Source organism: Miniopterus natalensis, chromosome 21 (assembly GCF_054644295.1).
Source record: "Miniopterus natalensis isolate mMinNat1 chromosome 21, mMinNat1.hap1, whole genome shotgun sequence".
NCBI classification, from domain to species: Eukaryota; Metazoa; Chordata; class Mammalia; order Chiroptera; family Miniopteridae; genus Miniopterus; species Miniopterus natalensis.
Window position 1 is genome coordinate 18,318,718 of NC_142101.1, and position 206,539 is coordinate 18,525,256.

Sequence of the window (206,539 nt, forward strand, 5' to 3'; positions counted from 1 at the left end):
GTCTTGGTTTCCTTCCTTCGCTGCGCCCCCCTAACCTCCTCCGTGGGAGCGGAAGCTTTCATTCTGCTCTGACAGAGGATCGATTTTTAGCAACAGTTTTAAACCCGGTTCTGTACGATACAATGTCACACCTTCCTCCAATCCCCTTCTCAGCATCTATCCCCAGGCAGAAAGAATGTAACAAAACCTGCCCTACATTCCTCAGGCGCATGAACAAAATCCTTTCTATTTCATCAACACTGTAAGGAGGACACAGTAAAAAAAAAATAAAGAATGTGAAAAAGGAAAACATTGCATTCGACTCACAGATTCCCCCTGAAACACGCAGGTGAATAGCGCGTCCGAAGGCCAGGTGGAGATTAACGGAGACGCCCGAACCCCGAGCCTATGCCTGGGGGCTTTCTAAAAATAACACGGGTCCCAAGGGCGAGATGGGTACACACCTTACCGTGGACACCTGGCAGCAGGCAGGTGACGTTTTCTAACCAGGGACACCCTGTGCCGTTGCTGCCAGCTTCTTTCCCCCTCGTTGCTCTCCCCGCATGCACACCTTAGACGGCGCGGCTCCTGATGCTAACACACCTCTCCATTTACCTGCTGCTGAGTCTGTTAGCTTTGGCTGAATTTTCAGAGGGAGATCAGAGCGCCAAAGGGAGAATTCCTTGGTGCCAAGTGGGATTCCATAACTGAAGCATATTCTCTATCAACGGTCCAGAAATCGCCCCCACATTGGTCTTCTACCTACAAAACACATACGTCTTTGCAAGGAAAATCTCCAGAAGGCTTGGAAAACTCCAGTTCTGTCTCGGATCTCACATTCTTCGGTTGCCAGTGGCCCAAACCCTGCTCACTGACAGCTTTAGAGGAGGCATCCTGCTCCTGACCATCCCTGGGCCCTGACGACATCAAGCCTTCTGAAGTAGGAGAGGTCAAGCGCCGCTGTTTCCTTTTATCTGCAGTGTGATGTTGTAAATATTCATTATACCCCCATATACCAGATTGGGATTTTTATTTCTTTTCAGATAGCTCACCACTTCAAGATACTAAGTGGTCGCTCTGTGTCCATCACTGTCTTGATTCGTGCAGTTTGAAGGTATAAACTATTAAAACTTGAGTGTTGACTGTGGTTTTCTAATGTCATATAAAACCTAGACTAAAACAAAAATGCAAATGCAGAACCTGATGACAATGATGCTGCGTAGTCCTGCTTGGGGACCCGAGGAAAGGGGAAGTCAACAGGCAGGGCCTCGAGCAGCAACCGTGTGGCCTCCACTGATCATTCTCCTCTAGTCTTCGGGGGAAAATCCGAATTACAGAAAATGAGATACTTCATTGAGCAAGAGCCATTATTATTGAAGAGGTTGATCTCCGAAAGGTGCTTTACTAGAGATTTCACATGCTTTTAGCTGAGATTGGACAGCTTCCTTAGGCCTGGACATCCGCGATCGGAAAGCAGTGAGTCAGCAAGAATCTCATTTCGATGTAAATGCTGCCTTTCCACCCATAAATCACTCCTGCCTGGAGGGCACGAGAGTTGTGGCCTGTGTTTTACACGCGCACAAAATCTTAGAAAGCCCTTTCCTGTTATCCAGCCCTTGGGGTCTGCATCCCAGACGTGTGCCCTTTGCCTCCCCCACACCTGGTCCCATTGCTCCCCCCCCCCAGGGTTAAACAGGGCTCTTTCTGCTGGGGTTTCTAACTAGGAGCCGTGGGCGTCCTTCTTGTGAAACTTAGAAATGGCCCACATTTTGCAGCTACACAAGATATTTCTTGCCATGACTACAGCAAGCTCCATCCTGGAATACCCGCTTGCAGGAATCCACCAGTTCTCTTTTTCCTTAAGACGGTTTGAACTGAATTTCTGTCGCTTGTACCTGAAGAAATTCCTCACTGATAGATTTATGTCACCTACAACAGCCTCCACAGTGGTGCCATAATTGTTCGTCTTTCTTGGCCCGATACCAGAATCATTTCCTCATAAAACTAACAACTTCACATTTTGTTTCTCAGCAAATCCGCTGCTGTTTGGATGCTAATTTTCAAATCATTGGCCTGGATCCACATCCCACGTTTGGGTCCCCAGCTCCACATTCCGCAGTAATTACACACCCAGCACCGAGCATCAGGCCACCTGGTCCCCCAGAAAGATGTAAAATGTTATAATAACAGGCTTTAAAGGATAAGCAGTTACAAAATATTTTTACTGACCAAAGTTTTACCCAATTTCAGTGAATTAAGCATTCTTTTGCTTCTGCAATTGTATCTATTTTTCTTCGTTACACCCACTGAAACAACAATGAAGTATAAAAAGTAGAGACTGTTATATACTCAGTGGGACTAGGAGACAGTCACAGCCCAAATCACAAACTCCAAATAGAAATTTGGGTAAAAGGGGGGAAGGGACCAGGAAGTACAAACTAGTCACGGGCTGTAGAGCGCAGCATAGGAAATATAGCCAATAATATGGTAATAAGTGTGTAAGGTGCCCTTTGGGTACTGGAAATTTCAGTCAGGCTGACATTTTAGTATAAAAGAAATAAATTCATGAATATGCAATCAGTCAAGGAAGAGTCCAAGAGCCTGTCTTAAAATTTCAATTATGAAATGCAAGGGGGGAAAAAAGATGAACGAAAATTAGGCCCTCAGTAACTGCGGAGAAGCCACAGTTGGAAAACCGGTGGTGAAGAGAAAAACACATCCACTTCGATATAAAACTAAGATTTGGAGAAAGTGGAAAAATGAGTTATGAAACTGAGTGTGAATGTGGGAACCATAGAATAAAGGTTAAACCCAAGGAAATCAGGAAGTAATGGAAGGAGGGTGTGGAGGCGCACAGTAGGGCCGCACGTGGTGGTTGTTAAATTAAGTGCGCACGTGGAACCTACTCTGGACAAAGAAATGAGGGTGGAAGCGATTCCTGTGATCTCCGGGCAGCAGCTATAAGAAGCTGGATCCAACTCGCCAGATCTCTGCCTGCTGGGAGCGCCTGCTCTACGGGGTATTCCAGACGTCTGCCCCCTTCCAGGATCCTCGGGGCTCGTAGGGGTGCCCTCCCCTTGTGTTGTTTTTTCCGCTCTGCCCACCCCATGTTTTCCAGAGTCTCAGACACACCTAACACATGGTAGCCCTGCCTGGGAGGTGCCCAGAGCTTTACCCTGCTCCCCTCGTATTTTGCTTCCTCAAAGGCGCTTGCCGCTCGGATCCCCAGGCCACAGGCGCCCTGTTTACCAGAAGGTGTGAGGGGCCGAGGCGCTGTGCCAGGTGGGCAATAAAAGTCTTCAGAACTCCAAAATCCCTGCCAGTGCACCCTGTTCATGTTCTGGGGGGTTAGCTTGGGGCCACATGCATCTTACCCAACTGAACAGCTCCCAGCACCTCTCTGGCCGCAGGGCCTGGGCCTTGGATTTTCTGTGGGTTCACCACCCACCACCTACTTCATGGATGTTCCAGCAGAGCCTGCAGTGACCCTCAGCAGAGGCAAGTCTTCCCATGTTCACATGATGTCACCCATGTAGTGGGCCTGTTTTACTGATGTGAGGAAGGCAGGCGGGCCTCGGGCTACCCCCCGTGACGTATCCCAGGCTGTGCAGGTGGCCCTGCGGAGCACTGGAAGGTGCATTCTTGTCCTTCCCAAGCGAAGGCAGGTTGATGGTAGTTATCAGAAACCTGTCGTCGTCACAGGCTTGTCCACGAACATCCTTGAAGATGAAGCACTTTTGCAGGAATGCTTGTACTGATAACTATATTAATAATGTATTAATCACTCAGTGTAATAACATTTAATAAATAATAAAATAATATATTTATACAAAACAACCTAAAGAAAGTTTTAGCATCACTTCTCATTTGTTTTCTTTTTTTTAAATTAAGTTTATTGGGGTGACAGTGGTCAATATGAATATATAAGTTTCAGGTGTGGGTTTCTATGTTACAAGATCTGTATATTGCCCTGTGTGCCCACCACCCAAAGTCATATCTTCTCCCATCACCATATATTAAGACCCCCTTCACCCCTCTTCCCATGTAATTTAACATATCAAATGAGCCTAATTTGTTTTATATCTCTAATAAAAAGACAGAACACATCTTTTGAGATGTCCCAGGGACCCTCACGTAAATCCCAAAATTAGTTCAAGGTCAACAAGACTTCATTTAGAATTTTATTTGAGGGAAGTTTATAAAAATATTTAAAAAGGTATAAAACAATTAAATGGAACCAGAGGTCACTGTGAGACAATATTTAATCATTTAACCAAAGTCACGCACGATTAAAGAAATGAAAGGCAAATACCAAGGAATTATAGAGTTGTAAAAAAAAAACCAACTTAGCCATTTTAATGGAGAAAGATCTGTTTTCTTAACAATCAAAGACCTGATAAAGACAACGAGCAGTATCAGGAAATCATTTTCATTAAACACAGAATCCTTGTTTTCTAGCCAGATTGCGCAAAAGGCAAGCATACACCTTACACAATCTTATCAAGAACAGGCCAGTAGTCCAGCAAAACTCTGTCCCATGAACAAATGAGAGAGAATTAAGTTTCAAATAGGCCATTGATATTCAAGCTTATTTTTTAAAGACAGTTCCAGAGGAATTTTTTTTTTTTACAAAATAATTTTGGCAGTACCCATCCGAGGTAGAAAAATATCACATATACACAACGTATATCCATGGACGTACATAAACATGCAGACACAGAGACGACCCCAGATGTCAAAGAGATGAAAAGATTTACAACCTCAAGGGACAGGCCCAAAAGGATGCATGTTGTATCCTGGGAGTTTGGGGGTGCACCTCTCTATTATCACAAGTCTATTTAAATTTGTTTTTTCTTTTAAGGGTGGGATGGCATGGGGCAATTGTTTATCTCATTGCCCAATTCCAAGAATTTTCTCTGCTCAGAGCAAAAAATTGGTAACAGAGCTCGGGAGTGGTGCACAGTTGGCATCAGAAAGCGGTGAGCTGGTGTTGACGTGTCCAGCCTTGAAACCAGACAGTCTGGCCTCTAATCTTAAATTACTTGAGTCACTTGTGTAACAGGGATGACAGAACTAGCTTACAAGCTTTATGAGGGAATTAGTCGGCGATATATTTAATATAACCTGACACACGGGAATTAATCAGCAAGCAGCGATTACTGCTAGGTCAGTAGAGCTTGGAAGGTCGAAGCAGTCTCAGGGCAGAGACGAGCAAGTGTCCTTCCTACAGCCTCGTGCCGGCTCAGAAATGTCCCTGTGTTGTGTGTGGCGCCAGGATGGATGTCTGGGGACTCGGGAGTGAGGACCTTAGAGGAGGCAGCTGGTACAAGAGGGGGGCTCATTGTCCCTGCAGGCTCTCTCCGTTCTCCGAGGGGACTGAGGAAGTCGCCAAGGGGGTGGCAGGTGCGTGTTTCTCTTCTTTTCGTTTCCTGTAAGAGGCGGAATTATTTGAAGAGCTTGCACTCGAGTTTTAGAAAAGCACCTCGGAAGATAAGTGCAATAAATAAGCACGGAGGCCCTTGCGTGTTTTCATTTCCTCCCAAATGGAATTAAAGAAAATGCAGAGGCATCATTCTTTTCTTCTGGGCAAATTATTCAATTAGGTGATGACAGCCGTGTCCCCTCGGGAGGAAGTAAAGGTACCAGCCTCCTACTGCACGACGCTCGGAACTCCAGGCAAGTGCGGATGCATTAAAATAAACCTGAGAAACATTATCCGATTTATACGAAGCACAAGAACTGGCCAGTATTTCCATGTCGTTTGCGATCAGGCAGGAGGGCACCCTGTGGGTGGCGTGGCTGGACCCAGAGGACTGGCGGGCCTGGGAGAAAGGGCTGCCCGGGGCCTGGGCCTGCTGCGTGGCCGCCTTCACTTTAATACTCAGTAAACCGGTTATTTGCTTACATACTGTTTATGCAGAGCGTCTCAGTACAGAAATCAGCATTTCCCTTTCTTGCTTTTTGAATTATTAAACTCACGCCGCAGGAGAGGGAACCCTTTGCTGTGCACACGTTATGAAGAGCCTTTAGAAGACTAAGGCCTCGGGTTGCAGGAAAGAGCAAGCTCCCCACCCCTCCCCAAAGCAGCCAGCCCCGCATTCTTGGCAAAACCGGCCCACGTCATCCAGGTGGGGATTGCAAAAGCCTGGCCCAACCTCAAGGCCCAGAAAGGTTCTTAAAAGAGCTGCTATTATTTCATCTCCTGGGGTTCCGCACAGGGGGCCTGAGTGGGGTTTGAGTCATGAGGAGGTTTCTGATGAGTCCAGAGGGCAGCGGTTTCTGCTCTGCACGTTCCCTGAACCCCAACAGGTTCCAGCAGAGAACTCGCCGGGTTTATGAAAACAAAAAAGGTAGGCGGGTCCCCAGGCCCCATTCAGCCGGAGCCAGTGGGAGTCCCGCTTTGCAGAAGTTCCTGATGGGCGGGGCCTTCGGTCGTCTCCGTTTCCCGAGCTGGTTTCAAGTTCCTTCTGGAACAAGTGCCTCCTGCTCTGATCCCAACTTTCCGCAGAGGAGACGCCGAGGGAGTGTGAGCACCGTCTGCAGCTAAATGTGTCCCTGAAAGAGCCGAAACCATGAGGCTTCCAGCAGAGATCCTGTGGCTCCTCTTAGGGACTGTGTGTGTAGCCCAAGGTAAGAGTAAAAAGGACAGACTTTTTTCTACAGCTATATTATCAAACATTTGCTAATAGGCTTTTCTCAGTGGTCATAAAAATCTGGGGATTTTACAGCCCTGTAAATTAGGGTTTGGTGGCTTTTGACACTGTGGTGAAGTTTAAAGCATCTATGTAAGCTCATTTGAATGGCATTTTATTGTCGTTTTTAAAATTACTTTATCGTAATTTTATCTAATGTAAACTTTCAGAAAGTATTTTTAAAACTCTTTTTGAAACTTGTAATATGTATAGTCACTTCCGTTGTAATTGTCACAAAATGTAATTTACTTTTTTGCTTAGAGTTTCACTAAAATACTTTCTGGCAAAGTATTAAGCAGTATCTGATCCTATATAGAACTAGGATATAAATTAGACAGTAAAAGCCTTCAAATCATATGATTGAGTGTGTTTCAAATATAGATATTAACTCTTCTGAAAGAAATACCCATTTATCATTGAGAACTGATGTTGACACGGCCTTAAAAGTCTTGTGGACGACCCTTACCTGTATCATTACCATGAACATATTACATAAATTTGAAAAAAATGAATATACAATTGCTGACACTATGTTGTTCAGTAGGATTTCCCTGGGGTTGTAGATAAAATATACAATATTCTACAAGAGCCACCTTTAGATGTACTGAATGTGAGTGTGGGAGGTTTTTTCCTGGTATCAGTAGGACAGTTTCTGGATCCATCCTTAAATTTAATTCTACCACTATTTCTCAGTAGCTTAATAAGTTTCTTCTTGGAGGAAATTTGCTTTCCTAGTTCCTGACAGGTAATTATGTGATAAGTACTTGATTGACATTTTTAAACCAAATGAATTCCATAGCATTCATAAATTCTCAGAACTTTTCACTAAGTCAACAAGTTTTGAGTGAAATGCTTACTCCTGTCAGCCTCTAGTATCGAGGAATATTCTCAAATAACACAAAACCCCTGTCCCCGAGGGTCTTTCGATGTAGAAAATAAAAGCACATAATGCACAAGCCAGGAGAGGAAAGCGACATGAATTTTCGGTAGCTATAGAACAACTATTTTATTCCTTGCTCTCCACATAGTCCTGAAACCAAGTGAGTTTTTGCTGTGGATTATTATATGTTGATAAGTTCCTGCAACAGTTTCCCCGGGGAAAGGTAGAAATGGGTGAGAGGCAGAGTAAGAAGCAGTGAAGCAATTCCTTCAGACGAGGCCTCAAGGCAAGCTAGACCCGCTGGGCTGGGCCAAGCAGGCAGGGGCGTCCTGCGGGGTGCGGGGGGGCAGCCAGCCAGCCTGGAGGTGTGGAGCAGGCCCGTCCTGGCAATGCACACGCTCCCCTTTCGTGTGCATGAAATGTTAAACTGGAACCGAGCTGTTTAAGGATTGCTAAAACTATTCCTGACTAGAAGGAAGTTCCCACGGAGAAGCTGAAGCCCAGGTTAGTAAAGACTGATTATTGGCCTTTGACTGCCAGGGCTGGAGCCAAAGTCTAAGTGGATCCATTTTTATTTGCTTAAACCCTGACTGTGCGACAGCTTTCAGCGCTTTCCCTTCTTCCAGCTCTGCCTCCTCTCACCCCACACTCCCTCCCCCCTGCCCGGCTGTGACATTCTGCCCGCCAGCGCTCCAGCCTGTGTTCTCTCCACTCGTGCATTTTACCCATTTCTTCAGAACATCGTGCCCGGAGAGAACATGATGTAATTGGGGGGGGGGGGAAAGTGTTACATTTTAGCTTAAAATGATAAGGAAGGGTTATAAAAATGGCTCAGAGAAATTAGTGGGACAGGAAAAAAAAAAAATCACAAAAACAATTAAGGGAAAGGGGAATAAAAGATTTGACAGAGCACTTCTATTTGGTTTTGACATTTTAACAGAGAGGGAGCCAAGTTTCTCGCAAGCCTTGTTAACTAGAAATAGATAGAAAAGGGATTATAAAAATGATTTCTGACTTCAAAAAGTACAGCGTACATTCAAACTTAGGACAGGTGGGCAGGGTGGACAATGGGGTTACAGGTATTAGAGTTTCTGGGGTTCATACAGCGCAACTTCTGTTCCCCTGTCCTCTCTCGTCTTTTATATTTGCCACCATCTACTAGGCCCTTCCACAGGTTGTCCATAACCTACAGATACAATGGAAATGTCCCGAGACAGGTTCCTATTTGTTCATTCGTTCAGTCGTTTGTTCAGTGATCTCTTGACTGACTATTAAATACCACACACTCTGACTAGCACTTTCCAAATAGTGGTCACTTAGTGGGGGGAACAAAAGGAATGATTATTTCATTTTATTAACATACTGTATTGTACCATATAAAGTATTGTGATGTACATAAGCATCAACAAACAATATGACATTGAAAACAAGTAATTAGCTCTGTGTGTGTTTGTCAATAATACCCCTTTAAAATTTGAAAGCGAAAGAATTAGAATACTGATTATTAAAAGACCAAGTGTGTTTGCTTTTGTTTGTTTGTTTTAAATATATCTTTACTGATTTCAGAGAGAGGAAGGGGGAGAGAGAGAGAAAAACATCAGTGATGAGAGTCATGGATCGGCTGCCTCCTGCTCACCCCTGGCTGGTGATTGAGCCCAAAACCCTGCATGTGCCGCGACCGGGAATCGAACCTCGATCTCCTGGATCCTAGGTCGATGCTTAACCACTGAGCCATGCCTGGCTGGGCAAGTGTGTGTTTTTTTAACTTTGACCAAAATTTTATAAGCATGTCCCTCAAATTAAAGTAAAATGAGCCCTATTCTAGCCCAACAGCCAAACCCTCTCAAACTCCGTATTTATAGACTGAATAACTTTAAACTGGAAAACCAGGCCCAGTGAACAAAACGTTCACCCAGGCAGTGTTTTGCAAAAGAAAAAATCGATTGACTTTTAATGGGCTCATAAACACGTAAGGTGAAGTAGTCATTGTTTAAATCCAAGTAAATGCTTAGATGTAAGAAAGCTTAGTTTATGCTTTAACTTGGAGCTTGAGAAATGTGATAGCTGTTCAAAAAATAGTAATAATGAAAGCTTTCAGATTAATCCTATCTCAAAAAATGTTTCCATGCTTTTGAAAATACTTTTATGCTCCCTGTTTAATAAGAACCCCCTGCAAGAACTGTCCATTTACTACAAGCTGGTGTGGTTGATGCACATATGTGCCAACATTTTGACTACTTTGGATAAAATAACTTTTTATCTAATTGAAAATGCTTGAGAATGAACTCAAACAGGTAGCTCTTTGACAATTCGGGTAAATAAAAGTCATGTCATAAGATAGGTTTAATCATTGTCAGAACACAATTTGGCGAATCATCACTTTAAATATTTTGTTACAACATGAGTTGAAATTATTCAATATATTAAAGATCAGAACAAAAGTAGACAGGAGGTACATTCGAAGTGAGAAGATCTGGATATTCATGAAAATCCCTCCATTATTAAAACAAAAAACAAGACAGAAACATTCCTTATTCTCGGGGAGCATACATGCCAATGGAAGGGTAGATGAAATCCTAGTAAACCTAAAAATAATTATGAATCATGAGCTGTGTTGTGAAGGAAATAATATTTAAGTGGAGTCTGAAAGACAAGGCAACGCCAACCACCAAAAGTCTGGGGTTAAGAATGTTTCATAGTCAAGATGACAAATGAGAGTAATCAGACCTAAGAATCTGGGGGTGGCCGTGGAAAGAGATCGGGAACAGAGCAGGGCCAATATATCTTTTTCTTACAGAGTCGAGAGATGCCATTTAAAGCCCGTGGGAGAAGCACAGAGTTTTAAGTATTATTTGAAGCAAAAAGAGTCATCAGCTTGGGCACTCTTGATGTACAGTAAATGTACACACAGAGTAACTATGGTGAAAAGCTGGCGGGAAGATTATGGGGGACATGTATCTTTGTCTTTCACATCTGATTGTTAAAACCAACGGCCTAAATTTGAAAAATGAAGAACTAGAGGTATAAATGTGTTATCTGGAAATACAACGCAAACCAAAAGGAAAACGCATTGCCTCTGGCCAGCAAAGCGGCTGAATTTTTTGTGGCTGGATTACTCTTTCGATAGATCACTGCATTAGTAAAAATAATTTCAACCGAATAAATGAATGGAGAAAAACTGTATTCCTTTTCCTGTGCACTAGCTTCATAGCAGAGTAGGAGCCAAGTTAATCAAAACGTTATATACACGAGCGGAAAACAGCCCTCTACTCACAAGATTGGCATCTACACTTGAAATTTATCTCACTTATTTTCCTAATAATCTAATAATCTGAAAAACACACTTATTAGCCTGTAATTAAACAGAAAATTTCCATCTGGAAACAAACATGAGCATTAAATTGTAAAATAAAACAAAAACTCGCTTGGGAGGCCGGAAGGGACGGGGTATTACCACCACCTAGTGGCAAAAAGTATATTTTATTTAACTTCTAAAAATAGAAAACTGCACTGTGGAGTCATTTATGACAGGTTCCCTAACATAAATGTGCTAAAAACGTGTGAAAACGTCAGAGGAAAATTAGTGCCTATGAAATGTTGTAAAACGTTTTAATAACGAATATGTTCTATAACGAGCTCTGCCTCAGTCGACTGTTTTTCCCCCTTGCCTTTCAGAGAACAGAAAGCTCCCTGTGAGACCACATCTTTTATGTAATAAATAACATTTGTGTGGGGTTCCATAGGCACTCATTTTCCTCTGAAGTTTTATTCTGGATCATGGTATTTGCGCCTTCTTTCTTCTATATATCTTGATCAGTTTTGCCAGAATTTCGCCAGTCTTGTGTATCTTATCAAAAACAATTGTCCTGTTCCATCCTGTTCTAGCCAATTTGAACTGTTTCCACATACTTTCGTATCCTCTTACCATGCTTTATTTTTCTAAAGAAAATTCACCTATGCGTAATGCGAATTCTGCATCTCCTACTTTACTTATTTAATAACTCCCTTCCCTACAAGGGCAGATCTTTCCTCTCTTTTATTCATTTTTTTTTCTTCATAACTTAGATTCATGCCCAATAAATATTTCCCAATTGAATGAGTGCAAGGCAACAGTTAAAGCGATACAGTAAAGTATAACGACTTCTCTGAAAATTTATTCTTAAACATTTATGCAGATTCAATTTCTGGAAGTGAAAATATGTATCTTACGTATATTAAGACATCCATTCGGCTGGACCTGTGCTCATATAGGTATTTTTGAAAGCAAAAGTGACCTAAACATGCTGCATACGTCAACAGTTACTTGAAGCTCTTGCTCTGTTTTTGTCGTTCACAGACTGTCAAGGGCCTCCCCCCAGGAAGCACACGGAGATCCTGACAGGTTCCTGGTCCGAACAAGACTACTCAGAGGGCACCAAGGCCACGTACAAATGCCGCCCGGGGTATAGAACTTACGGCAGCATCACCGTGGAGTGCAGGAGAGGCCAGTGGGTGGCCGTGAACCCATCAAAAACATGTCAGAGTAAGGCATTCACACGTTTGTGACATTTGCAGAAACTTCTAGTTGGGAAGCTACTGAATGTTTAATGCGGTAGCCGTACCGGCCGAGTGATGATATCAGTGTCACCATTTACATACAAAAGGTGACACCATCATTCGTCTTAAATGTAGATAAGACACATCTTCCAAGATTCAAAAACCGAGAATACAGATAAGTTCAATTCTAAAATAATGACTGTGACATTTTCACTCTCCCGTGTCTTCACTTCTGTCTCCTAATATATCATCCGCTATCCCTGTCCCCGAAGCCTTACGTAAAATGTGTTTCCCTTGTGACGCACCCCTATGGCACCCTTCTCTTCATTTCAGAAAAGCCCTGTGGACACCCCGGGGACACTCCCTTTGGTTCAATGGAACTTACAGTCGGAGATAAATTTGAGTACGGAGCCAGGGTAGTTTATACCTGCAATGAGGGGTAAGTGGTTCACGCAAAACGAGGTTTATGACTGAGGTCACTGGCCGTCGATGTGGTTAATAGGAACGGTCCTAATTTATAGTATTAAGATTACCATTCTTTCCTAGGAGTCTTTTTATAGGTAGCACACACGGAACCCAAACAGTTAAAATCAAATAATGGAAAAAATTATGCCTGGATAGCATGTAATCTCCTCAACGGTGGAAAATTCCGAGGAATTATAATTACCCTGTTCGCGTGTGGTCACAGGAGGGCAGGGCAATAGAACGGGTGTAACTAAGGCTTCACTCCCACAGGTCCCCACTGTGTCCTGTTAGGTGTGGACTGTTATGGGAGCTCATTGGCTCAGGGACTGTGAACATGATGAGATTAGATGACATGCTACCTATTTTGATCAAATCTTGCAAAATTTAGGTGAAGCAAGACTTTTACACTGAAATAATAATAACAACTAGTTTTTTAAGTTTCCATGGTCTATTATAAAATAACAACTAGTCTTTAAGGTGTGAGCTTATCATATGAGTGCAAAATGCTGTAATGTTTATAAACATTGACTCTGTTCCCTCTCTGGGTTTTCATGGCTCATCTTGACACTGGGTCCCCTCCTTGGTCACTTTCTTTCCTTTCCCAGCCAGGTCAAAAACTTGTTTTAAAGGAAATTTCATACATGAAAAACCGGAGTCATTACAGGTGTAGGCCACATCGATATAAACAGGGTCAAGAGATGACAAGGCATCTTCTCTCGGCCTTGATTTCTTGATTTCAGGCAATAAAATAGACTATTTTAACACTTAGGCTTTGAAGTAAACATGCATTCCGAAACTCAACCACTCACTAACTGGGTGTATTTTAAAAATATCTCTTCACTCCCATTTCCTCACTTATAAAAGCAGAAAACTATTAGGTACGTCGTAGAATGAGTGGGAGAAATAACCAAGACACACACACACCTGAAGCCCTTCGCTCTCCAAGGATACTGCAGACACCCCACACGTGTTAGTGCTTACGGGTCAGTCTCTCCTTGGTCCCTCACTACCTGACGGGGATTTTTCAAAGCCATTGTCCATTTTGAGCCCAACCTTCAATCATAACTTCTGACCTTTTTACACACAACCAAAACGATGAAGACCCTGTGGGCCTGAACCCTCCAGTTTCCCCCATTCTTTTACCTCCAAACGACCCCCGGCAATCCAGGCAAGTTTGGTCCTTTTGGGTTCCACCTTTGACCTGGTAAAAGTACGAAAACTCACAGACTTCAGATTCCCTAAATCTCAGTGCTGAGCGACGTTTAGAACTTGGTCGAGACATTAGCGACATGCTGGGACTAATCATGACCTTTGCTTCACGATGCAAAGTCATTGTTTCACGCGCAGTAGGCTATTGTATTTTATAATTTATACAAGCAAAGGTGATTATTCCCAGTCTGTCCACCTGAAGGTTTGAGGGTCTTTCTTAAGAAAGAATATATAAGAAAGTTAAAAAGAAATGTAAGAGAAAAAAAGAGAGAGAGAAAAGGAAATGCACTTGCTTTTAATTTTCCCTCTTGGAAGTTGGACGTTCTGCGTGGTGTCAAATTTAACACTGTACGTAAGCTTACATTAGCTCACTGCCCTGTTATTTTTGGTTTTCAGGTATCAGATGATAGGTAACATTAATTTCCGGGAATGCGAAGCAGATGGGTGGACCAATGATGTTCCTCTATGTGACGGTACATAAAATACTAAGATGTTTTTAAATGTCTTCCATTAAAATAGCCTTAAAGCCTATAGTGAAATGTTTCTTATGCAAATTATTATTTATGGTTCCTGAGGCAGCACAGAGTGTGTGTGTAACCTTTTTACTACCACATTACTTTGCCTTTCCATAGCCAAATCTGAATACAGCCTCATCTGAGTTCATATTTAAAGCATCGGAGCTTAGGAAATCTGAAACGTGGCTTTCCTCTCCTCTTGGAGTCTAACCTCTAACGTGTCACTCAGCTTGGTTAGTGACAAGGCGCTCTCCCGGTGCAGGGCCTCGGATGGCACCTGAGCCATCGCTCCCGTCTCCTGACCTAGGGGGTCTCCCCGTGGTCTTCGTCCCCCTGGAAGGAGGCGAGAAGGAAGAGAGGGTGCCGCCCTTTCCTACCATCTAGGGAGCAGGCGGTGAGAATGGGGGAGCACAGATCTTGCTTCTGAAACTGGAGCGAGTAACCCCAACCTCTGGTGGTCATGGGAATAAAAGAGACCAGACAGCATAGGGTCTCCCGGTCCACGGTGTGCAGTGGGGGGCCGTGGAGAGGCCCAAGGCCAGGGATGGAGGGCGAGAGAGCAGGAGGGGAAACGCCATCAGGAGACCAGAGCCCGGGGACCCTGTGTCTGAGAGGAGGAGCTGGTGTTCCGGGGACACCCGTCTGCGCTGGCATCGCCGCCGCGTTGGTTAAACTGGATGTTGGGGCAGCTGAAGACCTACCGGGCGGTGTCTGTGGGGCGACGGCAGGGAGGCCGCTGCAGACTCCCCAATTTAAGGAGCGTCTGGGTCACTGCGCCGTGAACTGAACTTTGAATACCGTGACCTGAGGGATGTAAAATCTAAAGATGCCCTCACATTATTTTGAACGGTGATGTGGAGGAGGAAGGGACTTTTAAAGCTATTTATTTAATCAAGTAAATATAGTCAAAGCGTTTGCTGTTCCACCTTCAGGAATGCAGTTGTATATGATTGTGGGACTTAGGTGGAAATTTTATATTTAATTTATTTTATTTTTTTTACTTTTTAAATTTAGCTTTATTGTTGAGAGTATTACAGGTATACCATTTTCCCCCGCAAATGACCCCCTCCACTTCTCTCCCACCCCTTCCCCAGGCCTTCACCCTGTTATTGACTGTGTCCATGGGTTGTGCATATATGCATATAACTTCTTTGGTTAATCTCTTCCCACCCTCCACCCCCTTCCCTCTTTCCTCTGAAATATGATCGTCTGTTGTATGTGTCAATGTCTCTGGATCTATTTAGTTCATCAGATTCTTTTGTTCATTAGCTTCTTCTTAAAGAAGACCCTTCAACATTTCCTGCAGTGCTGGTCTGGTGGTGATGAACTCCTTCAGCTTTTTATTATCTGTGAAGCTCTTTATCTGACCTTCAGTTCTAAATGATAGCTTTGCTGGGTAGAGCAATCTTGGTTGTAGTTCCATGTTTTTCGTCACTTTGAATATTTCTTGCCACTCCCTTCTGGCCTGCAAGGTTTCTGTTGAGAAATCAGCTGACAGTCGTATGGATGCTCCCTTGTAGGTAACTAACTGCTTTTTTCTTGCTGCTTTTAAGATTCTCTCTTTGTCTTTAACCTTTGGCATTTTAATTATGATGTGTCTTGCTGTGGGCCTCTTTGGGTTCCTCTTCTTTGGGACCCTTTGAGCTTCCTGGACTTGAAAGTTGATTTCTTTCCCCAGGTAGGGGAAGTTTTCTGTAATTATTTTTTCAAATAGGTTTTCAATTCCTTGGTCTCTTTCTGCCTCTTCTGGCACCCCAATAATATGAATGTTGGGCCTCTTGAAGTTGTCCCAGAGGCCCCTTATACTATTTTTATATTTCTGGATTCTTTTTTCCTTTTGCTTTTATGGTTGGGTGTTTTTTGTTTCCTCATGTTCCAAATTGCTCATTTGATTCTCAGTGTCCTCTACTCTACTGTTGATTCCCTGTAAATTATTCTTCATTTCGGTTCCTGTAGCCTTCATTTCAAATTGGTACTTTATTATGTTATCGATTTTCTCAGTTATTTCCCTAACCATCTGCTTAAACATCCTTATAACCAAAATTCTGAACTCTGTTAGTTTGCTTTGATCTATTTCATTTAGTTCCTCTTCTAGAGATTTCTTCTGTTCTTTCTTTTGTGACATGTTTCTTTGCCTCCGCATTTTGGCTGCTTCCAGGTGTTTGTTTCTATGTATTAGGTAGAGCTGCTATGTCTCCTGGAATTTGTAGAGTGGCTTTGTGTAGTAGGTGTCCTGTAGGGTCCAGTGGCTCAGCCTCCCCAGTCACCTGAGCTGGGCCTTCTAGGTGCTCCCCTGTGTGGGCTGTGTGCACTCTCCTGTTGTAGTTGAGCCTTGGTTGCTATTGGCATCACTGGGAGGAACTGACCCCCAGGCCAATCAGCCGTGAGTACCAGCTGCAGCTACAGCCAGAGAGCTGCTGTGCTGGAGACACCCCTATGGAGCAGGATTTACTTCAGTGGAGCTTTGGTGTTCACCAAGTGCGCCCCTTGAGTGTGTCACTCGTGGATGTGGTGGGGTTGTAATCCAGCATGGTCGAGTCTGAGCACCAGGTGCACTGTCTCTGGGGCCTCCCGGGAGGTGTAAAGTCAGCCTCTGCCAGTGCCTTGCCCAGGGCCACCCAGCATGAGCTACACAGCAAACCGTAGTTGGCTGCTACTTGTGCTGGGCTTGGAGGTGCCCAGGAGAGGCCAAGCTATGAGCCATTGTGGCTGCCGCTAGTGCTAGGCCTGGGGCCACTTATCAAGCCATACGGGGTGCGCTGCTGCTTGTTTGAGAGATTTTAGGAAAGTCCTAAGCATGAGGCTCGAGAGGCCACTTGCACAGGAAAGCCCCTGGAAATGGCCTGGATAAGCTGCAGGTGAGGAGGGGCGGGGCCTCCGGAATCACGGGGCGGGGCCAAAGGCGTGAGTCACGTGCTGGAGACTCCAATATGGCGCCTGCGGCTGTGTGGGGCGAGGACTCGCCACAGGAGCCATGGCCTCCGCCAGCCCTTCTGCCTGGGAGGAAGCCGCCCCTCCGCCTCTCACCCAGATCTCAGGCAGGTTAGTTCCTCCCTGAGTGTCCCGGGTCCTTTCCGGCTGCTGCCCAGCGCTGGGCTGAGGGAGCGTCCGAGTGAGTCCAGTCCATTTGCGGGCCCTCTGAGAGGAGCTGCTGGGGTTCCCGCAGCCTCCGAGACCCTCAGCCACAGTCCCCGCTGGGTTCACAGCCCGAAGCTGTGGGGACGTCTCTTCCCGGCCTGGAGCCCTGGGCTGGGGGCTGTGTGGGCTGGGACCCTCCCACCTCCGGGAAAACTCGGCCGCCGAGATTCCCTCCCGGGTTTAACCCGTGGCACCGGGGGTGGGCCCGCGGCCGTGTCCCTGCGATTCGCCCCGACCCGCCCGAGTCCCCGCCCCTCCTCCCGCTCTCGGTGCTTCCTCAGCTCCCTGGTTGCGGGGCTTCTGTGCAGCCAGATCTCAGGAGGCTCTTAGTGACAGTGGTTCTGTGTTTTAGTTGTAATTTTGATGTGGCTGCGGGAGGCGGCGGGGGAGCTGTGACCTGCGCCGCCATCTTGTTTTCCCCTATATTTAATTTTCCAAAGGTTGACACTTCTCAGTTATCTAAGAAACAGTTCTCCGTTCCTCCGAAAACATAAACTGTCATTCAAAGTAGTTTTGTTTGTCTGCTTCCATAGAAAAGTATCAGAGACAAACTCAATATTGTTTTCTCACGTAGCAGACTTTATCTCCGGCAAACAGGTATATTGAATGCTCCTTTGAAAAAAACCAAAAAAACAAAAACACATTTAAGTAATTTCCCCCAATCTTATCTTGATAATTTTGTACCTATATATGTATATGTACATGCTTTTCGTGATAAAGTTTCCAAATCCTATGAGAAAGAGTTCCGTTCCTTTTTCAGTTGTTAAGTGTTTGCCGGTGGCAGAGCCCCAGAACGGGAGACTCATCGACAGTGCATCGGAACCAAACCAGGAATATACCTTCGGGCAAGTGGTCAAGATTGTGTGTAATCCAGGCTTCAAGCTGGATGGGCCCCCAGAAATACATTGCTCGGCAAACGGCCGTTGGAGTCAAGAAAGGCCAAATTGTGTGGGTAAGATACCGTTCATTGGATTATTTGAATGATTTTCGTTTTTCTCATGAAAATAGGCATGCAAAACACTGTGCCGCCTAAAGACTCCAAAGGATGCTGATAGTAACGTTTATGAGCACTTACTATTTCCCAGTAATTCATCTAAGTTCTTTATCTGTGTCCGCTCATCACACATTCAGAAAGGCTTCCGTGATTGCTGTGCTCTCACCTCTGTTTTATAATTGAGGAAACAGCCGTGGCAGGAGGTTAAATCACACGTCCATGGTTATCGTGGCATAAAGAGTAGAGTTAATATCCAGACCTAGGTTATTGGACACCAGAGCCTATGCTCCTAACCCTAATTAAATTGTAGTTGGCTCTTACAGCTTAAAATAGAGCAGTAAGGTTTGCTGCTACAGGGTTTAATATTGGCCCACAGAATAGACTTATTTATTTATTTATTTATTTATTTATTTGAAAAGCCAAAGATTTCTTATTTATTTCCCAGGATGCATCATGATGGAGTTGTTTTTGAATAACACTTTTAGGAAGTGGCTGTTTTATATTTGCTCTGTGTTTATTATACATATTACTGAACTGAATTGAATCCATTAAATAAATCTTTGCCTTTAAAAAAGAGTTCCAGCCCAGCCGGGCGTGGCTCAGTGGTTGAGCATCAACCTAGAATCCAGGAGATCGAGGTTCGATTCCCGGTCAGGGGATATGCCAGGGTTGTGGGCCCAATCCCCCCAGTAGGGTGCGTGCAGGAGGCAGCCGATCAAGGACTCTCTCATCATTGATGTTTCTCTCTCTCCCTTCCTCTCCCTTCCTCTCTCTCTGAAATCAGCAAAGATATACATAAATATAAAAAGAGTTCTATAGTAAAATATAAATCAAGAATTCTTTAAAGTACACCATAGTGAATATAGCCGATAATATTATCGTAACTATATATGGTGCCAGGTGGGGACTAGATTTATTGAGTGATGGTTTCGTAAATTAGATAAATGTCTAATCACTGTGTGATATGCCTGAAACTAATATAATATTGTATGTCAGCTGCAACTGAAAAAAATTTTAAATAAATTTTTTAAAGAATTCTTTGGTTGTAAACTGCTGACCGATGCATAATGACCAATATGATGATTCTGGCTTTCATAATGAAACACTTTGGACAATTTATCGAAAGCCCCATACTCGTGTTTCACCCACACTTCTTTGGCAGAAATTTCTACTGTATCCATTTTTTAACGTTATCTAAAATCTCCAAATTATTTACACTTCCTTAGTCTAGCCTTTTCCACAGTGAGATGCAGAGAAAAGCATTCTTCTCCTTAAAACCTTTTTTCTAACAAAACTAATTTTTCAAGCCAGTAATGATAAGGGTTTCTGTTCAGCATAGCAAATACTGTCTGCTCTAGAAGTTACAGGCGGGGCCTATTTCCAGCTGAATGTCTGTGGTTGGCGACACCTCCCTGGAATGACGAACGCCTGGGGTTAAGTCTTAGAGGGACAGTGAGGATCCCCTGGATGGAGTCAAGGAGGGGAAACTGTGCAGAAAGTGGACTCGGGCACTGAGGCTCCCTGAGCACCAAGCTTCCCTCTCCCCGCTGTCCTCAGGGGCCTCGGGGATGGACTGAAGATGGGCCAGTCCAAGGGTCTTTTGAAGAAACTGACTTTTATTCAGACGGAATTGGGAATCGACGAAGAATTTTAAGTGGAGCAATGGAGTGACGAGAAAGATGGTCATTAGATTACAAACAGGAGAAGAGCTGGGACAGGTGAGAGGACAGGATCTGGGAAGTTAGTTCTCGTGGCCGTAATCCCAGGGGAAATATTTGAAAGGAGATGGTGTGAAAGATGATGGCCAGTGTTGTCTTGACAGAAAACTTGGATGGATGGTGAAACCGCACAAGCAAGAGGTCATTTACTTTTCGGAGCTGTCGCGACAGCGAGATCGATTCATTTTTTGACAAAGTCCGTAATGAATGACTCTTTCAGTAGCAACTCTACTAGACAAGATGTAGGTTTGCAGGGTGCTCAGTGAAAATGCTTATCACAGTAAGCTTATGGCTGTGTTCCATTTTATATAAACAGTCAGTGAAGGTTATCGCCACTGTTTATTTCAACAGGACTAGCCGATCATCCTCAAACCAAGTAGAATTAGCACCATCATCGTAGTCAGGATTTTAACTTCTTCCAAAAATGAATGTTAAGAGCAGCAGATAAATTCAAGCACTCAGGTCAAAACAGCACTGCTGCTGGGTGACCTGCTTTACTCAATGGAAACAGAATTCATGTCTTCATGTAACCATGTCTTGGATACATCAATTTAATATATCACAAACATTTTGGAATTTAATCCCTTGTTTCTAGGCATTTCCTGCAAAGTACCAGAAATTCCAAATGGAGAGCCTACGTCTCCTAAGAATTCTTATAAAGAAAATGAGAGATTTCAGTACAGATGCTTCCCGGGTTACAGTTACAGTGAAAGAGCAGAGGCTGTCTGCACCCAGTTTGGATGGACTCCGGCCCCTTCGTGCAAAGGTAACGGTATATTTCTCCTCTGTATCTTTTGCTGTACGTTCTCGCCACCGTTGATGAACTTCACTCTCTGTGCCTCAGCTAATTAATATCACAAATGCTCCCTAAAGTCCTGCCACAATGGAAAGACCTACCTGCTGATAGTGAAGGACTCCCAAAGTATATCTATTTTCCCCAAATCTATAAGCAATTTGAAACTAAATTATAAAAGGCATTTTAAAATAAAATCATCTAGGATAAAACACAAACTTTCTTCCATCTGGCCTATGTTTTGTAGTGTCGGGGATTTTATTTGAGGGTAATTTAAGGAAACTTTGGGCTCTGTATCCAATAAGGGACAGTCTCTGACAAGAAGTCATTTACAGGAATGAAAACACCAACCAAGAACTGCCAAGTAAACACCAAATTGGATCCCAGTTCACCCATTCCCTGTGCAAACTGGGTTTTGTACTGACTCACAAAATAAAGTGCTAATATTGAAGTACTATTCTTATTTCAAATCTTAATGATTGTTTCTAACAGTAGAAAAAAATGCAGCCTCACACGTTTGGACAAACTCAGATATTATTACTATATTTTAAAAAAATATGTCTTTATTGATTTCCAAGAGAGGAAGGGAGAGGGAGAGGGAGAGAAAGAGAGAAACATCGATGATGAGAGAGAGTCATTGATCGGCTGCCTCCTACACGCCGCCCACCGGGGGTCGAGCCCACAACCTGGGCCTGTGCCCTGACCAGGAATCAAACCGTGACTTCCTGGATCCTAAGTGGATGCTGAACCGCTGAGCCACACCCGGCCGGGCGATATTATTATTTTGGAAAGAGACACCTGCCCTGATGTTTTAGTAGCACCGTTTATTTTAACAGACATTATGAGAATCAGGAATTAAAATGTGTCAAGGGATGTATGCCCACTGCTTAAAAGCAATCACCAGAAGTTCTTCTACTGCTAATTAATTTAACAAAATTCTCCCAATATTATTTGGTTGCTCTCTTAGTGAAATTTGCAAGTTGATCCATTGTTGAGATATAGTAAAGTTGACAAAAAAGAACTGAAAGGGGAGCTGTATAAATTAGGATACCCAGTCAACGGTATAGAACGCAGGTCAAATCCAGCCTGTCCCCTCTTTGTAAACCAAGTATTATTACGGGAGCGTAGCCAGTCCCATTCGTCTATGTATTGTTTGTGGCTACTTTCCCATTACAAAGGCAAGCGGAGTAGTTGGGACAGAGACTTTTTATCTGGTCCTTTATGTAGAAGGATTTCCAAACCCTGGACTGGGTTATCCTATTAGAGTAAGAGAAATATGTTCCAAAATTGCATTAGCCTCATAAGCTAAATTTTATTTCCTACCCATGCTGACCTCCAATGTGGAACGGAAGGGACTCTGCTCATTCTGTTCGTTGCAAGAATCAGAAGTCAGCCACAGGGTCTTTCCATGTCTTTCTGTAGCCACTGCGGCTGGGGAAAAAAAGATTAAAAACTCCCACAATGGCTCTTAAAGAGTCCTTCCTAAAAGGAAACATATTACTGCCACGCTCATTCCACTGCCCTATGCAAAGAAGGGACTCGGAATATTTGGAAAGAGTCCTTACCACAACTTGACAAGTCAAGGAAGTTGAGGGGAGAGGAAAGCAGAGTTGAAGGGATGTATTACGACGTCCTTGCCACACGGGGAACGTCACGATGGATGGGGCAGCTTTGGAGAAAGGGTTCAGGAGAGCAGGGGCACAGACCCTCCAGGCAGCCAAGGTGAGGAGGGGAATGAGTGGGCGGGGAGGGGTGCGAGCTCTGCTCGTTTGAATGCCATTTCGCTCTGTGGGGGACCAAGAAAGGCATCTTTATTGTCATGTACTTGACTGTTTTCGTGGGTACAGATTCCCTCGTAACCCACATGCCCTTTCTCTTCCCAGAAGTAACATGTGAGCCTCCAAGGATTGCAAACAGTCACTTCACTCCTGACAGGACGAAATACAGAGTGGGACAGATAATCAGATACAACTGTAAAAGTGGGTATTACCCTTCCACCCGAGGAAACACGGCGAAATGCACTGATATCGGCTGGGAGCCTCCTCCAAGATGTAGCTGTGAGTTCTGTTCACACCTTGACCTGCTTCTTAATTCTGAAGTTACCTCTGATAAATTTAAAACTAAAGGGGACCTAGTACTTCCAAATCTTTGCCTCACTGACAATGTAAAGCAGAGAATCTAAACCATTCACTACTCTTCAAAGTAGCGGATTCTAATTAAGATTAAAACCACATTTTTGTTAATAAAAAACTTTTAATCTTTCACTATTCAATGTTAACTATATGTGGATGAATATATATTTATCTCACTAATATAATTCTAATATGTGAATTAAAACACTGGGTAAGAGTACCACCATTTAACACCTAGTATACTAGTCACTGATCGCTGTGTAACAAATTCCCCCAAACACACTATCTTAAAACAACAGCCTCTCTGGTCCCATTGTTGGCAGGGGCAGGATTTGGAAGCGGCTTAGCTGCCTCACCTGAAGCCACTCCCTGCCCCGCTGCCCTGGGAGGCTGGCCAGGCGGGGGCTGGGCTGGGCTGGGCTGCAGGATGAACTTCCAAGAGGGCCCACGCCCAGGGCTCCTGCAGGAGGCTCAGGGTCACTCCACCTGGGTGTCCCCACAGGGCTTTGATTCGCCCAGAGCCAGTGACCTGAGAGACCTGGAGAGGCCTCCAGGCCATTTATGACCTGGCCGCGCACCGCCCCTCAGCCGCACCTGCTCCTGAGAACAGAGGCCCTCAGTCCAGCCTCACCAAGGGGAGGGGACTGGGCTCCTCCGAGGAGGGAGACAATGTCCTGTGGGAGACACTGTTGATTTTCTAAAGTCATCACGTGCCACCAAATGCCACGCAGCTCAACAGGCTATTTTATTTCTATCCCTGATTCTTCTCCCCTTTCCAAGGGTTTTCTGTCTCTGCAACCGCACTGCTTTTCTTTACCTATCAGCTCATTGTAAAGGGGCCCACACTGAAGCTGGATCTTCCGTGAGTGAAAAGTGAACTGATACAAACAGCAGGCCAGTGGCCTCGGTGTTGATTCAAGGCCAAGTCCAAGTGAGTGTTAACGTGCGGTTCCCTTAAAGGGGCTGCTGCCACCACCAGGAAACAGACCTCAGGGCGCGTAGGAAGATGCTTCATTATTGACTGATTGATTTAGATAAAATAGACACATAAAGTTATATTAATTTCAGGTGCACAGCATAATGGTTTGATGTTTTTATACACTGTGAAATGGTCACGAGTGTTATTTACCTCATGTGAATTGTATAACTTTCCTTGTCTTAGAATCACAAATGCAATGAGTGTAATTGAAACAATTTCTCTCTCATTTGATGTTTATTAAGGTAAAACATTAAGTATACTGTTTTCTGTTTGCTTCTATTGCTAGTTCAGCCCTGTGACTTTCCAGATATACCACATGGATACCTACATCATGAAGCAATATATAAACCATATTTTCCAGTATCAGTAGGAAAATCGTATTACTATTCCTGTCATAGCAACTATGTGACTCCTTCAGAGAGTGGTTGGGATTACCTTAGATGCACACGAGATGGATGGTCGCCAAAAGTGCCCTGCCTCAGTAAGTAAACCTCTCATCCTGTGCATGTGGAAACATTTCAGAGCGGAGAAGGCAAAACACGAGTACAATTCAGCCTGCGTGAGACAGTTAAGGTCGAGGGAAAGATCAGTGTAAGGTTTTGTTTTATGAGGAGCCCCTCATTAAAAACACGAGAGATAAAAATAAAGACTGAAAATACTTATGTCATTTATACATAGTAAGTTGTGAAAACTACAGATAAAGAACATATCATATTATTTTTTATTTTCTAGCAAAGTTCACTTTTTCTTAAGCTATGTGTTATTTGGGGTACTTACGCATTCTGATTTAAATATTGTAAAGATAAGTTTTAATTTATTATCTTGACCAAATTAATGTGTATGTTTTTTCATTATCTTAGGAAAATGTGTTTTCAATCATTTGGAAAATGGACACTCTCCATGGTATGAATACAGATATTTACAGGGTCAGTCCCTAAAAGTTAACTGCTATCAGGGCTACAGTCTTGAAAATCAGCAGACCACAATGACCTGTACAGAGGATGGATGGGTTCCTCCTCCCAAATGCATCCGTGTCGGTAAGAAACTGCCCTAAGATCCAGTCTGCCTGGTTGTCTAGGCCTCACCTGTACTAACTGTGGCAGAATGTTTCAACCAGCTTCTTGTTTTGCCAATGGACTTATTTGGTTTTATTTTTTCAAGTGTGTATGAGTGGAAACGCCAATTTCTTGATATATTAATAGCAAAATAAAGAAAACTACCAAAAGACCATAAAGAGCAAACCTGTAATAATAGCGTTTCATAATCAAGATGACAGGTTAGGAGTTTCTATTGACTTCCCCACAAAGAACACTGATTCTGACAGTCACCCATGGATGAGAGCATCTTTGGGGGGTCCAGAACCCAGCAGAGAAGTTTCAGTCACCATTGGAGCAAAAAGATCCAAGATTGGATGCATTGAAGACACTGAGAGCAACAGTTCCACCTTGTTGAGCTCCTCCTTCCCTGAAGTGTCCCTCTTGGGCGTTTGGGCTTGGAGACGTCGAGTCTTACTGGGTTGTGTATTTGGTTTGGGAAGGCTAAGGTGGCTCCAGTCAACGCGATCCAGTCAAGGCTTGTTTTTAAACTAATAAGCCTGGTTTGGGGAGCCTTTTACTCTCAGACTAATTTTTTCAGAATACGGATGAATACGGCCTCTTCTGGTCTCTCTACTAAATGATATGTGTTTAAAGATGTCTTTTCAGTTTGACTGATCAAATAGGAGTGTTTTGCCCGGCCCATGTGGCTCAGCGGTTGAGCCTCAACCTAGGATCCAGGAGATCGCGGTTCGATTCCCCGTCAGGGCACATGCCCGGGTTGGGGGCCCGATCCCCAGTCGGGGGCGTGCAGGAGGCAACCAATCAATGACTCTCTCTCATCATTGATGTTTCTCTCTCTCTCTCTCTCCCTCTCCCTTCCTCTCTCTGAAATCAATAAAGACATAAAAAAAAAAATAATAATGTGAATGTTTTCCAGAGTTGTGTGTGTCCTGGAAATCTTGGAATTTATTGTTTCCTGGTAGCTCTTTCCTCTGCTACTTACTCTTCCCATTCTCACGGGGTCTCGCCCGGCGCTGTAGTGTCACATATTCCGCCAAAGAACCGAGGGAGCGCTGCGCAGATTTGTGGCGCTCGCTCTTTCATTCCACAGTTCTTTCCACTCTGCTGATCTGGGCTCAAGTTTTGGTGGCGGCACCTCTTCGAGAACAGCGGGTTTCGTTTCTTCTGTTGAGTGTGGCCGACATGCCCTGCTTGGGCTTTCTCTCCCTGTGTTGTAATCTGGAAAGTTCCCACCTGCCCGTGGAGCCACTTTGAGACCAGGCCTCACCTCACTTGCGTCTGTCTACCAGGGGTCACAGGCAGGCACTGGCTGTGTCCATGCTGCCTCACAGGTGATTGTCATCGATTTGGGTCGGCTGCCTCCCGAGCGACCCCAGCTGGGCATCGAGCCCGCAGCCCGGGCCTGAGCCCTGACCGGGAATCGAACCGTGACCTCCTGGTTCATAGGTCGATGCTCAACCACTGAGCCACACCGGCCGGGCAAAACCAAATCTGGTCCTCAGTGGTTTCCCCGTTGTGTGTGTGTGGCTAGAAGTGTCTTCATTAGTCTTTCCTTGTGTTTATCGATTTTACTCTTTTTTCCAACGAACCACCTTTTATTTAACTACATTTTCTCTCGGGTCTGTTTTCTATTCGCTCCCTGCTCATACTTTCATCTCTTCCAATTTGTTTTTCTTTTATCAGCATTAATGGGTGTAATTGAAAAATGGGAATTGCATATGCGTAACGTGTTTTCTGTCTCGACATATGCATACGTTGTGAAGTGGCCACCAGATGGAGCTGCTAAACACAGCCATCCCCTCACAGAGTGACCACTGTTTCCCATAGGGGGACAGCACGTAAGCTCTACCTCTCAGCAGTATTTAAAGCAAGTCAGTCTTAGGAAAGGACCCTTTGCTAGGAGAGCTCTGGCATGCTGTAGGGTTCCAGATTCATTAGAGCGGGGTGGGGAACCTCTTTTCCACCTAGGGCCACTTGGATATTTATAACATCACTCTCAGGCCTTACAAAATTATCAACTTAAAAAGTAGCTATGAGAAAAGCTCCTGGACTTACTGACTTTCGAGTTCTCCCTGTGGTTGCCTTGGCAGGGCCAGACCAAAGGACATACATACAGTGCAGGGGCTCCATGTTCCCCACCCCTGCATCAGACAAGCAGATTTATAACAATTTCTTACAAGGCATCTGAGTATTTTAAATCTTGCTTAGCTCCAAAACAAATTTTTTTAATGCCTTGCTTTAATATATTTTCAAAAACTCATAGCTTATTTTCTCTGACACCATACCTTGGGTGATTAGGATTTTTGCAGGTTTTCATTTAAAAATGACTCCTTATTTTTTAGGCTGTAATATTGTCTGAGTCGTTGTGAGAATGTTTACTGACCGTACGCTTACATTCTGCTCCTGCTCTCTTCCCTTCAGACATATGTTTAAAATCAGAGGCAAATATTGAGAATGGATTTATTTCTGAGTCTGAATCTACATACACCTTACACAAGGAAATAAAATACAACTGCAGACAAGGTTATATAACAGAGGATGGTCAGACATCGGGATATATTACGTGTCTGCAAAGTGGATGGTCAGCTCAACCCAAATGCGTCAGTAAGTCATTCATGAGGATCCTGTTCAGTATTTAATGACCGTTGAACAAGTTTACTTTAACTGAATTCTCTTTCTTGGGGTGGTGGAAGCTGAGGTGGTAATATTTGAAAAGCTAAATAAAAAGTTTTTGAGAAGGTACAGGTAAATTTTTTTTTTTACCTTCAAAATTAACCACTAGCAGGGTAGATAGAAGCCCACCTTTCAGTTCAAGGTTTTTGCACCGTAAGACATCCTGTGATTTACAAACAGGTCAGGAAGGCTTCTGTGTATTCTCATGGAAACTCACCCATTTTCAGCTGAGACCTTTGCCTGTTGTACCTGCCTTTATTTAGGGGGTCAGACTTTTATGTCAGAGTCTTTGTTCCTAGACATGAAAGTTAGTTGTTAAGTAAAAGTATCGGTGCACAGTACATAACGTTGGGATAACTTCACCTGTGTGTTTATATGCTAGATACTGAAGGGCAGGTCGTCTTCTGAAAGACCATTCCCCCTAGAAAACCCACGGAACAGTTAGTGGAGCCTGCGAAATGCTTCCAGACGGAACTGGATTCTATCCTGTTGACAGATTCCTCTGCTTTACTGCCTCCATGTTTATGAACATTTCCTAAGAACAGCTTCCTCATTTTTTCTTACTCATCCCAAGATACACATTGATATTTTCCATTCACTTTAGGTGAAGGGGACATTTAAAATGCCCATTCCTATTATTTTTATTTTTTTTCCAATTGAATCACTTCCTATGGGAAGTACCGAAAGAAATGATAGAGGTTGAATCCATATCAGACTCATTTTATATTAAATTGAGATCGGTTATTCGTTACAACACTCTTAATAGGAAAGAAAAAATGTCTCTATTATTCTTGTTATTATTATAGTTTTGCTTTCTTTTTTTTAAATCTTTAAGCTAGCTGACTGCATAATATGTTATAAAATTTGAGGTAAACTATTAAAACCTTTATTAACATCACTCCAGAAAAGAGTTAGTGAAAACTGAGACCATTTTTAACATTTTGTTTTCCTATACTAATTATAAATATAGAACTGTCTTTACATTCAATCTTGATAAGCATAAAAGAATATACAAAGAAGAATATATATTAAGAAGTATCTGTAAAAGCTAAATTAACATGTGAGCTTTAAAAATTAGTATGCTTTAAAGTAGAATTTTATAGTGTTAAAAATTTACTCACTGTTGAAAATTAATTTTGTGTTGAACCAGTTCATTTTCTCAAGCATGTATTTCACAACTGCTAACAAGTTTGGCATCTGCATTCAAGAAATGCTATTCTGCTTTGTTAAAAAAAAAAAAAGTATAATGCATCTGCTATGGCCTGTTTTACTGCTAGCATGGAATAAATGTCTAACTTTAAATGAATTGAGAAAAATGCTCCTAAAATGAACTTTTTGGGTGATTTAGGCAATGGTGAAACTGCTGTGTAGAAATACATGTTTGTATTATGAGTAACGATTTTAGGACAATGATTTACCACTGGTACGCTTAGACTATTTTTATGTGATACATAATTTATTAGCACATGCTAAGTGATAAAGCTTTTTCTGTTCTTGGGATGGAACTTATGCAATTGGATTGTCCGTTAAATAATATTAGAAATGAAATCTTCAATTCTATTATGCATTAGAATCTTGTGATATGCCAGTATTTGAGAATGCCAGAGCCAAGAGTGATGGCACGTGGTTTAAGGTCAAAGACAGGTTGGCCTATGAATGCCAGGACGGATATAAAAACGGAGACGGACACACCACAGGGGTCATAGTGTGTGGTGAACATGGTTGGTCTGATACGCCCACCTGTCATGGTAAGTACTGATCTTCAGGATTATCCAAATAGACAAAATCTGTTCGTAATGTATACGGGTTTTATGATTCTACATGCAAGCTTTTATATTCTGTAAATATTATATCATATTCTGGTCACTCATGACCCAAACTGTATTTTTTTACAACTTCCTGAGCAGTTTCCTCCCCAGTTTGTGCCTGGCGCCTCCCAGCTCCGGGGTGCGTCCCTGCAGGTCCCGAGAGGATCTCTCTAGTCTCTGATTTCGAATATCTCTGAGGACTGTTGCGTGACTCTCCTTTATGTCTGCCAGTGAGCTGTCTGTCTTTCAGGGTTAGAAACAGAACTGCAGTCTGTGGGCAGCTGGGCGGATGGAGAATATTCCAGCTCAAGGGGACAGTATGTGCAAAGCTTGGAAAACAAAACAGTATTTGGGAAATAATCGGGGATTCTGCTGAAGATGATGGAGACTTTTAGGTGGGAATGGGGATAGATGGACAGCTGAGAAGGTGAGGCGCAGAGGACAGATTTGGGACACGTTCTGGTGAGAGAAAACACAGGGAACGTTACTGCATGCTGGGTGTCAGACAGTAATAACCAAGGGACTCGCATCTTTACATTTTTCATAAGAAGGCAGGCAAATGGATTCGGCTTTTTGTAAGTGGGTGGATGCGGTAGAAGGAGCACTGAGAGGGACAGCTCAGCTTTTGACTTGGGCACATGATGGTTGAGCTGCCCGCGGACGGTCAAAACTGGGTTATAAACTGTAGAGCCCAATGTTTAGGTGCAGCCAGGTCTCCAGGCGATGATCACCATGTAAGTGACGACATCTCCGAGGGAAGGGGACAGCCTGGGAAAGGCAGAGACCTCGGGGCTGAGCCCTGAGCTTCCCGGCCTGTTTGAAGATGTCAGGCAGAAGGGCCGTGGGCAGCAGAGCGGAGAGACAGGAGCCCCCGGGGGGAAAGCGTTGGAATGGACGCTGTGGCAGGTGTGCAGAGGGAAGGAAGGGGTGAAGCCAGAGGAAGGGTCGCTGGCGGGTTGATGGGGTCCGTGGCGCTGGCCCGCGCGGGCTCCGGCTCCATCCCACGATTTGCTAAGGCCGCGTCTCGGGGCAGCCCCAGAGCTCATCCGAAGGGGCGCCCACGCTTCCTAATCTGTACAGTGCTTCAGTGTGGACAAACATCCTAGTATTTTTTAAAGTGTCTTGGTCATTAGACTCCATTCTCCATGGGCACTTCTCCCACAGTGCCTGCCAGGCAGCACCCCCAAGGAAGCCGCAGTCTAGCCACATTGCTATGGGGACGGGGGGCTCCTTCTAACTCAGCTGGTGCGTCCCGTTCGAAGAATGTCAGATGGTGGCGGATTTGGCTACTTAGAAGCCAACAGTAAATAGACCAGAAAAGGTTTTGGGTGGGACGGATGGAGCAGAGCCTACTAGTACCTGCTGAAGAGAGACGATTAGTCAGAAATGTGCACGGCCGCGGGGATAACTCCTCCAAGAAGCTGGCTGCCTGGGAACCGGCGCCCAGGACAGTGCTCAGTGAAACGACATGCGGAAGGAAGTAGTTTTGGGGAGAAGTTGGTTGACAGCAGAGCCCACCGAATGCCGAGGAGTGTGTAGTCCAGAGGGAAGCAGGCAGGGCTGCGTGCCTGAGGTTGGGAGTCCCCGGCAGGGTGGCAGGGACAGGCAGCCAGAGCTCCTGTGGAAGCCCGAGGCTTCGTGGCAGCAGAGCCCCTTCCAACATACGTGTACATACTGACTTCAGAGAGAGGAAGGGAGAGGGAGGGAGAGAAACACCAATGATGAGTCATTGATCGGCTCCCTCCTGCTCGCCCCCTGCTGGGGGTCAAGCCCCAACCCAGGCCTGTGCCCTGACCGGGAATCGAACCCCGATCTCCTGGATCCCAGGTCGAGGCTCAACCTCTGAGCCACACCTGCCGGGCTCCTCCCAGCTTTTTAACAGGCGGATGGAAGGAGCAGGGATGTGCGACTCTCCTGCTGTGAGGAAGCTGGAGTTGGACGTTTCTGCTCCCCTTGACCCAGGAGACAGGGTCGTGTGACAGGGAGCGTACACGGGAGAAGGGAAGCAGGACCACAAGGCTGAGTAGAAAAGGTTTACAACAGGTTTCAGAGAGGGGGAGACCGACACACGGGGACTTTACGACCAGGAGAAGTAGACGCTCCGTGTCTAAGGCCCGGGTGATCGCGCTCCACTCAGGCTGTGCACACGCACCTAGTCGGCTCCACGTCGGCTGAGAGAAAATGGTGAAAAATACGAGGCGTCTGCCTTTTGAGAGCTTTCCTTGCATTATGGGGGAAAAAATGACAAAGCCAGTGAACCAAATGAACAACTGTGTCTAAGACATTTTTATATACCCTGTGCCCAAAGAAACAAAAGAATCTGAGAGCTTCTAACATAGGAGGGATGGAGGGCTCTGTCTCACATAGGACGGCGCCTGTGCCCAGAAGGGCTGAGAACCATGAAGGACGGCGCAACAGCGAGAGCAAGAACTGACCTGTGTAGAAATATTCAAGGACCGTAAAGCCTGGAGTCTGGATTGACAAAGGGAGATGATATAAGATGACACTGGAAGTGTAGGCAAGAGATGGATCCTAAAGAGTCTGGATTTTACTCTCTGTAAAAGGGCGGGGCTTTAAGGTGATCATAAATGCGTTTTCTGGGATTAGAGGCAGATCCAGGTTGTATGAAGGTAGAAGTTTTACACCTTCAAGGGGCCTTCTTTAAACACACACACACAGACACACACAAAAAAACCATGCAAAATCAGGAGTATGACAGGAAAACATGAAGGAAAATATGAGGAAGTGATAAGAGAGAGCAATAGAAACCAAGGTGGCCAACACGGCTTCCTATCGAAAATTTTATACCTTATGACCTTGGGAACGCATTGGTAGGAATTGATTTAATTTATCAATTAAGTGACTTTTAACGTTCCTCTACTGAAATATATTAGAAATGCCTCTCTGAGTGTCCTGGTTCCCCACTGGTATTTAAACAAAAATGCCAATTTTTATTCAAGCATGTAGTTTAAAATTGGAGCACTAATGTTTTGGTTTTTTACATGAGGGAATAGTAGTGTTTTGATAATACCGAAAATGTAACATTTGATTTTATAAGTGTTGGTGATAAAATCAGATCCACTGTAAGCAAGTAGCTTTTACAGGACACATCTATTGCTGTCCTGAGAATCCCATATGGACTTGAAGAATGTATTAAACATGACAGATAATGCATTTCCAGGGAGATTTTTATTTGATACCTCTGTTTATGCAACACCCAGCAACTTATTTTTGCATGACATACACAGTTTACTGACTAGACATATGTTCTCATTAAGTTATTTAACTTTTTATAGAGAAAGAATGCATCGTTCCCGATATAGAAGAAAACTTACTTGCTCACCCCCAGAAAGACAAATATGTCGTTGGAGACGTGCTGAAATTTTCCTGCAGACGGAGACTTAAACTTCTTGGACCAGATTCGGTTCAGTGCTACCACTTTGGGTGGTCCCCTAACCTCCCAACATGTAAAGGTGAATATTTCTCTGGCAGCCGCTCAAATGAGAATTAGAACTTTGGATGTTAATTTTGCTTTTCTCTCTGAATTTTCTATTGGCTTCCAGTGTGTCTTATAACTCAGTGCGTTAAGCCAGAGATAAACTTTGGAGGAACACGTGTTGGGTAGTAGATACATCAGATTTCCTTATTTAAGAAAATAATCTTCAGTTGTTTTTTGAACTATATATTGGAAGTATCCGTAGATAGACATAGTGTGCCTGACACTGCAACGACCTCTTTAGTCGTATTTTTTTCACCACATTTCACCACTAATGTTGGATGTTTCTGTCAACATGGGCCTCACCTCAAGTTGCCCTGATTGTGTCTAAACAATATTCAAGGGTCATGGAGTTAAATCAGGCCCGTGGGTAACTGAGAGTGAAAATTCGTTGACTAAACGCTCGCCTCCAGTGATGGTCTTTTTAAAAAGAGTTTTGATGAAATGTTTCCCTGGAATGTGACTATCACTGTAAGTTACACAATTATATTTTCTCATTGGTTTGCATATGTTTTTAGGTCATCTAGAATATTGAACATGTTTCCTGGGCTTAAATATACTTCCAATATGCTAGTTCGGTGTAAGTAACAGAACCGGGAGATGTTACTGTGGGGCAAACACCATTCTTTTTCCTTTCTCAAAGAACGTGCTAATAAAGCGGGTCATGAATGATAAATTTAAGAAAGAAAAATCTTCACTTTCCTGGATTTTAAGTTGTAAATTAATACAATTTTAAGTTGTAGACGATGTGACCTTGAACTATGCAGTATTTCTCCCGTAGCTGTGGTACAGGCGTGCGGTCCACCTCCCCCCCTCCCCGCTGGGGAAACCGCAGAGACACCGAAGGGACACTATGAGCACGGTGAGGTGGTGGAGTATGTCTGCAACCCGAGGTTCCTGATGAAGGGCTCTAGGAAGGTCCAGTGTGTGGACGGAGAATGGACACCCCCGCCCGTGTGTATTGGTAATGTGTGCACAATATCAGTCTCTCTCGACTTCACTCAGCACTTTGTGTTTCGACTCACATACGCGTATAGATTACATTTTAAAGATGAACATATGTCTGTGGAACTTTCACAGAGGAGAACAGTACATGTGGAGATATACCTGCTCTTGATCACGGCAATGTGTCCCATGCGACTCCTCCCTATCACCATGGGATGTCAGTAGAGTTCAGTTGCGGAGAAGCATTTACGATGATCGGTCACAGATCCATTACGTGTATCAGGGGAAACTGGACCCAGCCACCTCAGTGCATTGGTGAGAACACACTTCTATAGTTGACGTTTAATAACATGTAATCGTTTTATTGTAAAACTCGACTTGCAACCACATTTTTGAAGTTCAGAGATATTCCTGAAAATGTCAGGTTGTAGATTATAACAAATCCTAACATTCATTGTTTATAGTTCAGTGGTGTGTACAGAGGAAAAATAGAAACCAGCAATAACATTGTATGTATCTGTCCCTGATCTTAACATTGTTTGCTTGACACGTGTGAAGCTCAATTTTACGTATAGACATATGATTAAAATGTTCCACCCCAGTGATTATTCTGTACCTCCCTATAATCCAACTTTTCACTCTTCTGAAGATGTTTTTTTCTCCCAATAAACAAAAATTCTTTCAGAAACCAGTCATCATAGGGCATATGACAGCAACCATCACACATCCTTTTGACTACAAAGCTTCCTTCAGTCATCTCTGGAAAAAGATTCATTTTGTCTCCCTCAACACTCTGGACCAGTCCTAAAAAATAAGATGAATTCTCAAGCCTCTTGTCTGTTTTAAATTAATCTCCTCTATTTTAGTTTTATTTTCAAGGTTGCATTGCAAAATCATTACTTTGGCCACTTACTTGACTTTGTTTTGTTTTGTTCAACCTCACTTGACTCTCATCATTAGCAAATTATTAACAAATACTACCTAAGACCTACACTGATATCTTATCAAAATCAAAAAGGATTGTCAGCTGCATTGCATTTTTGAAATACGTGGCTGTATAACTTCTATAGTCTCTATATAACTCGTAGCGAAGCCAGCAAAAATTGATTATTATGGCATTATAATATCATTGGATAGTAGGATGATCTGATGTATAAAATAGCTTCTCAGAGATTCTAAGAATATATACAAAATAGGTTATGACTTAAAGACCCAGTTCCTTATTCTGGATTTTGGTGATCATGCCAAAGATATGCTTAAATATTCACATTCTGTACATTGCACCGTAGATCAACTTTTATTGTTATTTTACATTAAATTTATTTTAAAATGTAATTAAACTAGCAATTTCCTATCTTCTACATCCACAGATAGTTTTTTTTTCCACTTAACGTTTTAAGATTGTTGATTAATATAATGTAGAGATGTTTGAGATCAAGTAAAAATGGATATGAAAATTTGCGTATTTCTCAAGCGGGACCACATTTAGTCATGAGATGACTCTACTACGTAGATCAGACAAAAAGTGAACCTCCAATGTTCTTGCAGTCCCCGGAGTGCAGAAGGTCTTTAGGATGGTGGTTGTTTCTGCAGTTTCAACACTGGACATAGGACTATGCTCGTACATAAGAGCTCGCCTCATGGACATGCTCAGGAATGACTTTGCTGGTGGAATTTATAGACCTGAATTCTAATTTCATTATACTCTGGACTGTAGAGTTATATTTATGTTAGTTGTTTGGATACTCCTAATTAGTGTTTTCAGTGGAATATTTCCATTTTATAGCAACAGGTGAACTTGCGAAGTGTAAATTACCAACGCCGACCGCATCTGAGAGAATCCAGTTGGAATGGGCTGACTCTGAGCATAATTCGCAACTGAACTACTCATGTGGAGGGAAGTCAGGGCAGAAACACTCAACCTGCGTAAATGGGACATGGGAGCCTGAAGTGTCCTGCAAAGGTGAGCTCTTGTTTACAACATTTTCAAAACGTATTCTTTTTCTTCTTACCTTGTAAAGGGAGTCTCTGTGTCTTAAAATTTTTTCATTAGCTATTTATTATGTATAGTTTTGCAGCTGGAAGGTAATTTAGAAAATAACCAAAACACTGTTTCTGAATATTAAGTGTATCGTGCATTCGTCAGCTATATAATAAACCACCCAGAAATATGGTGGCTTTAAATTAGCATAGGACAGTGGGCGTGCCCATTACTGTTGGAATACAATTGCTGCCAATTTCTCGTGTTACAAATGTGCCTTTGCCTATAACTCATGTGCTTATCTAAGGTCTGTGGATGCATGTGTCTACCTACGTATCTGTCTTTGTAGGCATCCATCTGTCTCTGTGGGTATCTACCCATCTACTCATCTGTTTTTGTGCGCGCGTGTGTGTATATATAAATGTCTTTATTGATTTCAGAGAGAGGAAGGGAGAGGGAGGGAGATACAGAAACATCAATGCCTCCTGCGCGCCCCCTACTGGGGATCGAGCCCGCAACCCGGGCCTGTGCCCTGACTGGGAATTGAACCTCGATCTCCTGGATCCTAGGTCGATGCTCAACCGCTGAGCCACGCCGGCCAGGCTGTCTGTTCACTTACATCTGTCTTGAAATCACTGAGTTATTGCCACCACCAAATTATAATAACACAGGGTTCGTTCACGTTTCCGCTTTTCATGTCTTGCGGCGCCTCTTTAACTGTAGGGCACCTTGACCCACTGTCCTCAATATTTGTACCAGTTTCCTCAGGCTTAGAATATACAGAAAGCGTTTTACATAAACCTTCCAAGACTGATGGCGGAAGGAAGAAAAAGTAAGGATCTGTGTAGGCCGTGAGAATATACACCCAGGGTGGTGTGTTAGTGACGGATAAGACGAAACAGTGTAAGGTTTAAACGCGGACATAGCATTATAACTTGATCTTTTGGGATGCCTATTACTGACCATTTCCTGAATTATTCTTCTAATATTTCTAACTTGCGATTTTTCACCAAGAAACCTAATTCTTGTATTTCTAGAAGCGCCAAGGTGCCCACCCCCACCTCAGATTCCCAAATCTCAAACTATGACAACGACAGTGAATTATCAAGAAGGAGAAAAAATATCTATCCTGTGTCAAGAAAACTTTCTAATTCAGGAAGGAGAGGAAATCGTGTGCAGGAACGGGAGCTGGGAGTCGATCCCGCGCTGTGTGGGTCAGTAGCGGGCCCCAGCTTCAGCTGCCTTTCGGTGGGGCCCTCCCGCGTCCCTGTCGCCTTGTGGGGAGCAGCGCATTACGGTCCAGGGGCGGAGATCAGTCTGCACCGTTCCGCTCCTCCTGAGAAATGAGCACAAACGGAAACGGCGGGTGGCTGTGGGAGTGCCAGAGACACTGGCTGCTTATGTGCATTTTAGGCCAGAAGATGAACAGGGGTGACGGGGCTCCTGGGGCAAATGGCCGGTGGCATGGGCTTTCTGGAGCCCTGTGTCTTTGCAAGTTTCAAGTGTTTTTTAGTTATTAAATCATTTCATTTGTTCAAATTATCCTTACTGTAAAATCCCAGCCATCAGAAGGCTTCACTGTCCCATCGGAAGGCCACCTTGGCGCCTGACCCTTGCCCTCTGCTCTTTATACAGAAAAGGCTCCCTGTCCCGAGCCGCCGCATGTGGAGCATGGACACGTCGAGTCCCCTGGCGCCGCAGAGGACGGAGAAGAGACCCCGGGACCCCAGCTCTACCCACATGGCACCAAGTTAAATTATACTTGCAATGACGGCTTCAGATTGTCTAAAGAAGATGGGATAACCTGCCATCTGGGGAAATGGGGGACTTCACCTCAGTGTGTAGGTAAGACAGCAGGCAAACTAAAAGCTTATTTTTGGTACAATAATCATCATGCCTTTGATGAAAATAATCATCATCAAAGGCATAATTCTTTAGGTGTACAAATATTCCAAACCATTTATATATTTATGTGTCATTTATATATTAACACATTTTATCAAACAATTTTTGCATAAGCAAACCAGTCCCATTTTTGTTCATTTTATTGGTTCATAATGAAATCATTTTTAATTTTGGGGAGGTTTTTCCTACTAAAACTGGAAGTATAAAATCAAACCCAGCTATTCATCTAGGTCTGCATAGTCATATTCCTACATATTCATTTGGGTTTTAGTGAAGGCTCTGCTAGCAGGTTTTTAAAAAAATTTATGTTCTTCCTACAAATTTATGTCCCTTCTTTTTTTAAAAATATATTTTGTTGATTTCAGAGAGAGGAAGGGGAAGAAAGAGAGAGAGAGAGAAACATCGGTGATGAGAGAGTCATTGATCAGCTGCCTCCTGCACACCCCCTGCTGGGGATCGAGGAGCCCGCAATCTGGGCATGTGCCCTGCTCAGGAATCAAACCGAGATCTCCTGGATCCTAGGTGGATGCTCAACTGCTGAGCCACACCCGGCCGGGCCCTGCTATGTCCCTTCTGATCTCTTACAATATATGCTACTTTTATTAAGGTGATTAATTCTCATGTGTTTCTTTTTATTACTCATGATTGGGTAGAGAACCATTGACAGCCCCATTTTTAGATATGTTCCCATTTTTGTATCAAGTTCTTGGTTCAAGCTGACAGCTGGACACAAAACACAATGGTGGTTTTAGAAGCATTTGTGTACCTTTTCTGTGATGTGATATTGGCACCTGTTGGTCATTTTCTTTCAAATAAGAGTACCAAATATGACAGCCAGTAAATGAAATAAGTTACATTTCAGTTAATGAAATATGCATTCTTTTTGTGTGTGTGTTTTTTTAGGACTTCCTTGTGGACCACCACCTAAGATTCCCAATGCTAATATGTATAATGTGTTAAACAGTTATCAATATGGGCAAAAATATACGTACAGCTGTCTCAAAGGATTTGGAATTCAAGGACCTGCATCTGTAAAATGTGAAGGAAGAAAATGGTCCCCTGAACCAGAATGCACAAGTATAGTGTACTTAATTTCATTCTAAGGCTGACAAATATCTATAATTCAGAGCATTAATGATACAAATATAAAACTGCAGTCATTCTAGAAGGTACCTCTAGAAAGTTCTGGATTCTGGTTGAGAATTCATAGCCCCAGTAATATGAAAACTTTGGCAACAGGGGCCGAAGTATTTCATTTTGACGTCATCTGAGTTCACTTTCCACGTGTCCAATGGACATCCCATCGCTCTTCCTGTATCACAGCTGGTCCCTGCCTACCAATCTCAGCATTATTCAATTCACCTTTTAGTTTATCAGTTATCTCCTTATAAGTACATAATTTTCAAAGATGTTTGATGTAATTATGGGAAACAGATTTAGACAGAAGCAAAACATAGGAATATGTACATGCTGTAGGTGGTCCGTATGGACAAATAAGAATTTGGATGTAAGAAGTTGGTCTCAAGCGTTACCTGTCTGCCCATCTCCTCGGGCTTTCAATATCACCGTTCCCGCGGTACACTTTGGAGAAATGTAGAATTATTCAGTGTAATTAAGTCACGACTGCTAACATATTTCCAAGTTACAAGAAAAATATTATACAGGATGCATTGGTTTGGTATATACCTAATATTCTAGATTATGATTATTGGCCAATATGTGTTTTTAAAGCTTTACTGAACAAGTATATGGGTGTTTTTTTGTTTTGTGTATGTGCGTTTCAGAAGCAACTTGTTCTCAGCCACCCAGCTTTGATAATGCCATCTTTGTGGCCCCGAGGAAGACATTATATAGGTCAGGAGACAGAGTGACTTATAGATGTCAAGAATATTACCAAATGGATGGACTCAATTATGTAACATGTAAGAACAACAGGTGGATAGGATCTCTAACATGCAAAGGTATGTTGATGAAATTTTAAAATTTATTTTTATTATTACTTTTTAATATGTCTTTACTGATTTCAGAGAGAAGAAGGGCGAAGGTGGAGAGGTGAGAGAGAGAGAAACATCAATGATGAGAGTCATTGATCGGCTGCCTCCTGCACACCCTGGACTGGGGACCGAGTCGGCAGCCTGGGCCTGGGCCCTGACCGGGAATCGAACCCCGATCTCCTGGGTCAGAGGTCGATGCTCAACCAATGAGCCACACCAGCTGGGTGAAAATTTGTTTTTAAAGTGTCTTTAATAATATAATACAAAATTGCTTCTTGCATCAATAAAAAAAAGACATAGGTTCTGGTTTAGGCCAGACCGAGGAAGGTTAACGCCTTAACCTAGAGGAGTGAGTGTGTCCTCAGAGGTGGGCGTTGGAGCCCCAGAGGTCTCAGCCGCATCGGAGTCCCTGGGGGATTGGTAGGACTGCAAATGGAAATCCACAGGCTCAGCTACCTCGGAATCAGAAACTCCAGGGCTGTGACCCAGAAACTTGAAGAATTCCCAGCAGAGTCTACGCACACATTTTTCCGGGAACAGTAGCTTTAGCCTGTGATTCCTTTATATCCACCTGAACCTCTCCCGGGAGCTGCACATTGCTCACTGCAGCGCCCGTAAGCACGCCAATGACCGAAGAGTATTTTTATAAAAATTATAAATTCCATTTCCCTCAATTTCTGTTTGGATCTTCTAAGTGGTCTTCTTCCTTCACCTGCTTGGTTATCCCTCTGAGCACGTTGATTCTTAATTTTTTCTCGGTGCGTCTTTTTCTAAGGACCTGAAGCTACAATTCAAAAGCATGTTTGCAAACCAAATTCTGATGCCAAATAATCTCTTTATTATGAGTTTCTAGGGTTTATAAATCCATTTTGAATTTATATAATTTATGTTTATTTTATTAAATGTGAAGGAAAATGACCAGAAAAACCATCACCCTTTTTTTCTTTGCCTTTAAAAGAAATTGTTTAAATCTGTAGTGAATTTATTGGGGTGACATTGGTTAATAAATGCTGTTGGGAAAATTGGACAGATACAAGCAAAACAATGAAATTGGGTCACCTTCTTACACCCTACACAAGAGTAAACTCAAAATGGATTAAAGACTTAATGTAAGATTCAAAACCATAAAAATCCTAGAAGAAAACATAGGCAGTAAAATCTCGGACATTTCTCGTAGCAGCATTTTCTCAGATGTGTCTCCTCGGGCAAGGGAAATAAAAGAAAAAATAAGCAAATGGGACTACATCAAAATAAAAGGTTTTGCAGAGCAAGGTCATCACTTTGATGGGCCTGAAAATCTCTATTAACCTTCGAGAGAGGATGGGGAAGAAGCTTAACTCACCCAGAAAAATATTGCTTTATCTCCTTTGTCGCTCTTCTGTGTAAATTTGTGGAAATGTCCAGTCTTAATGACAGGTGAACTGCTGGCTTTAAGTGCCCAGAAGCAGGTGGGAATCCCGTTGGCCGATGTGCGTTCTCACGAGCGCAGCTTGGGGACCCGTGTTGTTTCCTTCTGCTCAGATACTTCCTGCGGCAGCCCCCCCGCCGTGGAAAACGCCTTTGTGCAAAACAACATGCCCCGGTATTCGTCTGGCGACACAGTACGTTACGCGTGCAAGAACTCTTTGGACCTCTTCGGCAACCCAGAAGTGTCATGTTTAAATGGGAACTGGACAGACCCACCTCAGTGCAAAGGTAGGGTGTCAGTCCCCGTCCCCCGTCTCTGTGCAAAATACTTGGAGTGGGCACCTGGCTCTAGTGCTGCGGCCCAGCCGCCCTTCATTGGGTGATTCGGGCTGAAAGGGGCCAGTGTCCCTTCCACCTAGCCCACGGCCACCTGAAGATCTGCCGATCACTCAGTAAATCCAATAACATCTCTTTTTAGAGTCCAGGTGGAAATGTGGGCCCCCTCCTACTATTGACAATGGAGACATTACCACGTACCCATTGGCACACTATGCTCCGGGGTCTTCAGTGGAGTATCAGTGTCAGTCCTACTACGAACTTCAGGGAAACAGGAAAATAGAGTGTCGCGATGGAAAGTGGAGTGAGCCACCGAAATGCTTAGGTGAGTCCTTTACTGTCCTTGTGGGCCCCGGGAAATACATGCAGTGACTGTCATGCTTTGCTGTTTAGAACAGAACTTTCACGGACTATCAGCCACTCTCTTAGATGCTTGACAGCCAAATAGTAATACGCGAGGTTACGAAGTTTGAGAAATTCGTGAGCAACCAAAAGCTATTTGTCTTTATTTTACTTCATTTTCCCCATCACCATTTATTCCCCTGCACCCTCCCCACCTCCGCCCACCCCCTTCAGCGATTCTTCAGTGAAAGCTCTTCATAGTGGACTCGGGCCGACATGTGATGATCACGCGTTACAGATAGTACCTCATTTTACTGCCATTGGTCGTCTTAAATGACTCACGTGTACATGATGGGTTTTCAGTGCATTGGTTTGGAAAAGATTTTGAGAATAAATTCCTGGATCTGTGTAGAAGATTCTACATGAAAATCTAAAATTCTGTGGAAAATATTTGGATACTAATTAATGCTTTATGTTCCCTTTTTTTTTTTCCTTCAGACGCTTGTGTAATATCAGAAGAAACCATGGAAAAACATCACATAAGGCTTAAATGGATAGATGCAAAAAAAATTTATTCAAGAACAGATGACTATATTGAGTTTACATGTGAATCCGGATACAGAAAGGTGTCACCAGACTCTGCATTCCGAGCACTCTGTCTAGAAGGGAAAGTGGCATATCCCACTTGTGCATGAAATGACACTTACGTGGCAGTCTTAAAATCAAAGTAGGCACATTCATTCAGAATTTTTTTATTATTAAGCCAAATTCTTCACAATTTAGTTTTTCAAGTAGGTTTAACTCATTTTTATTCATAACTCAAAGTTTGTGTTAAGTATTCTGTGGACGATGTCATTAGAATCCGAGAGACCAATGAATCACTTCCTAAAAGCATCTCATTAAAATGGGAGAAACCCAAAGGCTGCGTGTTCTGTTCCTGAAATGTCTGTGGCCCGAACTGAGCTGCGTTCCCGGCCCGCTCCCACCCCGCGTTCCCCTCACTTCTCGAAGCTTCCTCACAACCGCTGAGGCTTTTGAGACTCTTATGTCAGAGGAAATGGGAAGACATGCTTGTCTGCACCTTCAACATAAAATTACTTCACAAACACGTAAAAACCAAACTCTGTCACACCCGTGCTGCCAATTAGACGTTAAAGGTTATTAGTTAGTGTTGCTTCTCTACCAGTAGCTTAATACACCCCAAAAGTGACGAGATGCGAGACCCTCTGCATGTCCATCTAGCAGGTGTAATAATTCAGACAAATCATAGAGAGGTGCTAGAACCTCAGTGGGGCAGAGCCGTTGTAACACGGACATGAAAACTGATGAAATACAAGGTCAGGGACAGTCACACCCGCACATCCGCACAATGTGCCCTGAGCGGTGCCCAGAAGTCTACAGGACAAAGGCCGGGAGGAGGTACAGGGACGCGCTCCCTCCACCGCAGGGAACCGGCGCGCGGGTCTTCAATTCCTGTGTTTCCCACTTCTCTGTCCTCAACATATGTCCCCCCGAACCACAAGACATGCTAGTGTAACATAAACAGACCCCGAGGGCAGGAGCGTGCGGCCTGAGAGGCGTAGAGAACTCTGCCACGGCCAGGCGGACACTGTCAGGACAGACTCCCCAAGGGAGGCTAGCGGGCCATCAGGCAATCTCATAGGCTTCTGGTTCCCATAGGGGTGTGTTGTCAACCTGTTGAACAGCCCCCCTCTTTGGTAGATGATACATGGCCCCCCGTGGAGTTTTCGTGTGTACTTTGTACCGAATGTGCTTTCGTGCGCTAGTGTTGTAAGTACCATCTGTTTGGGGTTTCTCTGAACTTTCTGATGGACACCAGTCTCTTTTCCATATTGTTGTTTTCGTTTAGAGACAATAGGATCGTCACATTTCATCTCACACTTCTGTGATATAAATTAGAAATAGTCTCCAGGTTGTTACTGGCTTTTGGAGTTCATGCTCATTTTCTGAGCAGAAAGTTTTGAATTGTATGTTCTTACAATTATGACCCGGACTGAATGTACTCTGTGTGCGGGTGCGTATTTCTGGACTCCCTCCTTCCCACGACACCCTCACACCGTGATAAACTGACTATTTTCCATCTAGGTATTTAGGGTTAAAAACCTTCCGGTTGTTTTAAGGAATTTTCGAATCATGTTGTCAGTGATTTTGTTGTTGTTAAATAGGGTCCTTTTACTTGGGCCATATTGAAAGCATAAATTAATTGAGAATTGACATCTCACTGATAGCAAGTCTTCCGATCCACAAACATCATGGGCCTCATCATCTATTTGTCTTTAAATTTTTTCTCAGTAATGTTTTGCAGTTTGCAGTGTAGCGATCTTACCAATATTTTGTCAAATTTATCCCTTAATATTTTAAGGGTTTTTTTTAATGTTTATAAAAGATAGTGTTCTTTTTAACATTTCATTTTCTAAGATTTTTTTCCCCCCAATATAAAGAAAATGCTTTTGTGTATTAGTTCCAGTAACTCTCTTTTTGTGAAATTCTGAGAGTTTTTTTCAATTACAAATTCATATTCTACGCTCTCCTTACGCTGTTCACGCTGTTTTCCCTGCCTCAGTGAATTGGAAATCACCTGGGCCGAATGTTTTATCATTAAGACACTTTTCATGTTCTCTGGTGTTTCCCTTTTGAACTTCATTGTATCTGATGTTACCAGAACCACTCACGTTTTACACAATTGCTTAATACAAGGTTTGCAGTTTTCAACGTTCTGTTTTTATGGTGTCACTTTTTTTTGTTTTGTTTTGCTTTTTAAATATATTTTTATTGATTTCAGAGAGAGGAGGGAGAGGGAGAGAAACATCAATGATGAGAGTCATTGACCCGCTGCCCCCTGGGGACCCCCTGACCGGGATCGAACCCCTGACTTCCTGGATCCCGGGTCGATGCTCAACCGCTGAGCCAGGCCACCGGGCACGATGTCATGTTTTGTAATTGGCGTTTAGTTTTAATTTAACATCAGTAGTGAATATTGATGGCTTATTTATGCCATTTGCTAATCGCTGCTCATTTGTGCCATCTGTGTGTCAGCATTCCTGAGAACCCCCCGCATTCTTTCCATGAGCCTGTGCTTTCAGCATTTCATTTTATACCATTTGTTGGTTATTAAGTGTCTGTGTTTTTAGTAATTGATCTAGGGCTTTTCATATACGTTTTTGGCAGTCACAGTAGTAGATTATTAATGAAAAATGGAGGGGCTTTTGCAAAACTCACTGAACTTTGATATTTACTGAGTCACCTCGATAAACTAGCTTCTGGTGTTTCCCTTAAATTCGCGTTTCACAACTGCTCGTGCAGCGGATCTGAAACCTCGCGGCCCAGCACCTGTTGGTGCAGCACCGGGCGCCCCAACATGCTGCTGCTGGTCAGCGTCCTGCTCGCCCTGTGGGCCTCCTGGGCTCAGGGACAGGGTAAGTTGAAAACGACCTGAGTGTTTAGCTTCCTTCTTAAATGTGACCTTGTCCGGGCTCGTTTGTCTTCTTGCTGTTGCGGGTGTTAATCCTAACCCCAAGGATATTTTTCCTATTGCGACAGAGAGAAACTTCGATGTAGGAGACACATCGACCGGTTGCCTTCCCCACGCGCCCCAGCCTGGGCCAGGCGTCGAACCTGGAACCCAACAGGCAGCCCTTCGGGGCCCGGCCGAAGCTCTAACCCCGCAGGCACCCCGGCCAGGGCTGTCTGGGCTTTTTGAAAGAATTGTCGAGTGGAAAGTATCTGTGCTGTAAGGTGACACTAAGGAGCAATCGATGGAATAATTGTCATGTACCCACCCGGGGGGATTAAAGTAGATTGTTTTCTGTCTTCTGAGTTCCACAGTGTGGGAGCCACTCCACAGGGACTGGGGGGAGTCATGTGAAGATGCTCCTGATAGTGTGGCTAGAAAACATGTCACAGAAAAGCTAGATTATGTCTCCAAAACGTCTGGGGGACTCTGACTTCTATACACGAAAATTTGCAGAGCAATGCATATTTTCGTCATCTTAGAAATGACACTGATTTTATACATTCTTATGTCAAATGTCATCAGGCCATAAGTTTTTTAAATGTTTACAACATTTTAATTTTAATGTTATAAAGTTAGTACAGGTCATCAATATTATAATCAATTTAATATTTTACCAAAATTGGCTATATGTGAGAGATGTATTTCTTTTTTTAAATAAATATTTTCGTATACATAGAGATAAAAGGGGGAGATCTGTAATACTTCCAACAATAAAGATAAATTATTAAAATAAATATATTCTTAATTTCCAGTGTAATCTCAATACATTTTAATTGGTGTTTAGAAACCATGGACAATTGTTGAAAATTTAAACATTTTTAAAAGCACTAGTTATTATTACATTTTCAAATACTGCACTGTCATTTTCTGTCTGTCATTTATTTTATAACTCAGTCCTCCCATTTTTGAGTTACCATAAATTAAACTTCCAGTAAGCCCAGGTATGAGTAGAGTATGCATCCCTGTGCATTATTAATTTCATAATTTGTTGCATGTTGGAGTTTGTATGTTGTTTAGTTGGGTCAATTTCCTTCAGTAACAACGATAACAACACAGCAAAGCTCCCTAAGTGTCCAGTTAACAGCACCCCAGTCCCTGGTGCACTCACAGGAGGGGCTTGAGCGTCCACTGATGTGATGTCTGGGAGCCGTCCTGGGACCAGTCCCTCCTGGGTCTGGAGGGACAACCCTACCAGGCGCCTGGGAGGACGGGACTCAGAATATTTGTGAACAACCCTTATCACAACTTCACAAGCCAAGGAAGCTGAGGGCAGAGAGAGGTATAGCTGGCCGTCCAAAGTGGCTGAGCGATTGAGGGTCAACCCAGGAACCGAGAGGTCGCGGTTCGACTCCTGGTCAGGGCTCCTGCCCGGGTTGTGGACTCGATCCCCAGCAGGGGGCGCGCAGGGGGCAGCCAATCGGTGAAGTTTCTCTCTCCTGAGTGTTTCTCTCTCTCTCTCCCTCTCCCTTGCTCTCTCTGAAATCAATAAAGATTTTTTTTTTTCAACACCAGGCAAGAGTACCACCATTTAACACCTAGTATACTAGTCACTGATGGCTGTGTAACAAATTCCCCCAAACACACTGTCTTAAAACAACAGCCCCTCTGGTCAGTCCCATTGTTGGCAGGGGCAGGATTTGGAAGCGGCTTAGCTGCCTCACCTGAAGCCACTCCCTGCCCCGCTGCCCTGGGAGGCTGGCCAGGCGGGGGCTGGGCTGGGCTGGGCTGCAGGATGCACTTCCAAGAGGGCCCACGCCCAGGACTCCTGCAGGAGGCTCAGGGTCAGTCCACCTGGGTGTCCCCACAGGGCCTTGACTCGCCCAGAGCCAGTGACCTGAGAGACCTGGAGAGGCCTCCGGGCCATTTATGACCTGGCCGCGCAGCGCCCCTCAGCCGCACCTGCTCCTGAGAACAGAGGCCCTCAGTCCAGCCTCACCAAGGGGAGGGGACTGGGCTCCTCGGAGGAGGGAGACAATGTCCTGTGGGAGACACTGTTGATTTTCTAAAGTCATCACGTGCCACCAAATGCCACGCAGTTCAACAGGCTATTTTATTTCTACCCGATTCTTTCGCCCCTTTCCAAGGGTTTTCTGTCTCTGCAACCGCACTGCTTTTCTTTACCTATCAGCTCATTGTAAAGGGGCCCACACTGAAGCTGGATCTTCCGTGAGTGAAAAGTGAACTGATACAAACAGCAGGCCAGTGGCCTCGGTGTTGATTCAAGGCCAAGTCCAAGTGAGTGTTAACGTGCGGTTCCCTTAAAGGGGCTGCTGCCACCACCAAGAAACAGACCTCAGGGCGCGTAGGAAGATGCTTCATTATTGACTGATTGATTTAGATAAAATAGACACATAAAGTTATATTAATTTCAGGTGCACAGCATAATGGTTTGATGTTTTTATACACTGTGAAATGGTCACGAGTGTTATTTACCTCATGTGAATTGTATAACTTTTCTTGTCTTAGAATCACAAATGCAATGAGTGTAATTGAAACAATTTCTCTCTCATTTGATGTTTATTAAGGTAAAACATTAAGTATACTGTTTTCTGTTTGCTTCTATTGCTAGTTCAGCCCTGTGACTTTCCAGATATACCACATGGATACCTACATCATGAAGCAAGATATAAACCACATTTTCCAGTATCAGTAGGAAAATCGTATTACTATTCCTGTCATAGCAACTATGTGACTCCTTCAGAGAGTAGTTGGGAGTACCTTAGATGCACACGAGATGGATGGTCGCCAAAAGTGCCCTGCCTCAGTAAGTAAACCTCTCATCCTGTGCATGTGGAAACATTTCAGAGCGGAGAAAGCAAAACACGAGTACAGTTCAGCCTGCGTGAGACAGTTAAGGTCGAGGGAAAGATCAGTGTAAGGTTTTGTTTTATGAGGAGCCCCTCATTAAAAACACGAGAGATAAAAATAAAGACTGAAAATACTTATGTCATTTATACATAGTAAGTTGTGAAAACTACAGATAAAGAACATATCATATTATTTTTTATTTTCTAGCAAAGTTCACTTTTTCTTAAGCTATGTGTTATTTGGGGTACTTATGTATTCTGATTTAAATATTGTAAAGATAAGTTTTAATTTATTATCTTGACCAAATTAATGTGTATGTTTTTTCATTATCTTAGGAAAATGTGTTTTCAATCATTTGGAAAATGGACACTCTCCATGGTATGAACACAGATATTTACAGGGTCAGTCCCTAAAAGTTAACTGCTATCAGGGCTACAGTCTTGAAAATCAGCAGACCACAATGACCTGTACAGAGGATGGATGGGTTCCTCCTCCCAAATGCATCCGTGTCGGTAAGAAACTGCCCTAAGATCCAGTCTGCCTGGTTATCTAGGCCTCACCTGTACTAACTGTGGCAGAATGTTTCAACCAGCTTCTTGTTTTGCCAATGGACTTATTTGGTTTTATTTTTTCCAGTGTGTATGAGTGGAAACGCCAATTTCTTGATATATTAATAGCAAAATAAAGAAAACTACCAAAAGACCATAAAGAGCAAACCTGTAATAATAGCGTTTCATAATCAAGATGACAGGTTAGGAGTTTCTATTGACTTCCCCACAAAGAACACTGATTCTGACAGTCACCCATGGATGAGAGCATCTTTGGGGGGTCCAGAACCCAGCAGAGAAGTTTCAGTCACCATTGGAGCAAAAAGATCCAAGATTGGATGCATTGAAGACACTGAGAGCAACAGTTCCACCTTCCTGAGCTCCTCCTTCCCTGAAGTGTCCCTCTTGGGCGTTTGGGCTTGGAGACGTCGAGTCTTACTGGTTGTGTATTTGGTTTGGGAAGGCTAAGGTGGCTCCAGTCAACGCGATCCAGTCAAGGCTTGTTTTTAAACTAATAAGCCTGGTTTGGAGAGCCTTTTACTCTCAGACTAATTTTTTCAGAATACGGATGAATACGGCCTCTTCTGGTCTCTCTACTAAATGATATGTGTTTAAAGATGTCTTTTCAGTTTGACTGATCAAATAGGAGTGTTTTGCCCGGCCCATGTGGCTCAGCGGTTGAGCCTCAACCTAGGATCCAGGAGATCGCGGTTCGATTCCCCGTCGGGGCACATGCCCGGGTTGGGGGCCCGATCCCCAGTCGGGGGCGTGCAGGAGGCAACCAATCAATGACTCTCTCTCATCATTGATGTTTCTCTCTCTCTCTCTCTCCCTCTCCCTTCCTCTCTCTGAAATCAATAAAGACATAAAAAAAAAAATAATAATGTGAATGTTTTCCAGAGTTGTGTGTGTCCTGGAAATCTTGGAATTTATTGTTTCCTGGTAGCTCTTTCCTCTGCTACTTGCTCTTCCCATTCTCACGGGGTCTCGCCCGGCGCTGTAGTGTCATATATTCCGCCAAAGAACCGAGGGAGCGCTGCGCAGATTTGTGGCGCTCGCTCTTTCATTCCACAGTTCTTTCCACTCTGCTGATCTGGGCTCAAGTTTTGGTGGCGGCACCTCTTCGAGAACAGCGGGTTTCGTTTCTTCTGTTGAGTGTGGCCGACATGCCCTGCTTGGGCTTTCTCTCCCTGTGTTGTAATCTGGAAAGTTCCCACCTGCCCGTGGAGCCACTTTGAGACCAGGCCTCACCTCACTTGCGTCTGTCTACCAGGGGTCACAGGCAGGCACTGGCTGTGTCCATGCTGCCTCACAGGTGATTGTCATCGATTTGGGTCGGCTGCCTCCCGAGCGACCCCAGCTGGGCATCGAGCCCGCAGCCCGGGCCTGAGCCCTGACCGGGAATCGAACCGTGACCTCCTGGATCCTAGGTGGATGCTCAACTGCTGAGCCACACCGGCTGGGCGATATTATTATTTTGGAAAGAGACACCTGCCCTGATGTTTTAGTAGCACCGTTTATTTTAACAGACATTATGAGAATCAGGAATTAAAATGTGTCAAGGGATGTATGCCCACTGCTTGAAAGCAATCACCAGAAGCTCTTCTACTGCTAATTAATTTAACAAAATTCTCCCAATATTATTTGGTTGCTCTCTTAGTGAAATTTGCAAGTGGATCCATTGTTGAGATATAGTAAAGTTGACAAAAAAGAACTAAAAGGGGAGCTGTATAAATTAGAATAGACCCGGTCAAGGGTATAGAACGCAGGTCAAATCCAGCCTGTCCCCTCTTTGTAATCCAAGTTATATTACGGGAGCCTAGCCAGTCCCATTCGTCTATGTATTGTTTGTGGCTACTTTCCCATTACAAAGGCAAGCGGAGTAGTTGGGACAGAGACTTTTTATCTGGTCCTTTATGTAGAAGGATTTCCAAACCCTGGACTGGGTTATCCTATTAGAGTAAGAGAAATATGTTCCAAAATTGCATTAGCCTCATAAGCTAAATTTTATTTCCTACCCATGCTGACCTCCAATGTGGAACGGAAGGGACTCTGCTCATTCTGTTCGTTGCAAGAATCAGAAGTCAGCCACAGGGTCTTTCCATGTCTTTCTGTAGCCACTGCGGCTGGGGAAAAAAAGATTAAAAACTCCCACAATGGCTCTTAAAGAGTCCTTCCTAAAAGGAAACATATTACTGCCACGCTCATTCCACTGCCCTATGCAAAGAAGGGACTCGGAATATTTGGAAAGAGTCCTTACCACAACTTGACAAGTCAAGGAAGTTGAGGGGAGAGGAAAGCAGAGTTGAAGGGATGTATTACGACGTCCTTGCCACACGGGGAACGTCACGATGGATGGGGCAGCTTTGGAGAAAGGGTTCAGGAGAGCAGGGGCACAGACCCTCCAGGCGGCCAAGGTGAGGAGGGGAATGAGTGGGCGGGGAGGGGTGCGAGCTCTGCTCGTTTGAATGCCATTTCGCTCTGTGGGGGACCAAGAAAGGCATCTTTATTGTCATGTACTTGACTGTTTTCGTGGGTACAGATTCCCTCGTAACCCACATGCCCTTTCTCTTCCCAGAAGTAACATGTGAGCCTCCAAGGATTGCAAACAGTCACTTCACTCCTGACAGGACGAAATACAGAGTGGGACAGATAATCAGATACAACTGTAAAAGTGGGTATTACCCTTCCACCCGAGGAAACACGGCGAAATGCACTGACATCGGCTGGGAGCCGCCTCCAAGATGTAGCTGTGAGTTCTGTTCACACCTTGACCTGCTTCTTAATTCTGAAGTTACCTCTGATAAATTTAAAACTAAAGGGGACCGAGTACTTCCAAATCTTTGCCTCACTGACAATGTAAAGCAGAGAATCTAAACCATTCGCTACTCTTCAAAGTAGCGGATTCTAATTAAGATTAAAACCACATTTTTGTTAATAAAAAACTTTTAATCTTTCACTATTCAATGTTAACTATATGTGGATGAATATATATTTATCTCACTAATATAATTCTAATATGTGAATTAAAACACTGGGTAAGAGTACCACCATTTAACACCTAGTATACTAGTCACTGATCGCTGTGTAACAAATTCCCCCAAACACACTGTCTTAAAACAACAGCCTCTCTGGTCAGTCCCATTGTTGGCAGGGGCAGGATTTGGAAGCGGCTTAGCTGCCTCACCTGAAGCCACTCCCTGCCCCGCTGCCCTGGGAGGCTGGCCAGGCGGGGGCTGGGCTGGGCTGGGCTGCAGGATGCACTTCCAAGAGGGCCCACGCCCAGGGCTCCTGCAGGAGGCTCAGGGTCACTCCACCTGGGTGTCCCCACAGGGCTTTGATTCGCCCAGAGCCAGTGACCTGAGAGACCTGGAGAGGCCTCCAGGCCATTTATGACCTGGCCGCGCACCGCCCCTCAGCCGCACCTGCTCCTGAGAACAGAGGCCCTCAGTCCAGCCTCACCAAGGGGAGGGGACTGGGCTCCTCGGAGGAGGGAGACAATGTCCTGTGGGAGACACTGTTGATTTTCTAAAGTCATCACGTGCCACCAAATGCCACGCAGCTCAACAGGGTATTTTATTTCTACCCCTGATTCTTTCTCCCCTTTCCAAGGGTTTTCTGTCTCTGCAACCGCACTGCTTTTCTTTACCTATCAGCTCATTGTAAAGGGGCCCACACTGAAGCTGGATCTTCCGTGAGTGAAAAGTGAACTGATACAAACAGCAGGCCAGTGGCCTCGGTGTTGATTCAAGGCCAAGTCCAAGTGAGTGTTAACGTGCGGTTCCCTTAAAGGGGCTGCTGCCACCACCAGGAAACAGACCTCAGGGCGCGTAGGAAGATGCTTCATTATTGACTGATTGATTTAGATAAAATAGACACATAAAGTTATATTAATTTCAGGTGCACAGCATAATGGTTTGATGTTTTTATACACTGTGAAATGGTCACGAGTGTTATTTACCTCATGTGAATTGTATAACTTTTCTTGTCTTAGAATCACAAATGCAATGAGTGTAATTGAAACAATTTCTCTCTCATTTGATGTTTATTAAGGTAAAACATTAAGTATACTGTTTTCTGTTTGCTTCTATTGCTAGCTCAGCCCTGTGACTTTCCAGATATACCACATGGATACCTACATCATGAAGCAAGATATAAACCATATTTTCCAGTATCAGTAGGAAAATCGTATTACTATTCCTGTCATAGCAACTATGTGACTCCTTCAGAGAGTAGTTGGGAGTACCTTAGATGCACACGAGATGGATGGTCGCCAAAAGTGCCCTGCCTCAGTAAGTAAACCTCTCATCCTGTGCATGTGGAAACATTTCAGAGCGGAGAAGGCAAAACACGAGTACAATTCAGCCTGCGTGAGACAGTTAAGGTCGAGGGAAAGATCAGTGTAAGGTTTTGTTTTATGAGGAGCCCCTCATTAAAAACACGAGAGATAAAAATAAAGACTGAAAATACTTATGTCATTTATACATAGTAAGTTGTGAAAACTACAGATAAAGAACATTTCATATTATTTTTTATTTTCTAGCAAAGTTCACTTTTTCTTAAGCTATGTGTTATTTGGGGTACTTATGTATTCTGATTTAAATATTGTAAAGATAAGTTTTAATTTATTATCTTGACCAAATTAATGTGTATGTTTTTTCATTATCTTAGGAAAATGTGTTTTCAATCATTTGGAAAATGGACACTCTCCATGGTATGAACACAGATATTTACAGGGTCAGTCCCTAAAAGTTAACTGCTATCAGGGCTACAGTCTTGAAAATCAGCAGACCACAATGACCTGTACAGAGGATGGATGGGTTCCTCCTCCCAAATGCATCCGTGTCGGTACGAAACTGCCCTAAGATCCAGTCTGCCTGGTTGTCTAGGCCTCACCTGTACTAACTGTGGCAGAATGTTTCAACCAGCTTCTTGTTTTGCCAATGGACTTATTTGGTTTTATTTTTTCAAGTGTGTATGAGTGGAAATGCCAATTTCTTGATATATTAATAGCAAAATAAAGAAAACTACCAAAAGACCATAAAGAGCAAACCTGTAATAATAGCGTTTCATAATCAAGATGACAGGTTAGGAGTTTCTATTGACTTCCCCACAAAGAACACTGATTCTGACAGTCACCCATGGATGAGAGCATCTTTGGGGGGTCCAGAACCCAGCAGAGAAGTTTCAGTCACCATTGGAGCAAAAAGATCCAAGATTGGATGCATTGAAGACACTGAGAGCAACAGTTCCACCTTCCTGAGCTCCTCCTTCCCTGAAGTGTCCCTCTTGGGCGTTTGGGCTTGGAGACGTCGAGTCTTACTGGTTGTGTATTTGGTTTGGGAAGGCTAAGGTGGCTCCAGTCAACGCGATCCAGTCAAGGCTTGTTTTTAAACTAATAAGCCTGGTTTGGGGAGCCTTTTACTCTCAGACTAATTTTTTCAGAATACGGATGAATACGGCCTCTTCTGGTCTCTCTACTAAATGATATGTGTTTAAAGATGTCTTTTCAGTTTGACTGATCAAATAGGAGTGTTTTGCCCGGCCCATGTGGCTCAGCGGTTGAGCCTCAACCTAGGATCCAGGAGATCGCGGTTCGATTCCCCGTCGGGGCACATGCCCGGGTTGGGGGCCCGATCCCCAGTCGGGGGCGTGCAGGAGGCAACCAATCAATGACTCTCTCTCATCATTGATGTTTCTCTCTCTCTCTCTCTCCCTCTCCCTTCCTCTCTCTGAAATCAATAAAGACATAAAAAAAAAAATAATAATGTGAATGTTTTCCAGAGTTGTGTGTGTCCTGGAAATCTTGGAATTTATTGTTTCCTGGTAGCTCTTTCCTCTGCTACTTGCTCTTCCCATTCTCACGGGGTCTCGCCCGGCGCTGTAGTGTCATATATTCCGCCAAAGAACCGAAGGAGCGCTGCGCAGATTTGTGGCGCTCGCTCTTTCATTCCACAGTTCTTTCCACTCTGCTGATCTGGGCTCAAGTTTTGGTGGCGGCACCTCTTCGAGAACAGCGGGTTTCGTTTCTTCTGTTGAGTGTGGCCGACATGCCCTGCTTGGGCTTTCTCTCCCTGTGTTGTAATCTGGAAAGTTCCCACCTGCCCGTGGAGCCACTTTGAGACCAGGCCTCACCTCACTTGCGTCTGTCTACCAGGGGTCACAGGCAGGCACTGGCTGTGTCCATGCTGCCTCACAGGTGATTGTCATCGATTTGGGTCGGCTGCCTCCCGAGCGACCCCAGCTGGGCATCGAGCCCGCAGCCCGGGCCTGAGCCCTGACCGGGAATCGAACCGTGACCTCCTGGTTCATAGGTCGATGTTCAACCACTGAGCCACACCGGCCGGGCAAAACCAAATCTGGTCCTCAGTGGTTTCCCCGTTGTGTGTGTGTGGCTAGAAGTGTCTTCATTAGTCTTTCCTTGTGTTTATCGATTTTACTCTTTTTTCCAACGAACCACCTTTTATTTAACTACATTTTCTCTCGGGTCTGTTTTCTATTCGCTCCCTGCTCATACTTTCATCTCTTCCAATTTGTTTTTCTTTTATCAGCGTTAATGGGTGTAATTGAAAAATGGGAATTGCATATGCGTAACGTGTTTTCTGTCTCGACATATGCATACGTTGTGAAGTGGCCACCAGATGGAGCTGCTAAACACAGCCATCCCCTCACAGAGTGACCACTGTTTCCCATAGGGGGACAGCACGTAAGCTCTACCTCTCAGCAGTATTTAAAGCAAGTCAGTCTTAGGAAAGGACCCTTTGCTAGGAGAGCTCTGGCATGCTGTAGGGTTCCAGATTCATTAGAGCGGGGTGGGGAACCTCTTTTCCACCTAGGGCCACTTGGATATTTATAACATCACTCTCAGGCCTTACAAAATTATCAACTTAAAAAGTAGCTATGAGAAAAGCTCCTGGACTTACTGACTTTCGAGTTCCCCCTGTGGTTGCCTTGGCAGGGCCAGACCAAAGGACATACATACAGTGCAGGGGCTCCATGTTCCCCACCCCTGCATCAGACAAGCAGATTTATAACAATTTCTTACAAGGCATCTGAGTATTTTAAATCTTGCTTAGCTCCAAAACAAATTTTTTTAATGCCTTGCTTTAATATATTTTCAAAAACTCATAGCTTATTTTCTCTGACACCATACCTTGGGTGATTAGGATTTTTGCAGGTTTTCATTTAAAAATGACTCCTTATTTTTTAGGCTGTAATATTGTCTGAGTCGTTGTGAGAATGTTTACTGACCATACGCTTACATTCTGCTCCTGCTCTCTTCCCTTCAGACATATGTTTAAAATCAGAGGCAAATATTGAGAATGGATTTATTTCTGAGTCTGAATCTACATACACCTTACACAAGGAAATAAAATACAACTGCAGACAAGGTTATATAACAGAGGATGGTCAGACATCGGGATATATTATGTGTCTGCAAAGTGGATGGTCAGCTCAACCCAAATGCGTCAGTAAGTCATTCATGAGGATCCTGTTCAGTATTTAATGACCGTTGAACAAGTTTACTTTAACTGAATTCTCTTTCTTGGGGTGGTGGAAGCTGAGGTGGTAATATTTGAAAAGCTAAATAAAAAGTTTTTGAGAAGGTACAGGTAAATTTTTTTTTTTACCTTCAAAATTAACCACTAGCAGGGTAGATAGAAGCCCGCCTTTCAGTTCAAGGTTTTTGCACCGTAAGACATCCTGTGATTTGCAAACAGGTCAGGGAGGCTTCTGTGTATTCTCATGGAAACTCACCCATTTTCAGCTGAGACCTTTGCCTGTTGTACCTGCCTTTATTTAGGGGGTCAGACTTTTATGTCAGAGTCTTTGTTCCTAGACATGAAAGTTAGTTGTTAAGTAAAAGTATCGGTGCACAGTACATAACGTTGGGATAACTTCACCTGTGTGTTTATATGCTAGATACTGAAGGGCAGGTCGTCTTCTGAAAGACCATTCCCCCTAGAAAACCCACGGAACAGTTAGTGGAGCCTGCGAAATGCTTCCAGACGGAACTGGATTCTATCCTGTTGACAGATTCCTCTGCTTTACTGCCTCCATGTTTATGAACATTTCCTAAGAACAGCTTCCTCATTTTTTCTTACTCATCCCAAGATACACATTGATATTTTCCATTCACTTTAGGTGAAGGGGACATTTAAAATGCCCATTCCTATTATTTTTATTTTTTTTCCAATTGAATCACTTCCGAATCACTTTCGGAAGTACCGAAAGAAGAAATGATAGAGGTTGAATCCATATCAGACTCATTTTATATTAAATTGAGATTGGTTATTCATTACAACACTCTTAATAGGAAAGAAAAAATGCCTCTATTATTCTTGTTATTATTATAGTTTTGCTTTCTTTTTTTTAAACCTTTAAGCTAGCTGACTGCATAATATGTTATAAAATTTGAGGTAAACTATTTAAACCTTTATTAACATCACTCCAGAAAAGAGTTAGTGAAAACTGAGACCATTTTTAACATTTTGTTTTCCTATACTAATTATAAATATAGAACTGTCTTTACATTCAATCTTGATAAGCATAAAAGAATATACAAAGAAGAATATATATTAAGAAGTATCTGTAAAAGCTAAATTAACATGTGAGCTTTAAAAATTAGTATGCTTTAAAGTAGAATTTTATAGTGTTAAAAATTTACTTTCACTGTTGAAAATTAATTTTGTGTTGAACCAGTTCATTTTCTCAAGCATGTATTTCACAGCTGCTAACAAGTTTGGCATCTGCATTCAAGAAATGCTATTCTGCTTTGTTAAAAAAAAAAAAAGTATAATGCATCTGCTATGGCCTGTTTTACTGCGAGCATGGAATAAATGTCTAACTTTAAATGAATTGAGAAAAATGCTCCTAAAATGAACTTTTTGGGTGATTTAGGCAATGGTGAAACTGCTGTGTAGAAATACATGTTTGTATTATGAGTAACGATTTTAGGACAATGATTTCCCACTGGTACGCTTAGACTATTTTTATGTGATACATAATTTATTAGCACATGCTAAGTGATAAAGCTTTTTCTGTTCTTGGGATGGAACTTATGCAATTGGATTGTCCGTTAAATAATATTAGAAATGAAATCTTCAATTCTATTATGCATTAGAATCTTGTGATATGCCAGTATTTGAGAATGCCAGAGCCAAGAGTGATGGCACGTGGTTTAAGGTCAAAGACAGGTTGGCCTATGAATGCCAGGACGGATACAAAAACGGAGACGGACACACCACAGGGGTCATAGTGTGTGGTGAACATGGTTGGTCTGATACGCCCACCTGTCATGGTAAGTACTGATCTTCAGGATTATCCAAATAGACAAAATCTGTTCGTAATGTATACGGGTTTTATGATTCTACATGCAAGCTTTTATATTCTGTAAATATTATATCATATTCTGGTCACTCATGACCCAAACTGTATTTTTTTACAACTTCCTGAGCAGTTTCCTCCCCAGTTTGTGCCTGGCGCCTCCCAGCTCCGGGGTGCGTCCCTGCAGGTCCCGAGAGGATCTCTCTAGTCTCTGATTTCGAATATCTCTGAGGACTGTTGCGTGACTCTCCTTTATGTCTGCCAGTGAGCTGTCTGTCTTTCAGGGTTAGAAACAGAACTGCAGTCTGTGGGCAGCTGGGCGGATGGAGAATATTCCAGCTCAAGGGGACAGTATGTGCAAAGCTTGGAAAACAAAACAGTATTTGGGAAATAATCGGGGATTCTGCTGAAGATGATGGAGACTTTTAGGTGGGAATGGGGATAGATGGACAGCTGAGAAGGTGAGGCGCAGAGGACAGATTTGGGACACGTTCTGGTGAGAGAAAACACAGGGAACGTTACTGCATGCTGGGTGTCAGACAGTAATAACCAAGGGACTCGCATCTTTACATTTTTCATAAGAAGGCAGGCAAATGGATTCGGCTTTTTGTAAGTGGGTGGGTGCGGTAGAAGGAGCACTGAGAGGGACAGCTCAGCTTTTGACTTGGGCACATGATGGTTGAGCTGCCCGCGGACGGTCAAAACTGGGTTATAAACTGTAGAGCCCAATGTTTAGGTGCAGCCAGGTCTCCAGGCGATGATCACCATGTAAGTGACGACATCTCCGAGGGAAGGGGACAGCCTGGGAAAGGCAGAGACCTCGGGGCTGAGCCCTGAGCTTCCCGGCCTGTTTGAAGATGTCAGGCAGAAGGGCCGTGGGCAGCAGAGCGGAGAGACAGGAGCCCCCGGGGGGAAAGCGTTGGAATGGACGCTGTGGCAGGTGTGCAGAGGGAAGGAAGGGGTGAAGCCAGAGGAAGGGTCGCTGGCGGGTTGATGGGGTCCGTGGCGCCGGCCCGCGCGGGCTCCGGCTCCATCCCACGATTTGCTAAGGCCGCGTCTCGGGGCAGCCCCAGAGCTCATCCGAAGGGGCGCCCACGCTTCCTAATCTGTACAGTGCTTCAGTGTGGACAAACATCCTAGTATTTTTTAAAGTGTCTTGGTCATTAGACTCCATTCTCCATGGGCACTTCTCCCACAGTGCCTGCCAGGCAGCACCCCCAAGGAAGCCGCAGTCTAGCCACATTGCTGTGGGGACGGGGGGCTCCTTCTAACTCAGCTGGTGCGTCCTGTTCGAAGAATGTCAGATGGTGGCGGATTTGGCTACTTAGAAGCCAACAGTAAATAGACCAGAAAAGGTTTTGGGTGGGACGGATGGAGCAGAGCCTACTAGTACCTGCTGAAGAGAGACGATTAGTCAGAAATGTGCACGGCCGCGGGGATAACTCCTCCAAGAAGCTGGCTGCCTGGGAACCGGCGCCCAGGACAGTGCTCAGTGAAACGACATGCGGAAGGAAGTAGTTTTGGGGAGAAGTTGGTTGACAGCAGAGCCCACCGAATGCCGAGGAGTGTGTAGTCCAGAGGGAAGCAGGCAGGGCTGCGTGCCTGAGGTTGGGAGTCCCCGGCAGGGTGGCAGGGACAGGCAGCCAGAGCTCCTGTGGAAGCCCGAGGCTTCGTGGCAGCAGAGCCCCTTCCAACATACGTGTACATACTGACTTCAGAGAGAGGAAGGGAGAGGGAGGGAGAGAAACACCAATGATGAGTCATTGATCGGCTCCCTCCTGCTCGCCCCCTGCTGGGGGTCAAGCCCCAACCCGGGCCTGTGCCCTGACCGGGAATCGAACCCCGATCTCCTGGACCCCAGGTCGAGGCTCAACCTCTGAGCCACACCTGCCGGGCTCCTCCCAGCTTTTTAACAGGCGGATGGAAGGAGCAGGGATGTGCGACTCTCCTGCTGTGAGGAAGCTGGAGTTGGACGTTTCTGCTCCCCTTGACCCAGGAGACAGGGTCGTGTGACAGGGAGCGTACACGGGAGAAGGGAAGCAGGACCACAAGGCTGAGTAGAAAAGGTTTACAACAGGTTTCAGAGAGGGGGAGACCGACACACGGGGACTTTACGACCAGGAGAAGTAGATGCTCCGTGTCTAAGGCCCGGGTGATCGCGCTCCACTCAGGCTGTGCACACGCACCTAGTCGGCTCCACGTCGGCTGAGAGAAAATGGTGAAAAATACGAGGCGTCTGCCTTTTGAGAGCTTTCCTTGCATTATGGGGGGAAAAATGACAAAGCCAGTGAACCAAATGAACAACTGTGTCTAAGACATTTTTATATACCCTGTGCGCAAAGAAACAAAAGAATCTGAGGGCTTCTAACATAGGAGGGATGGAGGGCTCTGTCTCACATAGGACGGCGCCTGTGCCCAGAAGGGCTGAGAACCATGAAGGACGGCGCAACAGCGAGAGCAAGAACTGACCTGTGTAGAAATATTCAAGGACCGTAAAGCCTGGAGTCTGGATTGACAAAGGGAGATGATATAAGATGACACTGGAAGTGTAGGCAAGAGATGGATGCTAAAGAGTCTGGATTTTACTCTCTGTAAAAGGGCGGGGCTTTAAGGTGATCATAAATGCGTTTTCTGGGATTAGAGGCAGATCCAGGTTGTATGAAGACAGAAGTTTTATACCTTCAAGGGGCCTTCTTTAAACACACACACACAGACACAAAAACATGCAAAATCAGGAGTATGACAGGAAAACATGAAGGAAAATATGAGGAAGTGATAAGAGAGAGCAATAGAAACCAAGGTGGCCAACACGGCTTCCTATCGAAAATTTTATACCTTATGACCTTGGGAATGCATTGGTAGGAATTGATTTAATTTATCAATTAAGTGACTTTTAACGTTCCTCTACTGAAATATATTAGAAATGCCTCTCTGAGTGTCCTGGTTCCCCACTGGTATTTAAACAAAAATGCCAATTTTTATTCAAGCATGTAGTTTAAAATTGGAGCACTAATGTTTTGGCTTTTTACATGAGGGAATAGTAGTGTTTTGATAATACCGAAAATGTAACATTTGATTTTATAAGTGTTGGTGATAAAATCAGATCCACTGTAAGCAAGTAGCTTTTACAGGACACATCTATTGCTGTCCTGAGAATCCCATATGGACTTGAAGAATGTATTAAACATGACAGATAATGCATTTCCAGGGAGATTTTTATTTGATGCCTCTGTTTATGCAACACCCAGCAACTTATTTTTGCATGACATACACAGTTTACTGACTAGACATATGTTCTCATTAAATTATTTAACTTTTTATAGAGAAAGAATGCATCGTTCCCGATATAGAACCAAACTTACTTGCTCAGCCCCAGAAAGACAAATATGTCGTTGGAGACGTACTGAAATTTTCCTGCAGACGGAGACTTAAACTTCTTGGACCAGATTCGGTTCAGTGCTACCACTTTGGGTGGTCCCCTAACCTCCCAACATGTAAAGGTGAATATTTCTCTGGCAGCCGCTCAAATGAGAATTAGAACTTTGGATGTTAATTTTGCTTTTCTCTCTGAATTTTCTATTGGCTTCCAGTGTGTCTTATAACTCAGTGCGTTAAGCCAGAGATAAACTTTGGAGGAACACGTGTTGGGTAGTAGATACCTCAGATTTCCTTATTTAAGAAAATAATCTTCAGTTGTTTTTTGAACTATATATTGGAAGTATCCATAGATAGACATAGTGTGCCTGACACTGCAGCGACCTCTTTAGTCGTATTTTTTTCACCACATTTCACCACTAATGTTGGACGTTTCTGTCAACATGGGCCTCACCTCAAGTTGCCCTGATTGTGTCTAAACAATATTCAAGGGTCATGGAGTTAATTCAGGCCCGTGGGTAACTGAGAGTGAAAATTCGTTGACTAAACGCTCGCCTCCAGTGATGGTCTTTTTAAAAAGAGTTTTGATGAAATGTTTCCCTGGAATGTGACTATCACTGTAAGTTACACAATTATATTTTCTCATTGGTTTGCATATGTTTTTAGGCCATCTAGAATATTGAACATGTTTCCTGGGCTTAAATATACTTCCAATATGCTAGTTCGGTGTAAGTAACAGAACCGGGAGACGTGAATGTGGGGCAAAGACCATTCTTTTTCCTTTCTCAAAGAACGTGCTAATAAAGCGGGTCATGAATGATAAATTTAAGAAAGAAAAATCTTCACTTTCCTGGATTTTAAGTTGTAAATTAATACAATTTTAAGTTGTAGACGATGTGACCTTGAACTATGCAGTATTTCTCCCGTAGCTGTGGTACAGGCGTGCGGTCCACCTCCCCCCCTCCCCGCTGGGGAAACCACAGAGACACCGAAGGGACACTATGAGCACGGTGAGGTGGTGGAGTATGTCTGCAACCCGAGGTTCCTGATGAAGGGCTCTAGGAAGGTCCAGTGTGTGGACGGAGAATGGACACCCCCGCCCGTGTGTATTGGTAATGTGTGCACAATATCAGTCTCTCTCGACTTCACTCAGCACTTTGTGTTTCTACTCATATACGCGTATAAATTACATTTTAAAGATGAACATATGTCTGTGGAACTTTCACAGAGGAGAACAGTACATGTGGAGATATACCTGCTCTTGATCACGGCAGCGTGTCCCATGCGACTCCTCCCTATCACCATGGGATGTCAGTAGAGTTCAGTTGCGGAGAAGCATTTACGATGATCGGTCACAGATCCATTACGTGTATCAGGGGAAACTGGACCCAGCCACCTCAGTGCATTGGTGAGAACACACTTCTGTAGTTGACGTTTAATAACATGTAATCGTTTTATTGTAAAACTCGACTTGCAACCACATTTTTGAAGTTCAGAGATATTCCTGAAAATGTCAGGTTGTAGATTATAACAAATCCTAACATTCATTGTTTATAGTTCAGTGGTGTGTACAGAGGAAAAATAGAAACCAGCAATAACATTGTATGTATCTGTCCCTGATCTTAACTTTGTTTGCTTGACACATGTGAAGCTCAATTTTACGTATAGACATATGATTAAAATGTTCCGCCCCAGTGATTATTCTGTACCTCCCTATAATCCAACTTTCCACTCTTCTGAAGATGTTTTTTTTCTCCCAATAAACAAAAATTCTTTCAGAAACCAGTCATCATAGGGCATATGACAGCAACCATCACACATCCTTTTGACTACAAAGCTTCCTTCAGTCATCTCTGGAAAAAGATTCATTTTGTCTCCCTCAACACTCTGGACCAGTCCTAAAAAATAAGATGAATTCTCAAGCCTCTTGTCTGTTTTAAATTAATCTCCTCTATTTTAGTTTTATTTTCAAGGTTGCATTGCAAAATCATTACTTTGGCCACTTACTTGACTTTGTTTTGTTTTGTTCAACCTCACTTGACTCTCATCATTAGCAAATTATTAACAAATACTACCTAAGACCTACACTGATATCTTATCAAAATCAAAAAGGATTGTCAGCTGCATTGCATTTTTGAAATACGTGGCTGTATAAATAACTTCTATAGTCTCTATATAACTCGTAGCGAAGCCAGCAAAAATTGATTATTATGGCATTATAATATCATTGGATAGTAGGATGATCTGATGTATAAAATAGCTTCTCAGAGATTCTAAGAATATATACAAAATAGGTTATGACTTAAAGACCCAGTTCCTTATTCTGGATTTTGGTGATCATGCCAAAGATATGCTTAAATATTCACATTCTGTACATTGCACCGTAGATCAACTTTTATTGTTATTTTACATTAAATTTATTTTAAAATGTAATTAAACTAGCAATTTCCTATCTTCTACATCCACAGATAGTTTTTTTTTTCCACTTAACGTTTTAAGATTGTTGATTAATATAATGTAGAGATGTTTGAGATCAAGTAAAAATGGATATGAAAATTTGCGTATTTCTCAAGCGGGACCACATTTAGTCATGAGATGACTCTACTACGTAGATCAGACAAAAAGTGAACCTCCAATGTTCTTGCAGTCCCCGGAGTGCAGAAGGTCTTTAGGATGGTGGTTGTTTCTGCAGTTTCAACACTGGACATAGGACTATGCTCGTACATAAGAGCTCGCCTCATGGACATGCTCAGGAATGACTTTGCTGGTGGAATTTATAGACCTGAATTCTAATTTCATTATACTCTGGACTGTAGAGTTATATTTATGTTAGTTGTTTGGATACTCCTAATTAGTGTTTTCAGTGGAATATTTCCATTTTATAGCAACAGGTGAACTTGCAAAGTGTAAATTACCAACGCCGACCGCATCTGAGAGAATCCAGTTGGAATGGGTTGACTCTGAGCATAATCGGCAAATGACCTACTCATGTGGAGGGAAGTCAGGGCAGAAACACTCAACCTGCGTAAATGGGACATGGGAGCCTGAAGTGTCCTGCAGAGGTGAGCTCGTTTACAACATTTTCAAAACGTATTCTTTTTCTTCTTACCTTGTAAAGGGAGTCTCTGTGTCTTAAAATTTTTTCATTAGCTATTTATTATGTATAGTTTTGCAGCTGGAAGGTAATTGAGAAAATAACCGAAACACTGTTTCTGAATATTAAGTGTATCGTGCATTCGTCAGCTATATAACAAACCGCCCAGAAATATGGTGGCTTTAAATTAGCATAGGACAGTGGGCGTGCCCATTACTGTTGGAATACAATTGCTGCCAATTTCTCGTGTTACAAATGTGCCTTTGCCTATAACTCATGTGCTTATCTAAGGTCTGTGGATGCATGTGTCTACCTACGTATCTGTCTTTGTAGGCATCCATCTGTCTCTGTGGGTATCTACCCATCTACTCATCTGTCTTTGCGCGCGCGGGTGTGTGTGTATATATAAATGTCTTTATTGATTTCAGAGAGAGGAAGGGAGAGGGAGGGAGATACAGAAACATCAATGCCTCCTGCGCGCCCCCTACTGGGGATCGAGCCCGCAACCCGGGCCTGTGCCCTGACTGGGAATTGAACCTCGATCTCCTGGATCCTAGGTCGATGCTCAACCGCTGAGCCACGCCGGCCAGGCTGTCTGTTCACTTACATCTGTCTTGAAAACACTGAGTTATTGCCACCACCAAATTATAATAACACAGGGTTCGTTCACGTTTCCGCTTTTCATGTCTTGCGGCGCCTCTATAACTGTAGGGCACCTTGACCCACTGTCCTCAATATTTGTACCAGTTTCCTCAGGCTTAGAATATACAGAAAGCGTTTTACATAAACCTTCCAAGACTGATGGCGGAAGGAAGAAAAAGTAAGGATCTGTGTAGGCCGTGAGAATATACACCCAGGGCGGTGTGTTAGTGACGGATAAGACGAAACAGTGTAAGGTTTAAACGCGGACATAGCATTATAACTTGATCTTTTGGGATGCCTATTACTGACCATTTCCTGAATTATTCTTCTAATATTTCTAACTTGCGATTTTTCACCAAGAAACCTAATTCTTGTATTTCTAGAAGCGCCAAGGTGCCCACCCCCACCTCAGATTCCCAAATCTCAAACTATGACAACGACAGTGAATTATCAAGAAGGAGAAAAAATATCTATCCTGTGTCAAGAAAACTTTCTAATTCAGGAAGGAGAGGAAATCGTGTGCAGGAACGGGCGCTGGGAGTCGATCCCGCGCTGCGTGGGTCAGTAGCGGGTCCCAGCTTCAGCTGCCTTTCGGTGGGGCCCTCCCGCGTCCCTGTCGCCTTGTGGGGAGCAGCGCATTGCGGTCCGGGGGCGGAGATCAGTCTGCACCGTTCCGCTCCTCCTGAGAAATGAGCACAAACGGAAACGGCGGGTGGCTGTGGGAGTGCCAGAGACACACCGGCTGCTTATGCGCATTTTAGGCCAGAAGATGAACAGGGGTGACGGGGCTCCTGGGGCAAATGGCCGGTGGCATGGGCTTTCTGGAGCCCTGTGTCTTTGCAAGTTTCAAGTGTTTTTTAGTTATTAAATCATTTCATTTGTTCAAATTATCCTTACTGTAAAATCCCAGCCATCAGAAGGCTTCACTGTCCCATCGGAAGACTTCACTGTCCCATCAGAAGGCTTCACTGTCCCGTCGGAAGGCTTCACTGTCCCATCAGAAGGCTTCACTGTCCCGTCGGAACGCTTCACTGTCCCATCGGAAGGCCACCTTGGCGCCTGACCCTTGCCCTCTGCTCTTTATACAGAAAAGGCTCCCTGCCCCGAGCCGCCGCATGTGGAGCATGGACACGTCGAGTCCCCTGGCGCCGCGGAGGACGGAGAAGAGACCCCGGGACCCCAGCTCTACGCACATGGCACCAAGTTAAATTATGCTTGTAATGACGGCTTCAGATTGTCTAAAGAAGATGGGATAACCTGCCACCTGGGGAAATGGGGGACTTCACCTCAGTGTGTAGGTAAGACAGCAGGCAAACTAAAAGCTTATTTTTGGTACAATAATCATCATGCCTTTGATGAAAATAATCATCAAAGGCATAATTCTTTAGATGTACAAATATTCCAAACCATTTATATATTTATGTGTCATTTATATATTAACACATTTTACCAAACAATTTTTGCATAAGCAAACCAGTCCCATTTTTGTTCATTTTATTGGTTCATAATGAAATCACTTTTAATTTTGGGGGGGGTTTTCCTACTAAAACTGGAAGTGTAGTAAAATCAAACCCAGCTATTCATCTAGGTCTGCATAGTCATATTCCTACATATTCATTTGGGTTTTAGTGAAGGCTCTGCTAGCAGGCTTCTTAAAAAATTTATGTTCTTCCTACAAATTTATGTCCCTTCTTTTTTTAAAAATATATTTTATTGATTTCAGAGAGAGGAAGGGGAAGAGAGAGAGAGAGAGAGAGAGAGAGAAACATCGGTGATGAGAGAGTCATTGATCAGCTGCCTCCTGCACACCCCCTGCTGGGGATCGAGGAGCCCGCAACCTGGGCATGTGCCCTGCTCAGGAATCAAACCGAGATCTCCTGGATCCTAGGTGGATGCTCAACTGCTGAGCCACACCCGGCCGGGCCCTGCTATGTCCCTTCTGATCTCTTACAATATATGCTACTTTTATTAAGGTGATTAATTCTCATGTGTTTCTTTTTATTACTCATGATTGGGTAGAGAACCATTGACAGCCCCATTTTTAGATATGTTCCCATTTTTGTATCAAGTTCTTGGTTCAAGCTGACAGCTGGACACAAAACACAATGGTGGTTTTAGAAGCATTTGTGTACCTTTTCTGTGATGTGATATTGGCACCTGCTGGTCATTTTCTTTCAAATAAGAGTACCAAATATGACAGCCAGTATATGAAATAAGTTACATTTCAGTTAATGAAATATGCATTCTTTTTGTGTGTGTGTTTTTTTTGGACTTCCTTGTGGACCACCACCTAAGATTCCCAATGCTAATATGTATAATGTGTTAAACAGTTATCAATATGGGCAAAAATATACGTACAGCTGTCTCAAAGGATTTGGAATTCAAGGACCTGCATCTGTAGAATGTGAAGGAAGAAAATGGTCCCCTGAACCAGAATGCACAAGTATAGTGTACTTAATTTCATTCTAAGGCTGACAAATATCTATAATTCAGAGCATTAATGATACAAATATAAAACTGCAGTCATTCTAGAAGGTACCTCTAGAAAGTTCTGGATTCTGGTAGAGAATTCATAGCCCCAGTAATATGAAAACTTTGGCAACAGGGGCCGAAGTATTTCATTTTGACGTCATCTGAGTTCACTTTCCACATGTCCAATGGACATCCCATCGCTCTTCCTGTATCACAGCTGGTCCCTGCCTACCAATCTCAGCATTATTCAATTCACCTTTTAGTTTATCAGTTATCTCCTTATAAGTACATAATTTTCAAAGATGTTTGATGTAATTATGGGAAACAGATTTAGACAGAAGCAAAACATAGGAATATGTACATGCTGTAGGTGGTCCGTATGGACAAATAAGAATTTGGATGTAAGAAGTGGGTCTCAAGCGTTACCTGTCTGCCCATCTCCTCGGGCTTTCAGTATCACCGTTCCTAGGGTACACTTTGGATAAATGTAGAATCATTCAGTGTAATTAAGTCACGACTGCTAACATATTTCCAAGTTACAAGAAAAATATTATACAGGATGCATTGGTTTGGTATATACCTAATATTCTAGAGTATAATTATTGGCCAATATGTGTTTTTAAAGCTTTACTGAACAAGTATATGGGTGTTTTTTTGTTTTTTGTGTGCGTTTCAGAAACAACTTGTTCTCAGCCACCCAGCATTGATAATGCCATCTTTGTGGGCCCGAGGAAGACATTATATAGGTCAGGAGACCGAGTGACTTATAGATGTCAAGAATATTACCAAATGGATGGATTCAGTTATGTAACATGTAAGAACAACAGGTGGATAGGATCTCTAACATGCAAAGGTATGTTGATGAAATTTTAAAATTTATTTTTATTATTACTTTTTAATATGTCTTTACTGATTTCAGAGAGAAGAAGGGAGAAGGCGGAGAGGTGAGAGAGAGAGAAACATCAATGATGAGAGTCATTGATCGGCTGCCTCCTGCACACCCCCAACTGGGGACCGAGCCCGCAGCCTGGGCCTGGGCCCTGACCAGGAGCCGAACCCCGATCTCCTGGGTCAGAGGTCGATGCTCAACCAATGAGCCACACCAGCTGGGTGAAAATTTGTTTTTAAAGTGTCTTTAATAATATAATACAAAATTGCTTCTTGCATCAATAAAAAAAAGACATAGGTTCTGGTTTAGGCCAGACCGAGGAAGGTTAACGCCTTAACCTAGAGGAGTGAGTGTGTCCTCAGAGGTGGGCGTTGGAGCCCCAGAGGTCTCAGCCGCATCGGAGTCCCTGGGGGATTGGTAGGACTGCAAATGGAAATCCACAGGCTCAGCTACCTCGGAATCAGAAACTCCAGGGCTGTGACCCAGAAACTTGAAGAATTCCCAGCAGAGTCTACGCACACATTTTTCCGGGAACAGTAGCTTTCGCCTGTGATTCCTTTATATCCACCTGAACCTCTCCCGGGAGCTGCACATTGCTCACTGCAGCACGTGTAAGCACGCCAATGACTGAAGAGTATTTTTATAAAAATTATAAATTCCGTTTTCCTCAATTTCTGTTTGGATCTTCTAAGTGGTCTTCTTCCTTCACCTGCTTGGTTATCCCTCCGAGCAGGGATTCTTAATTTTTTCTCGGTGCGTCTTTTTCTAAGGACCTGAAGCTACAATTCAAAAGCATGTTTGCAAACCAAATTCTGATGCCAAATAATCTCTTTATTATGAGTTTCTAGGGTTTATAAATCCATTTTGAATTTATATAATTTATGTTTATTTTATTAAATGTGAAGGAAAATGACCAGAAAAACCATCACCCTTTTTTTCTTTGCCTTTAAAAGAAATTGTTTAAATCTGTAGTGAATTTATTGGGGTGACATTGGTTAATAAATGGTGTTGGGAAAATTGGACAGATACAAGCAAAACAATGAAATTGGGTCACCTTCTTACACCCTACACAAGAGTAAACTCAAAATGGATTAAAGACTTAATGTAAGATTCAAAACCATAAAAATCCTAGAAGAAAACATAGGCAGTAAAATCTCGGACATTTCTCGTAGCAGCATTTTCTCAGATGTGTCTGCTCGGGCAAGGGAAATAAAAGAAAAAATAAGCAAATGGGACTACATCAAAATAAAAGGTTTTGCACAGCAAGGTCATCACTTTGATGGGCCTGAAAATCTCTATTAACCTTCGAGAGAGGATGGGGAAGAAGCTTAACTCACCCAGAAAAATATTGCTTTATCTCCTTTGTCGCTCTTCTGTGTAAATTTGTGGGAATGTCCAGTCTTAATGACAGGTGAACTGCTGGCTTTAAGTGCCCAGAAGCAGGTGGGAATCCCGTTGGCCGATGTGCGTTCTCACGAGCGCGGCTTGGGGACCCGTGTTGTTTCCTTCTGCTCAGATACTTCCTGCGGCAGCCCCCCCGCCGTGGAAAACGCCTTTGTGCAAAACAACATGCCCCGGTATTCGTCTGGCGACACAGTACGTTACGCGTGCAAGAACTCTTTGGACCTCTTCGGCAACCCAGAAGTGTCATGTTTAAATGGGACCTGGACAGACCCACCTCAGTGCAAAGGTAGGGTGTCAGTCCCCGTCCCCCGTCTCTGTGCAAAATACTTGGAGTGGGCACCTGGCTCTAGTGCTGCGGCCCAGCCGCCCTTCATTGGGTGATTCGGGCTGAAAGGGGCCAGTGTCCCTTCCACCTAGCCCACGGCCACCTGAAGATCTGCCGATCACTCAGTAAATCCAATAACATCTCTTTTTAGCGTCCAGATGGATATGTGGGCCCCCTCCTGCTATTGACAATGGAGACATTACCACGTACCCATTGGCACACTATGCCCCGGGGTCTTCAGTGGAGTATCAGTGTCAGTCCTACTACGAACTTCAGGGAAACAGGAAAATAGAGTGTCGCGATGGAAAGTGGAGTGAGCCACCGAAATGCTTAGGTGAGTCCTTTACTGTCCTTGTGGGCCCCGGGAAATACATGCAGTGACTGTCACGCTTTGCTGTTTAGAACAGAACTTTCACGGACTATCAGCCACTCTCTTAGATTCTTGACAGCCAAATAGTAATACGCGAGGTTACCAAGTTTGAGAAATTCGTGAGCAACCAAAAGCTATTTGTCTTTATTTTACTTCATTTTCCCCATCACCATTTATTCCCCTGCACCCTCCCCACCTCCGCCCACCCCCTTCAGCGATTCTTCAGTGAAAGCTCTTCATAGTGGACTCGGGCCGACATGTGATGATCACGCGTTACAGATAGTTCCTCATTTTACTGCCATTGGTCGTCTTAAATGACTTACGTGTACATGATGGGTTTTCAGTGCATTGGTTTGGAAAAGATTTTGAGAATAAATTCCTGGATCTGTGTAGAAGATTCTACATGAAAATCTAAAATTCTGTGGAAAATATTTGGATACTAATTAATGCTTTATGTTCCCTTTTTTTTTTTCCTTCAGACGCTTGTGTAATATCAGAAGAAACCATGGAAAAACATCACATAAGGCTTAAATGGATAGATGCAAAAAAAATTTATTCAAGAACAGATGACTATATTGAGTTTACATGTGAATACGGATACAGAAAGGTGTCACCAGACTCTGCATTCCGAGCACTCTGTCTAGAAGGGAAAGTGGCATATCCCACTTGTGCATGAAATGACAGCTACGTGGCAGTCTTAAAATCAAAGTAGGCACATTCATTCAGAATTTTTTTATTATTAAGCCAAATTCTTCACAATTTAGTTTTTCAAGTAGGTTTAACTCATTTTTATTCATAACTCAAAGTTTGTGTTAAGTATTATGTGGACGATGTCATTAGAATCCGAGAGACCAATGAATCACTTCCTAAAAGCATCTCATTAAAATGGGAGAAACCCAAAGGCTGCGTGTTCTGTTCCTGAAATGTCTGTGGCCCGAACTGAGCTGCGTTCCCGGCCCGCTCCCACCCCGCGTTCCCCTCACTTCTCGAAGCTTCCTCACAACCGCTGAGGCTTTTGAGACTCTTATGTCAGAGGAAATGGGAAGACATGCTTGTCTGCACCTTCAACATAAAATTACTTCACAAACACGTAAAAACCAAACTCTGTCACACCCGTGCTGCCAATTAGACGTTAAAGGTTATTAGTTAGTGTTGCTTCTCTACCAGTAGCTTAATACACCCCAAAAGTGACGAGATGCGAGACCCTCTGCATGTCCATCTAGCAGGTGTAATAATTCAGACAAATCATAGAGAGGTGCTAGAACCTCAGTGGGGCAGAGCCGTTGTAACACGGACATGAAAACTGATGAAATACAAGGTCAGGGACAGTCACACCCGCACATCCGCACAATGTGCCCTGAGCGGTGCCCGGAAGTTTACAGGACAAAGGCCGGGAGGAGGTACAGGGACGCGCTCCCTCCACCGCAGGGAACCGGCGCGCGGGTCTTCAATTCCTGTGTTTCCCACTTCTCTGTCCTCAACATATGTCCCCCCGAACCACAAGACATGCTAGTGTAACATAAACAGACCCCGAGGGCAGGAGCGTGCGGCCTGAGAGGCGTAGAGAACTCTGCCACGGCCAGGCGGACACTGTCAGGACAGACTCCCCAAGGGAGGCTAGCGGGCCATCAGGCAATCTCATAGGCTTCTGGTTCCCATAGGGGTGTGTTGTCAACCTGTTGAACAGCCCCCCTCTTTGGTAGATGATACATGGCCCCCCGTGGAGTTTTCGTGTGTACTTTGTACCGAATGTGCTTTCGTGCGCTAGTGTTGTAAGTACCATCTGTTTGGGGTTTCTCTGAACTTTCTGATGGACACCAGTCTCTTTTCCATATTGTTGTTTTCGTTTAGAGACAATAGGATCGTCACATTTCATCTCACACTTCTGTGATATAAATTAGAAATAGTCTCCAGGTTGTTACTGGCTTTTGGAGTTCATGCTCATTTTCTGAGCAGAAAGTTTTGAATTGTATGTTCTTACAATTATGACCCGGACTGAATGTACTCTGTGTGCGGGTGCGTATTTCTGGACTCCCTCCTTCCCACGACACCCTCACACCGTGATAAACTGACTATTTTCCATCTAGGTATTTAGGGTTAAAAACCTTCCGGTTGTTTTAAGGAATTTTCGAATCATGTTGTCAGTGATTTTGTTGTTGTTAAATAGGGTCCTTTTACTTGGGCCATATTGAAAGCATAAATTAATTGAGAATTGACATCTCACTGATAGCAAGTCTTCCGATCCACAAACATCATGGGCCTCATCATCTATTTGTCTTTAAATTTTTTCTCAGTAATGTTTTGCAGTTTGCAGTGTAGCGATCTTACCAATATTTTGTCAAATTTATCCCTTAATATTTTAAGGGTTTTTTTTAATGTTTATAAAAGATAGTGTTCTTTTTAACATTTCATTTTCTAAGATTTTTTTCCCCCCAATATAAAGAAAATGCTTTTGTGTATTAGTTCCAGTAACTCTCTTTTTGTGAAATTCTGAGAGTTTTTTTCAATTACAAATTCATATTCTACGCTCTCCTTACGCTGTTCACGCTGTTTTCCCTGCCTCAGTGAATTGGAAATCACCTGGGCCGAATGTTTTATCATTAAGACACTTTTCATGTCCTCTGGTGTTTCCCTTTTGAACTTCATTGTATCTGATGTTACCAGAACCACTCACATTTTACACAATTGCTTAATACAAGGTTTGCAGTTTTCAACGTTCTGTTTTTATGGTGTCACTTTTTTTTGTTTTGTTTTGCTTTTTAAATATATTTTTATTGATTTCAGAGAGAGGAGGGAGAGGGAGAGAAACATCCGTGATGAGAGTCATTGACCCGCTGCCCCCTGGGGACCCCCTGACCGGGATCGAACCCCTGACTTCCTGGATCCCGGGTCGATGCTCAACCGCTGAGCCAGGCCACCGGGCACGGTGTCATGTTTTGTAATTGGCGTTTAGTTTTAATTTAACATCAGTAGTGAATATTGATGGCTTATTTATGCCATTTGCTAATCGCTGCTCATTTGTGCCATCTGTGTGTCAGCATTCCTGAGAACCCCCTGCATTCTTTCCATGAGCCTGTGCTTTCAGCATTTCATTTTATACCATTTGTTGGTTATTAAGTGTCTGTGTTTTTAGTAATTGATCTAGGGCTTTTCATATACGTTTTTGGCAGTCACAGTAGTAGATTATTAATGAAAAATGGAGGGGCTTTTGCAAAACTCACTGAACTTTGATATTTACTGAGTCACCTCGATAAACTAGCTTCTGGTGTTTCCCTTAAATTCGCGTTTCACAACTGCTCGTGCAGCGGATCTGAAACCTCGCGGCCCAGCACCTGTTGGTGCAGCACTGGGCGCCCCAACATGCTGCTGCTGGTCAGCGTCCTGCTCGCCCTGTGGGCCTCCTGGGCTCAGGGACAGGGTAAGTTGAAAACGACCTGAGTGTTTAGCTTCCTTCTTAAATGTGACCTTGTCCGGGCTCGTTTGTCTTCTTGCTGTTGCGGGTGTTAATCCTAACCCCAAGGATATTTTTCCTATTGCGACAGAGAGAAACTTCGATGTAGGAGACACATCGACCGGTTGCCTTCCCCACGCGCCCCAGCCTGGGCCAGGCGTCGAACCTGGAACCCAACAGGCAGCCCTTCGGGGCCCGGCCAAAGCTCTAACCCCGCAGGCACCCCGGCCAGGGCTGTCTGGGCTTTTTGAAAGAATTGTCGAGTGGAAAGTATCTGTGCTGTAAGGTGACACTAAGGAGCAATCGATGGAATAATTGTCACGTACCCACCCGGGGGGATTAAAGTAGATTGTTTTCTGTCTTCTGAGTTCCACAGTGTGGGAGCCACTCCACAGGGACTGGGGGGAGTCATGTGAAGATGCTCCTGATAGTGTGGCTAGAAAACATGTCACAGAAAAGCTAGATTATGTCTCCAAAATGTCTGGGGGACTCTGACTTCTATACACGAAAATTTGCAGAGCAATGCATATTTTCATCATCTTACAAATTACAGTGATTTTATAGATTCTTATGTCAAACATCATCAGGCCATAAGTTTTTTAAATGTTTACAACATTTTAATTTTAATGTTATAAAGTTAGTACAGGTCATCAATATTATAATCAATTTAATATTTTACCAAAATTGGCTATATGTGAGAGATGTATTTCTTTTTTTAAATAAATATTTTCGTATACATAGAGATAAAAGGGGGAGATCTGTAATACTTCCAACAATAAAGATAAATTATTAAAATAAATATATTCTTAATTTCCAGTGTAATCTCAATACATTTTAATTGGTGTTTAGAAACCATGGACAATTGTTGAAAATTTAAACATTTTTAAAAGCACTAGTTATTATTACATTTTCAAATACTGCACTGTCATTTTCTGTTTGTCATTTATTTTATAACTCAGTCCTCCCATTTTTGAGTTACCATAAATTAAACTTCCAGTAAGCCCAGCTATGAGCAGACTATGCATCCCTGTGCATTATTAATTTCATAATTTGTTGCATGTTGGAGTTTGTATGTTGTTTAGTTGGGTCAATTTCCTTCAGTAACAACGATAACAACACAGCAAAGCTCCCTAAGTGTCCAGTTAACAGCACCCCAGTCCCTGGTGCACTCACAGGAGGGGCTTGAGCGTCCACTGATGTGATGTCTGGGAGCCGTCCTGGGACCAGTCCCTCCTGGGTCTGGAGGGACAACCCTACCAGGCGCCTGGGAGGACGGGACTCAGAATATTTGTGAACAACCCTTATCACAACTTCACAAGCCAAGGAAGCTGAGGGCAGAGAGAGGTATAGCTGGCCGTCCAAAGTGGCTGAGCGATTGAGGGTCAACCCAGGAACCGAGAGGTCGCGGTTCGACTCCTGGTCAGGGCTCCTGCCCGGGTTGTGGACTCGATCCCCAGCAGGGGGCGTGCAGGAGGCAGCCAATCGGTGAAGTTTCTCTCTCCTGAGTGTTTCTCTCTCTCTCTCCCTCTCCCTTCCTCTCTCTGAAATCAATAAAGACATAAAAAAAAAAATCATGTGAATGTTTTCCAGAGTTGTGTGTGCCCTGGAAATCTTGGAATTTATTGTTTCCTGGTAGGTCTTTCTTCTCCTACTTGCTCTTCCCATTCTCACGGGGTCTCGCCCGGCGCTGTAGTGTCACATATTCCGCCAAAGAACCGAGGGAGCGCTGCGCAGATTTGTGGCGCTCGCTCTTTCATTCCACAGTTCTTTCCACTCTGCTGATCTGGGCTCAAGTTTTGGTGGCGGCACCTCTTCGAGAACAGCGGGTTTCGTTTCTTCTGTTGAGTGTGGCCGACATGCCCTGCTTGGGCTTTCTCTCCCTGTGTTGTAATCTGGAAAGTTCCCACCTGCCCGTGGAGCCACTTTGAGACCAGGCCTCACCTCACTTGCGTCTGTCTACCAGGGGTCACAGGCAGGCACTGGCTGTGTCCATGCTGCCTCACAGGTGATTGTCATCGATTTGGGTCGGCTGCCTCCCGAGCGACCCCAGCTGGGCATCGAGCCCGCAGCCCGGGCCTGAGCCCTGACCGGGAATCGAACTGTGACCTCCTGGATCCTAGGTGGATGCTCAACTGCTGAGCCACACCGGCTGGGCGATATTATTATTTTGGAAAGAGACACCTGCCCTGATGTTTTAGTAGCACCGTTTATTTTAACAGACATTATGAGAATCAGGAATTAAAATGTGTCAAGGGATGTATGCCCACTGCTTGAAAGCAATCACCAGAAGCTCTTCTACTGCTAATTAATTTAACAAAATTCTCCCAATATTATTTGGTTGCTCTCTTAGTGAAATTTGCAAGTGGATCCATTGTTGAGATATAGTAAAGTTGACAAAAAAGAACTAAAAGGGGAGCTGTATAAATTAGAATAGACCCGGTCAAGGGTATAGAACGCAGGTCAAATCCAGCCTGTCCCCTCTTTGTAAACCAAGTTATATTACGGGAGCCTAGCCAGTCCCATTCGTCTATGTATTGTTTATGGCTACTTTCCCATTACAAAGGCAAGCGGAGTAGTTGGGACAGAGACTTTTTATCTGGTCCTTTATGTAGAAGGATTTCCAAACCCTGGATTGGGTTATCCTGTTAAAGTAAGAGAAATATGTTCCAAAATTGCATTAGCCTCGTAAGCTAAATTTTATTTCCTACCCATGCTGACCTCCAATGTGGAACAGAAGGGACTCTGCTCATTCTGTTCGTTGCAAGAATCAGAAGTCAGCCACAGGGTCTTTCCATGTCTTTCTGTAGCCACTGCGGCTGGGGAAAAAAAGATTAAAAACTCCCACAATGGCTCTTAAAGAGTCCTTCCTAAAAGGAAACATATTACTGCCACGCTCATTCCACTGCCCTATGCAAAGAAGGGACTCGGAATATTTGGAAAGAGTCCTTACCACAACTTGACAAGTCAAGGAAGTTGAGGGGAGAGGAAAGCAGAGTTGAAGGGATGTATTACGACGTCCTTGCCACACGGGGAACGTCACGATGGATGGGGCAGCTTTGGAGAAAGGGTTCAGGAGAGCAGGGGCACAGACCCTCCAGGCGGCCAAGGTGAGGAGGGGAATGAGTGGGCGGGGAGGGGTGCGAGCTCTGCTCGTTTGAATGCCATTTCGCTCTGTGGGGGACCAAGAAAGGCATCTTTATTGTCATGTACTTGACTGTTTTCGTGGGTACAGATTCCCTCGTAACCCACATGCCCTTTCTCTTCCCAGAAGTAACATGTGAGCCTCCAAGGATTGCAAACAGTCACTTCACTCCTGACAGGACGAAATACAGAGTGGGACAGATAATCAGATACAACTGTAAAAGTGGGTATTACCCTTCCACCCGAGGAAACACGGTGAAATGCACTGACATCGGCTGGGAGCCGCCTCCAAGATGTAGCTGTGAGTTCTGTTCACACCTTGACCTGCTTCTTAATTCTGAAGTTACCTCTGATAAATTTAAAACTAAAGGGGACCGAGTACTTCCAAATCTTTGCCTCACTGACAATGTAAAGCAGAGAATCTAAACCATTCGCTACTCTTCAAAGTAGCGGATTCTAATTAAGATTGAAACCACATTTTTGTTAATAAAAAACTTTTAATCTTTCACTATTCAATGTTAACTATATGTGGATGAATATATATTTATCTCACTAATATAATTCTAATATGTGAATTAAAACACTGGGTAAGAGTACCACCATTTAACACCTAGTATACTAGTCACTGATCGCTGTGTAACAAATTCCCCCAAACACACTATCTTAAAACAACAGCCTCTCTGGTCCCATTGTTGGCAGGGGCAGGATTTGGAAGCGGCTTAGCTGCCTCACCTGAAGCCACTCCCTGCCCCGCTGCCCTGGGAGGCTGGCCAGGCGGGGGCTGGGCTGGGCTGGGCTGCAGGATGAACTTCCAAGAGGGCCCACACCCAGGGCGCCTGCAGGAGGCTCAGGGTCACTCCACCTGGGTGTCCCCACAGGGCTTTGATTCGCCCAGAGCCAGTGACCTGAGAGACCTGGAGAGGCCTCCGGGCCATTTATGACCTGGCCGCGCACCGCCCCTCAGCCGCACCTGCTCCTGAGAACAGAGGCCCTCAGTCCAGCCTCACCAAGGGGAGGGGACTGGGCTCCTCGGAGGAGGGAGACAATGTCCTGTGGGAGACACTGTTGATTTTCTAAAGTCATCACGTGCCACCAAATGCCACGCAGCTCAACAGGGTATTTTATTTCTACCCCTGATTCTTTCTCCCCTTTCCAAGGGTTTTCTGTCTCTGCAACCGCACTGCTTTTCTTTACCTATCAGCTCATTGTAAAGGGGCCCACACTGAAGCTGGATCTTCCGTGAGTGAAAAGTGAACTGATACAAACAGCAGGCCAGTGGCCTCGGTGTTGATTCAAGGCCAAGTCCAAATGAGTGTTAACGTGCGGTTCCCTTAAAGGGGCTGCTGCCACCACCAGGAAACAGACCTCAGGGCGCGTAGGAAGATGCTTCATTATTGACTGATTGATTTAGATAAAATAGACACATAAAGTTATATTAATTTCAGGTGCACAGCATAATGGTTTGATGTTTTTATACACTGTGAAATGGTCACGAGTGTTATTTACCTCATGTGAATTGTATAACTTTTCTTGTCTTAGAATCACAAATGCAATGAGTGTAATTGAAACAATTTCTCTCTCATTTGATGTTTATTAAGGTAAAACATTAAGTATACTGTTTTCTGTTTGCTTCTATTGCTAGCTCAGCCCTGTGACTTTCCAGATATACCACATGGATACCTACATCATGAAGCAAGATATAAACCATATTTTCCAGTATCAGTAGGAAAATCGTATTACTATTCCTGTCATAGCAACTATGTGACTCCTTCAGAGAGTAGTTGGGATTACCTTAGATGCACACGAGATGGATGGTCGCCAAAAGTGCCCTGCCTCAGTAAGTAAACCTCTCATCCTGTGCATGTGGAAACATTTCAGAGCGGAGAAAGCAAAACACGAGTACAGTTCAGCCTGCGTGAGACAGTTAAGGTCGAGGGAAAGATCAGTGTAAGGTTTTGTTTTATGAGGAGCCCCTCATTAAAAACACGAGAGATAAAAATAAAGACTGAAAATACTTATGTCATTTATACATAGTAAGTTGTGAAAACTACAGATAAAGAACATTTCATATTATTTTTTATTTTCTAACAAAGTTCAGTTTTTCTTAAGCTATGTGTTATTTGGGGTACTTACGCATTCTGATTTAAATATTGTAAAGATAAGTTTTAATTTATTATCTTGACCAAATTAATGTGTATGTTTTTTCATTATCTTAGGAAAATGTGTTTTCAATCATTTGGAAAATGGACACTCTCCAGTTTCTGAAGGAATATATTTACAGGGTCAGTCCCTAAAAGTTAACTGCTATCAGGGCTACAGTCTTGAAAATCAGCAGACCACAATGACCTGTACAGAGGATGGATGGGTTCCTCCTCCCAAATGCATCCGTGTCGGTAAGAAACTGCCCTAAGATCCAGTCTGCCTGGTTGTCTAGGCCTCACCTGTACTAACTGTGGCAGAATGTTTCAACCAGCTTCTTGTTTTGCCAATGGACTTATTTGGTTTTATTTTTTCAAGTGTGTATGAGTGGAAACGCCAATTTCTTGATATATTAATAGCAAAATAAAGAAAACTACCAAAAGACCATAAAGAGCAAACCTGTAATAATAGCGTTTCATAATCAAGATGACAGGTTAGGAGTTTCTATTGACTTCCCCACAAAGAACACTGATTCTGACAGTCACCCATGGATGAGAGCATCTTTGGGGGGTCCAGAACCCAGCAGAGAAGTTTCAGTCACCATTGGAGCAAAAAGATCCAAGATTGGATGCATTGAAGACACTGAGAGCAACAGTTCCACCTTGTTGAGCTCCTCCTTCCCTGAAGTGTCCCTCTTGGGCGTTTGGGCTTGGAGACGTCGAGTCTTACTGGGTTGTGTATTTGGTTTGGGAAGGCTAAGGTGGCTCCAGTCAACGCGATCCAGTCAAGGCTTGTTTTTAAACTAATAAGCCTGGTTTGGGGAGCCTTTTACTCTCAGACTAATTTTTTCAGAATACGGATGAATACGGCCTCTTCTGGTCTCTCTACTAAATGATATGTGTTTAAAGATGTCTTTTCAGTTTGACTGATCAAATAGGAGTGTTTTGCCCGGCCCATGTGGCTCAGCGGTTGAGCCTCAACCTAGGATCCAGGAGATCGCGGTTCGATTCCCCGTCAGGGCACATGCCCGGGTTGGGGGCCCGATCCCCAGTCGGGGGCGTGCAGGAGGCAACCAATCAATGACTCTCTCTCATCATTGATGTTTCTCTCTCTCTCTCTCTCCCTCTCCCTTCCTCTCTCTGAAATCAATAAAGACATAAAAAAAATAATAATGTGAATGTTTTCCAGAGTTGTGTGTGCCCTGGAAATCTTGGAATTTATTGTTTCCTGGTAGCTCTTTCCTCTGCTACTTACTCTTCCCATTCTCACGGGGTCTCGCCCGGCGCTGTAGTGTCACATATTCCGCCAAAGAACCGAGGGAGCGCTGCGCAGATTTGTGGCGCTCGCTCTTTCATTCCACAGTTCTTTCCACTCTGCTGATCTGGGCTCAAGTTTTGGTGGCGGCACCTCTTCGAGAACAGCGGGTTTCGTTTCTTCTGTTGAGTGTGGCCGACATGCCCTGCTTGGGCTTTCTCTCCCTGTGTTGTAATCTGGAAAGTTCCCACCTGCCCGTGGAGCCACTTTGAGACCAGGCCTCACCTCACTTGCGTCTGTCTACCAGGGGTCACAGGCAGGCACTGGCTGTGTCCATGCTGCCTCACAGGTGATTGTCATCGATTTGGGTCGGCTGCCTCCCGAGCGACCCCAGCTGGACATCGAGCCCGCAGCCCGGGCCTGAGCCCTGACCGGGAATCGAACCGTGACCTCCTGGTTCATAGGTCGATGCTCAACCGCTGAGCCACACCGGCCGGGCAAAACCAAATCTGGTCCTCAGTGGTTTCCCCGTTGTGTGTGTGTGGCTAGAAGTGTCTTCATTAGTCTTTCCTTGTGTTTATCGATTTTACTCTTTTTTCCAACGAACCACCTTTTATTTAACTACATTTTCTCTCGGGTCTGTTTTCTATTCGCTCCCTGCTCATACTTTCATCTCTTCCAATTTGTTTTTCTTTTATCAGCGTTAATGGGTGTAATTGAAAAATGGGAATTGCATATGCGTAACGTGTTTTCTGTCTCGACATATGCATACGTTGTGAAGTGGCCACCAGATGGAGCTGCTAAACACAGCCATCCCCTCACAGAGTGACCACTGTTTCCCATAGGGGGACAGCACGTAAGCTCTACCTCTCAGCAGTATTTAAAGCAAGTCAGTCTTAGGAAAGGACCCTTTGCTAGGAGAGCTCTGGCATGCTGTAGGGTTCCAGATTCATTAGAGTGGGGTGGGGAACCTCTTTTCCACCTAGGGCCACTTGGATATTTATAACATCACTCTCAGGCCTTACAAAATTATCAACTTAAAAAGTAGCTATGAGAAAAGCTCCTGGACTTACTGACTTCCGAGTTCTCCCTGTGGTTGCCTTGGCAGGGCCAGACCAAAGGACATACATACAGTGCAGGGGCTCCATGTTCCCCACCCCTGCATCAGACAAGCAGATTTATAACAATTTCTTACAAGGCATCTGAGTATTTTAAATCTTGCTTAGCTCCAAAACAAATTTTTTTAATGCCTTGCTTTAATATATTTTCAAAAACTCATAGCTTATTTTCTCTGACACCATACCTTGGGTGATTAGGATTTTTGCAGGTTTTCATTTAAAAATGACTCCTTATTTTTTAGGCTGTAATATTGTCTGAGTCGTTGTGAGAATGTTTACTGACCGTACACTTACATTCTGCTCCTGCTCTCTTCCCTTCAGACATATGTTTAAAATCAGAGGCAAATATTGAGAATGGATTTATTTCTGAGTCTGAATCTACATACACCTTACACAAGGAAATAAAATACAACTGCAGACAAGGTTATATAACAGAGGATGGTCAGACATCGGGATATATTATGTGTCTGCAAAGTGGATGGTCAGCTCAACCCAAATGCGTCAGTAAGTCATTCATGAGGATCCTGTTCAGTATTTAATGACCGTTGAACAAGTTTACTTTAACTGAATTCTCTTTCTTGGGGTGGTGGAAGCTGAGGTGGTAATATTTGAAAAGCTAAATAAAAAGTTTTTGAGAAGGTACAGGTAAATTTTTTTTTTTACCTTCAAAATTAACCACTAGCAGGGTAGATAGAAGCCCGCCTTTCAGTTCAAGGTTTTTGCACCGTAAGACATCCTGTGATTTGCAAACAGGTCAGGGAGGCTTCTGTGTATTCTCATGGAAACTCACCCATTTTCAGCTGAGACCTTTGCCTGTTGTACCTGCCTTTATTTAGGGGGTCAGACTTTTATGTCAGAGTCTTTGTTCCTAGACATGAAAGTTAGTTGTTAAGTAAAAGTATCGGTGCACAGTACATAACGTTGGGATAACTTCACCTGTGTGTTTATATGCTAGATACTGAAGGGCAGGTCGTCTTCTGAAAGACCATTCCCCCTAGAAAACCCACGGAACAGTTAGTGGAGCCTGCGAAATGCTTCCAGACGGAACTGGATTCTATCCTGTTGACAGATTCCTCTGCTTTACTGCCTCCATGTTTATGAACATTTCCTAAGAACAGCTTCCTCATTTTTTCTTACTCATCCCAAGATACACATTGATATTTTCCATTCACTTTAGGTGAAGGGGACATTTAAAATGCCCATTCCTATTATTTTTATTTTTTTTCCAATTGAATCACTTCCTATGGGAAGTACCGAAAGAAGAAATGATAGAGGTTGAATCCATATCAGACTCATTTTATATTAAATTGAGATTGGTTATTCATTACAACACTCTTAATAGGAAAGAAAAAATGCCTCTATTATTCTTGTTATTATTATAGTTTTGCTTTCTTTTTTTTAAACCTTTAAGCTAGCTGACTGCATAATATGTTATAAAATTTGAGGTAAACTATTTAAACCTTTATTAACATCACTCCAGAAAAGAGTTAGTGAAAACTGAGACCATTTTTAACATTTTGTTTTCCTATACTAATTATAAATATAGAACTGTCTTTACATTCAATCTTGATAAGCATAAAAGAATATACAAAGAAGAATATATATTAAGAAGTATCTGTAAAAGCTAAATTAACATGTGAGCTTTAAAAATTAGTATGCTTTAAAGTAGAATTTTATAGTGTTAAAAATTTACTTTCACTGTTGAAAATTAATTTTGTGTTGAACCAGTTCATTTTCTCAAGCATGTATTTCACAGCTGCTAACAAGTTTGGCATCTGCATTCAAGAAATGCTATTCTGCTTTGTTAAAAAAAAAAAAAGTATAATGCATCTGCTATGGCCTGTTTTACTGCGAGCATGGAATAAATGTCTAACTTTAAATGAATTGAGAAAAATGCTCCTAAAATGAACTTTTTGGGTGATTTAGGCAATGGTGAAACTGCTGTGTAGAAATACATGTTTGTATTATGAGTAACGATTTTAGGACAATGATTTACCACTGGTACGCTTAGACTATTTTTATGTGATACATAATTTATTAGCACATGCTAAGTGATAAAGCTTTTTCTGTTCTTGGGATGGAACTTATGCAATTGGATTGTCCGTTAAATAATATTAGAAATGAAATCTTCAATTCTATTATGCATTAGAATCTTGTGATATGCCAGTATTTGAGAATGCCAGAGCCAAGAGTGATGGCACGTGGTTTAAGGTCAAAGACAGGTTGGCCTATGAATGCCAGGACGGATATAAAAACGGAGACGGACACACCACAGGGGTCATAGTGTGTGGTGAACATGGTTGGTCTGATACGCCCACCTGTCATGGTAAGTACTGATCTTCAGGATTATCCAAATAGACAAAATCTGTTCGTAATGTATACGGGTTTTATGATTCTACATGCAAGCTTTTATGTTCTGTAAATATTATATCATATTCTGGTCACTCATGACCCAAACTGTATTTTTTTACAACTTCCTGAGCAGTTTCCTCCCCAGTTTGTGCCTGGCGCCTCCCAGCTCCGGGGTGCGTCCCTGCAGGTCCCGAGAGGATCTCTCTAGTCTCTGATTTCGAATATCTCTGAGGACTGTTGCGTGACTCTCCTTTATGTCTGCCAGTGAGCTGTCTGTCTTTCAGGGTTAGAAACAGAACTGCAGTCTGTGGGCAGCTGGGCGGATGGAGAATATTCCAGCTCAAGGGGACAGTATGTGCAAAGCTTGGAAAACAAAACAGTATTTGGGAAATAATCGGGGATTCTGCTGAAGATGATGGAGACTTTTAGGTGGGAATGGGGATAGATGGACAGCTGAGAAGGTGAGGCGCAGAGGACAGATTTGGGACACGTTCTGGTGAGAGAAAACACAGGGAACGTTACTGCATGCTGGGTGTCAGACAGTAATAACCAAGGGACTCGCATCTTTACATTTTTCATAAGAAGGCAGGCAAATGGATTCGGCTTTTTGTAAGTGGGTGGGTGCGGTAGAAGGAGCACTGAGAGGGACAGCTCAGCTTTTGACTTGGGCACATGATGGTTGAGCTGCCCGCGGACGGTCAAAACTGGGTTATAAACTGTAGAGCCCAATGTTTAGGTGCAGCCAGGTCTCCAGGCGATGATCACCATGTAAGTGACGACATCTCCGAGGGAAGGGGACAGCCTGGGAAAGGCAGAGACCTCGGGGCTGAGCCCTGAGCTTCCCGGCCTGTTTGAAGATGTCAGGCAGAAGGGCCGTGGGCAGCAGAGCGGAGAGACAGGAGCCCCCGGGGGGAAAGCGTTGGAATGGACGCTGTGGCAGGTGTGCAGAGGGAAGGAAGGGGTGAAGCCAGAGGAAGGGTCGCTGGCGGGTTGATGGGGTCCGTGGCGCCGGCCCGCGCGGGCTCCGGCTCCATCCCACGATTTGCTAAGGCCGCGTCTCGGGGCAGCCCCAGAGCTCATCCGAAGGGGCGCCCACGCTTCCTAATCTGTACAGTGCTTCAGTGTGGACAAACATCCTAGTATTTTTTAAAGTGTCTTGGTCATTAGACTCCATTCTCCATGGGCACTTCTCCCACAGTGCCTGCCAGGCAGCACCCCCAAGGAAGCCGCAGTCTAGCCACATTGCTGTGGGGACGGGGGGCTCCTTCTAACTCAGCTGGTGCGTCCTGTTCGAAGAATGTCAGATGGTGGCGGATTTGGCTACTTAGAAGCCAACAGTAAATAGACCAGAAAAGGTTTTGGGTGGGACGGATGGAGCAGAGCCTACTAGTACCTGCTGAAGAGAGACGATTAGTCAGAAATGTGCACGGCCGCGGGGATAACTCCTCCAAGAAGCTGGCTGCCTGGGAACCGGCGCCCAGGACAGTGCTCAGTGAAACGACATGCGGAAGGAAGTAGTTTTGGGGAGAAGTTGGTTGACAGCAGAGCCCACCGAATGCCGAGGAGTGTGTAGTCCAGAGGGAAGCAGGCAGGGCTGCGTGCCTGAGGTTGGGAGTCCCCGGCAGGGTGGCAGGGACAGGCAGCCAGAGCTCCTGTGGAAGCCCGAGGCTTCGTGGCAGCAGAGCCCCTTCCAACATACGTGTACATACTGACTTCAGAGAGAGGAAGGGAGAGGGAGGGAGAGAAACACCAATGATGAGTCATTGATCGGCTCCCTCCTGCTCGCCCCCTGCTGGGGGTCAAGCCCCAACCCGGGCCTGTGCCCTGACCGGGAATCGAACCCCGATCTCCTGGATCCCAGGTCGAGGCTCAACCTCTGAGCCACACCTGCCGGGCTCCTCCCAGCTTTTTAACAGGCGGATGGAAGGAGCAGGGATGTGCGACTCTCCTGCTGTGAGGAAGCTGGAGTTGGACGTTTCTGCTCCCCTTGACCCAGGAGACAGGGTCGTGTGACAGGGAGCGTACACGGGAGAAGGGAAGCAGGACCACAAGGCTGAGTAGAAAAGGTTTACAACAGGTTTCAGAGAGGGGGAGACCGACACACGGGGACTTTACGACCAGGAGAAGTAGACGCTCCGTGTCTAAGGCCCGGGTGATCGCGCTCCACTCAGGCTGTGCACACGCACCTAGTCGGCTCCACGTCGGCTGAGAGAAAATGGTGAAAAATACGAGGCGTCTGCCTTTTGAGAGCTTTCCTTGCATTATGGGGGAAAAATGACAAAGCCAGTGAACCAAATGAACAACTGTGTCTAAGACATTTTTATATACCCTGTGCGCAAAGAAACAAAAGAATCTGAGGGCTTCTAACATAGGAGGGATGGAGGGCTCTGTCTCACATAGGACGGCGCCTGTGCCCAGAAGGGCTGAGAACCATGAAGGACGGCGCAACAGCGAGAGCAAGAACTGACCTGTGTAGAAATATTCAAGGACCGTAAAGCCTGGAGTCTGGATTGACAAAGGGAGATGATATAAGATGACACTGGAAGTGTAGGCAAGAGATGGATCCTAAAGAGTCTGGATTTTACTCTCTGTAAAAGGGGGGGGCTTTAAGGTGATCATAAATGCGTTTTCTGGGATTAGAGGCAGATCCAGGTTGTATGAAGACAGAAGTTTTATACCTTCAAGGGGCCTTCTTTAAACACACACACACAGACACACACAAAAACATGCAAAATCAGGAGTATGACAGGAAAACATGAAGGAAAATATGAGGAAGTGATAAGAGAGAGCAATAGAAACCAAGGTGGCCAACACGGCTTCCTATCGAAAATTTTATACCTTATGACCTTGGGAATGCATTGGTAGGAATTGATTTAATTTATCAATTAAGTGGCTTTTAACGTTCCTCTACTGAAATATATTAGAAATGCCTCTCTGAGTGTCCTGGTTCCCCACTGGTATTTAAACAAAAATGCCAATTTTTATTCAAGCATGTAGTTTAAAATTGGAGCACTAATGTTTTGGCTTTTTACATGAGGGAATAGTAGTGTTTTGATAATACCGAAAATGTAACATTTGATTTTATAAGTGTTGGTGATAAAATCAGATCCACTGTAAGCAAGTAGCTTTTACAGGACACATCTATTGCTGTCCTGAGAATCCCATATGGACTTGAAGAATGTATTAAACATGACAGATAATGCATTTCCAGGGAGATTTTTATTTGATGCCTCTGTTTATGCAACACCCAGCAACTTATTTTTGCATGACATACACAGTTTACTGACTAGACATATATTCTCATTAAATTATTTAACTTTTTATAGAGAAAGAATGCATCGTTCCCGATATAGAACCAAACTTACTTGCTCAGCCCCAGAAAGACAAATATGTCGTTGGAGACGTACTGAAATTTTCCTGCAGACAGAGACTTAAACTTCTTGGACCAGATTCGGTTCAGTGCTACCACTTTGGGTGGTCCCCTAACCTCCCAACATGTAAAGGTGAATATTTCTCTGGCAGCCGCTCAAATGAGAATTAGAACTTTGGATGTTAATTTTGCTTTTCTCTCTGAATTTTCTATTGGCTTCCAGTGTGTCTTATAACTCAGTGCGTTAAGTCAGAGATAAACTTTGGAGGAACACGTGTTGGGTAGTAGATACCTCAGATTTCCTTATTTAAGAAAATAATCTTCAGTTGTTTTTTGAACTATATATTGGAAGTATCCGTAGATAGACATAGTGTGCCTGACACTGCAGCGACCTCTTTAGTCGTATTTTTTTCACCACATTTCACCACTAATGTTGGACGTTTCTGTCAACATGGGCCTCACCTCAAGTTGCCCTGATTGTGTCTAAACAATATTCAAGGGTCATGGAGTTAAATCAGGCCCGTGGGTAACTGAGAGTGAAAATTCGTTGACTAAATGCTCACCTCCAGTGATAGTCTTTTTAAAAAGAGTTTTGATGAAATGTTTCCCTGGAATGTGACTATCACTGTAAGTTACACAATTATATTTTCTCATTGGTTTGCATATGTTTTTAGGCCATCTAGAATATTGAACATGTTTCCTGGGCTTAAATATACTTCCAATATGCTAGTTCGGTGTAAGTAACAGAACCGGGAGACGTGAATGTGGGGCAAAGACCATTCTTTTTCCTTTCTCAAAGAACGTGCTAATAAAGCGGGTCATGAATGATAAATTTAAGAAAGAAAAATCTTCACTTTCCTGGATTTTAAGTTGTAAATTAATACAATTTTAAGTTGTAGACGATGTGACCTTGAACTATGCAGTATTTCTCCCGTAGCTGTGGTACAGGCGTGCGGTCCACCTCCCCCCCTCCCCGCTGGGGAAACCGCAGAGACACCGAAGGGACACTATGAGCACGGTGAGGTGGTGGAGTATGTCTGCAACCCGAGGTTCCTGATGAAGGGCTCTAGGAAGGTCCAGTGTGTGGACGGAGAATGGACACCCCCGCCCGTGTGTATTGGTAATGTGTGCACAATATCAGTCTCTCTCGACTTCACTCAGCACTTTGTGTTTCTACTCATATACGCGTATAAATTACATTTTAAAGATGAACATATGTCTGTGGAACTTTCACAGAGGAGAACAGTACATGTGGAGATATACCTGCTCTTGATCACGGCAGCGTGTCCCATGCGACTCCTCCCTATCACCATGGGATGTCAGTAGAGTTCAGTTGCGGAGAAGCATTTACGATGATCGGTCACAGATCCATTACGTGTATCAGGGGAAACTGGACCCAGCCACCTCAGTGCATTGGTGAGAACACACTTCTGTAGTTGACGTTTAATAACATGTAATCGTTTTATTGTAAAACTCGACTTGCAACCACATTTTTGAAGTTCAGAGATATTCCTGAAAATGTCAGGTTGTAGATTATAACAAATCCTAACATTCATTGTTTATAGTTCAGTGGTGTGTACAGAGGAAAAATAGAAACCAGCAATAACATTGTATGTATCTGTCCCTGATCTTAACTTTGTTTGCTTGACACATGTGAAGCTCAATTTTACGTATAGACATATGATTAAAATGTTCCACCCCAGTGATTATTCTGTACCTCCCTATAATCCAACTTTCCACTCTTCTGAAGATGTTTATTTTCTCCCAATAAACAAAAATTCTTTCAGAAACCAGTCATCATAGGGCATATGACAGCAACCATCACACATCCTTTTGACTACAAAGCTTCCTTCAGTCATCTCTGGAAAAAGATTCATTTTGTCTCCCTCAACACTCTGGACCAGTCCTAAAAAATAAGATGAATTCTCAAGCCTCTTGTCTGTTTTAAATTAATCTCCTCTATTTTAGTTTTATTTTCAAGGTTGCATTGCAAAATCATTACTTTGGCCACTTACTTGACTTTGTTTTGTTTTGTTCAACCTCACTTGACTCTCATCATTAGCAAATTATTAACAAATACTACCTAAGACCTACACTGATATCTTATCAAAATCAAAAAGGATTGTCAGCTGCATTGCATTTTTGAAATATGTGGCTGTATAAATAACTTCTATAGTCTCTATATAACTCGTAGCGAAGCCAGCAAAAATTGATTATTATGGCATTATAATATCATTGGATAGTAGGATGATCTGATGTATAAAATAGCTTCTCAGAGATTCTAAGAATATATACAAAATAGGTTATGACTTAAAGACCCAGTTCCTTATTCTGGATTTTGGTGATCATGCCAAAGATATGCTTAAATATTCACATTCTGTACATTGCACCGTAGATCAACTTTTATTGTTATTTTACATTAAATTTATTTTAAAATGTAATTAAACTAGCAATTTCCTATCTTCTACATCCACAGATAGTTTTTTTTTTCCACTTAACGTTTTAAGATTGTTGATTAATATAATGTAGAGATGTTTGAGATCAAGTAAAAATGGATATGAAAATTTGCGTATTTCTCAAGCGGGACCACATTTAGTCATGAGATGACTCTACTACGTAGATCAGACAAAAAGTGAACCTCCAATGTTCTTGCAGTCCCCGGAGTGCAGAAGGTCTTTAGGATGGTGGTTGTTTCTGCAGTTTCAACACTGGACATAGGACTATGCTCGTACATAAGAGCTCGCCTCATGGACATGCTCAGGAATGACTTTGCTGGTGGAATTTATAGACCTGAATTCTAATTTCATTATACTCTGGACTGTAGAGTTATATTTATGTTAGTTGTTTGGATACTCCTAATTAGTGTTTTCAGTGGAATATTTCCATTTTATAGCAACAGGTGAACTTGCAAAGTGTAAATTACCAACGCCGACCGCATCTGAGAGAATCCAGTTGGAATGGGTTGACTCTGAGCATAATTGGCAAATGACCTACTCATGTGGAGGGAAGTCAGGGCAGAAACACTCAACCTGCGTAAATGGGATATGGGAGCCTGAAGTGTCCTGCAGAGGTGAGCTCGTTTACAACATTTTCAAAACGTATTCTTTTTCTTCTTACCTTGTAAAGGGAGTCTCTGTGTCTTAAAATTTTTTCATTAGCTATTTATTATGTATAGTTTTGCAGCTGGAAGGTAATTGAGAAAATAACCAAAACACTGTTTCTGAATATTAAGTGTATCGTGCATTCGTCAGCTATATAATAAACCACCCAGAAATATGGTGGCTTTAAATTAGCATAGGACAGTGGGCGTGCCCATTACTGTTGGAATACAATTGCTGCCAATTTCTCGTGTTACAAATGTGCCTTTGCCTATAACTCATGTGCTTATCTAAGGTCTGTGGATGCATGTGTCTACCTACGTATCTGTCTTTGTAGGCATCCATCTGTCTCTGTGGGTATCTACCCATCTACTCATCTGTTTTTGTGCGCGCGTGTGTGTATATATAAATGTCTTTATTGATTTCAGAGAGAGGAAGGGAGAGGGAGGGAGATACAGAAACATCAATGCCTCCTGCGCGCCCCCTACTGGGGATCGAGCCCGCAACCCGGGCCTGTGCCCTGACTGGGAATTGAACCTCGATCTCCTGGATCCTAGGTCGATGCTCAACCACTGAGCCACGCCGGCCAGGCTGTCTGTTCACTTACATCTGTCTTGAAAACACTGAGTTATTGCCACCACCAAATTATAATAACACAGAGTTCGTTCACGTTTCCGCTTTTCATGTCTTGCGGCGCCTCTTTAACTGTAGGGCACCTTGACCCACTGTCCTCAATATTTGTACCAGTTTCCTCAGGCTTAGAATATACAGAAAGCGTTTTACATAAACCTTCCAAGACTGATGGCGGAAGGAAGAAAAAGTAAGGATCTGTGTAGGCCATGAGAATATACACCCAGGGTGGTGTGTTAGTGACGGATAAGACGAAACAGTGTAAGGTTTAAACGCGGACATAGCATTATAACTTGATCTTTTGGGATGCCTATTACTGACCATTTCCTGAATTATTCTTCTAATATTTCTAACTTGCGATTTTTCACCAAGAAACCTAATTCTTGTATTTCTAGAAGCGCCAAGGTGCCCACCCCCACCTCAGATTCCCAAATCTCAAACTATGACAACGACAGTGAATTATCAAGAAGGAGAAAAAATATCTATCCTGTGTCAAGAAAACTTTCTAATTCAGGAAGGAGAGGAAATCGTGTGCAGGAACGGGCGCTGGGAGTCGATCCCACGCTGCGTGGGTCAGTAGCGGGTCCCAGCTTCAGCTGCCTTTCGGTGGGGCCCTCCCGCGTCCCTGTCGCCTTGTGGGGAGCAGCGCATTGCGGTCCGGGGGCGGAGATCAGTCTGCACCGTTCCGCTCCTCCTGAGAAATGAGCACAAACGGAAACGGCGGGTGGCTGTGGGAGTGCCAGAGACACACCGGCTGCTTATGCGCATTTTAGGCCAGAAGATGAACAGGGGTGACGGGGCTCCTGGGGCAAATGGCCGGTGGCATGGGCTTTCTGGAGCCCTGTGTCTTTGCAAGTTTCAAGTGTTTTTTAGTTATTAAATCATTTCATTTGTTCAAATTATCCTTACTGTAAAATCCCAGCCATCAGAAGGCTTCACTGTCCCATCGGAAGGCCACCTTGGCGCCTGACCCTTGCCCTCTGCTCTTTATACAGAAAAGGCTCCCTGCCCCGAGCCGCCGCATGTGGAGCATGGACACGTCGAGTCCCCTGGCGCCGCGGAGGACGGAGAAGAGACCCCGGGACCCCAGCTCTACGCACATGGCACCAAGTTAAATTATGCTTGTAATGACGGCTTCAGATTGTCTAAAGAAGATGGGATAACCTGCCACCTGGGGAAATGGGGGACTTCACCTCAGTGTGTAGGTAAGACAGCAGGCAAACTAAAAGCTTATTTTTGGTACAATAATCATCATGCCTTTGATGAAAATAATCATCAAAGGCATAATTCTTTAGATGTACAAATATTCCAAACCATTTATATATTTATGTGTCATTTATATATTAACACATTTTACCAAACAATTTTTGCATAAGCAAACCAGTCCCATTTTTGTTCATTTTATTGGTTCATAATGAAATCACTTTTAATTTTGGGGGGGGTTTTCCTACTAAAACTGGAAGTGTAGTAAAATCAAACCCAGCTATTCATCTAGGTCTGCATAGTCATATTCCTACATATTCATTTGGGTTTTAGTGAAGGCTCTGCTAGCAGGCTTCTTAAAAAATTTATGTTCTTCCTACAAATTTATGTCCCTTCTTTTTTTAAAAATATATTTTATTGATTTCAGAGAGAGGAAGGGGAAGAGAGAGAGAGAGAGAGAGAGAGAGAGAGAGAGAAACATCGGTGATGAGAGAGTCATTGATCGGCTGCCTCCTGCACACCCCCTGCTGGGGATCGAGGAGCCCGCAACCTGGGCATGTGCCCTGCTCAGGAATCAAACCGAGATCTCCTGGATCCTAGGTGGATGCTCAACTGCTGAGCCACACCCGGCCGGGCCCTGCTATGTCCCTTCTGATCTCTTACAATATATGCTACTTTTATTAAGGTGATTAATTCTCATGTGTTTCTTTTTATTACTCATGATTGGGTAGAGAACCATTGACAGCCCCATTTTTAGATATGTTCCCATTTTTGTATCAAGTTCTTGGTTCAAGCTGACAGCTGGACACAAAACACAATGGTGGTTTTAGAAGCATTTGTGTACCTTTTCTGTGATGTGATATTGGCACCTGCTGGTCATTTTCTTTCAAATAAGAGTACCAAATATGACAGCCAGTATATGAAATAAGTTACATTTCAGTTAATGAAATATGCATTCTTTTTGTGTGTGTGTTTTTTTAGGACTTCCTTGTGGACCACCACCTAAGATTCCCAATGCTAATATGTATAATGTGTTAAACAGTTATCAGTATGGGCAAAAATATACGTACAGCTGTCTCAAAGGATTTGGAATTCAAGGACCTGCATCTGTAGAATGTGAAGGAAGAAAATGGTCCCCTGAACCAGAATGCGCAAGTATAGTGTACTTAATTTCATTCTAAGGCTGACAAATATCTATAATTCAGAGCATTAATGATACAAATATAAAACTGCAGTCATTCTAGAAGGTACCTCTAGAAAGTTCTGGATTCTGGTAGAGAATTCATAGCCCCAGTAATATGAAAACTTTGGCAACAGGGGCCGAAGTATTTCATTTTGACGTCATCTGAGTTCACTTTCCACGTGTCCAATGGACATCCCATCGCTCTTCCTGTATCACAGCTGGTCCCTGCCTACCAATCTCAGCATTATTCAATTCACCTTTTAGTTTATCAGTTATCTCCTTATAAGTACATAATTTTCAAAGATGTTTGATGTAATTATGGGAAACAGATTTAGACAGAAGCAAAACATAGGAATATGTACATGCTGTAGGTGGTCCGTATGGACAAATAAGAATTTGGATGTAAGAAGTGGGTCTCAAGCGTTACCTGTCTGCCCATCTCCTCGGGCTTTCAGTATCACCGTTCCCGCGGTACACTTTGGAGAAATGTAGAATCATTCAGTGTAATTAAGTCACGACTGCTAACATATTTCCAAGTTACAAGAAAAATATTATACAGGATGCATTGGTTTGGTATATACCTAATATTCTAGAGTATAATTATTGGCCAATATGTGTTTTTAAAGCTTTACTGAACAAGTATATGGGTGTTTTTTTGTTTTTTGTGTGCGTTTCAGAAACAACTTGTTCTCAGCCACCCAGCATTGATAATGCCATCTTTGTGGGCCCGAGGAAGACATTATATAGGTCAGGAGACCGAGTGACTTATAGATGTCAAGAATATTACCAAATGGATGGATTCAGTTATGTAACATGTAAGAACAACAGGTGGATAGGATCTCTAACATGCAAAGGTATGTTGATGAAATTTTAAAATTTATTTTTATTATTACTTTTTAATATGTCTTTACTGATTTCAGAGAGAAGAAGGGAGAAGGCGGAGAGGTGAGAGAGAGAAACATCAATGATGAGAGTCATTGATCGGCTGCCTCCTGCACACCCCCAACTGGGGACCGAGCCCGCAGCCTGGGCCTGGGCCCTGACCAGGAGCCGAACCCCGATCTCCTGGGTCAGAGGTCGATGCTCAACCAATGAGCCACACCAGCTGGGTGAAAATTTGTTTTTAAAGTGTCTTTAATAATATAATACAAAATTGCTTCTTGCATCAATAAAAAAAAGACATAGGTTCTGGTTTAGGCCAGACCGAGGAAGGTTAACGCCTTAACCTAGAGGAGTGAGTGTGTCCTCAGAGGTGGGCGTTGGAGCCCCAGAGGTCTCAGCCGCATCGGAGTCCCTGGGGGATTGGTAGGACTGCAAATGGAAATCCACAGGCTCAGCTACCTCGGAATCAGATACTCCAGGGCTGTGACCCAGAAACTTGAAGAATTCCCAGCAGAGTCTACGCACACATTTTTCCAGGACAGTAGCTTTAGCCTGTGATTCCTTTATATCCACCTGAACCTCACCCGGGAGCTGCACATTGCTCACTGCAGCGCCCGTAAGCACGCCAATGACTGAAGAGTATTTTTATAAAAATTATAAATTCCGTTTTCCTCAATTTCTGTTTGGATCTTCTAAGTGGTCTTCTTCCTTCACCTGCTTGGTTATCCCTCCGAGCAGGGATTCTTAATTTTTTCTCGGTGCGTCTTTTTCTAAGGACCTGAAGCTACAATTCAAAAGCATGTTTGCAAACCAAATTCTGATGCCAAATAATCTCTTTATTATGAGTTTCTAGGGTTTATAAATCCATTTTGAATTTATATAATTTATGTTTATTTTATTAAATGTGAAGGAAAATGACCAGAAAAACCATCACCCTTTTTTTCTTTGCCTTTAAAAGAAATTGTTTAAATCTGTAGTGAATTTATTGGGGTGACATTGGTTAATAAATGGTGTTGGGAAAATTGGACAGATACAAGCAAAACAATGAAATTGGGTCACCTTCTTACACCCTACACAAGAGTAAACTCAAAATGGATTAAAGACTTAATGTAAGATTCAAAACCATAAAAATCCTAGAAGAAAACATAGGCAGTAAAATCTCGGACATTTCTCGTAGCAGCATTTTCTCAGATGTGTCTGCTCGGGCAAGGGAAATAAAAGAAAAAATAAGCAAATGGGACTACATCAAACTGAAAAGTTTTGCAGAGCAAGGTCATCACTTTGATGGGCCTGAAAATCTCTATTAACCTTCGAGAGAGGATGGGGAAGAAGCTTAACTCACCCAGAAAAACATTGCTTTATCTCCTTTGTCGCTCTTCTGTGTAAATTTGTGGGAATGTCCAGTCTTAATGACAGGTGAACTGCTGGCTTTAAGTGCCCAGAAGCAGGTGGGAATCCCGTTGGCCGATGTGCGTTCTCACGAGCGCGGCTTGGGGACCCGTGTTGTTTCCTTCTGCTCAGATACTTCCTGCGGCAGCCCCCCCGCCGTGGAAAACGCCTTTGTGCAAAACAACATGCCCCGGTATTCGTCTGGCGACATAGTACGTTACGCGTGCAAGAACTCTTTGGACCTCTTCGGCAACCCAGAAGTGTCATGTTTAAATGGGAACTGGACAGACCCACCTCAGTGCAAAGGTAGGGTGTCAGTCCCCGTCCCCCGTCTCTGTGCAAAATACTTGGAGTGGGCACCTGGCTCTAGTGCTGCGGCCCAGCCGCCCTTCATTGGGTGATTCGGGCTGAAAGGGGCCAGTGTCCCTTCCACCTAGCCCACGGCCACCTGAAGATCTGCCGATCACTCAGTAAATCCAATAACATCTCTTTTTAGAGTCCAGGTGGAAATGTGGGCCCCCTCCTACTATTGACAATGGAGACATTACCACGTACCCATTGGCACGCTATGCCCCGGGGTCTTCAGTGGAGTATCAGTGTCAGTCCTACTACGAACTTCAGGGAAACAGGAAAATAGAGTGTCGCGATGGAAAGTGGAGTGAGCCACCGAAATGCTTAGGTGAGTCCTTTACTGTCCTTGTGGGCCCCGGGAAATACATGCAGTGACTGTCACGCTTTGCTGTTTAGAACAGAACTTTCACGGACTATCAGCCACTCTCTTAGATGCTTGACAGCCAAATAGTAATACGCGAGGTTACGAAGTTTGAGAAATTCGTGAGCAACCAAAAGCTATTTGTCTTTATTTTACTTCATTTTCCCCATCACCATTTATTCCCCTGCACCCTCCCCACCTCCGCCCACCCCCTTCAGCGATTCTTCAGTGAAAGCTCTTCATAGTGGACTCGGGCCGACATGTGATGATCACGCGTTACAGATAGTACCTCATTTTACTGCCATTGGTCGTCTTAAATGACTCACGTGTACATGATGGGTTTTCAGTGCATTGGTTTGGAAAAGATTTTGAGAATAAACTCCTGGATCTGTGTAGAAGATTCTACATGAAAATCTAAAATTCTGTGGAAAATATTTGGATACTAATTAATGCTTTATGTTCCCTTTTTTTTTTTCCTTCAGACGCTTGTGTAATATCAGAAGAAACCATGGAAAAACATCACATAAGGCTTAAATGGATAGATGCAAAAAAAATTTATTCAAGAACAGATGACTATATTGAGTTTACATGTGAATACGGATACAGAAAGGTGTCACCAGACTCTGCATTCCGAGCACTCTGTCTAGAAGGGAAAGTGGCATATCCCACTTGTGCATGAAATGACAGCTACGTGGCAGTCTTAAAATCAAAGTAGGCACATTCATTCAGAATTTTTTTATTATTAAGCCAAATTCTTCACAATTTAGTTTTTCAAGTAGGTTTAACTCATTTTTATTCATAACTCAAAGTTTGTGTTAAGTATTATGTGGACGATGTCATTAGAATCCGAGAGACCAATGAATCACTTCCTAAAAGCATCTCATTAAAATGGGAGAAACCCAAAGGCTGCGTGTTCTGTTCCTGAAATGTCTGTGGCCCGAACTGAGCTGCGTTCCCGGCCCGCTCCCACCCCGCGTTCCCCTCACTTCTCGAAGCTTCCTCACAACCGCTGAGGCTTTTGAGACTCTTATGTCAGAGGAAATGGGAAGACATGCTTGTCTGCACCTTCAACATAAAATTACTTCACAAACACGTAAAAACCAAACTCTGTCACACCCGTGCTGCCAATTAGACGTTAAAGGTTATTAGTTAGTGTTGCTTCTCTACCAGTAGCTTAATACACCCCAAAAGTGACGAGATGCGAGACCCTCTGCATGTCCATCTAGCAGGTGTAATAATTCAGACAAATCATAGAGAGGTGCTAGAACCTCAGTGGGGCAGAGCCGTTGTAACACGGACATGAAAACTGATGAAATACAAGGTCAGGGACAGTCACACCCGCACATCCGCACAATGTGCCCTGAGCGGTGCCCAGAAGTCTACAGGACAAAGGCCGGGAGGAGGTACAGGGACGCGCTCCCTCCACCGCAGGGAACCGGCGCGCGGGTCTTCAATTCCTGTGTTTCCCACTTCTCTGTCCTCAACCTATGTCCCCCCGAACCACAAGACATGCTAGTGTAACATAAACAGACCCCGAGGGCAGGAGCGTGCGGCCTGAGAGGCGTAGAGAACTCTGCCACGGCCAGGCGGACACTGTCAGGACAGACTCCCCAAGGGAGGCTAGCGGGCCATCAGGCAATCTCATAGGCTTCTGGTTCCCATAGGGGTGTGTTGTCAACCTGTTGAACAGCCCCCCTCTTTGGTAGATGATACATGGCCCCCCGTGGAGTTTTCGTGTGTACTTTGTACCGAATGTGCTTTCGTGCGCTAGTGTTGTAAGTACCATCTGTTTGGGGTTTCTCTGAACTTTCTGATGGACACCAGTCTCTTTTCCATATTGTTGTTTTCGTTTAGAGACAATAGGATCGTCACATTTCATCTCACACCTCTGTGATATAAATTAGAAATAGTCTCCAGGTTGTTACTGGCTTTTGGAGTTCATGCTCATTTTCTGAGCAGAAAGTTTTGAATTGTATGTTCTTACAATTATGACCCGGACTGAATGTACTCTGTGTGCGGGTGCGTATTTCTGGACTCCCTCCTTCCCACGACACCCTCACACCGTGATAAACTGACTATTTTCCATCTAGGTATTTAGGGTTAAAAACCTTCCGGTTGTTTTAAGGAATTTTCGAATCATGTTGTCAGTGATTTTGTTGTTGTTAAATAGGGTCCTTTTACTTGGGCCATATTGAAAGCATAAATTAATTGAGAGTTGACATCTCACTGATAGCAAGTCTTCCGATCCACAAACATCATGGGCCTCATCATCTATTTGTCTTTAAATTTTTTCTCAGTAATGTTTTGCAGTTTGCAGTGTAGCGATCTTACCAATATTTTGTCAAATTTATCCCTTAATATTTTAAGGGTTTTTTTTAATGTTTATAAAAGATAGTGTTCTTTTTAACATTTCATTTTCTAAGATTTTTTTCCCCCCAATATAAAGAAAATGCTTTTGTGTATTAGTTCCAGTAACTCTCTTTTTGTGAAATTCTGAGAGTTTTTTTCAATTACAAATTCATATTCTACGCTCTCCTTACGCTGTTCACGCTGTTTTCCCTGCCTCAGTGAATTGGAAATCACCTGGGCCGAATGTTTTATCATTAAGACACTTTTCATGTCCTCTGGTGTTTCCCTTTTGAACTTCATTGTATCTGATGTTACCAGACCCACTCACGTTTTACACAATTGCTTAATACAAGGTTTGCAGTTTTCAACGTTCTGTTTTTATGGTGTCACTTTTTTTTGTTTTGTTTTGCTTTTTAAATATATTTTTATTGATTTCAGAGAGAGGAGGGAGAGGGAGAGAAACATCCGTGATGAGAGTCATTGACCCGCTGCCCCCTGGGGACCCCCTGACCGGGATCGAACCCCTGACTTCCTGGATCCCGGGTCGATGCTCAACCGCTGAGCCAGGCCACCGGGCACGGTGTCATGTTTTGTAATTGGCGTTTAGTTTTAATTTAACATCAGTAGTGAATATTGATGGCTTATTTATGCCATTTGCTAATCGCTGCTCATTTGTGCCATCTGTGTGTCAGCATTCCTGAGAACCCCCCGCATTCTTTCCATGAGCCTGTGCTTTCAGCATTTCATTTTATACCATTTGTTGGTTATTAAGTGTCTGTGTTTTTAGTAATTGATCTAGGGCTTTTCATATACGTTTTTGGCAGTCACAGTAGTAGATTATTAATGAAAAATGGAGGGGCTTTTGCAAAACTCACTGAACTTTGATATTTACTGAGTCACCTCGATAAACTAGCTTCTGGTGTTTCCCTTAAATTCGCGTTTCACAACTGCTCGTGCAGCGGATCTGAAACCTCGCGGCCCAGCACCTGTTGGTGCAGCACCGGGCGCCCCAACATGCTGCTGCTGGTCAGCGTCCTGCTCGCCCTGTGGGCCCCCTGGGCTCAGGGACGGGGTAAGTTGAAAACGACCTGAGTGTTTAGCTTCCTTCTTAAATGTGACCTTGTCCGGGCTCGTTTGTCTTCTTGCTGTTGCGGGTGTTAATCCTAACCCCAAGGATATTTTTCCTATTGCGACAGAGAGAAACTTCGATGTAGGAGACACATCGACCGGTTGCCTACCCCACGCGCCCCAGCCTGGGCCAGGCGTCGAACCTGGAACCCAACAGGCAGCCCTTCGGGGCCCGGCCGAAGCTCTAACCCCGCAGGCACCCCGGCCAGGGCTGTCTGGGCTTTTTGAAAGAATTGTCGAGTGGAAAGTATCTGTGCTGTAAGGTGACACTAAGGAGCAATCGATGGAATAATTGTCATGTACCCACCCGGGGGGATTAAAGTAGATTGTTTTCTGTCTTCTGAGTTCCACAGTGTGGGAGCCACTCCACAGGGACTAGGGGGGAGTCATGTGAAGATGCTCCTGATAGTGTGGCTAGAAAACATGTCACAGAAAAGCTAGATTATGTCTCCAAAATGTCTGGGGGACTCTGACTTCTATACACGAAAATTTGCAGAGCAATGCATATTTTCATCATCTTAGAAATGACAATGATTTTATACATTCTTATGTCAAATGTCATGAGGCCAAAAGTTTTTTAAATGTTTACAACATTTTAATTTTAATGTTATATAGTACAGGTCATCAATATTATAATCAATTTAATATTTTACCAAAATTGGCTATATGTGAGAGATGTATTTCTTTTTTTAAATAAATATTTTCGTATACATAGAGATAAAAGGGGGAGATCTGTAATACTTCCAACAATAAAGATAAATTATTAAAATAAATATATTCTTAATTTCCAGTGTAATCTCAATACATTTTAATTGGTGTTTAGAAACCATGGACAATTGTTGAAAATTTAAACATTTTTAAAAGCACTAGTTATTATTACATTTTCAAATACTGCACTGTCATTTTCTGTCTGTCATTTATTTTATAACTCAGTCCTCCCATTTTTGAGTTACCATAAATTAAACTTCCAGTAAGCCCAGCTATGAGCAGACTATGCATCCCTGTGCATTATTAATTTCATAATTTGTTGATGTTGGAGTTTGTATGTTGTTTAGTTGGGTCAATTTCCTTCAGTAACAACGATAACAACACAGCAAAGCTCCCTAAGTGTCCAGTTAACAGCACCCCAGTCCCTGGTGCACTCACAGGAGGGGCTTGAGCGTCCACTGATGTGATGTCTGGGACCAGTCCCTCCTGGGTCTGGAGGGACAACCCTACCAGGCGCCTGGGAGGACGGGACTCAGAATATTTGTGAACAACCCTTATCACAACTTCACAAGCCAAGGAAGCTGAGGGCAGAGAGAGGTATAGCTGGCCGTCCAAAGTGGCTGAGCGATTGAGGGTCAACCCAGGAACCGAGAGGTCGCGGTTCGACTCCTGGTCAGGGCTCCTGCCCGGGTTGTGGACTCGATCCCCAGCAGGGGGCGCGCAGGGGGCAGCCGATCGGTGATGTTTCTCTCTCCTGAGTGTTTCTGTCTCTCTCTCCCTCTCCCTTGCTCTCTCTGAAATCAATAAAGATTTTTTAAAAAAAAAACCAGGCAAGAGTACCACCATTTAACACCTAGTATACTAGTCACTGATGGCTGTGTAACAAATTCCCCCAAACACACTGTCTTAAAACAACAGCCTCTCTGGTCCCATTGTTGGCAGGGGCAGGATTTGGAAGCGGCTTAGCTGCCTCACCTGAAGCCACTCCCTGCCCCGCTGCCCTGGGAGGCTGGCCAGGCGGGGGCTGGGCTGGGCTGGGCTGCAGGATGCACTTCCAAGAGGGCCCACACCCAGGGCTCCTGCAGGAGGCTCAGGGTCAGTCCACCTGGGTGTCCCCACAGGGCCTTGACTCGCCCAGAGCCAGTGACCTGAGAGACCTGGAGAGGCCTCCAGGCCATTTATGACCTGGCCGCGCACCGCCCCTCAGCCGCACCTGCTCCTGAGAACAGAGGCCCTCAGTCCAGCCTCACCAAGGGGAGGGGACTGGGCTCCTCGGAGGAGGGAGACAATGTCCTGTGGGAGACACTGTTGATTTTCTAAAGTCATCACGTGCCACCAAATGCCACGCAGTTCAACAGGCTATTTTATTTCTACCCCTGATTCTTCGCCCCTTTCCAAGGGTTTTCTGTCTCTGCAACCGCACTGCTTTTCTTTACCTATCAGCTCATTGTAAAGGGGCCCACACTGAAGCTGGATCTTCCGTGAGTGAAAAGTGAACTGATACAAACAGCAGGCCAGTGGCCTCGGTGTTGATTCAAGGCCAAGTCCAAGTGAGTGTTAACGTGCGGTTCCCTTAAAGGGGCTGCTGCCACCACCAGGAAACAGACCTCAGGGCACGTAGGAAGATGCTTCATTATTGACTGATTGATTTAGATAAAATAGACACATAAAGTTATATTAATTTCATGTGCACAGCATAATGGTTTGATGTTGTTTTATACACTGTGAAATGGTCACGAGTGTTATTTACCTCATGTGAATTGTATAACTTTTTGTGTCCTAGAATCCCGAATCAATGAGTATTAGTATGTTAAGAACGAAGCATAATTCACCAATGAAACTATCTCTCCTTTGATTTTTGTGCATTTAAAACATTGTTTGTACTGTGTTTCGTTTGCTTTATTTGCTAGATAAGCCCTGCCAATTTCCAGAAATAAAACATGGGCGCCTTTTTACGGAAGACAGATACAGACTCGACTTCAAAGTAATGAGAAGGAAACAGTTTTTGTATATCTGTGATGACAACTACGTGACTCCTTCGGAGAGCAGTTGGGATTACATTGTGTGCAAAGCAAACGGATGGTCGCCGAAGGTGCCCTGCCGCAGTAAGTAAACCTCCCAGCCTGGGCAGGTAGAAGTATTTCAGAGCGGACCGAGGAAAACGTGAATTCAGGTCAGCCTGTGTGAGAAAAATAAGGCTGAGGAAAGAGATCTATGATCAGAAAGACCAATACAGGTATTTTCTTTTATGATCAGTTCCTCACTTAAAAACACGAGAGAGAAAAATAAAGACTTTATAACAATATTGATACCATTTATTCATACTTAATTGTGAAAACTACAGATAGATAAATGTTAATATCGATTTTTCTTTTTTAATCCCATTTGCCAGCAACTTCCGTCTTTCTTCAGCTATTTGTTATTTTTGGGTGTCCAGGCATTCTAATTTAAATATTGTAAAGATGATTTTTCATTTATTATTTTGACCAGATTTGTGTGGGGCTTTTTTTTTTTTCCTCATTATCATTTTATAATTCTTAGGAAAATGTGTTTTCAATAAATTGGAACATGGATATTCTCCAGATGGTGAAGAGACATATTTTCAAGGCCAGTCTACAAAAGTCACCTGCCATCCTGGCTACAGTCTTGAAAACCAGCAGGACACACTGACCTGCACGGAGAACGGCTGGTCGCCTCCTCCAAGATGCGTCCTTACCAGTAAGACCAGTAAGTAAACAGCTCTGAGCTCCAGCCTTTGATTTCCTGAGACCAGACTGACTTCTGTGGAAATGTTCATGTATCTGCTCTCGAGCTGAATGTATCACATCTTCTTCGTCTTAAAACAAAGGAAGCCCGGCTGGGCGGGGCTCAGCGGCTGAGCGTCCACCTGGGATCCAGGCGATCGGGGTTCAATTCCCGGTCAGGGCACAGGCCCGGGTTGTGGGCTCGATCAATGACTCATCATTGATGTTTCTCTCTCTTCCTCTCTCCTTTCCTCTCTCTCAAATCAATAAAGATATATTTTTAAAAAACAAACAAAAACAAGAAAACACAAAGTCATCTTTGGCCCTGGTCTGTGTGGCTGGTGCTCAGAGCGTCGGCCTGAGCACTGAAGGTGGTGGGTTCAATTTCCGGTCAAGGGCATGTACCTGGGTTGCAGGTTCCACCCCTGGGGGCATGTGGGAGGCAACCAGTCCATATCTCCCTCTCTCTCTCTCTCTCTCTCTCTCTCTCTCTCTCTCTCTCTCTCGGACTAAGCACCTTTATACATGTATAGAAATACAGTTGTCAACTTGATTTTGCTCTAGAACATTGTAATATGCCAATATTTGAGAACGCCAGGGCTGTAATCATGGGGAAACCGTTTGGACCCAATGACACGCTGGACTATCAGTGCCTGGATGGATACGAAAACAGAGATGGGAGCACCGCGGGCTCCATGGTGTGCGGTGAGGGTGGCTGGTCCCGCTTGCCAACCTGCTTCAGTGAGTATTTTCATTCCAGTATTTCCTTTTTCCAAGAATTGAAAAGTCTACATGTATGCAGTCCTTGCTGGGACCCTCTAAGGCATTTTTAACACACAAGGTTTAAAATGCAGAATAGGGACAGTAGTTCCTATGGAGCTTTACGCAGACAGTTGCCAATAAATCAACGCCTTTTCCTTCAGCGCTTAAAGTGCTGTTTTTCAGAATCTGCGGAAAAGTGCGGGCCTCCTCCAGCTGTTAGCAATGGAGACATCACCTCCTTCCCGCTAGCAGAATACCTCCCGTCGTCAAGAGTCGAATACCAGTGCCAGGCCTACTACGAACTGCAGGGCCCTAGATATGTAACCTGTAGTTCTGGAAAGTGGTCCAAACCCCCGCGATGCATAGGTAAGTTCTTCAGATGCTTCTGGATCCTGGGAGTGTGAGAGTCATGTTTACGTGCGCACTGTGGTCTCCTGGTCGTGGAGCGACTAGATTGGGGGCACCTGAGGTCACCAGCTAGTTGAATGGGAAATGGAGAAAGAATAACCGTGGCCACAGTGGAGCAGGTTCTCATGGCCCACTTGATATGAAGCCACCTGTGTGGGTGCCAGACACCCCAAAGATAAAGAGCTGAGGCTCTGGAGCCACCTGCCAGGGTCCACGCTCGTCACCCCCACCTGATAAGCTCTGTGACCTTGGGCGAGTGTAGCCGGACTTCCCTTTCCCTCGGTTTCTCGTGTGACCAGGGCAACTGCCCGATGGAGGAGCTGTGGGGCCTCCTAAACAAGTGCTAAGAGAGTCCTTGGCCCGCGTTAGTGTCTGTCATCTATTTCGATTATTTCATCCTCTTGTGTTGTCCTAAACCAGTCATTAGGTTGAAGTTTGATTAGTCCATAAAAGAAAAGATTATTCGGCCGGCCGTGGCTCAGCGGTTGAGCATCGACCTAGGATCCAGGGGGTCACAGGTTCGATTCCCGGTCAGGGCACAGGCCCGGGTTGCGGGTTCGATCCCCAGGAGCCGATCAATGAGTCTCATCATTGATGTTTCTCTCTCTCCCCCCCTTCTTCTCTCTCTCTGAAATCAATAAAGACATATTTTAAAAAAGAAAAGATTACTCATTGTTTTCGTCTTTTTCTCTACTTTCAGATCCATGTGTAATATCTGAAAACCACATGAATGAAAATAACATACAGTTAAAAGGGAAAGATGACAAAACCTATTATGTAAAAACAGGGGACACCGTGGGATTCTCGTGTAAACCGGGACACAGAGCAGCAACCTCAGAGCAGTCGTTTGAAGTCGCGTGTGTGGAAGGGACAGTGAAGCTCCCCAGATGTGAATGAAGAGCCCCCACCCCCCCCCTCACTGCTCAAAGCTGGCAAACGTCTCCTGACGTTTCCTGCTCTTTTCTACTTTATTTCAAAGAAAATAAAAACAATATGTTGGCCTCATTTTCAACTTAATCTCCCCCCAAAGATGTTAAAGCAGCCGTATCACGCTCAGCTCGTACCAAGACAGTAACTTCACTCCTGTGGGAGTGGACTCCTTGCCGGGAGATCGATAAGCAGCCGAGGGGGAAGGTGCGCCCTCTGCGTACTGAACCGGGTGTTCAGACAGTCAGACAAAACTCCCGGGCTTAGAACTTACTGGGGGACACAGTACAAACTCGAGATGCAGCCCGGCTGGTGTGGCTCAGTGGTTGAGCATTGACCCGGGAACCAAGCGGTCGCCTGTTTGATTCCCGGTCAGGACACAGGCCCGGGGTGTGGGCTCCGTGCCCGGTGGGGAGCGAGCAGGAGGCAGCCGACAGTGACGTTTCTCTCTCATCAATGATTCTCTCTCTCTCTCTCTCTCCCTTTTTCTTTCTTGCTCTTAAAAAAAAAAAAAAATCAATAAAAACATTTAAAAACACACACACAAAAAAAACAAGATGTTAAAACAGTAAAAATAATCCCGTTACAATATCCCCTTCCTGGGCTCAGCGGGTGGGTTTCTGGGCTGAGGAGTCGTGCTGAGGACCAAGGACAGTTTTCATTCCGTTTCCCTTTGTGTGGTTCGAACAGTTTGACAGGCCGAAGCCGTGCTTTTCTGTCTGACAGAAATAAATCGATTAATGTAAACGTGAAAATCTTAAAATATCTGGCCTTAGAAGACGAGCGATCAAGTTAGGCTGGGGGTCCAATCCTCCAAACCAGAAATAAAAGGACCTGTTCTGGTCTTTATTTTCAGACAGAGAAAATGTTCATCATAAACAATTTAGATTCAAATCTTCAGGCAACTTAAAACGTCGAGGTTTCTATAGTCTCCAGCTGTTTTTTTCCAAAAACTGTTTCTCAAAATGTCTTACGATGTGTTGAAATCCGAGTGTTCCTTCTGCCACTCATCCTACGTCCTTACGGGTTCTTGATAAGACGGTGTCCTTGGGGGGAGGGAGAGAGGGGCCGACAGACATTGGGAGAGAGATTTTTGAAATAATCATCATTTTTGTTAAATATTTATTACAGTCCCAGCCTCTTGATATTTCATATAATTAGTCATTGTTTTCACTAAAACCACACTTGAAAAACTATGCCAATTCCTTTTTATAAACTCCGTGTCGCTTACTACATTAACACCATCCCCCAAACCCCATTTTTCTAAGTTATTTAGTTATTTAGTTACTTTTTTCTCTTAGGAATTAGAAATCCAAGATAGGTGAAAACATTTAAACAGCATATAAAATTTTTCTATTCTGATTTTTACCACCATTAAAGTTAAAGTTATACACCATCATTTTATTATATTCTTTTAGTTGTATTACTGTGTTTTTTTAAGGTTGTTTTCTACTTATCAAGAAGTGGAATGTGTTTTTTTTAAATTGTCCCATGAGAAAACACTTCAGTAAGTCATTTCAGGTTTTTACATAGAAACGTGTTCCTGGTAAATAAACCCCATAGTTTCAGTCGTTGTTGTTAACATGCTCTTGTATCGGTAGAAGGATTTGTACAGCCGTGTTTCCGATCTTTATTAGTTATTCATGAACCTACCCTGGGAAGCGGGAGAAAAGGCGACTTTCTGTCTCAGAACGCGCACCTGTCACTATTCCTCACATGCATCGATTTTCTTTCTAACCCCCTCGCGAGGGTATTTTTTCCGTTGCTTTTCAGAGAGAGCGGAAGGGGGGGGTAGAAACATCGCTTGGCTGCCTCCCCCATACGGCCCGACCAAGGCCAGGGATGGACTTACAGCCCAGGTGCGCGCCCTTGGTCGGAATCGAACCCGGGACCCTTCCGTCCGCAGGCCGAGGCTCTAACCACGGAGCCAAACTGGCCAGGCCTATAAACTGATTGATTTGCCAAGTTGCCAAAGTGCCTCGAGTACCCTACAGCCCACGGTGCTTCGAGTTCAGACAGCTCGCCAAGCTCGTTGAATTAATACCCCTGGGAGCTCGCTTGGCTTTTTAAAAAAATCTATAGAAAATAACCGTTTTTCTTTGTAATGACCATGAAGTGCAAGTGTCCTAGAGCCTAACAGGTCTGACGTTTGCCGCACGGGGAAGCTCCCGCGGGATGAGGCCGCGAAGCAGGGCGCGGGCGCGGCCTACCTCCGTCTCTGGACGCACCGTGGGTACCTCAGCTGCCCCCGGTCGCACCGCACCGGGAGTTCGATTCCCACGGGAGACAGCTCGGCCATGTACGTGTCTCTCCGACAAAGAAAGTGAACGTACTCGCCGTGGAAAATATAGGGCCTGTTGTCAAAACTCCACTTCAGGAGCAAGTTGTTCTTGTCCATTTCCGCCCGAGACAACACGCACGGCTCTGGGAAAAAGAGGAAAAGGGACCTCGGTGCCGCCAGGAAGCCCTGTGCCGCCTGCAAACGGGGCTCGTGTTCACGTCGGAAGAAAATGCCCGGGGCTCCCGGGCCGGTGCTGCTGGGCGGTTGAGCGTCGACTCGTGAACCAAGAGGTTGCCGGTTCGGCTCCCGGTCGGGGCACCTGCCGGGGCTGCGGGCTCCTCGGTGCCCAGCAGGGGGCGCAGGAGGCAGCCGGCCAGTGACTCTCATCAGTGATGTTTCTCCCTCCCTCCCGCTCCCTCTCTCCAAAATCAATAAACACATATTTTAAAAAGAAAGAAAGGTGGTCTTGGTCTATTAGAGACGGGCACGTACCTAGGCACGAGGGCGGTGCCGTCCACGCTCCCTCCAAGCAGTGGGAGTCTCTAGGCCCCTGTAGGAAATGATGCTGCGAACACCTGTATTCCACCGAGGACCCGTTTTCATAGGTGCCGGTTCTGGCGCCGACGACGACCCCGTTTTCAATAAGGGGGGGAGGCCCGCAGGTGCCTTTAGACTCTGCAAAAATACATACAGTGCGTGGCTGTGATCAGCACCCGGCGCGCTCATAATGGCTACGGAAACACGGGAGAGATTTCACGGAAAAGCGTTTATAAGGTAGCTCGCCAATCGTTTTTAAGTATCGAGAGCATTTCTGCAAGAGCTTCGTCCTGGAACACTGGCTGTTGCCGTTAGAATCTCATTATAATATTTTAATACACATTTAAAATTAGCCAACATACGTGACCCACGGACGCAGACAATAGTGTGGAGAAGACCTGGGGGTGGGGGGATGCCTGGTGGAGGGGTTCAGTGGGGGCGGAAGGGGGGCCTCTGTAATACTCTCAACAATAAAGAAAAAAAATTAGCCAAGTGTTGCCCTGGCTGGTTTGGCTCCGTGGTTAGAGCTTTGGCCTGCGGGCTGAAGGGTCCCGAGTTCGATTCCGGCCAAGGGCACGTTCTTCAGTTGTAGGCTCGGGCCCTGGCCCGGGCGGGGTGGGGGCGGGAGGCCGCCAGTCGGTGTGTGTGTCTCTCTCTCCCCTCCACTGTCTCTGAAAAGCAATGGAAAAAACATCCTCGGGTGAGGGTTTAAAAAGATAAAAATAAATAAATGAAATTAGCCAAGTGGTGGCCGTGGTGATTTTGTTCCCCCCACCTCGGGAGGGTGCGTATGAGAGTCCTCCTGAAGCCACACTGTGTGTTCTCTTATTTTCCTCTGAACAGTGACCGTTTTAGGCCCCAGGGGGACACAAAACCTTTCTACGTGAAGCCCTTTCTGCGGGAACCCCAAACCCCAGCTCCCAGCGAACCCCAGAGCTGCCCATTGTGGCAACGAGGGCGCCCGGTCCCCCCGCAGCCGGGGTGCTTACCAAACCCCTCCCAAAGCTCACGCCCTGAGGGGAGGAATAGGGGACACCTGTAATACTTTCCACACTGAAGTAGAATTTCTTTTTAAACTTCACTTCTTGAAATTAAACGACGTGGGCAAAGCCGCCCTGCGGAAGTGTGAGTGCTGCCGGGAGCTCGGTGGGCGCACCCCCGGCTTCATGGGTCGGAGGCGATGGCAGCGACCTGCCTTGGGGCTCACGCTGGGAACCCGAGGGGCGACACGGGCCACCCGAGAAGGCGGGGTCGTCTTACCTCTCCGCACGCACACAGGGTACGTCAGTCGTCCTCGGCTGCACTGCACGGAGAACCCGGGCGGCGGGGCGGACGGCGCCAAGTCGAACCCGGGCTTGCACACGAAGTCTATCCAGTCGCCGTGCAAGACCTTCCCCTCGTATCTCCACTTCAGCCCGATGTTGTTCCTGGCCATGGACCCCTCGTCCACGGTGCACGGCTCTGCAAGACAAGGCGCCCTCGCCAGTCCCCCCCCCGCCAACGGCCAGCGATGGCCCCGAACAGAGACGGCCGGGCCCACAGCGGCGTTTCGCGTGACACTGGTCAGCGTGGAAGCTCCTCACGCGCCCAGTGAAGCAGTTGCTGTTTACGGCCAGCCGGTGAACTTACACATTTCTTGTTACGGAAATTGCATAAAAATACAGACACCCTGGTCAGAGAAAATCGCTATGTCCTGTTCTGAGAAGGAAGCTGCAGGGGCCTGACCCATCGTGAATGTTGTTTCAGGCACTTGAACGTTACCCAGCGAGCGGGTATTAAACGATCTCATTAAAAATGGCCACAAACGGTGGTCCCTTGGCGCGGCGAGGGCTGTGTTGTAAGTGACCTAACTGTGGTCGTCTCGCAACGCGAGTTTGTCAAACCCTCACCCCCCAGGCCCTCGCCCGACGCGATGTGATGCGTCGGTCGCGCCCATCGAGCCGGGAGAAGGCGCCTTCGACCCTCCGTGTGCCCGTCTTACCCAAGCAGGCGGGCGGGGGCGACCACTGTCCGTCCGCGCAGTGGGACGTCTTTGCCCCCTGCAGGATGTAATACTCGTGGCACCTGTACTCCACCGAGGACCCCGCCGGGTAGCTGGCCGAGGGCCCGTCAACGACGGCCCCGTTCGCTATGTCAGGCGGACGCTTACAGGTCTCGGTGTTTTCTAGGGGGGAAAAAAAAAACGTTATTTTTTAAATTAATATGAAGTTATAACCACATAATGATATAAGACAGGTCCCCACGCAGCGGTGCCTCGGTATCCGCGCCACTTAGTCGGTTTCTAAATTCACCAGAAACGAGAAACGTTCTTCGGCTCCGATATCTTTAAAACTGAGCAAGACGAGAACAGCGGAGGTTTTACCCTCGATCGGGGACGAACCTTTTTCGCTTTTCTTGCGTGGGGACGAACCGTGGTGGAGAAACCCCTAAAACGTACAGTGACCTTGACCCTGAGGACCACGGTCAAGGCGAAACCTGCCCCCGGTCGCCACCCGCTTCGGCCCATCCCCTCCGGCGTCCCTCCGTCTCCGATGGCGCTCAGCCCAGGGGTGGGAATTCCCATCTTCCCCGCTCTTTGGAGCCTTCCTCGGACCCTGCTCATTTCTCTCCCACCTCTCGTAGCTTTCCTTTTAAGCAGTAAACATCCTCGCTACGCCCGCTCGGGGAGATCCCTCCAGGACCTGGTCGGGAAGCAGAAGGTCTCGGGAAGGGGGGCCCGGGGGCACCAGGGGGCACCGCCTGGTCGTGCCCTCGGGCGCGTCTGGGGGTGGAGGGCCCAGGAGGGCGGGCGCCGGGGCAGCGTGGGCAGGGCCACCCGAGCCAGGGCCACAGAGCTGTCCTAACGCCGTGGGACACGAGGACCTTGGCCAGGCGCTCGGTCCCGCTGGGCCCTGTGAACAGCGTCGCTTACCCGCTGTCACTTAAAGCTCGCGGGTCGTGGCGTCAGCGTGAGACGGGAGCCGCAGCCCTAACGCACATTCCAAGCTGCTTTTTTTAAGTTTCCCTGTTTCCTACACTGGCTCCCCGGGCTCACAGAACCCCAGGGGCCTCACCCGTCCAGGCGACGGCCTCCCGCTGTTAGGGGTGAACGAAATCGAGCGGAATCGGCTCCCCTACCGACACACTCGGGGGCGGGGGTCCATCTCCCCCGGCGGCAGGTGACCTCCCTCGGCCCACGGAGGCGGTAGCCGCTCCCGCAGCCGTAGCTCACGCTGTCCCCGCTGCGGTAGGTCTTCGAGGTCAGGGCCGGGGCGCCGTTGGCCACCAGGGGCGGGTCCCCGCAGGCCGCCGCCTCCCTTTCTTCTGCAAAGGCAGGGTTTTGAGAGGAGAGACCGCTGGGCCCCACGGGCCGGCTGCGCGGGAGGGGCCGCCCGGGAGGCCGTGCTGACCGGTGCACGTCGGGGGCTCCGTCCACCTTCCGTCGCCGCAGCGGATCTCCTCCGGCCCCTGCCTCTCGAAGCCCAGCTCGCACTCGATGCGAACCGCTTCTCCGTGACGGTAGGTTGTCCCGGGGGCCTGAACCTTGGAGTTTGGGGGCAGGGGTGGAGGGGGACATCGGCTCCTCCTTCCTTTGGGAAAACAGCGGCAGGTTAGGTCCCGTGGTGACAAAGGACAGGGCTTGGGATTCAGCAGGCGCGTTCGATGGGCGAAAGGACCCTAAGAAGTATGTGGCCGGCAGGCTCTAGGGTCACCCCCTGGTCCCCGCCTTCCCACGTTCAACCCCTTGTGTCCTACTCGTCCCCACGAGCGGGAAGGGCGGTTGCTTGTAACCGAGAGGATACAGCAGAGACGGGGGGGATGGGGGCGGCCGCGGACAGGAGGCTTGCACCCCAACGGTACAAGGTCGACTCTGTCTCCCGGCTGGTTCTGTGAAAAGCCAGCTGCCCCCATCGAGGGCGTCGAGAAGGCAGGGGGCAGAGGGGGGGCCACCCCCAGGAGCAGCGGGAGGAGATGGAGGCCCTCCCCTGGGCAGCTGGGAGCCCCAAATGCCGCCAGCGGCCCCATGAATTTGGAAGCCCGTCCTTGCCAGTCCGGCCTTGGCCGCAGCCTTGCTGGAGGGAAGGCACAGGGGCCAGTGAAGCTGAGCCCGGGTCCTGAGCCACAGAAGCTGACCGATAACACAAGGGTGTCCTGCAAGCTGCTGGGTTTGTGATCGACGGCCTGGGGCCAGCACAGCCCCGAAAGAGCCAGCGTTTCACCCCCGTGGTCTCCTCTAACCCTAAAACAGCCTTGAGTGGGGCCTGTCGCATCTCCCACATCACCAAGAAGCCAAAACTCACGAAGTAAGCAAATTATTAGTCAGTGGAGGGCCCATTCTCGAACCCGGGCCTCTCTGGATTAAAATCGGTTCCTAACGATTCTAAACTACGCAGCGGCTGCGGGAAACTGCCACCGTTCAGTGGCTCCGAATAGCACAGACGTGTTCGTTTAGGCCAAAAGTCCAGGCTCCGTTTCACGGGGCTAAAATCGGGGCGCCGGGAGAGCCGAGTTCCTTCTGACGGCTTTAGGAGACGATGGACGTCTTGGTCTTTCTAGAAGCTTCCGGAGGTTCGGGACCCGTCCTCCTGTCCCTCCACGCTCCTGATTCATTGTCACCTGACGCCCTCTTCTGCTCCCTCCACACGGATATCTTGGGGGGGGGGGTTGGCAGGGCCGGGGGGCATTATCCAGCCCAGGACACCGCCCACCCTGCCTCTCATGACTGTTGACCAGAGAAAATAAAGAGCGTGTTGGGACGCTGACCCATCTGGGTGGCGGCGAGTGCGAAAGGAGGGACAAGTCGTCTGCCGTTTGTTTCTGAAACAATATACAGCAGCGGGCTCACCGCCTTCCTCTCTACCGTGGCACCAGGCTGCTGAGCAGCACCGGACACCCCGAGGCTCTTTAATTAACTAACCAATTTGACAAAACATCAAAGGTACTGCTGAGCGCCTCTGAAGAATTTCGACGGCTCTGGGCCTGCCCACTGCAGGCCTCTGGTCAGCTCCCCCTTTGGCTCCTCGTGGCACCTCCCCCCAGTGCTCGCCCCGCTCCTCCACGCTCGACTGTCCCCGTCTCTCCCTCGCCTGGGGGCAGTCCTGACCCCGTTTTCCACACTAGAGAGAAAACCGAGGTCATCGAGCCCTGGCCTCTCCTCCCCACCCCTCCCAATCCTCCGACTCCCGTGGAGCTTTTAAGGCCCAATTTGGACACGTAGATACGTGTCCCCAGCGTGGCCGCGCTCCCGTCGGAACCTGCGGTGTCTGTTCAGGTCCTTTAGACTTAACTTGGCTATTCCACTCGTCCCACGGTAGCGATGGCTTTTCCCTCGTTTCCTGTGCTCACTAGCGCCTCCTTCGGGTCAGGTGGCGGCTGTGGCTGACTATGAACTGATTCCACCTGCGACGGAAGCCGCGCCAGGGCTGCTACAGGTGAGGGTCGCTGTCCCCCGGTGCAGCCTGTGGCGGCTTCTGCCTTTACCCCACGGTTTTGAAGAGTGTACTTTCCCATCAGGAAATGTGCGGCCAAGCGAGAAAGTTCCCTCGCAAAGCTGCCAGCTTGGGATAATTGGATCTAGTAATCCCCAATTTTTTTAAAAATATATTTGTTATAATAGGAGATTTAGAATTTATAAGATGAGATTTTTTTAAAGTAAGTTTAAAAGACAGACTCAACCATCTAATAACATCTTAAGATTTCTTTAGATTAACTGTATTAATAGCAGTGATGTAAAAGACTTTTTTAAAATAGCACACGAATTAGAGACCTTTTTTTCATAGATTTAGAGCTGATTAAGACACGATATTTTGGCTGATAACGATGATGGTGCCAGGTGGGTATTGGAAATACCAGGGGGGCCGCCATATAAAATATATGACTGTCTAACCACTGTGCTGTACCTGAAACAATACAACATAGTACTGAATGTAACCTGTAATGAAAAAAACAATTTGAACTTAAAAAAATAAAGCATAGAATTATTTTTATAAAAAAGAGAAAAAGAGACCTGATATTTTATCTGTAGATGTGAAATTTTAAAAATTACCTTCGCATACAGGAGATTCCGGGTACCAGCCGAAGTTGTAACACTGGATTAAGTCAGACCCACTGAGAAAATAATTTTCATGGCAGAAAAACTGAACCACCTCCCCTTCTTCATAGGTTTGCTTCACCGGATAAAAATAACCATTTTCTATTAATCTTAAAGGAGAGCATTTTAATTCTAAAAGTGGGGAAAAAATACAAAGAAGTGTTATTTTTTTCCTGCTAGAACAAAATTCACCTGCCGCTTAACATGCCAGATGTGGAATAGAAATTAGTAGATTTGCCACAGTTTATTAGACAAAAGAAAAGCTTGTCGATTTACGTGTGTATGAAAGATCGTTAGGCTAAGGTTAATTTAATTATCGGAGCTAACAGGGATTTTTTTTCCCTATTCGAGATCTTTCAAGGATCAAGCCCTACTGGCAACATAATTAAAACCAGAAGCAAAACAAACAGAAAACCAGAAGTAAAGAAAGAACAGGAAAAGATGGAGCACAATCAGCATCTCGTGATCAGCAGGCCCTTCTGTCTGAGACGACGCTTGTGCGCTGAGAACCCACTGGTGCATTTCGGGGGCAGAGACCACCCGTGGGCATGACACTCGGCCTCCTCCGTCGTCCCCCCAGTCGCCGTGTAGTAGCCGGGGTCACACCGGTACCCCAATTTCTCCTGCACCCGGAACGTCGTCTGCGTTGTGGAGTAATTCCCGTGGAGTAACGCGGGAGCCACGCATGTGTCTAACGGGAGGGACAGTTACGTGTTACGACCTCACCCCGAACCCAGAACAGCCAAAGCAATCTCCCAGCGAACGCTCCTGAGTCTTAAGAACATATGGCCGGGGTGGAGGGACGCAATGGGGGGAAAATGGGGGACATCTGTAATGCTCTCGACAATAAAAAATAAAAATAAATAAAAATAAAAATAAAAATAGCATCTGTGGCAGAACCAGCCCTTGGGAAACATTAAAAAGAGTCCATTTGCTCTGCCTCTCAGTCCCCTTTTTTCACACACCTTGTGTCCCGACCCCGCCCGTCTCCTGTTCTTAAATTCTGAGTCTAGTATATTTGACCGAAGGCCACCGCAGGCTGTGTAGTAACCGTTGTTGGTCATGTCTCATCTGTGGGTTTGTATCATTTAAATAACCAGCAACCCAGAAACAGAGCAGGAGGTGTGTTCAAGTCATTGCATTAGTTTAAGGATATCTGTGCGGGTTTACAATATAAAATAGCGCCCACGGTCTCGCTGTCCCGTCTAGAAAAGGAAATAGTCATTCATGGACGTTGCAAGGCGCAGCTTTATTGAGGATTTTTCCTTTTATCCCGCTTGCATTTTTTATTAGTGGTGTAAAGTGAGAACCCCTGGATTAGGTGTGTTGTGGGCGTTGGGAGCCTTGAGTTAAGGAGACACCCGGCGTCCGAGGAAATCAATATAATGACCCTCTGCCTTTGCAGACGTAACAGAAACTCGATTGTGCTGAATGAAAACGCCCGTCGGCGGAGAGAGCGGCTTGGGGGCGACCGGTGAGCACCTACCCTGTTCCTCCCTGCAGGCCGGCGGCGAGGACCAGCCGTGGGGGAGGCACCGCACCTCCTCCTCGCGCCGCCCCGACGGGGTCCGGAACCCCGAGGCGCAGCCGTAGCGCAGGGCCTCCTGGACGGCGTACAGCACCTTGGAGTCCGAGATGTGCCCGTTGGCCAGGTCGGGCCTGGGGCATTTTTCTGCAGGGGGGGGAGAAAATATTTCTTTGCTTAACTTGATGAAATGAAGCTCGTCTTCGACGGAGTCGTAAAATTAAGGCAGACGTGGAAGGTCGTTCTCGGGATGTCAGGCAGAAAAGCGTCGGGTCCTCGCGTTTTTACTTGATTTGACTTCGTTTTGGAAACGGCCGGCACGCTGGGCCTGGCCTTTACTCTCACACCGATTCGCGTGGGCACAGGCATTCTTGGTCTTGGCTAATTTCAGTTTTTCCTGTCGTTCCTGCCTCTGCCGCGTCTGCTTCGAGAAAATGTGGCCACTCACTGTCATTCATGGCAAAGGAACGACTGCGTGTGAAATGTGTCTCCTACTATTTTAAGTCCCCCGTGTCGGATGGTTGGTAACATCCTTGACGAAAGCGGGCTCCTGCTTTACGGACCCTTCGCTAGTTCCGCAGACGTCAAGCGTCTGGCCGGCTTCCTAGGCCACAGTTATCGGCGTAAGTTCCCCATTCCTTAAGGTAACTCGATCGAATAACAATTTCGGTAATTATTTCTATTCTCTCCACGGGGAATTATTAACAACAAATAAAGAACATGATGTTTTAATGAGAAACGTTATTTACAGAATATGCCTTCATTTTGTGAAAAAAAAAAATGGGAAAAGGGCATACAGGGAATAAATGGTGATGGGAAAAATAAAATATAAAATAAAATAAAATAAAATAAAATAAAATAAAATAAAATAAAATAAAATAAATAAAATAAAGCCCTGGCCAGTGTGGCTCAGTTGGTTGGGCATCTTCCTGCGCACCAAAAGGTCGCCGGTTCAATTCCCGGTCGGGCACATGCCCAGGTTGTGGGCTCCATCCCCAGTAGGGGGCGTGCAGGAGGCATCCGGCTGATGTTTCTCTCTGTCTCCCTCTCCCTTCCTCTCTCTGCAAAAAATAAATAAAAATAAAATAAAATATAAAAAAATAAAATAAAATAAAAAATAAATAAAATCAAATAGGCCGCGGGCTAGTCGTTTTGTTTTCTACGGAAGGACTGCCCTCCTGCCACCTCTCCCGGACCCTCCTACTTGCAGGCGGTGGGCCTGCTGCGGGCGTTGAGCCAGCGCCCGCCACACTTACTGAAGCACCTGGGCTCCGGGGACCAGCCGCCGGCCGTGCAGGTCGTTTTCTCCTCCTGCTTCCCCTTGTCGGTCGTGTAACCAGCCAGGCAGGAAAATGACAGTTTCTGGTCTACGCTCATCGGAAAGTAAAAGCTCGTAAACGTGTAGTAATAGAGGGCGACCCGTCCATTCTCCACGCTGGGAAGACCGCAGGGCTTCTCTGAAACGAGCAAACGGTCGGGCTGGAAACAGGGAACCGCGCCTGAAGCCGCGCATGACACTCGCGGCCCTTCCCAAGCGTTTGCGGACGCTTTTGACCAGTTCTTATTTTTATTACCTAATTTTTTTAGCCTATTTTTTTTTTAGAGAGAGAGGAAGGTAGAGAAACATCGGCCGGCTGCCTCCTGTGCGCCCCCTGCTGGGGATCGAGCCTGCAACCCGGGCCTGTGCCCCGACCGGGAATCGAACCTTCACCTCCTGGTTCATGGGCAGACGCTCGACCGCTGAGCCACACCGGCCCGGCGATTCCCTACATTTTTAAGTGCTTCGGTGACAATCCTTCTCAGCTGGAATTAACCTGCAAGCGAGGCCAGCGCCCAACAGTCAGGTGGGAACCGGGCGGGCCCCTTGCTCAGAAAGTTTCCCCGAACTTCCTAAAGCTGCGCTTTCTAGGAAACGCGTGATGCCAGCGTGAGTCACACCTTCCGCGCAGGAGAATAGAACCGGAGGAGACTATTCGTGCAAATATCGCCCTGCCCTGGAAGGTAGTATTCCTTGGCTCCGTGCAGGTCTGGTCACCCGGGCGGCCTGGCTCGGAGCAGTTCTTGCCATTACGGAGTCACAGCTACCGGTTGGTCTACACGCCCCCCCCCCCGTGCCGCATAATTATGAACAGAGCCGCCCCACTCTCCACAGTGCCCTCGTTTGCGAAACCGGCAGAGGGTCCCCCTCCGGATCACTGCTGCGTGACCTCACCAGGCGCTGCACCGGGACAGAGATCGGCGCCGAGAGCCAGACGTCTTCCCGACGCTTTGTGGCTCTTTTTTCAGATCCCCCCCCTTTAAGCTCTCACTTGATGGTCGGAGCATTAAATCTGCCCGGGCTTTGCAGCCTGAGGAACGGGTCCTAGTGTGAAATGGGGACTCGGGTTAATAACACAAACGTTAGCCCGAACTTCCTTTCAGGCATTTAGACCCCGGTCCCCTTGTGACTCAAAACCCGGAGGAACAAGGGTTCTGGGTCCTGCTCCGTGTTTCTAAGCTGGGTGGCTGTAAGGATAGTTCACGAGTTTTGCCCAAAGGAACACAATCTAAATATTACAGCAAATTAGAAGAAGCTGGTTTTTTATTAAATTGATACATAAAAATGAAAGACTATAAAAAGCTCAATGTTAGAATTTCCTTTTATAATTCTGAGAGAATAGAGAATACGAAAAATTAATGTTACCTTCTGCACGGAGTTCTCCCGAGAGCACTAGTAAGATAGTAAGAGCCAAGTCTTTGGACCCCATCTTCAGTGGTGAGCAACCGAGATTTCCAACATGTTTAAAGCCCCGGGGAGTCATCGGTACACAGCACCTCCGAGGAAAAAGTTAATTATTTACAGCAGCTAAGTCCCTTTGGAACAGGCCTTGTATCTCAGCTGAAACATTTTCAAATAATACTAAAATAACGCAACGACGTTAACTGGCAATACCTCTCACGCCCAAGTCCAGCAAGAGCCTGATAACCGATACAGGGAGCAATAACAGAAGCACAGAGAACGAACTCGGGCTGCATTTAAAAAAACGGGGTCAATTTAAACTTCATTCCCTATTATAAGCCCACAGGGTAAAGGTCACCGCTGATTTCTTTACGGACATATAAGGACACCACGCGGCTGAAAGGCTCTTCTGAGAAGTCTCCGCCCCTTTCCCAGAAAAAAAGTCGAGTCCCCCTCCTCGATTAAAGGAGCCCCAATACAGAAGCCAGTGCCCCCAGAGGGGCTGCCCTGCCCGGGAGTGGCCTTCTCTGGGTCCCAGGGCCCCCCGAACAAACTCTCGCTTTAAGCTCTGTGCTGGCTCCAGTTTCAGTTCTTTCCTGCGCGAAGCCAAGAACCCACAGCGGGTTGCGGGCCTTCAGGGCGCAGGGCCCCGGAGGCCTGTATATTTTTGTAACTATAGAAAGTATATTCCATCTAGCAGTGGAACAAAGCGGGGGCGCATTTTTAACGTTTCAAAATCTACGTCTGGAAAGATCTTTTATTTCAGGTCACAACAAAGGTGAACAACCTAATTTCTAAATGTTTATTTAAAAAAAAAAAATCAATGTATTTACACGGCGCAAACTTCAAAGGGTATAGAGTGAAAAGTCGCTGTCGCAGACGTCTCCCTGCCCCCGGCTCCCCCCTCCAGAGGGCAAGTAATGGCCTCGGGCCTTCTGCCTTTTCCCAGAGTGGCCCCAGGCACAGGCAAGCAAATCCATACCTTGTTTAGTTAACAGTACGCGCTGGTGTGCGAGTGGCGTCCTTAGTTGTTTATAGGGACTGTAATTTCATTACTTTTGGGTAATAACATCCCTAAAACGCCTGCAGGGTCTCGTGCGGGTGTCAAGTAGAACGAACCCCAGAACTGAAATGTGCGGTGATGAGACAGGTAAATATTGCCCCGTTTTTCTAATGGAAATGATGCCAGTTAACTCTCCCAGGAGGGTGTTTCCCACGGTCCCACAGTTTTCAGACGCTGCGTGTTCGCGATCAGACGTGTAAAAACGTGGAGCGTAATTTAAATTTCTCCCCCAAGCGAGACTGCAGACGGGGGCAGGGATGCGAAGGCCGCTTTGCGCTCGCGTCGGCGCGTGTCCTCGGCTCCTCTGCGGAGCCGTTGGTCTGTCCCTCGGCTCCTCTGCGGAGCCGTTGGTCTGTCCCGCGCACGGCTTATTCCTCGAGGAGGAGGGTCTGATTCTGAGCTGCCTGTTCCCGTTCCTCGGTGTGCGGCTTCTCAGATGTGTTAGGGCAGGTTTTGCAGGGTAACCTTTTTTTCCTTGGAGATTTTGGGACCTGTGCCGTGTAGTTAGAATCAGCCCAACGCTGGTGGTGTTTTTGAACTATTCCCATCGTTTCTTATCGCGCATCTTTCTCCTGACGGGTGTCACTTGGCTACAGGAGCTCGTTTTCCCGAGTCGCACGCGGCTCCAGTCGCCTATCGAGTAATTCACTTACTGCCACGGGTCTGAATGTCCCCTTTCCGCACACGTGGATTCCCGTGTACGTTTGGGGTCTGTTATTAATTCTGTTCCTTTACCTCCTCTAGTCATCAAGTCAGCACCGGACTTTTAGCGACTCGAGCGGCAGAACCCAGGTGAGCGTCTAGTGAGTCTGGTCCGCCCACGTCAGCTTTTTTTTTTTTAAATGTCCTGTGCGGTTCTGCTTGCCTGTTTACTGGAATTCTCCCTCTGTCACTTTTTCGTTACACCAAAAATCGAGGACTGGTCGAACAATGTAAAAATTACTGGCACCCGTAGCTACTAGCAACAAGCAATCTAAAAGATAGTATATTTTAATGACTAAATACTTTTAGAGTACTAGGCTTTCATTGCTAAAAACAAAAAATTAGCAGTTATAAAGATAATAAACCTGGAAAAAACGTCACCCACCTATTGAGAAAAAATTGACAATTTTTAAAATACAAAATGCACAATATGAATTTCTTCCGCCCCAGATGAAGCCAAAATACGGGGTGAGTGGATAACGAGCTGGATTAAGGGTCTATGGGTGAAACTTCCAAGAATGTAAAAGTATGGGCTTTATTTGCAAAACCCACAACTGTGCATCATTCACTTACACGTTTAAACTAAGTTTAGGAAACAAGATGAGGGCACAGGAATCAGCGGCCCCCGCCGCCTCCCACAGCCACGTCAACATCACAACTAAAACACAGAACCACCTTCACGCGGAGCCTCCTGAGATCTGGCTGCACAGAAGCCCCACAACCAGGGAGCTGGAGCAGCACCGAGACCGGGAGGAGCGGTGGAGACGCGGGCAGATGGGGCTGGATCCTGGAGACGGGCCGCGGGCCCACCCCCGGTGCCGTGGGGTGAACCCAGGAGGACATCTCAGCAGCGGAGGTTTCCCAGAGGTGCGGGGATCCCAGCCCCACAGCAGCCCCCAGCCCAGAGCTCCAGGGCCGGGAAGAGGCGTCCCCACAGCTTCGGGCTGTGAAACCAGCGGGGACTGTCCCTGAGGGTCACGGAGGCTGCGGGAGTCCCAGGCTCTGCTCTTAAAGGGCCCGGCACGGACTCACTCGGACGCTCCCTCTGAGCCCAGCGCCGGGCAGCAGCCTGAAAGGAACCTTGGTGGGATGGCCGTATCTTCTTCTCACTTGTGAGTAGTCGGCAGAATCTAAAACACCCCCATTTACCTCTAAGACGAGCTAATAATTTACTCTATTCCCTTTAGGAACATGGTGATACCCAAACTAACATGTTTTAAGTTAACACACGAATGACAGTGTTATAATCATTTCATGACATTAGTTCCTCAAGTGCATAAAGCTATTAATAAAAGAAACAATGAAAAATGTAAAAAGAGTTTATTTGGAATATGTATTTCTTTAATTTTAATACAAAATCAGATTTTAAAAGATCTACAAAAGAAGCCAAAACACTACACAGTCATGATTAGCGTTGCTATTTTCACCGCAAGGCGGAGCTGTGGACACGGCCTAACAGGGAAGGCCAAGCGTCTCCATCACCATCTGAATGGCTTGCAGGGGGTTCGTGATCTCTTCCAGGGTGTCCCGTCTCAAAACCCAGCCTGGCTTCAGTCTGTGGAGAGAACGAAGGTCCCGCATTAATGAAGTCCGCCTTTCTGCCTAAACTAAGGGGCGGCCGCTCCTGAGCACGCTGCTCCCGGGCACCCTCAGACACCCTCCAGCCCTCCCCAACCCCTGTCCGAGCCTGGCCACTCTTCCCTGCTGCCTCTGGCCGTTTACCAAACCTGTGCTTTGTTCCCCGTAAACGTGGCTCTTGGTCTTCTCAGTAACGCCGCCCACGTGGTGAAAAAGCCACGACGGCACCTGTCAACCGGCCCTTTCCTCTGTCCCGCCTCAGCCAGTCCCTTCTCACACCATCGGACTCGTCACCAGGAGGCGCCACACCGTCTCCGCCAGCACGCGAGGCCGCGCGTGCGATGCAGACTCTCCACTTCCTCCGCCTAAGCGTCTGCTCCCCGGGCCCCAGCACGGGCCTCATCCCTCGGGCGCCGCCCAGCCCTCCCGTCCAGGCAGGTCCCTCAGCGCCAGTCCCGCCTGCCTGCTGAATCCAATGGGTCCCTCACTGAGGCCTCTAGACGGATTCTTCCGCCCGGAACCACAGACCTGACTGTCTAGAGCTGCTCTGCTCCCCGAGATGCCCCCTTTGGCTCACTGTTCCCCGAGATGCCCCCTTCGGCTCACTGTTCCCCGAGATGCCCCCTTCGGCTCACTGTTCCCCGAGATGCCCCCTTTGGCTCACTGTTCCCCGAGATCCCCCCTTTGGCTCACTGTTCCCCGAGATGCCCCCTTTGGCTCACTGTTCCCCGAGATCCCCCCTTCGGCTCACTGTTCCCCGAGATCCCCCCGACTCTCTTCCTGTTCGACGCTGTTTCTCAATCGTCAAACGCGCGCTGCTCACAGGAGTTACTCCTCCGTGTCCCGAGCGCACGCTGAGTGCAGTGACGAACCCAGAATGCGCTTCCTGCTTACCGGGCAACCACCCTGGTTCTCACGGGCGTTTCTGGAACGGAGGAGCCGCTCAGAGAGGAATTCTGATTCTGCTTACACAGTGTCCTTTCAGTATCTACTCTGTGCTTATGAGCTGTAAGCTTGTAGATACTATACACACAGTCAACAACTTTGGACCTGTTTCGAACATCCTAAAAAAGAAAATTCACATTGACTAAAACTAGTAAGTAAATTTTACATTCCTTCTATGCTACCCAAATCGATCACAATAAACCAACACTATGCAGTAAGCTAGCTCTCCAAGTTCAGAAGTTAGGCTGGGTGGGATTAGAAACTAATTTGTAAGACAATTATTAAGAAGGCAGATACTCAAATAGTGTCCACTTAAATCTACGCCGAGTAAAAGGCAAACATCAGAGTCCACAGCCACTCGTTCAGTTACTGGGTCCCCAGGATGACGCCCTCGGCCCAGCAGCCTCTCGCCTAGACCACCACATACCTACACTTGTCTCTCCCCATAGTAGTCCCCCCACATCCAGCATGTTCCCCCAAATCCATTCTTGCACCAGTAGCCAGAGTAATGGGAAACCTGAAACTCACAGAGGCCCGACTTGCTGCCTGCAGGAGCACCGCTAACAGACAGCAGGTTTTGGTGAAAATGCTGCCGCTCTTGTCCGGGACTCTGTCGCCAGGCTTCCCCCGGTACCTCTTCAAAAGCTCCAGCAGGGTGTCCACAGAGCCCTCCACATCGTAAACCGCGGGCGTCGTCCTCTCGTACTTGAAGAACAGATGACGGGAAAGTGACAATAAACACACATATTCTTAGCAACCACGAGTCACGGGGGAGGCGGGGCGCCCAATGTCTGGACTACACCCAGCAGTGCGGGGATTAACGAGACGACCTGTTACTATCGACTCTGAATTCGTCTACGGGTGTCTCTGCACTTTAACGTTTTCCTATCTAACCGACATCAAAGTTCCACAAAAACGAATCCCGTCTCGTGTTTCTGAAGGTGAACACCCTGAAGCGAATGCAAACAAGCCCGAGACAAGGCCGTTTCCGCAAGAGCCTCTCAGGAGAAAGACCCTGTGTGTCAGCTGACGGCAGAGTGAGGTCGAGATAAAGGCCAATCTAACTCACTACCCTCGTCACGCTCTGGAGAGGAAGGCGGGCTTGCTTTAAAACAGAGCGCGCCGAGTACCGGTAGGTCACGCCCCAGATTCCCAGCGGCAGCAGGGCACTCATTTTGAAACGTGCAGGGTAACGAGTAATGCTCAGGCTAGAAAGACAAAACCCCACCACCACCAGGTTATCAGGAACTGACTGGCCCTTCCACGGTCCTGTTGTACTGACTCACTCAGTCCTCGCAGCAACATCGGGGGGCGCGGGCATCACTGCGCCCACTGTGCAGGGACAGCGGCTGAGGCCAGAGAGGCTAAGGAACCGGGAGTGGGCTGCGGAGCGGGACTCGCACCCAGGCAGTTGGCACGGGAGCCTGTGGCTCCACCACTGCTGCTCCACCAGAAAACGGGGCCGAGTGCTCCAAGCTGCGGCTCGGGGGGTGGGGAAGACAGGCGTGTCTCCTTTACCTTCGACTGCGTGACTACCCGCAGTACAGATACCGGCCCTGTCCAACCCCAGAGACGTAAATGCCACTAGACAGAGCACGCGGGGCGACTGGGCGACGGCAGCACCTCTACCTGCTGTTCTGACAGGGCCGTCGGAGAGAACACTGGTCGGCAGGCAGACAGAGCCCAGCTCTGTCCAAGTTCAGCTCTGCCACTCATCTCCTGGAGTCCTCAGGCAAGCAGCTTATGTGAAATCATCCTGCTCTCTAACTGGGAGTAATACCAGCTCCCCCAGAAGTGGTTCTCACTAAGTAGGTGCTCAATAAACGCCAGTATCACAGTTACTAATATTACGAAGACAGAAGAAAACCATAAAAATGAGTGTTTCCTGAACAGTCCTGCTAACAGATTAACCATATTTTCCCCAAGGCTCTCGCACTGGAGTGAATTAACTTGGGGTCTAAGTTCTGGTGACAAGCAACAGGGACTGCACTTGCTGAGCCTGACTTTGCGACGTGAAGAGTTCACGACTGAAGTGGACAAGCACCTTAGCCACGTGGAGCAGGACTTGCACAGCGTAGCTGACGACTTCCATACAGGGGACACTGCGGTTACAACTTCGGATCAGAGCAAATATCTTCAAAATCGCTCCACTCCGGGCCATGTTCTCACAGCAGAGCGGAGACAGTCTCGTGACTACCTCTGAAAAGGGGAGAAGAGAGACTCACAGCAACAAAGGGAGATTTTCGCTACTGCTGCTCGAACGTTCTCTGCGCACTCAGAGGGGACAGTGCGCTCCCGACCTCACAGCAGGTGCTGCTGGGACAGGGCCACTAACCGAGGTGCTTGAGAGCCTCGAGAATCGCAGACAGGTGCTTGTACGTCAGCAGGTAGTGAAGAGCAAGCGCGGTTCTCTTGTAGAGCTTGTCTTCCTCTCGAACCTCCCCATTGATGACCCGCAGGCTTCTGCGAATCGCTCTGATCTTCGTACAGCCGCTTTTCTTCCTCAGGGAGTAGCCTCTCCACAGCGCCTTGGACACAAAGCGCTGTATGTTAAAGACCACAACCCATGGTGCTCTGAACTTGTATCTGCGTTTATTTCCAAAAAGTAAATATTTTCAGTAAATTTATGTGATGTGATCAGACACTTGGCAACTAAAACCTCGTATCAGGTTCTAAGAAGTAGCTAAATCAATCTTTCTAAAAAGAAGTACATTAATATCCCTGCACATAAACTGAAGTTCATTCATTGGCCAAAGATCTCTACCTATTCAAAACGCTGGTACACTTTCCATCTCCCAAACACAAACTTCCTCCAGGGAACCTGAAGACAACCCGGGGGTGGGGGCGCAGCAGTGAGCTGCGGCAGCTCAGTGTGGGCGACCCGCTCTGCCGGCCGAGCCCAGCCCTTAAGGTGCACGTGCCCGTTCTCGACGTGTCAGGCTCACGTCAAGGAGCCCAGCCAGCCTGCAGCTCAGATCAGTGCGGAAATACCTGAACCCTGGTGATGCCTCTGTTCAGCTTCTCCGCCTTTCTGCGGAGGAGGAAGCGGCGCACGGCGGCCTGTATCACTGCCGCCGCCCTGTCCCGCCGTCGCCGCCGCTCCCCAGCTTCCCGCCGAAGGTCTGCGAGGCTGCGACAAACCTGCGCCAGCCTCTTCAGCCGCAGCCGTGTTCGAAACCACCTCTGTTTAAAACACGGGAAGATTCCGCTTTGGTTTTCTGAGGAAACGAATGCGTGTGCACACCGACGACTCCGACGTAAGTCCGCGTCAGCGCACACAGGGCTCGCATCCAGAGCACACGCAGAACTCCGGTAAGGCACACGGGAAAGGGGCCGGCAGAAAAAAGGCAAAGTATACACTAGAAAAACCCATTTTAAAAGCACACGGCACAGAGGATGTGAATCCAAAAGACACACAGGACAGAACTGGCACTCGCTACCGTGGCAAAACCGGAGAAGCGGCTGCCGTGCGTGGTCAGGACAGAGGGAAACAGGCCGCCCAGACTCTGCCAGGCGGAGCGTGAGTGCGCGACTTCAGAGTACGTCTCAGCTTTATTCCTGCGTCAAAAACCACCAACCCCTTCCTAGCCCGTCGGGTCATCCCAGCAGCTGTACGGGAGAGGCTCAGTATCACACGACTACATACGGCCGTAGCGGAGCGCACTTGGGATTACTTATCAAGTATCACGATGTGCACCACACATTACACCCCACAGCTCCCCTGCAGAGCAGCGCTGACCTGGATACAGATGACGGCATCCACGTGCTTTGCCGCGGTCCTCACGGCCACGTGACGTCTGTACGCTCTCTGGATTCTGAGGGCAGACAGGTGACACCGGGCAGCAGCTGTAAAGCGAAGAAGCCTCACGCTGGCTTTCTGTTCCGAAATCTAGAGGAGAAAAAACATTAATAATCAGATATTTGACTTGTAAGACGATCCATCCATGTTTACTCCTGTACATCCTTACTACGAAATTATATAATTTTTAAAGGTCAAGTTATTTACACTGTAACTCAAAAGTGATGATAATCCTTCACAGAATTTCCAGCTGTGTGGTCCAGCGTTCAGGGTATAGACAGTAAAGTTATATTTTGTGCAATTTACCAAAGAATAGCACTTAATTTAACAAGAGCTCCCAAGAGCAGCTGGTTAAGACTTTGCATGTGTTAATTATCCTGACAGACGTATGTGAACAATAAGCTCAAAAAGCTCCAGTATTCCAAGCCGCGGTCCTCACGGATGGAGATGGAGACGTTAAATCAGGCAAAACCGAGTTATTTCTCAGCCAGCCTAGGGAAGGCCCAGCCAGCCCGAGGCTCTGTGAAGCTCCCTGCAGCGGCCTGGAGGTTCTTGAATTTCTCAATGGAAAGTGAAATGGAAAATCATGATTCCTTTTACATTTTTAACTTAAGAATGTCACATTCCACAGAAAAGGCGATGGTGCACAATTTCTAAACCCATCTAGGTCTGTGGTGAAAACTGGAGCTCCTGTGAGGGGCAAGCCTGGGTCCGTGGGTACCTGTGCGCGATCCCTCCTCCCGACAGTCTCACCGGGAGGGGCGGGCACTCCCGTGGCTACAGGCAGGACGTCTAACTAACATGCCCCCTACAGCAGAGAGCAGGGAACAGGCGTTAGGAACAGCTGCTCTGTGTTAAATAAAAGTTTTCACTGACAACAGTGATGTGTTTAAAATAATGCACAGTTAGGTCTTAAACACAGTCTTTCTGTTTTTCGGTCCTAGTGCAGCGCTCTGCAGACGAGCTGTTTACTTCTAGACCTGCCTTCATCATCAAGTGCTCGCGAGCTCTCCTTCCAGAAAGTACTGCTCTCCATTTCCTCTGAATGGTGACTGCTGCCGCTCTCAAGTTCAAAAACCTGAAAAGTAGTTATTGGAAAGCAATTTCAAATTAATCTATTCAGTAAGTGTTTACTGACCCCCCCTTCAAATAAGTCCTAGAGGGTAAAGAAAATACAAGAAAGGCAGTAACAACGGAAAATAAAAGGAAACGTGTACTTCATACTTAAGTTCTAGCAGCCATCATCTCAGCCACACACACGCACACACACGGCCTCCGGCTCCCCCCACGCAGTGCGACCTTACCGCGCTCTCGTCTGCTTGGCAGAGAAGCCACGCTGAACGGTTCTGACAGCTCTCAGCACAGCCAGGTACTCCTTCCGTGCCCTCCAGCCCCTGTACCAGGCCTGAATCCTGCAGGCGGCCCTCACTTCACACGCATGCTTCCCGGCTCTGTATCTCCTCCACGCAGCCTATCAAACACATAAACACCCAGCGCAATTACATTCTTTGAGGACAGCAACTGAGTCTACCTTCCCTCTGGTCCTCCCGCCCGCTATAGGATTTGACACAGTGTCAGCACCTGACACTGGCTGAATGGAAACATTATTTCTAAGCTTATCAGCAACCCAGCAAGATACCAACATATCATACCTGGGTCCACAGCCCAGGTTACTACAGGTAGAACAGAAATAACTGAAGTACCCGATTCAGTTCCTGGGTCTGCTTCTCTCCAGTGAACAAAGTAAAAGTGCTTTGCAAACTATATGTTAAACACTCAGAATGAAGTGCATGTGTCCTTCCAGACTAAGACGCTCTGACTCACAGACCAGTACAGGAATAAAGGAATTCCATTTGGCCTAAATTATGCCAAATACCACTGTATCTTGGCTTAAATTTTTCACTTAAAAATAATGTCACCCAATGGAGACCTCCCCTTAATCAGACCGCATTCTGGGAGCTACACTGACACCTATGGAAACGCTCCAGGCATGGGTGGTCACTGTCCAGACAACCCCAGTCCTAAGCTGCCATAGCCAAATTTTTCTTGGTGCCCTTTCGCCCTCTCGAGTACTGTTCTTTATGACCTGCATGAATTCACTTCAAAAACTCTAATAAACAGGGTCAAAGGAAGGAAGAAAGCTTTAAGTATCGAAGTACCTGGATTTTTAAGGTGCTGTCTTTAATCCTGTGAAACCTCCGTCTCTGTAGGAAGCCCCTCGTTCGAGCCTGAATGGTGACAACACTGCTCCTGGTCTGTAAATACGCTCGTCTCTGGTGTCTTGCAGACGCACAGGCCCGGCAGCGATTCTGCACGACCACAGCCGCCCTCCTCAACAGCAGGAACCTGCTCCGACACACAGCCATCCGGAGGAAGGCCTGAACCCGCAGGGCAGCACACTGCTGTGTCTCCAAGGTCCCTGTGGCCATTTCCCAAGAGGCTGGAGGACTCTTTCCCTCAGCCTCACTCTGAAAACCAGCAGCCAGAGAAACTCCGGCCCCCGTGTGCGGCCTGGCCACTGGGCTCCCAGCAGCGTCCTGCTGAGTCCCAGCACCGTCACAGTGGGATGCGGGTGGCTCAGCAATGGCTGCCTTCTTGTCCTCAGGTGCCTTTTCCAGCTCCCGTCTGTCTCTCAAGCCTCTAAAGGCCGGCTGAAGAGTCCGTGCAGACTTCTGGACTGCTGAGAGCTGTCTCCTCTCTGCCGCTCCTCTGCCGCAGGCCCTGTAGCGATTCTGTATCACAGTGGCTGCGCGTCTCTTCGCTCGGTAGGCAGCACGGGCCCTGTGCATCCGGTAGAAGGCCTGGAGGCACGCGGCGGCCTGGTGCCTGCGCTGGACGTCCGTCCGTCCCAAAGCCCTGCAGGGAGACTGGAGATGGGTGGCTGCTTCAGTTCGCGCTGCCTTGACCGCTCTGTATCTTCTCTGAACAAAAACCACGGCGGCTCTGACACAGAGATGACGCCTCCTCATTCTGAAGGCTCTGAAGTGCTTCTGAATGACGGCAGCAGCCTGATGCTGCTCCTGCATCGGCCTCCCCACCCTCGTGTCCTGAAAACCTGCCTGAGCGCAGGCTGCTGCTCTCGGGAGTGCACCGTGTTCGAGAGCCTTCTCTTCACTTACTCTGTGTTTTTCCTGTATCGTGTCTGGAGCCCACCCAAGCCTCTGGTGGAGAAGACACTGCCTGGGCCCCCTGTCTGTGCTCTGGACCACAGCGGCCGCTCTGTGCTGCTCCCGGAGAGGCCGCCTGGCCCTCACTCCCTCGCACGTGGCTGGCAGGACCGCAGCTGCACACTTCTGTCCAAGATGACGTTCCCTCCGCAATCCTGTAGCCCTGCGGGCTCGGTACCACTGCTGGACCAGGACCACGGCACGCGCTAAGGCCTGGTACCTCCTGCGCGCCCTGTGCATTCTGAAAGCAGCCTGGATGACGGTGGCAGCCACGTGCATTTCCCGCAGCTGCCTTCTCACCATCCAACCTCTGAGCAAAGCCTGGATTTTAACAACAGCCTCTTGCAACCGCAGAAACTGCAGGTGGCGCTTCGCACGCATGTTAGCTCGATGTCGTCTCTGAGCCCAGACAGCGGCCTTCCTGAGAGACAGGAATCTTCTCCTTGTCGCTAGAGTTCTGAACCTCCTCTGGACAACAGCTGCGGCCAAATGCAGAGCCTTCAAGTGTCTCCTGGCTCTCCATCCCCGGAAGGCGGCCTGGATGCGAATCGCAGAGCACCGCAGCCTGCTGTACCTCTGCAGCTGCCCGGCTCCGGCCTGCGCCGCCCGGCACCTGTGCTGCGCGGGGTGGGCTGCCTTCTTCAGCTCAGCGAAGCACATCTGCTCTCGGTGCCTCCGGTAGCAGGACTGGATCAGCACTGCTGCCGCGTGCATCCTCCTCAGGGTCCGCCTGACTCGAGCTCCTCGGAAACTTGCCTGAAGAACAGTAACAGCCTTCACAATGGCCATGTACTGTGCGCGCTGAGTTTTACCTCGATCGTAAGCCCTGAATCTCACTTGAATGACGACGGCTGCAGCTCTCATTTGACAGAACCTCCCCCTTGACTGGTGCATCTTAAACACGGCTCTGATCAAGGTGGCCGCCCTGTGCATGTGCTGCATACGTCTCCTCACACGAATGCCTCTGTACACAGCTTGGACTAGGGTGGCTGCCCTCTTTAAATTAAGATATTCCCTGCGTTGCTGGTTTGTGGTTTTCCTACTCCGGTACCATCTCTGAATGGCGACAGCTGACGCTCTGCAGGCCGTGTACCTCTTCCTGGCCCTGTGAGCCCTGTACCTGGACTGTATGATGACCGCCGCCCTGTTGACCGCCTGCATCCTCTCTCTTCTCACCCTCATCCTCCGGAAGGCAGACTGTAAAGTGAGGACGGCTGCCTTGGTCCTCAAATACAAACGCTGCTGCCTCCTTCCAAGACTGCAGGCCCGGTAGTGCACCTGAATCCGACGGGCAGCCTCCCTCATGGTTTTCCACTTCCTGCGCTGCACGTGCATCCTGTAGTACCCCTGGATGACGACAGCACACTCCTGGCGCCTCTGGATCTGTCTCCTCGCTACTTGCCCCCTCCACGCAGCCTGCAGCGTCAGCGCGGCCTGCCGGAGCTCCGCGTACGCCACACGCTGCTTCCTTCCCTCAGTCCTTGCTCTCCAATGTCGCTGGAGGGCCAGCGCTGCTGCTTTCAGCAACTGAAACTGCTTCCAGGCCTGGGCCGTTCTGAAAGCGGACTGAATCCTCAGTGCTGCCCGATGTTCCCTTTGGATCTGCTCCCGAACTTTCCAGCCACGATAAGCAGACTGGAGAGAAATCGCAGCTGCCCTGGCCTTTGAAAACTGTGCTCTTAGGTCATGAACAGTCCTGCGTGCCCTGTACCACCTCTGGATCGTGACAGCCGACCGAAGCACAGACTTATACCTCATCCTCTCACTGTAGCCTCGGAAGGCGGCCTGAATGGAGAGGGCAGCTATGGACTGCTGTCTGATGAGCTGGCGAACTCTGTAGCCTCTGTAGGCTGCCTGCAGACGGGTAACTGCCCTTTGGACATGCAAGTCCTTCCTCCGGCTGAGCCGTGCCTGGTACGCACGGTAGTAATTCTGAATGACTAGAGTTGCTCTGCACATCTTCAGGTAGCTCTGCCGCGCCCTTCTCATTCTGAAGCATGACTGCAGTGAGATGGCAGCTTCCCTCCGCCGCCTCACTTGCTTTCGGACCAGGTACCCTCTCGTGCAGGCCTGCAGGTGGATACAGGACTCCCGCAGCTGCCGGTACTCCTCTCTCCTCAGCGTGGCCATTTTCAGGGACCGGTACCGCTGCTGGATGAACAGGGCAGCTGCTTTTAAACGTAAATACTGTTCGCGAGCCTGTTTCATCCTGACAATAGACTGTAGCTTGACTGTCGCATGTTTTAGGCTCAGGAACTTTTTCCTGGAAATGTAAGCTCGGTAGCATGACTGAATCTTCACGACAGACACGAGGGCGTGGTGGAGCTGCTTCCTGGCCCGCATCCCGCGGCACGCAGCCTGCAGAACCAATGCGGCAGCACGTGTTTCCTGGTAAGACGCGAGAACTGTCCTGGCTGACATGTAAGCCCGGAAGCGAGCCTGGATTAAGAGAGTGGCTTTCTTCATCTTCCTGTATCTCTGTAACTGTTGGTGTTTCCTTACGTGAGCCTGCAACCTGATGGTCATTTTCCTAAGGTTCAGAAACTGAGACCTCTCCCGTCGCATTCTCCAGTTTGCCTGCAGAACACAGGCAGCCCTCACCCGCCTGTGCAGGTGCCGGGCCCTCGCCGCCCTAAATGCAGCCTGCAGGCAGAGGGCCGCTGCCCGAATCCGCAGGTAGCAGGCGCGCTGGGCCCTTCCCATCAGGTGTGCCCGCCAGAGCCGCTGGACCGTCAGCACAGACTCCTTTTTCCTCCTGTACAACTTCTGGGCTTGAAAGCACCGAAACCTTGTCTGAATGAGGACAACACAAGACCTGATGTGCCTGTATCTCCGCAGCTCCCTGTGCATGCGGTACCACGACTGTATGGTGGTGGCGGACTTCTCCTCCTCAGCCCGCCTGCTGGCTCGCCACCGTCTGAAGGCCCTCTGCAAGGTCACCGCCGCTCCTCTCCGTAACCGCATCTCTCGGCGCTGCCGCCTCCTGAACGCAGCCTGGATGACCAGGCACGAGGACCTGAGCATCTTGTATCTCTGCCGATCCAGCTTCCTTCTTATGCACGCTCGCCAGTGCCTCTGAATGGTAACTGCAGCCCAAAGGCAGCGTTTGTAAGAGGCGACAGCGATTGTCATTCTTATTCTAGACTGCAGGGCGACTACATAGTGTCTCAGTCTCAGAAACTGCTTTCTAGCGGAATGTCTTCTCCAGTTTCTCTGCAAGAGGTAAGAATGGACACAAAGTAAGAGACATAACTTTCTGTACTCAACACACTCGAATGTATTAACATTTTAAACATCTTACTTAAAAATAAGTACACTGAATTAAAAAACAATGTATTTTTTGAAAAAGACACTTGTCTCTTGTGCATAGTTTCTACATTGATGTGGCTATGGCCAACTCACAAACCCCTGTCTCAATCCCAATGAAATCACCTAAAACTGGGAATACCACCAATATCCTTCAATCAAATGTGGTGCCTCATGCAGTGAAATGCTCATCAGCCACAAACAGGAATGAACTCCTGGGCCGCGCAATACCTCGGATGTGTCTCAAAGGCACATGGCGAGGGACGAAGTGCCAGTCTCAAGACAGGCAGGACAGAGTGATGGCATTTACCGGAGGTGCAGAGGGAACATGCAGGACGCATCTGAGGGTTTATCCTATTTCACTTCCTTCCTTAGGAAGTCATTAAAACTCTTTAAACTCAAGTCTTCTGGATACTACACCTGGATAACCAACGCTGCCGCATTCTGAACTTTTCTTAGCTTTTCCCTTTTTAACAGCAGTAACTGTCTCTGTGCTAAGAGTCTCCGCCAGTGTTTCTGAATGACCAGAGCCGCGTTCGCTGCCTTCTTCAGCCGTCGTTTAGTTAGGAAATCGATCACAGCTGATTGGATAATTCTTGCAGCTCTGTCTCTCTCCTTAAAAAATATTAATAATCACATGAGACCCTCAATTATTATTTGTAAGAAAAGCATCAAGATGGACAGGCTGTGCCACCCTTTCATGTGTAGTACCTGCTGGTGCCTTAGATCCGCTTTGCGTTTATACCTTCTCCATGCTGCCTGTATGAGCCGAGCAGCCCGGGTTTCCCTGCGGAGATCTAGCAGCCGCGCACAGAGAAACGACAGGTAGGTAATGACCACCTACGAGAAAACATAAAAGATGGAGACAGGCCAGAGACAGGGAATATCCGGCTCCCACCTCTGAGACGTTTACTTCTCAGGTGTCAGATGAGGACTCTTCCTCCACGTACCTTTTCATCTGGAATTGTGTTTGACATGTCTGAGTGCTGAATCATGGCAGGTACCCCCCCGAGGTCTCTAACCGCAGCCCTCACCAACTGGAAATTCCTCCTCTCGTTTTCCAGGAGCTCTTTGTGGAGCTCTGGACTATTTCCTGCTGCGCAAGGAAGAAAAAGATCAGAGCTCTGGCCAAAAGTCAGGCGTGGCAAAGTCACAGTGTGAAACGTTATGGGTCAAGAGGGACTGACCGACATCGAGTGCCTTCAGGGACACATCCAGGCAGCTCTCATCAGACTCGGAGGATGAGTTCAGGACCACTGAGCCCGTCTGCGCACACTCCACTGTCTGAGTGGTCCGCTGACATATGGCGTCCAAAGGCACACAGCAAGGGTGGTAGTGGTGGATCAAGTAACACAGCACGCGGCCGTCAGAGAAAGACACCGTGAAATTCTCCACCTGGTGGGACACACCAGAAAAGGAATCAACTGCACTTGGAGAGTATCTCCTTTTAACAGCTAAGAATGTCACATTAACTGCTCCAACCACCTAGTATAACCCCACATTCAGAGCCAAATCCTCAGTTACAATGCCTTCACTCATTGGAGGAAAGGTCTGCTTATACATATGAACTGAATTATTTAAGAAATGCCAAGACAGAACTTATGCATCAAGTTTAACTGACTTTAACCCAGATTTACTTAGATACTGGGCTACAAGACAAGGAAATGCACCTTCTGGTTGTAGAAGGCGCACACGGCGTTCACCCACTCCATCAGCAGCGCTATGCTCTCGCTGCAACGTTCAAAGGGAGCGCTCTGCCTTGTGTCCGTCTCCTTACTGATGACAGCATCTGAGCGGCGGGAAAGCGCGGACCCTGTTCTGTTCACCCTCAGGTGGTGTAAAAATTCAATTTCCTCTTTTAACTCATCTAAATTAAGAGAAATATCCACCTGAAACACAAATGAAAACAGCGTCTTTTGTCCTTTAAAGGGTAAAATACCTTTGGATACAGTATCATTTTTAACCCACAGAAGTTAAACTCTACACAGAAGTGATGGGATGTGCAGTGGTCAAGTCCACAGACTCCAGGCCACATAAGCCTGGGCCCCACTCGCATCTCATCTCCTCCCCATGAAGTGACCTTTCCCATCAGCTGCTTCCCGTGTGTGAGGTGGTGCTAACAGCCACCTTAGAGGGGTGCTGTGAAGATGACCCCAGTTCCTGGGACAAAATAACATCCAGTAAGAAACAGTCATTATTGTTAGTCGTTATTTGACAAATGGATAAAAAGTGGAAAATGCACCAGATGTAAACTACCTGGAAAGCCAGAGCTATTTTCCAAAGCAATGCGAGCGTTTTCTCTCTGTGCCTGTCCACGATGTCCTTAGACAGGATTGCGTTTCCTGCAGATGGAAACACAGTCCTTCAGCACAACACAGGGACACGGGCATCTTCCCTGAGAAGCAGCATCGCTCAGTTCTCACCATGCTCATCATTTAAGGGGACCCCGCGGGACCTGAGGACCTGGAGCACGAGGTCAACATTGTGCATCTTCTGGAGACGACTTATCGCAGGGATTCTGAGCTGCTTTGAGAGGTCCCAGTTCCGTGTGAGAAGCTCCATGGTTCGCCTAACAGACAGTGATGAAAGTAGACAAACGTAGACAAAATAACCCTTCACTTAGATATAGTTATCACCCATGTAAGTCTCCCCAATTTAAAGAGTTCGAGGTTAAGAAAGACTCTAAAGCACTCCATGGAAACTTGCTCCAGTCAACACCCTAAAGGCCACCCTGCCTTCCCCGCAGGTATGGGGTGCTCACAGAATCACACCAAAGCCAGTTTCAAGGCTTCCAGTTTGACATGAGGAAAACGTGTGATTTGACTCCAGACCCCTCGTGTGCAAAGTGAGGTCAAAACCACAGCATTGGTCTCGAATGCTGTCGTGCCCGTGGGGCCACTGCCGACAGTGTTTCTCGAGGTCTCCCACCCCGTCTGGCACCAGCAGGTCTCACTCACACACCCTCATCATAGGCCAGCAGGGAAACACAGTGGGTAGGAGACAGTGTCTGGGCCTAAAATTGACACAATTTTCCCAAAAGTGTTGCTGACACTTATTCCAATTTTTTTAACCCTAAATTCATTCCATTTTGTGAAAAAGCAAGCAAGACGGTGTAAATACAGAAAAAAGTGTCTTCCAGAAAATTTAGTCTGTTCCTCAGTAAACCAACTCTATTTCTCATACTTACACAAGGCGCACCCCACACTGCAAGTCCACAGCGAGATTGGTGACAGCGAAGTCAAATTCATCCAGTGGCGTCTGAACATGGCTGACAGGCAACCCCAACAGGCTCAGGTGACGGGAAAGGTCGCCTTCGCCACTCAGAAAGTCCCGTGAAAAAGCCAGGAGAAGGTCCTTACTAGCCTGGGGAGAAACGAGCCGCAGGTATTATATTCCAGTCGTATAACTCTGTTTACAAGAAAAGTATCCTTTAAATCATTCTGTACATGTAAACCCTTTAAAAACGTGCTGATGATACTCTAAAACTAGCACTGATTTGCTGACATACTATGTCAGGAAAGAACTTCCCACAGATTGATCCCTCAGAAGCCCAGTCTGTGCGTCTCAGTCACAGTTAAGAGAAGGGTGGGTGATGCTCACGTCACTGACAAGACAGGAGGGCTGGAGCTGCTGTGGGGATCACTAGACGACTCCTCTATTCCTCCCCAGAGCTCTGCTCCAGGGAACTAACGTTTCCTGAACTAACGTTTCCTTAACGTACACAATACAGGCAACAGAGGTCTTCAGTGTGAGACACACAGAGAACACACTGAAGAAAACTGCACCTTGAATCCAGCGTCTTTACAGAAGAGACAAGGGTCGTGGTCGATGAGCCGGGAGAGTTTAGCGTAATCAAGGAAACAAACGAGCAGCAGCAGCTTCTTCAGTGTGAACCTGGACAGAGCTTCCTCGTGACCTTGGACAGCACAAGAAAGCGCAGCAAGTTAACTGGGAAGGACCGGTTTCTGCTAGTAAGGGAGTAACAGGCAGTACACACTCAACGCCGCGTGCCTTTCTCAGTGCTCTGCACGCCTGGATTCACTACTAAAGCTACGGCTAGGCACCAGGTCATGTTCCCAACCCAGGCAGGAGGAAGAGAGGCTCAAAGGCAGCACCGGCACAGTTCACCTCGCTCAGCGAATCCTCAGTGAGCACCTGTATACGCAGGCACGAGCCCAGGCGCCACACACGACAGAAACTAAAGCGGATATGACCTCCACGGGGCTACGGCCTACTTGGGGGGGGGACGACGACGACGACACAGGTATAAACAGTTACAGGGGTGGAGGAAATGATGGGGCATAATGGGGGAGGAGGAAGGGAGGGTGGTAGGAAGAGGACCCTATTTACACGGGTTTCTCCAGCAGGTGATTTCAGAGACAGAGAGCAGGGAAATGAGGTGGAGGGAGGACTCAGTACCATCTCTGTACAGATGAGGGACGGAGGGGTGTCTGTACTCAGCAGCTAAGTCAGGATTCCACAGTAAGCGGCTCAGGATAAACACAGCCATCCCCGTGACGTCACTGTTGTCTTCCAAAGCTATGAGTTCTCCAAAGACCGTCTGGAAGGAAATCAGAGCTAAAGTTAGGGCTATGTTAACTCCGAGAAGCAAAAGGGTGCAAGGGGAAGCCAGACAGTGACCTTCTAAGGACTGGCCATGTTCTCTGTCCTAGGTAGTGGGGAGGGACCCAGACTTCTGCCAAATAACCACTGCACACTCTACAGACATGTCTGTGCACTTTTAGTGTGTATGGTACACACTTCACAGTGAAAAAGAAAAGCTTGGAACTCAGATAAATTCTTCAAAATCTGCTTCAACCTCTGCCACAAAATAGCTCTGTCCCAAATAGGGAGGCTGCACGTAGCTGAGGCTCCAGAACTCTCAACATGTGAAGTGGAGCCCAGGATATGAGATTTTCTCATTAAGCATTCATTGAAAAAATAAGAAACTGAATTGAATTTCAATTTAATTAAATAAGAATTAAATAAGAAGTCTTAGCAAGGACACTGTTGAGCTATGGGGTGTTTGTTACCTGTCAGCCCCAAGCTCTGGATCAATAGAAGCCAGATTATTATAGAAACTCCTTTCAGGCCGAGATTGCTCTAGTCCAAAATCTACAGTAAGTGGAAGGACTGGATACCCACAGGACCAAGGTAAGAAGCCAAAAAAACCAAAAGGATACCAGTAAAAGACAGCAGATTTTTTTTAACAGTCAACTACTACTGTCTTTCTAACTCAATTGGTTTTAACATTCTAAGGATTACTGAGCCACACACCACAGGAACCTCACATTCTGATGACATTTTATGAGCTGTATTCAGAATGGTCACAGTGGCCTCGGACGGGTGCAGGTTCACTCCTGGCCAGGTGCTGACTCAGCAAGTCCTTCACATCGGTAAAGTGGAAATAGCAACACTTACCCCAGTGGGCTCTTACCAGGTTTCAATTAGAAAACGGACTTAGAACAGCCTAGTTCAGTCATTGTAAAGGCTCAAAAAAGAGCTTACTAATTCGCTATTATATCTAGTACCAATTATACATATATATATGTTGTTGTTTTGGTTAGTTTCTGATATATATATATTTCAGAAACCAAAAAGTTACTATAAAATTAAATGGCGATAACACACTTTGGCATAGGGTCCACTTACCTCACGAGCATTTACTAAAGGACCTTTGATTTTAAACTGAAAGGATAAGCTAACCAAGTGATTTCATAAGTGAAACCCTATTTTATTAAAAAGTCTTTTTTCAACAGCTGAAGGTGGTACTTACCTCCAGACCAATCCGTAGCCACAAAGGGTTGTAGGACAGCAGCCAGTTCAGAACCTTCTGCCGCTCTCCTGAAACGCATGGAAAAGCAGTGAACAAAATTTCAGAGAGGAATCGGTGGGGGTGAAAGGACAATCACATATGTGAAATAAGTTAATTTAAATAAAGTACTTCCACTCAAACATATATGACATTTAAATATGGGAGATTGTAGCAGCAAAGCCAAATCATGTATAGATTTAACTCTGAAACACAAAATCTGTGTTTTTAAAGAAATAATCATAGAGGTTCTATAATTTTCTTACCCACATCTTTCCAGAGGTGCCTGTCTTTTCGGACAGCTAGCCGCCGGGCTTCGATCTCGATCTCGAGCTTCTTAATGGCCTTCACCATCTTTTCAGAGGTAAACAGACGACAGGCTGCACGGCGCAGCCGGTTCAGCCTGCACCGCGCAGTGTAAGCTCGGAGCGACATTTCCTCCTTTGTAGGAGCTCTGGGAACGCTTGACTTGTGTTGACTCTCCACTCCCAAAAGGAGAGTAGCAGCATTTACTGGGTGAGATGAAGGAAAGAATGGTTCTGCTTAAACAAGATGTATGCATATCCTTAAATCCAGCAATGAATGCAAGTTAAGGTGCCCCTTTCACACTTGCCCTCCTCTTTTCCATCTCAAAATAACCATGTTGCCATTCACTGGGTACCTTCGGCCAACCTGTCACTGCAACCTGTTGGCTCTACCTGTAGAAGGTATCCCAAGTCTAGTCACTTCTCACAACCACCACCACTACCACACAACTGGAACATTATCTTCTCGAACCCAGACCAGTGAAAGAGCCTCCTAACTGGTACCTCTGCCTCCATTCTCTTTATAAATTAAAAGCATAAGCTCCTAAGGGATGTAACTTTTATGGGACATTAGTAAAGTTTACTTTCATTCTCTTTCAGGAGAAAACCCAAGTGTTTGCACATTTCGTCTTGCTCTGAGTCTTCTCTCTTCAGGATAAACACTGAGCTGTTTAAAATTCCCCATAGCAGCTGGGTTCAGAGTGCTCGTAACACTATCACCTGTCTACAAATGTCTAAAACTCAGGCACTAGATAGCAGAGGAAAAAGAAGAAAGTGGGGACACTGTGCCCAAGTGACGAGCCACACCAGCCTGTTCAAGTTCTCCCCCAGGACATTCGCTTTATTAAAGCAGATGAAGCTGAAACGGACTGCTCAGCAGCCGCGCGTTTCACTGTAACTCAGACCAGATCCACATTAAAATAATTCATCTGGAAACCTCATGGGCTGACATGTAAGAGTGAAAAGTGAGAAGGAACATAAAATTCTGCACGCTCAGCCCAGAATTCCCTAAAAATTCTCACCGACATAATCTTCGGCACTTATGTCGATAAATTAGTGAACCATGCCATTGACTGTAATTAAATATGTATAATTAAAACAGGAAAAGTTCAAGCTAAACCCTACCTGTCAAAACAAGGGTGCTATTTAACTGAGGGTGAACGTGGGGCTTACCTTCCGAGATGTTTGTCTTCACAGTGAGGTCATCCGGGGTCAGAATGAAGTTGAGCCACCACGTGAAGCCCTGCTGCTGCTTTTCCTTCCAGCGCTCGTCATAGAACACATTTTTTGCAGCAAACGGCATCGGGTGTCTAGGGATGCCTAAGAACACAGGTAGGTTAGTACATGAGACCTTTTCCATTAAAATGTCATACAATATATAGCCAAAGAGCATTTTTACTAGCAAGGCGCCTGAGAACACAGAATCCCATTTCCTTTCCAGCGCTTGCTGGGAATAGTGGGAAGCACCGTGGGGCATGAAATGCAGTCTCAGTAGAAAGGGAGGCTGAGGCAGCAGCTCCTGCTTATTTACAAACCCCGATTCCCCGTGAGAAAACACCCTGTTATTTGAATACACACTGTAACAGTTCTTCAGGGCTTCTCTGTTCATCAAACATTTCGTTTCCATTTGAACCACAATCCCTGAGTCACTCACCATCAGTTTTCAAAGACTGTGAAGACAAGAGACACTTGCCTGTTTTCAATCGTTTTATGAAGGTCAAACTAGACTGGGCCACAGGAACAATGCGTGGTGTCCTTTTGTTTGTTTTAGAATTAGGAGTTTTGAATGCTAAAGAATCTAAAATAAATTATAAAGCAAATAATAGCATTAAAAAAATGAAATAAAATCCCTGAATGAACTGTTTTAGAGTTAAATTTGGGTTCTTTCTCCACAATCATGTCCATGTAGCAAACAGTGGACGAATACTAAGTGCCAGGCACCAGCTATGACTCAGTGGGCCCATCACACCTACAGAGGAAGAGACTCCCAGTATTTTAGGAAACAGAAGAAAGGAGTCAAGGCCAGAGATGTGAAGCTAAAAGGAAGTTACCAGAGTGGCCAACTTAGCTATGATGAGAACTCAGTTAAAACAGAAGCAGTGGAGACAAATTAGAGTGAACAGCACCGCCAAGGAGCCTTCATAAGCAGTGAGGCGAGGGAGGCCTTAGAGGTCTCAGGAGGGAAGGTGGAGGCAGTCTGTAGCCAGGTGATAAAGTTGACAACCAGGAAAACGGAGCTGAGCTGAAAAGGGTTAAGGGCTTACTTGAGGTTAGAGATCATGAATTTACTTATTATTTATTATTTATTTTTTAATCCTCACCTGAAGATGTGTGTATTGATTTGAGAGAGAAAGGAAGGGAGAGGCAGAGGGCAGGAGAGAGAGAGAGAAAGAGAAAGATCGACGTGAGAGGGAAACATCCATCAGTTGCCTCCCGTACGCACCCCAACCGGAAATCGCACTCACAGCCTAGGTGTGTGCCCTGACGACGTGGGACCCTGCACCTTCTGGTGTACAGGACAATGACCCAACCCACTGAGTCACCGGCCACGGCAGAGGTCACGAATATAAAGACCAAGAGCAAGGTTCAGGCCTGGAGCAGGCAGTGCTGGGCTGGCCTGGCATTTTCTAGATAGCACGAGGGAGAGAGGTGAAGGAAGTGTGGGTAATGAATTACAGAACTCAAGCTGAGTAAGAAAGAGTGTGGAGAGCGCCGGGTGTGTGGGCGGTGGCCGTGGCGGGGGATTCAAGGCCTGCAGGTAGCAGGAGAGTGGAGCAGTGCTGGAGTTGGGTCTCTAGAGAAAATGCTGATGTGGGAGAGATGGTGATTAGAGATGGGGACGCCTTCAGGAGAGCATGGCCCAAACCTCCACATCGGTCCCACCTTCCGCTAAGCAGATGCGTAGCTGAAAAGCGTACGTTAATTCAAGCTTATTAACAGCCCATTTATGAGACCGAAAGAAACAGTAAATATGCCCTTGATCAGTGAACTTACTCTAAAGTTCTTACGGACAACTCACCAGTCTTCTTCCTCAGGTTTGGTCTCCCTCTGCTGCTAACACGCTGTGAGACGGGTGTTGCCAGCACTTTTGTTTTCTTAGTAGTCGATGTTTTAGACTCCACAGGAGAAAAATGGATGCTTTTGGTTTCTCGTTCTGTGCGTCCTGTGACTGTCACCACATCTGCGCCTTCCCCGTTTCCTTCACTCTTTCTTTTACGAGCAATGAAAGCTGTCTCTGAGGAAGGAGCTATTTTTTTGCAACCCTCAGAGTTACTTACTACTGGATCTATAACTGGAAGGTCAGAGTGCAAAGCATCTCTCTCTCCTAGGCCATGTGCTGTACACTCATCTTCACCTGCTACACTGCGGAGGCACCTTCTAGCCTTCGGTTTGCTGGTCTCAGCTTTGTCGTCTCTGTGAGCAGTGGGCCTCAATTTGGTAACAGTGGCAGAAAGGATTGGGCGTCTTTTAAGTTGTGCATTGTGGCCATGTTCAGAAATATCCTGAACTGCAGAAAATTTAGGCTGATTTTGTTTTGTGAAACTGTAACAATTTGGTTTCATTTCTAAAGCTCTGGATTCTTCAAAAATAGCTTCGGGAGAGTTCGAACCCCGACGTTCAGGAATGTAAGGTAAAACTTCATTTTTTCTCTGCCCTTGAGGAGACTGTGAGGCCTGAGAATTTTCTTTTGATAACGGTGATAACTTACATGTTTGTTGAGATATAGTTATATGTGGCATATTATCTTTTACAAACTGATTAGGGGATACAAATGGATTCACTGACCCCAATTCTAGCTCCTGATTTAGTCCATAATTATCCTTAATGAAGGAATCTGGACTTAAAATTGTCTGATAAGTTGCATGTGCAGTTTTTGATTCCAAATGCATAGGCCTTGAATGATCTTTCAGAAATGTCCCTGACGAAATACATGTCCCTGGTTCTAGCTCATTATTAGCTGTGTGGCTATTTTTTACAAAGGCATCTGGACTGAGAAAATCCCCCTGGCTTTGTGTAATGTTCAAAGTTGAAGAACAGTTTGGGGTAAGAGTAAGTTTACTGTCCTCTTCAATTTGGCCATTAGTTATGGAGTCAAAGGATGTTTCCGTTACGACTTTCCCATTAAAGTCATTGGGAATGTGGGCACCTTCTAATGTCCACAGTCCCCTGTTCCCAGGTGCGTGAAGAGATGTGTAGGTGGTGGACCGACGCACACAAAGCGGCAAGCAGGTGTCCCCACGGCTCTCTTTGAAAGTGGGACTGATTGGTGAAATAGGTATTTTATTCTCTTCGAGGATTAAAGAATTGTTTTCTGTTGGGGGACAGCCTTCAGTCCCACCAAAATTTTCACAAGCTTGTAGTGGGCTCCTAACTCGGTCAACTTTTTGGGGAACGCTAAACGTTTTGTTAACATTCTGAATATCTGAAATCCTCCTCTTATGACTTGAAGAGGCAGAAACTTTCTTCTTTTTAATAGTATCCCAAAGACTCCTCTGCAAAAATAAGCAAAACATACAAATTAGGTGGATGGCTGTTGAATATCACCTTTAATAAGAAATCTTATGTGTTACTTCAACAAGGGTGTTATCCAAACAATTTCTACAAATTATCATTTCCTTAGAATAAGTCACAGATGATTAAAACAAATTACCTTTTTCTTTTTTGGCTCTTCTGCATTTCCTAGTAATATAACTTCGTGTTTCAGAATATCATTGACAAGAAATGTCACAATCTCTCTTACTCGGCCTTCTTTTAATGGTGTCCAGTTAACAGAAATAACAATTCTTTCCTTAGGCTATAATCAAAAGAACATTTTTAAAATTACGGTAACAGCAGACGATGCACGATAACAAAAGCATACTATATACAGCTCGGACTACAGGGCAAGGTTAACAACTGCTAGTCGCCAACACTCCACACCATAGCAACATTTAAGGCAGATGTACTTTCCCATCTCGTTTTATTACAAGGAAAGGAGCTACTAGTAACAACGAGGTTCACAACAGAATAAAACTGCAATTAACTCTTAATTGTAAATAAAGCAATGGAGTAGAAACCGTCTCCAAATCATTTTCAATTATTGGTGGTTTTTAAAATTGTAATCACAGCCCGGCAGGGCGTGGCTCAGCTGCTGAGCATCGACCTAGGATCCAGGCCATCAGGGTTCCATTCCAGGTCAGGGCACATGCCGGGGTTGCAGACTCGATCAATGACTCTCTCATCATTGATCTTTCTTTCTTTCTTTCCTTTCTTTCTTTCCTTTCTTCCTCCCTCCCTCCCTCCTTCCTTCTCTTTCTTTTCTTTTCTTTCTTTTCTTTTCTTTTCTCTCTCTCTCTCTCTCCCCCCTTCTTCTCTCTGAAATCAATAAAGATATATTTAAAAATAAATAAATAAATAAATAAATAAATAAATAAAATTGTAATCACAGATTTCCCTTTCTTTAAAACATCTATACCACTTCTGGTTCAAATGCAGAATTATGAAGACTTCTGGCGAATGGGCTGAACTCCTTCCCCCCAGAAGCCTCCGCAGCCACATCAGGGCGAGCCGGCGGCTGCCCACCCAAGGGTCTCCTAGGACCCCCGCGGTCCGCAGGCGCCTGGCGGGCGGCACCGGCATCGCGCCACTTCACAGGCGAGGCGAGGTCATCAGAGGCCGGGAGGCGGCGAGTTACTTTGCTCGGCGCATTTCGGTCCAAGGGTTAGTGACCAGAACCCAGGCGGTCCCTCCGACGCCGCCGGAGCTCCGGCTGCGACACCGACACCCCAACTCCCTGAAACCCCAACAGAACAGGACAAGCTCTGGGGCTGGTTTTCCAGGGCAAAATAAAAATAAAAATACAGCTCCGTTTTAAAGCGGAAACTGTCAAACATCAGAAACAGCTGTTTTTTAAAAAAAAAACAAAAAACCAGTGAGCTCCTACTCTACAAAGCAGTACGTTCTAAAACAAAAACAAACAAAAAAGATTTAATTGGCTGCGGCCGGGCTGCCGAGGATGCTCCGCGCATGCGCGCTGGCCCGGGTCCCACGCCCCGCCCGCCCCGCCCGCCCAGCCCCCGGGAGATGAGGGGCCCGGGTGCCCCCCACGGGGGAGCGAGCACCCGGCTTCCTGCTCCGGGCCCCCCGCTCTGCGGCCTCCCCCTGGGGCGCCCCCCGCCCGGCCGCCCGCCCGCCGACACCCGCGCACCCACCTGCAGCTGGAAGGCGCGCGGCCGGACCTGGAAGCCGCGGTCGGCGGCGGGCCCGCGGGCCAGCGAGACGGCGGCCGCCTCGGCGTTGGGGTTGAGCACGGCCAGCGGCAGCGTCCGCGAGGCGCCGGGGCGCAGGGCGCCGAAGCACAGGAACGGCCTCGGGCAGAAGTGGCTGAGGATCAGCACCGGCGGCGGCCCGCGCTCCGGGGGGCTCGCGCCGCCGCAGCCTCGCCGCGTCGCCATGGCAGCGCGCGGGCCGCTCCGCAGCGAGTCGCCGACGCCTCGCCCCCGCCAGGGAAAAAAAAGCAAAGAAAGAAAGAAAAAGGAAAACGAGGGAACGAGCCTCACACACTCGCCGACAGAACGCGGGCGACGCGGGTGTGGCGGCCGCCTCGCCTCACACTTGCCTCCTCCGCCCCTGGGCACGCGCGGCACCGCCCACGCCCTCGCGGGGCCAATCAGCGAGCAGGCGCGCCGCCAGGCCTCCTCAAGGGCCAATCACGGGGCAGCAGCGCCGGGCCAATGAGGCGGCGGCGCTTGATTTAAATGATTGCTCTGCGGCCGGTCGCTCGGGGGCGGAGCGGGCCGCAAACCGAGGCGCGGTCTTTGCGACACCCGGGGGCCCGCGGCTGCGGCTCGAGCTCCGCCTCCCGGTTTCTCCCGTGCGGGGCGGCGCCGGCACCGCGGAGGGAACCGTCCCGCGGGGGCCGGGGCAGCCTTCGGGAGGACCGATAGGGGGGCGGTCCCCCCGGCCGCTTTCCCGTCGCCGGTTCCGAGGGAGACGGGGGACGCGTCGCGCCGCCTGCAGGGGGCCGTGGGGGCGGCGGGCGCACGCGGCGCGGGCGGGCGTCCTTAGCGAGGGGGTCGGGCGGCCCCGGCTGGGGAGCCGAAGCAGGGGAGGCCCGGGCCCGGGCGCCCGGCAGCGGGGTGCGCGTCGCGGGTGGGCTGGGCCGCGTGGCACCTTCGCGGAGGGCGCAGGGCCGGGAGCCGCGCTACACCCGCAGCCGGGCGCGAATCCTGCCCGTGCCCGGAGCGCGCGGCCCGGCCGACGGCCGCGGGGACCGGGGCGCGCGTGGGCCCGCGGGTCGGGAAGCCCTGCGTGGGGGGACGAGGAGCGCGGGGGCGTCAGATCCGCCGACACCCGCTGGGGCCCGCGGCGCAGCCCTGCTGCCTTGACAATATTGAAACAAAATCGTTACAGGGGTGTTTTGTTTGTTGAGTCCGTTAAGATTGATGCACAGTGAGGACACTACTACATAGTTGTTTTTTTAAGCAAAGTAAGTTAGTATGAATTGTTTTCAAGGACAATGCCTGTTCTTTCACCCTGTGACTGTGACTCGGGGTGAGCACTGCAGATAGAGGCCCTGGTGAGCTTCAGCCTCTGAACGGTCAGCTGCAGCCGGCCACTGTGGTTCACTTTGTTGACTAGTCGCTATTAGTACTTAAACTTAGGCTGAGAAGCCTCTCGAAAACCACTAAATCATGTAATGGTGAATACATTTAATACATTAAATATCGCAAAATAATATCTAACTTGAGAGAAATGACATGCATATAAGTGGGCCCCAGAATGCTTGGTTTTCCATCCGTTCGCCGTCTTTGCAGAGCACTGCATGCCCACGCTGAGAAACTGCAATAAGACCTGGATAAAGCTTTAGGAGGGCCAAAGGACTTTTACATTTATTTTAAATATCAAAATAACACAGAGAACTAGTTCAGTATACAATGCACTTCCTAGTCTACACAGAGGACCGAATTTTTCTATAGAGACATATGTACTTAAGAAACACAGACAGCTGAAGTATCTAGAAAACTCACAAGATTAACATTATACACAGTTGACAAAATAACGGATTTTGATTATTTTAGATTCTTCCCTGTAACTGCTTTGAAACGTGTCCTTAATGATTCAAAGTAAAACTTAGGATTTTAGGCTGAAAACTAGGTTCAAAGCATTTTCACTTTAACGTACATCGTTAAGTCCCATTAATCAAAACATTTACGTGTGGAGCAGCTCAACGGCCACCTCTGGATTCATTTTTTGGCAGCAAAACTGATCAACTGTAATAGTTTTATCTATAGGCATAAAAAAGTCCGACTGTGGGAAGAATAGAAGTCCTGTAAATTACACCAGTATGCTGTCCAACACTAACGCAAGCAGGGATACCAAGCAACAGGCGAGAGAACCGTGAGAAGTGTACATGCTCTTCATTCAAGTGCTTGAGAATTTCCAACAGTAACGCAAGCGCCGAAAACACTTCTTTACCTAAGAACTTGAAAAAAAAGAGGTATGTCCGTCTTGGTATAACCTCTAGCCTGTGAATATAATCTTAATTCCTGTTGGTATAATGGCTGCAGAGGCTAAATTAAAATCCTTCAGGGATTTTCCAATAGTCACAGACTTAAGATCCATCAATACACAGCAAGTCCATACATGAGGAGTAAACAAAATGTAGGCGTTCTACCAAATTCTCTCCTATTAATTTTGTTATCAGTGCTACTTCCAGGGAGGAAGTGCAGAAAGCATGCTAATATTCCAGGGTAAAAGGATCATTAAGTAGACATAATTTTGGAGGAAATAAGAGGGCGATCACCCTAAAAACCACTGCAGACTAGATTGAGAGATGAATGTACAAAAGCAAGTGGAGATCTAAGGAAGAATTGTCTATAGTTCCTAAGAACGGGTTAGAAAATTATTTGCACACTACCCACCACTCACTCGAATAGCAAGTAACATTCACCATCATCCTGTTGAAAGTTTTAGGGATGCTGCTTGTTTCTCACACACTCCCATCATTTTAAATTTGGCACTGAATCTTCAAGTAATCCAAACACAACTTTAAAAGTCCTCACTTTTCCTGAGTTGATAAACTCAAGCTTTACGTTGGTGGGATGCTGACCTCCTGATATCGGAAGCCATTCAGAGTAGAGCTGTGCGGTCACGGTAACCGACTGTTGTCAAAAAGCCGAGGTGAGGACGACACACAGAGGCAGACACACAACTCATTTTACTTTATTTGTCAGACTCCTATAGGAAGCGTCTAGAGACAGGCCCGAGAGTGGCGTTACAGTGCCTCGAAAGGCCAAGACAGACATCGAAAACAAAAAACAAATAGTCACACAAGTACTTAGTGCCCATTTCCCTATATAAACATAAAGCAACCTAAAAAAAAAATTTTTAAAGTGCTGCCTGACCGGCAGGCAACACAAACATAAGACCCATAACAACAAGATCAGAATCGTTTATTACCCAGCACAATCTAGTCAGCAAATCAGCTCAAAGCAACTATAACACAGTGAAAAGGCACAGAGCATTCGATCCAGAAAGACAGTCAAAGAGCCAGTGCTCCCAATCTGACTTGTTGCCAAGGGTATGGCAGAATGACCCAGAAGGAAGAAAACTCAGACTCAGAAACGTACCAGTTTATCTGTGTTTTTAATTTGTTTGCAGTTATAGAATGAAAAACAATGCATGATATTTAATAACTTATCAGCCCTTAACTAACAGTTTACAGTCAGTCACTCCGCTAAGATGTGTTGACCCTTTAAAGGTTGGTGGAAAATTATTAGTGTACCTATTTCATGACCTAACATCACTGAAAAGGAGTCACTTATTAAAGCACCAGTTTAAACCCTATTTTTGCTACTCCTCTGCTCCTGACAATAAATGACTAAATTACTTGAAAGGATGCAGAGATCACTACCTTCGGAGTTGGTTAAATCTTGCTGGATGAGCAACAAACCCTAACCTTAAACAGTATTTAAGGCTGCAAAACATAGGTGGGGTGTTTCATACAAAAATAACTTCAACTTGTCTTAAAAAAAAAAATACTAAGGCAAATGATTTTAATCGTGTAGTGTAAAAAATAGGCTTAGTATTTTGTACTTAATAGTGTCCACTTAAAAGATAACGTTCCGTTAATTAAACTGAGGAAAACTGAGCATCCTTACTTGTGATTCGTCAGTATGACTACTCCCAGAGTACTTTCTTCTGTTCTTATTTTTATACATATAAACACAAACACTTAATCTTAGTATTCAAACTAACAATTTTTTTAAATCCATAAGCCTAGGACTTCAACTGTGCTTCTTTGGACAAATATTTATTCAAACAACAAAGAATTTAAATTCTTTTGAACTATTTGAATACCTACTAAAATCTTTGGTGCATTTAAGTAAAAACAGATTAGGTTAACAAATTTCTACACTTAATAAATTATTCAACTTACATATTAAGTGCTAACTGCTATCAGCTAAAACATTAATTTAAAACAATAAATTATGCTCATAAAATAAAAAATTCTCAATGAGGCTAAACTTAGTTGTAAGATTCAAAAGTTAAGTACAGGTACAGAAGTAATTTTAGAGTTAATCCAACATTTTTCCAAAAAACTCCAGAATGGTAACAAAAGGTTAACTGGAAAGAGTAGGCCTCATTTCATATTTTTTGTGCCAACTTCAAAAACTTATATACATTCAGTTTGCCCAAATCCATGAGGTTTTCACAATTTAATGTTTCTTATCTAATTTGGAAATTAGAGGCGGCAGATTTTTGTTTGTGTTCCTGCTGAGACATCTCTTCATGAGAAGTATCCTCGCACCTCCCAGCCTGCTGAAGATGACATGAGACGATGCGGCGCCTGGCACCTGGGCAGCACTACTGATGCTCCATCTCTTTCCCTGGAAACTGGTACCTGCCTCTTATTAATGGTGTGAGCTTAACTGAGTCCTTCATCTTGGTCTCTTCCTCTCTAAAGTGGGAACCCAGCACTTCCACTCTCTCAGAGCTGGTTGTGAGGTTTAAATGAGATAGCTAGGAAAGCCTTTTATAAACCACTATTCAAGTTTAAGTTACCTACAGTAACTAAATAGATTTATATTTCACTTTACAGAAGAGATGCATTCCAGAAAGGCTGTCTACTGTAAACCAGTTCCTACAATCGAATCATATACTTAAAGCATTTAGGACATTATTATTAAAAGAACCCTAAAGTCAGTACCTTCAAAAAAAAAAACAAAGTACTCTTTTCAATGTGAAAATGCAACCCCCTTTTCTTCTGCTTCCAAACTTAGAATCCGCCATACACACGCGCATATGCCACCTGCCTCTCTGCAAGCCCAAAGTCTCCTACGCTGCTCACACGCGAGGCACTACATTGTTAGGTACGATTTCCTTACATAGTAGTAAGTTTGTTAGTTACAAGTCTTGTCCTTTGGATAAAAATCATAAGGATATTTTTAAAAGTCAATTTGAAAGACTAGCAGACTAGCAGTGCCTCATTCAGCCAAGTTCAGTCACGGAAGTACCCAGATAGAGTAACATGTCCACACAAAAGAATGTTTAAAAAAGAAGCATTAATACAGTAAGTACATCTACTGGTCCTAGGGTATGTATAACCGAACCTTAGTAAAGAGGCAAAACTGAGGTTGCTTTGACTATTTACAAGAGCTACTCAGGGTAAGTGCCTCCGTTCTGAACCCTTTTCTTCTATCTCCACCAGCATGGCGAGCATTCCTGTAAGAACCTTCTTTCCTTAAGTGCTTCAGCAAACACGCTTCCCCAGTAAGTGGCTAAATTTTATTCATTAAAACTTCATTTTATTTGTGATTTTTTTTTTTCACAAGGGCTGGGCCAGACATTACAGTTTACACAAAAAAAGTGCTTAAAGCAATTAGGAGTGTAAACAAAACGGAAATAGAAAACTCTTAAAATTGCTATTTTCCAGTAGTTTACATACAAACGACATGCTAAGGAGATTCCACCCTGCCTACTCTAGCCCCCAAGCAGTGCTACTAGGAAACAGGATCCTAGTCGAAGCTCAAACTGACTTGAAGATATATGGAAAGTGCACATCTCTAAAGGTATTTTATAATTACCTAGCATTTCACTGATTTTTCCCTCCATTACTTTTAACCAGTGAGATTTTGCTGTAACTGCCATTTCCTTTCACCAAGTGCTCCACTTCTGTCTCATACAAAAATAAAAATCAAGGCTAATTAGGCTTTAGGCTTATGTGAAAAGCAAAAATAAATCTGGATTAGTTGTACACACACTGTAGCTCCCTTTAATTAAGGTAAAGAACACTGAGTTTAGTTAGACACAAAGTGTGTAATTTGGCACCTTTTCTAACAATTATGTAGGGAATATCTCGGTTCTGTTTCCTAGAGTTTCAGTTAGCCAAGGTCAACAAGACCAAAATTAACCTGTTAACTAACTTCCATTAATTAGTGAGATGAAGATATATGCTGTGATATAGTGTTAATGGGAAATAAACAGCAAATACGAAGGGTGAACTTGCCTTGAGCGATACTGTCCTATTTTGCTTTCAACACATCATCAATTGTATAATTTAATGCCTAGATCTATATTTGCCTTTCTTGCTCATAATAATTGAAGCATAGGTTAAAAACCAGTAATATGGACAATTATTTCAATTCAACATTTCACTGAACAAACTACTCTGACACTAGTTAGCTTTCTGGCTCTGAGTTTACCGAAAGACCAAAGGAAAATGATCACCTGAAATTGTGGCCAGACTAAGAAACAACACAAAAGTATCCAAGGCTTCCTTTTAAAGTCAAATCCCTAATATCGGTTTTTAAGAATCTGGAGGAAATAGTGAATCTTAGGGTAAGGAACAGTTCTAATTGCAAGTAAACTCCCATAAAGTCTCCCTCAGAGGTGACGTGGTCCTCGCGCTTGTTTGGAAGATGAAAGGGAGGAAAGAGGAATGAAGCTAAAGACAAGTAAAATTCCAAAAACACCCTAATGTCAACAGCTAATTTTGAAAAGTTTGAGATACCACTAAAATTAACAGTAAATAATCTTTTAAAATCACAAAAAATGTTCACTTCAAATATTATACTGCAAAATGTATCCAGACATTCAGATGTTCAGTAAACAGAGAGACTAGTTTTCCTGATCTGAGATGGTTCTGAGCACTTGGGAAAGTGGAGAAATGAAAAACCACAGTCGTACTAACGCGAAAGCCACCGTTGCGAGGCCACCAGCACACGGCCGCAGGCAGAGCCTGTGGAATGTTTCGACTTCATCACGAGTGATGCTCAGGGTTGGAGATGTTTTGCACGGCAGTGGTGTTATCGAGGCCCAGTAACGTCCCAAGGTAAGACTGTTCCCTGGGATCCAGCATCTGCTCCGGTCGAACGGGATGAACTATATTTGCAGGCTGAGGAGTCAGGGTATATTTCTCCAGAAAAGCCAGGTCGGCTGCTCGTGGGTAATCTGTTGACTGGGGCTGTGGTGACAGGATGTCATGCGAAGGTGGAGGCAGGGGGGTGCTGTGGCGCCCTAGCTCGTTTGGGGTGTCGGGCATCTGAACGGGGACCAGCGTTACGGGGACACACACTTCGGCAGACACGCTCTGCAACATGGCCTTGGCTTCCGGCTGATACACTTTGGGCTGGTCCATGTATTGTTTTGTTTCTGCCTGAAAGATCTTGTCATCCGGCGCGTACTCCACGGGCAAGGTGCCGAGCTTCTCCTCGGAGGCGCTCAGCGGGTCATCGGGGGACTTGATGCCGTGCACGTGGTCAGTGTGGTACTTGAGCTTGTCTTTCCGCTTGAACGTTGCGTTGCAGTGCTGGCAGTTGAAAGGCCGGGCGTCAGAGTGAATGACCAGGTGCTTGGTCAAGGTTTTCTTAATTCTGAAAGACTGGTTGCAGATCTGACACTTGTACGGTTTTTCACCTGTTTGAACAGAATGAAACGCACTCGCTCGGTAAGACACTGGCTGTACGCAGCAAGCCAGTGAGGCCGTATTTAAACTGCTCTTTCAGAGAGAAGGGAATAAATGTCTTTAGTTACATAGATATACAGGAACCTTAAACACGCAAAAAGAGGAACATGAGACCTAAGAGCTGAATAAATTCCCAATGAAAAACGTTTTCCCAAATTGTACAGAATGAATTCAAAGTGCTGACACCTGTACATTAGAGTACTGCTCACTGATGACCTCAACTTTAATATAATGAGTGAAAGTATTAATGGGGGGGAAAAACAAACAATTTAACCAAGAACAAGAACGTTTAAATGCCCATATTTTACTCTTGAATAATTTTTACCTGAATGTGTCCGAAAATGCATTTCAAGACTTGATTTGCCTTTAAAAATTTTCTTACAGACGTCACACTGATGAAAGGTGGCTTTGTACCTAAGGAGACATGAAGAGTTGACCTTTTCAGTGCAACTTCAGTAACTAACACACCACAAGTCCAAGCACAATGGTCAAAGGAAAGCTCCTGAGGCTGCACTGGGAGCTGAAGCCGTCACTTTCTTCACGGATAAATACCATTTAATTGAAAGACTAAGACAACCTATAGGTGGAAACTTGGTATTTGGCAGGTATTTTCTCAAAAATGCAGTGAAGCCAGCCTGTCACTTCAAGGGAAAGAAACTGACAATATTTGTTACTGATAAAACTTGAGCTTTCAAGCTAATACAAGAATTTGGAAAACTCGCATCTGCCTGTGATCTCGACAGTGTCCCTGCACCCCATTCTGAGGCGCTGAAGGCGATGTCAGCAAATGTGACAGCTGATCCTGTCCTGTGAAACAGGCTAACACTGGAAGATCTGCGTAACTCAGTGAGCCTATATTTTGCAAATGACAAATGCATGATATGACGATGTTACGTACAGGTAACGCACCTATTCAAGCACGAGACAGACCAAGAGTGGACAGAGCAGGGGTGAAAACTTCATGCACCTTGTTTCGGATTCTGCCTGGCCACTACTGCCCTCATATTGTGACTACAAACACTTCCCAGTAACTGCTGACTCATTAAGTATAACACACAGGGCACAATACACAGGCAGTATATTTATATACGCAAAGAGCCACAGCGACCAAACGATTCCCCAAAGAATGCAAAGATTTTATATTACTCATTAAGTTCGATGTCTACCACCTCCCCGCCTTTGAACAACTGAAAACAAGGGTGAGGATTCCCTCTGCTCAATTCCTTTAGGTCTGAGAGAGCGAGAGCTGGTTAACCAGCCTGTCCCCAGCTAAATAAAACAAAGTACGAGACCTGCTGAACGTCCCTCCAACCCAGACTCATCCTACACAGTCGCGACGAGCAGCTCGCTTTTTCACTTACTTCTGCCACACTTTCTCCCCAAGGTGCACGCTCCTGTAATGCACGGTGAGGTGATCCCTGCGGCCAAAGCACTTCCCGCACTCTTCACACTGATGCGCCTTCTCCCCTTGGAGAGTCACCCAAACACTGTTGTTATAATATGCATTTCAGGTTTTCCCCCAAAAAAATGATCTAACAGGACGGTTTCGGGGAGAAATATGCCAGGAAGGGAACCCCTATCCCGGGCTGTCTGGAGGAGTCCGTGAATCCTGTTCCCCACCTCAGCAGACGTCAAACCTTACCTTTCACAGTAACAGAGCAAGACAAATGAAATTACTTCAAAACTCAGGGTTTTGCAGGGAGAACATGTAAGTCTGGATATCAGACATCTTAAATGAACATACACTGATTCAGACGAGGCCCTCTGACTGTTTAGAAAAAGGACCTGAACATTTTCAGATCTTCGTACTTTACTTTCAAAGACTTTTCATCTGTGGGAATTTCTTACATTTACCATGAGCCAAAATACAAATACAAAGGGAAATTCTAGGTAAGTCTGATATCTCTCTTCTCACATTCAGGGACAAAGGCGTGGCCTTAATAATCACTTTCTCAACCTAATACCAGCATGCAACTAAACCACGTGGCTCTAGAGTTAGAAATTCAGAATTCTCCACCTAAAAATGAAAATGTAGGATTCCAGTGGGATCGTCCTAAGATCTTTAACATCTCTTTAAAATGGTAACAACTACTCAACGGGCCTTGCTGGGATCATTTCAGAACATGACAACTACCTGCTGTATTCCTGATACTTAGTTGTGTTTCCAGTAATGATATTAATCACCTGTCCTACTGTGCTCACAGAGGTGGCTCTTTCTTACACTGTTCTCACAGAGATGGCTCATTTAACACTTCCTGAACATCAATCTGAGAGGAAAATATGAAAGAAATCCCCAGGATATGAAAATTATAGACACAGTATAAAGATCTGAAACTGATCGGCAGGAAAAGGTACTCTTTCCAAAGATGGGGATTCAAAAATTCACTGTGACGTGAATTGTATTACTCAGTTACAATCATCTCTCTTCAGTCTAAGTTTTGCTGACTTCTTTCAACTACAATCAAAATGATATTATCTTGGCGTCTCCCTTAGAGAGCTGTCAACAGCAACTGCTGCATACACCTGCATAATATGCACACTGCAAATGTGGAGCATCTGATTAAAACAATTTTAAAATATAGTTTGTAGTCATAAAAAGCAACCAAACGATTAAAATTACAGTGAAGAAAAAACAGGTCATAAAATTATGACGCTTTTTAAAAAAAGGTAGTTAGGACCAGCATCACAAAGGAGTGGCCAACACATACCAAATTATTAGAATAGTAGGCAACAGAAACACAATATAGTATATCCTTTTAAAAAAGGGTTTTGGAAACATCCTTACCAAGCACACCCTACCTGAATGTATTTTTTTGTGCTTTGTAAGGTGGTCGTGACGAATAAATGTTTTCCCACATTCATCGCATTCGTATCTTTTGTCGTCATGATGCACTCGTAAGTGGAGCCTATAAAGAAACAGAGTTGAAGACCACTGAACACGGTGAAACAGAGGGAGAAACCTGGTTAACTCCACACAGTGGAAACGGGCTGTCTGCTCCGCAGCCTCATCGTTACTGGCTCCCTCTCTACGACTCCGAGCCCTTGCCACTCCTACTGCCCGACTCCAGGCTTCCGGCTCTGCCACCGCTTCAGAAATCACGCACGCGGCCTCTGCACAGGCTACACTACCCTGGAGGACGCTCCCTCCGGACCTGCTTCACTGGACCTGCCAAACGTCTAGATTCACATCTATCTGGCCGGTGAAGTCTCAGAACAGAAAAAGCAGGAGTGACCACAAAAGGCATTAGACAAGAGGGTAAGGGCAGGAGGGACAACACCAACGGTGGCAAGTGACCAGCAGTAACTGAAGGAGCCCTCTGGGCAACCGACAGCACTTACACACAGAGAATTTAGTGTATTTGTAAGTAATGAGCTTTCTGACAATTACATTTCACTACTTTTCTGCATATTTAACCAAACAAAACATGTCTCATTTTGTAGTTCACCAAGGACAGATTATAAAAGGTTTAAATTATTAAAACTATTTAACTGGAATGATTCTTATCCTCGTAACCCTCCATCTATGTCCCAGGGAAATGAATGGCTTTCTCATTCAAGTTGCCCAAACACACTGGTTCTGCTATAACTCAGTGAACTGACTGAACTGCGTGTAAAGGAGCAGCATTCTGTTTAAACTTAGAGAGGGAAATAACACATGAAAGGGTAAACAGCAAAGCCTTAAGATTAACATTCTTCAGAGTGTTAATAAAACGTAACATTGTACAAATATCTCACAGTACATAGTCGCCTATTATTTGTTCAGGAAAAAAATAACCTTTCAGGGACTGCAAATATGGCCAAGAAGCCAGTTATAAAAATAATTATCTAAGTTTCAGATAATGAAGACCTTCAAAAACTGAGAATCCTGGAGTTTTCTGCCATATTTTCATACCAAACTATTCTTTGACAAGTGAGAGCGAAAAAATACACTAATTTTACAACATTAGAGTTAGAATAAGTTTTGATTCAAAGAAAAGTAATGAAATAAATCTTTAAATGATGACAATTCAGACAGTAAAGCATCCAGCAAATTTGTGATGAGGAAATATTTAAAAATACTTTCTACCACAGGATGAAAACAATATCAAAAGCTGTAGGGGGACGTCTACAAAGTTTTTTGCATAACTTTGCTTGTCATACGTGCTAAGAAATGTTTTAATTTAACAACTAAACCACTGATAAAACAGAATTAAAAGGAAGAGGTAATTCTCACTTACTAATATAAAGGGAAAAAATAGCCTGACTTACCTGTATGAGCTCCCATGACGAAAACTCTGCCCACAGATGCTACAGAGATGAGGCTTTTCTCCACTGTGGATCCTCAAATGTTCTTTCAAAGTAGTTCTATGTTAAAAAATACGTATTTAAAGATCTTTTCATGCCAATGTACATACGTAACAGATTTCCAGAAAGCTTACTAGGAACATGTTCAAGCTGACAGATACTCTCACCTACACAAACACGCTTGCTCTCTCCCCCATTATGCCACTGGCTTGCTTAGTGATTTAAATATCTGGCTGAAACAACATTTAAGAAGTACAAATAGAAAATACTCAACTTTTACTACTGAATTAGGAGATTTTGGAAGAGTGAGTTCAATGATACATAGGGAATCCAGTTTATCAGTACTCATCTGTTTAAACAGGTGTTCAATACTCGTTAAAAGAATGTCCTAAGGCAAAGAAAACATACAGGTACCTGGACTTCCAGATGCCAGTGTGGAAAAGGGAAACCGTATAAAGACCAGTTATAGTTCCTGGTGACCCTGCACTGGCTTCTGTGTGACCACTGCTGGTCCAGACCCATCAGCAGCCTGTCCAGTAGTCCTAACATTCAGAGATTCCCACCTAGGTAAAGGGCTGGGAAAGTTATGTGGGGGAAAAGAAAGGAAAGGCCATGTGTCTGATCCTCGCAGGCTTCTGTCACCACCTCTGTTCTTACTTCAATCCCATGATGTACTGAGGTGAAGGCTGCCTCGGAAATGAAGCGGCTCTCTCCAGTAGGTGGCGCTCCTCTACAAGGCCCACCAGCACCTCCCAGGTGAGCCTGCAGGTGCAAGAGTTTTGTGGGAAACATCCACAAAACTCTTCCTAGACCCCTACTTAGTTAAAAGTAGTAACACGAAAAGGTTGTAGTGGTTTTGGCTTGTTCACTCTTTGCTTTTGCGGGAGCTTCTGTTGCGTCCCCAGTGTTCTGAACGGGTGTCAGGCCTGGGGGCTCACTGCTTTTCAGTACTGGGAAGGCATCGATCCAACACCTCCCCAGCTGGGAGAGGGAAGGTGCCCAGCAGCAATGACCCCTGTGGGGGACGGAAGAGAGTCCAATGGCCTAACTTCTCAAGCCGTTTTACTCCACGGCTCCTTTTTCTGCCTCACCTTCACCCCGGTTCCGGAGTACCCGATGCCCTAGTTAGTTCCTGTGCCTGCTGTGAGGTCTTGGTGTAAACCGGTATTTCTCCGCTGCCTCCTCGGGATTCGTCTTCCTCGCATCTGCTGAGTCATTACCATGGATCCACTGGCTTTCTAGCTATAAACCTGTGTTGTTCCTGTCACCTTTCTCTCTCTGTCTTTGCAGCTTACTGTCTTTAAGATAAATAGATAAATGAATAAACTTTAATGTATTCCTAGTGGGGGTTCAGAAAGAGACCAAATGGTATCTACATTACATTCACCACCTAAACACATAAATCCTGACTTTATACCATCTTCTGTAACACTTTATACAATTTCTTTCTTTACCTTTAAATTTCAAATTAAAGCATAATTCAAGCATGTTGCGTCTTGCGTTACTCTAATCCTTATACATTGCATTTCTTAATAATTTCTACACAGCAGTACTGGGATTTTCTGGGTGTGTGGATAACTGCTCACCTCTCTCGCACTGATTTCCCACAGATGAAGCAGGTCCACTTTCTCTTTCCTCCATGGGTACACTCTATATGGCGCTTCAAGTTCCCAGTGTCATTAAACTGGCGACCACATATATCACATGGAAAGGGACCTAAAAAAGAAATAACAGTGTGCACTTAAAGTTTGAGGAGTGGATACTAAGTTACACTTAATTGGTATGTGTGAAATAACAGAGCCTATGGGTGACCTAGGGACCTGCTACCTGTTTCCATATGATTGCTTCTTAGAAATGCTGAGATGAAAACTATGACAGAAAAACTTCCTAAATTCAGAGATGTCTAAGCAAAAGAGAAAAATCAGCCTCCCGCAGACACTAGTATTAAATACTAGAATCGCGAAAACGAAGTATTCCTACACACTAGTCCGGAAAGTATCTGAAGGTAGCTGTTTTATTCAGACAAAATATCTCCCTATTTCCCAGACAAAACATTTCAAGTCCTTCAAAAGTTTTTCCCAAGAAATAATGTTAAGACCCTGTCATTGTAGTTCCCACCTCTAGGATATATATTTGTCAATTTCCATCTTGAATGCAGTATCCAGAATGAATGCCATATTCCAGATCAATTTAAAATCAGTGAGACGACTACCTCCTAATTTTGAACAATACATTTTTATTAATATAGTTCAAAACTACATTGGCTTTTGTCACGGCAAACAACATTATTGGTTCAGAGTGTGCCTTAAATGCCTCTGTTCTTAAGCCCATCTGTAGAATGAGTTTGGATTTGAGACCATTTTACAGTTCCTCCAATGACTAGAAGTCAGATCGTCCCCATGCCTACGACTTTGTATTTATTCTTAATTAATTTAATTTATTTTAACCTTTTTACAGCAGACTTTTCTTTTTACATTTTTATTTTCTACTGTATTTATTATGCTTGCCAGCTTTATGTTAGCTACAAATTTCATAAGCATATGAACAGTACATATTTGTACCCATGAACAAGCCTCCAACAACTGGGCATGACAACTCATTACTGGGATTAACTGTCATAAGTGTACCTCACTGCACTACCATCAATACCACAAATCTCCACTGTTCCCATAAGCATCAGGGAGAGAATTCATCCAATACGATACTGCATTCCCTGAAAAATGTTTTTCCTGGCACAAAACTGCTGTATCCTGACCTCTCACAAAGCTGTCCAATTATCAAGGGGGAATAAATGCAGTTTAGAACCACAGACATCTGCCACCAAAACAGTAAATAAAGAGACCTATTTCCTCATCTCCAGGAACTGCAGCAAATGCAGTATCCCTCCCAATTTACATGACTTCCTGTCCTTAGTGGGGCAACTGCAGGAGGCTCCCTCAGCGGCAGGCTCCCCCAGCAGGCTGTGACCACCGACAACGGCTGCAATGCTCTCAGAAAAGCCATCTGCTTACCCAGGTGGAACTTCTCCTGGTGCTTTAGCCGGGCAAACCGTGACCTGAAATGCTCCTCGCAATAGGTGCACTTGAAGGGCTTGTCCTGAGAGTGCAGGATCATGTGCTCCTCCAGGTGAGGCCTTCGCGTGAAAGACTTCTTGCAAATCTAAATGAACACGCACACAAAATGTAAGGGAACCTGAATCAAGAAGATACAAAGCTCATGACAAGGAAAAAAACCCGTAATTCGAGTAGTTAAGAAGACTCTGTTGAAAGGGCTGCCCTATAGCTTTGCCTGAGGCTTCCTGGGTCCTTGCTACCAGGCCAGAAGGAAGCTGAAGTAGCCCCATCAAGAGACCAGGGTAGAAACGACTCAAGGGCTCCAGCCAACTGTCCTTGCTCAGCTCCTATTTGCTGGCCAACAACTAGCTGCCAGCCCAGTGAGTGAGCTGCTGTGGAAGTGCCCCAGGCCAGACCAGATAGGACCACCCACCTGCTGAAAGCAACTGAGTGACTGCAGCTGAAACCAAGTGGAACAGAAGAATCACCTGGCAAATTCTGCCCCCAAATTCAGACTACTGAGGCAGAAAACGGTGAGAGGCAATAAAAGGACTGTTTAAGGCCTCTGGGTCTTGAGGTGGTTTGTTAGGTAGCAACACATACTCAGAAATGGAGGGGACGTTCTAATATTTGATATTCTCGTGCAACAGTGGTGTCACAGTTTACATACACGACTCCGAGTACATGGCACGGTGATTCCGTTAAAATAAAGCCAGGATTCCTATTTGTTAGGTCCATCACCTGAAAGCTAACTCACACCAGCCTCAATTCATCAACTATGGGGTGTCACTGCATGAAGGAAATCTAAAAGTAGCTCAGTTTGTTCCCTATTACAAATTAAAAGCTATTACATCACATTTCCAACTTTCACTCTTAGTCTTCTTAATGGAAATAAATTCTTGTGCATTTTCAGGATGAAATCTGGAAGAGAAACATAAAAAGATTATCAGAAAAGGATTATATTCGTCACGTCAATATTGCATACAATCCGTGGACACTGATTACAAGACTCAGACAGATTCCTTTCTTACAGACACACGTGAGTACTTTTAGAATAAATGTATTAGTATCATTTCAATAAGTGAACTTAATTTTTTAGTTACATATGCAAACCATGCTAAATAGTCTTTCACAAATTTTTATTTTTATCAACTAAAGACAAAGTTGAGCATGAGGAATAAGTTTTCTAGAGTCTAAAACCATGTTATTTTGAAAACAAACTTGCCAAAACCAAAGACAGGAAACAGGATAACCAAATGCTGAATCTTAAATTTCTACAGTACAGACTAAGGAGCTCATTTCAACACCAAAACATTTGCTGCTTTTAATAAATTTATAGTCTGCAAATTAAGCAATGAAAACACTGGAGACAAGCACTCCACACATTTCCAGGGTTCTACATATTTAAATTAGAAGACGCAATCCAGCGTATGACGGAAGCAAGGTCATACTTGCCTCTTAACATGCTTGGCTAAAGTCTTCTTGCTTGCGTGGAGTTTATTACAATAAGGGCACTTGTGCTCCTTCTTATGAAAGTCTGTTTCATTACTGTGCTTCTTTCTGTGAACAGTTAGGTTAGACTTTGTCGAATAGCGCTGGTGACAAATATCACACTCAAAGGGCTTCTCACCTGTGTGAACACGTGTGTGGCTCTCATATTTCCCTATAAAGAGAGAGAAATCAAAATTAAATTCAGCACATTTACCAGAGTGACTGAAATTTGACAGTGGAAAAAAACACCTCATGATTAATAGCCTACCTAATACACCAACTCACACCCACACCTAAAAAAAGTTTACCTAAATCTGTTACCTTGATAAAACTCAAAGACTTATTGTTTTGAGCTTACGGCTCAAAATACACCTTTCCTGGAAAACTTGGGTCACCAAAGGATGAAGTTTAATCCGGGACTTTATTGGGAGACAGGTGTTATTGAGTGTTCCAAGGTAAAACCTGGAATGACTTTTCACTGACATCACAAATAACAAGAAGGTTTTATAAACTAAAGGCCATTAGTGTTCAGAATCAATTCCTTGGGCTGTGACTAGCATTGGGGGTGAAGGGGAGAAACAGAATAGAGTAGAAAATATCAAAGTGTATTCACCCTAACTGGCATGTCAGAGACACTCAACTATACTAGATTAATGAATAATTAGAGCAGCTAGCATTCCTTGAATACCTTCTACACCTCAAACATTTTAAAGTGATTCACAAGGACTATCCCATTCAATCCTCATAACCACCCACTCTACCTACAAAGGCCAAGACAAGTTAAGTAACTTGCCCAAGATCTGGATTAAAAAATGCAGTGGGACATCCCCACAGCTCATGCTTCTTTAACCGGTATGTTATAATCTCAATTGCAATCTCTCTAAATACTGGGGGGGAAGTACACAGCCCCAGTGAGGCTAAGCAAAAGGGGGGTGGGTAAAAGAGAGGGTGATATAAAATACATTCAGAAAGGTAGGCTGGAAAGAAGCCTGCAACGCGACCTATTTATTCCCACAATTACCTGTGCTTGCCCTTTAAAAAGGTGCAAAAGGCCTTTCTCTTCGTATATCAGGACCTTCATCTTGAACAGTTATTTTCCCAAATTGTGTGCAAAGAACTCTAGTTTCTTGGCACATTAAAAGAGTAAGACCCAAACGTGTCTTGGGATAAAATTATTTCAGGAAATGCCAGGTCAAATAAAATGAACAGGTTACTTTACTGAGAATCTGACAGAAGTAATACAGATTGGGAATTATGGTATATGGCTGTCCCAATCTAACTTGAACATGGAACCCCTCTCATAAAGCATCTCGCAGGCCTAGAGTTCAATAGCAGTTTGAGATTACATGCTGGGCCTATAAGATCATTTGTGAATTGACCCCCTCCTCACTCATCTCAAGTCAAATTAGGTGAAATTAAGGCAGAATACAGGAAGCATGTGCTAAGAACACAAAGTCTAAGAAGCAGAATCTATTGGAAAAATGAAACGTTCTCTGGAAGCTCTATCCAAAAATGTTGTTCTTTTCTCTACACCCCCCAAGGCTCTACCAACAAAATTAAATTATATTCAATACAGTTTTATTCTCAACTATACGTTAATCTAATCTGAACCATCCCAATTCTAAACAGTACTAGACACTGAAAAGTGACTATTTCAAACTTACATATTACCAAGTTCGAGGGGAAACAGTATACAAATTATTAAATTAAATCTAATATAATCTAATTCAATTTTCTATAATGACTCAAAAATAGCACCCATCTATGAAATTAAAGTAGCATACAAATCAGATCCCCTCATTCATCCTGACTCTGGAGTTTCTCAGACCTGATACATGAACTAACGAACGATCTGCCACCTACTGTCAGGACACAAGAAAGAGAAAATAAAGGCTATTATCAGTATTTAAAACTAATTCCTGACATCACAGCAGAGTTAAACTAACAGGATAAACTATGTATTGAAAATCAAATATCCACCTTGGGTAAGTATTCTTTTCAAAATTTACTTTCCGAGTTTCGTTGTTAATCACCACCTTCGAAAGAACCCCTGAAGTACTGAAGGCAAGCCCTCTCCTCTTACCTATTCGGTCAAAGGTTTTATCACACTTAGGACACTGCAGGATTTTCTTGTTGCTGTTCTGAATGACCACGGGAGTCAGCCCGTGGTGAATGCTTCCCACGGACTCGCCAGCCTCAGGTTCCTCCTCCACGTCCTGCTGCTCTTTGTCACTCTGCTCCTCGGTGTCGGACGACTCATCTGACATCTCCTCTAGCTCGTCCTCTTCGGCGTTGTACTCACTTCCAGCATCCTCGGAATCATTTCTATCAGACTTCTCCTTATCGGAATTGTCCTCGTTCAGAGGGTCCGACCCATCGCCACTCTCTGGCTCCTCATCGCTGCTGTCGTCAAACTTCACAGGGCACTTGCGGTTCCTTTTAGACCTCCTTGTGGAAAAGCTCCTCTCCAGCATCTTTAACCCATGTTTTTTCCCCAATAAAAGGGACCTGTGGGTTTTGGCCAGATGGTTCTCTAAGGACTTCTTATAACAAAAATGTCTGCTACAGAATTTACACTGATGATTATTCGACAGCCTTCCAGTGACGTCGCTTAGTGTTTCTTCTGGGGACGGCTTGTCTGTTAGCTCGGACTGAAACGGGGCGACGCTCTCGTTGTTGAGCAACTTCACGGCGTCGATGATGTCCAGGAATTTTGCAGCCTCTAACACGAGGGGTATTTCGTATTTGTACACAAAGAATTCCGACGTGTACAGAAATTCGAGCAGATGCTGGAAAACGGAGTGCGTGACGTGGTCCAGGGTGACGACATCCGTGCTGGGGTTTTTGCTCAGACAGGCGTGGAAGTAACTGCTGCCCACGGCCACCACGACTTTATGGGCGCTGAACTCTTTCCCTTCCACCACGATGAGCAGGTCGCAGAAAGACGGCTGCTTCTGCCTGTCGTCATTTAAATACTTGAGCAGGTTCTTATTGTATTGCCAAGAACTCAGGAGCGTCCGCTGGTCGGGGGACGGGGCCAGGTCCTGGTAACGGCGAAGGGCGTCGGGGGTCGGCCGGTCGGCGCGGCGGGCATAGGTCAGCGGGTCGCACGCCGCTGCGACATGTCCCCCCGAGGAATCTTTAGGGTGGTGGCCCAGGTGGATCTTCTCGTCAAGACTGGCAGCAGCCTTTCGCCTTTTCTTCATTGCAGTGCAGCGACTTCAGAGCCAGAAACTTCATAAGTGTCTGACGGGAGGGGCCGAGGAAGGAAGAAATCCCACGAGCACGCGCCCCTAGGCCGTCCTGGGGGGCAGCGTGCGCAGGGCCGCGCCCGAGGGGGTCATGGTCTGCAAGAGAGCGAGACCCGCGTCAGGCCCGCGGCCCCCCGCCCGCCCTGCCCGCGGCCCCGCGAAGCCGTGGACAGTCACGGCGTCCACTCGCGCGGGGAGCGGGGCGCGGCGGGCCGCGTGGAGGAGACAGCCCCCCAGGGACGGCCGGGGCGCCCGAGCGCGCCTCCGCGGCCTGAGTTCGGGGAGGAGGGCGCGGCGGGGACCCGGGGCTGCGCCCGCGGTTTGGGGGCGCCGGGCTGGTGCCCAGAAGGCCTCCGCGGCCGCGACACGCGCTCGGGTTCACAGGCTTCCCCGGGGCGGGCGAGCGCCCCTCGCCCCGCGCCACCCCGCGGAGACGAACCCCCGGGGCGCGCCGCGCGGGACGAGCGGGGTCCGCCGCAGGGACGGCCCCGCCGGCACCAGCGCCCCCGCGAGCCCAGCCCGGGCGGACACGGCGCCCGCCGGCGGCCACCCCGCTCCCCGCCCCGCCCCGCGGCCCCCGGGCAAGCGCCCCGCGGGCCCATTACCGGGAACCCGGGGCTCCCCCGCTGGCTGCCGGCCGCCGAGCTCCAGTCCCGGGCGCGCTCGCTCCGGCGCCGACCCACTTCCGGGTTCAGCCCCCCGCCCGCCGCGCCGGCCCCGCCGAACACGTCAGCCGCGCGCGCCGCCGCCCAGCCGCCCCACTGCCCCGGCCGGCGCCGGCCACCGCGCATGTGCGCGTTCCCAGCCGTGCGCATGCTCCGTACGCCCTTCCAGCTCACCGCGGCGAGGGGGCGCCCTGCCGTGCGCATGCTCCGTACGCCCTTCCAGCTCACCGCGGCGAGGGGGCGCCCTGCCGTGCGCATGCTCCGTACGCCCTTCCAGCTCACCGACGCGAGGGGTGGGAGGGGGCGCCCTGCGGTGCGCATGCTCCCTAAGCCCTCCCGTCCGGCTTGGGGGAGCCGAGCAGTGCGCATGCTCCCTAAGCCCTCCCAGCTCACCGTGGGGAGGGGAGGGGGAAAGCCCTGCGGTGCGCATGCTCCGTTGCCCCGCCCCTGTCCCGCCGCCGGAGCCTCGCTGCGCCCCGAGTCCGGGACTCTGGGGGGGTCTTCGCGGCGGTTGGGCGGCCTGCGGGGCCGGAAGCCGCGGGAACCCCGCGGGGCGCCTGGCGGGGGGCGGAGGGGAGCTAAGGAGCCAGCGCCCGAGCGCCGCGGCTCCCACGGTCCCTGGGCGCGCAGCTGCGCCGTCGCCCCGGGGCCACCCCGGAGCCACCCCCACCCTCCGCGGGGCGGGTCCCCCGGTGTCCCGGGAGTGCGCCCGCCGTGACGCCGTCGCCGCGCGCCGAGGGCACCGGGCCGTGCGCGGGGCTGGCACGAGCGCAGGGGGCGCAGCGCAGGGGGCGCAGCGCAGGGGGCGCACCGCAGGGGGCGCACCGCAGGGGGCGCACCGCAGGGGGCGCAGCCGCACGGCCGGCCTCGGGGCGGTTTCATTTTTATTTTTTATTCTATCAGACTCATAACATCGCTGAGCGCCTGCCCGTCCTGTTCGCGGCAGCTTGTACGAAGGAACATTTTCCCCCACTGGAGGGTGCAGTTTGTCAGTTACAGAGACTTCCACAGGTCTCTTAACGGGTGTCCTTTATAAATAATAAGAGATGATTATTTCCAGGACACTAATGTAAGACGCTGAGCAGCGTTCATGAAACTTTCCATAAATGAAGTTTCACCAGCAGGAATCTGGGCTTATTCTGCAATGTGCTCGTGATTTAATTAGGAACACCTGACTTAGACGCCGAGCATGTTATATTCTTTTATTCTTTATTGGACACTAGGTATGATGTTCTTGGTGGTTAACGCTGTAGAAATGTACCCAAATAATTCATAATGAAGAGAAATACAATCTTATGGTTTATAGTACAGGGCAGGGTAGAAGTAGATTTACAGTTGTTAGTACACGCAACAGTTTACCCTTGCATTATTAGTTATTAATTATTGCATTATTTTCCATATGAAATGTTGATCAGGAAAGATGATGCTGTCGGAGAAGGTTTTTTGCACTCCTATTAGTACTTTTTTCATGTTTTAACGTCTCTGATGTGACTTGTCATAGCTTAATGGGCAGCATTTTTTTTTTTCTTTCTCAGTGATACATAAAATGATGATGCATCTTACGAATGATGGTGTCTTAGGCCCAGTGAAACATGTCACTGATCAGGAGGAATCACAAATAAATCCTTTGCAATTAGCTGCTCGGGTTAGATTGAACAACTTCTGTGTAAACATTGACCTCCAAGTCACTCAAAATTCTCGTTAGTGCAAAACCTTTTTCCCAATTAAATGAATTTCTAGCAACGTCAGATACAAACACCATTACCTATTTTTTTCTACTGACAAAATGTTCGCCAAGAAGCCTGGAATGCCTCCAAAAAATATTCCTTCCTGGGATTCTACATGTTTATGTGCATTGAACCAAGATTGTCACGGTCATAATGTTGACCCATTCTGAACCCTAAGAGTCATCAACGGCGAGCCCAAAACTAAATTCGAAGGGCATGATGCAAGGATAACAAAAACAAGAGCCCAACGGTGTGATTTCCCACGTATCTAACCAGCAGTTGGGAGACAATGATCGGCACAGACAGATCTCCTGATTAGAAGGCTCATTAGTGAGAAGGTACCGAATGCTAATCACAAGACTCTCATCCACACTGACAAGGGCTGACCCCGCGGGCGTTCGCCAGCGACCGTGGAGCCGCTCCCTGGTGGTGGCAGCCACAGGCCGGGCAGGGAAAACGTGCTCCTGGTGGAGGAATTTATCAAGTGGAAGCCAACGGGCATCCCAGGCCCTGGCTTCCAGGAAATCCCCAGAGAGCAGCCAGCTTCATATCAAATCGTTGTGTTTGGGGGGGGGGGGGGGCCCCGGGGACGATGGCAAATGAAGAACTAGCTTCTTGTCTTTGGGTGGTTACTATAGCAATAAGCGTGATGGGAGATTTTCAGCCTCCAGTGGTTTCTATAACAACATGATAGGGGGCTTTAGAAACAGACCCGAGGCAAGTGGATTCTTCAGGGGTCTCTTAACCCCTTTCGAACCACGGGATTAGCATCCTTATAGACGTTAGTTGGCTTATTTGATGGAAGCCTTAAAAACATTGCTTTTATTTTGTAAAGATTAAACACTTGACTGCTCTATAAAGACCTGGCTTTAGCTGATAGGCTCTTGGGCGTCTTTCTTTGGGGAAATAATTGATAGCATCCTTCCTCACGCTGTGTCTGCATCGTGACATCAAATAGCCTTAAAGAGATTTCTCTCATTGTGTCCCCCCCCAATGCGGGAAGCAGTAAAGACCCCTCGAGATCTCGTTACTTCTCTCATAGGTCACCCGAAGTTGTTCTAGTGAGACCTCGTACGCACCATTATTACCCCCGACGGGTGCTGATCTTTCTGCTCCAACAAAGGGAGCCTGAGTAATCACCCTTTGTGGCACTCCTTCCAATTGGGCCTGGCTCCTGTTTGACTTATAATTTCATAGGTATTATAAGAGGGAGTTGACTGAAATCATTCTGAATGTACTCACTACATTTTAGTGTAGTAAGAAATGATCGAGAAGAGAATGAAGGCTGCCACTTGGTAGGTAAGTGTCCTTCAGGATCCCGCAATGAGTGGAAGGTCAGTGCGAACGGACGACAGGTGAATGATACGGGAAGAGAGTGCGAGGCCTCGTGATTTTCCAAGAGAAAAGCATATGGAAACCTTAGGTGTAGTCACACAATCAATTACACTTAGGGAGATGGGAATTCGGTGTGCTTGGTTCAGTTCAATAACGAATTATTGATTACCTGCTCTATGCTGGATGCTGGCGTTGTATATACAAGGATGAATAATATACACATACAACAGTGAGGGCCTCGTTTCTTAGAGCCCCCCCCCCAGGAATGTCCAGGAAACCAAGGGCCTTCCGGAGCCCGACCGCTTACCTTAACTGCTCCGTGCAGATCCCAGCAAAGGAAGTCGTTTGCCCGATGATTGGCTCTAATTTGCTTGATTGGATCCAACGAGGCTGAAGTGAGAACTTCACAGCCAGGCTTAAATGGGATTTCAGGTTGCCTTGCTCATTCATTATTCAACAAACTCTCCACTGGCTGCCTACCACGTGCAGACCGTTTGGGCTACACCCTGAATAAAGATGTGCGCATCCTGCCCACCTTCCTCCCCCCTCTCCCTCCCGGCCCAGCCCTTGAATGGAATTTCTCCCCCCAGTGAAAGCCAGGCCAAAGGACAGTCAAGGAGCCACTCACTTCTTACAAGTGGAAATCCTCAGATCTGGACATTTCTACTCTATCTCCTGTAGCATCGTTTATAGCTCACATTTCACTCTAAAAGCAGCTCATTGGGGATCTGATGTGAAACCAGGAAGGTCCCAAACATTTGCAGTTGGAAACCCAAAGTATGATTGAAATTGTTAGATGGTTCCCCGGCGGGTCAGGGGCCACCCAATCCCTCACACTTCTGAGTGTAACCGAGAACGGCAAATCTTGAATAAAGGGTATATTTTTCCTGGGCAGCCGAATTAAGTCCTTCTGTTGCAGCTCTCCCTAAGAAATGTCTCTGAGCCAGAAGTTTAAGTGGAACTAAAACTACATAGTGAGATACTAAAGGTTTCTCTGGGAAAAACGAACCCCAGAGAACAGATTCTCTCTAAGCCTAATCCACGTCTATCTTCGTTTAATCCTGAGCGAGTCTGGGTACTTTCTGGGGGGAATTGCCTTTGGCGTGTTGAATTAGTCGCTACTTGGGTTTGTGTTTTGTTTCTCAGAATAAAATTCCTGCAGTGAAAGTGTGTACTTTTTTGGCTATTATAGCTATTGCTATATTTTGTGCGAATCCAGTAAAGTTTCTTTTAGGAACTCAAAGCTCTCTCTAAGCATCTTATATTAAAACAGTAAGAGCAAGCATTTATTCTGCACTTACCACGGCCTGCCAAGCATGTATGTATGTATGTATTTATTTATTTTTAATATCTCTTTATTGATTTCAGAGAGAGGGAAAGAAACAGAGAAACATCAATGATGAGAGAGAGCCATTGACTGGAAAGGGCAGGAGGTGACCGACTGGGCTGCAGGGGCTCCTTCCCTTTCTCACCCCGAGCTGGTCCACACTCCAGTTTTGTTTATTGGGATTACTCATGGCATTTGCCTCAAAAGAGCTCTGCTGCACTTTTAAAAGAAAGAGTCTGACGCCCACTCTCCTAGAACTTCTTCTAATATCCAGTAGATGGCAAACTTTACTGCAAGGAAGCAATTCGGCAGACTATATAAATTGGTCTGAAAATATCGATTCCGCTTCACATTTGTGTGTGTGTGTGTCTGTCTGTGTATATACAGGGTGTCCCAAAAAATGTACACACACTTTGAATAATTATTAATACCAACGGGTTAAATCTGAAAAGAAAGAAACACCAATTGAGCTATCGGCTGTTAAGTGTGTATACATTTTTGGGGGGTCACCCTATATTATAGAGAGTAAAACAACTATAATATAGATTTTATATATGTGTGTGTGTGTGTGTGTGTGTGTGTATATCATAGAAAATAAAACTAAGAATTTAGAAAAGAAGTTCAGACATCGTTTTTCTCAGGAGCTGGCACCGGAGCTAAGACGTGAGTATTGAGAAGCTGGTCACACATTTGAAGATGTGATAAGGAACCCAGCATCTGGGGGGGAATCTAACGCAAAAACCGATGGGCTGAGATCTCCCACAGGGCACAGCCGCCCGCTCTGGGCCCAGCCCCTGCTAAGCTGGGAGCGCGCTAACTTCCCAGGTGCGGGCCGGCCCCGGGGGACAGTGCAGGCTGCCAGCAGGGCTCCGTGGGAGGTGATTGTGACAATGCCCGTCATTCATGGCCAAGCCCAGCACCAGGGCGCAGACGGCTGCGGGCCCGTGGGCCAGTTCGGCTGGGATGCCACCAGGAGCAGGGAGCTCTTTAACTGTATCTCCAACCACCGACTCGAAAGCATCATCAACACATTTCTATATTTTTATGCAGATTCCTTTCGCAACAAAAACGACACCAGGCACCTTTCAGAGTCGTGCCGGGAAGATTCCAGGTGTCATAATTTTGCAGAAGACAGCCGCTGTTGCTCAGACACGGCCATCGATGTGACGATGGGACAGACCCTTGCTTCTCCAACCCCTGCCAGGGACATGCCACCTGTGTGACCCCCCTCACCCGGGGAACGCAGCTTCCTGTGCCAGTGTCCTCCCGGGTAGGGTGGGGCCACCTGCAAAACTGCCGTCGGTCCCTGTGGTCCGAGCTCTGCCACCAGGACCCTGTCCGCCCTGTGTGCGTCTGCCCCTTGGGCCGTTCCGGAAGGTTCTGGGAGCTGGATGGCGACGCCCCCGTGGGGCTGTGTCCCAGGATGCGGTCGCCGGCTGCTCCTGCTTCTGCGTCCCGGACGCCAAGGCAGGCGCTGCGACCAGCAAGTGGATGACCGCGCCCCAGATCCTCGCAGGACAGGGCCGCGTGCCCGGATGAGATCAGAACAGATACCTATGTTTGTCCCCGAGGTTACTCTAAGTGTGATGCCACTTGAATCCCAGGGGATGTAATTCGATCTTTCTTTTTCTTTATTATTTTTTAATATGTCTTAATTGATTTCAGCGAGAAGAAGGGAGAGGGAGAGAGTCATTGACCGGCTGCCTCCTGCTCGCCCCCTACTGGGCATGGAGCCTAAACCCCGGGCCTGTGCCCTGACCGGGAATCGAACTGTGACCTCCTGGTTCATGGGTCGATGCTCAACCGCTGAGCCACACCGGCCGGCGGCTCTCTCTTTAATACGACAGAAGTGGAGGTGAGGTTGCGTGTCCCGTCCAACTGCTTAGGAACATGGGCTGGAGAGGAATTAATCCCTAGATACCAAGCTTCCTAATCTACTAAAGACCCACAGAGCCTAGAGGTCTGTGGCCTGTCACTGTTGTTTTAAGTGGAATTTTACATCATTGGAAACACTCGTCCTTCGTTGGTCATCTGTCTCGAGAGTGAGGCTTTACCAAGTGGCCCTTGTAATAGTTTAAAAACGCTAATATTACAGGAAAATGCCAGCCTTTCAGTCCCATGAAATAAACCTGTTGTAGACGGGGAAGGTGTGAAATCAGAGCTGGGGGTTATTCTACGTGCGAATTTAAGGTCGTATTTATGTAATAACACGCATAGAAATCAAGTGAGGAAAAATAAACCCCGTGGGAATTTTACATAAACAGTGCTGAAAGGGCAGTGCTGTGGAGTTAATTACACCCCGAATTTTCAGGTGTTCTGGGAATTGGGCGACTACTCCTGAGGCGGGGGAATGGAGAGAAGCAGCCATGGGATTCGGCCTTAAGTAGATTCTGTCGCCGGCTTTTCAGTAAAAACAACAGCAACAAAAACAAACAAATTACACCTTAATATGATGCGTATAATAAATTTGGGTAATGGTAGTTGAATACATAGAAAATATTTTTTTTTAAATAAGCTTTCTAATACTTAACCCACAAGGATTGACTTATCAAACGTATAACCATTTTCAACAGCGTTAGCACTTCCCAGGGCCTTGCTGGATCCTTCGACATCTCCATGGAAGGCAAGATGGTCATTCCCATTCCCATTCCAAGGGGTCTACAGCTCGGAGAAGGAAGGGAACTCCCACAAGCTCACACGGTTAGGTCTCTGCAGAAGGGCAAGACTCCAACTCTCCTTTATTTGATAAACAAGGTAGAGTTGATCCCGAATCTGAATTTCCAAGTGAACCAGACTCAGAAGGAACGCAACCGAAGGCACCGAAGGCCGCAAATATATTCAATGAAATAACGACGTTGAGAAGAGCGCTGGGGTTGTCCATTTCTTTTGTAAACTGTTAAGCATGACTTTCAATCACATCCCGGTCTTGCCTCTGACTCTGTTATGCCCAAGTCATCCTCCAGTGGCCAGAATCCGCACTGCTGGAGGCAGGTACCCGGCCACACAGGCTTCAGAGGAGAAGGGGGCTCTCCTACCCCTGCTTCACTGTCTCCAGAAAGCTCCAGGGCAGAAATCACACGAAGCCTTGATTCCCGAGGAAACACAATGAGAGCAAGGCCAACACCTGGCCACCTTTCATCTCCTTACCTGAATGTGCCATGAATAATTTTTCTACGTTACCCTTATATCTATTATCACCTAGACTTGGAGAAGATCATCCCAAGGCCCACAAATGCAAGCTGACTTCACGTTCCCACAACGACAAAATTAACGTATTGGCTCTGAGGTGTATGGGAAAGTCACAGACGAGACACCAAAGGCAGGTTCTTGCAGATCGAAGGACTATGCAAATGAGCCTCGAGTTCCAGGAATTGAGGTCCCCTGGCCAGGGTCGAGCACAGGACTCTCTCTCCAATGACTTACACAGAGTCGACGTTTAGTAAGCTTTTTAAACCAAGAAGAAGATTCTAACAAGCGATACATATACAAATGATAGTCACTATCCCGTTTGCAAATACTTCACTTTCCTTAGTGAGATCTCAATACCCGTGTCTGGGGACAGTCGCACAGCCATGGGGAACAGGAGTCTAACTCTATAAGCCCGCAGATGTCCTTTCCCCAAGACCCTCATTTCGTCTAAGCCAAGTGCAAGCCCGCCCGTTCTCAGCGCTAAGTCCTTGAGGAAATCCCATCCAAATGAAAAGCCTCCTCTTGACAAAGTCAACAACGCCCCCCAAGGGATTTGTGCTCGGCTCTGGCAGATAATCCTACTCAATCAACGCGAGATTAGAAACTGCACGACTAAAACATCCCTGCAATCCAAACATAAGAGGACATAAGTCACCGCTCATATAATGAGGGCTTTTCCTGCTTTTTGCATAATTTACTGTTTCATTTTTCATAAGGGACCTTATTAATGGGCCCTCGCTATAGAAGAGTGACACGGTGATATAAGTCATCCTCCACTGCCTTCACGAATATTAACGACGTTAGTTAGTACTAGGTAGTAGTAATTTATTCAGCATTTCTCATGCGTGAGATACTGTGTCTCTTCCTTAAACGCACATTTAATTCTCACAATAACCCTACGACATAGGTACTAATATCTTCAATTTATGGACGGGGGAACTGAAGGGAGCCATCACGGTTTCCAAATAATTCTGCAGGAAAAAACGAAAATACTCAAGCTGTAGTTCAAACGACCATGAGATATAAACATGGAAACATAATACTTTCGGGCTTAAAGAGATCATTCCCCAGGGTTTTGAGGTAAATATTAATAACATGCCGCAGATCTCGGGCCGACGGCCCTGGAAAGAGACAGAATAAAGATATTTGATCTCAATGCGACCAAGAGCTGGTGGGATCATTTCACTTTACTCTCCAGCTACGGCTGCACCTGCACAAGTAGTGGCTTCACAGGGACCTGCTGGGAGACCTCGGTGCCTCCATGCCGGTCACAGCCCGGTCACAATAACACTACCTGTGAGGACAGCGCTGGCAGTTACACTTGTCACAGCTGGCCTGGTAAGTGACCAGATACCTTTTAAAAATTTAATTTTTTTTTGTTTTGTTTTGTTTTGCTTAGAATAGAAACAAATTGCTTACAGCAAATAGAAAATAAAAATTTCTTATTGTTGACTAGATGCCAAAATTAGGAGATTGGCCCGTTCCAGACCCGGTGGCTAGCACGTAGCGGCCAGGTACTTACTTCGGGGAAAGGCAGAAGGGAGGAAGGACAGCAGGGACACGGGGGAAGGTTGTGTGACGCTGAGTGACTGTCCAAACCCGAGGGACCGCTCGGGGCTGGCGGGACAGGCAGGCGGCGCCAGGTCACAGCGCTGCGCGTGGGCCCTGCCCATGCGGGCACAGCCTGACCCGCTTCCTGGGGCTTCAGTGGACGGTGGACGATTGAGAGAGATAAACCCAAAGGCAGGAATCTAGAGAAAGGTCTGCACTGTTTTTAACCAAACAGAAGCCTCTTTACCAGAACTAAGATGACCTGCAGCTGAGGGAACCGGTAGCCAAGAGCGTCCCCGAGGCCCGGCCGGGCGTGGCTCAGGGGTTGGGCGTCGACCTGGGATCCAGACGATCGGGGTTCGGTTCAGGGCACATGCCCGGGTTGTGGGCTCGATCAATGACCCTCCCATCATTGATGTTTCTACCTCTCTTTCTCCCCCTCCTTTCCTCTCTGAGATCAATAAAGATATATTTTTTTTTAAAAAAAGCGTCACCGAGGATGCTGACATGATGTGGGAATTAAGAAAGGGACACCGAATTTGGACAGTTTTGCTTCTGACACACTTTCTCGAGTCACTGGGTGGATGATGATTTTGCGCACACAGAAAATTCAGAAGGTCTTTGCATCTTTTCCCACGGTTCCATATAAAGAGAAGATTTAGTGCCACGAGCTGCTCTACGTCGAAGGAGAGGGGATCACGCCATGGGATCCCGAGACCACGGCCACGGGACTCCATGGCCGACTCCACGGAGATGACTTCGACGGGTCCTCGGCTCCGAAGTCATTAATTACGAGAAGTGTCAGTCACCTTAAATGCTTATCTTGAAAGTTTTCCTGTTCCCCAGATGAGATTGGATTTGTTTTAAAAAAAAGAACCCTGGGGACTTGGATCAGCATCATATTGTTTCCGCGTTCAGGGTTTTACAGAAAACCTTGTTAAAACTATTGAATGCAGCCTTGACTGAAGGAGTCTATTTATACACATGGCCAAAGACGAGCGCAGGCAAAATCCCCACAGGGTCCCCGTGGTGGGGACAGGGCTGGCAAGACTATAAATCACAGCCCTCCGAGCGCTCACAGTAGGATACGGTAATGCAGGAGCCAGAAAGCAAAGGAGTATTTATGAAGGGCCCGGGTGACTTCCCAGCCCGGCCGACGTGGGAGTCTTGGGACTTAGAATGGGAAGGAAATTGAAAATAGTTGGGGCTTTCTTCCCTAAGTCCACTGTAGCACAAGAAACACCAGCTTATAAAAACTTGTGGAAACCATTATTCAGTGAATATTTGTAGATCCTCAAATAGGAAATAAAAGTATTTAAAAAGTAGACATTCCAGTTTTAAGAGACTGAGGGTTCTTGGCGGGAGGGTTGCCGTAAAGGACTGTGGGATCTTGATCTCACATGTGCTTCTAGTTTCCGTTTCCAACTCCGCGTTTCTTCTTCAGATGCTTGAGAAAGACCCCAAGGGTCACACGTCACGAATGCATTACACTGGTGAGCAACAAATTTATGTTGCGGTTATAATTGGACATATGACCCCATTCAGGTTTTTATTAAGACTCCAAAATTAGCAATAATATCATATTCTCATTATTTGCTTATTAGTAGTCAATTCTCTAGGTTATTTGCTAAACTAGGGTTATATTCTAAGTGGTTGATTAATACGACTTGGATTGCATTCGTCATTAATGGAAGGTCATCTCCTCCCATTTGCTCAGGACCGGAGTGGGGGATAAAGAAACAGAATCCCTGCTTTTGGGAAGCTTCTAGTCTATGGAGAGAGGCAACTATACATAAAAATAAACACACGGTAAACATTATTATAAGAGCAATGAAAAGGAAGAATTGGGTAACAGGAGGGTAAACAAGAGGATCTTGTTCAGAGCTGTCCTCAAGGGAAAGTCATTGTGAGAAAGGAATAGAAGATAAAATTTGAAAGCTAAAAGCAGCCAATCACAGTCTTGGCGGAGAGTTTTTTGGGAGAGGGAACAGTGTTATCAAGGCCCTGGAATAGAAGACATTCTAGGATAGGAACACAGAGATGGGAATGGGGCCAGATCAGAAAGGCGTTTCAGGTTAACGATTTAGAATTTTATTCTGCATGGAAAAGGAAGCCATTGAATATTTTAAAGTATATATATATATATATATATACAGGGTGGGGCAAACGTAGGTTTACAGTTGTTCGTATGCAAAATAATACAATGATAATAATAAGACAAGAATGAACTCTGTGTTTTGCATACTCACAACTGTAAACCTACTTTTGCTCCACCCAGTATGTAGTATAACATATAAATATAATGTGTATAAGTATATATTATACATAAATATATATTACATATTCTTCATATATATTTTTTTCAGGTACACATGTATGTAAAAAAATAGTTCTGGTAGGTACTTTGTACTCAATTTAATATTTAAATTCTTTATAAAGTACTAAATCTTTCACGTTTTATTTCTCTTCTTGTCCCTGATAAAATGACCCAGCTAAATCTGTTCAAATACAAAATAATTTTTCATTCCGTCTCACTGAAGTGTTGAGATGTTATCAGTTACCTTTACTTTGAGTTTTAAGAGAAGGATTCAGGGTTGGCCATGAGGATGCTGCTGACTTTTCAGCTCTTTCCTTGGGAAATAGTTCATATTTTTCTTGCAGGAAATTCAAGCCATTGAAATGCTTAAGGAACTGGGGGCTTTAGTGTAGACGTCTGGTTAAACCCAGGTAATCCTGAAGCCCATGCATAGAGAACCCTGGTCGATGTTCCACTGCTCTATTTATGAGCACGAAGCCTCCTCTGACCAGGTTGCCCTCCAGGCGCACAGGGTCTCGTTAACTGGAGCCCGCACAGCGTCAGTCAACCTCCTTTCGGGCACCCGCTGGAGGGCCCAGGAGCTTGGACTCAGCAGCAACCCTGAACTTGGACCCTGCAGGAGACAGGGGCGCCCAGTGTGAGACCGGCATCGACGAATGCGACAGCGACCCCTGCTGGCCTGGCGGGGAGTGTGCGCCGCTGTCCCGGGGACACACTGCGGACGCCTCCCCCCCTCGCCGCCCTCATTCGGCTGCCCCAGGCTGCAGGTCAGGTCTGCATCTGCCTCCACCCCGGGGGTTCACCGGTGAGGCCCCAAAGGGGACAGAACTTCCGAGCATTTTACCGCCCATCCTGCATTTAACCAAATGGTGTGTTAGCAGCAAACCTGCTGCTGGGTCAACTCTGTTGCTATGGTGCGAAGGGTCCCCCTTGTGGGCATGAAATTCACCATGTGTCACATCTCCTAATTCCTAAAATCAGGAGGAAATGTGAAAACTAGGGACAGAAGAGGTGTATGAAAGGGGAGATATTTTGATACGATACCCGGGAATTGGAGCCCAACTCAAAGTCTTTATCTTAAAAACAGAAAATGTTGGAATTTTTATATTATTAAATTTTATAGTGATGTTAAATTTCATGTTATTCAAATCTGCTTTGAAAAAGTTATAGTAGTTCTTTATGTTTACTCTGAGAAAAATTATCTAGTTTCATGCAATCTTCCTCAACGATCCTATAGCTAAAGTCATTGCATCTATCAAATTTAAGTCACCCTGTATTTTCCTACAGCATTCTTACTCTAAAGCCCGGAGGAAACTGGCGTTCATGTTTTCCTATGACCGGTTGTGCTTGGGTCTGCTTCCTTATACTGAAAACCTTCAGAAGTTTGGGGGCTGTTCCCATAGTTGGTCGTGAGTGGCAATTTACCTATAATTGCCTAGATGCATGGAGAAGCTAATTACAACCCAGATTTCTACCTTATTTTGTTCTCAGTAGATTAATCCCTGAGGGAAATATTTCAGTCGTTATTGGAGATTTCTGAGGAAAGTAAATGAAAAATAAGAAAGAAAGGAAGTCTATTTACACTTAGTATGCCCTTCCTTTTTGTAAAATTTTTCTTTTTATTGATTTTTAGAGACAAAGAGGGAGAGAGAGAAACATCGATCTGTAGTTTCCCTTATTTCTGCATCATTGGTTGATTCTTGGACGTGCCCTAACCGGGGATCGAACCTGCACCTTGGTGTATCTGGACGATTCTAACCAACAGAGCTACTTGACCAGGGCCTAATATTTCAGTTTTGAAGTATAATGATCTTCGATCCTGGGCAGTGTTTGTTGTAAGGTGGCTGTTAGAAGATGTTATTTCTTCATTCACTGTGGCCTCTATGAGAACTCGGAGGAGAGGCCTCTCCAGTGTCAACGTCAGGATAAGTAGTATTTTTCCTGAACAACTTCTAGCTTGCATGCTTTCCCCCACTCCTTAATAAAATGCATGCAAATAAATCTTGATAAATGATAAAAAGGCATGAAATAAATCTTGGAATACAGCATATTTCCCAATCTCGCCTGCCGCTAGAAATCTTATAGGTAAGCTTGGGTTCTATGAGCATAGACCTTTTTCTGAAACATATTTATTTATGCATTGACATCACCCCTGGGATTATTTAAATTTCCTGTTTCTGTTTCTTATGGTTGTCTTTTTTTTATTTCTTTCTAAATTATTAGATCTTGGTGTATGCATTTTTGTCAGCTCCTCTAAATCCTTCTTGGAACAAGGTAGGGGTTATAAATTTTTTTAAAAAAAATATCGCTTTTTAGGGTCATAAAGAGGAGATTCTAGCAAAGCCAGAGGCCATTGCTAATATTGCCTCATTGAATAAAAGGATATAGTTGCCCATTGGATCTGCAGATCCTAACAGGAGAGGCCATGGAATATTCCAGAAAAATGAAGTGGATTTGATTTCTAAAGAGCTGACCATCTGAGTTAAGAGGTCCTGGCTGCCCCAGATCTTCAGGGCATAATGAAATAGTTTATTTTTCTCTCGTGTGAATTCAAAATTGGCTTCTCATGATCAATTGTCCTTGAAATGGTGATTCAGGGTCACAGGCTCACGTTTTTTTCATCTCCAAAATGTGGTGAATGTTCCTTCCTCTCTCTCCCCCCGGCCTTTCCTTCTTTCTTTCTTTCACAGAAATTTATTTCCCATAGTTTTGGAGGCTAGAAGTCAGGGTGGCAGCATGGTTCTTTTTCTGAGAAAGTCTTTATTGCCTATTCTACCTAAATGATGGTTTTGTTGAATACAGACAGGAGACAACACTCAAGAAGATAGAAATAAAGAGCTTGAGGCCGTGGGCGGTGAGACACGGTGGAAACATGGGCACGGGGGGGGGGGGGGGGGGGGGAGGTCAGACGGTCCCGGCGAGAGGAACCAAGCTTCTCTGAAGAGCAGCAGCTCGAGTCCAGGGCTTCCCCGCAGGTGAAGCAACTTGTCACGGCCCAGAGAAACCAAACGTCTCCTTCAATCAGATGACTCAGAAAAACCTGAAGATCCACTCGGGTATCTTAATTCTTAGAACTGACGCTTGGACACTCACGTGTCTAGAGCAATAATGGCTCCTATTGTCTAACTCCCCCAAATCGTTGAAATGTTTTCTTTGGCGAAACAGCCTCACACGCAGTCATGGCCATCTCCTGCTCCCAGCCGCGAGGCTAGGGAAGAGCGCTGCATCAACACTTGATTTAAAGGCCTCTGCTTAAGCCCACGGATTCACAGAACTGTAATGGTAAGCTCAAAAAAAAAATCTATAATTGGGGAAGGTCTGGAGTTGAACAACACTGTTCTGCTCATTCCAAAATCAGTAAATTATCTTTATTTTCTACGACCCTCCTTGACCGTTACTGGAAGGAATGTTGGCTACTTCTTTCTATTATGTTTCAGCTGTCCAGTTTGGGGCACGGGACTCAGTTCTCGGAATATAATGTTGAAAATACACAGTCTCTTCCCAGAGGAAACCGAAAGAGCACGAGGAAAACGATGCATAAAAATACGATAATATAACAGCCACGGCAAAGCCATAAAAGGTACAGACAAATTGGTAGACAGGATCTGTTTGTGCTACTTATGCCAGATAGAATTTAGTGGGGATTATAAGAATCCAGACAGCGTGATACATTAACTGTTGGTTGTTGTTGTTTTTTAACACAGATGACAGCATTTCTTCTAAAACTTAAGAAAGGATCTCATGACCCGTGTGCCCCTCCTTGAAGCATCCTGTTCTAGCCAACCAAGCAAAATTGGAAACAACTGGCTCATGTTTTTCATTCTCACAATTTGTTTCTGTTTATCAAACATAGTGGTGATAAAACCTTTCCCAGCTTTCCCAACTGTCTCATAAGCCAAGTCCAATGCTCGATTCCAACGTTCACTCACCAGCTCCAATTAGCATTTGCTCCAGCTAAAAGCAGCACCCTCAGGGGTCTCTGGAGCCCTCCTTCGTCGCCTCTGAGGATGCATTTTGGTCTGCTCCCCCCATCTGCTCTCTGCGGGGATCCTGGGAAGCCCTGCCTTCAAACCTCAGACAGAAATAGCGGCTTCTTAACGAGAAACACCCCGATGGGAGCCACCTGGCCAAGCGACTGCACACGGGGCTCCCACTCCCAGGTTCATCTGCATCAAGCACAGTGTTGCTAAAAACGTTCGCTTATCCTAAAAAAATTAAATCCTGCCACTTTACCTAAATCCAACTAATTTATCCACATAGAGCCACACAGGAGACACGGAAAGTGTCCTGTATCGATGAAGCCAAGAAGCATGTGGGACAGTCAATAGCTCCTGCCTAAGAGATGTTTTCAATAGAATTTGTTCATTTGCTGACTTTATGTTTTAAGCTCATTGCTCTTAGAGATGCATTTTCCCCCTTAATTACAATTTCAAGTTTGAGAGTCTGGATCCTAAGTAACTTGAGCAGATAGTAGCTACACATAGAAAACTCTTATTTTCTATTCCTTCACCTCTAAATGCTGGGCTCAGTCCTTGGGCGTCTTCTCTTTCCCATGTCCACTGACTCGCCAGGAAATCTCATGGTCTCTCTTGACTTTACATTGTATGGAGATGCTTATGACGCCAACACTCTTATCTCCGGCCCCAGCCTCTGTCCTGAACGTCCCTCAACTTTTCCATTTGGATGACAAAAATAATTTTCAAACACAACATCTCTCAAAAATATGTGTGTGTGTGTATGTGTTTAGTTCATCCAGCATGTACATTAAAAGAATAGCGGGATGGGGTTTTCGTTGTATATATTTATAGACTATTTTATTTTAAGTTTCATAAGACGAAAGATTTATGGGTGAATTTTGTCCAATAGTGAAATTTTACGTCTTTTCCCATTAAAGCTAACACAGTTTTATTTTAACACGAAGGTGTGGCCTAGATGGTGACTCTGAAACTCTTTGGTAACTGTGCAGCCCAAATTCAACAACAGAACTGAGATTTCACTCTTTTGCACTTTTTTTTTGGAATGAGGAACATTCTCCCGTGTGTGAACACTTTATTTTGTGACTTAAATGTTCTAATATATACAAATTTGCTTCAATGACTGAATGAATTTCAAAGGGGCAAATTAAGATAGCAATTGGCTATGTTTCTCCTTCACACCTGGGTTTCGAAGAGCCCCAGGTGATCAAAGTGAAGGCAGCGTTCCTTCTGAGTCCCCTATTAAACAGATACTCTGGAACGCCATCAAAAGTTTTGGCCGAGAAGAATCATTTTTTGGACGGGAGGTTAAACAAAGGCCAGGGCCTCGGATTTATCTATTTCTCTGAGTGAGTTAGTTTTAACACCATTGACCTGGCCAAACTCCAATACCATTCATTATATCTTGCCTGTCTCCATTGCCCTTGAAATTTTAATAGGGCCCCATATTTCTTGTCTTAACCCACTTTCATAATAGTGCTCGGAGCAGCCATCCAGCTGTGGTCTTTCACTTAAGTAGCCGGATTTATCTCTCGGTGAAGGGCATCCCTGTATCTCTCCTTCCCCCCCAGAAGCAGGAAGACGCTCGGCGAATTTGTTCCAGTGAAAGACTTGAGCAGCTTAGACAAATAGGTAAGAAAATCCAAGTAAGATAATCCAATTTCTGACGGCGCATTCATCAGGGAAAAAAGATAGACTCGGACACCCAGCTGAGCGCTTCGCTTCAACCACAGTTAGATTCTGCAAAGTCCCCGAAGGTAAAACGCCAGGAGAAATTAAAACACCGGGACGCTCTACACCGAGGTGTTTCCAGGTCATCTGAAGCCTTCTTTGCCTTTGAATTCTCATAGTAAGCTCTCGGGCGCTTTGATCCATCCCGTCTGAACACATCCCCACGTCAAATTACACAAAGCGGCCCAGCGGGGCCCACGGCGCCCAGGAGCCAGCGCGAGGGTGTGTCTGGGGCATCTGTCCCCACTGGACTGTCCCGTCTGCGAGGACTTTTAGGATGCAGATCATGCCCCTAAAAGCAGTGGGAAGAGGGGGGAAGATTCCTCAGATCCTCCCGGTTTCTAGGGAAAGATATATTTCCTTTCATGACCCCAATATGTCATCTGACAACCATTCCCGTTGGGATTCTTGCTCTTAGGTCCTGAAAGATCATGAATTAATAGCCAGCTCTTCACTGGAGCAGCACCTCACTAGGCCTTCGGTTGACTTTGTCCCTCAGTCTGGTTTTCTCTCGTTCTCCCCCCTTTTAATATTTTAGCCTATGTAGGCGACGCATATTGGAGAAATAGAATTTTTCACTGAATGTAAGGGATATATTATCAGAGAGAAACAAGAGACAATGGCTATATTTGAGTCACTTGGATTGTCTGCTCAAAGCCCACTGGCCCCATATTTCACAGACAAATTTAGGTCACGGCAAACAAGCTGAGGAAATAAAGAAATAGAGCAGCGACCTCTACATCGCACGTGGCCAAGGAGCAGAAATGTACACATGAGGTCACTGCTGTCCTTAGTGTCCGGAAATCTGAGCAGTTACGAGTGAAATGCTTTGGGGGATCATTCAGGTAAAGCTGCTTGTAGGTATTTCGTTATTTGCCCATTTGATTGTGAGTGTTGAGAACCCCCGTGGAAGCGACCAAGGCCTGTGGGACTCATGAATGTTAGTTAACCTCACGCAAAGGTACAAAATTCATTGAAGATGCAGCGTCCATCTCAAGACGACAGGCCCTGAACTTAGACTGAAGGCCAAGGTCATAAACCGAAATGCCTACGGACACGGCGACCATCCAGCTTCTCACGCCCGCTGGTCAGGTGGCACCTGGGGGTCTCTGTTTTCAGGGAACAGTGCAGACTCCTGTCCCACCCGCTCTGCCCATGATCCTGCCTCCCTGGGGAAGATTCTCGGGTAGAAAGAAGTCAAAGAAAATCTAATCTCCTTCATTAAAGGCGGAGAGACTTTTAATAAAAAGGGACTCGCCCTGTGCTTCAGAGGATAAGTAGGAACCTTTGAAGGGTTGTCTCACGCGAGGAGTTTCCGGGGAGGGAAGGTCTGATTCAGCCAGCGCCCCAGCTAAGCTCATTAATTCAGGGAACTTGTTTCTAAAAAGGGGATTTTTTTTTTCCTCTGAAATGCGGCTTGGCAGACCGGCGGTGGCTTTTTTTCATTCTCCGTGTCGCAACTTTTGGCCCCCGAGACACACCACTGTTGTGACTGAGTCGAAGGAGTTGTACAATCGTTAAAATCGTTTGTTAAAATCGTTAGAGTCCCAAGTTGTCATTTAAATTTTAAAAAAGCAACCGGGGATTGTTCTTCCCCAAAGCAGTGTTTCAAAATATGTCGACAGAGAAATGAGGCATTTTTTTGAAATTGCTCTTTGTTTTTTCCCTGTGATATTTTACCATGACATATACGTCTAGGTGGTAGGTTCATAAATTCGCGAAGGGAGAAACGCGTTTTCAGGCTTCTCTTCTTCCTTCAGTCTTTTTCCTGATATTCTCCCAACTCTTCAAGTTCAACAGGGTATTTATAATGACATTAATAATGTATTAGTATATGTTATATCATAATAACATAGATTCTATATGTACATTAACATGCATACAATGTGCCAATATAGTGACACTAATACTATAACCTGATATCATATACTATTATAAGTACACCATTGTTATTATTAATACTGCTTTTACTATTATAATTTTTAGGCAACCTTTAATCCTGGGCTGAGCGAAGGTGGTTAAAAGGCACAGACTTGCAGCTCTACGGTGAGTAAGTTCTTGGGGCGTAAGGTACGGCCCGGCGACCACAGCTGACGACACTCTACTGGACGCCTGACGGTTGCTAACAGAGTAGATCTTAAAAGCTCTCACCACGCACAAAAGTGGTAGGCGAGGGGATGGGTGCGCTAACGCGCCTCTTGCAGTCATTTCTCAGTAAATACACGCATCACACCTAAACCTACACAAGGTCGTACGTCATTTGTATCTCAATAAAGCTGGGGGGGGCTAATTAAGATATTTCACCCCTTTATATTCATAAGAAGACGACCCAAGAGAGTCCCGCCTTGATTCCAGGCGATCCAATGTCTTTTTATATGAACACGTCTCCTGGTAAAACTCCCATTTTCCAGCCCGGGGCCTTTAAGAATATGCTGTGATAAGACTTCGCAATAAGGCTACCCAATCATCACGTACGCATTGCAGATTTATGTATTTTGGAGCAAAATTTCCGTCTTTAATTCCTTAGGAATTGTTGAAATTCTTTCCCCAAGAGCTGTTTCCCCAGGCAAGCGCTGAAGGCAGGCCCGGCTCCCCGGCAGCCAGCGGGGCGCACGCCAAGCGCAATTAGAACAAGCGGGAGAATGCGCCCCGAGACCAGAAACCCAATTCCTTTTACGGCGCTTGGAGGCATCCCAATCGCTCTCCAAAGCGGGATCCATCAAACCGCTCGCCTCCAGCAGCTCCCCGAAGAGGCTGTTGGAGTGAAAACAAATTTGTTTTGAGTGCGGCATCCTCAGGAATGAGACCTCCTAGGCTCATTTGCCTGGTTGGCCTGGCCACCTCTAATAATAACTATTGATCCCGCTGGCCGGTTCCGCCCGGCTCTGATGGAAGGGCAAGGAGCAGACAGCCGGACAGAGTCCCATAAATTTCGTGTGGTTTCCCCGGATCCCCTCCGAAGAGGGGCTTAATGGTGTCATTTGGAAGAGCACAGAGCCGCCGACCCAGATTCTGCCGGGAAGTTGTCACTGTGTAATGGAAGATGATTTCATCAAAAGAAGTTCAAATGGAAACGAATGTTGGCCGTTGCCTTGCAGTTTCCCGCTAACAAGCCAGGTGAGCATCATCGATAACGCCGCGGGCGGGCAGGCAGCTCCGCTTCGGAGAGCTGCCCCCCGAAACCTCACGGCAAATCCCACTCCTGGGCTTTGCCCATCCAAGCGTCCGGCTTCCCGCACATCGCAGGTGGACGTGACCCGCTCCCAGAAGCGTGCTGGGGAGTCCGATTGTGGGTGCAGCCGACAGGAATGAAGAAGAATGTCCGGAAGGAAGGAATGTCGGGGAGACCCCCCCACGGGGATATACACCAGGGCCCCTGTCAAGTTCAAGCCCTGGGTAACGTCCGTATCTGAGAGGGTCCCGGTCGGCGCGTCACGGGGACCTGCTTACAGAGTTTGCAGCTGAAACGTGGGCAAAGGCGCATTGTACTCTGAGGAAGCTGGGAGAAAATAGGCATGAAGCCAGGGGAGGGTTTTCAAGGCTGGGGTGGGGCACAGCATCTTGTGGTACCCAAATCCCGGGGAGACAGGAACTCGGGGTGCTTGCAGCTACTCATCACATGCGACGAGAGGCACCAGGCTGGCGCAGCTGACACCTGAGGGCCCTCTACCCTCACTCTGCGCCTGTGGTTTTAATAGTTTTCTCCGATGACAAGGAGCAAAAATAAAAATAAGAACACATCCCTACAATTCTGTATGTACATTTTAATATAACATGTGATGCTAAGTATATTTTTATATTTTAATATATAGGACATCTACATGATTTTTCCATTTGCAAGTGAGGAAGACGTTTCCGAATATCCTGCTCTAGCTAAGACCCCCGCGGTGCATGGCTGGAGGAACCTGCCGGGTAACGGGGTGGCCACTGGCGACGGCGAGAATGAGGCGCGGGCCGGGGCTGACGCTGGGAAGACGGCAAAGAACCTGCTTCGGTCATTCCCATACGTCAACCCTTTCTGCCCAGATGCACTCTGAGCAGCAAAGAAGCAGATTGCATAGAAAATATGCAGAATTAGGGGCTTGAGCACATTGTAAAAGTCATGCCAGCTCGGCAGGTGGCTCGACCGGGGTAGAGGATATATAATATTTCGGAAAATAGTGCAAATGGAAAAACATACATTTCACACCGATCCCTGCCATGTCCGCTTCCCTGAGCTCGGGCAGGTACAATAATTCTTTCTCCTGGTACGATGCCTGGATTTTCACCTCCCCAACCCTGCTATTGTTGGACATCACGAAAGGGCCCGAGGATGAAAACGGGGGAGAGGGAAGTGGGGCGGGTTGCTCTTGTGAAACGCGGAACGTGAAACAACGGAGCTCGAAAGCCTCACTTACGCGAATCAGTATGACCACAGGGAGCTTGCCACCAAATGCAACTTTTAGGGGAAAAAATACGATGGGGCAAATATAAATATAAGACGTGTAACTGGATAGAAACTCGACAGCTTTTCGGTGGAGCAGGGACGATGCCCTCGCAGGAAAATTAAGTCCCGTCGGGAACGAGCACCTGCAGCCGAGGTTGGGGACTTTTGTTTTCTGGAGCCGCCACCACAGTGGCCAAGCAGCGAATCGTGTTACAAACGCAGGCGGCCCCTGACCTTGACACCTGCGGGAGGTGAGTGCCCGGGGCATGTAGGCAAGTGCATGTAAGTGCCTACACTGCGAGGTGGCATCCACACATAGGCTAGATCATTAACTCGAGCATCGCCATGGCAACGGACAGGGCGCTGGGGCCGCCCATCAATGAAGCGCAAATTAGAAGATAAGTTCAAACGGAAGAGCGCCCGCAGAAGAGGCCCGGGAGCAAACGCAGGACAAAAATAGCACCACGTCGGGTGCTTCATCGTCCCGGTTGTAGTCATGGGAACTGACATAAACTATCGTCTCTTACGCTAGGTTTGCTGCCGCCAAATTAACAGCTTCGGGATCCCAACCTGGAGGATGTGCTGGGTGAGGATCTGCGAGAGCAGGAGCCTAGCAGCAGCACCAGGAGAGAAGGGAAGCTGTAGAGGCTCAGGAGCTAATATTTGCAGTCGAAAGCCGGGGCTGTTTTCAATTTTCCTTTGTAAATCTAGACGAATGCACCAGGTACCCTAAGCACTACCAATTGCTTCTTTCTTTTTCTTTTTTTCCAAAGGATAACAATTCATTATTTAAGAGGGGAAACCAATGCGGCGGGGGGGGGGGGGTGGGGGGTGGGGTGCTATTATTTTACTAGAAAAAGATCTAAGGATTTAAAGGATTTAAGTAACCAAACTCTTACCAAGAAAGTGTTGCCCAAACAGTGCAACGTATGACTACCGACCACGTTTGACCCAATGGGATTATAAAATGTTTGGGTTATGACATGTTATTCCAGCCACAGAGCTTTATGAACTCGACTTCCATTCGCAAGAATGGAATTTTAATGAAGATCGGGTCACGCTGGTCTGTTCCTCTAATTCATTTTTTCCACAGTGCTGTACAGCCTGTAGCCCGCGAGCGGCAGGCCTCACCACGCGGCCTAGGTGTGCGGTGCGCTGGACGGTCTAGGTGTGCGTGAGCACAGCAACGGAATTGCCCGGACACGTGTTTCTCAGGACGCGTCCCCATCATGAAGCAGCGAATGGCTTTCACCTGTGCTGGGTCCCTCCCAGACCAGCCTCAGATATTCGTGGACACCGCGGAGTGACAGTTATCAGGGAGGCATTCCATAGGCGTTAGCACCACTGAAGACGGACCCTCGAGAAAAGCTGGGGTTTTGAATAAGTAGAGAGAGGGAGAGAGCTTTGAAGGGCTTTAATTTTTATCCTACTACAATGCTTATTTTTTTTACATATATTTTCATTGATTTTTTTTCTTTTTTTTTTTTTTTTTTTAGAGAGAGAGGAAGGGAGAGAGAGAGAGAGAAACATCCGTGATGAGACAGAAACATGGACCGACTGCCTCCTGCACGCCTCCTCCTGGAGATCGAGCCCAAAACCCAGGCATGTGCCCTGGCTGGGAATCGAACCCGTGACCTCTTGGTGCATGAGGCAACGCTCAAGCCCCTGAGCCACACCAGCCGGGCTAATCATTTATGTCATGGACAGTGGAAAGTGATTCTGGGGCTATCAATAAAAGCCAGACTGTAGAGAGCCTTGAATGTCCGGTCTTACCAGGTCAGTAATTTACTTGGACATTACTCTTGGGACTGTGCAGAGCAAAACTATTAATAAATTGTTGAGAAGAGCCCATCAGCACTACTGACGGACGTAAAGCCAATTCTCACCTTGGCGGAGAGAGCAAGCATCGCACGAACCAGCAACACGTCCAACCCAATGAGCCCACGCAGATTCCCGTAATCCACCCCACTCCAGGTTCAATCATTCACTCCTGACAAGAAGCGGGGGGGAGAGCTAAGCAAGACCAGAGCTGCTTCCCATGATTTACTGATCAAAGCCAATTAGAATAGTTCTGTTTGCACTGGATTGAGTTTCTCTGAAATTACTTTTCAAAGTAAGAACAACAAGAGTGAGCCCATGTGATGCCATATTTTCTCCCTGGCCGTCCATAAAATAGCTAAAAATCACTTACCTGTATCCACCAAAGCTTCAAAGTGTGACTTTAGAAGTGCAAACATCAAGTGGGACGTAGAACTGAAATGCAAACCTTTTCTGCAGCTACTTTTGTATTTCGTTTGAAGATCTCACAATATGTTTCACACAATAGACTGAATCGAACCTTCCCCTGGGCCCCGAATGTTTTATCCGAGCGAGACCGGATGGTTCTGAACAAAGACGAAGTCCAGAGAACATGTGTACACGTCTCTTGAATTATCCTTTAAAATCGGGTAATAACGAAATAGGACAGAGGAATAAATGCTGAAGACACGGCCCCGCCCTTGACACCGGGCGCACACACCAACTAAATAAACGAAGAAGAAGCCGCCACCAAGCAACACCACATTTTTCCCGATATCATTAAGGTCGGGAGTGGTCCACATAAAAGAACTTTTAATGTAACACATTTTCATAATTCTTGCAGAAAAATTTTTTTTCCACAATGTTAGCGAAAATATTTCAGAAATATATGACACATTTTCTTGCATTTCTGGAAGAAACACATTAAAAAGGTATAAAACATGTTGCATGCGGGTTTGTATTTAATTGATGACTTTTGTTTTTAGCTCAGGCTGGGTCTGCCCTATAGCTCTTTTCCCATCAAGCTATAATATAGATATTGATTCGCTCTTGCTTTTATTATCTCCAAACCGCTATATTTTTTACATTATTTTAGGCCAGCTCATTATATTATTTTCCTTGGAGGCCGTATGTCGTAGGGAGAAAAATAAAGCTCACCTCTGGAGTCACCAGGCTGGGGCACCAACCACAGCTTGGCTCACTTTGTCACCTGTTGAATGAAGGAAGCAACAGGAGCTTGGTCACTTATTGAAACGATTAAATGGACACATGGATGAAACCCCTAACGCAGGGCCTGGCGCACATTAGGGACTCAGTAAATGTCACTCCCATCCACTCACGTTGCTGCCCAGCACTCAACTGTCATTTCTTGCTGCTGAAAATATACATGGTGCCCCCTCCTTACCTTTTCCCGGGGCGAGTTCTATCCCGCTGTGAGCTGGGGTGCTTGAAAAAGGAGCTTATTTTAATTGCGTATAAAATAATAAATGATAAACTAAGGCCTGAGGAAACAGTTACTAAACTTTGCGATCTCTATTCTTGAACATAGAAACTTTCAGAATATATCTTTTTTTTTTTTTTTTAAATATATATTGATTTCAGAGAGAGGAAAAGAGAGGGAGAGAGAAACATCAATGATGAGAGTCATGGATCCGCTGCCTCCTGCAGGCCCCCTGCTGGAGATCGAGGAGCCTGCAACCCGGGCCTGGGCCCTGACCGGGAACCGAACCGGGATCTCCTGGGTCCTAGGTCGACGCTCAGCCGCTGAGCCACGCCGGCCGGGCCCCCTGGACTTTCTTAATTTTCCTTCCCATTCCCTGCAGAGATTGTCAGTAGATTTGACGTCGCCTTGCATTTCCGCACGACTATTCAAAAGCCAAAGAGGAAACATGTAAAAACCGAAAGCAGCATTTCCACTGCGGTGAAGAAAGACGGAACCAAGCTCTTATTTGCCATAATGGAAGTTACCAAAAATGTCAATCAGAACCTGGGGTTTCCCCAAACTGATTTTTCCGTGTATCGCGTCAGCGTGGGGCGCAGGCGATAGCAACCCTCACCAGTGTGACCTTGACAGGAGGCACCGCGTGGTAAGTAGGGAGAGGACCTAGGAGTGTGAGTCGGCTGGGTAAGAGCGCAGGTGGGGCTTAGGCTAAGCCCCCCGATCCAGCTTCGGGGGGAAGGAAAACTACATCCACACACTCTACCTGGGCAGAGGAGACGACGCTGAAAGTCAAGCCCACGCTTCTGGAAATGGTGCAAAATCACCAGAAATCCACACCGCCGGCCTAGTAGGTGTTTGCATGGGTATCTCCTTTGATACAGAAAAGTGTGTGGAGCCAGGATATATGGTTTTCTCAGGTTAATGGCAATGCTCATAGGTAATTCGCTCATGTAAGCTGGTTGGTAGCACCGTTAGAGTGTTTAAGATGTTCATTTATTTAGCAACCAACGTTGAAGCTATAGCAGGTATTACTACCAAATGGACATTAAAACTTGCTCCAAGTAATGAGTAAAAGAAATACTTATGCATTGAGCCGTTGGTCTTTATACTTAACCTTTTCTTGGATATCTATTTTACTAAAATAAAGAAAGTCACCCAAGTCCATCAAAAGAAAGATGAACTTTACTTATTTGCGTGTGTTTTTATAAAAATAATTATCAGGTATTTCATTAACTATGACTTTCAATAAAGTGAGAGTTCCAGCAAAAGTCCTCTTCATAGCCATGTTATTTATATTAAACGTAAAGTGGCTGTCCTTTTTGTTCATTAATATAATGTATTCTGATGAAAATATGGACATACCAGATACTAGAATTTCCCTCCATCATGATTATTTGTGAAGTACAATCTTATCATGGAATCGGATGCAAAACTGAAAGAATTTTAGAAAAATAAAGTGACAGTTTTAGTCAATTAAATGAACGGACTTCACATAAACAGAATAACAGTAAGCTTCGAGCAACCCACCGCATACTGTAAAAACTTGGACATAAATAACCAATTCGTTGTCAACTAAAACGCCCAATTAAGAAGACTGAATGACACAGGTAATCCCCGAGCACCGCCTAATCCCTTCATCTCCGCTGACAGCGGATCTTGTTTGTGCCAAGCCAGTCAAAACAGCCAATAAAAGAAGTTTCCATCGCCCTTCACACGCGCCGTTCCCCGGGTTCATCCGATAAATACGCGCGAGCCTGTATTTTACAGCGGGGGTGTCAATAGAACTGATTTTAAGCAAAGTAAAAGCATGAATTATTGTTTACCATTCGGCTTTTACTACCTCCGTCTGCTTCATTTCTTCCGACGATTGACCTTAATATAAGCCTTCTCTCCTCCCGTTTTTTTTTTAATTTTATTTTATTTTCCCATCACGGTAAAATGTAAAACTAGCCTCTCTGCTTACACGGAATGGAAACGCATGACCAAGGAATCGGTAAAATAGCAAATGTGTAAACTTTAGAAATCATAAGAAGAAAATACAGCCAAGAAGGTACCGCCGTTTGCACCTCCTTGCCGACCAAGAATAAATAAAGGGGTAGAGTCAGCGTAAGGACCTAGGGATCCTGCGTCAGACCCTGATGATCGACAATTTTGAGGCCTGTTCAGTTGGTCTTCCTGCCTCTGCTCTCTCCTGCCTTCTTTCCGTGACGTATCCCTGTGACTTTGACCTTCATGAAAAACCATGTTGGCCTTGCAGCCCACAGTTACCCATTTTTCCCCCGCTGCCTTCAGAAAACAAGTAAAAATGAAACGAAACAATGCGAAGTGTAAATCCCCAGCCCCCGCCGGTCCAGGCAACAGCAGTGAAGCCTGGTGGACGCAGGGAGCCATCTGATTTCTGATTTCTCCCGCCAATCACAGCTTGAAATGTCCTTCAGAACCCTTAGCTCCCACCGTCGTTTCAAAGCTCGCCGTTCACGGTGATCACTACATCCCTGTTTCTTTTTATTTTTATTATGATGATGATCACGCACCGAGGCTGTATGAGACGTAATTGCGCCGACTGCTTTGAAGTCCCGCCGTAATTTACCCCGAGATTTTAGAGTAACCCGAAGTAGGACAACATCTGGCAAATAGTCTCCTCTGTTTCAGATGAAGGGAAATTAAAACCAGTCTCAGCCCATCGCCGAGGCCGTGTACGAACGGCGGAGAATTACTGAAAACTATTCACGGGTCCCCCCGCCGGCCACGGTATTTATTACAAATCGCGGATCTGTGTGACAATGAGCTATGACACCCACTGCCTCTCTGTAATATTTTACGTGGAATGGCAAGTCGTTTGGTGATTTCTCTTTAAAGGAGAAACGGGGGAAATGATTCAATGTTCACTTTTAGAAGAAAAATGTAATTGACCCAAAGCAATACTTGGGCTACACAGTCAAAATAACAAACAGATGTTGACTCATTTGGACGGGCTCCCAGAGGCAATGACCCATGAGGTTCGTGCTGATCATGGGGATGCTAACTGTCCTCGAAACCAGATTCGAGAGATGCCACTCCAGTGGGTTTCTGGTTTTCTTTAGTTTTTTTTCCCCCAACTTGGAAATTTCGTGAAGTTTTTAAGCCAAGCTCTTGAATTGGTTGCCCACCCCCCCCGGCCCCCCGCTCCCATTTCTTTATTTCCTCCACGCTACTAGAAACTGTTCAGTTTCTAGTAAAGTCATGAAAATCCTTGGCTTCAAAAGACAGTTTTATAGGGAGAGAGCTCTGCAAGGTCGTCTCTTTCGGAAAATCCTTGGTAGACGTTGAAGGAAAATTCTATTTTTTCTATGCCCCCTTCGTCGTAGAATGAAGATATTCTGTATTTGCTGTTATCAATGAGGCATGTTTCCCGGGAGTCTGTTCCGATTATAAAAAGACGCTTAAGAGCTGTAACGAGAAAATGGCACCTTCCTGTCGTTGTCCGTGTCCGCTCAAGGGGGAGGAGATGTCCTAAAAAACGCAGAGGCAAGTTCCCCCAGTTCATGACCTTGGCTCCACGGTTCACACCGCAGTCACCAGCAGCCGGCGGCCGAGCGGTGGACACGCCATGCGAGGCCTGAGGGGTGGCTCAGCACGGTTCCCATCGGCGGCCTTTATCTCTCGTACTTTGAAAATCTTCCCGGCTTCTTGAATAAACCTCAGGAACAGCGGTTTCTCAAAACCTCTACACACTCGGTGGCGACTGGCTGTTTGAAGCTAAATGCCTGCACCTCCAGCCCGTGTGCGCGGAAAAAGCCGCGAAGATGTCTCGTCACTGGGCCTGTCCCTTGGGATGGTCAGGGACGCGCTGTGACCTCCACGCCGACGAAGGCTTTTCAAACCCCTGTATCCATGGCAACTGCTCGGGGGGCACCGGGAGCCTCTCTGTGCAGGTGCGAGACTTGGATACACAGGTGTGAACTGCGACGGGCGCAGAGGCCATTGCCAGAGCCACCAGTGCGGTGGGGCCGCCTGCAGCAGGGACGCCAGCGGCTGCTCTTGCCTGGGCTCTGGGCATTTCACCAGGAAATTTTGCGGGTGAGCATGAAGTCCGTATAAAGCTCTGTCTTTGGAGCTGAGCCCCCCATGTTCCTGGTCAGACTGGAAAGCTCTCTCCCCGGTCCGGGGGCAGGCTGTGCTGAGCAGGACCGACGCGGGTCATCTCCACCACGATCCGGCCGCGGAAAGATGGGATCACACCTGCAGGGATGTCCCGTAGGGAGGTGGCAGTGTTTCGGTCACACGTTAAGCAAAGTGTTTGCTCAGTCGCCTTTGTTAGAATATGTCTCAAGACCTAAAGTCCCAGGGTCTGACAGCCTGCAGGCCTCAGGAAGCAAACACATGCATCACAAACGCAAACGCTGATTTGAGCGTTGTCGGAGGGAACGTGCCCCGTCCCTAAAACAGTGTCCTCGTTTATGCCAGGCAGGGAAATCCTGTGAAATCCTCAAAAGACTATGTTACAGTTTCAAAAACGGCGAAATCGTGATTCTCAGGCAAATATAAATGAACATGTTTTGATAACTCTAAGTCATTAATTTATCGGGGAACCAGTAAGATATAAAAACCAGGTCGGAGGACAATCTAATTATATATACCAGGTGTTCCAAAAAAATGTATAGACACTTTAACAGCTGATAGTTCAATTTTGAAAATGAAATTTATTTTAATGAACACTGACTTTATAATTATTCAAAGTGTGTGTATACTTTTTTGGGGGACACCATATATATACACATATATGTATATATATGTATATGTGTGTATATATATGTATAAAACTGATACCTATTACATACCTATTTATATCATAAATCTGTAAAATGTTCTTGCCCATTTCAACGTATTCCACAAGTTTTTCTAAAACCACGAAAGCAGCATTTTTTCTCTTAAACTACAAAAGCAGTAACCACCTCCACCTCATATCAGCAGAAATAAAAGCGACTATTTTCTTGCTACGTCCCATTACTTCACTATTTCCCCCTAAGTAGAATCCATTATTGCTTTTAGAACGTCTACTGCTTCTAAATTCACCGAACAGTGGAGTCCTTACGGGGAGGCGGGGAGGCCTCTCCCGACCTGGGCAGGCGCCTGGGCTGGACGGCTGCGGGTGCGAATGGCAGAGTCTCCCGCGGGGCCGCCGGGACCCGCTGTCTCCCGGCACACGCACCAGGTAGCAGTAGCAAGAAGGTGCGTGATGGCCTAACATTTATTGCTGTGCACGGCCTATGGAGAAAGGCGCCGCGTTAGGGGCTGAGGGGTGACGTCGATGTCCCTCCTCGGGAGTTAACCAGCTCACTTTCCAACCGGGAAACTGCCTGTTTAAAAGCCAGAGACACTCGGGATCAAAAGACATCGTATGGCCACGGTGAGGCTGGATGAGTCAAGTAAACATCCACGCCCCAGTCACTGGTTCTCCGGTGGTGTTTCTTTCCTCCTAACGCATCAAAGTCAAGTTGTCAAAGATTAAAGTTCTCAAAAGTACTTTCTAATGAGATTCGAAAATTGTCTGTTAAATGTCAGCGGTAAACAGAGCTCCCTATTTGCATTGCGAATTGGCCTCTCTCCAAGCTGGTTGACTGGTGTGTGTTTTTTGGCTCTTTGGAAAAGTGCTCGTGAGCTTTTCATTTTAAAGCGGAATTGATTAGCTCATAGGGGAAGAGACACACTCACCGCCCTACAGTTCCTCAGTGTCAGCTGCAGTACCCACAACGGAAGAGTCACGTTATATTCCCCAAATATTAACTGTGAATCGGGTACCATCTGAACACCGCCCTTAAAACCTTTTCACTCAGTCCCCTTCGCACCACTGGATTTCACCTTGCAATCAAGTTCCACTTAGCTCCCAACAATTCGTTCTGCCGTTTATAAGGATTCATTGACGTATATGCGTCTTTGTTACATAAAAGAGCCTCGCTCTAAACGATCACGTCCTGACCCCTGAGTGCTGTACAGAAACCTGCCGGACAGCCCCGGCCTGAGCTCTGCGAAGCTCTGAATTATTCGACAGGGAGCAGAAGAGTTGGCGAGGCAACCGGAGCTCAGTCCTGAAGGCCAACAGAAAATCACCTGAGGGCTTGGACGCCGGAGTTCAGCCCTTGCTCTCCCGGCCTTTCAAAGAGATGCGGTTTTCCTGGAGCCTGTGTTGATTTATTAGCAAAGCAGCAGCCGGTCTAGCTCTTACTCTCACCCGGGGCATAGACCTTGTCTTGCCAAGGGAAGCTGGAAAGACCGAAAGCCTACGGCCGCCTGGTTACAGCGCCCCCTAGCGCTCCCCCGAGAAAGTGATTCTTGCGTCCCGAGGCCCAATTAAGCATTTGCAGTCGGGCAGCCCCAGCGCTTAATTAGCTTGGCAGTGACTACATACATGAACTTTTCCAAAAGGCGCTCTTGAACAGAACGAGCAAGATGAACAGCTGTGGCTGTCGCTTTTATCTCCCCAGACACACCAGATTGCCCTCAGCAGGCTGTGGGAATGAGAAGACCGACCTCACCTGCTACAACCGAGGCAACCGCAGGGAGCTCCAGGGTCAACGGCAATGCGTGTGCCGCCGGGTTCCACCCGGAGGGGTGAGCGTCCGCAGAGCCTGACAGAGGAGAATTCTGGGCTGAGGAACAGTGGGATGAGTCAAAGTTGATTTCTTCCCTAATTTTTTATCTCAGTTCCCATAGAAAAACCTCTGCTGAAATATTGCTCCAGATAGTGTCAGCCCATAAAAAAGAAGAGAGATGACAGACTGGGTCAAAGGAAAGAACATGTCATTAGCCAAGACTTCACAGAGGGAAACATGCTTTTGAAAAATGTAAAACGTGATATTTCTCTTGCTTGTTAGTACATCTGGATTCATGTTTCCTTCCCACTAACTCGAATACATGATGCAAGAGGTAAAATTAAATATACCTAAAGGTTGCCTCGTAGAATTACCTAGAACCCTAAACGTATATACGGTCGACCCACAAACAACACAGGTTTGAATTGCACAGCCCACTTATATGCAGATTTCTTTTCCATAAACACAGGTCAGGTGCTAGGCCAGGGGTGTGCGGCCGACAGGCAGAGCTGCCTCCAGCCTGTGCCCACCCGCTGGATGCCCCGCACACGCGAATGAATCCGTCCCCGCTTGCGGCCCTGAAACTGGAAGAGCGCTCCTGCATCTCGCGTGTGTCGTGGACCGTTTCATTCAAAAGAGGCACAGACGAGAAACTGAGAAAGACTCGCCAGAGGAGACTAGAAAACACTGGGCAATCTCCCAACTCCCATAACATCCAAAAATATTGAAAAGCTGTCCTCTCGCAAATCGCCTCCTTTCCGTCCGGTTAGGCCTGTCATCCCGGCAGGTTGGGGTGATGGATGGTGTGAACGCTCCGGCCCACCCAGGACACAGGGCTTGGCAGGCTCCCTCGGCTTGTCGGGCTCTGCTCGCATCTAATCAGGGGAGTCTCCTTCCAGCCCGGGAGCCTGAGCCAAAAAAGGAAACAAAAATGCCTCAGCTATGCTCGGCATCCAGCGGGATAAGAAGCTGTTTTTCTGGGAAGAAAGCTCTTTTTTTTCCTTTACCCTGGGCCCTGCCCCACCCGCCACCTGATGGCCTTCCAGCGGGAGCCTGGCGGTGAGCCATTGGCCCCCAAGTGCAAGGCTTACCTGGGGCAGGTGGGGCGCGAAACGTCTGCATCAGCTTCAGCGTCGTCGTAAGCGGCTCTGTAGAGGGAAGGGGAGAATTTCAAGCCACTGTAGAGCTGCTATCGCTTGTTTTGGAAAATCTGGCAAAAATCATACTTAGCCGTGAGTCACCGATTTGTTGAGCAACTGAGATCGTCTAACGATCTATTTTTTTGCTTTTTGTTAAAAGGAAAAATAAAAATAAAGGGAGTCCAAAGGAAAATATGAATTCAGACTCACCAATTAGTTTTTTTTTCTGTTTTCGACAGGCTTTTTGCTTTCACCTAAGGGCACGTTGCATAAGAATCCTGAGCTTGAGGGCAGGTCTGCCGTGCAGGCTCCAGGCTGTGTCCTAAAAACATCCTGTACACCTTCGCTCAGCCAGAGACCAAGGAGCCAGCGTGTTTAGGGGGCAGGTACACATATTTAGGGGACAGGGAGACCTGTTTAGGGGACCAGGTAGACACGCAAGGGAGACGCACCCCAGAGGGATTAGCTCCCTGCGCTTGGGAATCAGCGAGCGCGCGTTTAAGGTTTGGTTTTTTTTTAATTACGCGCACATTTCAAACTTTCCATCAAAGTCCAATTGTGCTGACGGTTAGTCAAACCCCATCTAGACATCGATTCAAGAACCTGCAGAGACGGAGGGGAAAATACACAGCAACTTGCTAATCAGAAGCAGGATGACCTGCATCCCAGCAAATAACGCGGGGAATCCGCGGAGCTCGGTCCTCGCGGCGCCGCTGCTGTTCCACCGGCGGGAGCGACGCGCAGCACCTGGTCCCCGACGCCGCACCTGGGAGACAGCGGCTAAGCCTCTTGGGAATCATCGCCGGGAAAAGGGGCGTGAAAATCCGAGGGGAGCGCGCACCCGGGGCCGTCCCCTGCAAGCAGCCGCCCCGAGAGGTCTGCGGCATCGTTTTGCTCTTTGATTTCTCGATAGACGCGCCGGGGTGTGAAAACCGCAGGACTGAAAAGCTGTGAATGAGGGGGGCCCTTTCCTGGCTCCCCTGCTGCATCTTTCAGGGTCCAGGCAGGCGCTATATGTGCGCGAGGACGGCTTACCTTCTGGGCGCCCACTGGGTGCCCGGCGCCTCCAGGGAACCCGCAGGCAAAACCCTTCCACCCGTCAGCCTTCTTCGCTGAAGCGCATTCCCACATTCAGGATCCTAAAAAAATAATTAAGCCACGTTGATAAGCAGGGAAGCATGGCTAGTTTTAGAAACATTGTATCTAGTCAGAGGTGTGAAGCGCAGGAGAAACATTGTAACACATTCCGCAGTGTGTCAATGTGTCCAGCCAGGTAACAGAGTTGAACTGCAGGGCAGGTTCAGGGCGACATCCATGGAGTCCTCCCCGCCGGGCGCGTCCGGGCAGAACTGGACGGGCCTATGCCGCTGGCTGGCTGTGTGTGTTTGGACAAATTGCTTAAATCGTCTTTTGAGTAAGGGCAACACCTCCACCTCGCCCGGCTGTTGGGAGGGTTACACTGAGACGGGAGAGAACACGCCAGGCCGGCCGCAGGTCCCCGGGGGTCAACGCCCTGCCCCTCTCTGTCTGCACCAGCTCTTGGTTCCAGAGTGTTTCGCAGGCGATTTCCTCGCAGAAAACAAACCAGGCGGCGGAGATCCACTCATTGCCTCGGGAGCGCGAACGCGCACATATAACCCAAGCCCTCGTTGTCATTTTTGTAGCACGGATAATACATTTACTCTAAGTTCCTGAGATGATGGGGAAATCTTAAAAAATGGTACCGAAGAGCCCTGGCCGCTGTGACTCAGCGGTTAGAGCGTTGGCCCGAGCACCAAAAGGTCAAAGGGTCAATTCCCGGTCAAGGGCACACACCTGTGTGCTGCAGGCTCGGCCTAGGTCAGGGCGCCGGGGGAGGTGACCCTCTCTCTCTCCCCCCTTTCCTTCCGCTCTAAAAAAATTCAATGGAAAAATATCCTCAGGTGAGGGTTTAAAAAAAAAAGTAGCAAAGTCATTTTAATGAAAGAACACAAGGAAGCCGCTGAGTGAGGACCCCGTTGTCAGACCACTCGGGGGTGACAACGCCTTTTCATGGGAGGTGGCCTCCCCCGGGCGTGCGGCACACACAGGCGAGCGGGGACCCGGGAGCGACGGGTGGCCCCCCTCGTGGCTCCACCCCCGCAGGTGGCTTCCTTTGCACCCAGCTGGTCCGTGGACTGTAAACGCACACGCTGGAAACGCAGGGCTGTGTGTCTAAGCCGGGCCGCGCAGGCAGGCTGGCCGGGAGAGCCCACGAGCGCCGAGGGCATCCGGGGGGTTGGCACTCGTCCTCGCGGACAGAACCCGGGAGGGTTCCTCAAGCCCGGAGACTAATTGCGGTTTTCTTCCCGAGGCTCTTAGCCCAGCCCTGTCCCCGAGGACAAGGAACCTGAATGGCGACGGGAGAGAAGAGTTATAGGCCCGAGGGGAATGTGTTTAAAAGGGGGTGGGGGGGGTTGTTTTGGGGTGTGGGAAAAAGGAGTTGTACTGACGAGTCTTGGTTTATAGTTTGAATTCTCAGCTCTAAGTCCCTTGGGGGATTTAGAAAACAACATTTCTCTGTTTCAGATAATTTAAGTTAGTAAGGGGAATATTCTTTTAACAATTACCTCAAAATTCAGGGGGGGAAGAATGTGTAAGTCGTCGACCCGGAACAACATGGGTCTGAACTGCATGGTCCACTTACACGTGGGCTTTTTTCGATAAATACTGTAAATGTGTCTTCTGTTCCTTATGACTTTCTTAATAACATCTCTTTTCTCTAGCTTCCTTTATTGTAATAATACACTATATAATATATATAACGTAAAAATATGTGTATCAACGGTTTAGATTATCAGTAAAGCTTCCCGTCAACAGTAGGTTATTAGCAGTTAAATTTGGGGGCAAATCCAAAGTTACAGGCACATTTCCAACTGCGTGGGCCTTGGCACCCTGAACCCCACGCTGGCGAAGGGTGGACTGTAATTGAAATGTCCATATGACGCCGAATACGAGAAAATAGTCATCCACAAAGACGACCCAGGGAAAAAACCTTACATTTTGAGACTCTTAATAGCAAACGACAGAACTAACCTGGACAATCCTACCCTGGAGCTTGATGATCCCCTTTCTCCTTAAACAGTCTCCCAGCGGAGCAGGACACAGAGGCTCCGTTTGTGTTACGATCGTGGCAACAGGAGGGGGTTCTTCCCGCGCCCGACGTGTCCCCGGCGCCTTTCGCGAGGAAGGAACGGAGTCCTGGGCGCCTCCAAGCCCCGCTCGTAGATGTCGCGCGGCGTTCGGCGCGGATCTGAGCAGCCCCAGCTTTGCGGGCCCTTCTCTCGGACCAAGTCTCCAGCTCCGGGGCGTCCCCCCCCCAAAATGTACACACACGCTTCCCGTGATTAAATAAGAGCAGCGTTTAGGAAAATTCATTTCGGTGTCAAAACCGAGCTACCGGTTGTTACAGTGCGCACAGCACACATTCTCGGGGACGCCCTGTATTTTGAAGAGAGGAGGTTGTGCTGTGGAGATATTCCCGGCGAGTCTTCCATCTTCCCCAGGCTGACGTTGAACCTGGGGGTCTGACCAGCGCCTCCTGGGATCGGGTAAGAGGAGGGGCCGGGGCAGGCGGGAGGAAGGGTTTTACTTCTGGGTTTGCTCCTTAAAGTGAGAATCGAGTTAATGACACAGCAGACGCAAGGAAGCAGCAACGGGCCGTCGGAGCTGCAGGAACGGACTTTACGTGGGGGGCCAGACGCCAGCCTTATCGCCCGCACGGAGGGGAGGCCGGCCCCTGGAGTTGGGGCTGGGGCACAACTGATGACACACGGCGGGGCCCGGTGATCCGGCCTCGGCTTCGGCCGGCACAGCTGCCATCGGGGGACGCTGGACACTTAAGCTCTATTTGAGGGGTAAACACTTATGCACCCCAACGTCAGGAGGGATGACACCCCCCCCCCCGCTCGGGTAATTTAACGCAGGCACAAGTGGAACAGGTTATATTCAAACCTGGACCCGGGGCAGCCTCGCAACTGGTGAAAATTAAGCTGCATGTGCTGTAAGTCAGGGGTGACGGGGGTTCTCGTTATAGGGGGCCGTTTGCTTGGGGGGCTGGACCCTCGGCTGACTTAGGGACGGGCTCGTTTGAATGTGGGCTTAGACCAAATGGTTTTCCGGTAAGTCGGCCGTAAATCCTCGGCGACGGGAACGTGGTGTTCCCGGCGTGCCCGCCGGCTTTTTGATAGTTTTTATGGCTTTCCTTTGGCTGGTTAAATGATCCTTCCGGGCTCCTCGAGCTCCTCTGACACGGCTTAACTCGCCCCGACCGACGGACCTTCATTACCTGGGCAACTGGTTTTGATTTGGGGGCGATAAATACAACTAGGCCCCCTTTGCCGGAGGGATACGTGATAAGCCACGAGGACCTCAGGATTCGGGGCTCTCTTCCCTGCGTGACGTGAAAATAAATAAAGAGCCGGTTTGGCCGACGAAGGACTTTGGAAGGAAGGGACCTGGGTGCAGGGAGGGCCAAGGCGTGGATTTTAGGCCAAGAGCAGTGATGTCAACAGGTCACGAGAAAGTCCACGAGCACCCGCTGGGTGCCTGGCACCGGGCTGGGCCGAGCGCGCAGGGTTAGGGCCACACATGTGAGGAGACTAAGACGTGATGTGGGCCGTGACCACCCGAGCACGTAGAGGGGTCCCAGGACCTCCTGGGAGAGACTGCCTGGGCAGGAACGGTTTGGGGGTCCTGGGGGGCACTCTCTCCTCTTGTCGGGACTCACCGCGGCCCGCGGTCATCGCCAGCAGGAAGCGCCGGCCCGCACGCCGGGGTTTGAATCCGCCAGACGACGACCGGCCGCCCGGCTCAGCTGGCTGGCTTTGCGCAGCCCGGGCGCCGTTCCATCAGGACGCCCTCCTCGGTCCGCGGTGAAACGACCTCCCACACGCAGGCCGCAGCCGGGCCGGGCGGCTTCCCCGGCGCTGAGCGGCGACGACAGACGGCCTGTTTCCAATCGCGCCCCGTTCTTCGGGGCGGCGGTCCCCGGGCGTGGCTTTTCGGGCGTCCAGAATCCATCAGAGCTGTCGGCCTTTAAGCCCAGTGCCCGGCGCGCGGGGTGAAACGCGCGGTCTCCTGGGCCGGTTCCCCGGGCCGCGCTGGCGTCAAGGGGCCTCTCGTTGGGGGGGCACCAGCGGCTCCTCCGGGCGGCGGGGGGGGGGCTCCCATCAGCCCCGTCTCCTCCACGACCGACTTTCAGAGGTGGAGGGGACGCTCCCGGGTCCTCTAGACACCCCGAGGCCAGCGGGGCTGCACCGACCGATGGGCGATGGCCCTGAGCTCAGCCCCACCCAGAGCTGGGTGGTCAGGGAGCACTGTCCACACACCTCCCTGCCCTTCCTCTCCCTCGACTCACGGGAGGTCAATCACTACAGTCGTTTACCTGGGACTGTCCTGTTCTGATGCACCGAGTGACACTCTATGGACCTGTCCTAAGACCGGAGAGCCTGATAAAATGAGGGGACCGTACCTGTCAGGAAGACGTCGGCCTGGGTCTGCAATGAAGCAAAAGCGGAGGTGGAGAGGGCAGGGCCCTCCCACCGATCACCTGGAAAAACGAAGGGGACACCTGCCCAATTATAAAAGAAGAGCCACGGCCGTGCAAGGTTTTCATGACAATCAATTTTATTTCATAACTGCATTGTGGGCACTTTATGGTAACGTGTGGTTCATCCAATATTTATTTTTGCATATTTAAAAAAAAACAACCAACTCCCCGAGCCCTCCTCTCCGGAACCTCCCAGGAGTCGTCAGCGTCAAGAGGTGACTTGCACCGTCGCCTGAAGGAGGCCAGGTCTCGGTGCCGGCTGGATTTTCACAGATCTGTCCCCACGCCCAGCAAAGGGCTCAGTCCTTTCAAACAGCTATTCCTTTAAAGCAACAGAAACGCGCTTTGGGAAAGTCCCGCTTTGAACCCTTGATGTGGAAAAGCTGGGTGCATTTTAGGCTGCGGGTTCCAGGCACTTCTTGCCTGTCCGCTGTTTAAGGCCTGAGCCACAGCAGGCTCAAGAAGGCCCGGGGTTGGTGCCCGACGCGGAGCGACGCTCCCGGGAGGATGCCGGCTCCGCGCCCGCGGTGCCCTGAGCGTGCACCCAGCCTAGTTCTGTCCCGTCCTCGACACCGTGCGACCAACCGGAGGCCGATCCGTCCCTGGCCCCCGGGGTCCCTTGTTGAGGGACATTAGCCCACGTCCTCACTGAGGACTGAAAGCACACAGAGGCAGAGCCAGAGAGGTTTCCCACGGAACAGAGGTGAGCGCTCGGGATCCCTCTGAAGACGAACGGCTGTACCGTTTACAATTCCTCCACGGAGCTGAGAGCGGGCTGGGGGAAACGCAGCGTTTTGCACAGAGAGCATCCAGCGGGCGCCACGGCTCAGCACCTTGTTCCGCGTTCCGGTGGGTTTTGCGTATTGTGTCTCGAGCTACAGAACGTCACAGTGCTTTTCTGCCTGATTCAAGTATCGTAAAGGTAGGAACCTGGAGAAGCTGTAAGGCCAAACAAACTGTACATTATACAAAAATGAACTTCATTTACAGACGGTCCGAAGCCGTCGGCAACGCCCTGTGTCGGTCCTACCAAGGAGCCGCCCCGAAGGGCGTTACAATCCGCAGATGCGGGCCTCGCCCTGCGGGCGCCACGCAGATCGACCGACGTGGTGGGGCCCGGGGATGTGTTAAAGGGACGCGTGGAATCAGCACGTTGCCCTATATACATTTCTTTTGAAACAACAACAGTGTCAACACTGATCTAAGGTTCAGGATTTTCTTCTTGCATATTTATTGTTGCTGAGGCAGTTAGTTATATAATGCACTATCCATAATTATTTTAAATAAACAAAAACATCTCTCCTGCCAACAATATAAACACTATTTTTTTCCTTCTAAAATCAGCGAGAGCATTGCTACGTACAGTTCTACACAAATACTGAAAAACACGACCTTAAGGCGTCCGCTACGAGAGCAGAGTTGCATATTCATCTGAACTAAGTGAGGCGAGAAACAATATTGCACAAAATCCTATTATTTTCAAAATAAAAATATCCTTCTTTCTAAACACACATGATTCTCTATCTTGACCAAATCAAAATGCTAAATGGTTTAATCAAAAACCATTCTGTCTCTTAAATAAGCGTCAAGACACAGACACTAAGACGGGCGAGAGAAAGAAACGGGCACTGACAGCATTTGAAAGAGCTCCTTCCTGTATCGTGAGGCGCTTCGGAGGACTCGGATTCGGGCGTTCATCTCACATCCTTAAACTTACGGTCTGATTCACAAACACCCGCCCAGAATCAAGGTCTCTTAGGCCAAACAAAATGGAATTCGCATCAGAAAAATTCATTCATGAAAATAATTGGTTTTTTTTTCCTGAAAATGGGGATTTTCTACAAGAGAAAGAAGAGCTACCGAGATTGAGAATATTCCGTTTTCTCCTCTGGAGCAGGGGCCGATATCTCCGCCTTGTTTAGGAAACAGCTGGAGGCTTATTAGGGTGTCAGCACAAAATGCTGGCGACGGGACTGTCACCTACAGACTTCACTTAAAAAGGGGGGGCGCTGATTCTAAAGAAGGCTGTTATCACGACGAAGACGGTAAACCTGGACTCCGGTCGACATGCCTCCGCACCCCCAGTGAGCCCCACACGGAGGGAAGGGGCCCCAAGGGTCACAGGGGAGCATCGTTCCCTTACGGCTCCAGGGCCCGTGCAGCCTGGTGCGAAGACGGCCTTAGGGGAGATGGACAGTCTCCTGAACAGGACACTCCGTTTCTGTCTCTGA

At 46.3% G+C, this 206,539-nt stretch overlaps 6 protein-coding genes and 1 long non-coding RNA gene across 11 annotated transcripts; 4 read left to right on the forward strand and 3 right to left on the reverse strand.

The window, feature by feature from the left end:
- The first annotated feature begins 6,456 nt into the window (after positions 1-6,456).
- On the forward strand, positions 6,457-97,625 carry CFH (complement factor H). Its single transcript, XM_087829060.1, has 36 exons — positions 6,457-6,609; positions 11,888-12,073; positions 12,421-12,526; positions 14,158-14,234; positions 18,175-18,366; positions 20,722-20,892; positions 22,803-22,976; positions 24,317-24,511; positions 24,891-25,067; positions 27,510-27,692; positions 29,333-29,509; positions 32,866-33,042; positions 33,847-34,029; positions 34,146-34,325; positions 35,797-35,973; positions 37,029-37,205; positions 37,627-37,836; positions 38,800-38,973; positions 39,681-39,857; positions 41,412-41,585; positions 41,776-41,958; positions 42,474-42,664; positions 48,080-48,159; positions 62,484-62,680; positions 62,797-62,976; positions 66,393-66,602; positions 67,541-67,747; positions 68,453-68,629; positions 70,182-70,355; positions 70,546-70,728; positions 71,244-71,434; positions 91,964-92,108; positions 94,216-94,557; positions 96,107-96,280; positions 96,471-96,653; positions 97,169-97,625. The coding sequence occupies exons 1-36, from the start codon at positions 6,552-6,554 to the stop codon at positions 97,363-97,365; spliced, it is 6,339 nt and encodes a 2,112-aa protein (XP_087685186.1). The 5' UTR covers positions 6,457-6,551; the 3' UTR covers positions 97,366-97,625.
- Positions 74,125-87,782, forward strand: LOC148090756 (complement factor H-like). The gene is made up of 6 exons (XM_087828855.1): positions 74,125-74,182; positions 78,999-79,193; positions 79,573-79,749; positions 82,189-82,371; positions 84,017-84,193; positions 87,546-87,782. Exons 1-6 carry the CDS (start codon positions 74,125-74,127, stop codon positions 87,758-87,760), a joined length of 1,005 nt encoding a protein of 334 aa, XP_087684981.1. The 3' UTR covers positions 87,761-87,782.
- Positions 97,626-102,647: 5,022 nt separating the features above from the next.
- On the forward strand, positions 102,648-105,682 carry LOC148090757 (complement factor H-related protein 3-like). The gene is made up of 5 exons (XM_087828856.1): positions 102,648-102,976; positions 103,413-103,589; positions 104,180-104,356; positions 104,561-104,743; positions 105,486-105,682. Exons 1-5 carry the CDS (start codon positions 102,859-102,861, stop codon positions 105,680-105,682), a joined length of 852 nt encoding a protein of 283 aa, XP_087684982.1. The 5' UTR covers positions 102,648-102,858.
- Positions 105,683-106,724: 1,042 nt separating this feature from the next.
- Positions 106,725-118,872, reverse strand: F13B (coagulation factor XIII B chain). The gene is made up of 12 exons (XM_016216949.2): positions 118,809-118,872; positions 117,382-117,582; positions 116,087-116,272; positions 115,115-115,291; positions 114,556-114,732; positions 111,920-112,099; positions 111,648-111,833; positions 110,512-110,694; positions 109,791-109,991; positions 108,486-108,668; positions 107,923-108,136; positions 106,725-106,758 (listed from the first exon to the last, which is right to left on the reverse strand). The coding sequence occupies exons 1-12, from the start codon at positions 118,870-118,872 to the stop codon at positions 106,725-106,727; spliced, it is 1,986 nt and encodes a 661-aa protein (XP_016072435.2).
- A 3,040-nt stretch (positions 118,873-121,912) lies between these two features.
- Positions 121,913-146,083, reverse strand: ASPM (assembly factor for spindle microtubules). 5 transcript variants are annotated; one of them, XM_087828946.1, is made up of 28 exons: positions 145,948-146,083; positions 145,713-145,751; positions 144,173-144,316; positions 142,541-144,014; positions 141,215-141,319; positions 140,695-140,841; positions 139,483-139,728; positions 139,181-139,248; positions 137,824-137,965; positions 137,190-137,320; positions 136,592-136,767; positions 135,828-135,973; positions 135,661-135,746; positions 135,075-135,293; positions 134,592-134,799; positions 134,355-134,500; positions 134,116-134,244; positions 133,825-134,019; positions 129,091-133,311; positions 128,236-128,402; positions 127,916-128,009; positions 126,872-127,021; positions 126,124-126,315; positions 125,468-125,660; positions 125,177-125,331; positions 123,661-123,837; positions 123,082-123,251; positions 121,913-122,164 (listed from the first exon to the last, which is right to left on the reverse strand). In XM_087828946.1, the coding sequence occupies exons 4-28, from the start codon at positions 143,409-143,411 to the stop codon at positions 122,062-122,064; spliced, it is 8,637 nt and encodes a 2,878-aa protein (XP_087685072.1). In that variant the 5' UTR covers positions 143,412-144,014; positions 144,173-144,316; positions 145,713-145,751; positions 145,948-146,083; the 3' UTR covers positions 121,913-122,061. The 5 variants fall into 5 exon arrangements, with proteins under 5 accessions (XP_087685072.1, XP_087685073.1, XP_087685070.1 ...); XM_087828947.1 differs by having other exon boundaries at positions 145,713-145,745; positions 145,943-146,038; XM_087828944.1 differs by having other exon boundaries at positions 134,355-134,497; positions 145,713-146,083.
- An 816-nt stretch (positions 146,084-146,899) lies between these two features.
- LOC148090758 (uncharacterized) lies at positions 146,900-152,664 on the forward strand. Its single transcript, XR_015716304.1, has 3 exons — positions 146,900-148,000; positions 150,252-150,402; positions 151,214-152,664. It is a non-coding gene; the product is annotated as an uncharacterized LOC148090758 (long non-coding RNA).
- ZBTB41 (zinc finger and BTB domain containing 41) lies at positions 148,710-166,219 on the reverse strand. The gene is made up of 11 exons (XM_087828953.1): positions 166,154-166,219; positions 164,381-165,644; positions 162,262-162,469; positions 161,658-161,727; positions 160,765-160,912; positions 159,340-159,469; positions 157,718-157,813; positions 156,269-156,375; positions 154,831-154,936; positions 153,795-153,883; positions 148,710-153,420 (listed from the first exon to the last, which is right to left on the reverse strand). Exons 2-11 carry the CDS (start codon positions 165,501-165,503, stop codon positions 152,765-152,767), a joined length of 2,733 nt encoding a protein of 910 aa, XP_087685079.1. The 5' UTR covers positions 165,504-165,644; positions 166,154-166,219; the 3' UTR covers positions 148,710-152,764.
- Positions 166,220-206,539: the final 40,320 nt, after the last annotated feature.

Bases quoted from the DNA above. Each gene is read 5' to 3' on its own strand.
- F13B (XM_016216949.2), bottom strand. From the start codon at position 118,872: ATGGGGTCCAAAGACTTGGCTCTTACTATCTTACTAGTGCTCTCGGGA. The intron at 115,292-116,086 runs GTAGGTGCTCAC...CCCTCCCGTTAG, and splicing joins GGCCTGCAGGGAGGAACAGG to ACACATGCGTGGCTCCCGCG. The intron at 112,100-114,555 runs GTAATTTTTAAA...GTTTTCCCAAAG, and splicing joins GGAATCTCCTGTATGCGAAG to GAAGGAGGAGCCGATGTCCC.
- LOC148090757 (XM_087828856.1), top strand. From the start codon at position 102,859: ATGAGAAGGAAACAGTTTTTGTATATCTGTGATGACAACTACGTGACT. The intron at 103,590-104,179 runs GTAAGACCAGTA...ATTTTGCTCTAG, and splicing joins TCCAAGATGCGTCCTTACCA to AACATTGTAATATGCCAATA. The intron at 104,744-105,485 runs GTAAGTTCTTCA...CTCTACTTTCAG, and splicing joins CAAACCCCCGCGATGCATAG to ATCCATGTGTAATATCTGAA.
- LOC148090756 (XM_087828855.1), top strand. From the start codon at position 74,125: ATGCTGCTGCTGGTCAGCGTCCTGCTCGCCCTGTGGGCCTCCTGGGCT. The intron at 79,750-82,188 runs GTAAGAAACTGC...TCTTCCCTTCAG, and splicing joins TCCCAAATGCATCCGTGTCG to ACATATGTTTAAAATCAGAG. The intron at 84,194-87,545 runs GTAAGTACTGAT...AACTTTTTATAG, and splicing joins TGATACGCCCACCTGTCATG to AGAAAGAATGCATCGTTCCC.
- CFH (XM_087829060.1), top strand. From the start codon at position 6,552: ATGAGGCTTCCAGCAGAGATCCTGTGGCTCCTCTTAGGGACTGTGTGT. The intron at 68,630-70,181 runs GTATGTTGATGA...CCTTCTGCTCAG, and splicing joins AGGATCTCTAACATGCAAAG to ATACTTCCTGCGGCAGCCCC. The intron at 94,558-96,106 runs GTATGTTGATGA...CCTTCTGCTCAG, and splicing joins AGGATCTCTAACATGCAAAG to ATACTTCCTGCGGCAGCCCC.
- ZBTB41 (XM_087828953.1), bottom strand. From the start codon at position 165,503: ATGAAGAAAAGGCGAAAGGCTGCTGCCAGTCTTGACGAGAAGATCCAC. The intron at 157,814-159,339 runs GTGAGCAGTTAT...TTTTTAACATAG, and splicing joins GGGAAATCAGTGCGAGAGAG to AACTACTTTGAAAGAACATT. The intron at 156,376-157,717 runs GTAAGTCAGGCT...GTTTCTTTATAG, and splicing joins CGTCATGGGAGCTCATACAG to GCTCCACTTACGAGTGCATC.
- ASPM (XM_087828943.1), bottom strand. From the start codon at position 145,955: ATGGCGACGCGGCGAGGCTGCGGCGGCGCGAGCCCCCCGGAGCGCGGG. The intron at 126,316-126,871 runs GTCAGCGCTGCT...TGTTTTAAACAG, and splicing joins ATGCCGTCATCTGTATCCAG to AGGTGGTTTCGAACACGGCT. The intron at 125,661-126,123 runs GTATTTCCGCAC...TTTGTGTCCAAG, and splicing joins GAGGCATCACCAGGGTTCAG to GCGCTGTGGAGAGGCTACTC.